This window comes from Heliconius melpomene, chromosome 11, assembly GCF_056956725.1.
Source record: "Heliconius melpomene rosina isolate 202511_hmr_F chromosome 11, ASM5695672v1, whole genome shotgun sequence".
In the NCBI taxonomy this organism is placed as follows: domain Eukaryota; kingdom Metazoa; phylum Arthropoda; class Insecta; order Lepidoptera; family Nymphalidae; genus Heliconius; species Heliconius melpomene.
In genome coordinates this window covers 6,104,930-6,393,287 of record NC_140399.1, presented here as the reverse complement: position 1 = coordinate 6,393,287, position 288,358 = coordinate 6,104,930, and the positions used below count along the sequence as shown (strand labels likewise).

General features: G+C 34.3%; 24 protein-coding genes and 1 non-coding gene across 86 annotated transcripts in view; 11 read left to right on the top strand and 14 right to left on the bottom strand.

Moving 5' to 3' along the window:
• LOC146534628 (zinc finger CCCH-type with G patch domain-containing protein) overlaps positions 1 to 2,720 on the top strand; it is a 4,715-nt gene extending 1,995 nt beyond the window's left edge. The window contains exons 6-10 of the mRNA XM_085192661.1: positions 137 to 254; positions 436 to 613; positions 905 to 1,059; positions 1,763 to 1,930; positions 2,251 to 2,720. Of these exons, the coding sequence (XP_085048787.1) occupies positions 137 to 254; positions 436 to 613; positions 905 to 1,059; positions 1,763 to 1,930; positions 2,251 to 2,673 (1,042 nt within the window). The 3' untranslated portion in view covers positions 2,674 to 2,720. The remainder of the gene's footprint in view (positions 1 to 136; positions 255 to 435; positions 614 to 904; positions 1,060 to 1,762; positions 1,931 to 2,250) is intronic.
• A 484-nt stretch (positions 2,721 to 3,204) lies between these two features.
• raw (NDT-like domain-containing protein raw) lies at positions 3,205 to 44,891 on the bottom strand. Of its 12 annotated transcripts, none has more exons than XM_085192651.1 (14): positions 44,596 to 44,891; positions 43,372 to 43,659; positions 27,095 to 27,207; positions 22,057 to 22,174; positions 21,255 to 21,337; positions 13,928 to 14,049; positions 11,976 to 12,187; positions 11,350 to 11,702; positions 11,123 to 11,233; positions 9,704 to 9,849; positions 9,142 to 9,297; positions 6,520 to 6,865; positions 5,909 to 6,075; positions 3,205 to 5,550 (listed from the first exon to the last, which is right to left on the bottom strand). In XM_085192651.1, the coding sequence occupies exons 2-14, from the start codon at positions 43,440 to 43,442 to the stop codon at positions 5,410 to 5,412; spliced, it is 2,139 nt and encodes a 712-aa protein (XP_085048777.1). In that variant the 5' UTR covers positions 43,443 to 43,659; positions 44,596 to 44,891; the 3' UTR covers positions 3,205 to 5,409. The 12 variants fall into 12 exon arrangements, with proteins under 12 accessions (XP_085048777.1, XP_085048775.1, XP_085048779.1 ...); XM_085192649.1 differs by having other exon boundaries at positions 5,903 to 6,075; positions 44,596 to 44,890; XM_085192653.1 differs by having other exon boundaries at positions 5,903 to 6,075; positions 43,553 to 43,659; positions 44,596 to 44,890.
• A 374-nt stretch (positions 44,892 to 45,265) lies between these two features.
• Positions 45,266 to 56,980, top strand: Fbl6 (F-box and leucine-rich repeat protein 6). 2 transcript variants are annotated; one of them, XM_085192640.1, is made up of 11 exons: positions 45,266 to 46,646; positions 47,615 to 47,638; positions 48,025 to 48,235; positions 48,675 to 48,828; positions 49,403 to 49,563; positions 50,470 to 50,636; positions 50,880 to 51,020; positions 51,192 to 51,356; positions 52,259 to 52,484; positions 52,933 to 53,089; positions 53,213 to 56,980. In XM_085192640.1, exons 1-11 carry the CDS (start codon positions 45,855 to 45,857, stop codon positions 54,948 to 54,950), a joined length of 3,936 nt encoding a protein of 1,311 aa, XP_085048766.1. In that variant the 5' UTR covers positions 45,266 to 45,854; the 3' UTR covers positions 54,951 to 56,980. The 2 variants fall into 2 exon arrangements, with proteins under 2 accessions (XP_085048766.1, XP_085048767.1); XM_085192641.1 differs by lacking the exon at positions 47,615 to 47,638 and having other exon boundaries at positions 45,268 to 46,646.
• Positions 56,981 to 57,480: 500 nt separating this feature from the next.
• On the bottom strand, positions 57,481 to 62,486 carry LOC146534625 (rab-like protein 6). The gene is made up of 12 exons (XM_085192659.1): positions 62,468 to 62,486; positions 62,179 to 62,300; positions 61,879 to 62,033; positions 61,578 to 61,768; positions 61,335 to 61,481; positions 60,747 to 60,921; positions 60,514 to 60,669; positions 60,118 to 60,269; positions 59,635 to 59,787; positions 59,136 to 59,425; positions 58,983 to 59,023; positions 57,481 to 58,886 (listed from the first exon to the last, which is right to left on the bottom strand). Exons 2-12 carry the CDS (start codon positions 62,288 to 62,290, stop codon positions 58,692 to 58,694), a joined length of 1,767 nt encoding a protein of 588 aa, XP_085048785.1. The 5' UTR covers positions 62,291 to 62,300; positions 62,468 to 62,486; the 3' UTR covers positions 57,481 to 58,691.
• Positions 62,487 to 63,743: 1,257 nt separating this feature from the next.
• LOC146534624 (small integral membrane protein 8) lies at positions 63,744 to 64,772 on the bottom strand. Of its 4 annotated transcripts, none has more exons than XM_085192672.1 (3): positions 64,614 to 64,772; positions 64,094 to 64,228; positions 63,744 to 64,006 (listed from the first exon to the last, which is right to left on the bottom strand). In XM_085192672.1, the coding sequence occupies exons 2-3, from the start codon at positions 64,202 to 64,204 to the stop codon at positions 63,848 to 63,850; spliced, it is 270 nt and encodes an 89-aa protein (XP_085048798.1). In that variant the 5' UTR covers positions 64,205 to 64,228; positions 64,614 to 64,772; the 3' UTR covers positions 63,744 to 63,847. The 4 variants fall into 4 exon arrangements, with proteins under 4 accessions (XP_085048798.1, XP_085048801.1, XP_085048800.1 ...); XM_085192675.1 differs by having other exon boundaries at positions 64,094 to 64,230; positions 64,618 to 64,759; XM_085192674.1 differs by having other exon boundaries at positions 64,549 to 64,748.
• A 792-nt stretch (positions 64,773 to 65,564) lies between these two features.
• Positions 65,565 to 71,886, top strand: LOC146534623 (uncharacterized). 3 transcript variants are annotated; one of them, XM_085192655.1, is made up of 13 exons: positions 65,566 to 65,884; positions 66,106 to 66,201; positions 66,339 to 66,436; positions 66,670 to 66,853; positions 67,180 to 67,291; positions 67,753 to 67,884; positions 68,165 to 68,304; positions 69,171 to 69,379; positions 69,712 to 69,792; positions 69,999 to 70,160; positions 70,443 to 70,613; positions 70,836 to 71,022; positions 71,249 to 71,886. In XM_085192655.1, the coding sequence occupies exons 1-13, from the start codon at positions 65,734 to 65,736 to the stop codon at positions 71,335 to 71,337; spliced, it is 1,812 nt and encodes a 603-aa protein (XP_085048781.1). In that variant the 5' UTR covers positions 65,566 to 65,733; the 3' UTR covers positions 71,338 to 71,886. The 3 variants fall into 3 exon arrangements, with proteins under 3 accessions (XP_085048783.1, XP_085048781.1, XP_085048782.1); XM_085192656.1 differs by having other exon boundaries at positions 65,567 to 65,884; positions 68,177 to 68,304; XM_085192657.1 differs by lacking the exon at positions 66,106 to 66,201 and having other exon boundaries at positions 65,565 to 65,884.
• A 185-nt stretch (positions 71,887 to 72,071) lies between these two features.
• Rim (Rab3 interacting molecule) lies at positions 72,072 to 93,763 on the bottom strand. Of its 22 annotated transcripts, none has more exons than XM_085192626.1 (23): positions 93,502 to 93,759; positions 88,829 to 89,033; positions 87,970 to 88,456; positions 85,356 to 85,861; positions 84,708 to 84,924; positions 84,388 to 84,549; positions 83,763 to 83,899; positions 83,409 to 83,654; positions 83,083 to 83,217; positions 82,657 to 82,815; positions 82,386 to 82,463; positions 81,982 to 82,078; positions 80,856 to 80,983; positions 80,396 to 80,507; positions 79,181 to 79,364; positions 78,793 to 78,884; positions 77,251 to 77,532; positions 76,992 to 77,138; positions 76,638 to 76,782; positions 73,929 to 74,091; positions 73,408 to 73,605; positions 72,917 to 73,060; positions 72,072 to 72,358 (listed from the first exon to the last, which is right to left on the bottom strand). In XM_085192626.1, exons 1-23 carry the CDS (start codon positions 93,609 to 93,611, stop codon positions 72,356 to 72,358), a joined length of 4,137 nt encoding a protein of 1,378 aa, XP_085048752.1. In that variant the 5' UTR covers positions 93,612 to 93,759; the 3' UTR covers positions 72,072 to 72,355. The 22 variants fall into 22 exon arrangements, with proteins under 22 accessions (XP_085048752.1, XP_085048753.1, XP_085048754.1 ...); XM_085192627.1 differs by having other exon boundaries at positions 72,926 to 73,060; positions 80,456 to 80,507; positions 93,502 to 93,758; XM_085192628.1 differs by having other exon boundaries at positions 72,926 to 73,060; positions 80,456 to 80,504; positions 93,502 to 93,758.
• A 3,609-nt stretch (positions 93,764 to 97,372) lies between these two features.
• Positions 97,373 to 107,909, top strand: LOC146534621 (antichymotrypsin-2-like). 5 transcript variants are annotated; one of them, XM_085192665.1, is made up of 10 exons: positions 97,373 to 97,643; positions 97,920 to 98,014; positions 98,096 to 98,230; positions 98,330 to 98,536; positions 98,763 to 98,861; positions 98,984 to 99,124; positions 101,452 to 101,661; positions 102,942 to 103,086; positions 107,171 to 107,322; positions 107,660 to 107,909. In XM_085192665.1, exons 1-10 carry the CDS (start codon positions 97,613 to 97,615, stop codon positions 107,663 to 107,665), a joined length of 1,221 nt encoding a protein of 406 aa, XP_085048791.1. In that variant the 5' UTR covers positions 97,373 to 97,612; the 3' UTR covers positions 107,666 to 107,909. The 5 variants fall into 5 exon arrangements, with proteins under 5 accessions (XP_085048791.1, XP_085048790.1, XP_085048793.1 ...); XM_085192664.1 differs by lacking the exons at positions 107,171 to 107,322; positions 107,660 to 107,909 and adding exons at positions 104,536 to 104,736; positions 105,000 to 105,139; XM_085192667.1 differs by lacking the exons at positions 107,171 to 107,322; positions 107,660 to 107,909 and adding an exon at positions 106,469 to 106,872.
• A 109-nt stretch (positions 107,910 to 108,018) lies between these two features.
• LOC146534619 (serpin B7-like) lies at positions 108,019 to 114,593 on the top strand. The gene is made up of 7 exons (XM_085192662.1): positions 108,019 to 109,160; positions 109,781 to 109,954; positions 110,544 to 110,756; positions 110,874 to 111,116; positions 113,001 to 113,204; positions 113,774 to 113,894; positions 114,383 to 114,593. The coding sequence occupies exons 1-7, from the start codon at positions 108,666 to 108,668 to the stop codon at positions 114,490 to 114,492; spliced, it is 1,560 nt and encodes a 519-aa protein (XP_085048788.1). The 5' UTR covers positions 108,019 to 108,665; the 3' UTR covers positions 114,493 to 114,593.
• On the bottom strand, positions 111,157 to 113,002 carry LOC146534620 (acetylcholine receptor subunit alpha-like 2). The gene has a single exon (XM_085192663.1). The coding sequence runs from the start codon at positions 112,562 to 112,564 to the stop codon at positions 111,302 to 111,304; it is 1,263 nt and encodes a 420-aa protein (XP_085048789.1). The 5' UTR covers positions 112,565 to 113,002; the 3' UTR covers positions 111,157 to 111,301.
• Positions 114,594 to 115,717: 1,124 nt separating the features above from the next.
• Positions 115,718 to 120,768, bottom strand: Csp (Cysteine string protein). Its single transcript, XM_085192670.1, has 2 exons — positions 120,041 to 120,768; positions 115,718 to 117,297 (listed from the first exon to the last, which is right to left on the bottom strand). Exons 1-2 carry the CDS (start codon positions 120,618 to 120,620, stop codon positions 117,272 to 117,274), a joined length of 606 nt encoding a protein of 201 aa, XP_085048796.1. The 5' UTR covers positions 120,621 to 120,768; the 3' UTR covers positions 115,718 to 117,271.
• Positions 120,769 to 120,997: 229 nt separating this feature from the next.
• Positions 120,998 to 122,033, top strand: Mpv17 (Mitochondrial inner membrane protein MPV17). Its single transcript, XM_085192671.1, has 2 exons — positions 120,998 to 121,399; positions 121,486 to 122,033. The coding sequence occupies exons 1-2, from the start codon at positions 121,190 to 121,192 to the stop codon at positions 121,840 to 121,842; spliced, it is 567 nt and encodes a 188-aa protein (XP_085048797.1). The 5' UTR covers positions 120,998 to 121,189; the 3' UTR covers positions 121,843 to 122,033.
• A 1,520-nt stretch (positions 122,034 to 123,553) lies between these two features.
• On the bottom strand, positions 123,554 to 123,746 carry LOC146534616 (U2 spliceosomal RNA). Its single transcript, XR_014878488.1, has one exon. It is a non-coding gene; the product is annotated as a U2 spliceosomal RNA (small nuclear RNA).
• Positions 123,747 to 134,221: 10,475 nt separating this feature from the next.
• On the top strand, positions 134,222 to 138,166 carry LOC146534615 (S-formylglutathione hydrolase). 6 transcript variants are annotated; one of them, XM_085192612.1, is made up of 6 exons: positions 134,223 to 134,573; positions 134,612 to 134,641; positions 135,233 to 135,454; positions 136,574 to 136,819; positions 136,958 to 137,177; positions 137,804 to 138,166. In XM_085192612.1, the coding sequence occupies exons 3-6, from the start codon at positions 135,240 to 135,242 to the stop codon at positions 137,984 to 137,986; spliced, it is 864 nt and encodes a 287-aa protein (XP_085048738.1). In that variant the 5' UTR covers positions 134,223 to 134,573; positions 134,612 to 134,641; positions 135,233 to 135,239; the 3' UTR covers positions 137,987 to 138,166. The 6 variants fall into 6 exon arrangements, with proteins under 6 accessions (XP_085048740.1, XP_085048738.1, XP_085048741.1 ...); XM_085192614.1 differs by having other exon boundaries at positions 134,222 to 134,641; positions 135,236 to 135,454; XM_085192615.1 differs by lacking the exon at positions 134,612 to 134,641 and having other exon boundaries at positions 134,223 to 134,541; positions 135,236 to 135,454.
• A 31-nt stretch (positions 138,167 to 138,197) lies between these two features.
• Positions 138,198 to 144,561, bottom strand: rho-7 (rhomboid family intramembrane serine protease rho-7). Its single transcript, XM_085192609.1, has 9 exons — positions 144,369 to 144,561; positions 144,005 to 144,197; positions 143,723 to 143,851; positions 143,278 to 143,440; positions 143,074 to 143,169; positions 142,488 to 142,612; positions 142,223 to 142,324; positions 138,544 to 138,641; positions 138,198 to 138,410 (listed from the first exon to the last, which is right to left on the bottom strand). The coding sequence occupies exons 1-9, from the start codon at positions 144,410 to 144,412 to the stop codon at positions 138,320 to 138,322; spliced, it is 1,041 nt and encodes a 346-aa protein (XP_085048735.1). The 5' UTR covers positions 144,413 to 144,561; the 3' UTR covers positions 138,198 to 138,319.
• A 3,601-nt stretch (positions 144,562 to 148,162) lies between these two features.
• Positions 148,163 to 156,599, top strand: NaPi-III (Na[+]-dependent inorganic phosphate cotransporter type III). Its single transcript, XM_085192688.1, has 10 exons — positions 148,163 to 148,320; positions 148,811 to 149,393; positions 149,962 to 150,207; positions 150,648 to 150,830; positions 151,220 to 151,375; positions 151,621 to 152,111; positions 152,551 to 152,771; positions 152,979 to 153,164; positions 153,505 to 153,651; positions 154,031 to 156,599. The coding sequence occupies exons 2-10, from the start codon at positions 149,201 to 149,203 to the stop codon at positions 154,119 to 154,121; spliced, it is 1,914 nt and encodes a 637-aa protein (XP_085048814.1). The 5' UTR covers positions 148,163 to 148,320; positions 148,811 to 149,200; the 3' UTR covers positions 154,122 to 156,599.
• Positions 156,600 to 156,819: 220 nt separating this feature from the next.
• IntS8 (integrator complex subunit 8) lies at positions 156,820 to 162,261 on the bottom strand. The gene is made up of 9 exons (XM_085193041.1): positions 161,968 to 162,261; positions 161,685 to 161,888; positions 161,491 to 161,588; positions 161,011 to 161,141; positions 159,292 to 160,882; positions 158,758 to 158,920; positions 158,280 to 158,625; positions 157,703 to 157,946; positions 156,820 to 157,269 (listed from the first exon to the last, which is right to left on the bottom strand). Exons 1-9 carry the CDS (start codon positions 162,083 to 162,085, stop codon positions 157,030 to 157,032), a joined length of 3,135 nt encoding a protein of 1,044 aa, XP_085049167.1. The 5' UTR covers positions 162,086 to 162,261; the 3' UTR covers positions 156,820 to 157,029.
• A 1,743-nt stretch (positions 162,262 to 164,004) lies between these two features.
• Positions 164,005 to 166,454, top strand: LOC146534611 (lipopolysaccharide-induced tumor necrosis factor-alpha factor homolog). Its single transcript, XM_085192918.1, has 3 exons — positions 164,005 to 164,217; positions 165,109 to 165,298; positions 166,282 to 166,454. Coding segments are annotated over exons 1-3 (306 nt in total). The 5' UTR covers positions 164,005 to 164,216; the 3' UTR covers positions 166,397 to 166,454.
• A 570-nt stretch (positions 166,455 to 167,024) lies between these two features.
• LOC146534610 (lipopolysaccharide-induced tumor necrosis factor-alpha factor homolog) lies at positions 167,025 to 173,428 on the bottom strand. 2 transcript variants are annotated; one of them, XM_085192917.1, is made up of 3 exons: positions 173,241 to 173,428; positions 169,437 to 169,725; positions 167,025 to 168,258 (listed from the first exon to the last, which is right to left on the bottom strand). In XM_085192917.1, coding segments are annotated over exons 1-3 (396 nt in total). In that variant the 5' UTR covers positions 173,242 to 173,428; the 3' UTR covers positions 167,025 to 168,152. The 2 variants fall into 2 exon arrangements, with proteins under 2 accessions (XP_085049043.1, XP_085049042.1); XM_085192916.1 differs by lacking the exon at positions 173,241 to 173,428 and adding an exon at positions 171,740 to 171,994.
• Positions 173,429 to 173,592: 164 nt separating this feature from the next.
• Mid1 (calcium-permeable channel component Mid1) lies at positions 173,593 to 220,070 on the top strand. Its single transcript, XM_085192915.1, has 3 exons — positions 173,593 to 174,203; positions 211,852 to 212,203; positions 212,643 to 220,070. Exons 1-3 carry the CDS (start codon positions 173,742 to 173,744, stop codon positions 212,963 to 212,965), a joined length of 1,137 nt encoding a protein of 378 aa, XP_085049041.1. The 5' UTR covers positions 173,593 to 173,741; the 3' UTR covers positions 212,966 to 220,070.
• A 72-nt stretch (positions 220,071 to 220,142) lies between these two features.
• Positions 220,143 to 246,120, bottom strand: Mmp1 (Matrix metalloproteinase 1). Of its 13 annotated transcripts, none has more exons than XR_014878417.1 (15): positions 245,855 to 246,120; positions 241,856 to 242,159; positions 230,283 to 230,436; positions 228,556 to 228,660; positions 227,943 to 228,111; positions 226,896 to 226,971; positions 225,488 to 225,565; positions 225,060 to 225,191; positions 224,706 to 224,868; positions 224,139 to 224,342; positions 223,508 to 223,764; positions 223,250 to 223,400; positions 221,571 to 221,766; positions 220,663 to 220,768; positions 220,143 to 220,504 (listed from the first exon to the last, which is right to left on the bottom strand). XR_014878417.1 is itself a non-coding variant. In XM_085192911.1 (13 exons), the coding sequence occupies exons 2-13, from the start codon at positions 242,009 to 242,011 to the stop codon at positions 220,395 to 220,397; spliced, it is 1,755 nt and encodes a 584-aa protein (XP_085049037.1). In that variant the 5' UTR covers positions 242,012 to 242,159; positions 245,855 to 246,120; the 3' UTR covers positions 220,143 to 220,394. The 13 variants fall into 13 exon arrangements, 4 of the variants coding, with proteins under 4 accessions (XP_085049037.1, XP_085049040.1, XP_085049039.1 ...); XR_014878420.1 differs by having other exon boundaries at positions 230,283 to 230,412; XR_014878422.1 differs by having other exon boundaries at positions 220,471 to 220,504; positions 223,316 to 223,400.
• Positions 246,121 to 258,171: 12,051 nt separating this feature from the next.
• Positions 258,172 to 269,453, bottom strand: SiaT (beta-galactoside-a-2,6-sialyltransferase). Its single transcript, XM_085193253.1, has 5 exons — positions 268,535 to 269,453; positions 261,482 to 261,579; positions 260,978 to 261,123; positions 260,651 to 260,781; positions 258,172 to 260,303 (listed from the first exon to the last, which is right to left on the bottom strand). The coding sequence occupies exons 1-5, from the start codon at positions 269,289 to 269,291 to the stop codon at positions 260,056 to 260,058; spliced, it is 1,380 nt and encodes a 459-aa protein (XP_085049379.1). The 5' UTR covers positions 269,292 to 269,453; the 3' UTR covers positions 258,172 to 260,055.
• Positions 269,454 to 270,858: 1,405 nt separating this feature from the next.
• Tmem43 (Transmembrane protein 43) lies at positions 270,859 to 276,513 on the bottom strand. 2 transcript variants are annotated; one of them, XM_085192978.1, is made up of 8 exons: positions 276,292 to 276,513; positions 276,080 to 276,184; positions 275,739 to 275,965; positions 275,133 to 275,326; positions 274,826 to 275,001; positions 273,754 to 273,982; positions 273,253 to 273,358; positions 270,859 to 272,868 (listed from the first exon to the last, which is right to left on the bottom strand). In XM_085192978.1, the coding sequence occupies exons 2-8, from the start codon at positions 276,182 to 276,184 to the stop codon at positions 272,754 to 272,756; spliced, it is 1,152 nt and encodes a 383-aa protein (XP_085049104.1). In that variant the 5' UTR covers positions 276,292 to 276,513; the 3' UTR covers positions 270,859 to 272,753. The 2 variants fall into 2 exon arrangements, with proteins under 2 accessions (XP_085049104.1, XP_085049105.1); XM_085192979.1 differs by having other exon boundaries at positions 276,267 to 276,408.
• A 338-nt stretch (positions 276,514 to 276,851) lies between these two features.
• LOC146534605 (transcription termination factor 5, mitochondrial-like) lies at positions 276,852 to 281,241 on the top strand. The gene is made up of 8 exons (XM_085192462.1): positions 276,852 to 277,157; positions 277,486 to 277,723; positions 277,880 to 278,040; positions 278,143 to 278,483; positions 278,925 to 279,056; positions 279,442 to 279,560; positions 279,972 to 280,202; positions 280,509 to 281,241. The coding sequence occupies exons 1-8, from the start codon at positions 277,022 to 277,024 to the stop codon at positions 280,753 to 280,755; spliced, it is 1,605 nt and encodes a 534-aa protein (XP_085048588.1). The 5' UTR covers positions 276,852 to 277,021; the 3' UTR covers positions 280,756 to 281,241.
• An 805-nt stretch (positions 281,242 to 282,046) lies between these two features.
• On the bottom strand, positions 282,047 to 286,235 carry repo (homeobox domain-containing protein reversed polarity). Its single transcript, XM_085192463.1, has 3 exons — positions 285,743 to 286,235; positions 284,191 to 284,314; positions 282,047 to 283,947 (listed from the first exon to the last, which is right to left on the bottom strand). Exons 1-3 carry the CDS (start codon positions 286,096 to 286,098, stop codon positions 283,297 to 283,299), a joined length of 1,131 nt encoding a protein of 376 aa, XP_085048589.1. The 5' UTR covers positions 286,099 to 286,235; the 3' UTR covers positions 282,047 to 283,296.
• Between the last annotated feature and the right edge of the window lie 2,123 nt (positions 286,236 to 288,358).

Below are 288,358 nucleotides of genomic sequence, written 5' to 3'. Positions count from 1 at the left end.
TGACAAGTATAGGGAGGGGGGGGGGGGGGGTGAATTAAATTCATGTGTCTATATTTATATCCACAAATAAAGGGATGGCCCCTGATTAATAAAAAGGCATGTTTGTTTTTTTCTTCTAATATTGATTTCCCTTTAGGTATTCTCATGGTGCATTAATACAATTGTCTGATTTAAAAGAAGCAATTGAGCCTGATTATAATGGAACAAAAGTGGGTAGCAGAGTTTTAATGAAATTGAAACCACCAGAAGATGAGGTAGTTACTATTAAAATACTATGTTTTTTAGTTTCATTCATTTCATATGAATGGTAGTGTAAACACACTCTTTACAGATTTCTTACCAGAGTGATGAAATAAAAATAACTGACTCCCATGTGAAAATGGAACCTTGATTTTGATTCAATTTAAAATTAAAATTGTATATTTATTATTACAGGACATGAGTACAGTAAAGAAATCAACAGAGAAGTATCATTTGTGGCATAGAGCCATTGTAAAGGAAGTGGATTTTGAAAAAAGGTCGTGTGTTGCTAAAGTGGAGCATGGTATGGCGGGAGAAAAGAGAAAATCTGCTGACCACTTTCTTTTATTTGAAGAAATATTTCCTCTTAACAGTAAGTATTATTTAAATTTTATATATATTTATAAATGTGTCATTTGTTATATTTTTGGAAGATATCAGTTTAAAAATTATTTTGTAGTCTTCTATTATTATAGTAGCATAGTTCATAAATGATGGCTATGCTTCAATATATATATTTATTTTTAATTTGGTTAATTGAAGTCATCATTCTATATCTATATAGATAGATATATTTACCATAGAAAATAAATATGTACATACATAATATTGAAATGTAGCTAAAACATTTTATAATGGCACTGAAACATAAATACGTTTTCAGATGAAGGTGACGATACTGACTCAGATGATAGTCTTAGTGATACCGAATATCCAGAGAATAAAGCGATAAAAACAAACAATACGCAAAATTTAATTATAGAGAAGAGTTTGCAAAACAATGCACCAGCTATGGGCGAATGGGAACGACATACTAGAGTGAGTATGTATTAATTTTATTTCATAATTTTTTTTTCTAGTTTCACGCTGTATCCCGCATGTCGCAGGGTAGGCAGAGAGCTTAATGTTAAGAAACGTTGCGGCATTGCGTGTTGAGTCGCTTTTATAATCTTATGCCCTTGCGCTACAGTGGCTTGTTTTATATAGAGCATATTTTTTATATCTGGCATTATTTTTTTAAAGTTTAAAAATGCTCTTTCGAAGGGTTGAGTGCTAAAAAAATACCAAATTGTTCACTGTTTTGCTGTATAAAAGACATATTATATATAGTAATTTTAATTGACCCTAAAATTTCATCCAAATGGATCCACTTATTTAAGAGGAGTAGGGTGTCAAAAACATTACATAACAATTCTACGAGTATATATAAAATTACCCTTTTGAGGGTATCAGGGCTGATCTCGGCGGTTCAAATGCTCAACCGCAGCGGTTGTGGGTTTGATTCCCACTCTGATTTCCATTTCCTTGCTCTGGTAACAAGGTAAATTAAAGACGGCGTCGAGATCCGCCACTGAACACGCAATATACAAAGTCTTCTTAACACGAGGTACCTTGTGTAGCGTGTAAGTGAAAAGCAATGAGAGCATTTAAACCATCGTTCCGTTCCAATCCCGCATATAATAATACGTTACCAGATAGAACTCAAACCAAGAACCGTACCTAACCCACTCCCATCCCGCAGGGTATGGGTTCTAAGATAATGCTGGCGATGGGCTACGTGCCGGGCACTGGGCTGGGCGCGGCGGCGGACGGCCGCCTTCAGCCCGTGGAGGCGCGCGCTGCCCCCGTCAAGTCGTTGGACGCGTGTATGGCCATATCTGACAAGCTGGCTGGAAGGGATCCTTTGAAGGTGGGTTGGAGTGTAGTTTTTTTACTATTTATGTTAAATTACAGGATATATTTTAAAGTATTATAGAAATTATTCTTTGCCATTCGATATAAAATAACGCTCTATTGTTTTAACAAATTTGTAAGAAGATATTTTAATATAATATTATTTTATAATCATTACTGATGAATATATTTTCATATTTGTTTGTGTTGCAATATTTTATTAAGCTTTTATGTTATGTAGTTGTTTATTTTTTATAAGTCTGATGAATTAATGTTAAAAAAAACATGTCAAAATATTTACTTTTATAATTTACACAACAAATATTACAATTTCAGATCGAACAAAAACTCAAAAGACTACAAAAGAAAGAAGTAGAACGCAATAAGCGGGCTTATGAGAGGGAAAAAGAAAGAGAAAGAAGGAATGTGTTTAACTTCTTAAATAACACACTTGGCAACAAATCGGATTCCGCTGAATCCTCAAATAGTTCTTCCACTATTGATGTTAAGAAATCCTCAAGTAAAGATTTAAATATTGAAAAGTTTAAACTTGAAGAAGATTGCAAAAAAATTGAGAATGAAATTTTAAAATTAAATAACAGCTTGGTAAAATACCCATCGGGAAGCAATGGTCACATAAGTATTAGTATGCAAATATCTGAGAAGAACAAAGAGTTAAACTCGATGAGGAATAAGGAAAAACAAATATTTAACGAACAGAAACAAAGAAAAGATAAGCAGAAAATGACAGTATTTTAACATTTGTTATGTTTAATTGGGCAGAAATTAAATATTAATAGTGTTTATAATCTTTTTTTTCCCATTTCGAAGGAAACATGTTTTAAGGTGATGAAAAGATACTTTTTATTAAGGAATTATTGAGACCTCATGGCACATTAGAATAGCATCTGACTGTAAACGCGACGGTTGTGGGTTCGATCACCATTTGAGTGATTATTTTGATTTAAGTAATTTTTATTTTCTATGAACATATGAACAGTTAATTATTTCCTCGCTTAGATAACAAGAAAAAGAGTGGCGTAGAGTTCCGCGAGGGCAGGGCAGAAAAATGTATGAGGAACAGAGTGTCTTAATAAGCTTTGCCTACCCTGTTGATTTGCGGAACACATCGTGAAGCTAAAAAAGGACCCCATTTATTTCTTAGTGAAGAATAACTCTTGTTGAAGTATAGGCACGTTAATGAAATAATGAAGAACATACGTTACTGAACTAACTTTTAAAATAATATATATTTTGTCCAGGATGGTATATGACAATAATACACAGTTATAATTACAAATTTCTATATTTACATGTGATGTTTTTAGTTTAAAATAAGCGTACATGGCATATAATTACAATTAATATATGAAATATTTTTTTCTATAAATTAGATATTTGTACTATCAAACAATATTACAAAGTACTTATATATGTTAATGGATAGTGTGACTAGCAAATAATATTTGCTGATTATATAAAATTGTAATATTTTAGTGACAGTGGGTCAAAGTTTTTACGACTTAAATTATCTATATTAAACTACTATACCTACATTAGGTATGGAACCGAGACTTCAAAAGTTCGATTAATAATTAATTCGCAAGCTAATTTTAAATTTTGCATATAGAGTCTTCTAGAATCTAATATTTTATTAAATCTAGATTAAAAATGAGTATAAATTGATTACGATTAATTTTGAATAATAAAATTATGTTCCGAATAATTAATTATTACGACATACTCTTAATTTGCTACGTGAGCAAGACGCATTTGTACTTTCCATTATCCCCACGTTGTAGTGAACGTATATTATTTAACAGCACTATGCCAATACACTAAAAAAGATCTAATTTGAGAGAATCGTCAATAGATACCAATCGTAATACGCTAACACCGACAAAATGGCCTTTGAAGACCACATAAGACCACATTATCATAAACAAGTTTACAACGAAATAAGCTAAAAGTATCTCAGGATAGCTAATATTCGACACCTTAACTTCGTGTACTGACATATGCATTTGTCATGTTAAGATTCAATAAAATAAGCAATCAACACGCCATTTTGAATCTCCACTAACCTACATTACACGCTAGTATCTACTTATGCATTGAAAATTTACAAGTTCACAATATATTTTTCCTAAACAAATTAATTAATCACAGAGATTTGTTGAACTCAATATCTTCACCTTCCATACGGCTCTTTCATACAGATTAATATTACATCCGGCGTTTAACAACGCTTCATTTACAATTAGAGAGTGGCGAGTCAAAGAGAGACTTTGTACTAAAATATTTTAGATAACGTAAAAATTTTGAACTTGAAAACCTTCCTCTGTTCCTGTAAATTTTTTATACTCTTATAAATTTTTACACGTTTTCTAAAATATTTTTTATTTATCCTTATTGTGGAATAACATATTAAAAAATGTTAAAAAAACGTATTTGTACTAGACTAAGTTGAACATTCAAAATCATAAGTAAGTACACTTTAATGAGACTCCTTGCAGTAACCTAAGCTGTGTGATGTCTTTATTACGTACATTGTGATTATAGAATTACGTATGAGGAATATTTTAAGAGTGGAAAAGATGAATGAGATTCACATTTCCGTCCATTTTTATTGAACGTAACTGGTGTTTTGTAACTGAGCATAGAATTCCTCTTAAAGCGAATACATATCAAATAAATTGTAAGCAGTATAAAATAGAAGAATCGATTAAAAAAATATATTTTACATTTGAAGGTAATTTTTCTTTAATGAAACCTTTTTTGATGTTTGTAATACAATAATAATAATGTAATGTAATAATAATAAATTAAAACGATATATACTTCGATTTTATACAATTTACATAATATATTGTGATGGATATAAATTTATTTATGTTGGTGATAAGTGTGCGTTATTGTTTGTATTGCCAGATTAATACATAAGAATCATTAATTAATATAATTAATTTTATTTATTTATAGTATAGAAATAGGGAACTAATAATAAAAAAAAGTAATTAGCATTGACCTATTGATCTTAACGATTCTGAATTGTTTATTCAATTAAAAATCATCGTGATATTAAATCATCAAAAATATATAAAATATTTATATATATTACTTAATATAAAAAAATTGGAAATAATTTTCTAATGAAAGTAATAATTTAATTTACGTTACATACATTTCATTACTTGACAAAAATATATAATTAAAATTCCCTTTTTCATACACTTCCTAATTTAAAGAACGGTAATTTTTGTTTTAAACCTTATGGTTACCTAGCAATACTTTTATTCTGTGTTGGTTTATATCATGAAATTTACTTTGAAATTGAAATTAGTACCTAATCACTTTTAGAGTTACAAATACTATATGTCGCAAATATCACTATTGAAAATCACCATTCTATATATCTCCATATATAAATGTGCCCAAATACTTTGCGTAAATGTGATTTTGTGTGTGTGTGTTTGTATTTGAGTAAATAATTAATTAAAGCGCAGAACGCAGGCGTTCCACTACACACGCCATGGCGGCTTCAACAGATTCGAACACGGGAACTTTCGCCCTTCGCGCGAGGTCCGTTAGGTAGTGTCTGCCTCGGTTGTAATCTTTCACCGCCGTCTCGCTATACTATGGAACAGTAATAAAGTAATAAATATATATTATATTTAACCCTATAGTATTATAAATATAAGGTAGGCAATATGGTTTTAGATCAGTATTTAATCATTGAAGTAATTTGTTATTAAACAGCATTAATATTGTAGAGTACGATCGATGAGTCGTGACCGCCCCGAAGAAAGGCTTTCTGAACTTTTGCGCATTGCTGACTTGGGAAGAAAATAATGAAAGGTAAGAAGACTAACATCAAATCTGGCCACAACTCGTCGACCCTACTGTAGTTATATATAATCTACTACACTTTTTGCGCCGGCCTTAACTCCTGACTCAAAATAAACTAATAAAAACAAAAGATACTAACACTCACAGGCTTCGCTTTAGCAGGATCGAGGGGTTGCACTATAAGCACCGTGTGCCTCGGACGCAGACCCATATAGTGGGCCGCTAGCACCATGGCTGCGAAACTTGGGGACTCCGCACTGAGTGAAAACACTAAGACGCGGGACCCGAGGAGAAGTTCTTCATCGTATGTACCTAAAATCATAAGAGAATTCATATAAATGACGTTGTTTAGCGGCACAGCATTTAACTGTAAAAGCGACGGTTGTGGGTTCGATTTCCACTCGAGGAATAAATTGTTTTATTTTCCTCGCTTTGGTATCAAGATTTTTTGAGGCGTTGACTCATTCTACATAATTCAACTTTCGGTTTTTGTTTTATATTAATAAAGCGGCGAAATGGCAAAACCAATAGTAAACTTACATGCCATTATAGAAATAATCAATGTAACAAACTGGGTTTGTTATATGGAACTAACAGATTTTTATCTTCACAAATAGGCAGATAAGACATAGTGACAAATCACTTCGATTTCGACAGCCTACGCATTTTAATTGTCTAGTGATAAAATTCTATTTATCTAACCGGATATGTCAAATGCAAATAAATTATAACATGGTTAATATATTTTTTACTAACCTTTAAACGGTTGCGGTGTGATATCCTCCGTGACGCTATAGAAATCAGACGCACTGAGCCTATCACCAGGCCTGTCTGCATCTGGGGCGCGTTCTCTAAACACTATGTCCAAGGGAGAGTGGGGTGATGACGGGGAAGGTGCACTTTGAGGTCGAGGTGATTTAGGGGAAGTCGGGGAGCGTGAGGTACAATCGGATCTGGGTTTTTTATCCCTACACGGGGATTCGGGGGCGGGGGCGGTACGGCGCGCGGGGGCTGAGAACATACGCGTGTAGTCGTTTACGCGTGGCACTACATACGTGAAGCCCTCTCGCCTCAATATTTCCTCTGGTCGAGGGTTGTTTGACTGAAACAATTGAAAATATTATTATATATATAATTCAGGCTAGTCGTGCTGCAGGGGCACAAGCGTGTCATAATGGACTGTAAACGCAACAGGTTGTGGGTTCGATTCCCATTCGAGGAAATAAAATATATTTATATAAATATATTTAATATTCTTATTTCTTTATTCTGCTGTCAAGGCAAAGCGTGGCCTCTAGAATTCGGCGGAAAGTGAGAAGCAAAGTGTCTTACCACGGCTCCATCTAACAAACCTTCTACATTCAGGATTCAGAATGAAGCTGGTTATCGTAATAAACTATGATAATAATTGTTAAATTATTATTATTAGATATTATTATATTATTAGAAAATTAATAAATCTAGCTATCATAACAAAGATGAATAAATAATTTACTACGTAACGTAAGGTAAGCAACGATATACCTACATACCTAAACAAAGTGAATAGGTATTTTATTTTTATTTTATCTAATAAAAAAAACATTACAACTTACTCATAGATATATGTAACAACTATACTATCTAAACGAAATCTTTAATTCACTTAACTGACATTAGTCAGTGTATGACACCTTATACCTACCTGTGAATCAGCAAAATTACAAAAACAAAGTTAGTGGACCTCGAAATGACGCGATAAAAAGGAATTGTTTGAAAAATATTTCACAAGATCCGAACGATTAGTCAATTAGTAAATATGACTGTTAAAGTGACTGTTGAAAGAGGCAAACAAATAGGTGTTATTATGGTAGTGCTAAGAATAAGACGTATAGAAGTATAGATAGATAGGGGACGTAGAGTTGTGTAGAGAGGAAATTAAGGCCAAGATTTCGGACACTCAATACGCAGAATTCGACGCAAAGTGGGGAACAGAAGTGTTTAATGGGAACGAAGTGTCTCAACACTAGGTTCCTAGGTTCCTTCTGCCTACTCTGCTATGTACGGGATACAGTGTGAAGCTGAATAGAAAATAAACGCTAAATAAAATTTGAAGGGGAAAACGAATGGAAGACAATGTATACGCACAATATGATTAGTAAAATTTTTAACAAAAAAAACTGATTTCTAACAGTAAACGATGGTCGAGTGGATGGTCATGGACTGCATTGTTACAACTGGACCAAATTATAATGGGACCACACGTAGAAATGCATCAAAATTGGTACACCCAGCCGAAAGTTCACAGGTAACAAACAAAAATAGATAGAGTCGAATTGAGAACCTCCTCCTTTTGCAGAAGTCGGTTAAAAAGATCGTATGAGTGAAACTAGTACGCTGTTGATAATTACACACTATGGAAGTAGTAAAATACAAATTGTTTGCTAACGCATTATGCTAACAAGAGTTCGTGGAACGAGCAAGACGCAACCTATAGGCCATTCAGTTCACGATAATGTACCTACATTTTATTTGGTATGTGATACTTATCGTAAAAACAGGTACAAGTATAACTATGTATGAATACTTATATTTTTGGCACATGAACAAAGAGCCGTGACGTCATCGAGCACCAAAATTGTGAATCGTAAAAATAACTTCCCAAATTTTTGCAGACTTCGCCATCTTAGTAGGTTAAATGAGAACTTTCTCCGAAACGTTAAAAAATAGCTCATTAGTTAATATTATAGAAATTTATAGTTAAGTATTATTGTGAACAATTCAGGTTTTTGGGTCATGTGCGTGAGTGGGTGGACCAATAACGCTATAAGAAATTGGCTTTTAGAAACTAAACATACAAAAAAGGAATTCAACTTTGAATATTATTACTATAACATTGATATCTAAAAGGAACATTATTACTTAGCCTAGTTTCATGTAAGTGGATATCTTTGTCCCTTATATGTTACATGTAGCCTTGACAACGCGCAATAGTAAATGTTAACCTCAGTAATCTTATTAGACTGTATAGACGATCCTTTATTGGTTCATTATGTCATCGATGGTTAAATTTATGCGAATAATAAAACTGGAATATTATTTTTATCTTAAGGAATATGCTTATTATTATTAGATTTTATTTTTGTTAGGCAGAGGGAACCTAAGGTTAAGACACTCTGGTTCCCATTTTCCGCCGAATTCTGGAAGTATTCAGTGTTGAGTGGGGAACCTCAACGCTGCGCTTTGCCAGACCAGAGCGAAGAAAATGGAAATACTAAAGTAGTATTTTTATGATTATTTTAAGTTTTAACATAACGCAACGCCCAGGAACGCTCAGGGAATTAATGGATTGTTAAATATTTTCTGCAACGCTAACACAATAAAAAAATATATATTTACAGGAAAAGCTCCACCGAGATAGACATCGTGCACGGGCGCGCCGAGCATGGCGGGCAAGCGCTCCAACCGGCGCTCCGTGCCCGGCGTGAACACCTCGCCGCTGCTGCCTGACGCGGCCGACGTGTTCTCCTCCACTGCACTCCTGGTACCGCCGTTCTGGAATTTTATAAATGTATACTTTATATTTTCACGCTGTATCTCCACCTCCAATCTGTCGAAATCGCGAGGCATTGCGTGTTGAGTGGCGGAACTCACAGCCTTTAATTCTTTAGCGCCATTAATTTAACATCAGAAACGTCATCTGTTATCGGCTACATCATCACTCATCAGCTACGTCGAAATTCAACGGTTTCCAAGAGGCTCGGGTTCAAGCCTCGCTTCGTTAAATTTTTAATACGTTTTCTTAATAAATTTGTCACATAATTCTAGTAAAAATAACGTCATCAACTCTAATTCCCAGCAATAAGTGGGACAACCCTCTGAACCAGGCCATTGCATGACTAATACAAATTTCCTCAATAAGTAAGTAAGTATATTTTCATATCATTAATTTCCAACTCACCTTAGGTATAAACAATGATAGTTTCTGTCCGTACGCCCTGAGGCGCGGGTTGTGCACCCTGAGGCCGTTCTCGCGCCCCGTTGCTGTAGCGTCCGGTCGCCCAGTCGCTTCCGTACTGTCGGAGTCTGGATGACGAGACTGATATTCTAAAAACAAATGTTTTTATCAGTATTTACTTGGAAAATAAATGATTGTGTGAATTGAAAATAAATACAGCTTTAGATGTTAAGCGGGAAATTAAAATGCAAAAAAAAATTTTAAAAAAACTTATATAATAATAAAATGTTCCTACTAGTAACCAATTAATGCGGACATTGCAAAAAGATATAATAAACAAACAAACAAATAATATTTTAAAATAAAAAAAAATTGCCTAAAAACCTTGAGGAAATTTTGATTTTTCATTTACAAAGTTTCTTTCTGTATTTATTTACAATAGGTCTATTTATATAGCGAAATAAAAAAAACAATTGTTTTAATAAAAACACTAAGCAAATGTTGTGAGAAAAACCTAAGAAATTAAATATATAATTAATGAGATATGAAAAAAAAAAACGCAACCAAAACATGAAACAAAAGTCTTCAAAACAAAAACCTCAACACAAACCATACGCCGTATGAAACTCTAGTGATGACAGTCCGAGCTAAGTTTAAATGATAAGATAAAAAAAGCGATGTTCACAGTCATTGTGTGGAATGGGTTACAATTGAAAATCTTATCAGCGAGGGAGAAAACAGATAACGAAAACAGCTGCAAAACAAAATGAATGAATGAAATGTATTTATACATACATACATGTACGAGTACATATGTGTATAGAGTGGAGACAGCGCTCTAAGCACACCGTTACGTTCTCTCACGTAGAGCGCGATGGCCAAAACTCACAACTATTCAGCGAACGTGACTTGATAGATTGCAGGTTTACAGTGCATTGGATATTATTTTTAAACACATTCCTGGCACATCTATGACTTAATATTTAATTACGACAGCGAGGTCGGGCGGGGCGTTCTGTTATTATGAGGGTATGAATAAACAACGTGTTTACGATAAGCTGCAACATTAGAGACTAAAATACACACTTAATTGCTCACAGTAATGAATAAATCTAATTAAATGGTCTACTTTTACAGGATGCGACCTTGCATTTTGATTCTCTATTTAAGCATATAGTGACAATTTGGATTTCAATGTCACAAAGTTCAACGAACGATATAACAGTCCTGTTTGTGAGCATATTATGATTCAACAGATATTTATTATTCGAACTTGTCAATAATGTAAGATTTAATGAATGTTCGCCCGTTATCCGGACAGCCGAACGACCGACGTGTAAGTAACGGTACGCTTGCGAGGAGCTACAAATGAAACGTAAAACGCAAAGCTGGTCGTGCGAGCGCACGGTGCCGGACACGCACCGGGGCCGGCGGGCACCGCGGACGACGTGATCAGATCACGCAGGGAGCGGAACGCGCGCCGCACGCGCGCCCCCACGCTCGACCCCGACGGAGTTCGCGGACATTGCGAGCCTTCAACAGATAATCACAATCGATACATACATATATGCAATACACGCCACTGTTAGGAAACTACTAATCTGGATGGTTTTTTTGGAACTTAATATCAAAATTAATGTAATGGTTACCTGTGTCCGCTGCTAATTCGGCAACCGCGGCGCAAAATGTTTCAAAATCCACCACGTCTGCGTTGGGCGGCAGGCACCGGTCGGCCACGTCGCGCGGCGCTCTCGTAGCGTCCCGCAGGGCCTCCATCGCGCGGGCGCGTGACAGGCGCGCGTTTCTACCGCCAGCCGCGTCGTACACTCGCTTCAGGCGCAGTATGGTGTTGCCCAGGGAGTGCCGCGGGTGGGTACGCGCGCCGCGCAGCACCGCCCGCGCGCATCGTAGCGCCGCAGGGATGTCTGTGAACGCAGGAAGCCCCCGACGCTCGACCGCCTCTTGCAGAGTTGCTCTCGCCCGCGATAGCTCTACGTACTCTCTGAAAACAATGTAGATATAACTATTCTTCAAGTGGGTCCCACTTATTAATTTGGATACAATCTGCTTAGTTCTACTGGTACCTCCTACTGGGCCGCAGTTGAGAGTATAGTGGACCGTTATCTTACAATTAGGCAGTCTATGGTGTGCCGGGTTCCGCTGAGGGCTTGTGTGCGATGAACCAATTAGTGTTTGTTGACGCTACGAGAAATAGAAGAGCGATAAAGAAAGATATTAACGCAATAATGCAAGAATCCGTAATGACTTTACTTACTGGTCCGAAATGGTTTCTCGGCCGATGTTCTGGTGCCGCGAGTAAGGCCTTAGCACCAGCAGCAGGTCTCGGGGTGCGGCCGCCAGATGCGCCGCTTCCACGCTGGCGGCGACGGCGCGCGTCTCACTGTCCAGCACGAATAGAAGAGCTCTAGCTTCAGCCTTCGCCCGATGCTCAACTTCTATTAGCTCCGTCGACCAGTCGTCTACTTGCTATATATAGAAACAAATATTAAAATTTTACAAATGTAAAAATTAAGGTGTCGCGCTTTACGTCGACCCACGTTTTATTTTATGATTTGTATTTTAAAATTATAACCGACAATTAAATATGAGGGATACGGCAAAAAATTACCACCAACTTAATGCGTGGTTTACTTCACCTGGCACAATTAGCAAATTTTTGAATATTTGGATCTAATTAATTAAGTACAGCTTTTAAATCATTTAAGCGAGCGTTTGTGTCAAATAAAAGTCTATAAAATACGATACTCTCGGCGTTCAGAGTCGTCTAAGTTACTCAATTTTATCACGTAGATATATTCAATTAAGAATTCAAGAAACATGCATTAGGTATCTATCGCCCACAATGCCGTAGGTAAATGTCACAGAAGCTAAGTTTCTATCCGACAAGTGGCAATCGATTCATTTTTTGTCAGTAGAAACCTGTTTAGGAATGTTGTCATGTTTATTAATACTTAATAACAACCATTAAGTAAAACGTAAACTGAACCGCCGCACGTATGTACAAATAAATTATACATATAGAAAAAATATGTATGTCAATCGTTTTAATAAAGTATTTATAAAATTAAGATAATATGTTGATTAAGAGGCCAGTCGTGTCGAATGGGCACATGCGCCTGACTTTTAACACAAAAGGTTGTAGGTTCGATTCCCACTCGAGGAAATTAAATATTTAATATTTTCAATTCTACGCTACAGTGTGGAGGCAAAGCGCGGCGTGGAATTCCGCCACTCAACACGCAATGCCAGAAAGCAGAAGCAGAAAGTTGAGAGCGGAGTGTCTTAACACTAGGATCCATCTGCCTATCCTGCTACAAGCGGGATACAGACTGAAGAAAAAAAAGTTATGTTAATATTTGTTGTCTATATACTTAATATACAAATAAGATATTTTAAAAGCCACCAATATGCAATTGTCGGCACATCAATTCATCAATTAAAGCGAGAACGTCGGCAAAAAGCCTTTTATATGGAACATAAAATATTTCATTAAAATTGTTTTCATTTGACACATGATTACTAATAAGTCTTTGTTATAACGAGAAGTGTTAAAATTAAATATTATAAAAAAAATATCCTTTAGTAGGTTTAGGAGGTACAATAAATATTTTGTATATATCTATTGATTTTTTTATCTTTATTGTTGCCATAATTAAACAACCACAGATTAAAAATTTAATTATTATAAAAAAAAAAATACAATTTGTCCCTCCCGTGGTCAATTATTATAATTTAAATAATTAACACACTCCTCATAAATGTAGGTAACGTTATTAATAAACAAATACAATTAATAATTTGTTTTTACTACAGATACTACATACAAATGAATTGCCTCATTGCTGAGTTTACCCTTAAGAAATTACTACATCAATGACCTCATCGGTCACATTAAACGTTGCGGTCATCAAACAAAGGAAGTCTAACAAACTACCTATTAACTATAATTATTTAACTGGAAAAAAGGTATATTTATATCCAAAGATCAGCTTCACGCTGTATCCCGCACACAGCAGGGTAGGCAGAGGGAAACTAATATTAAAACACTCCTTTTCCCACTTTCAGCCGAATTCTTAAGGCGAGAAATATTTCATTTCCTCAAGTGGGGATTGAACCCGCCACCAGTCGCATTTTCAGTCAAACACTAGAAGCCCTGCGCCACGACTGGCCTCTATTAAATAGATAATGAAATATCTTAATACTCACAGGATTGAAATATGTGATGCCCATTTTCTTAAGCATAGGTATAGCGATGTCCGATCTCCAGGTGGTGGGATTGCAGGACCCTCCCAGGAACACCTCGCACGGAGGAGGTGACGCCTCGCTGCCTGCGTAATGTTACATTATTTACTTATTCCGGTTTATTTAGGAAATATATTTTAATCACATTTGGTAATTTTATCGATTTCCCGTCATATCTACTTCCTAGTATTTGGTCATTTATAATGTAGATTAGACGTGAATCATTGAATAAGGAACTATTTCCTAATTAAATTATTCGTTTATCAGAAATTAGAATATAACTTAATATTTCAATATTCAATTAAATTATTTTTAGTATCTTTTCCATAAAATTTTAAATCTATATTTTTTTCAATTAAATTAAAGTAGGCCAGTACAACTGAGCCGCAACTACTGCCTGTGTTCCGTATTTACTTTTTGCGGACAAAACCATTTATAATAGAACAAAATTTTCAAAACGAAAATCAGTTTTTTCATAATGTAGGTATTCTCAAGCCTGTTATTAAATTTTTTGCCTCACGCTCTTTCTCCACATAGCAGGGTATGGAGAGGAAACCTAGTGTTAAAACACTCCGTTATTTTAAAGACACTCGCCTCGTTACTAGAACAAGGTATATAAAAATATAAAATTATTCATTTCTGCGAGTGGCAATCGAACCCACAACCTGTAGAGTTTATAACCGTGACCCTCGGATTGGCCTTAAATTGCTACTTCTATTAAATTCTCTAAGCAATAAATACATATTGTTAATAACTCATTATATTTCTCTTATATATCTTTCTTTTCTTTTCTCATTATATTTCTTATTAATCAGAAACCAGTAGTAGATTAATAGAAAGTAAGAAGTGGTCCAATTATATGAACAGATGCAAGGCTAGAGTAGGTAATTAGGTTACACTAATTACCTTCAATTCATCAAGGTCATACTGAAAAGAGCCTTGCTATAATTCATATTCTCTTCTACATAACATCCTCTGAGGGACTCCCCAGGAATATATCAACCTTGAAAGACTGATGTGATAAAAAAAAGATATCTTTGATATAATTTATTATTATCTAAATAAGAATCGTTTACGTATATTCCCTATTTTTTTGCCTTCACGCTGTATCCCGCACGTATTAGGGTAGATAGAGAGAGACTAAAGTAAAAACACTCCTCTCCCGATATTCCACCGAATTTAGGAGGCATTGCTAGTGTGATTACATTGAGTGGCGGAACCTAACGCCGCGGTTTGCCCTTATTCTTAACGTTTTGGTGTAGGATATATGTATTATTTTTTCTACATATATTATTCAGCTATATATCATACATGCCTACAATGTTCTGTTCTCTAATATCTATGTATTACGGGGAAATGATAAATTAGTACCTTGAAACTTATCTAAGTGAATTGCTTTCACAGAAAGACTGAAAAACGTCAATATTATGTTTTTCTGATAACTTTTAATTACGATATTAAAATTACTATATTTGGTTATAAAATTGGTCTGTTTTAAACAATTTCTTAACAGCCCAGTTCACGTTGGGCATGTAAGGTCAGCGACATATACAATGACATCATCAATATTTTCTATATACGATAAGGCAACATAAGTATCGTTTCAATGTTTTATTTTGTTTAAATAAAACTTTATAATATATAGAAGGGAAAATTGAAATATATTTTTTATATTTTTAATCATATTATTGTCGCATTACAAAATAGAATAATAATAATTACAAAAAATAACTGTTGAAAATTAATTAATTGTATATATTATTAATATAATTAACTAATAATATCCATTAAAAAAAATTTGATGTTATATAGGTGTGTGTATTAAAAAATAAAACAATGACAATTAGAAAAAATAAAGTGTTGATAACTAATTACCACTATATTAATATAATTAATAATTAATTATTAATATCTCCAAAAAAAAATTAAATATTACATAGGTGTGGAATGTTTATATGTAGAATCTATATACAGAATGGATCACGTGTTCGAATACAAAACCCACGCTCTTTAATCTAACAAGCACCCATCGTGTCTAACGTGGTGTCTACGTCAATACCGTGAATAATACCATTTATAGTTAGTTACAACACAAAAAGCTTTAACAAAGCACTAATGTTCCTAAAAGGTGTAACGTTTTTAAAACATATGGATTTCGAGCAATTATATCTTATCTTATATGTATTTTTAGGCACAAACGTGTGATAGGTTGTGGGTTCGATTCCCACTCGAGGAAATGTAATATTTAATATTTGTATTCTTTGGCTCTGGTAAGCAAAGCATATCATTGAATTCCGCTATTCATCAAGCAATGTCTTGAGAATTCCATAGAAAATAGGGAATGGAATATCTTAACACTAGGTTTTCTCTACCTATCCTGCTGTTTACGGGATACTGCGTGAAGCTAATAAATATTATCGTGTATGTACAACAAGCCGATTGTTGTCTAATGTACAAGTAGTTGACCCTATTTCTCAGACTTGATTGAAGCACGCTAAAGAAGTACAGTTAATTGTTAATAATTCGTATTGTGGTTGTGCACGCATGGGGCAATAACAACAAATATTTCACATATCTGAAGATAAATAATTAGTATCTGTGTCTAAATCGATAAATTAAAAAAAATCAGGAATTTATAAAAAAACCGCCAATGTCAAATTAAGAACAAAAGCTTATATTTTACTGTCAAATTGAAAAACAATGTCTCAAACAAGGAAATGTTTATACGTTGACTAACAGTTGAATATTTAAGGAAGCTTAACAAATTTGGGTCGCCATATACATTACTGACTAATGTGGTAGTCACCTTAATTTAGAAAGTGTTCCGCAAAGGTAAGTGGCCCGTCCATAATCATCCTCGTTGGTAACAACCGAAGAGAACATCGATACATAGATGTATGCGCTAATTTTAAATTTAAGTTTTTGTTACAGCTTCATGTTAAATCCCACATGGAACAGGGTAGGCAGAGGGAGCCCAGTCTTAAGATTAAGAAGAGAATTTTTCGCCGAATTCTGGAGGCAGTTCACATTGAGTGGCGCAACTAAACGCCGCGCTATGCTTCGATGCCAGAGCAAAAAAATTAAAATATTTCGAATCCTCGAATGGGAATCTAATCCACAACCTGTCGCTTTTACAGTCACACGCATGTGCTCCTGCGCCAGAACTGGCCACAAAATTAAGTTGTTTTTAAAAAAAAAACTATATTATAAAAAAGAGTATGAATGAAACAGATGATAATATTGACAGTTAACTAAAACGTAAACACCACGCGTGGTCAACACACGCACTAAACATCCCTCCCTCCGCCCGCACACAGACACTACGGACACTACGGAAATGTCTTCAAATATACGCGACTTTGTAGTAAATACGTATTTACGTCACTGAATGAATCCGACACAATATGGGGCACCGAGATTTCTTGATTTATCTATCAAATATAATATAAATAAAATATAATAAGCAGGTAATAAACCCACAAGGCACTATCATGGTGGTGGGCGGCATGGTTGCGGCTGTTCCCCGACTGACAACTGACACTTGCTGTACTGACAACTGACACTCGCGCGGGTGCGCGCTGCCTCGACGGACGGTCGGCGGCCGACTGGCGTTGCGGCGGCCAACTCTACGTCCGCCTCCTAGCCAATTCCGCATTTTAAAATATTCCGTTAGTCCTATGCCATGGCACTGTAGAGACATGACACAATTATCATGACTATTATCCATCATTTGAACCAATTATTATCTTATTCATCCGTTAACGATAACTCGATGGGATAATTGGTGATGAGCACATTCAGTACGCTCTACGGCTATACACATTCATCATTACAGTACATTACTGACTAACGATGTTTTAACGTATAAAAAATTTTTTTAGTGTCACGCTGAAACTCGCACTCAGCAGAGTAGGTAGAGGCAGTCTAGTGTTAAGACACTCTGTTCTTCAATTTCCCTCGAATTCCAGAGGCACTGCGTATTGAGTGTGGCAACTCAATACGGCGCTTTGCCCTATCACCAGATCGAAGAAAAGATCGAAGAATATGCAAATATTCATATTATGCAAAGCATAGCTTTTCAAAATTTTATTCCTAAAATGACTGATCAAAAAGGACGTTATCACTATCGATGTAGCATTAGTTTATGATGTTTTAAAATTTAGAGGTATTTTGAAATTGTAGCCTATATGTTAAATCGATGTACTCGTATAAGCTATAATTATCTAAATTTTCATCTAAATCCGTTCAGTTATAGTTTTACTCTCACAAATTTTCATATTTATAATATTAGTAGCAAAACAAATAACAAATATAAAATATTTTTATTGTTTTGGATAAATAAAAGTTTAATTTATTAAAAAAATCGGTACATAATTTTAGATTGATACATATACATAATATATTCAAGGTGTTAATTTTTTTTTCCATATACAATTCCACACATATTTTAAATAATTTGTATGTATTAGTTTTGAGAGTCGCGGGTGCTTCGGTCGCGAAACGTTTCCGCACTCTGTTTATAGTTGGTGCGGAAGAACCGGGAAGGCCATACTCGTTATATATTTGAGTTTATTTACAACAGAGCAATGCGGAACTAAGCCCTTTGTCCATAATATTGGTGTTTTTATTATATTTTCGTATACAGAGACAGTAGACACTATGTCATAAGTTTAAAAATTGCATTCATTAAGTATATAAATATCACGTATTTAATCAAGAATATCAAGTTTTACGTATCACTCGCTCCAAACGAGGAAGTAAAGTGAACATAATGTTTAAATTTATGTTTTAATAGCAGTATATATATTTATATGTACATATATATTGTTTGAGTAAGGAAACAACAAAAAAGTTATAAAATTATTAAATTTATTATGTCATCCTTATGACTCTATCAACATGAGTAGAGTTCGTCAGTACCATTTGTATATTGGTTGCAACTTACAGACGTGCGAAAGAATGTATGCGTATGTGGTTGTTTCATTTTAATACAGAAATATAAACGTTTGACATGTAGTGAACAATAAAGGTATAACTAACATCAAGTCTCGCAAAGCAAGGAACTCATTCTTCTTCTTCTTCTTCAGCTTCACGCTGTAACCCGCATGTTGTAGAGTATGCAGAGGAAACTTAGTGTTAAGACACTCTGTTCCCCACTTTCCGCCGAGTTTCAAAGGCATTATGTGTTGAATGGCGAAACTCAAAGCCGCGGTTTGGTTTAATTACCAAAGCGAACAAATAAATATATCAATAAACAATAATTGATTTCACCGAGTGGGGATCGTACCCACAACCGCCGCGTTTATATCAAACTCCTGTGCCACTGAACTACGACGGCCTCACGGCAAGCAACTCACCATTCTTGTTTAAACATAAAGTTTAAATATTTTTCATCATATTTATTATGAAATCTATAAATAAGTCTTACCATTTACGGCAGGAATGTCGGGAGTGCGGAAGACCTTAAAATGAACTTTACACTTGACTCATGAACCATATAATACTACGAGTGTGTTTTAGGAAACCCGTCGCGTGGTTAGACAATAACATGTACCGAATATTGCTACTAATATGTGAGGCTTCATTATTTTTAATCTCTTCGTCTCGATGCGACGCAAAGAAGGATAATGTGTTTATCAGTCATGTTCCTATTATTAATTAGAATTATTTACTAAATAACTAGCGGCCCGCCCGCGGCTTCGCCTGCGTGGACTACGTTATTATAAATTTCTGTCTCCATGAGTACCTCCTAGCATTTGTAGTAACGAAGTTTCATACAAACTTTCAACCGAAAAACAACCCCTTCGAAGTCGAATATTGCAAATTCCCGTCTTAGCGAGCACCTACGTCCTATAAGTAACTCCTATGCAAGATTTGAGATTCCTAGCACATGTAGTTTCTGAGATTAGGTGATGAGTGAGTGACCTTTCGATTTTATATATATAGATAAAAAAATAAACATACATAGGTAGATACTAGCTTCGATTTATTTATTACTAGCGATCTACCGACTAAATTTACCGAATTCTGGAGACATTGCGAGTTGAGTGGCAGAACTCAACGCCGCGCTTTGCCTCGACACCAGAGCGAAGAAATGGAAACATAAACGTAAATAAATATTTCACTTCTTCGAGTTATTGCTATATTATAGCAAAATTACTCAAAATCTGTACCAACATACAGTATAGTCAATGTGTAATTCTGATATATCTATACTAATATAATAAAGCGGAAGAGTTTGTTTGTTTATTTGTTTGAACGCTAAGATATCTGGATCTACTGGACCGATTTACTTTGTTTTTGTTTTGTATGAAAGCTGCAGTCTTCAGAAGTGCTATAGGCTATATAATATTACATTACACATATGTACCAATAAATTAAAATACTTTCTAATGTGACATGCAATTTATTCTGCCATGTTAATAACAACCGTCGTCGCTACGCGACCGCGTTCGTTACCGCGTCATTTTGATATTCATCCTTATGAAAATAAATATAATAGTCACTTTTAGCATTTCATCTAGATTGAAATTATATTTTTATAGAAATTATATTCTTATATTTCAAGCAGGCGTAGCCGCGTCCGGGTCCGCTAGTATGGTATATTACTACAAAGTTTCATCAAAATCAGTTCAGGAAAGTGGAACAAAGAACCATGCTCACAAATTCTTACTAACAAAAGTAAGATAAATTGACATGATTGTTTAAACAATGAAACATGTCAGCGATGGAAGTGACGTGGACGTGGGCACAGCAGCAGCAGCAGCGGGGATGCCGTCGTAAAGTATTTCTGGATTGGTACCGTGCGGAAAGTTTAGTCATATCACATTATGATTTGTTTAGCAGCTCGCAGATCGCTGCCTTCCAAACGGTGAAATAAGAGAAAACAAAATGTAGATCATCATAATGCTATATCGGAAGAACTTGACAGATTCACATGTGTTTGCTTATGTTAGTCATTTAGAGTTAAATCAATGATTAGATTGGAAGAAGAGTAAATGTGTTTAAATGGATATTTCTTACTCAACTAAATAATCAAACTTCCATTATAATTATTTATTAAAGGCCGTGATTTCAATTCCCACTCGGGGGAATGAATTGTTTTTTGTTAATATTTTCATACCAGAGGGTACCAAGACAAAAGCGCGTAGTTAAGTTCCGCCAGTCAACGGCGGATAATGGCTGCAAAAATGGGGAACAGAGTGTCTTAACATTTGATTCCCTCTGTTTTACCCTCCTGCGGCATATAGAAGCTGAATAAAAATTAGATATAACTAAATGAATTTCTTACCGTTAACATGTTTACAAATGGTATCCTTATCCCGAATTTCTTTATCTAGACTCCAGATCGGAGATTCTGGCTTGTTCGATGTTCTGGAAAAAAATTAAATATTAAATATTGCAAACAACCATCTAATTACGAAAAGAAAAATAAAAAAAAATAGTTTGTTCTTAGGATTTTTTAATATCAAGGGTGAAAATGCATACGCCGTGGGTGTGATTCAGCATGACCAACATTTTACACGACATCCGAGGGTCAACGCTCGCATTCGCACATCAACCATGAAGCAAGCTGTCACCTCCACAGTTCAAGACCGGCTGAACGCAAACGGTGGTGGTGGCAGCTCATTGTGCTCGTCATCGACAGAATTAAACTAATTCATTTTGCACTTGAAACGGACTTTGAGGGCACTAATTACGCCATTTTAGTTATTATTTATCATCACATCGTATGCTAAAGAAGTGGAATTATATGCGTCCCGGCCAGCCTTGTATTTTGTTATTTTGCCAAAAGTCTTTATGTATAATATAATATAGAAATAATCTAAATATATAAACAAAAACTCATAATATATAAAGAAAATTACAAAATTTGCTTATTTTAGTTGAAATTTGTATTTAGGAAATCGCTACAATATTTTTTTAAAATAGATTAACATCTTAAAGAAGCTATGGAAATTCTAAATAGTCCAAGTTATAAAATCTTTCTTTAAAAAAACTTGAAAGTATACATATTTAGATTATCAATAAATTTATTACAAAAAAATAGAGAACCTAGACTACTTAAGCATATATTTAAAAAAAATACTCACAGTCTTGCTTGCCTAGAACAGCGTCGTAGTTCAGCAGCGAAAACGCTAAATTCTCCAAATGTCAGTATGAGGGATTTTCGCCTCGCACACTGACGAGCGCATACAAGCATTTCAAACACTGTAACAAAGGATAAAAACATTTGTTAGCTTTTTTCAGGTAGACAAGGAATCTTGTGTTAAGAAACTCCGTTACCCATTTTCCGCTGAATTCGGGAGGTTGGTGACCGGACCAATGGGAAACTACGTTCTTTTATATAAAAAAGAATTTTAAAAATAGATCCAGAAATTACGGAGAAATCGTAAATAATATATACTTAAAAAATATAGAGCCTCCTGCTTTTCGAAAGAGAAGTTAAAAATCAGGTTATTTCTTCAACTATGGCTTGGCCAGTTATTTGATGCCAGTCGAGCACAAAATCATTTCGCCAATAAAATAAAGTTCAGTTCAGTTCAGTTTTTACATATTATAAAAAATAAACTTAATTACTTATAAATATATACATTTATTATACTTTTAAAAAAAAATTCGATCTACCTTAGCCTCCTGGAACACAATGTGTCACAGAGTCATTAGGAAAGTGAGTAATAAAGGAAAACCTTCAAACGACAGTTCTATATGACTGATCCTTGCTATATTATAATTGTTAAAGCAATAATGGATTAATGAATATTTTTTATCCGCAATCAATATAAAAAAAGTTATTATGGCCAATTTAAATAAAAAAAATACCACAAGCAGACCAGAGTGTGAGTGTAGCACGACAGTTGCGGGTTCAATCCCCACTCGAGGCAACGAAATATTATTAATAAAAAAAAAAATTCTTCGCTCTGTCACTAAGACAAAAATCCCGGCTTTGAATTCCACCACTCAACACGCAATGTCTCGAAAAATTCGGGGGAAAGTGGAAAACGGAGTGTCTTAACACTAGGTTCCGTCTGCCTTACCCTGCTGTGTGCTGGATACAACTATAGGCTGATTTATTTAAAATGTGTTATTATCGTATTAGAGTCATGGATGAAAATGTGTCATAATATATGTATACTTAATGTGACCATATATTTACGGTTCAAAGCGGGACATCAAGTTTTTCATTAATTAGCAACTATTTTTTTTAACTTTGACTATTAATTTTGCGTACAATGCTTTTACATTTTTGGGTGCCACCGTTTCTTTTAGCTATGCTTTCGTTTTTAGTGGATTTTCCAAAACCAAATTTTCGTGCCATTTCGAAAAACGGAACTATTTTCCGTCCCGGTGTCCCTGGGCCAACGGGACACACAACGGGAAACGCCCCTGGGCGAACGGGAAACGGGACGATCCCGTTCAAAACGCGAAGCCTGGTCACATTACGTAAACGTATAGCTGACACATACACCACACAACACACGATAAATGATATAAAAACCACAACGTACTGCGTAGTAGTAGATATGTATATAATAATACTCGTGTAATGTATATTTTTAATTATACAGGTAACTTCAAGAAAATGTCTTTTTCCTTTTGCAGACTACTATAATGCAGTCACCATGCTGAACTCATACTCATACCTAAAGCTCAAGTTCAATTGCAAATGAGAGCACGTACTCATCATACTCAACACGCAATGCCTCCAGTATTCGGCAAAAAGTGGGGAACAGAACTTAACACTAGGTTCCCTCAGCCTACCCTGCTGCGTGCGTTTTTATTTACCTATACCTATTTAATTTAGCCATATAGACAAAAGCGATATAAAATATTATATTTATTTAGCCTGTTATAACATATACACGAAACATATATGTTTATATTTTCATACGGCTCACGCAGAGAAAATTAATTCGTTATTAGATTGTCCACTATTCGCACCATTTTAAATAATACCTGTAGAAGCGAAAACTACGCATAATTCCTTATTATTATTGATTAAATGAAAGAAAAAAAAATATATTTTTTTATCTAGACCAGCTGTTCTAATTATGAATAGAAGTACTTTTATTATTGAAGTGAGCAATAGATGAGATCATCCCTACGCAACACCTGGTGTTAACGTACATACGTACATAAATGTAAACAACAAAATCACCACTTATTTAGAGCCCGCAAGAAAGAATAATAATAGAATAATCTAATTAATTTTAAAGGGTCTAATTAAATAATATAGTTCTTTAAATACATCTAAAGAATTTGTTATCTGATAAAGAAGATAACAAAGTGAGGCTGTAAAAGATAATAATTTGTAAATATTATATTTGTGTTGTCTTTGATACTACCTAGCGACTACCGTTATGTTATAATTAAGCCGTTCACTGGACTCCACTTATTGAAAAAAATAAAATTTCAGTGATAAAGCACCTTACCAGAGCGAGGAAATAAAAGTATTAAATATTTCATTTCTTTGCGTGGAAATCGAACCCATAACCTTTGGCGTTTACAATCGCACACATGTGCCCCTGGGCCACGACTGGCTTCCTAAAATTAACTTTAGAGAAACGAATACTTATTTAAAAATAATAACGAGAAAATTATGTGCATACATATTAAAAAGATTTAATTTATCACATTTGTTTGTAGTTGATAATATAAAAAATATATAAATAGATATATTAAAAAGTGCTTACTACAATTACTTTAATTTACTCGAGTCTTACTAACACTTAGCGAGTGTTATATATATACCCCCCGGAACCCTTCGCGCGCGATTCCGACTCGAACTAGGCCGGTTTTTTTTTGTAATAAATTTACTATAATTTGTAATAATTACTTTGATATATATATAAGTAAATTACAAAATTATTAAATTTGACGATTCTAGGTCAACAAATAGTACGCAGTGATTTACAACTTACTACGTACATAGAATTTTCACTCTCACCTGGGCAAAATTAGAGTTCTAGTAAAGTAAAATAACTTGTTCTTTTACGACTATATAAAGTAATTTATGAGTCATAAATAAACAGCAGGGCGTAACCTCATACACGTAAATTGTTTCATATGACAGGCTTTGGTCATTTATTCGGAGTAGTTTATGAACATCTCAACCGGTAAAAATAAAGGAGAGAAAGTTATTTAATAGAATAGAATAAGAAAAGATAGATATGCGTTTATTGTAATTGACATGAAGTAAAATGTTATGAAAAAAAATATTATAACCTTCTAAGTTCTGTTCATCTTCTCTATAAAAATTAAGTAAACTAAAATTCACAAAAAAAGCAGTCACGGGCAGCAAAAATATAAAACAATAGGTTTCCTCATACATCTTCCATATACAGACGGCGATGAGTTACAATTTTATTATAGGTTAAAATAAATTAATTTATCCAAATAGGGATCGAATCCACATCTATAACGATTATAATTAGAAGCTTTTTAGTTTCCTCAACTTTCCACATCTAAATTAATGCAAATATTCGCAATAGCCTTTCATTATTCATTTTCATTAAACTACATCTACCTAGATTTATATTATTATTAGCTTCACGCTGTATCCCGCACACAGCAGGGTAGGCAGAGGGAACCTAGTGTTAAGACACTCCATTCCCCACTTTCTGCCGAATTCTGGAGGCATTGCGTGTTGAGTGGCAGAACTCACCGCCGCATCTACCTATATATTGACTAAATAGTGAGGAATATATAAGAATAATCTACATATATTATTGAGAATGTCATGAACGTTCACTGGAGATAAAAGATTTAGACTTTCCAATAAATTGCTTATTGCGGACAATCATAAATTTCTAAACAAAATATATGAGTACTATATATACTACTATAAGTACAAAATCAATTTTTAAATGTAATTTTCTAGAACTAAACGTATATAAGAATATTTTTTCGCTCATTCCATGATATTTTCTTAAAAATAAAATGCATTGCAATTTTAAAACACACATCTGCACAAAATAATATAAGATATTTTTAAAACGTTTGTATCGTCTTATCTACAACAGATAATATTATAGGCATGTTATGTTGTCATATCTTGTAATAAAAAAATATGTTTCTATATATATATTAAATACCTATGAAAAAGTAATTAATCAAATCGATGCGTAATTTAACAACACCAAGAATGACGCGGCTTCTCACGTCATTTCCTTATTTCACACTTTCTGACTTTTGGAATTATTAATAACGAAAAAGGCTTGTATTATTAATTAAACCAGGCAGATGTCAATAGAATTCTCTGTTAATAAATATTATAAAACGAGACCAGATTACGAAATGGAGAATTAACACATAAAGAATTTCTTTACATAGAAAAGTTCATAACAAACAAACAGTTCTTTATTAAAAGCTCTAATCTGAATAATATTTCATGAATCATTATAATCATGTTCATATAGTGCTTTGGAGAAAAAAACCAATAACTAGGTGGTTATCAGTGATGATGACGTCATTGATAAAATTGAATATTGATTATTTATTAGGAAAGTATCAAAGGGCAACCTGGATTTGTATCATATATTTATCTACCGCAAAAGACCGCGCAAAGTGGAGTAGGTTGAGTAGGAAGGCCCTGACCCAGACCCTGGTAATAGCCGGGATTAATGCCAAGAAGAAGAAGAAGACCTACCTTCATTTGGAAGTAAAATGTGATTTATTTATAGAGAAGGACGATTAAACATAATTTTTACGTAGAACTTAACTGTAGCCTTTATGTTGCGATCATAACGTTTCTACGAATTATTTTTATTCAGTTTTCTAACTCATCTCATATTAATCAAAACATAGCATGATAAATTAATTATTTATATTGTAATAATATTACAAGAATAATAGTACATATTGTAAGTATTTCATAAATATCATAAAAACTTATGAAAATAGTTAAGTAAGCCTAAAGATGGAAAAAAAACCGAATCAAATTTAAAAATATTTAGTAAAGGATCAATTTAATATGTTCAAGAGAATATAAATAAATATATAACGTGTTAGCTTCATATGAATCCCGCACATATCAGGGTAGGCAGACAGAACCCGGGAACCTAGTACTAACACACCGAGTTCCCATTAAGAAGAATTTAATTTAATTAACATATTAAATCCACAACTTACCCTGGGATTTAGTTGGATATAATTCGATATCGTTGAAGAGGCTCTGTACACGGTGGGCGGGCGCCGGAAGGTCGGGCGGGCCGATACGACACTCCCAAGCCTGCGCCACCTCCCTGTAAATATGCAAGGTATAAATCGACTTATATTAATAAAAAAAATGTCTACCGTATTTAATCCTTTTTAAAAAATATATGAGAATACGATGAAATTAATAAAAAGTACGATAATGATAAATATATTGATATAGCTAAAGCATTTTTAAACAAAGAGCACCTATAATAATATAAGTTGTCTTAAAGTGAGAAACAACATGAAAAGTCTATGAAAATAATAAAAAAAATATAAACATAAATGGACATATAGTGTATTATACATAAAAAAAATATTTTTTCAAACAATGCGTTCCTCATTCTCCGTCGAATTCTGGAGGCATTGCGGCGGAATTCAACGCCGTGCTTTGCCTAGACACCAGAGCGAAAAAATGATATAAATTTAGATAAATATTTAATTTCCTCGAGTGAGGATTGAATCTACAACTGGTCGCGCCACCACTGACCTCAATAATGGCCTATTTTAATACAATATAACAATATTATGAAAGTGTACAATTAAATTATTATAAAACAATTAAAAACCAATTAAGTTTAAAAACATTGTGGGAGCATTCTTTTTTGTAAACGATTATTTATAAACAGATGCTTCGTCATTTAGAACAAGGGCGATCGTTTTTATAATGAGTTTATTTTGTTCGAGAATATAATAGTGACATTATTTTATCTTAGTCTAACTTTTTATAAATACAAAGAAGATAAATACGCAAAAGTTAACACATGCAATAACTGCAATAGTTATTCAGTGTTGTTGCTTGTTTTTTAATTTCACAGTATTTTATATAGTTTTTTTTAAGTGTAAGGTATTTTAAATTATAAGTAATAGTAGTTCAGTATTAGAATGTTAATTTAGGTTAATAATGTAAAGAGACTTACAAACTAACGAGTTTGGCAAGATATTTTTTACGTATTTACCTACAATGTAAAAAAAATAGTATACCTACAAGTAAGTACATATCTTATGCCAACAAAACGAATTATATAAATCTATACATAATAACCGGAGTATAATATTTAGGGTTCCGTATCTGAAAAGGTACAAAACGAACCCTTATAAGATCACTTTTTTGTATATTTTTTTTAATTCAAAACATACGGCTTTTTTTTTGCGGTGTTGAGGGGAAAGAGTACTCTGTCTCTGAAGATATGCAGGCACTGTGTGGGTGCCTGTGAGGGCCGGCATATACTTCCCGTACTGTACTGTTATGAAATTTGGCGGGCAGTGCGAACTTACAATACAAAAAAAGAAAAAAAACCTAAAGTGAAAATTTAATGCTAAACAAATATAAGGTCGAACGATTGGGCGAGTCCGACTCGCACTTAACTGGTTTTTGTTAATTTAGTTTTTCGTTTTATCGCAGGGTATCCAGAAAAGCACTTGAGTGGCAAAATCAAGAAAAATCATGTCCCCGAGTTAGTATTAAAGTCATAACCATCGCGTTATAGGTACCTACCTAATTCAAAAAAAAAAAAAAAATCAGCTTCACGCTGTATCCCGCACACAGCAGGGTAGGCTGAAGGAACCTAGTTAAGATACTCCGTTCCTCACTTTCTGCCGAATTCTGGAGGAATTGCGCGTTGAGTGCCACTCAACGCCGCGATTTGCCTCGACACCAGAACGAACAAAATGGAAATATAAACGTAAACAAATATTTCACTACCCCGAGTGGGGATCGAACTCACAACCGTCGCGTTACAGTCACACCCTTGTGCCGCTGCGCCACTATAGCCTACAGTAGGTTTAATAGGTGATCTAACAAAATAAACTTAAACTTACGGAGAAAACTGTAACACCAAAGACATAAACGACAAATTACAATCACACTGTTCCTTATTAAACTCAAAAGCCAACAGCGCGCACTTTTGACACATGATAAAAACAAAACTTGTAAGAACGTTCATATTGAAGAAAACAAATGAAATTGTACGGATAGCGATGAACGGTTAGTTATAAGTTAAGTGGATTTGTCAGTAAATAACTAGTGACTAGTGACGCTATAATATATAACGGTCTTGACCCGGGCGATAAGAAATACTGTAGCGTGATAAGCAAATGTACTTTATACGTACATAAATCGCTCTAATAAATACATATATATGCACCCTACTAGGCCTGAAAAATGAATGGGTAAAATCTTCCTATACAATGTTAAAAAAAATCTATAGGAACTAACTCTTTTGGTTAGAATGACATTAATTAATATTAATAAAATAATTTTTTTAAAAGTCTTGTCTATACCTTTATTGTTTGAACTTAAACAAAAAAAAAACACGATTTCGTAACTGTTATTATTCTAAATTCTATAGAAAACAAAAGAAACACACGGTTCATTGTTCAGCTTATGAAACAACATTTAAATGAGTGATGAGGTCACTGAGGCACTAATTTAATGATAGTAGAGTCAGCAGCAATCGCTTCCTCCATCGGTGATCTTGCAAAAACTTATGAAAAATGTAAATTATTTTTTTGTTGACAGTATCAAGCTGAACTAATAAAGCTATACCAAAGACGTGTACCTACAACGTGAGTAAACGCGTAAAGTGCTCTTTGAATAGAGTGTGCCTTAAAGATAATTTACATAAAATACATAAAATCAAATCAAATCAGTTTCGGCTTTAGGCAGAGGGAGCCTAGTGTTAAGATACTCCGTTCCCCACTTTCCGCCGAATTCTGGAGGCGAAGAACGGCACCAGAGCGAAGAAATGAAAATATAAATAAATATGCAATTTCCTCGAGTGGGGATCGAACCCACAACCGTCGCGTTAGTCACATTTTTGTGCCGCTACGCCACGACGGCCGCTAAAATAAATACATGTTAAATTAAATTTGCAAAATTACTAGTAAGATCTAGATTCTTGTAACTTTTAAGAAATCATCCATTAACGTATACTCAATAAGAAATTAAACTCTGAAATATCCAAATCAATTTTATATATTTAACGACTTAAGTAGTGAAATAACACTATGGTCAACCACCACGGCAAACACTAGAAACGCGCGCGACCCAGGCTGGCGAGCGCCTACAAAAATACACCATGACATCATGGTGTGCGAGAGAGATCTCGCTTTCGACCTTCCGTTCACACACAACAACACTTATTTATAAATACACTCACTAGTGAGTGCATTTACTCCATTCGAGTTCAATTAGCCGCGTTCGATTCCGAGTTTCGGTCGCGCTCCATGAAAAAAAATCTCTATTTTACGAGTACAGTATCGATATTTCAATTGTTTTGTATCAATCAAAAATCGATAACTTCGTTGATTAATCGATTAATTCACAAACTACAAACTTCCTAATAGCTATTATTCTATTCCAACGCGCGTACCTATAATAAATAGAACATGAGCAGTTGGTGACCGAGGGAAATTTTCATTAGCAAAAGATTAAAATCCTCATCATCATCATCAAGTCAGCCAATGCGGCGGCTGCGTTATTAGCGACATCACCTCCGCCCCGCAGTGTAAACTGTAAACAAGCCACCATGATGTCATTTTCATGTTGTTGACCCAACGGCAACATAATGACATTTGTTTTTTTTTTTTTTTGATGCTACGAAATGATGACAGATTAAAAAGCGGAAAAGATCTCTTTTAGTACCTGGTACGACGGAGAGAATATTTATATCGATTCACCCACCTCAAAAAGCATTCTTTATTTAGCTTTTAATATAAATTACTATTCGTTAATTCGTTTAACCCGGTACTAAAATGCAAATATCTTGTAAATACTCACCTAGTTAAAGCTCCTTTTAAACTCGTCATCCACTTCGTGTTACTGGTGGAAACGTTGTCTGTATCATCAGAGCGTTGAAACGACGTGGCCGCCGGCACATCAAATATAAAAGGTTCCATTTTACAGGAAATGGGTGTCCTTTTGGGCGGAGACGTTCTTGGATAAGTGTTGTGTTGGGAAATATTCGCACTTTGTTCGCCACATCGTGTTTTCGGCAATGTCCGTGCACATAAAACTGTCGCCGCATTCTTCAAATGTGTTCTAAATCTGTTATTATTTTGGGTGCTCAATATGGCACCCTCCATTTTTTTATTTTTTTATTTTTTTCACTTCACTTAGTTCATATTAGAATCCATTGTTATCATGTTTTAATTAGTCCACATACATATGATGTCACCTTTTCGTAATTTTCATAATTGTATTGTTAAATTAATATTCTATTATTATTTATTTAATTCCTTGTCATAAGTTTCTTATACAAAAAAAGGTATATGACTAAAAAGGCCATCTAACATTTAAAAAAAAAAAAAAATACAAATAAGATATTTTGTAATAAATCGTTAAATTGTGGTCGTGCTATGTAAAATATTTATATTAACATTGTTTTATAGATTTAAATAAACATACCTTAAAAGTAGTGGATACATTATGTGCATACTAATCAAAATTTGCCCCTAATTATTAATTTTAAATGTTTTGCTTAAATTATATCCTAAATATTAAATACATAATTAAACTTCAAACTGATATCACCTTTGACAATAGAAGATAGTAAGAGAAATAGAAGATAATTATTTTTACTATACTCATTCCTTACATTTGTGCTCAGATTAAACATAAACATTTGATTAAACAATAGTAATATTGCTTTATTGAGAAGATTTAATTTTTATTAAGCAATAACTAAACAAAACCCACAAATGCAAAAAAAAATCGATTTTAGAATAATTTATTTATATCAACGGAAGGCTTTTAGGTGCGGTCAACGGTGAGGCGGGCGGGGACGAGGTGTAGGCGCGCTGACATCACCGTCGAAGCCGCTCTTACATCATCCAGCCAGCTAACTCCCACCGCCTGCCGCCTGCGTGTCCCTGCTGCCACGGAGGCACACTGTGACAGGAGGCAGGCGAAGGGAGAGAACGAACGGTTCATCGTACGCACGAGACCTTCATTCTTTTTATTAACAATTTAATGCATATGCATTGCGTGTTTACACTTTAATATGTTTGCTTCACCTTAATAATAATTATTATTTGTGTATTGTATTGTGCCAAATATTTTTGAATTTTAAAAGTGTATGATAGAAATGTATATAAAGAACATATCATATTTTTTCTTGTATTAGTAAAAATACTGAAATTACTGAAATAGAATTCAGGATCTACATACATCTTTCCGTTCTCCACCTTCCACTAGTTATGGAAAGAAGAGTACACGTTGGGTGGAGAAACGCACACTTTGCCAAACCAGATAAAGAAAATAGTAAAGTAATCTATGTAGTTAGAACTCGCATATAAATAGTGTAAATGTAACAGAACAATTTATCACCGCCCACGCCGCTTACAGCGACAATACGATATCGTTGTCGACACACTACTAGTAAATAAAACAATATGTAGAGTCGTAGTACCCTTATCTGTACTCCTATATTACTAATAAAGCTGAAGAGTTTGTTTGGTAAAACACGCTTATATCAAGAACTAATTAAAAAATATAGTTTTATTTTCCATCAGCTAGTTTAGTAACCCACTATACCTGCCGTCAGATTTACCTCGTGTCATACACAGACCGAAGCCGTGGGCGAAGCCGCATGATGCTGTAAAAGCTACCTAGTGTTTTATATTTTTATATAATAAGTAGTGTATTTTTACGTATATTAGGGGTTATGTATGCGTATAATTCATAACTAACGTTGAACGAACTCAGTACTTTGGGTTCCATTAGGTTAATAAAGGTTCCCAATAACATTTTTTTTAAATATCTTTCAAGTACATACACCGGCCCTCTTACGATTTTATTATAAGTATAGATTATGCTTACTGGTTATTAGTTATAATAATCATAATATTTTTTTTAAATCGGTGATACAGTATTAATACTTTAAATATTAATAACTATGCCACGGGCGCACGGGCATAAGCGTGCGACTGTAAACACGTCAGATTTTGGGTTCCATATCCACTCGATTAAATGAAATATTTAATGTTTTCATTTCTTCTATCTGCTAACGAGGCAAAATGCGGCGTTGTGTTCCGCCACTCATTACGACAACAACAGAAAAGAAACAACAGAAAATGGGGAACGAATCTGTCTTTTTGGGAACGGAGTATCTTAACATGTATGGGATACAGCGAGAAACCAAAAAAAACTGTGCGTTTAGCACAAAATATTTAGTCGATCTAAGACAAAAAATATTTTTATGTTTAGTTTAGATTTGTGCCTTATTTCTCACGGCAATGATATCAATCACAGCGGGACGGATGCGTCGTGGTGTCGGTGGCCTGAGCATCCGTGGGCAGGGGTCCCAGTTCTACTGCTTATCATAAAGCAAATTATAATAGCACGGGTGACTAACATACTATACGATAAATGGTACACATTTCTTTTGCCAGTTAACTGACTTAGGAAGATAGTAATAAAGTAAAAAGATATATAATAAGAGGCCAGTCGTGGCGCGTCCTGGTTGTGGGTTCGATCCCCACTCGAGGAGATGAAATATTTATTTATTGGTGTCGAGGTAAAGCGCGGTGTAAAGTTCTGCTACTCAACCCACAATGCCTCCACAATTCGGCAGAAAGTGGGGAACGGAGTATCTCAACACTAGGTTCTCTCTGCATACCCTGCTGTGTGCATACAGCGTGAAGCTGATTTAAAAAATATAATTTGTTTATTGGTCACTTATGTAAGAATATTTATATTTTTATATCACATTTATTTTATCCCTTATAAAAAATAAGGTGATATAAAAATATAATCAACAAAAAAATTGGAGACATTGCTAACATTTTATGGTAACTAAATTTATATTATATATATTTATATTTAAAATATTAAGAAGCTTTGTATTTGTTTAAAGTATTTGCAAAGACTGTTTTCTGGAATAACGATAAATACTATGGTAGTTTTTCATTAGCAATTATTTCATTTGTTACTAGGAATAACTAATAATATGATAAATTCTAACTCCTTAAAATAAATATTGATAATTTATAGTTCCTATAGATAGATATGATGAAAAAACTTAAATTTTTTTATTGTTGAAAATTATAAATGGATTATAATAAATAATTAACCAAAATAACTTATTAACATTTGGACATTTACAAATTAACCAAATAATAAATAGAAACCTATTATATAATCCTAAAAACAAATTTTCAAATGCACTTTACACGAACACATGTGGACTTAACACTTCCTCTATTTTCACCAGAATCGCATAACTTCAGCTTATAGTTTAACTAAAAAAAACATAGTGGGTTCAAACTCTATCATAAAGAAAAAACTATTTACTTCCTGCTTATAATATATCATCTCGCGTTTAGTTAAAGGTCGTGAACGAGCATATGGTAATCGAAGTCGTGCATTTAACTACTTACATATAATAAAGCTATCATTGTTCTGATTGTTATATTGATATAATGAATTGAATATTATATATGTTGGTGCGCATTAACCTTTTGATTCTATAAAGTCCTCCAGAGTACCAATAAATAATTATTACTATTAGTTAAGCAATTCATTCAAATGTTTTAATCTCGAACTTTAGTGTTTTGCTGTTTCGAAATAGTATTATCTATATATATAAAAGGACTTGTCCTCACTGACTGAGGTAAGACGCACGCACAGCCGTAACCGCTGATGGTAGAAACGTGAAATTTGGACAGATGTTTACTTTCGTAATCTGGACATCCACTAAGAAGGGATTTTGAAAAATGTTTGCATGAAAAAAAAATTAAATCAGCACCGATATTTATAAAATTTGAAATTTAGATTTTAAAATTATTTAATTGAACACGTGTTTCATCGTTTCCTAGAATTCTTCCCCTAAGGGTGCAAATAAAGGGTTGAAAGTTGGAAATATCTTTAAAACGCCACCGATTATTATAAAATTTGAAATTTAGACTCTTAAAAATATTTCATTGAACACATGGTTCGTGGTTTCTTAGAATTCACCTCTAAATAAGTAAGCGAAGCTGCGCGCGTCCGCTGGTAGTTTATAAGTTGGTTATGAATTTTATTATTCCAATTAAGTATCCATAAACGATAAATTAAATCAATGAAATAAGTATAGCATTTGACAATACTAATTACACTTTCGCATGTATAAAGTGGCATACACGTTGCTATGGCAACGCCAACGCGTATTAATATACGCGCCAATAGCTTTTCTAGTATTATCATTCCTGGATTAGTGTAAAATAAAGCAAAAGACCGTGCAAAGTGGAGTAGGTTGAGTAAGAAGGCAGACCCTGGTAATAGCCGGGATTAATGGCAGAAAGAAGAAGAAGAAGAAAGAAGAAAAAACTGAAAGTTTAACGACCAATACAAAAGCAGTTATGTTTTCGTAGAACAAGTTTCACAAACCGTTGTTGGTAACACAAATAACTGAACTTTTTCAATCGGCAATAGCGCCTGAAGCGAGTTAGCAACGGAGGACTGCCATACGAGGTTATCTTTTTTAGACTATTGTACAAGGAGGTCAACCATTTCAATATATTGATTGTACTCTCATCTATGGAACGAGTTGAAGACATCCTCCTGGCATCATTCGCCTCTTTTGTCAAATATATCAATGGTTTCCTGTGATAAAACGACCAATTCATTGTGCGGCTTCTAAAATTACCACTTGCTCTTACATAATATAATAAATGTGTGTATTATAGAATACGAGGTCGTTGTGCCGTCGTGTAACGCGACGGTTGAGGGTTCGATTCCCACTCGAGAAAGTGAAGTATTTATTAACGTTTATATTACCATTTCATCGCTCTGGTGTCGAGGCAAAGCGCGGCGTTGAGTTCTGCCACTCAACACGCAATGCCTCGAGAATTCTGCATAAAGTGGGGAACGGAGTGTCTTAACACTACTTTTTATTATTATTATAGAATAAAGAATTTTATATAATTGTTTAAAAGTACCTAGCTTAAAATAAATATAAAAAATACTGTAAATTTACATATAAAATTGTACACGGCAATGCTGTAAAATATAATTTTATAATTAACACTTCTTTAATACGTGTATAAAATTATATTTTAATTTATATAATTCAACATATCCTTATATTGAATTGAATTTCAAAGCTACGGTAAAATTTAAAATTAGTCAATTTTGTTTTAAAGTTTTAAAATTATAGTAACAGATTACAGAATTAATGTCGACATTAATGGTTGTAGGTCTGTCTGTCATGGCTAAGCCAGTAGAAATGTTAAGTAAAATTTACTAAGTAAGTATACCTAAAGCTTTTAAAAGCATGCGTCGCTATTTGTGTCTGTAATAACAGTAGTTACTGTTTAAACATATATTATATATAGTTGTTTTTAACATATATTAACTGTTTATTGAAATTAATGCTAATGATTTATATGTAAAACATATATTTAGCTACAAATAAAGGAATTTGTGATCATAATTCCTTATATAAATGAATAGACTATAAAAATTGTAAAGTTGCATTAATTAAGAATTAGGTACTTAGTTAAACATAAAATCCATAACCAAAATAATATCAGATAATTCCGCTTTATATTTAAATCTGAATAAATCTGAATACACAAGTAAATAATGTTTATTTTAATTTTATTGAATAATGTTTCGTATACAGCACATTCAATATTTTTTAAGAAAAAACTAGAGCGATTAGACGAAAAAGAATCATCAAAATCGGTCCACCAAGTCGTAAGTTGAGATGAGCTATCTAACAAACACAAAAAAATACAGTCGAATTGAGAACCTCCTTTTTTACAGAAGTTGGTTAAAACAGAAATATTTGTCCTTTAGCGATTTTCAAGCCTCCTTTACTGAAATTTTTAAAGTTAATGTTTTTTTTCTGTATTATTTTAATAGACATCTATATAATCGTATAATGATAGAACCTGTAACGTAGTAAGTAGTAATCATACATATTTATCTACTAAAGGCCATATCACACTCCGGCAAAACATGTCAGCTTAAACAAGTATCGCTTGTTAAGTGTAGGTGCCTCCTAATGATCGATTGTTTTCTTTGGAAAATTTTCTATCGTCGTTTATGAAATTAGTCATTTGTTACCATTTTTTTTACTGATTTGAAGATTTCATGATCTCATGAAAAATATATTTAAAAAGACTTTCTAAATTGAGAGGAAATTATTATGTGCTAGTTTACCCAGAAAAATAAAACTATAAAACAATGTTTACACGAAATAAACTTATTTAATATTGTTCTTATATATCTTAAGCTAAACAAGATCCCAAACACAACAAATAAGTAACAAAATCAAAACTAATAGTACTCAATAGTACTAAAATACCCGTTGACATTGGTAAAGTACACTTACATTATAATATCCTCTAAATGGCAAATACATAGCACGACACAATTCAACAACTTAAATAGTGTTGTAACCAAACATAACAAATATATTCACGAGATATTAACAAAAAATCGATTCGATTCGGTCACCTTAACATCGATGGATAATCGAATAGTAAAATCGAATATTTCACACGTCACGTCACTGTAAATAAACGTGAACGTTAAGTTAGCATGTTGTAATATTGTTACACCTAGGCGGACCGTACCACGCAGGGGCGCCGGTCGCGCAGCACTGACGAGCTGACGAGCTGACGAACGATAGCATGAGCCCGACCCTACCGACTCCTACCGCGAGAACTATTACCGATATCAAACGACGACGCTATCGCTCACTCTAGTACTAAATGAGCAATAACCGGTACTAATATCGACAGATTTATTTGTAGTGCGTGAACTTAGTAGGGGGCACTCGCTATTGGTACGACACTGATAACAGGTATGTATATAATGTACGGACGTACGATGCACAAATTACCTTCGTTTCGTACTCTAATAAATACTCGTGTCTATATATATGTAATGTGATAGGTAAACAGCTTTTGCAAATAATATGAACAACTCCTCTGTTCTGATGATAAAATATTATTATATTACATCATAATATGTTTCACGTACAGAGCTGAACTGACAAAAAAGGGGGGTTCTTCCAATTAATGTGCCTATTACTTCAAATTCTCCTCTTACGAACTCTATCCACCATATCGTCTCTGATGTTATTCTTTTAAATAACCGCTATAAAAAATTGTAATTTCATATTAAAAACAACACCTATTTATTATGTGTATAGTCCACGCATTTATACAAGTAATTTCTAGATCATTTCACATCCATCTTTCCCAACAACACAAACATCGTGTGAGACAAAGCCTAGTGTCAGAATAATGACCAAAATAAAGTATATAGCGGGGAGCTGGGTGCTATATTTTGGCAAGTCGGTCTGTGCGTGTCGCGGACGGCCGATGATGCCATCGCCGTAGAGGACCGTGACGTCATCGCGCATTTTCCAAACGTGGCCGCCAGACGAAAATAATCCCCGCCCCACCCCGCCGCACGCCCCGCGGCCACCGTCACCGACGAATTTAGCGAGTCGACGCGGACAGCCTTCTGCTCGAATGTTTGACAACCGTACACTTGTATATTTGAAACTTATTGTATGTATACCTTTAGTTCTATTGATTTAATTTTTTTGAATCATTTAGTTAATATATTATTAAAATATTAAATATACGAGGCAAAGAGGTAAATAATACTCAAATGATTTTTTTTAGTTTAGCTTTTTATAAAAAAATAACAGATAAATAATAAGTCCTTAAAGTAATATTATATGTATGTAAAATACAATTAAGTTTTAAGACGCCTTGGTGTATTACTTAGGATTTTTTATTTTTGCAAATTTTAATTTGTATTGTTAATTTCATTTGGTTACTACTTTCAATTTATGGTAATTTAGTGATCTGGCGCCGACTGAAAATTTAACTTAGCTATCAGAATAATAAGGTAATTAAGATTTATATTTACAAAAAGTAATAAATTTATTTTATACTTTTCAGTTTTTTGGTTGATACACTTTTTTATTATTACTTTTTGTAGCTATAATTATCTATAACTATTATAACGACTTTAACAACGACTTGCTTAACATTTTATGTAAAACAGAAATTCAAACTCTACTGAATAAAAAAAACATAGGTAGGTACGCGTCAAAAAGAGTCGAAAAGTTTTCGTCAGGCACAATATGCTAGCAGCTATTGAGACGACATCCATATAAGAGGTGAAAGTATTAGATAAAATCAATTGTCTATCTATATATTTTTAAGTTTTTTTTCGAACATGAGGTTAATGCTGTTAGCCCTATTGGCTTCAGCGACACCGGTTGGGTAGGGAAGAGGGTACTCTGTCCCTGAAGAAATGCACTAAGTGGCTGCCTGTGAATTTTTAGTGGGAAAACCATATTTCAAGTAATTTTTGTATTTCATATTTTGAACATGTTTAAATATAAGAGATAGATAGATGTAAGAGATCCACTTCTCCACATTCCTTAGTTAAGTATGTACTTTAGTTTTAAAAATAATTCCTCGTACCAGTATAAACAACCTCTTTAACTAGAACGCATGGTAAATGAGAATAACGTTAGATCATCGAGCTGGTCAGTGACGAGAATTTTTATACTAGCTAAAAATATTTTTGTGCAATATGTTTATGCAATATATTTGTAGTCTCATCCTTATTAGGGTTATCATTTAAAGTTTCGGATATTTATATATTATACCACACTCAGGCCAATAAAATAAATAGATATATAGATATATATATAGATATAAAATAAATAGAAGATCCATCTTCAAAGAAAATTCTTTTGTGAAATATTGAGCATATTTCCTCGGGCTTAATACAATACCTATTTATTATGTGTACCATATCTAGTAATTCTATACTCGTTGGAAAGCGAACTAGATTGCTATAAGGTCAAACACAAGAATCAAATTGTAGGATGTTCTGGCCCGGTAGCACAAGAGTGTGACTGTAAAAGGTTGTGGGTTCGGTTTCCACTCGGGGGACTGAAAATTTCATATTTTTATTGCCTCGTTCTGGCAACAAGGCAAAGTGTGGCGTTGAGTTCTGCCACTCAACACGCAGTGACTCCAGAATTCGGCGGAAAGTGGAAAGCTGAGAATCTTAATAATAGGTTCTTTTGCCTCTACTCCAGAGCGAGGATATGAAAATACTAGCTATTTAACTTTCTCGAGTGGGAATCACCAAGCTGTTGCTTTTACATGAGCACGTTTGTGCTCCTGCACCACAACTGGCTTCAAAACAGGCGAGACGGAGATGTATTTATGATGAAATTAGGGCTAAAACGCTTAGTTATATATAGTTAAAGTCCCTCAATGCCTATTTACTCGTGAAAATGCATATAAAAACAAGATGAAATCTTGTAACTAATGTCTGACAGAAAATATAAAAGTCTATTAAAAAAAAAGAAACCATGGTGAAAAAGTATAGAAAATTATGAGTTTAAAGGATGACAATTATTAACAATTCTCGCCACGCTCGGACGCTAACTTCACATTGTGCAGTCATCAAAAACTTAAGTCTGACACACTACTGTAATTAATTATTTGCAAAATATATACAAATAAAGGGTTACTCATAATTACTACCAAATTTCTACTGAAAATTAAAATGAAAAATTATTTGTTTACCACAGATGTATAAATAAACGGAAAACGAATAGAATTAATTGTTTCTATTTTTCGAGTTCTGTAAAAACTAAAAATGGGGAATGGTGTTTTTTTAACATATTAATTTTCAGTATAAATATAATACATAAAAAAAATAGTACGTATCTGGCTTTTCAGTACGACACGCTAAGATTTCTTAAGACACGTTAAACAATATAAACCCGACACCGTCGTCATTCTCCTACAAAAACAACGCGTTTATATAATCGTCCTTTCGTAAAATTACAATTGAAGGGTTATCATTTTAGCTATAATTTTATATAAGCTGTGTCTCCGGGAATTACCTCTGAAATGGACGAATTGTCCTATCTTTAAAAGTATTTGATATTTTATCAGTACTGATTAATTTATTTGTAGCTGATAATGGAAAAATTACGTCATATTTTATTTTGTAATGACACAATTATTGATGGTGTGTACATGTCATACATATGCAACTAGGTACCTATGTTATTTAAAATTAATTCAAATTTTAAGTCAATACTACAATGTTAAGAAGAATGTACAAGAAGTGATTTTTTTTCCACTGAATTTTTCGATGTATTGCCGGGCTTTTTTGCCTTGGTGACAGAGCGAAGAAAAGAAAATATTAATTTAAATAATAATTCCTTCTTCCGAGTGGAGATCGAACCCACAACCGTCGCGCTACCGTCGCACCCTTGTACCGTGAGCCACGATTGTACTGTAAATACATTTCGAGATTTCTTTAACATATTTCCTTTTGAAATAGTATTTAAATTTTAAAATATTATTTATCTTTAAAGCACGTACCTAGGTATTTAACTATGAAATATATGAATTAAAACTTGAGAAATCGAGAAAATATTAAAACACAAAGTTAAAAACTTAATCTTGCTACTTAATCAGCTTAGTCGCAAAAGGAAAACCAAGACGTTCGATGGATCACTCACGAAATATGTAATCGGCCTTGACTCTTGACAGGCGCACCAGGTGTTACTTTCCGGAAGTCCTTATTAGTAAACTTGATCTTAACAATGCTGATGGCTGCTGTCAGCTCTACGTCTTTTAATGATTCCATTTTAATATAGGACGAAATCATATTTTTATTTTTTTTTATATATTTATAAGCTTACAGCTTTTTCATCTTCAGGTATGATACCATCGATTATTTTATTGGCACCTCATATAAATTCCAATTTTCGTATTATTAAAATAATATGTAAATAAGCTTTTTTTATTTTATTAAATACTTAGTGACAGATCTACCTAATTAAAGCGTGTAAAAAATATGCCTGCCTGCCTTTAACACTTAATACAATATTTAATATTCTACTTTATTTCTTTACGCCTGTTACATTCGCTATGTTCAAATATAATTCTACACATATATTAAAATCATAACTTGTGAGTATAATATTAATTGTATAGTAATTTTTAACAAAGAAAACTATGCTAATTAAAGAATTATGATTTTCTCATGGATGGTATTGTTAGAACACGAGCAAATCAAATCGATCCAGTAGAAACTTCTAAGAAAACAAACATAGAAAGAACTCTGGAACTGGGAACATCCTCGTTTTAACGAAGTCGGTTAAAAATGTAATAAGGTAAGACGTTTAGATTACACAAATGTTAACATCTAAATTAATAAACATCAATCAATTAAATATAATAAACGCAGCGATAAGATAATAGTAGAACAAATTTCAGCACACACGAATTGCCATTCATTGCCTGAAAACGCGCGCGACACTCAATCGGTTCCGAGAAATCCGGCCGCGTTTCCTGGAAGCGCTACTATTCACGCACACCAACACGGCCGTCGTGCACGTACGGCACACAGCCGCCCACGGCCCTGATAACACAACCGTGACGAAACTCATATCGGTACTCTCATTAACGTACTCGTATTGCGTGCCCGGCTCAGTTTACATGTAATCAAACAATTACTTGGCGAAAGATATGTTGCCACAATCAAATGCACAATATGAAGAGGAGGAGGAGGAACGTACCCACGTCCTGGACGCTAAGTGGTTACATACTAATTCAACGCTGAGATTTCCACAAATGCTGGTCCAGAGTGTAATATGACTATAATATCCTAAGGTTTGTATTTGTAAATCACTCTCAAGTCTGAGATCGATCTTGAGATGCCGTTATCATTGATAGATATAATTTGTGAATGATTTTGAAAACGGTATCTCAAGACCGATCTCAAACTTGAGAGTGATTTACAAATATAGGCGTTACTATATTGCCTTATAAGAGAGATTGAGATCAATCTATCATTTACTAATCAGGTGTACACTTGTAAGTGTGAATTAATTTAATATTTTTTTTGTTGTAAATTGGCAAAAACTGCTATTCAAAAATATAATTGTGAATAATATAAAACTAGTGTATAGAACCATTATAAATTTTGTTGTTAAATATATAGACAAAAAGGTTTTTTTTAACACAATGGAAGCCCACACTGTAAAATTGTAATTCCTATATTATTATTATAATCCTATACCACCATTTTTATATTATTAATATTTTATATTTATTTGATGCATGCAATACTAAAATTTTAAAGGAAAGTTATCCGGTCATTAAATCATATTTCAAACTTTAAATTATACATATTACAAACAATTAATAATACATACTTTGTGAGACTGGAGGTAGCTTGACAGCCCTCGGCGGCGGCGGCCCGGCGCTCCGCAGCCGCGTCCACCATGCCTCAGCATCACCGCGAGCATCACTGACTGATCACCACCACAACCACTCCACTACCACACTCACGCGCACATACATTACATTCTAAAGATTCCTATAACTGTCATATACCTGAGCTACAAAGTTGATTGATAATATAATGTCAGTATTTGAAACCTCCTACGCTGTTCAATGGCATCTGTTTGAGGTTTTCAGGTAATATTTTAAAGAAGCACAATCTGTAACAAGAAATAAGTTATATTATTACTATTAGTTTACGTAAGATTTTGTTCTTTTAATTTGATTAAAACAATTATAATTGAGTTGTAAATGAAAATTAAATCAATAAAATAAAATTGTTTAAGTGATATATTATATATATTTTACAACAAAATTTATATTTTACAACAAAATATATAGATTAGTAAAAGAAAAATGTGCCAAAAGTAGCCCACTCAAATATTATGACAATATCTTGCTATTACAAATAATATATTTCAAAATTAATATATGCCAGCATAGATTGTTATTTTTGCAATAAAATAACTGAAGATGAAGAAGTAAAATTTTAATTCTAAAAAAATTTGACCACCTTTGCTCAAAGTAAGCAAATGTGAAAATTAAATATCTAAGATAAACAATATTTATAACATATAAAATTGAATAAAACAACTGTATATAATAGTTAGCAGTAGCTAACTAAGCGATGATGTCATTGATCAATATTTTTATCTCATTGTAGCTATTATTTAGCATGTAGCAAGAATATTACAAACAGAAAATATATAATTGTTTTGTTTATAATATAAACATTTTTAAATATTAAACTGATTTGACATTTTACCGAAAACAACAATAAAATCTCACTTATATATTATGACAAATATTTCGCTTATAAGAATTAGTACGACTCGTTTTATCACGTGTTCTCCATTCTTAGCAGAAAACTAACACAAAATATTTTAATAAAGAAAAGCTAATTGTTTTGTGCGGGTATATTTATTTTGTATAATGAAAGAGCGTAGCACAATATAACTACGCGTTATATTATTAACAAATTACTATAACACAGTGTTAGCGTACTAATCATGGCATGATGTTCTTTATAGCATACCTACTATACCTACAATTTTATGAGATCATCGATACAGCAAATAAATTTAAATATGACTCACCCGTTTATATACTAGCTACAAAAAGACGGTGTAGGTTATCATTATCACACACAGTACATATGACACACGTCATAGATAGCACACATTTCAATATTATTCAGGAGGTCAGAGCCTCAAACAAATAAATTTACATGCAATAAATAATTGTCATAGCACAAATACATTCTGCGCAAATACTGAAACACTCGAAAGAAAAGTATTTATAAATCTTAGCGTTTCTTGGGAAAGGGAGAGCGAGAAACAACAAAAATATACTCTCGTTCCAATTTCTGTATTGAATTTCGGTAAATCATACTACTAACGCCATCTATGATCGGTTTATAAAACATTTTAATAGTCATTGTAGTAGCTACGAATAGCATATGTGTATAGTGCAATTTCATTTTTTTCCAATATGAAAGCTTCTTGATAGGTTACTACGTTGTTCTTAAATGGACTCAACCAATCATAGTCGTCTGGCGAAAGAAAATATAAAGATGCCCATTGGTCCAAATATTGTTTTCGGGGTTACCAAATACAAAACTTTGACTATTCTCAAATTGACAATTCTTTGACAAGAATCTTATGCTTGTTATGGAGTCTTTATTTTAACTTTCAATTTATAAATTAGCATCCAAATCAGTATTTACAAAAATATATTTTAATTTTAATTTATTTTTGAGTTTATTTTTGAATAAAGTTATACATAGTTAATATACAACATTATTATTTTCTTAATGTATTTATGTACGTCTTCTCAAGCGTAGTGTGCACAAACGACGAACAACTAAGTACACCTTTGTGACAATGTCTGCATCTGTTGACTAAAATTTGAAACCTAATAAGCTTTTAACAAGGTCAACAGTTTTCATCAACTCGCAGAGGACAAAAATAATTAAGATTCGGTACATATTGTCGGAATTAGCGCAATCAATCTGCCTATCGCGAAGATAAAAGTGTTAGTGTTCGCGAAAATGCTTAGTACTTTGTTTTTCGCAATCACATCGTTACATGAACATGGATGACCTAAAATGCGAATACGTAAAGAAAAAAAGATGCTTTGAATTGTCTCAAGAAGTGCGAGTTAAAAAATATGACGCGTATCGGTATATCAATTATCGACAATCAGACGTAATCACACAATCGTTTAATGGTCAGTGAGTGTCTCAGCATCAAAAGTGAAAATGTGATGTGTCAAACTGATTGTTTACTTCACGACGGACAGGTGACGGTGAGCGGTTTGTAGAAGTGGTACGTGAGGGCGGCGGGAAGCGGGCGGTATGTCGGGCCGTTCGAGTCCCGTAAACGGTGGCTATGAGGCTGCTGAGCCCGCAATGAGGCTCTCGGTTCGCAAGGACCTTTTTCCTGATATTCATTTGTCACAAGCAACTTCTGACTCTGATTCTGATGCAGCACAAGATGATGTGGAAAATATTTCTTGTGTTAAGCTAGAGACAGATTTTGAGCAAAGCATAGACGATATTGCTCATCAGAGGATGCAGGTGGTCAACGGAGCGCTGCCGTCCCCGACACGGCCTCGCCACAGAAAACATAAGCAGCACTCCAGACGTAATACAGATCATTCTACCCTTAATGGTTGTATTCCAAAAGAGAAGAAAAGAAAAAAACATTCACGTAATTCTCACAAAAGGACGCATTCTTCTAAAAGTATAGTGTCAAAGGTGAAAGGTGGTAAGAACTTAAACTTAGTGAGTAGTAGTGAGTGTCAGGAGGATGAAGGTGAGGACATAGAAGAAGAAAGTGAAAGTTCAGATGATGAATTGCTTACCCCTAGTGTAAAGTTACCGTTAATTAATATGCCTCGACAAAGTGGCAAACCTTACAGTCATGAACTTAGTCAATTATCATCAAAAAAGAGTAAATCAAAGGAATCAAGAACTCACATAGTGATACCTTGTAGTGGGAAACCTCGTTCAATGTTGGACTTATGTAGTTCTCGTAGCAAAAAGAAATCTAAAAAGTCTGAATGTGCAGCCACATATCGAAGTCAGATAGTGGACACAAATACTAAAATTAAAATTAAGATAAGAAGGACAAGTATTCAGGAAACTGTAAGTATGATTTAATAATAATTTATACTTATCTATTACACGACTATACATTATTTAATACACTTATATATATATATTTTGACCCTCTGGTCCACTGCCATAACAACAATTTTTATCTAAGGTCTAAGTTTTCCTGTTTTTCCTATTTTAATATACAATCTTACAATCATAATTTATTATATGAATTTCATACAATATATTTTCAGACAATTTTATGTTACTATTCTTACATTTATTAGGTTACTACTTTATATTAAATGTTATGTTAGCAATAATTACCTTCATATTAAATAGAGAAATGAAACATATTTATTACAATAATTTTATAAAAAACAAAGTAGTATCTAAGTAGTTATTTATTGTAAAGCCAAATAACAATGAAATTGAAATCTATAGCAGATATTATACAAACGTATCTGATCTCTGTCTGTACTTAGTAACTTATTGCACTTAGTAACAATATGACAAAATTTATTATTGTGGAAATTTCTCAAAGTAATAGGACTCAAAATATATATTTTTATCATTGTGTCTGTGCAATCTAATCTCAGACATGGCTTAACCAATTTAAATGTAGTTCTCACTATTATATTTTTGTGTTTATTTTACTTCAATTTGTTCATAAATAAAAATGCTATATCAATTTACTTTCCCACACAGATGATGTCGCTTTTATAACTAGTTTCATAATAAAAGTGAATAATAAGTTTTTTTTATAACTAAATTATATAAATATAAACTAACATCAAACAGAGGTAGATTAATTTAAAAAAAGTAATATAGTTGCTTAAGGTTAAATAAATATTTTCATATAATTATAGTTTTTATAAGACATTTATTAATCTCTGGTTTTTTATAATGGAAATAAATGTAAATATAAAAAAGGCTGGGCTGGTCTAGGAGGCTTGCAAAATTATTGTTCCTTTATGTGAATAATCTAAATCATATATAACTTTTAATGTTTTTAGTTGTGCCTGGCTCCTAAAAGACAGGTAATCCCATGTTTTAAATAATTAAAGCTTATAATTATGCCTGTAATATTATCAATTAAGTTATACAGATCTCTTTATATGTATGAAAATCTGTTTAAAAATAATGCTCTTAGTTACACTATATTTATGTATCTATTAACATAATGTTTTAAAAATGCATGATGTTTCTGTTAACTTTTGCACACTTATTGTATACAAAATATCCGAGCATAGAGTATAGACATTGTTTATTAGATGGAATAACCTAACTGTGCTGTGTTGTTCCACATTCCTCGATTGTGGATTGAACTTAGAACCATCAAGTATATAATCAAATAGATTACTGCGCCGCAATGATATCTATAATAAATAACGTAACGTAGTTTGAACCCTAAACTTAATTTTAGGTAACTCCTACACCAACATCAATAGCTGATATTGGGCAAAGGAAATCTAAAAAAAAGCGAGCAGCGTCACCTGTACCAAGTGCTAGCTCTGGTGAAGAGTACGACCCGTCACGAGGGGACACTGCGGCCGCGATGAGCGTCGCAGCGACGAAGCCACGACAACCTCGCCCAAAAGCTAGGAAATCTAATAATAATAACTCCAGGACTAAAGGTTTGTTTACATAACTTATATTGTTTGATATTTATTTATTTCATATAAAATTGATCATTACTTTCTCTTTGCTGCTTTTCTTTCTTACATCTTGTTATTGTGTACTCACATTTAATGACAGATCACATTTGACAGATTTCTTATAAACGCGATAGGTTCAATTTCCACTTGAGGAAATAAATTTAATATATTTCTTTATTCGCTCTGGTGTCAAGGCAAAGCGCGGCGTTGAATTCCGCACTCTATATCCAATGACTCCAGAATTGGAGGAAAGTGGGGAATGGTGTTTTAGTTACTGCTGTGTCTGCTTACACTGTTACTCGCGTGAGATGTGTGAAAATAAAAGAAAATCTGTCTTTTCTTCTACTTCACACATTAATAAAGACATTATATGCAATATTATATATATGATTTTTAGAGAGTACCTATATATTTTCAGATAAAGCTCAAAAGACTGAAAGAACTAGAAGTAGCGCAACAGATAGTAAGGATAGTGGCCCACAAAGTCCATGGGCGCATTCCATGCCGGAAGAGATTTTAGTGAAAATTTTTGAACATGTTGTACAGCAAGGAACTTTACCTGCCATTGTTAGGTTAGTTTATGTTTTGATTTTTTATATTTACGGCCAATGTTTTGCTATGATAGTATCTTTGCGTATATTTTATATGTTTTGCCAGGATATGTAGTTTTTTCTGAAACTATATAAACGCTTATACATATATCCCACAGGGTGAGCGGTCGCCATTAGTCGCTGCTTGCAAGGAATATGTCAGGTGACGGTAGCCGACGTCGCGTGTCATCTTAATTAAAATAAGACAAATTTATATATGAATAAACGACAGAGGTTAGTCGTGGCGCAGTGGTTTAAGCGTGCGACTGTACACGCGACAGGTTGTGGGTTCGATTCTCACTCGAGAAAATTAAATATTTTAATTTCTTTGTCCTGGTGTCGGGGCAAAGTTCCGCCACTCAGTGCCTCTGGAAAATGGGTAGGCTCATGGAGTTTAACACTAAGATTCCTCTGCCTACCCTGCTACATATCGGATACAGCGTGAAGCTGAAAAAAAAATTAACTCGTAATCTTTAACGAAATAAGCAATTAGGTAAATAAAGAACAAAAACGCCGTATTATTATAATTTCATAATATAAATTGTATATTTTTCAGATTGAGTAGAGTGTGTAAACTGTGGCACAGTGTCAGTTGTAGGCCAGAACTTTGGAAGAATGTAGACCTTGCGCAATACACTGTCGAAAAATGTAAAACTGACTACAAACTGGTCTGGCTTCTCGAAAACCGTTTGTCGCAATGTCAGAGTTTAAATATTGGTAAGGATTCTTATATAAGCATTAAATCGTGATTTTTACTTTTTCTCACGTTTTTATTGTAATAATATAATTTTGCGTGAAATTTAAATAAATGCTGCATGTTCCTAAACTGCTAATAGATGTTTGCTACAGTGCTCTGTGTTATAGTTAGTGTGTGATACCAAAAACATATGTTTGTTGTTTTGTATCAATAGTTCAAGTATTTAATAATAAGAACTTACTTTTGAAATATTTTTATAAAGTTTATGGGTGTTAAATGTAATAGAAGTTATATTATACAACTACATATACATTTGTCGTCGTTGTCGCATCACAAATATACTTTCTTATAAAGTATCATTTAGTAATTCTATATTTGGGAATGTATAACTTACCTATTGTATAAAGAAGGATTAGGTCCCAACAGAGTGCATAAAATACTGCTACATAATATTTAAATTTAAAAAAAAAGAGTTAAAAAGAGTCCCGCCACCCTACACGCAGTGCCTCCAGAATTCGGCGGAAAGTGGGGAACGGAATGTCTAATTGGGGACCTCCGTTCCTGTCTTAATACTAGGTTCCCAGGTTCCCTTTGCCTTCCATGCCATGTGCGTGATATAGCGTGAGGGTAATTTTCACTCAAAGGGCAATGTTTCGAATTAGGTCGGAAAGATGATCAAATGTTTTGAAAATAGGTTCTCTAGTGTTTCTTTTGGGAAACAGTAAAGCTGACAAAAAAATAGTTTATCTAATAGTTTCAGTTCAATGCAAAATGTGTAACATTTCGTGGGGATTTGCTTTTCTGTCTGAGCCTAATGGATTGAGCCATTAAGGCCTATGGACCATTATCATCTTCTTATCATATATGTGGGATACAGCTTCATGCTATAACAATTTATAACAAATTTGAATATTTATTATTTACAGCTCAATGGAAAGTGTGTAACATTTCGTGGGTGTTGGCGTGCGTGGTGGATTACTGTCCTGGCCTAGTGGAACTGAGCGTGGCGGGTTGGAGTCGCATCACACCCGAACAGTTGTATGATCTCGTTCAAGGATTGAATAATTTACAACGCCTTGATTTGTCGTTGACGGTATGTCTTGCCATTATTAGTGGTTTACGCTTAAAATGTTATTTCAAAACATATTTATGAAATATAAAATTTGCTATAATAATATTTTAATTGACTGACCCCTAACCCACCACCCAACACCAATTTTGAATTTTTTTGTATATTATATTTTGAAATGTGACGCCATAGAATTTAGGACCCCACCCCTTGTCACACATGATGATATGATCGATGACCTTTATTAAGAAACATTGATATTTACAGTCGGAAACGGGTGGCTCAAGTACGTGCCTGTCGGCGGCGTCGATGGCGCGCGTAGCATCGAACTTCGGGGGACGACTTACGCATCTCACTCTAGCTAATAACAAGTTTTCAGCTTTACCCCAAATACTTTCATCAGTCGCGGTAAGATTTGACTCATACACATGTGTTAAATTTCAAAATAATACAAATTTGATATTTAGAAACAGATTGATTTGATACAAAAACAGATTGATTCAGACATTTCCCATGTCTCTATACGCCCATAAATAATAAAATATGTTACGTATTTATGACGAAAAATATGTTATACAGGAACATTGTCCGAATCTCGAAGTACTTGATATATCAGGTGCGCTAGCGACATCACACCCGGCGCCCATCCCACTGGAGTCCTTACAGAAGGGCTGCCCTAAAATGAGGGTATTCAGAGCAGCTAACGCTCAGCTAGTCTTGGCTTCTGTTAAGGCTTCTCAGCAGGTATGTGTATGATTATATTAATCTATTTTTTTTAATAAAAAAAAGAAGCCGTCGTGGGGCAGTTGCCAAGGGTGTGACTGTAACGCGACGGTTGTGGGTTCGATCCCCACACGAGGAAGTGAAATATTTATTTACGTTTATATTTCCATTTCTTCGCTCTGATGTCACGGCAAGCGTGGCATTGACTTCTGCCACTCAACACACAATGCCTCCAGAATTCGGCAGAAAGTGGGGAACGGAGTGTCCTAATTCAACACACACTATGTTCCGTCTGCCTACCTTGTTGTATGCGGGATACAATGCAAATTGCTAAACTAACTAACGCGAAGCTGATTTAATTTTTATTAAAAAAAAGCTATAATTTTTCTATTTTACTCATTATTCAATGCTCGAAACCTTGTATACGTTAACCTTGTAACTTTGTATACACTAGATTTCTTTTGCTTTTACTTTACGGGGAAAAGCTAGAAGATGCTGTTGATGGTGATGATAAAACTGCAAGAGTGCTTTTTATGCAAGTGCTCAAAATATTTTTCATCCATAGACATTCACATAAACCTTTCAAAATACATCAGTATAGAAGACCATCTGAATTTTATAGTCTGCCAAAGTTACCCTCATCAAATGGGGAACTTTGACACACAAAGAACCTTTCACAATTATTCTTCTCAATAAGTCTAGTTAACATTGGTTCATGTTTTTATTAAATAATGGATGTAACTGATGTAATACAATAATAATTCCGCAGATTTGTCTTATATTACAAAAAAATGGAGGATCGGTGTAGAGCGTTTGGTATTTGTATACTATAAATGAAAACAAGCGAAAATTATTTAAGCAAACGAAAAATTGTAAGAACTTTAGTATTAATTGTCTATTGCCCAACGAACGTTTTGCAACAGATGTCAGCGTGCGGGTGGTCGCAGCTCGAGGAAGTATCGATAGCGTGCAGCGCGGCGGAGGAGCGCGCGGCGGTGGGCGAGTACCGTCTGGGCGACGAGGCGCTGGCGCGGCTGGTGCGCGCCGCTACACGCTTGCGCCTGCTCGACCTGCGCGGCCTGCAGCGACTCACCGACTCAGGCCTCGTGCGCGTGCCCGCTTGGGACCTGCAGCATTTGTTTTTAGGCGGTATGCGAGCTTACTCTTGATGGACATTAAAAATATACATTGGTATCCAATACGAAGTAGTAAATATTGATTTACTTCGTGTCGGATAGCTATATATTTATTCGTAATATATTTTAATAGTTGGAGCTAGAGAAATAGTGTTCTTACACAATATTAATTATTTTACTTAGAACATCGTGGACCGGAGTAGGTAGCGATATATGTTTGTCCATCATTTACAAAAACAATCCTATATTACTACAAGATTCAAAAATGAAAATAAAAAAATAATAGCTTAACGTGCTTGTGTCGTCGATACTATTTTGAATTTCTCGCTTTGGTAACGAGATAAAGCACGGCGTTAAGTTCCACCACTCACCATGCATTGTCTTAAAAATTGGGTGCTGTCGCAACACTAGTGTTTTTTTGTCTATTTATTATCCAAAAGCTAAAATCAAAATTTGTTTAGGCTGCAACGTACTTCGGCAGACCAATGCGTGCCTTGAACTGATATGCGAGAAATGGTCTCATAGTTTGCTAGAATTGGACTTGTCTTGGGCCTCTGCCGCTAAGGTTTTACACGACGCGGTCTCAGCACTTGCAGATTCGCCAAACAGCAAATTAAGGTAAAATAGAATATAATGCAACATGTACTTGCAATGTCACAAATAATTTTAGTATCCTATTAAATAAAATGTAAACCATTACTATTAAATTATATTATATTATATTATGGCTCTCTCTTTCAGAATACTCAACCTGTGTGGATCGTCTGTTTCATATGACGCTGTTAAAAAAGTTCTATTAAAATGTCCTCACATAGAATCGTTGAATCTTAGCTCGTGTCGAGCTTTACCCCGTGGTATGAAACGTCTGTATACAGGAAAAGAACTCCAGGACTTAAAAGATAGTCTAGATCCAGAAAAAAATAAACTCAAAGAAAGTAAGGCTGATGAATCAAAAAAGAAAAAGTCAAAAGTAGAGACTGAAGTTAAAGTCGATAGCGCAAACGAGTCCAATAAAAGCGACATTCCCATAAGTTCAGGTAGCAATACAATAAAATCTCCAGACAAGTCTTCCCAAGGAGTTTTTCAGGAACCAAAAAGTGTATCTGATGTGGGCACAAGTTTGACAGACAAACGTTCTTCCAATGACGCGAATAAAAAGTACTCTCCTAGTAGTAAAATCTTTGAACAATGTAGGAATACTTTAGATAATTCTCTTGTTAATACTGAAAACACACAACTTCCAAAAGGCTCAAATACCCCTACTCTATCAAGTCCACTTGCTCAATTAAAACCAGACTCTTCCTCTACACCTACATCGGATTCCGTCAAGACTGATATGGGGAGTCCACACTTCAGTCCCGTCCAAAAACCTGACAGTCAGGTACCAAGTAGTCCCGATGTTCAACCAGAATCTGTTAAAAGTAATCACTCTTGGAATTTAGGACAGTTTAAGGGGACACCTTCCCATAAGTCCGAAGCGAGTCCTCTGAACAGACTCGAAAGTCAATCTAAAATAAGGCACGGTAAAGTTATCGAACAATGCAGTCCGACAACTTCATTAGAAAATAAACCTAGCCCAGAAACTTTAGCTATGAAACACAAAGAACAGGACAAAAAGAATACTAATAATTGGAATTATGGTAGCTACAGTCCAATGCCTAGGCAGGATAATCAATTCTCATCTCAAAGAAGTCCCTATTCGGCACAGCCGAGTCCAGCTCAACCAAGCCCCTATTCCACACAGCCAAGCCCGTACTCCACCCAGCCGAGTCCATATTCGTCACAACCTAGTCCATACTCGGCTCAACCAAGTCCAGACACAAGCCAAATTGTCAAACAAGACCTACAAAAGGCTGGCGCGTGGAACACGGGCAATTACAGTCCGATGCCGAAACATCACGCGCCCTTCTCGCCGCACCCGTCGACGCACGCGAGCCCCGACCCCGGCCTTGGGGTCAAGTGTGACAGCCTCAGGGGCACCCCCGGCAAGACGCCCACGCCCGGCCAGTACAGCCCCATGTCGCGCCAGCAGCATCACAGCCCCTACTCGCCGCGCCCTAGCCACCTGCCCAGCCCCGCGCGGGCTGGCACTCAGGACGCGTATGGGCGCGCGCTGCCCAAGGCGCCCGAGGCCCCCAGCTCTTGGGGGTTCAACCACATGAGCACGCCCACAGCCGGCATCGAGTCGCTAGTGTGGGGCGGGTCGCCGTTCGGCGCGGAGGCCACGCCGCAAGTGCTGAACACGCCGCCGCCGGCGCCCGCTCCCGCACCTGCGCCCTGGCCCGGCGACCCCTGGACGCTGGGCCAGTTCCGCGTGGAGCCTCCCAGCCAGGTGCACAACACGTTCGTGGAGCAGAGCGTGAGCTTCGAGTCGCTGAGCGCGCACGTGTCGCACGCAGTGCACGCGCACGGGCTGCCGGCGCACGGCGCGCATGCCGCGCACGCGCTGCAGACCTACCTCGACGACGGCGTGGACTGACCGCGAGTCGTGGCATTAAACATTTGAACAATTATCGTTAGTGACTGTAAATAAGATTATCTAGCTAGGCTAAGTTTAAGGAAGCTAGAGATGCATTCAAATTATTTTGCAGCCCATAGTTTACGAGAGATACAGATAATTATATTAGGATTTAGTGAATTATTCATTCAGATAGATATTGTTGTTTAATTCGAGCGCTGAGATGTCAGCCGAAGTTTTGCTGACTGGACATATGACTATATGAAGTAATAGAACTAAACTTGCATACCTTTCACTTTAATTAACTTTCACTTTCTTGCACATCTATCAAAAGAGACATTGTTACAAATATAATGTTTAAAATTGCCTAATATGTTGATTATGAATATAATTATGTTTATTTAATGCAATGTATACATTATGAGTGTTATAACCCTAGTCCCCGAGGGCTGCGGTTATTTGTTTGTTATGTATAAATCGGTCTTATGAAAAGCAATAAAGTTAGGAAATTATATGTGAATGAACTATGCAGAGTGCCATGCTGTGGCTGATTCTTATTTACTAATTAATTTATGCAATAGAAAACCGAGGCCAAAATAAATTGATATATCCTAAATAGCTCAATGAAGTTTATCAGCAGTTAATTCTACATTCCTTTTTAATAGAATAGATGTTTACTTTCAGAAAATAAAAAAAGTTCAATTGTTTGCTAAAAACTTAAATAATATTGTTAACAAATATTCCAAGTTAAAAAATATTGACAATGCACAAGTATTAACATGCATAATGATGATCTGAGTGATACTTGAGCAGCTATTAGTATATGCCAATTTTGCTTAAATATATTTATATAATATTAATAAATGTGTTGATTGATATTTATTTACTTACTGATTTCCAACTAAAAAATGTTTTTAAAAATCTCTTAGGTCATTCATGGATAGATGCAACTTGCACTGGAATTATAACAGTAACATTTTTTACTTCAATTAATTTGTAACATGTTTTTTAACATTATTTATATAATTTAAAATATGCATTTAATATTATGAATTTGAAATATTTCTTTATAAACTATATCGTCTGTATGTTTCAATAATAAACGTAACTATTAAAAGTTAAATTTATTAACTTAAATTTACTAAAAATGTAATATATTTTTACACAAAATGAATGTTACTGGTATCATTATATTTAATTTAAATAAAAGGTTATGCCTTTTATTATTCTAATTAGATTTTTTAATAAATTTTACTTATAATCAGTAAGTAAATATGTAATATTTCACTAAAATTTAAATCTATCTAAGATTTGTTTAATATATTAAAATATATATTGCAATAAAACTTTTATGGCCCTCTTTCGTTGTTATGGTTCCTCTTTTAACACATTCTTGCAAAATTAATTTAAGTACAATATTTGTGTCTATCAGAGGAAACGTCGCGACGGCAGTTGTATTTGAAAGTGTGATAACTATTATATAATTTGACAGCATTTTGTACGATTTTGTAATTTTTTATTTAATATTTTTTATATTTACGACAGAAATTGGCAAGACGACAATGAAATTATTTTTATTAAGTTTAGACTGCTTGATGTTTGTGGCATTTAACTTAAAATTTGAGTAACATAACAAATATAAAAGGCAAGTACAAAGTGCTTTGTATAAATATTTATATTGTAAGTACATCGTGTCGCACGCAAGGACTACAGTAAAATCACCAAATATCGTTTCATTACCTACTTAGCCTTATTGAATGCCTATACTTTAACTGGAGAATATATTTTATAGTTTTATTAACTTATTACAGATCGAGAATATTATCTACTATACATAGAATGTATAAAATATAATATTAGGTAAATATTAATGTTAATCGTGTACTATAGAATGTATAAAATAAAGTTGACTAATATCTGTAAGTTCTGTTATGTAGAGATTTTTTGTTTGTAATATTGTTACATTACTGCGTGGACTTCACAACAAGTGGTCCAATTTTTATAATCTAACCAATAAAAATATCGATGTGGTTGTATATTTACATTTTGAATAGATTGTAATCTATTTATTAAAATTCTTTCGTTGAAAACAATATCAGCCGTCATTGCTCACATCATTCGCCTCCTGGTTCATTATTGCTGATGCATTCTCATGAACCACTGACTGTGAATACACATTTGAGATTTGATTTGACATTTATTTTTATTGGTGCAAAAATAGATTCCCTTATAGCTTTACACTGAATCCCGCTTATATTGGGAACGCCTAAGACACTCCGTTTCCTTCTTTCCGTCTAATTTTTCGAGATATTTCGTGTTCAGTAGCGAAACTCAAACCTGCGCTTTGTTTAGCTACTTACCCGAAAAAAGAAATGAAAATAATTCGTTCCCAGAAGTGAAGAGGAATCGAACTCGCAACCATCCGCGACTACAGTCACGTCACGACAGGAAGGCCTCAAAAAGTATAATATTAGATATTATACTTTCCAAAAAAGAAGTAAAAGTAAACCAAATACCAAATAATCTGAGTGCTGTAAGAATACAAAATAGATTTGCAAAATGAATTTATTTTACAATAAGCATAACGATATTTTTTTTAATATATTACCATTTTTATAATTTTATAACATTTCAATAATTGTACACACATTTAATATAAGTCATGTAAAGCTGTTAGCACGTACAATTAATCATTTTAAATTTTATTGAGATAAGTATAAAATCCTTTAAAAAAATCAAAAATACTTAATATATTCATATCATCAAAACAATAAGGCTTAACTTTATGGAGCCTAGACATACATATTACATCCATTTTTGGGGTTGAAAGGGTAAAACAGGACTCTATTATTAAGATTACTCTCCGTACTGTCTGTCATCAGTCTGAACGTCATAAACTGTAAAAGATATTTAAAATTTTCACATATGATTTATTTCTTTTGCCGATGTAACAAATACTAAAAAAACAAAAAAAAACATTTAAGAGGGCTCCTATACAATAGACATTCTTTTTTTTCGCACATGAGGTTAATGCTGTTCGCCCTGCAAAATATTGCATACTTATTAAAATATATTATTATTTGTTATTAAACAAATACAGTTTTTCAGTCGCGTCATATACAACTTATATCAAATTGATATTATTGATTTCTTTCATATTTAAAGTTAATATTTGAGACACAAAACAATTTTTTGTTTATCTAACTCTTATGCCATTGCAATCATAATGAAGCAATACTTGGCAGCAATCTCTTTAATTCAATACATGCAAATATCTGTAATTATGTCCTAAAAACAATCATAAATGTATTACTTACAATGCAGAAGCACATCCAGCGTCCATCTTAATAAATATTATTTAAAAAAATCTACAAAAAATCTAAATATTTTTGAATGAAACTAAAATTTTAACAAAATCTTTATACCCTAGATCAATTTTAAGTATAAGATATCAACTAGGCACGCTGGAGGTAATTCGTTGTATCTTCCCACGTGTTTTATATAATCTATTCAATTATAAAACCTTTTAAATGCTGTGTTTACAAATCAATAATTAATATAACTCTGTGTAAAATTTGCTAATGTTTCATATAAAGCAAAATATTTAAATATATTTTTATGTTAAATAACAATTTAGCTCATACTGTACAACAAACAAAAGAAGACATCTGCTTTTATTTTCATTCAATCAAGCAGATTTGCAACATTTATAAATTTATTTTGTTTCATGAAATTATAACCTCTTTATTATTGCGTTCAATACTAAAGGCTGTCATATTCTTCGTAATTAAATTCCGTAGTGACAGAAGATGGTTCCAGTAAGCTGCTCTGAGGGTTAGGTTGTTTTTCACCTTTGGATTTCTTGTGCTTATGTTTCCTATCTTTTCGATCAGATTTATCACTATAGTCTCCCTTATCTTTGTCCTTAGATTTTTTCTTTTTGTGCTTTTTCTCTGCCTATAACAGTAATATATGATAAATATTTTTATTCATGACAAAAATATTACAATTAACATAGACTTAAAAATAATTATTAAATTATTAACAACTTACTTTGACATCAGTTTCTTTTGATTGGGCTGGATCTTCACCACCTATTAAAAATGTTGTATTTAATTAATTATTCTATATTTTTATTACATTTCTATATAAAAATAAAAATGTGAAGTATTAATTATTTAAATTAAAAAAAAATCATGCATTTACCTTCTGGAGACCTTCTTACACTAGAATCACCAGCCCATAATGGAAAATCATTATTCATGAGAATGTTAGGCGTATTATTATTTAATGATAAACTATCGCTATTATATTCATCGCCTTTGCTTATTACAGCTTTATTTAGAAGATTTAATGTTTCATCATTTTTATTTGAAGATAATACTGTATTGATGCTCTCTCTTCTGATTATTTCTTTGATAGGAGAGTTTCCTTCAATGTCCAAGTCATCATTATCCGCGATTACTTTAGGGTTTGTTGCATTTTCGTCATCCTCACTGTATAAAGGGGAGGGGAACAAAATAAAATTAAAATATTATATTAATTTCTAATTACAAATTTTGTAAATAACTATCGATTTATATTATAATAAAATCATGTTAGATCCAATGTTAAAAAAAATCTAAATATTGAAAATTTGTATCAATATTATAATATAACAATACATTAAAAACTTAATAACATATAATTTATGACCCGAATTTACCTGTCAGTCTCATAAGTCATTTCTTGTGTGGAATTAGGCAGTGGCGCAAGATCTTCTAAAAAACTACTATCCAAAGTACCCGCATAAAACTCTTCTAAGGCACCCGACGACCCTGACTTAGCTATGCTTGCTCCTGAAGGTGTACTTGGGACACTATAAAAAAGTGAAATATTTAAAATCTTGAGATCATTTAAATTTTAGAGACTATACATGAAAGAATTAATCAAAGCAAAAAAAGGGTAAGCAGAGGAAATTTAGTGTTAAAATACTCTCTGCCAAGTTTCGGGCATTGTCTTGCTACTAAATTACAAGAGTTGCGCTTGAGAGCAAGAAAATTAAATCATTCAATCCCCCAAGAAGGAAATGAACCCTCAACCGTCACTTTTTGTCAAACAGTGTCCCATTGTGCAATGGCTGCACAAATATTTTATAAAATATTGTGATATATATCTAGATCAATATAAAACTTATTAATAATCTCACCTCTCTTGTGGCAATTTTGAAGGTGTCATGTCCATACTGACAGGTGGTTTATTCCTAGTTAATTGTGGGCTCACATATTCACAAAGTTTTGGTTGAGTATTTTCATTACTCTGCATGTGTTTTGTTAAGGTGGGATTTAAGGATTGAGCTAACTGTAACAATTTTAAGATATTGGGTAAATTATATTGAAAGCAATATATTTAATCTTTATTCTATTTTAAATGTGCAGTCAGTCGCAAGACTATAAGTAGATTGGGTTCCTTATTATATGGGGATAGAAAGGTGACTTCTATTTTTTTTTTATATAGTCATGATTAATTCAATATAATTTTTCTTTTTTTGTCCTGATTAAAAAGAGACAGTTTAATAAACCAACATTTAAAAACAAGATCTTACAAGAGGATTAACATTTGATGGCACTATTGGTTTACCAGCACCCAGTACTATGCTAGGAGAGCGGTCATTGCTCACTCTAGTTTCTGGTTCCACACTTTGACGCCTCTTATTTGCAAGGCGGTCCAAGAATATGTTATAGTGAGATTCATCTGAATTCTGTAAAATAATTTAAAATGCATTAGTCAATCACATTATATTGACCAACCTAATATTATTTTAAAGCAAATTAGTACCTGGAAATCATCTAATTCTCTTTCTATTTCCTCCATATCTTTCTGATTTCTCTGTAATTGTTCCAACAAACTTGTTTTTTGTAGTCTTAAGAAAGGAACACTTAAAAATTTGTGTAATAGTCTTAAACCAAATCCATTTCTCATGGAAGATTCTGCATAACGAATAGGGGCTGTCCTAATGTAAATTATAAATTAAATTAATTAATATGTGGACAGGCATAGAAATTACTCATATATCTCTTTTATCATTACATTTTTTTATTTAAGGGTCAAACAAAAATTATGAAATTCATCTTATCAATTTTCCAACCTACAACATATGCATGGCGAACCTGAATAAAGACATTTTATACCCCATTTTCTGCTGATATTGCAAGGTATTGGGTTAAGTGGCAGAACCTAATGCCACACTCTCTTTATAAATTCCGAAGAGGAGAAATTAATATAACTTACCCCACCCAGAACCCATACCCAGTCAGATTTATTGATATTGCTTCTCTACAAGTCTTTTTTAAAATTTATTTTACATATATCTACAGGGGCACAAGCATTGGACTGTATATAAGACTTGAGGAAGTTAAAGATTACCTTGTCATTTTAGCATGATGCATAGCTTGTTCTATATGATGTGGGTGAACCTGACGATGGTGCTGCATGTCACAATGATTACCTAATAATACCACAGGCAAGTCAGCTGGTATATTTGCCAATTCTTTGACCACATATTCAAAAGTCCTAAAATTAATAACCAGAAATATGTATAAAAAAATGTTTCATAAATATAAATAAAACATATTTTCAAGTGAGTTTAAAAACAGTTAAATTTAAAACCATGGTTTTGTGATATCCATCATCAATATAACTCCACTTGCATTCTTATATACATCTAGAAAAGTAGCATCCAGGACTGGCGTTTCATATTCCTCTTCTGCTACTGCTGGTGTAGATTGGTTTTCCAGCTTTAATCCTAGTGGAGGCTTCTTTTTTGTGCGTCCTTTGTCTACAACTTCCCATACTTCTACCTATTAATGTTTGAAATAAAACTAAATTACTTCATTTTATATGTCCATTATTTTTATTAAAAGCATAAATATTCTAAATAACATTATTTGATATTAAATTTCCATCTTACTTTTACAATATAATCAGTGTTCTTGTATGTCCAATGTATAGGAGCAACTTGTATTTGTTCTGTAGGGACATATTCTTCAGTGAATGAACCACCCTGGAGTCTTTGTAACAAGCAGGATTTACCAACATTTCTATCTCCTTTTATCAATATCTTCACTAAAATATAACATATCGAATATCATTTTGATAATTTGATTTAAAACTATGGAAATTATTACATTGATACTGTACGTTTATCTGTTCTACATAAATCGAAATTCGTATATAATAAGTACAGGTTATAATAAAATAAAAAAATTACTATTAAAATGTACTCCTCTAGAAAATTTCTTTTGCAGTGAAGACGACATAGGCATTGGTGCTGGGCAGCGATCATCTCCAGTTCTTGTTAACTTCTTCAACGCAGAAAACATGATTGATATTCTTTATATAAAGAAAGGAAAGGAATTGAACATATAAGAAAAATAGAAATAACAGTTTATAGTAAATAAAAAGGCAGACGTGACACAATTTAATAGTTTTGTTTGAAAGTTATTAGTTAAACTAATAGATATATACTTAAACTTAAAAATTAAAATTCAATTTAGCACCTCAGTGTCACAGTGACATTGACAAAAGACTTTTTTAAGTGTATAGTTTGTTTATGTATTTTTAAAAATCCGAAACAATAACATGTATAAAAAAACAACAACCTTACTCAAAATATTATGCTGCTTAATAATTATAAAACAATTACAGTTCTGTTATTTAGTCTGAAAATAAGTTACTAACAAAGAAAGCGACGTTTTCTACGACAAATACTAAAAAACCCACCTGTAAAAATATTGTAATGAAAAGATAAAAAGTAAAACTAAATATTAAAAACCCCTTTTCTTAAGAATATTCTAATGAAAAGATATATAATAAAATAAATTTGAGGCCAGCCGGGCACAAAGTTGTGAGTTCGATCCGTCTCCAGCAAATGAAAGATTTAACATTTCTCTTTTCTCTTCTTGGTTGTCCAGACTTCGGCGGAAATTGACGAACGGAGTGTCTTAACACTAGGTTTCCTTTGCCTACCCTGCTGTGTGCAGGATAAAGCGTGATGATAAAAACACAAAAACAACTTAAACTGAGGTGCCTCCTGTATTAAGCGACAGGTAGTGCAGTATAGATTTGGTAGATTTTTCCATGCCTGTAGACCCTGTACAACACAAAGTGTTGTATTCCACATGTTATCACTTCAAAGTGACACAAGCGTATAACTGTAAACGCAGTGGTTATGAGTTTGATTCCCGCCCAGGAAAAATGTATTATTTAATATTTTAATTTCCTCATTCTAGTAAGCAATCAAAGTGGGATGTTGTGTTCCACCACTAAACACGGAAAGTGGGGAAAGGAATGTCTTAACACTAGATACCCACTGTACACTCGCCTACATCAGGGATACAGCGTAAAGTCGAAAAAAACTAAATTAACTGTTCCTTTTGCTCCTTGTTTTATTTAGTAATTTGCACTTTTTAAATAGTCTTTCACTCTCATAATTCTGACAAATTCATTGACACCACACATTTTAGTAGTGTTTAGCTCTTTGATTTCGATATATGTACATCTATAATATATATACTCAAAATATTTCTGTTCTGACAAAGTCAAGTATAAAGACAAAAAACCCTCCAGATATGTCTCGATCTTAACTGTTATACTATCCCTTAGGATATAGACATTTTTCGCAAAATTTTATATAAAATTGTATATCTAATACTAACTCAAGAAAATTTGATTATAAATATTTTCTTCCAACATAATATGCATCAAGGCCATTGTTGCTAATAAAAGTCTGATCATCAATCAAGGAAAAAAACATTAATTTAAAAGAAACTGCAATGAAATTAAATAAATTATTATTTACATGACAAGCCAACATATTGTAATAATATACATGTTACCAAACTATTTTAATATTAACAATAAAATTATGGAACTCGCAATCATTGTTCCCATTTTGACTTCCGTTTTTCAAATATTTCCTTTCCATCCTTATCTACAGCTGAATAATAGCCCATTGATTCATATTTTTGTCTCATATATGCTATGTAGCCTAAAGTTAGACCAAAACATGTAAGGCCAATTGTCATTATGACTATATTCTGAAATTAAAAAAACAACATTTCTAATCGAAACAGTTTAAATAGTAAAGTTTAAAATATTTTTTATTAAAAGGAAATCTTACATACTGGTTTAGCATATAATTCAAAATTAATAACTCTAAAAGCTGTTGTTGATCTCATAGAACGAATCCCATCACCTGGTTTTTCATTGTTATTGCTGTTGCTGTTATGTGACATTTTTTAAATTATTGTGGTAGTTATCTGTAATTATGTATTAAATTTATTAAAAAAGCATATTAATTACAATCATTTTTTATTTATGAAAATCTAAGTAAATAAATAAGAGGCCGATGTGGCGCAGCGGCACAAGGGTGTGACTTTAACCCGACGGTATTTCTTCATTCTGGTGTCGAGGCAAAGAGCGGTGTTAAGTTCTGCCACTCCACACTCTATGCCTCCTGATGCCTCTTTCGGCAGAAAGTGGGGAACGGAGTATCTTAACACTAAGTCTTCTCTGCCTACTCTGCTGTGTGTGGGATACATCTGAAGCTGATTTATTTTTTTAAATTTAAGTACATAACTATCTTTATCTACTTTAGTATAAAACGACGTAGTGGTTATGAAGTATTATTACTAAATTGATTACTTATTGTATATTTTGATGTTTTTGTAATAATACTTTTACAATTCAATTCTACTTCGTTTATGTAATAAATATGAGCAATATTTAAGAATAACCACAAAATTTTGTCAATCAGAAGCAGAACTTGACTTGTCAAATTGTATGTCATAATATGCAGTATGTTATATAATATAATAAATTAGCGTTACCAAACTATCGATAGTTTTAATCTAAAAAAGCGTATGCTATCGATAGGACAATCGATAGTATCGATATTTTCGATAGTATCGATTGTTATGGACTATCGATTGTATGCTAATTCGCGATAGTATTGAATATGATTCTTAAGCATAGCTACAAGATGAAATGAAAAGGACAAGAAACATTTTTGTTACATTTCTTTTGTTTTTTTATATTTTGGTGAAGAGAAAGATACTATTGTAACTTAGCATGCGATCGATAGTTCACAATAATCGATAGTTCGATACTATTGATACTATCGATACTATCGATACTATCGATACTATCGTTTCCTAGAAATTCAATAGTATCGATACTATCGAAAATATCGATACTATCGATTTAAATATCGATAGTCCTACTATCGGACAACTATCGATAGAATATCGATAGCCTATCGATAGTCGACTATCGATCGGCAACACTTATTATTAATAATATGCAGTTATGAGTAAATGTGTTCTGTGATAATATGAATTTACTTTAATAAACGTAATAATTATCGAAGCGCCATAAATAAAGAACCGAACCGAACGTAATAATTACGTGTAAATAATATACTGATATACAGTCTAATCGTAAATGTTGTATATTTTACACAGTATTATGATATGAGATATAAATAATTATAGTTTATAATACTATTGAGATATTTTTATTAGAATGATATCAATATTTAAGGCTGTAGATATTGTGGTCATGGACAATATTTTTTTTAGGCATATTAAAAAAATATACAATATGACGCCGAGTTGGCTTGGCACTATGGACTGTCTTTGCTAACTGTCAAATAAATTTAATTTTTATTAATAATTTCAAACATGTTGTATTATATTCCTTATTAGTTGATATAATTCAATGTTTATTCGTGTATAATAAAAATTGTTAGTCATTTTCTCTTACAATGGAATCAGACTCTGCTCTGCACGGTGATGTTCCCGATGGCGCGGAAATCTCCCCTATGAGCGACAATCCTGTAGAAGCAATTGGAGATGATGCAGTTAATAATATAGTTCCAGATGAGTCGGAAGCTCTCCCGGTTGCAGATAATGGAGGTATGTTTGTTTTATCTAAAATTATTTAAGTATGTTACATTCTTATTTTCGTATTAAAAGCAATATTTATTTTATTATTTATAGCATATATTTTAGTTTTATATTTCTTATACTTACCTGATAAGTATATTTTAAACCTTTGATTTTGATAATCCACATCATGCTTTAAGATATATTTATATATAGATAATAATATGTAGGAACAATATTATTGCATGTAGCTACAAATGGGGGTGCTCCTTCAAGTAGCAGTGATGTTTTGGATGTTGAACCTGGAGATCAACAAGAAAATGAAGAACAACCTGTACAAGAGCAAGGTAATCAGAAGATGGAGATTATGTCAACCTTCACCATAAACTAACACCCATAATTATCATTCTGCTAACCTGATTTTCATTTAGGTAGAAACTGATAATTTTAAATGAATATACCATTTTAATAACTACATTTTTAGATAATGCAGAAGCAGAAGAAGAGATGGATATAGATGACACTACCCCAGGGACAGTCGATGAGTCAGCATATATAGGAGATAATTGCTTGTCTACTCCTGTAAGTATAAATATTACATTATAATTTTAACATATTTTTCAGAAAAGTATTTTTAAAACTTATAAATGAAAGGAATCTATTGTTATTTAAAAAAGTATTAATTTTGATATTATTTAAAAAAATGAGGTCCTTAATAATTGCAATAAGATCTAAAGTTTTGTTAATATGTTGATATAATAAATTGTTTTTAAAAAATGTTAATTATATGCAATAATAAATATCTAAATTTACAGGCTGAAACTGAAGATAACTCCCCCCAAGAAGAAAATATGGAGCCTCTGTTAAAAGATCCAGGTTTAGATAGTGGTGAAGGAGAAGGGGATGGTCAGGGAATTGATCCCGCTCAAGAAGAATCTCCAGATCAGTCTATAAGTTCAGCAATGCCTATTGAAGCAGATGCACCTATGATACAAGATGGTGATTTAAAATTTTTTACTTATCTTGTATAAAATATGTCAGGCAAAAAAAAATCTAGTGTTAAGACATTCAATTCCCAACTTCCTAGAGATTGTTAAGACTGTGTGTTGAGTTGTGGAACTAAATGTTGTTACCAAAGTGAGGAAATGATAATAATTGATTTTCCTGAGTTTCCGGAATCAAGTCCACACAGATCAGTTACTTTATTTTAAGAAGCAGTGGCTATGCTCCACAACAGCTTCATGGTAATTTTGATAAAATGTCATATTTAAATTATTATCGGTATCAAAATTAAATGTTTTTATTAAATACATTATTGTTTGTAGAAGAATCAAGTACAATGGATGAAGATATGGGTGGGGGTGAAGGTGTAGCCAGTAGTGATGATGTGAATGACATAAGCAGTGCTGCACAAGAAGTGCTCAGTACAGGCATTAGGTATTTTTTTAATCTTTTTAATTATAATCTATACTTTTATACAAATTTGGAATTTGGCTGGAGGTTTTGTTTGGTCAAATATGCTAATCTTCGAAACAATTTGTTGAAATTGAAAAAATACTTTTGTTGAATAGTTAATTTATTGAAGAAGGCTATAATAAGACTTTTTCATTATCATGTCTAACACGAGTAGCAGGAACAACTTTGTGAATTTGATGATTCACAAAGATTCTCTGATTTGAAATCCCATCATTTAACTCTCGAGAATAAATTATATTTATGTCTTCATTGATAAGACAAAATGTGATGTTGAGTTTCACTCAACATTCAATGTCTCGAATTCAAAAGTATATAGTCGTACATACAACTATGTTCTATTTGTGTTGCATACTATATGCACATACGGTGTTAAGTTGGCACACAAAATAGATATTTATACAAAACTAATTAAATGTTGACAGTTCCAGTACAACTGAAGGTGGAGCAGACATATCAAGCAGTGGTCAAAATGAAGCTGCATTGATATCATCAACTGCTAATGGTCCTGCAGTACTACATTCCTTCTCTGTGTTGCCACAGCCACAGACCAATGAGTGAGTTTTTAGTTTTTATAATTACATTTTTTTTGTTTCGTTTTGACTTGAATAACTTTTTATTTTATTAGATTACAAATTTTCATTTCTTATTTTAGTACTTTAATATATAATATGTTACTCTCTTATTTAAAATCTATCTATTTAAACCCAATGTACAGTATTTTTTGCAGCTTTTGTGTTAACTCTTTTAATTAAAATTATAACATAGATTAGCACTTATTATTATTTTTTCTTTGTGATTTATTTGTTTAAATTTTAATTTAAAATCATACACAAGTGATTTGTTTAGATTCAATGATGCTGACACATCAGAAATGGAAGGTGCGGCTGACACAATGCCCTCTGTCAGTGACTCCATGCCTCTCCTCACTATGACTGCTAATGGATCAGCTTTACTATCGCCTAATCTACTTCAAGGTAGAATATTATAATTAAATTTGTTAACTAAAATTTTGTATTATTATACAAATTTGCTGTGTATATATACACTAGTGGACCTGGACGCGGCTACGCCTGCTTGAACTATAAGAATATTTATTAAATATTATATAATATATTTATTTTTATAAGGATGAATTTCAAAATATAAGTTCATTTTGGGTGACGTTTTTTTAAAACAACAAAGAAACTTAGCAAACCAATGCTTAGCAACGACGGTTGTTATTAACATGGCAGAATAAATTGTGACATGTAATTAGAAAGTATTTTAATATATTAGTACATATGTGTAATGTAATGTTATATAGCCTATAGCACTTCTGAAGAATGCAGCTTTCATACAAAACAAAAACATAGTAAATTGGACCAGTAGATCCAGAGATCTTAGCGTTCAAACAAACAAACAAACTCTTCCGCTTTATTATATTAGTATAGATAAAGTGGAGTATAAAAAATATATTAAAATAATTTTACCTATATATGTACTAACTTATAACTAAAATGGTAGCTAACAAGTAGTATATAATAAAATGGGAAAAAGAGTGAATTTAATTTTAACTATAACTAGTTACATTAATAATTATAGCAATGAAAGAAAAATTGTTTCATGGATCAAATTTATTCTTATAAATCTTGGATCATTTATTTAGTGCTTGTTTCGTTACAAATTGTGAACATGAAATTATTTATTTTCCTTTAATTGCTCTTGCTTTCAGATTAAGCAAATAATAATTCATTCCTCTGAGTGAGAATCAAACCCACAACCGTTGCATTTACAGTCAGATGTACCGTCTCTATAGTTTTGATTTGGTAAGACATGGCAAGCTACAAAGTGGGTGTTGCAGGCGAGGAGAGCGGCGCGGGGGTGTCGTCGTCGGGCGCGCGAGGTGCGCGGGGAGTGCGGGCGGAGGGCGGGGAGGGTGCGGGCGAGGGCGAGGGCGCGGTGAGCAGCTCAGGCGCGGCGGCCGCCAATGGGGCGCCTCCGCTGCCGCCCGCCGACGCCGCGCATGCTCTCGCCACGCTCGCCAGCGCCGCGCTGCACCACCACGAGAAGGTGTCCTATGTGATATTACTTATTTTTCTCTTTTTCTTAACCAACATGCTGCAATATAGAATGCCCGAATATAACAAGGCGGGTAGAAAGAACCTAGTGTTAAAGTGACTGAAAATTACGTGTGGCAGATTGGTGCATCTCAACGCCGCGCTTTACCTTTTTAAGGGTGATGTGGTCACTGCAGCCTCAAAGTAAATCCCAGGTTAAAATAACCATAAAACTTAAAATAATTGCTGTCTGAATATGTTTTATCTACAAATGATTAGTTTGTTTACACAGTTGTTACTATCTTAATTTTATAAATATTATAAAATGATTATTGTTTCTTCTAGGCAGAGCCTGAAGAACCCAAACCACAGAATGAAGAGGATGTTTGGTATACAGTTGGTCTTGTTAAAGGAACAACATTCACAGTAAGATATATTTTTTATATAACTCTATAAAATACAAAATACAGATATATATTCGTGAATGACTAATTGCAATTAATATTGTTGCTTTTTGCTTGAGAGGGAACCTAGAGTTATGACACTCCATTCCCCATTAAGACACTTCCGTTCTGACTCTAACTCAATAAATGATAAATAATATTGTAGTGTATTTATGTACTAATTTTCAGGTACAAAATTACATATCTGATCCAAACGTAGATCTGTCGAATCTATCTCTGGATAGTTTACCGGACTTAACTGGAATACCAACAACTCCGCTGGAACACGGCACAGCTTATAAATTCAGAATTGCAGCCATTAATTCGTGTGGCAGAGGAGATTACAGCGAGGTATGAATTTTAATATAATAACAGCCTGTATTTATTTAAATAGATAAAAAAAACTTATTTGAAAAGAAACAATTTTAACAGGATTAGACTGTCAGCCCACAGATTAGCGTAAAGTTTTCTATTCATCGGGGTTTAAAATGCGTGTGCAAAATGTTTTCGAATGCAAATATAGTTATAATAGTTTAGAAAGACTTTTTCAATTTTTTAAGCTTTCGTTAATATACATATATTTAATTGTGCATTTATATTTACAAATGGTAACGTAATAAATAAATGCGACAGGAGTCGGCGTTCAAGACGTGTCTGCCGGGGTTCCCGGGCGCGCCGTCCGCCATCAAGATCTCCAAGTCGGCGGAGGGCGCGCACCTCTCGTGGGAGCCGCCGCAGGTCGCCGCGGAGGGCATCTTCGAATACTCTGTTTATTTAGCTGTCAGGTCTAATTCACAACCTAAGGTCAGTATCGCCACATATAGCCGGGAGACAGATACTCTAGTGATCTATCACTCTGTTCCTTAGTTTTCGCAAAATTTTTGAGTCAATGCATGTTGAGTGGCGGTACTCACTGCAATAAATGATATTTTTTTTACTCTGATTGGGAATCGAACCCACAGCCGTCGTGTTTATAGTTAGACATTGTGTCGCTGCATTCCTGCAAATAAAATCATTTGTTTTCAGGAGGCGGCCAAGTCGCAGCTGGCGTTCGTGCGTGTGTACTGCGGTAAGGCGAACACGTGCGTGGTGGGGCAGGCGTCGCTGGGCGCGGCGCACGTGGACTCCTCCACCAAGCCCGCCATCATATTCCGCATCGCCGCGCGCAATGACAAGGGATACGGGCCCGCCACGCAGGTCAGGTGGCTGCAAGGTATGTAACACACTGTCATATTGCTTAGGTAATATTTTACTTCGGGTAGGCAGAGGGAACCTAGTGTTAAGACACTCTGTTTCCCACTGATCGAATTTTCGAGGCTTTGAATTGTGGAAATCATCGCTGCGCTTTTGCGCTTGGTACCAGAGCGAAATATAACCATATATTCCGTATAAACATATAAGGTTTGCAAGCATCTAAAAATATATCTTTTTTTTTTCAGATATAAAATCAACAGGTGTAAAAAGAGCGGGCGACGGACGGCTGCCGGGCGCGTCGCCGTCCAAACAACCCAAACAATTGATGCACTAACGTTCTTTTCAATCACTATTATGTGGTTTCACTTAGAGTACATATAATAATGGGCCATCCATAAATCACTTCATACTAAAATTTTGTTTTTTTACCCCCCCCCCCTTTTGTCCTGGTGACAGCTGAGACCCCTATCGTAAGTAAGTTCAATTAGAACAGTGTTATGAAAGTGAGCAAAGAAAGATACTAATTTTCTGTTATGAAAATTAGTATCTTTTTTACGTCTTGTCATACTTCGTAACCCCCTAATTTTAATGTGTGACGTAATTTATGTACGGCCCCTAATGTATCGACTATCGACACCTCGTGCTATAGCACGCTTTTATAGTATACATTTCACAAATAGAATTATATTTTTCAATATTGTTGTAAATCTTGGACGACGTTCGTGTGTGACGTGTTTAATAGATATAGTTTGACTAATTTTATTGTTAAAACGCAATAAGTGACTGATAGGATGTTGTGTAAGTATTCATTTAAATAGAATAAGTGCAAAATTATATCTGTTATATAAAATATCTTGCTGAGAATAAACATGATTTTTTAGAATTTTTTTTTTAATATATATATTATTTAAATTTATTTAGATTATAATAGAAACAAAAAACCAATAGTAGTTGTAACTTTGATATATTTAAATATAGCATAATTATCTTATATATAAAAATAGTTTTTAAAGTATGTTCACTAAACAATATCTTAAGCAGAAAGGACTAGGGAAATAAAAATAGATATTGCATTTGGCTTTTAATACTTAATTACATATTATTATTGAGTACACTATACATTTTATTTTCTTGCTATAAAATGCTATCTATTCAAAACTCCGGTAGGCATTCCAAAAAAAAGTTACAAATAATTTACATAATATAACTTTCGTCTTATAGAAAATTTCCTATGTTCAAAGTTATGCAGTTTATCATGATATTAAAGCGGTATCACTAAATGTATTTTTGGACAAAGTTAATTTTTATTGTTGATATAAGTTTGTCGAACCCACTCGGTCAGTGCCGCATTGTTACTGAAACAAAATAAGTTTAGTTATTTCTAATTGTGTACAGTCTGCGAGGTCTAAGCTGAGCTTTCATGAGTGTTTCATGCCTACCCTTATACTGATAGCAGCGTTACATATTCATCAACGCCGCACATTATCTCATTACCAGGGTGAAGGAATGGTAATATTAAGTCATATTTAATTTCCTCGAGTGGGACTCGAACCCACAACCGTCACGTTTACAGTCACACGTTTTCCCTACCTTGATATAAAAAAGTTATAAAAAAATTCTGAATATATCAATGGATAAGTGTGAAAACTACATGACATGCGCAAAATAAAATCCATGTAATGATTTATCTTCACAGGAAACATTGCTGAAATAAAGTAATTTTCCTACAACTTTCGTCTTTATTTCCATGTCAGATGTATCATTTAAGTACAAGTTGCGCTATTGGGATTTGAACTCGCAACACATTTCGGCTGAAACATATTTCAACACCACTAGACGACAAAGCCAAGGCTTTTTTTCACAAGCTATTTCTACACACATATACATAAATGTTTGAATATTTAGATTTTTACAGGGTTTACCAGTGACGTGGTTCCGAACAGTTTATACCATCCGATGACGATGTTGGAGAGGTTGAGGTCTTCCAGCATAATTTGCGCCACACCCATAAACACTTTCTTACCCTCGATTCGACCATAATCTCCCCACACGGTCACCTGTTTACAAACAGAAATAAAAATCAAATCAGCCGGGCTTTTATCTTAGCGCCGGAGCGAAAATATTAATAAATAATAATTCATTCTCTCGAGTAGTATAATATTAATAATACCAGAAGCAGAAATAATCCGACATCGCAAAGTGAAATACATTAAAATATACACATTCTCACGATTTAAATAATTTTTGTTTCAAACAGTTTAAATTTAAATATTACTAGCGAGTAAAATTATTATGTGCCTATGCATTATTCTGAAGTATAAGCTATATTACTGTATGAACTGACTGTTTCCATATCCATAAATTTTCACGTTTACAATATTGGTAGTAGGATTTAATGACTCACCTGCAAAATGCATCCCTTAAAATTTTCCCTGAAGGTGAGTGTTTGTTGGTAGAGCGGGTCCAGCGTGCGTCGCGCCGTGCTTGTCTTTGCTTTGGCGATGCAACGCTTCCCGCTCACCAGATACACCTTCACGTAGGGCGCCGGCAGCGTGCGGCTACCTTGTCTTGCTTGCAGGCCCCGCGCCCTTATCACTTCCACCTATATTATGATATTGATTATTTCACGCAGTATCCCGGACACATCAGGGTAGGCAAAGGGAGCCTAATGTTAAGACACTTCGTTGCCCATTTTCCATCGAAGTCTGAGAGACATTGTGTGTTAAGTTGTGGAACTCAACGTCGCGTTTTGCTTTGACACCAGGGCGAAAAGAATTAAATGATCAAACATTTCATTTCCTCGAGTGGGAATCGAACCCACAACCTGTGGCGCTTATAATAAAAACTTAATACATAACAATCATTAAACAATTTAATTTTTTTATTTGAGAACTTTGGTTTGAACACACTTTTAAAGTCACTTACTTCAAGGAAGCCCTTTTGGTACACAATAGAGAGCTGCACGTCGCCTAAAGTCGGGGCACCAAGTAGCTGTCTCCCAACGAGCTGGCCTGGGCCAAGTCCGTCTATGAAGTCTGATAATCCACCTCCTTCAGAAGACCCTGACCCTCGCATTCCAGGCGACCACCTGTACGTTGCCAATATTGTATTTAAAATTACATTGTCTTACAAAGACTCATAAAATAATTTTAAAAAAAGGTATTCGAGCGACAATGCAAATACTTTCCACATTAGATTATAGTTAAGTATATAAGAAAATATTAATACTTACTTTTATTTTTGATACATATATTTTAAAAGCAGAGACAGACAATAAAAATATTAATGAGATAATTAAGTTTTTATTTTTATTCGTATGATAAGCATTGGTAGTATTGTGTTGGATAGAATGAGTGAAAAACCAAGTGCCGTACGTATTAAGAACATATTCGGCTTAAACGTCGACGGTCCCCAAGCAAAGCATCGAAAGTGAAAAATTGGATTCTTGTTATTGATGTTTCGAATTACTTCTAAGGGTAATTTTCGATAAAAAAATGTATAAAAAAAAACGAATAAACAACGACTTTTTTGAAGTTTTGAGAAACTATTATTTTTAGTAGTTCAAAAGAACAATAAAATTTTTGTAATTTTTCACTTCCATCGATCTATTAATAGAGTTCTATAAAAAAAATTTCTTGAATTAACGACACTTAGAATTTCACTAATAGCGGGGCTATATCATAGTAACGGGTAAAAGATTATTAAAAAAAAAAGTACGACATTGATACAGTAGTGAAGAGAGGGGCGGTAGTTTTCGGATGCAACAAATACAAATTAGGTTTCACAGATGTTATTTGGAGCGGTCATCTATTAGATACTTATCGTCAGGATAACAGTGAGGAGACTATATCTAGAAGTCGAAGTTCGAAAAAAATAGGCCTGTTAGAGACGTAGATTAAGAACTAAAAAAATTTTCTATTCTATACACTAGACTTAAAGGAGATTACCTATATTTAAACAACTATTAAATGTCGAATTGTATTTAAACATTTATGTTATCCAGGTGTCGTCTATCTTAGAAAGATCTACAGTTTGAAATTAACATAAAAAGCATAGGTGTGATTCCTCAAAATTAATGGCAAATAAAAAGTAGTTTTGATTTTATTTTGCTTACGTTATGGATGTACTATGCAATTTTTTGTAATTCTGAAATGTTTATTTCTTCTTATATATTTATACCTAAGTAAAAAAAAGAACATTAATGAAAAAAACAAACGGGGTGAGCTAAATAAAACCGTTTAAAAAGCGGCAATATCGATATATTTTTTTAACTATTTTTTTTTTAATTTTTGTAAGGGCAATGAGCTTTTGATCCAGACAAAATGACGATTATGATAAGAATAGAACGCAATTAATCATTCAACTGTATAGTTGAAATCAAATTACATATCATTAATTATTACCTACTCTCTTTTAGTAAATATTATAACACTAAAATATACAATGTTACTTTTATACCTGTATGTAATTATTCTAACAAATATTTATAATGTGTACGAGTAACGCTTTTGCCTAAAATTTGTGATACATGCATGAATATGCGTTGGTATGATGACTTAAAGGAATATATGTAAAATGGAGACTTACAAGTAAAATGTTTTAGAATAGAAAGGTGCAAACGGTAGGCTTTCAGGCAACACTTACACCAATGACATCGTGCAGTAACATTTAAGCGCTGGAGAACCTGCAGTTACTTTGAAATGCCAAGAGCACAATTATGTAAATTTTTTGTGTATACGTATTTGTGTGTTTGTGTGCAAAATAAATGTTATATCTGTGAAAACACGTGGAGAGACACGTGTGTAAGTGAAGTGAAAAACACCAATAAAATACATCATCATGCGTCAAGACGAAGGCATTAAGAGGGTTAGAGAGAAGTCGCGAACACATCGATGCACATAGATGTCTGCGGACGAGCGAGCGAGCGACTTACGAGGATCCCTCCGAGCTAGATATGGAGACGAGGCTGGTGCACACCTCGTGCGAGCGCTGGAAGGAGGTGGGCCCGGAGCGTTTGCGGCGGGCGCCGCTACCGCCCCCGCCCCCGCCCTCTACACGCAACATTCAGTACCCGTCGAACATTCATGCCAATTATTCATTTGTCAAAAATCCAGGGTGCGCTGCTTTACGAACAGTCGACCTGTTCCGTTGCATCCGGAATTTTTGCCAAGAAATTCACAATATGTACATATTTTTCTGTATTTAATTAATTTATTAATGGTAGTTTTTTACATATTATATAAATTTTAATTTTAAAATGAGTGGTAGAAAGGCCTTATTAAACTGAATTTAAGTTAAAATATAAATAAAATAAGAAAATATTGTGTAAATCGATAAATACATATAATTTAGTAAATTTAGATGGACATTTATCGTACTCGCTCGCTTATATGCCAATTACACGCACCGGTAAAAGCTCTACATAGCCGACTCTGCAAAGCGACATCGCACATCTATGAATGACTCCTGGCATGCTGTGTTATTTATAGCTGACGTCTTATTTCTAGATATAAGTCTCCTAACATTGGCTAAAGCGAACGAAGTGAACAACAGGTTAACGTATCCCCGACGCGAGAACTACCGCCTCGAGGCCCACTATTGTGTCAACATCGGGCTTTTGTTAGCGTCGCCAACCTGTCGTCGTCGTTCTCGCTTGAGGCGGACGAGGCTCGTGATACTCCTGGTACCCCGCGCATTTCCCCGGGGACCACTTCCTCACTGCGTTGGACAGTAAACGAATTTTTCCCTCGTTTACCGAAACCTAACCTTCTTTTTCGTCCTGTCGATCAACACATTACTTAGTAGATGGTACAATTGCTTCATGTTTCTTCTACTTACATTTTCTTCCGCCTAATATATTAAAGCTCTATCAGCTTTGTGACAGAACTTTTCGTTACTCTATAAAAATAGGCTATAAATAAAAAGTTTTATAACAATATATCAACTAATGGGTTAATTTTTAAGGGAAAATAGTAATTTTTGTCATACCTGTTGCGGAGAGTTGTGATGTTGAGTTACTCTTCTTCCCCATACCAGGACCGAAATAATCCCTCGGTTCAGCCTTTAGAAGAACATCGTCAGTTGCGGGTTCTATTTCATTAGCCCCACTGAGCGCAGTATCGCTGAGGCTTCCATCTTTAGCAAACAATAGTAATTTTTTAACTAGCTACTCATACATTGGTAACAAATGTAATATTTTTTTTATAGAAAAAAATACTAAAATATGATAGACATAATGAAGGCTTACCTGCTTTTTCATCAGGAGCATCTGTATTACTAAGACTGCGAGTAAATTGCCCTCTTCGCGATTCTCGTCTCTCAAGCGTTTGCTGTTGACCATGGTTGCGTCCATTTTCTCGCCCGCCATAGTCATTACTGGTTTTTATATCATTAGGGTCGTCGTTGTTTTTCAAAGACGTGCATATTTTTTCATTATTTGCATCGTCATATTCCCAGTTAGGCGCGCGATGTGGCGCATTTGAATGTTCAGGTTGCGTAGAGACAGCATCATCAGGTGGGTATGTCGTCGCTTCGGTAGTTTTGTGATGAGTGTCATCGGGTGGTAAATGCGGGGCGACGGATGTAAGCAGACCACAGGGCGAGCCGAGGTTCGTGGGAGAAAGACCAACAGATAAAGAATTAGCCATTTTACTATAATCTTGGACTAAACGATAGGATTTAGCGACACGAAATGAAGGATCAAAAGCGTGGTTGTTTGATGGCATGCAACGAGGAGTGTAGGGTTTTAAGTTACCATGATGTTTTGGGTCTTTTGTGAACATTTTTTCAGAAATTGTATTCTGTTTTGACAAAGAAGTCACTGTTTTAAAAATGGTTATGTTTTCATCAGGTGTAATACACTTGGATTGAGCAGATGAGCTACAAATAGAAAGAACTGATTCTGAATGACTTTTATTAATTTTATAAAACTTAAAATTTTTCTGGTTACGTCTAACATGATCCAAGTCATAATTGTTACTTGTACCTTTAAATTCACAAGACTCGAATTGTTGTTTATTTTTATAGTTTGATCTTAAATCTAGCGACAAGTAAGTTTTACTATCAATGTCTTTTATAAAGGGACAAGAATGGAAACTTTTATTAGTATCATCAACTCTTGGGCTAGTCGTTACACCTTGATGTACAATATATGGCTCGATGTCTAAAGATTTTTGTTTATTATTAAATATGTGTATCGCTGTTTCAGGAATACTATCATCACTAGCATACCCGTGATAATGGTGGCTATAGCTATCATTTAATAATGTATCTGAATCGTATGGGGTTACACTAAGTCTTTCGTCAGTAGTGTTATTAATCGGAGTATCAGGTAAGGTTCTTAAGTGATATACTTTTATATTATTTACATTCAGAGATCTCTTTTGCTTTACATTTGTTTCGATAAATTGGTGGTCATTTTCATCATATTCTTCACATGAGGCAGTTGGTCGTATTTGAACTTTCTTTTTTATAGAGGATTTGTGGACGCGTGGTTTGGATGATTTGTATGGTTTGTATGTTTCATATTCCTGCGTACCATATATATCCGTTTTGCCAGAGAAACAAACACCGTGTTTCAAATTTTGGGAAATATGGTCAGTACTACAACACTGTGCTTGACTCTTAGGGTTGCTACAGTATCCCTCGTATGTGATAGGGTGAGAGAAAGTTCTGGAATAGGTACCAACTGAGCGACTGCGACCTAGTGAACGGCGGTGGCGACGGACGGGATATGAATGATGTGTCTTTACAGTTGATGTGCGACGATCGTTATATTTGTCATATTCACTTTTAATATTTTCAGTAGGCGAGTCGTAACGATATTCGAGAGCAGGGTCAAAGCAATGGGAAGTGCTGTAAACGGGAAGCGATTGCATCCGGCTGGAAAGTATGGAAGCAACCAATAACGACATTGATTTTTCATGCAATTTTATTGTTTTACATACTAAGTAGTTGTACAATTATGTTCTATAATGAATAAGGCAAAAGTAAAAAAAATCTTTAAGCGTATATTATGAGAAGTTGATCTGTGATTGTATGAAGTTTGAGGTTATAATATTCATAATAAATTTAAAATTCTGAATAGTATTGACAGTTATATAAAGAAAAATTTTGAGAGAAGTTCAAAAGTTAGAGAAAAGGTTTACGAATAGGCCAAATAAAATTTTGTCTGTCACCTTAGCATCCTCGTGGGACGTGGGCGTTCAGACTGCGTGCTGAAAGCACTAGAAGTGACGGAAGCGACAGACTCCAGGTCAGAGTCTACAGCCGTCGCGTCTGGGGAGAGGCGGCGCCGAGGCGCCCAGCCGCCGCCTCGCGCCAGCTCTGAGTCCGACAACCCGGCATAGTGTCTCTCCCACCCTAAGTAGTAATGTATATAATCCAGTTATCATAGGCGCGGCTCTGACAGTTTACAGATTCAAAAAACAGCTTGAACAATTAACTAATTTAATTTAAATCTTAATAATGATTAGTATAAAATAATCCATTTTTACCAAAAATGCGTGTACCTATTTTTTTTTAAATAAAATTATATAATCAAATAAACATTGAAAATAAAAAAAATAAAGCTTGTGTTACAAATACAAAAATCAAACAATTAAACTGTCATCTTGTTGCCATGTTAACCGGACTTGTATGTATGTCTGTATTAACTATTAATGAATGAAAAAGAGCAAGTTTGTTTTTGAATAGGTATGTAGAATTATGGTGTTTGACTGATGCAGGGCCAAATTTAAAGATTGTTAGGATAGAGCAGTAATAAAAGGCGAAAAGTGCCAAATTATTGATATAAATATACTATTTTTATTTAACCGACATTCATAAGAAAAGGAAGTTATCAATTCGACTGTTTTTTTTTATCTATTATGTAAAATACTACAAAGTGATACATATATGATATCAGCTCCCAGTTTCGTCATAAATAAGGCCCTGTTAATACAAAGTTTGGCTAGATCTACATGTACCTATTTTTTTGTGTTTTCTAATCTAAAATTGAATATGTTCTAATAAATTAAGCAGTGTTTATACAATTTTCTGTTTTTTGATTAATAGTAGGTACTTACATTATACTGATACAGGGTGTAATTGTAATGTAATTTAAGTTTTTGGAGAAACTCTCACATTTGCCAGGATTTTAAACTATATGAATGTTGTAGTTTCGATAGTATGTATGTGGAGATATGTGTAAAAAAAAATCAATTTGCCATTTTCTCCAAATTTTGAACACATTTGGAGATATTGTCGCCACATTTAAGATAATATAATTTTTATCTCATTCAAATGCAATTTCCAATGAATTTTCTGTAAGACACCAATGCAAGGGAGCATCGGTACACCGTTGTTGGCTTTGCAGATGACGAAGTAGCAAGTGAGGGTATGGATGTATTGACCTTGTGGCGTGCTGCGGTAGGTAAGTGTGGCGCCAATGTGGTGCGGGGCGATCCACTTACGTTCTTCAAGGTCCGCCGACACCTGCGCGCGCATCGCCCGCTGCCCACTCTGCTGCGCCAAGTCATGTGTTATAAGCAAACAGTAGAAGCAACCTTTTATGATGCTGTTAAATTTGTTAACTTTAAAAGTTACCAAAAACATGGGTGTATCTAAACATAGGAAAGGAGCCTAAACTTTAGCTTGGAACAGTTTGAATTTTCGTGGAAATGTTGTTTTTTTTAAAATTTCGGCAATTTTTAACTTAGGAAAGTTTTCTGGAGTGGGCACGGATCAACCCGATCCGTATTTCTAAGCTCCATGATCAAAACTATATTATATTCTGATTGGTGTGTGTTTTTTCAATTGTCCAAAGGACATTTGTCTATAGCCAGACTAGCGAGAAGTATGTGTGGTAAGTACCTGGTGTGGAATTTGCGGGAGCTGCCGCTTCTTGGGGCTAGTGGTTGGGGTGGCGGTGGCGGAGCGCGACTGGAACCGTGGCGCGTACGCATGTGTGGGCAGCCTCGTGTCACCTCGCTCCTCGCACACTGTAATATATTGTACGCTGCTTTCCACACTTTAGTATTACTCTGACTTTAATTTTTGATGTCACAAACGACCTTTGAATTTAACTTCTTAAGAAACGTTATTGCAAAAACTCCATATATTTATTATTAGGTTTATGATAAGTGACATCAATTAATTAATTATCAAGACAATGTAATACACAGAATACAAATAAGTGAATCAACTTACGAAGGCTGCCCTTGAAAGAGAATAATAAAAGTAGAAAAGCATGCAATTATTAATACTGTGAACTCTTTGATATTGCGTTAATATGGAATAATGATTCATAAATTTAGCGTGTGGGTAGAGGACGAGGTCGGAGATGCGTGAAACAAAAATGACAGGAAGGTAGAACAGTAAGTGGCAGTAAAGTGATGATCGATAGGTGCAAGTCGCGACGTGTTCCGTGCGGGGTCGGTCCACTCCGCGGCCCGTCCAGGGACCGTAGTCCAACAATTCCGCGAAAACAAAACTGTACTATTCCAAGCGAAACTGTAAGACTACGATCGGGAAAGAGAAACATTTGAATACATCATCAAAAGTTCGACACATACATACATCGATACGTACCAGCACCAACCAGGCATTAAATAACAATATATATAGGTACATTAGGGCACTCAGTAATTCAAATATGCTCAAATTGTGTAACTGACCAGGACTAACAAAGAAATGTGTTAGAACAGTAACATTTATGGGTTCAAAATTTACAGCATACAAACAAAGCGTCAGAAACCATTACCTTAAAAATCTATAAGTCTGAAAGGAAAAATGACTTGCTATAAATAAACCCAATAAGATTGCAGCCAGACACCACAAACCTACATGGTAATACCATTCATAGAACAGATATAGTAACACTATGTATTACGTGGGTTTTGAGATGCTTTCAAAGGTACTATAGTTATCGTTATCAGAAGGCTAGGCTATCAGATACAGCAACATGAGCATATGTGTGGGTGACGGTGTGTGGGGTGACCTGGGTAGCGCGCGGAGGACGCGGGCGGCGACAGCGAGCGGCGCGGCGAGGTGCTTCGCCCGCCCGCAGCGGACTGCGACCGTGCCACGTACCCGCTCTACAATAACGTCGTTATTACTTTTTATACTCATTTTCACGTTACTTACATTTACTATATACTTAAGTATATATATACTATGTTAACTAACGTATTTTAAAATTGTATCTGAACACTGTCTGTGTATGGAGGAAAAATGAGAAAATTTAGTATTGGGGACATTTGTCAATGTTATAGAGCCCTCAAAATGTTTTTTTTTTTTTAAATTGTTTGTCTATATACCTAACTGTCTGTCTGTGTGTTTGCGTTTGTGTTTAATATTCATATTTTATTAAATATACTTAATGGGAAAGCCACATAAACTCACTCGTTCCCTCGCCATGCCGGCTGTTCGTACACGGCCCGCTGGCGACATGTCTCGTCGACTGCATCTCGTTCCTTCAATCTATGTCAATAAGGGTATATTATAATTAGGCCAATGCAAAGTTAATTAAGGATTGATTTATATGAAATGTATATACATATTTGTAGAGTTTATCCGACTACATATCTATTGGACGATTGGAATAATTAAAATCACATTAATTACAAATATTTTTTTTCTTTGATTTAAATTACATTAGTTAGATTAAAATTACCTCATGTGGGGGTGGCGGACTGGAGCTGGAGGCGAGGCTGGATAGTGAATGGTGTCTGCGCAGATCACACTCGCTAGGAGTGTCCGAGTCAGAGAGACGTGACGTTGACGTTGACGGCGGAGAAAGGTGCTCTCCGTCTATTTCGTCGTCCCGATACCTCTGCTTAGCCATAAGCATATTGTTACGAATCATAAATATAAATTAGATTTTAGGTAGGCTAAGTAGGGTAGGCTTTAAGATAGGTATTTAAAGGAAATATCTAGACAAATCGATGGTCCCTAGATAAAGTTTTGAAAGTGAAAAATCGCAAATCGTGGACTATGCGGGGTAGATTATGATGATCATGATCATCTTATGAGTTTTACTAGCACAATGATTCTTATAAGTTTAAACGAAAAAAAAATTAAAACGTCTATCTATACTTACACTATATCCCGACTCTTCATGAGGTTTTAAGATATACCAGTTAGGTTCGTGGTTCATTAAAATGGTGTCAAGATCCAGTAACACTTCCCCAAGAAAGTCATTGGGACCGTATCTATTTAAGTCCCATACGGTTACCTATTAACAAATAAAAAACATGTATTACCAACAGTGGATCAATCATGTAAGAACTAATTATCTTAGTCTATTTATTATATAAGAAAATAGTGATCGAATGATTTTTATAATTTATAGAGTAGTGTTTTGACACTACTATGCCATGAACTGATTTGTCGAGAAGAGTGTGTGACTGACGTGAATAAACTCACCTCTAATGTTCGTTTTTTGATGTCAGTTATTCTTATTCCACAATACACGAACGTTTGATTCCATCTTGGTTCTAAAGTATTAGCAATGGTCTTAGTGCGGCGTTTACTCTTCTCGCTTTTATCGGGCAGTAAGAAGATTTTAGCGTAAGGGCAACGTGTCGAGCCATCTGGTCTTGGACTTAAACCGCTGGCTGACACCGCAGTCACTAGAAGCTGCAGTGCCGGAATGTCGAAGTAAACTTTGAGCTGTTTATAAAATAAAAAACAGTTATATAAATATTGAATCCTAGATATAGGTAATCCTAGATAAAGATATCCGTAAAAACAATAGAAATATGTATATAGAAGAGGTACCTGAATGCGCCCGGTCACACTGACATTGTGATGGTTGTGACGCGCGGAGCGTCGCCGTGAATGCATGTCTGGAGAACCCGGCGACGTCACTAGTACACTGGGCTTCTCGCATCCCCCCATAATTTCAGTGTACACTTCTGTAAGTACAATACAATAAGCTCACCTAAGAGAACCTAAAAGTAGGTTATAATACTTATAAATCGATAGCTCCTAGATAGAGTATCAAAAGAGAAAAATTGCAAATGGTTTTATCGCTCTTTTATATTACTTTATATTACTATATGCTTATAACGATATGTGCCTTTTTTAAACGTGTATGTAATCTCCCCTTGTTAGTAGTTCAAAACAACAATAAAATATACTTGCAATTTTTCACTTTCGATAATTTACGTAGGAACCGTCGAAATGTATTATTTGCTATATCCATTTCCTCCTCATTATTGAAATTAAAAATATTACATATATTGATTTCAACTTATTATACCTATGAGTGTATCATATGAAATTTGTTACAAATTAAGACAACTTTTCCATCCTTTTAGCATTGCAACCGGCAACGACAAAAAATGACGACGACGATTAATCATGAAAGTCCAATTCAAAATCAAATGAGCTATGAACTGACCTTTGTGAGCTCTCCAAGACTGCACGGGTCGAGATGGTGCCAGCAGGCGGGAGACCACAAGCTCTACGTGAGAGTCATGTTTGCTGTTAGCCACGATCGCTGCAACCTCATCAGCGCTGCGGCCTTGAAGTGGAACCCCACTCCATTGTAAAACTTCGTCGCCTACATGAATGCGTAAATTTTATATACCGCCAATATTTTTGTTTAAATTGTGTTAAATATATAGGCATATAGAAGATATTTTATATAATGTATGTTTTAACACTTTTTAAAATCTTTTGTTACGTAAACTTTTATTTGGTTTAAGAAATTGTAATAACCTATACGTAGCTGTCCTTCCAAATCTGCAATGGAACCTTTCTTGACTTTTTCAACAATAGCACCACGCGTACCATCCGACAGTATCCTGCCTCCTACTACTTTCAGTCCTAGAATAGCGGCTGACGAGTGCGAGTTGCCTTCCACAACAGCTTTGCGTAATACCATGTGTCCCACCATACGAGTACCGTCGGCTGACACTTGCCAATTCAGTGGGAACTGTTAGAAAAGGAATATTTTCAGGTAAAGTCAGGTCAGGTCAGGTAAAAATGATGAGTAATTAGCAAATTTGGCTAGAAGTGTGTCGCAATAACGAAAGTGCACACTTAGAACGAGACATGCCTGCCAATGCAATCATGCTGCAGCCAAACACAAATATGTTTTATCTTATAATCCAGTTATATACCTACCTCAGGTTTATATTTTTAATTTGATATTACATGTAATATGTCATTTTTTTTAGGGCGAGTAAATAATCTATGGCACATTAGTATCACATATTTGTTTTAACGTAAATAAGTATGTATATACCATTTATTCATATTAACCTATACTAGCAAATTTATATAACAATGGTATATTAGAAATTTCCTGATATAAAAGCAAGCTAAGTACCGATAGTACAAAAATGTGCAATGATTATTATATACCTTAGGGCAATCACCCCTGTTCGAGTCTTCACTGGAAGTAAAAGTGCTAGAGGTATCGATGCCCGAATCTTTAGTGGCGGAGTCCTGGCTCGTCTGCCTCTCGGACTCCCATCGCAACGAGGCCCAGTCGTGCGGAGCGCCGGACGCGTCGCGACCGCCACGGGGGAACGTTGCGGCCCCCTCGTGTCCGTCGAAGCGAACAGTTTTTTTTCTTCTCTCCGTGAAACGTCTGTTATCGGAGGAATCTTCCCACAAGTAGGCACTCTTATATACGGCGCGGTCGGGGCGTGGGCCGCCGTCGGGGACGTACGGGCGCAGGTACGAGCCCTCGCCGTCGTCGCGAGCGCGCCAGCGGCAGTCCGTGACGGAGTCGAAACTACGGCCGCCAGCCGGAGCCGGCATGTACGACGCCGGCGAATGATTAGTCAAATTGTAATAATTGTTGGCAGCCACGCTGGAGCTGCGCAGGTGCGGGTGCCGGAGAGATGAGCACGCCTCAAGTTGTCCTATGAATGACAACGTATGAATAGCAACGAATCTACTTACATGTTACAAGCCATAAACCGACACCGCCCAACGACTTGCGCGCCCGTACGCGCCCGGAACCGAACTGTATTCGATAATGTTTAAAATATTCTATTTTATTTTATTATTTATTAAATTCTTGCCACGAGTTATTTTCTAAAATCCCAAATACGATGCGACCCTATCATTTAGTTAACACCAGAACCAAAACAAACAAATCGCAGTTAAAAGCAGTGATCACGCACAAGCGGAAAGAACGCGTGACAACTTATGTAAGTTAAAGAAAATAATTATAAAACAAAGATGGACAAAAAATCTAAAATATTTATAATTCAACAAGTAAGTATGTTACACTTCTTTTCGCCTAACCATGCATTGCTTGAACCATAAACAAAAAATAGAAAACAAGGTATTATTGAATGTTGTTCTAGATGAAAATTGTTTTCTTATGTGATCAATAAAGAACTAAAGACTTTAAATAATATTCGTCATATAAATTTTCTTGAACAATTGAACATTTTCCTAGTTACCGAGGAAATTGTTCAATTGTTCAAGAAATTGTTCAAATTCCGAAAGTGAAAACGCAAATATTTGTATTGCTCTTCTGAATTACTAAGTAGTGCAGTTTTAATATTTTTTCTCTAAAAATTCAAAGAAAATGTTGTTTATGCATTTTTTAAATGTGTATATAATCGAAAACTACTCTTATTAGTACTTCAAAACAGCCATAAAATATTGCAATTTTTCACTTTCGATACTTTACCTAGGGACCGTCGATATTATCAGTAACGTGTGTAATACACGATACGAGTTATTTTTAACTCTTTATAAATAGAAATACTGCAAATTAACAAACATTACATACAGAATACTAATTTAATTATTTTAAAAGTGAGCATTGATCAGATAAGAAATATTTCTATTCCACAGAGCAAATAACGAACAAAATAATAATTGATAATTAAATACAGTTCAAGCAACAAAAACAGACCGAAGTACACATAAATACAATACAAAAATAACATGAAATAAATACGCTAAAAATCGAATCTTTCAATATCAAGTAAGATATTGAAAGAATATCTATAATTTAAGAGATATTCTGTCCATCATTTATGTACTTCAGCCTGCAATGACGATTTGAACGATGATAATGGTTCAAATAGTAGAAAGAGAAAGAGATTCAAACTCAACAGTGATCACAGGTTGCCGGCCAGAGAAGTAGATCTTACTAGACGATAAACAATAACAATACTGAAACATCTATAAATAATTAACTTAGTTTACAACGCATTACGAGTATTTCCGCGAAACGTCCTCTCACCGATAGAAAATTTTTCATTCTTTCATCTAATATCGCCTGACGCTGGCTCCTCGTGCCTCCGGGAGGTCTATCTCTAGCATCACCTGCGAACAGTGCATGGCGGTGAGGGTAAGGGTGAGGTGCAACACGGAGCTTAGCGCGGTACCGGGCACGTGGCATGGGCGCGCGAGACGCTCGCGGTCCTATACTCATATATGTATAAGAAACCACTAGTGTTATTATATATAACCTGCTATCTCTTTAGACATCGACGATCGTACAAATATTATACAATCATTAAACAGGTTCTATATCTGAAAAAAGATTACTGTTTACACAACCAACAAACAAAATTATCACAGATATGTATGTATATTGAGAATACTTACTGATTTATACTCTCTTATAAAAATGTAGATACTAAATGGACAGACATGATGTTAACATAAAGTATGTATATGTACCTATGGACAAGTTCAGGTGCTCTAGAATATAATATTGTGAAATAATTACCTTATATTTTTTCATTAAATAACCTGTTACCAACTAAATTCTACATTTGTTCATAAATTTCACACCTCGCACGGAACACCTTAACTTTATGTTGGAAAATAGACATTTTATTTCAGTTCTTTATTAATAGACGCAATATGACAGCTTTACGGTAAATATTTGCATGTTGTATAGTGTAGCTGTTGTGTTGGGTGATATAAACAAAATCGCTTGGATGGAAGGGACTAGTGAATAGGGGGGACAGGCCAGCGCTGGGAGAGCGTGCTCACTTACCACGGTCGCGGTACTCGTCGTTCTCGTCGGAGATGCATTCTGGTACCTCATCGTCTGATGATGATGACCGAGGCGGCAGAGGCGGATGAACTCCAGTGTGTGGAAGAGGTAGCAGCTGCGAGGGCGGCAGAGGTAGACCGGAGTCTTCTACTCCGTATGCCGCCTTTTGTCGCGGATGCACTAAATGTGGGTGAGTCCGGGCCAGCCCTTCCAACTCCCCGTAACATCGTGCTTCCTGTTGACTATATTGTCGACGTAGAGCACTTCCTGTCCTTTGAAGTGGTAAATTTTCTTTTTCGGCAGCACTGTGTGCTCTTTCTAATTTGGGTCTTTTGTCCAACGAAACGTCGGCTTGAGGCGGTAGCCCCCTTAAATCAGATTCCATGCGCCACAGCATTGAATCTTGACCGGCGCTTTTATGTATCCATTGACCAGTTTTTGATAAAAGCTCTTGTTTTTTGCGACAGAGTATGCATACCCATATTACCTGTAAATTTATGTTACCTAAAATATCCTGGCAGCAGTTTTCTTTTTCAAAAAGTTACCGACAAAAATTATTATATTAATGTGTACGATGGTGTCAAATAGGATCTAATAATACCTTTACCTACTCAAACCTTTGTAATATTTAAACTAGTTTTGCTAAAATTTATCGAATAATAATCCAAAACATGCAATCGGCTTGATTTTGTTGTAGATAAAAAATATTTTTTGAAGAAATTTTAGTGCATCTGCATTAAGTGAGAGTGTTGTACCTGATTATCTAAATCAGCTAAGGGAAACAAATTATGAGGAACGGCAAGCAAAATAGCATTGAAATGGTGAATTCTAAATTTAGCATACTGTGTAATCTTGATACCTTATTGGAGCGCAAAGTGACCTTCCCTCCACACCTGGCGCAGCACCTGACTCTACAGTAATGGCAGGAGTGACCTACTCCATCCGCAAACTTGGTCTTCAAGCAGATGTGGCAGGTGGCTGCCAGCTCTACGCCGGCGGCGCGCTGCATTTCATTTCTTGTACGAATAGTTTGCTCTAATACGGCGACTTCGTCCTGTTTTCGTCTGTATGCAGCGAAAAATATTGTCGCGTTAAAAATTATTTTATTACTGTAAACTGCCGTTGTGTATAATTCGTCTTGTTATTATAAAATTGTATAAATATGCTTAATAATAATAATAAATTATTTATTGATTAATATATTTATAAATGGTAATAATTGGAAAACCTCCCAAAGATATAAAAAAAGATGTACCCTTCTATAACGGAATAACACTATTAATAAAGGTATCTCATACGTTAATATTTGAAACGTACAAAGATATTTTTATATTATTTCTCGTGGAAATTACGAGAACTATTATTAAATCATTTAAGTTTTTAGGTGTTCCTATTTTTTTTTGTGTAACCCTACAAAAGTTCCATCCATAAAAAAGTTTTTATGTAATTAATAAATAAAAAAATTACAAATAAGGGAAATGTGGGTAGCATAGGTGGTGCGCAAAACAAATCTCAAATTAGAAGCCAATGGTGTTATCAGTTAACCAAATCACTGGAAGACAGTACCACATTTTCAAACTAATTTCTGAACCTAGTAGTGTTTATTAATTTACTTAAAACGCATGTGCTCTATAAATAACATTCAATATTAAAAGTTAGATAAATCTAATTTATTTTATATTAACTTGAAGTTAGTAAGTAGGTTCCTACTTGTTTATTTACATGTAGGAATATATGGAGAAAACCATCCATATTGAATTTTTAGTTTTATCCGACACGAGAGAGTTTAACTTCATTAAGATTTTAAATATTATACGGTACGAAACAGTATATTTCAATTGTCCAATGTAAACTAACTACTAGTATCGTATTATAGTAGTTTATAACTTAAAAACAAAAGCAAATATCTCCAGCCTTAGGTATATTGAAAAAGTGATTATTTGGAGACAAATGAAGATGAAGAGATCCAAATCCTATATCTTATAAAACAAAGTCGCTTTTCGTGTCTGTCTGTTGTTTCTAACTCTTCTTCTTCTAAACCACCCAACGGATTTTGATGCAGTCTTCACCATTAAGTCGGGTGTTTTTCGTAGAAGGTTTATATATATTTTATTATTTGTACATTCTTATGTAAATTAGCATAAATACGATAAATGTGTATAAAGTCCTACCCGTTGAGACACTTTCGCGCATGCGCTGCTCTAATGGTAAGTACTACATGAAAAAAATGTACTGGAGTATTATTCCTCTTAATAAGACCTACAAAAAAGTCCGCGAGAGCATATTCGTATCTTTTAAGAATAACGTGTAGTGATCATTTTTCTGTCTAAAAATAATAATTTCAATATATTTTTTATTGTGCGGGATATTTTTCCATAATAGTATTAGTCCTTATCCTTTAAAATACTTTATTAATTTTCTACATTAAACGAATATAAAATTTGCTTTTTACAATATTTCGAAATTGCGAATAGTTTTACAGAAAAACGCATTTAATTGTTGACACATCCTGCCGTTGACACATCAGCTGTATGTTACTCAAGTTTCACTTATCCCTTACTCTCAGCATATAAATAAGTACATTAGTTACGTTGGCCATTTAATGTAGACCAAAACTGTCTTTTACTGTTTTTCATTTTAATAAGTACTTTAGAAGTTGTTACAATATCAAAAAAATCCTTGCTGCGAAACGGTTCGCCACGCGCCATGCGTCCGCCGTACCCGCTTGCCTTACACGCATCGGTGGTTCAGTGGTAGAATGCTCGCCTGCCACGCGGGCGGCCCGGGTTCGATTCCCGGCCGATGCATTCTATTTAATTTTCCTCACAGGCAGCCACGTCGTGCTTGCTTTTCATCAGGGACAGAATACCCCCTTCAGCATTAACCACAAGCTCGAAAAAAAAAACCCGGCTGCCTTTATAGCAACGAAGATTTAGTTAGATGCGTTTGCACGTATTGGATAATTGGAGTTGAATGTATTATTTAAGCGCGATATATTTGGTTTCACATTTTTTGTGGTAGTTATTAGTAGGTAGGTTTTTGTTTATAATTTCTTCCGTTTAAAAATAGTCATTTAAATATATTTTAATAAGTACTTGAAAAGATTAGTAGCACAGATTTAAAATTACAGTACCTACTAAAAAATCCTTGCTGTGTAAAACAAATGGAAAATCCTTATTGAAACTACAAAAATGCGGGTTGCATTAGGGTTTAATTAATTTTCACATTATCTTAAGTGCTTTGCAAACATACATTACATGAATAATCCAGTAGTTAAAGCGGGCGAAGCCGCAAGAGGGTCGCTAGTAATAAATATAGTTGTTCCGATATCTTAATATAAAGAATATGAAGATAAAACCTCACTTTCTCCTGCCTCTTGTCTTATTTCTCTTTGATTTCGGGAAGTTTGACTCTTTGGTATCTATTATTTCATTAACTTTACAACGTCAGTCTCTGGTACGAGAAGATTGTGTACATAATATTTTTGATGATTATTTAATGTCGATTCACAATAATCCAATTTCTTACTCATAAAAATATTTTGCAACTAAACTTTATTTAACCAAGTTTACCACACCACACCTCATACCTAGCATTATCTAAAAAATCTTTGATGTTTTAATTGTAATTTTTGTTTGCTTGCGAAATGCAAATAACACGTTTAAACTAAATTTTGATGAATGTTATCTATATATATAAAAGGACTTGTCCTCACTGACTGAGGTAAGACGCACGCACAGCCGTACGGCTGTGCGTAGGAACGTGAAATTTGAATAGATTTTTACTTTCGTAATCTGGACATCCACTAAGAAGGGATTTTGAAAAATTTTAACCCTAAAGGGGTGAAATAGGGGTTCAAAGTTTGTATGGAAAAAAAATTAAATCGGCACCGATTCTTATAAAATTTGAAATTTAGATTTCTAAAAGTATTTAATTGAACACGTGTTTCATCGTTTTCTAGAATTCTCCCCCTAAGGGTGCAAATAAGGGCTTGAAAGTTTGTATGGAAAAATTCTTAAATCACCACCGATTTTTATAAAATTTGATATTTAGACTCTTAAAAATATTTAATTAAACATGTGTTTCATGGTTTTCTAGAATTCACCGCCTAAGGGTGCAAATAAGGGGTTGAAAGTTTGTATGGAAAAATCTTTAAATCGCCACCGATTTTTATAAAATTTGAAATTTAGACTTAAAAATATTTCATTGAACACATATTTCATGGGTTATTAGAATTCCCCCTAAATACGCAAGCGAAGCTGCGCGCGTCCGCTAGTATTCCATAAATGATTAATACTAAACAAATTAGTTTTTTTACGCTACGGATATACCGAGGAAACCTAATGTTAAGGCACTCTGTCCCCATTATGATACTTCCGTTCCCCACCTTCCGCCACATTCTGAAGGCACTGTGTGTTGAATGGGGGAACTCAACACAGCTTTCCCTCGTTACCAGAGAGGAAATGAAAGTATTTAATATTCCATTTCCTAGAGTGGGAATCGAATCCACAACCAATCTTCAATCCTTTACAATTACTTATATTATATTGTTTTATTAATTTAAGCGAGGTATAAAAACCTAAAATCGACGAATGAATAAAATACAAAATCTATTAAAGTAGTTGCAAAAAAAAACAAGATAGCGTACAAGCATATATATTGAGAAAAGATGCGTATTGTTTAATCCATAGTATTTTTAAACATGAATACATAATTAAATACAAAACGTTAAAATTGTAATTATTAGTTAACTGAAAATACAATTATTAATGTTAATCGCATAAAGTCATTATTTAATATGAATTCCGTAATAATATACGAGTTGTTGTTCCGTAAAACGAAAATGCACTTTGGAGAATAATTTGAAGCCGCTACAGCTATGCAGGTCTAAAACTAGGTCACTAAAATATCTTACTGCATCCACGCTCCCGCAAACGAAGCGCCTACTTAACGTCAATATCCAAGTACCTACCTCGTGCAAACGTCGGTCGAAGCGAAATGAAGGTCGACACCATATATAATTCTAATATCAAGAAAACTCATCCAATACAAGATAAATACAATGAAGCAGAAAACTATTGAATGCGTGACGTATGTATAATTAGATTATTCTATTATATATCAGTTGTAGTAACCTTGTATTTACCCTTTTAAATTGTTACCATTTTATTTTTCAGAATTATTATTTTAGACTTTTGTTATTTTAAACACTAACAATACTTTAATCACTGTAAGGGAGATACAGCAGAAATCAATATAAAAGTGTAGGGCTGATAATTTTGCTTTTAGAATGTACGTAATCACGACCATTAGTCCGCGCAGATGGGATCGACGACGTCGGTGTCCTAATATCTCGAGTCTACACCCACAGAAATAAATATAGATTTACTTATAATTCGTGCATAAAACCTTAGATATTGTTATGATATTGAACAACAGTCGACGAAATACAAATATAAAGCACATTCACAACATAATCACATATGGTGCAGTGGGTGGGAGGGCAGAGGGAGGGCCGGGGCCGGGGCACACCTCATGATCTCGTGCTCTCGCTGCTCCTCCTGCCGCTGGCGCAGGATGACCCCCTCGATGATGGCGCGTTCCTCGGGCGTGAGGTGCGACAGGTCCGGCATGTCGTCCATGGCGGGCGGCCGCGAGCGGAGCGCGGGCCCGCCGTGCTGCGGTGCTGTGCCCGCTCAGCGCGCCACTCGCCCCGGAGGTGTAGGTAACAATGCCGGGCGGGCCAATGGCGCGCCACACCACACTGACGTCAGCCCGGCTATTGATCGCCAGCTCGGGCCGACGTCGACTTACGCCCTTTCACGTCGCTCAGGGTAGGATGCGTGCGCATCCTTGCCTGACAAACCCTTGGTCTATTTATATTTTTTTCTAGCTCCAACTAAAGTTCATTTATAATAAATTGTAAAGGATTAAAATTTGCTCTTCTAAATTGATTTCATTTTGAATATATTTTCTTTTTGTGGAATTTGAATGTATGTTTTTAAATAAAGTTTACATATTGGTAGAGAACTTAGTCACAGTCCAGGGGTGGGGGCACACATTCACCCGGAAGATGGTTAACGCGATCGTTATGGAATAAAGTCTTAACCCCATCTCTCCAGGGATACTTCTTGTAGCGGAGACGCATATATTCATAGTCACGACATTCTCCCTTACACGGCGGAGTGTGTCCACAAAGATTAAACGTTAGAAATAAAATTAAGGGCAATCCTACAAAGAGTGCAAGATATTTAAACTTTCTCCACGAATTTTTACCATGATGAAACCGGGGGCAGCATGGATTTGGGGGTATATTAGTAACACAGCAATAAGCCGGAGGCTTTATTTCTTGTCCCACACCGGGCGTACCACGGGGACATCCACATGGGCAACAAAGTCTTCGAACTGATAATCCAGGAATTTTCAATCTTAGAAATCTTTGAGTTGCTGGGACACACTTATACATTTTTTTATATTTTTTTGTTGTTCTGTTTTGTTTTGTAGTTAAATATTTCACATAATACTTATAAATTTTACTTGAATCACATACTTAAATAATAATTACAATTTGGTACCGTTCTTTGTACGCTTTACATTTTTTGACAATTACTAGATAGTCTTCTTTTTATGACCTAATTCAGCCAGCATGTGAAATGATTTTTTTTAACTTCTCGCTGTATCCCGTTAAGAGACTAAGTTAGGCACTCTGTTCCCATTATGACACTACAGTTTTCAGTTTCAAATTAAAATGTGTGTTTTTGTCAGCACCACTTTAAATAAAACCACAGTTTTAACTACTCTATTAAAGCTTAATATAATTTAAAAAATTGTTCAAGCAAAACAAATAATAAAATTATGGTTGTAAAATAAAACGACATTTTAAGAACGACGCACACATAAACCTTTCAAAGGGACACCGCCGTATACACCTCATTCTGAAATCGAGTCGTCGGTATTGGCGATAAAGTTTAAAGTTGTTTAACCTTTAGTAGTATGGGAGTTCCGGGATAAAAGTTATACCAATACCAATATGTTGTTCCACAATTCCCTTTACATTTTAGTGAAAGTCTCATAAAAAGCTGTTCAGCTGTTCTGGATATTAGTCCGAATAATTAGAAAGACAGAGAGACAGACAAAAATTTTAAAATTATTTGGTTGTGTTTTGATAAATAACTACATATACTTGGAAAAACAAAATTATGTGGAAAATTGTACACCTGAGTATTGTAAGTTCTCACATCGTTCCAAATTTAATAACTCTAGGTCCACGGGAAGTTCCTTATAGGTTCTGACTACACAAAAATACACCTAAAAAAATACAACGGAACCTTGAAGGGTTCCCTGGTTTTCTTCTGAGTTACGGAACCCTAAGATTTAAATGCTGCCCTAACAAACACTGTTGAGCGTAATGAGTGTTTACCATTAACATATAAAAAAAAACATACAGTCGAATTGATAACCTCCTTTTCTTACAGAAGTCGGTTAAAAAATAGATTTGGAATATCGGATGAATATCAGTAGTACTCCAGTTAGAGTAAACGTCATAAAACGTTTGGTAGACTAAGTATATAAGAAATAAGGAAATGTCGAGTTAGCAAAGGTTTTTCTGTTTTGTTTAATTGACAAAAAAGTTATTGAAAATTTGAGGCCATGACGGCACAATGGAGCAGCGTTTAACCGTCATTGGACCGGATGTATGGAATTTGTTACAACGTCTAGTTATTAAAAAAATATTATTATTTACAACCGTCAAGTACGTACCTTCAACGTTTCAAGGTCAATATTTTCTATATTAATCTATTAGATTAGATTTATTTAGTTCCATTCAGTTATTAATAAATATCCGAAATCCGAAATCACAATAATTTCAAAGTTTTGTTAAACTATGTACATATTTGTATATAAAACATTCTTATATATATAATGAATATAAATATTTAAATCATATTATTAAAAAATTGCTTCTTTATTTTAAACTGCAGAAATACCTACAGATAATACTGTCAGACTGTGTGGTGCCGAAGCCGTGAGCGTCGCCAACCAATGGTCTAGGGAGGGCAAGTTGAATAATAGTATCAGGGGTACCCAAACTTATATATAAAATTTTATTTATGATTTACATATTTAGATTCGCTTTGAAATCTAGGGGGACTTCAAAGCGAAAATACTTATAAAAAAATCTTATCTTTTTTTAATACAAATTACTAACTAAGAAATTTAACATTTTTTCACTTATTTAAGTGAATAAACAGAACATTTCTTGTCCAAATTTATCATAATAGTTAGGCATGATATCTAGTAAATATGACATGAGAGTAAATATTAATAAAAAATACATAAAAATTAAAATATTATCTATTTATATATTAGATCAAGTGAACGTAGTGGTAAATTTCGGAAATATTCTTATTAGATATGGAAGATACGAAATGGATGTGGAAAGGCAAGGCGTATGGCTGCCGAAAATAGAATTAACATTGCCTTATAATATGACAGTGAAAAGGGGATTTCAGAAGAAGAATGAAGGTGAGAAGTTGTGCAGATGCAATCTCTTCGTAGGATATGCGGAGTCAGTTACAATATAACAGGGAGAATGAAGAAGGACATGCTCTGGTGATTTGGCTACGTCGAAAGAATGAGTGACAAAAGAATTACAAAAACGATTTATGAAGCAAAAGTGAGTGGTAAGAGAAGCAGAGGAGGACCTCACCCAGTGTGTCAGAACATTTCCTATGATAAATGCGGTAGAGAACGCACAGCGAGGAAACTTTTCTATACAAGGCCAGTGTCAATTCTTTCACATATCATTGGGTTCCCAACGATTCGAACAGCTCTACGTTGTATGCGATCAAATGGTTGAAGCTGATACTGTGATGCACCAACCTAAAGATGAGACCAGTAGGTACCCCATATGAGCCAAAACTTATGTGATTAAATAAAATATTAAATGCACAAACATGACCTTATCTCAAGATAAAAATGGTCCCTTCCAGGAAACTAAATTAAAAGGATCTTGCTAAAAGATTGATATCATACAGAGGAAAAAGAATAACATCAAAATAAATATAATAAAAAATAAATGCATCTAAAACATACATACAGCAAAACAGATTTTATAGGGAACCAGTCAAAACGCACATTTAGATTGTTCACTGGAAGCGTACGATAATGGGATTTTCCCTTTACCAGTTTTGACGCTGAAAAGTTTCGTGTGCTCATTTTATTTAGGAAATAAAATATCTTCACACTTTTGCACTACTAAGAATACTGTAACGATCAAATTTCCATTTAAAAAAATATAGCCATTATATTCTAAGTTTTATCTATTTCAAATTATTACATTATAAAATTTTATTCTGTGAATCTGTTCATTTATTTAATGAACGGAATGTTTACACTTTTTTTTAAATATGTCATAGAATTGACGATATGTCACTTCATTGACAATTTTAATTGAAAAATGATTCATTTCTTCAATATCAACTTTATCATTTTCCAATATTTAAGTGTTACATTTACACTGCGACTACGATAAAATAGAGATAGCCACATAATCGAAGCGCTCAATCGCTTTATCAGTTTCCACAAAAGTTTATATGTTAAATTATTGATTATAAAAAACAGATTTTACACCTGTAAATCGATGTGGATCCGTGCAACATACAACATAATATGTAATATTTTAATTATATTTTATTTTTTTACTTATTACTGGGTATAGTGAGTCACAGAAATTCATTGTTATACTAAAAAAAAAATATTGAATACTGAGTAGTGGTGGTGGGTGGGCTGCGCCAACGAATCATGACATCATCGATGTTGCTTTAGTAATTTGTGTACTGTGTGTTTTGAGCATTAGTACGCTGCCGGTCGGAATCGGATCAACAACAGTGAACATATAGACCGACATAGCTCACTATTTAAATAGAATTCTTATTTCTGTCTTTTAGTTCTAATATTGCTAACGCAGCCGATAAATCCTGTAGAAATGGACGCCAAGGCCTTATCTTCTGCTGTGGCTGAATTCTCAGCAAAATTTTGTAATGTAAGTACCAACTAATTTTACAAGAAAATGAAGTTAAAAAAATATATAACATTTGGTTAATATCTATTTTTTTAATTGTAGGAATTAGATAAAAGTTCCAGTGTGGTGTCTTCACCTTTATCTGCAGAATTTGTGCTAGCTCTTCTAGCTCTAGGATCATCCGACCCTGCACATTCTGAATTATTAAGTTCTCTTGGTATTCCTGGAAATGATGATGTAAGTAAAAATAATTTGTGTAAATTATATTTGTATATTGTTTAACCATGTGTGACTAGTTTTAAAGGAATTGGAAATATAAAATTATTTATTTTTTAGATTCGTTCATCCTTTGCTGCTGTGTCTTCCAACTTAAAATCTGTTAAAGGTGTGACATTAAATGTTGCAAATAAGGTGTACATAAAAGAAGGTGACTATGATTTAGAGGAAAATTTGAAAAAAGATGCCATCGCTGTCTTTGATGCTGCATTGGAAAAAATTGACTTTGCTAACAGTGCAGTAGCAGCGAAGGAAATCAATGAATGGGTGAGTGATATGACTATAAACACTATTGTTGTGGGTTTAATTTCTACTCAAGTGAATGAATTGTTGAAATTTTCCTTTTTTGGTAACAAGACAATGTTTGGAATTGAGTTTTACCACTCAACATGTCTTGAAAATTAGATATAAAGTAAGAAACAGGGTGTCATATATGTATTCATATTCATTTCCAGTGACTTAATTTACTTTTTTATTTTTATAAAAATAACAGGTTGAAAACAAGACAAACAAGAAAATTAAAGATCTGATTTCACAAGACAGTTTAAGTGGTGATACACGTCTGGTGCTCCTTAATGCTATATATTTTAAGGTATTTTTTTTTATTTTACTAAATAAATTTCATTCATATATTTTTTTATTTTTACTTTCACATATTCATAGATAGATATTAGACATTTGTCACACACAATAATTATCATTATTTTCTTTTAGGGCAATTGGAAGAAACAGTTCAACCCCCAATTTACTTCAGATCAGCCTTTCTACATTAGTGAAGAGGCCACTGTCAACGTTCCTATGATGTATAAAGAAGATGATTATATATATGGAGAGAGTGAAGCTTTAAATGCTCAGGTACTACACTTTCATTTTATTTTTGATACATTTTCAATCAATTGAAGTTTAACTAAGTTTATTATAATTTGTCAAACATTCAGTGGAGAATGGAGTGTCTTAACACTAGGTTCCCTCTGCCTACCTTGCTATGTACAGAATACATAGTGAACCTAATTTAGCTATTTATTCATTCAGTTTTAATTCCTCTTATAATGATAGTTTAATATTTTTTAGCTTATGACATTATGAAAGTTAATAGTTATTACCATTCCAATTTAATTTGAATAGTCCTATAATATATTTTAATTTCTTTATTTAATCCTTAACAGTATAAGAGTTGTATATAATTATTTGTCATTATATTATAAGAACAATAGAAAACTTTATTTCAATATTAGTAAAATGTTTATTTGCATTGTCAATATGTTTGTTCCACATGAATTACACTTGTAACCTTGAGCTTGATTGTTGGTAGTGTTAGTGCTAGTATAAACATTGGGAAATACATTTAGATTTATTTATAATACTTATATGAATTATATACATAGCTTATTATTAATTATTTTTAATTTCTTTATAAAAAAGTGCTTTTTAAAAATGTTTTTTTTAAAAAAATCTTGTTGTTTCTAGTACCCGTAGAAATATATATTTAGAAAAAGTTTTTAAAAATATTGTTCATTATAATAATCGATGATTTTACAATTTTACTTGTCGCTAATATTTTCGTATCTATTATATATGTATAACAATTGATACATATATTTGTATATGTTCACATTTTGCATTGGTTATAGATAAACAGTAATTAAATGATATCTGTCTACATCTATATGATATTAAATTGCAAAAGATGCGACCGTAAACACAACAGGTTTTGAGAATAAGGAATAACTTAACATTACACTAATTCGTAAATAGTTAAAAAAAAATGAATGATAGGAAAAAAAATATAGAAACTGCATTTATTGGATATTGTTGAAACATAATATGTTTCTTAATATTTTAATACTTCTTAACAGTACATATTTATTCCTGGTAAAATTATTTGGAATTGTTATTTATTATTTTTCCTTATTTATTTATTAAATATGTGTAAAGTTAAAAGGAAAGGCGAATTTTTCCAACTAATTAGTATGAAATAAATAACATTAACCAGAATATCAATTTACCTCTTATTTATAAGGTCAATTAATTTTCATACTATACGAGCTTTTGGTACATTTCCAAATTTAGTGGGCGTATGAAAGAAGCCTGGCCTTGATAATGTAGAGTGCAGCGAAATATCTAAATTAAAATATCTGACGTTAATACAAATTTTGTTATCGATGGATTGTTAATATTTATTTATTTATTTAGTGATATATCGCAATGAAGTTAATAATAGAAAATTTACTGTTATAAAGTCATAGCCTGTTTCATCTTAGAAAATAGTGCCTATGGATTTTTACAAATTTCCAAATTTTAGGGTTTTGGATTCTATATAATCTAATGGAAAAGAAAGATCAATTCTTAATGTCTATTCAAATATCTTCTCCAAATAATAAGATCAATATGTAAGATAAATATGTTGTGACTAGAATTCTTAAAAATAGCTTAAACATTGTAAACATTCCGAGGTGTTGAACTCTCTGGTTTCAATCGAATAAACATTTTACATGCTATTATCGTAAACACTTCTTAACTTCATAATAGAGCTAAGAAATGGGAATATAATTAATATACAACTTGACAATACTTGCACTACAATATACTAAAAACTTTTTGTTTATTTATTTTTCTTACATGTCTTGTTAGTTCGTATGGCTCATATTTTCATCGCCAAAAATCGCATGCAAACGTATTAGGTACATATTTTCGTTCAATCCACCTAATAGTATCATAAAAAATGACTTTGACTTTGTCGTCTAATACAGTACATCATGGAAAAGTTTTTAATACAAAATAAAGTAAGATGAAAGCTTGTTTAGAAATGTATTTTTTAAGAAAAAATCTACTTGAGTAATGTTTATTGTAAGTATAGTATAACTTACAATAAACATTACTCAAGTAGATTTTTACACGTAATTTTTTTTTGTTTTTTGCTCACATGCTTCACGCATATAGCAGGGTTGGCAGAGGGATCCTGTTAAAATCCTCCCTTCATTAGAGACCGGCGCGAGGAAATGGACATATAACATATTTTAATCCCGAGTAGGAATCGAATCCAGAACTGTCGCGTCAACAGAATGCTAGGATTGTCTTTATATGATATATAAGATATCTTACATAAATGTCGAAGGATTGTTCTTTAAAAAAAATGTATGTAAGTATGTATATGAAAATGATAAGTGTTAAATATTTTCCAGTTACTCCAAATTCCGTACATTGGTGACGAGGCGAGCATGTTGATAGTGCTGCCCAATGAAATCACTGGCTTGGACTCCATTTTGGACAAACTCGCTGCTGGACACAATCTGCTCTCTGAATTAGATAATATGCACCAAATGAAAGTACAAGTCACCGTTCCTAAGTTCAAAATAGAAACCGAAATCGATCTTATCGATCTTTTGCCTAAAGTAAGTATTTCATATTATAACGTAACTAGTGGTCCGCTCGCGGCTTCGCCTACTTGGACTACACTAATATAGTATTCATATATGAGACCTATGAAGTTTTCGTTATCGACCTATTAAGTTATCTATTACCGAAAACCGCATCAAAATTCGCCATTCAGTTAGAAAGGTCTAGCAATAAATAGTACAACAAATACAACAATGTATCTATTTTTGCAACGATTATAAAAATCTATCTCATATTTAAACTTCACGTCAATATGTGAATAACAATGTGAAATACATGTAGTTTGTACTGTAAGTACTTATTTTCTATTTGGTATGTTGAACGTTATCTTTAGTCATGTTATATGACGTGTCATACTAGCACCCTGTATTTATGTTAATAGTAAACCTATTTATTAAAAATATATTTAAATAGGTGTACTATTAACATAAATACCGGGTGCTCGTTGTCGCTTTATTCTAGATAGTTGTTCTACAATATGTTTCATTATCACCATTTGAGTAATAATTGTATGAAGCATTAAATCAGTACATATTTGGTCGGTGAGATAATCGTTTTAAGTACTTACTAGATTATTGTCTGTTTTTCATGGTTTAAAATTCATTTGTCGATAGTAAATTATATTGTAAAAATAAATATTTATCATCATATCTATATTGTTATCTATAAATTTTAATAGTTATCGAAATTCCAAAGTAAAGGTTTGCAGCCGGTGGAATGATTTGCTCAGACACAGTCCATTTGGTCAAAGGAAACAAATATCTCTTGTTGAAGTGTAAACACAATTGCTGAAGGCATAAATAATTTATTTTAAACAATATTAGATACATCGGATTATAAATAGGATAAATGTATTGTTTTTAATACTGGCCTTTAAATAAATATATACGAACTCAAGACACGCCTGCGTGTCGAGCCAAGTTAAAAAGCTGAAAACGCTCAGTGTGTTTTTACACGCATAATTTCAAAGCACTTTTGAGCCTTTTATAAAGGCCTCAAAATCAAAAATCCTCTACTAATAACCTAATAACCAATTTAAATCTATTGAGAGAAAATAGCTATTTTTAATTTCTTTTGCTCTGGTAACAAGACAAAGCGTGGTGTTGTGTTTCGTCACTCATAATACGCAATGTCTCGAAAATTAGGCGGAAAATGGATAACGCAGTGTTAATACTAAGTTGCTATATGTGGAATGCATCGTGAAGCTAAGCTAAGTTATTGAGTGTAAAGACAATAATATGTAAAATATTTTAACAAATAAATATATTTCTTTCAGCTTGGCATCAAAGCTATATTTGATAGTGAGAATTCTGGTCTCACAAAATTATTAAACAAGCCAGAACCATTGTATGTATCGAAGGCCGTACAAAAGGCATTCATTGAAGTAAACGAAGAAGGTGCAGAGGCGGCTGCTGCTACCGGTAAGTACATTTAAGATTCATTCGCTCTCAGAAACGTTAATTAGCCTTTAACCTTTATTAAATGTGTGCAAAAATATATTTTTATATCAATTTTATGTTGGTTGAATGCTAATTAATATTTGAGTGCAGTTCTTATCATAAAATTAAATGTTATCATTGCTTTCAATAATTTTCCAATCGCATATTTATCGAGTTTTGTCATCGAACTTAAGGACGAAGTTGTTGTTTGTTCTAATATGGAATAATATTATAATTTTATATATATTATTTTCCTTTACTAATGTTTTCCATTTTAATAAATCTTTATAAAAAACAAATATGACGCTTCAGTTGACATGTTGATACATAGAAATATTTAATATATGAATCAAACATATTAAAAAAAATGTTATCAAAATGTTATAAATATTAGTGGTTAGACCGCTTTTTAAAATTAGAAAGAGAAACCACTTTACTCAACTTACACTTACACTTACTTACTAACACACATATCACTGTGACATTTTCGTATAATATATTAGTTTATTTAAATTTAAAAGTATTTTAAATATTTTCTCCTTTTTATTTCCTATTAATAACAAACGTTGGACATTTAGTTAAAATATCATAAATTTTATTAAATAGTTTAAATATTTAATCAAATAAAGATTACAATATATTAGAGAATGCTTAAATACGAATACTTACTATAAATCTATGTTTTTGTCATAAACATTTTATTTTTTTAACTTCAATTTGTTATTAAGCGTGCAAAAACATTCTACTATAATATATCCATTCTGCTCTTTACATTATTAATGGTAGTCACTAGCCAAATTATTTAAAACCCTATTCCTATATTTTATAATTATTATTTATAAAGACGTTAGTGTTGTTCTGTATGGTTTCACATGTTGGTTTGTGGCGATTGCAGGGTTTGATTTCAGGGTTTTTCATCAGCTTAACTAAGTCTTATTATATAATTATATTTTTGTCTATATGTCTGCTAATAACATGATCTTAAACATGTCTATTTTTTAATGTCTCTCTTTCTTTTTCTAAACAACTAACATAGAATATAATCGATGCGTGGTTGTGTTAATGAGGAATTGGGCATGATTGTGTTGTAATTGTCATAAGATTAGAGATGTACCAACTATATTATTTTTTTTAATTTAAAGTTTTCCATAATTTTCCTTTTTAATAACTTTGTTAAATTTCGAATATAGTAGAAATAAGTAAAAGAAATAACATGGTAGGAGCCAAATGTTAACCGCTAGTACATGGACACTGAAGTCAATATATAGATAGATAGATATTTAAGAATAGTTTTTATGTTGTAATTGTTTTTTATTTGTTGATTACAATAAATTAACATACGATAAAAATGTAGCCTCTTGTTCAAACATACGGGCTTAAGACAAATAGTTGGTACATCTGTATGACGTGTCCGTTGTCGGTCGGGGCTAGTGGGCGTAGTGCGCATGAAGCGCTCCCTGCGCGCGAGGGCGACATTTCGTGCGGACCGCCCTGCGCTCTGGTGCTTACTGGCGGGCCGCCTGCCCCTGCTCGTGCTCGTGCCGCGCCCCCCGGCCCCAGCACACCGGGCAGCCCCGCGCGTAGACCTCTAAGCCCCGGGGCTGTAAAGAAGATAGCCTAACATTTCGGAAGGTACTGAATGCCTCGTTTATTATACTGTTGACAGAATATAATTAATGTTAGTTGCGCTTTCATTGAAAATATTGATCGTAACAGACACTCATCCCAATTTACTAGTTTTTTTGTCAGTTACTATATGATATGGGGATTAACTATGATAACAAGTACATAATAGCACGTAATAGAAACATATCTAGCATGTGTGTGAGGGAGGGAGAGAGTAATGGTACAGACAGAAAGAATATTGGGTCACTGTGAGTGTCGTGTGCACGCAGGCGTGGTGCTGATGCTGCGGTGCGCGCGGCCGCTGTCGCCGCGCTTCCGCGCCGACCGCCCCTTCCTCTTCGCGCTCATGCACGGCCGCAACCAGATCTTCGTTGGAGTGTACCGCGCTAACCAGAACTAAACTCTTCTCTATATACATATAGCATCTTCATCTTGTTAAGTTAAATATAACGATACAGAAATTATTTTAAATTAGGTTTTGTTAGATATTGTTAGCTATAAGGTTATTAGTGGTAGAATTTCGAAATATTTAATATATATACATTTTATATTTAATGTTATTGGCTTTGTTAATTATCCAGAGATTTTTCCTTTACTTAACGTTTCATTTTTTCCATTCCGTTCGGTACGGTCTCTCCCTCTCAGTGTCTCTATAAAAAATATTCGATAATTAAAAATAGAGTAATATGTCACTTGTTTTCCTTTGCTTAGCCCATTTGTGCTGGAAATGTATGAAATATGTCCGAGCCATGCCCGATTTTTTTCTCAAAGCTAATTAAAGTAGAAAGAAAAGCGTTTAGTTACGATACTTAATGGATAATGAAATTTAGGATGTATAAACCATATTGCGCCTTATATAATAAATTGCTGTTTGTAAATATATAACTAGGTCACAAACTAAATTTGCATGCCAATTTACACAATTATCTACGAAATGCTTGATATAATGACACTCAAAATGTTCTTGATAGTAATATAACTATTGTATATGTAATGGACGCACACCGTGTTGTTAACTAGAAATTAAGCTTTGTTTGAAAATAAATATATCGATATAAATAATAGAAATACAAAATATTAAAAAAAAAGTTTAAGGCTCTAATGAATTTACACTCTTGTCAAGTCATACTAGCGTTTAGTGTCCCAATAAATTATCGTTTTATCTATTAATTTTGTTATGAAACTTGGCTGTTGCACTTATTTTAATATGAAAATGATAAAAAAAATATACAAGTATATTTTGTGTCGTTTATACGCTCATCAAGTATTTTTTACAACAATATACCTACCTATTTTTATTGCTTTCATGTTTTCGCTTTTGTATTTCATCTGTTATCTGTAAATTAAATATCATATTTCTTTTATCATCACATTAAAATGTTGTGTATGTTTGTCTGTATCCTCCGATCGACGGTCATGACGGTATTGTTTAAATTTTGCTTTGCAGTGATGGCAATCGCATTCTGTTCAGCGATAATAGGCGAGGCACCCGTTAAGCGTTTCGTGGCGGACCATCCCTTCCTCGCCGCGATCGTAGTTGACGACAAACTGTTCTTCATGGCGACGCACCGTGGAAACTAAATAAAATTAAAACTCATTCAATGTCGCTTCTTTTTACTGTTTCTTATTAGGATTTCTCTTTTCTTTCGCACCTGTTTCCTCTAGCTTGAGAAATATAAATAAAAATATGTTGAAATACACATAAATAGTTTTTGAAGGTGACAGTTTTGTATTACAGCATGTAGAATGAAGCATCTTACGTCTTTACGGCGACATCTCGTCGTGAAGCGCTTCCTTGCGGATCGACCGTTTCTCAGCGCAATTACAGCTCATAATATTATTTATTTTACGGCTTTGTTCCGTAAAAAGTAAAAAAAATGTTTTTTTTATATTGGAGAATTTAAAAGATAATATTAGTGCCTTCAACTGATAATGTATTTGTATTGACGAGGGAACTCGGTGTGTTTTCATTCCTGTATTTATTGCTACCTCAGCGATTTATATGTTGCACAAATATTTTGTAATACACATAGAACATAATATTATATTCATACATTTATAAAAGAAATCAATATTTTTGTTATTGTTTTTTGTAAAATCTAAATATATATCAATCAATAAAATGTTTATATATTTTTTAAACTTATTTTAGTTTTATTTGTTCCTTGTATTTTAATTATTTTAGCATTCAACTATTTTAATTTTGTGTAAATTGTATTTGACTCTAAAGGAAATTCAAAAGAACTCTAAAGAAAATAAGCTAAGCTAATATTTAAAATTAGTACCTTTTTAATCCTGAAAGTTGGTAAAGAAAGCTTGAGTTGAGCATTTTCTTTCCATTATCTATGCTCGAAGATAACGATACGTTGATCGATCCTAGGTATATATTGTATATACATTAATAAAATATATAGACATTAAAGATATGTGTCGTTTACAGTTATGCAAGTACAAATGTTGTCAATGGACAATGATCTAGAGTTCATAGCTGATCACCCATTCTTATGCGTAATAATATGCAAAAGAGTTCCTATGTTTTGGCTTAAATACTTACCGTATAATGATGAATATTTAACAAGGATTTTTTTTCGGGTAAGTGGTATTTTAGCTTAATAGTGGGGTCTTTGTAGTGCAGGGGCACAACTGTACGACTGTAGGAATATGTTAACCTTAGGGTACCCTCTACCAACTCTGCTATATAGATACAGCGGGAAGCTAAAAAAAGTATCCTGCTAAGATTTAATAGATATCAGTAGTTGAGTAGCATTTGAAAGATTTTTGATCTGAAAATTGTAGTTACGTTCTATTGTGAACTAGAATAAAGTACGTTTGGACTGTAGTTAGTGCTGTACATAACAAGTGGTAAAAAGCACGTAAATAACAGTATCATAAGGAGTTAGGCTATAACTGATTTAATATGCGATTGTAGGATTAATTACCACTCGAGAGATGTCGACAGCAACAAAATCTGTAGAACGAAATAGTTTAATGACAGAATATTCTAAGTACCTGCATACTCTACACCAGGAAGTACAACCTCCATTGGCGAAGTGATTGGTGCTCACGTGGCAGTGGAACGCCATAAACTAGCACAACTGAACTACACAAGGAAGGAACATAAAAATATTTATTTTTATATAACTTTTTAATTTTATATGGAATTAAACATTATATTTATATTAGTAGTTTTATGTAATATGCAAACGAAAATCAAAGATATTTACAATTGTATGGCTATTAACGTTTTCTTTTAATAGTCTCTTCTCATCTATACAGGAGGTGTTTTTAATTATCTCTAGTGGTATATTATAGTACTTGAATATTTTTTTTACTACAAGTACCAATTATATTTACTATGTCTACTAAAAATACAGAAAGAAATATTCTACATTTATATATTTTTTTATATTTTACAATAATACTTTATTTATATTTTTATCTTTAAATATTTAATTTTTTTTTTATGTGGATACTTAAACGATATTTCGAGTGGGAACCGAACCCACAACCGTTGCGTTTACCGCCACACTTACACTACTCAAATGTAATTATTATAATTCAATTTGTTAGAACATGTGTATCGATTTATAAAATAAATTATATTATTGAAAAAAGTAGTAAATACGTAAATTGTTTAGTCATGGCTGATGCACACAATAGAATATCATTCAACCATGTTCAAATGCAAATGGTGTGTTAACATTGTACGGTAATTTTTATTAGGTATAATCATTATAGATTTCCACCATAGGTACGTAAGAAATATTGGTATCGTAAGCAGGATATTGGTAGACGTATTCTGCGTGACTATATAACAGTTTTATAATAACTCTCAGTTAATGTAGTTGTGAAATATGTTTTCAAAGAAAGTTTAATAAATAATTATCGATTTTTACTAGAACACAAATGTTATTGATATTTGAACAGCATCAGGTATGACGAGGTGGCACAGATTGGTCCTCACTTTGGGAGTGTTTTGTGGATATCAAATTCTCTACTTGGAGTCAAGTGCGAGACCGTGTAAATTTGAAGAAACATTAAAGAATCTGATACTACGAAAATGGGTACAGTGGCCAAATATTTTATCAGATAAGTATCCTAAATCTGATTACAAAGGACTAAAACCGTCTTCATCACCATGTAGTCCAGTTTTCCCTCAAGATGTTGCAAAAGATATCTTAGATGGAATGTTCAGATTAATTAAACCACACTGGGTGTATTTCGTGACTCCAAAAGTATATAATGTTATAAATATTAAAATATCTAGACAGCAATCTACCAAAAAGACAAATAATAATAATCAGAATAAGGAAAACACAACTCCAGAAGCAAAATATCGTCCAAAAATAATAAGCAATGATACATCGAAAATATCTATTGAGGACTCATTTGCGACATCTTTAAATAAGTTTGAGAATCTCTTTTATCAGGTAACATCACATTATATACTTACCTTACCTTACTATACCTTTGTTTAAGGAAATTAATTTTCATAATATAGTTTAATATTTTTATATAGCACCAATACTGAATCATTTCGTTTCAGTATATTTTTTTCCCGTAAACATATCGTAATGCCAGTCTTTAAAGCCGTTTAACTTATTAATGACAGTTTATAAATAATTATAATATCTTTCTTTTATTATCACGCTTGTGAGTTAGATGAGGAGATTTTTATTGTCAGCTTTTTTTCTCCGTCTTTTTCCGTTTTGGTTCAAACCATACCGTAACTTCACGCTGTACCCAGCACACGGCAGGATAGCTTTACCCCTACCCTCCCTTAGTGTTATTACCCTCCGTTCACCATTTTCTGCCGGTACACCCTCGCGTTCATAGTCACGTTTGTGCTAAATAGTTGTGTTTGTGCCTGGGCCACGACTGGTATCATAACTAAAACTAAGAATAAAATCGTAAAACAACAAAAAGAACTAGAGATAAAATAATTTTAAATAAAAAAATAGCTATCTACTGGATATCTTAAGCATTTGATCATTTTGTACTGTTCTAAAAACAATTGAGGTCTCATAACATTTTTCCATTTGATTTTTAGAAAAATTTTGACAGATTGACTAAAACAAGCCCACCAGATCGACAAGTGAATGGCATCAGTTTTGTTCAATCAGGACTTTTTATATATTTGCTCCTTCTAGCCTTAACCACAGAAGTAGATCCAGCAACCAAAGCGGAAATAGAGAACTTCTTGGCCTTTAAAGGGGAGACCATGGTAACAAAATTATTGTACGTCGTTGTAAGACTAATAATATACGGTACGTCACAAAGCGATATTGATTATACGTTATCAGTGATTTCTTCGATCGTACCTAATTCACAAACAGGCACTACATGTATGCAGTATTGCAATTTTTAAGTATTGTTTAGATGAGTAAATTTTAGAGCATTTTTTCCTCAGCGTAGAAGATCTGAAGTTTCGAGGTGTTGAGTGGCGGAACTTAACGCCGCGCTTTGCCTTGTTATCAGAGCGGTGAAATAAAATATTAATAAATAATAAGTCATTCACCCGAGAGGGAATCGAACCCACAATCGTCGTGTTGACAGTCACACGCTAGTTACACTGCGGCACTATTCATAGTATGAAAAAGAATGGCTTTGAAATTTCCTATAATAAAAAATAACTTAAACAATTGCTTAGATAGTTATTGTATACGCCAGGTATTCTCAATATCTTGTACCTACTTAAGTTGTTACGAAAACTATAACAAATAAATTTTCGAGACATTACATGACGGCCTCAATTCAATTGATAGGTACTTTTAATTATGACAAATAATATTATATTTTTGTTTTTTTATTAGGATAAATTAAAAACAATAAAAAACATTATATCACAACTGCCAACTTCGAATAAAACATTAGAGTTCCGATGGGGATCTCTTTTGTTGGTAAAAGTGGGATTCCCAATTAGCCGCGACTTCGAAGAAGGCGCTGCGAAAACCCTAAACTTAAAAATAAAGCGAATATCAGGAAACGATACACCGGAACTTTTGAGCTCTACTTTGAACAAAATGGTACTAATTTAGCAAAATTATTTTTAAATAACTTTTAATATTATGATAAATAAAAAATCTCTTTTAATACAAATGAAATGGCGGTGTTAACTTAAATAATGAATTTTAATTATTTAGATAGAGAAAGAATCACGTGGAACTCTGCGTAACACGTTTGATGAAGACGATTTGGCTGGCCCTGTGTGCTCAATTCTGGTAACTACGGCAAACCTTAGGGCTCGGTGGCGCTCAGCACCAACAGTTCTCAATGGCACCAGAAGATTCTATGACACTAAACATGCTAAAAACTCACGATCCGTTAACATGATAAGAATAAACGACGTCATGAAATACGCTAATATTGCCGAGTGGAATACTGAGGTAACTTCGAGGGTCCATAAGCTTTGAATAAAATAGATATATAAATATGTATGTATTTATAACAATTCCAGAAATATTACATTCCATTTTCTGTCACATATACCTACCTACCTACCATTACAGCGTTACTCAGAACTAATGCAATACAGCAAGTTTTGTTGTAATTAAGTTATTTATTACAAATCTTACGAATCTCTAGGTATATAATTAATTATTAAAATTAGATACACAAAGCATATTATAATAAATATGAAAGTGTTAATGATATTGGCAAATTGTATCCAATCGATGGCAATTCGTGGTTTACCAATATTACTGCTAGAAGCTTCGTCTATATTTTTTTCTATGTTCAGTTCGTTTGGATCGAATTCTGTAAATATCACATACTTTCCTGGACTAGAATTTATGATGCGATTTGCGGCCACAATCCATCCCGGGGCAGGCTCTGTACGTTTTCTTAGTGACATCAGTAGAAGTGTTATTAAAATCCCAGCTAACGTTATCACCATAGAATCGCGGATGAATAATAATATAATGGGCGTATCCGAACTAAATTTAGGTATAATATATCCGATTTCAGTTATAAAAACAAAATGTGCAAATAAACTAAAACATACCAGCAATAGTCTGGTGTTATCTCTAATCTCTAAGAGCATGCCCGTTAATGTTAACAATACGATAACTATCGATGGAACCACCACAAGGGCGGCTGGGCCGGCTTCTTCTCTTCGCAGTGTGAAAGTATACTTCAACATAGGATAAGTACTATTTGGGCAACAGTTATACTTCCCGGGCAATCTTTCGTTATAAACATTTAAAAGCTTCCAACCTGGTCCGTTCTGGTAATCATCAAGGACTATAGGCTTGTGGTTGTAAAATGTGAAGTTCACCTGCTCGCCGGTGTGCATCCACGAGCCAAAGTATAGCGTACAATTCTGCACATCGTACGGCCAGCTGCGGAGTGACGTTCGGCAAATTCCCGAATGCGTAAGGTGAGGCACGCAAGTCACCAGCCCGCTGGAGTTCACCAAACAGGTTGTGTAAAACGAATCTGAAGGATACGTGGTGGCATCTGCGTTGAACAAGGCCATGTGGGGTGTCCATATTTCGTGGCTCTCCATTTGTATTTCAGCTATACCACCATAGTCGCTGGGCACCCAATTCAAATGTTCGTCTTTCCAATTCATAGCCACCCAACTGTGAAGAGTGAATGTTTCTTCCAGAGCATCAAAGCTAAAATATTTCAGGGCGAAGCGTATTTTTACGGTTACAGTGGTTTTGTGATCTTTCACGGGGCGGTAGTTTGAGTCGTATGCACATATCAAGTCGTTATGAAGTTTAGCCTCGTTATGGGCCACTTGTTCTCGTTCTGGCGGACATTCTGCCCAAATGGCTATTATTAATTTAAGGAGGATTATTACACAAAAAATACCACCGTAGCGCAACATTGCTAAAGATATAATGAAATAAAATAACACATACGCCCATTATGTGTACAAAAAGAAAATTTGATATACAATACCGCCCCCAACGATAATAACTAAATGTGTTAAATAGTCGAACCTAGTTATTCGATATTTGAGATATCCATGGGATGCGTTGTGGCTCACGTGATTTAAATTTATGATAGGTATAATAACGCCTCGGTTGTGCGTTCGATTTACACTCGGGGAAAATGAATTATTAGATATTAATATTTTTATATCTTCGCTCTGCTAACAAGGCAAAGGCACCGAGTGTCTTAACACTAAGTGCCCTCTGCCATCTCTACTATATGCAGGATAAAGCTGAAAAAAGTATATAATATAAAAAGAAATCTGTAATATACTACATTACTTTTTTGTACCAGTCGCTTTGATAAATTTGACAGAGCATTTTTTATAGGCCTTAGAAATTAGTTACGCGACACCAGGCTTAACGCTTCTTCTGCTAATGTCTAATAGTAGCTCCTTGAGAGGTTTAGCGGCTAAGATGACGAAAACAAACCCACACGAGATATCTAACAAAATGAGCGAGATGAGGATTTCTGCAATTCTACCACTTTATACACTTCGTATGACATTACTGTTGCCGGGAACACTTCGATCGGTTAGTTATTGTATTTTTGTATGTACCTATAGGTTAAGAAGCCATCGTAGCGCAGGGTCACAAGCGCGCGACTTTATTTGCGAGGGTTGTGCTTTCGGTTCCCACACGGGGATAAAAATATTTAATATTTACATTTCCTCGCTATGGTAACGAGCTCAACAAGCAATGTCTCAGGAACCCGCGCTAAGTGGGGAACAGAAGGTCTTAATGGAAACAGAGTGTCTTAACAGTATGTTTACACGTTCCTTCTGCCTACACTGTTATGTGCGGGATAAAGAGTGAAAGTAAAAAAACTTGTAAGAACAAATCCCACTATATAAGTTTGGGATGAGGTCAATATGTAGGTAACATTTTCATAGCCTTGTTTCCCTGGTGTAGTTAAACAAAGAGCAGTACTTATATTTCTAAAATATGTTATCTCAATGTATATATCTTATTTCAATAGATTTTAATAATAAATTTTGATAGAAATCCAAAGCAATAAGTGCGAATAAACTTTGACTTTGAAATAAGCTACTTTACCATATAAACGTATTAACACCACCATTAAATACATGTTTTACATACAGATGGGGCTAACTCGTTTGTTCGATAATAAAAACGGCACCTGCGACAGGTTGGCTCTGTCACACGCCGCTCAACGACTTATGTTTTGGTCGGAAGCGGGACGTTATGCTTACAAAGATGATGGTATGCTATTTGTATTTTGTTTCTTTTGTTTTAAATTTTAAAATGATAATTGTCATAATTGTCCATATTATTATTTTTTCGCTGCACGCTGTATGCCACATAGCAAGGTAGGCAGAGGGAAGCTAGGAACCTAGTGTTTTAGAGACACTCCGTTCCCATTAAGACTCTTCCGTTCTCCACTTTCCTTCGAATTCTGAGGCGTGTGGCGAAATTCAATGCCGCGCTTTGCCGCGTTACCAGAGTAACAAAATTAAAATATTTAATTTCCCGAGTGGAAATCGAACTCACTACTGTCGCGTGACATCCTTGTGCCCCCAGGCCATGTAGTCGTCTATAATATAATAAATAAGAATAACAATTGTATATATAATTGGACCAATTTATTGTATTGTAATACAATTACAATTATTTTATATATTGATATTGATTTTATTTAAGAATCACATGTCTATACGTGTTTTTATATTAAAATTAAATATGAATTATAGGTTTACAGTGGGACGAAACGCCAGAACGCGAGATAATAGTGAACCGCCCCTATTTATTTTATGTACGATGGAACAATATGACATTAATGAATGGTAATTTTGTATTATAACGTTAGTTATTTCATATAAATTGTATATTAAACTGTCTAGTGTTAAAATTTCTGCCATTTTAGTTATACAAATATATTATCAAATTATAAGGATAATCTATATATATAAAAGGACTTGTCCTCACTGACTGAGGTAAGACGCACGCACAGCCGTAACCGCTGTGCGTAGAAACGTGGAATTTGGACAGATGTTTACTTTCGTAATCTGGACATCCACTAAGAAGGGATTTTGAAAAATTTTAACCCTAAAGGGGTGAAATAGGGGTTCAAAGTTTGTATAGAAAAAAATTTAGATCGGCACCGATTTTTATAAAATTTGAAATTTAGATTTTTAAAAGCATTTAATTGAACACGTGTTTCATCGTTTTCTAGAATTCTCCCCCTAAGGGTGCAAATAAGGGGTTGAAAGTTTGTATGGGAAAATTCTTAAATCGCCACCGATTTTTATAAAATTTGATATTTAGACTCTTAAAAATATTTCATTGAACACAAGTTTCATGGGTTATTAGAATTCACCTTTAAATACGCATGCGAAGCTGCGCGCGTCCGCTAGTATTTTATAAATTACTTATATAGCCAATATGGTATAGCTCCGTATTAGCTGATAAACCTAAGAGAATTAAGATTTTAGTCCAAACTTGACTACTTCTTACGTATTTTTTTTGTATGTAATGAAAATAAATAATATGGCTTCGCATTTTTATTTGTAAATCTAAATGTAGGTTATTCTGAATGCATTTGGCAAACGAAAACTGTCTACATAACTCCAAGAGACAGAAATAGGTCACAAACTTATGGAGATGTACAATGAAAACTCCATAAAATTGTCGCTGTTGATGAATTTTAAAAATGAAAAAAAGCATTACGGCTTATTTGATATACAAACTTACTTAAATATAAATTATATTTCATCAACCACTCAAATAAAAATGATTAAGTATCTCCGAAATTCAAAACATTGGGTATGGTTTGCATTAAATATGTGATGTGACGGTTCTGGGTTCGATTCCCATTCACTCCAGTGAATGAATTATTATTTATTCATATTTTCATTTCTGCAAGTAGGCCAATGTTTTATTTTATCAGAATTAGTTGTTTTATGCCATTATAATATATATTTTTTAATTCAAAATATTTAATTTTAGTCAAAGATTAATTAACAGCCAAATCATTGTTTTCAATTGTCACATTTTAGAACTTCATGGTAAGCAATTAAAAAGTAAAATCGATGCTCTGAATTTAAATTTATTTATTTCCATATTATGGCGACATATATAAACCTAAACGACATAGAAAGCTAAGTTATTTAACAAGAATACACCGGCGCTAGCCTTATCACCTACTCATAATTCCAAAGTATCACAATAAATACATACATTTATATAAATTTGATTATCATTACAAATCTCAACAAACCGGTTACGAGACAAGTCTGTATTTGAATGAAAAACAAAAACACTTTTAATTAAGATATAATGGATACACACAGCTTCTCGAGTGTCTAAAGTGTCTTGGAAGAAGTCCATAACTAATGCAGATATTGAATGGAACTTGTATTTAATTATTCCGAATAGAATTCAGCACGCAGTTTGTATAAATATGCTGTGCTACTTTAAACATGGCTTTCACTATTGTATTAATTAATGCAAAACCTGCATATATTTAGAATCAGCTTCACGTTTTATCCCGCACACAGCAGGGCATAGCGTGTTGAGTGGCGGAATTCAACGCCGGGCTTTGGCCTTGGTGCCAGAGCAAAGAAATGAAAATATTAAATGAAAGAAATGAAATTATTAATTCATTACCTCGCGTGGTGATCGAACCCACAACCTCTATATTAAATTTATTTACATTGTATTACAAAGAGAGCTCAGGCATACATTTTTGTATCATTAATAAGTTTGTTAGTGTTTAATTTTTTATTATTTTCACTTTTTATAGATACATTGGAGTTTATATTCAACATATTATTTTAAATTTTAAAATTCTAATATAAGCATAGGCGCCTAGATCTACTTAAAATAAGCCCATAACGTTAGCGTACAATTATAACAGGGGTGGTTATTATCCTTATAATAATACATTAACGACTCGCCCGCCTGTGGAGCTTTCGACTTACGCCGTATTTTTAGTAATATCGAAATTGTTGATTTCATTTAAGGCTAAACAGCGTCAATTTCAAACAATGTGTAAGCAGCTGACCTGATATTCCCATTGTTAACTAACATAAAATAAGAAAACTTTAAAAAATATAAAAATTTCATCTGAATTCAAATTATAGATTTTGTATTACAGTATTCCAAAATAGTAAATAAGATAAATAATAATCAATTATGATGAAATAGGTTTACAAATGTTATTTATAAATATGAAATAGGACATGACAATTTAAGAAAAATGAATGCAATTTTATCCAATTAATATTTATATGTAAGAAATTTAATACTTGTAGAGCTTTTTAAAATTATTTTATTATATAACTGCCATTTTTAAAAGAAATCACCTAAACATGAATTATAAAAAAAATACTTGTGCCTTACATAAAAAAATCATGTATATAATACAATACTTCCAAAATATAAGTAATACTTTAAAAATAAAAATTAAATACTTCAAAAATATAAGTTAAATTAATTACAAAAAAGAAAGAAAAATATATTAAGGGAAAAAACATATTATAATAACTGTAGGCTTACATAAGTAAGAAGCTGCTTGGTGGTAATAAGTAGTCACTTCCTCATTTCTCTTAACAAATAACTCTAGACTAGCTGTAAACACTTCATGTGTATTTTGGAATACTGCTCCCTGAAAATAAACAAATTTTTAAATTTACATTTTAGCTATACCAATTAATTGAAACCATATATATAGTAATAAAGGCGTCGGAATAATTAATGATAGATAAATATTTCAGAATGCAGAAATTTATTTGATTGAAAATCAGGTGTAATTACATTTTAACATGTTCATAAGACAACACTCTTTATAATAAATACTCGTTGACTAGTATCATAACATTAGAATAAGTGTATATGGAATTGTTTATGAGTAAAGCTACATTAAAAATTACAATTTACTTAAATAGGTCTAAAAAAAATTCGTCAATTTAAGTGATTAAAAGCATTTCTATTTGTGAAGCTCTTAATATATTACATGGTGAGTTTTTCCTATTGGGTTATATAATTTATTGCTATAAGAAAAGTGGATATTAAATGAATTGAATATGAAAGTAAACTTATTGTAAGCCTTTAGTTTTCATGGGCGTATCTAGAGATATTTTCTAGGGGGAAGCCTGGACTCTAGCTTTGAACATATATGTTCGTGTAAATATTATTTATTATTTTATTAATAAACTTTCTGGGGTGGGAATGGGCCAATACAACCCCTCCCCATTCCCAAGCCCATGGTAGTTATAATCCATGTAATATAAAAAAAGGTTTGCTTTTCTCACATAACAAATATAGTTATAATTTATTTATTTATGGAACATATTTCATATAATATATGGTTCACTTAAATTATTATCTTTATAGTTGATGGCTTTTGCAAATCATACAATTTCATCACAAAGCCATGCAAGAAGTGTCTCATTTACTGGCTATCTAAAATACAAATACATTTATTTACTCAATTAATGTGACAATATATTTAATAGTGAGTTCAAGTATTGCCAGTGCAGAATAAACTGTGTTCAAGTGTGGACAGTGGACAAGTTGTCTAGTCCGGAGGTGGATTTTAAAACGTAATAGTACATATTCATATGATAAATAAAAAAAAAGAAATTCATGGAGACCTTACCTATTACAATTAACATTTTTTTTTATAAATTCAACAGTATCAATAAGCCAGATCCTTAATAATATAATACAATCTGCTACCACCTTATTATAAAACAATTACTGTAAGCTACTTATAAATAAACTTAACATTACATAGTTGAATTAGATTGAGACATTTGAATCATATAAAGGCAAATACAGCAAAATCACTTTTTTTTTATGCAAACAGCAGCATATTCAAAATTTTTATTAATGTTTCAGCATAACTAAGTGTTTTTTTTTATACTTTCTAATACTACACATGTGTTATAATATGTTTGTTATGTTCCAATAATATTTGCTAGAGCTTTTCAAGTATCAATCTTGACGGAGATTGCTCTATTTGTTTCTATATGATTTACCATTTAACAAAATACTGGACAATTTACAGCTAGCATTCTAACTAACAAATCAAGATTTTTCCCTTAACAATTATATTGTAAGTTAAATTTTGGTCAATACTCAAGACACTGATGAAAGTCTTCATTTAGCTGATGATTTTTTTTTAAATATTCTACCACTTCTGTTATAAAAATCTGAATGTGACATTTGGTGTGTATCAAATTGGCAAAAATGGCAAAACATTGATATATTTTTTAACGTAAACTTATGAATTAAACTAAAAATCATGATTAATTGTCTTTACATAAAATAAAAAAATATATATATAATATAACACCAGACATTATTAAAAGCCGACAGAAAATTATTAAGTTATTTAAAGACTAATCTGAGAACATCTCACCAGTCACAACTAACTAGAACTATGAATAAAGTAGGGTAAAAAAATAATATTTTTATTATTATTTGCAAATTAAAGTATTACATAATTGAAACAAGATGAGATGTCATTTAAATGTTTTTTAGACATATGTAAAAAAATATTTAAATGAAATCTTTTTTATATTTCAAGTCTTGTTGTTTTTATTTTTAATAAAGCTGTTTGTTGATATTATTTCATCTCTTTCTATGTAATTATCAAGATATATTAAGTTTTTGAAGTATTCGTGAATCTTTGTAAATTAAAGTACACAAATTTATTAATTTGATGTATTGGAGGTAATAAATGGAAAATCATATTGATAACAACTCCATTAGAACATGAAAAGCATTCATACTTATGAATGTATGTAGTGGTTTTACATTACTATGTAATAAATATTGAAGTCAATTAACTATTTCAATTAAAATTATTAGAGAGGACATAATATTATTTTTAATATAAATAGACAAAGTAAAAATAAGATTTTACAAAACCATTACAGCTTTACAGCTTTTAAGATAAAAATAAACAATTAGTATTCTTATAAATATTTATTAATCTAATTATGAGTAATAAATGTGTGATATATGCAAACAGTATTCAAATTATTTTTATCATTCATGTAATAAAATTTATTTATTTTCATAAACTACTTGTCAGCAAAGAAAATTTGAGTATGAGAACTCTTAGTCTATAGATTAGATAACACCTTATATCACAAAAATGTATTAATCATTTAGGAGTCATAATGATGTATTTGTCTACTAACCTAAATATTTTACTATTTTGAGAATGGTATTATGATTGGACAATAGTATGAAAAAAAAAAACCAGATTCTGCCTTTTTGAATGGGAAATGTCATTTAAATAAAAAATAATTTAATATGAATTATGTAAAGCAATAATTAATTAAAGATTTTGAATTGGCAATGATGATGTTAATGTGAGATTCCATAATTAACCCCACCTGTGTTGAGGCCTGTGTTTTCGGAGACACCCGGAGCCGGCGCCGGCATGGCAATAGGTGGCGCTTGCTCCCCTGTAGGACGCCCTTCCCCTCCTGGCTGCATCGTCACCGGTTGAATTCCATCTGAATCATCGCGTTCCAACGTGTGATAGTCACCAGATTCTTCTGGAGGGCGCGGCTTACATTTTCCGCAGCAGCAATTACAACAACAGCATAAACAGCAACAGAAGTAACATCCCGTCAGGATACCACATACGACAAATAGGGCCTTGCACCACGTACTAGTGACAACAAAGTAAGCGTTGACGTTTTCTTCTCCAAATTGTTCGGCTATATACAATCCCAAGGAGCCATAGTTGTCATAGATATTTCTCTTCGTAGCGTCACTTAATATCGTGTGGGCTCTATTCACTTCTTTGAACTTTTCTGCAGCATCTGGATTGTTAGGATTTTTGTCTGGGTGATATTTCAACGCTAGTTTACGGTAACTTTTCTTGACATCATCAGCAGTAGCAGTTTTAGGTACCTGCAGTATTTGATATAGACTATCGCCAGCAGTTGATAATTTTCTTTTATCCATTTTTCCTCCCTATTAATAACCACTTAAAAGATGTCAAAAGGTGTAGTAATAATTACTTACACGCGAAAATCATTAAACCGATTTTATTCACAATCTTCGCCTTCTCCAGGGAATTTACAAGGCGTACAGATAATAATAATTTCTTCAATGTAGTACGATAGACCAAAAATTGTAGAAGATTATACGACAGATACAAAATGTATTTAGTCATTAATAATATCGCACGGTATTATTATATTGTGAAATTAAAATTCACTTGGAAGAGAAGAAGATTCAAGAAAAATAACATAAGTAATTTTTAGTACAATATATTTGTAACCAAGTTATTAAAATATTATATTCTTAATGGTTGCACGCACTGGCGTACGAGTCAACTCACACTTTGCTTGTTAATTCACAGGCGGAGTTCAATTTCAAATTGACAGATTGCATTCATTTTTGAAAAAAAATCAAACGAAATTAATTTGGCAAATTCACAATGACATCTAAAACGTAGTTCCTATGTAATTCTTTATTCTTAATAATTAATTCTAAGACACTGAAGTGTGGTTATTATTATAGTTTAGGCTATGAGTTTCACCATGAGGAACGTTTATGGAATTTTTAGAATTTATGAAAAGCTTCTTAGTAAACGTCCTTATTTAGTACAAGCTATTCAAACGGGTACGTTAATGGCAGCAGGTGATTTTATTTCTCAATATTTTATTGAAAATAAACCTTTAAAAAAAGTGGATTATGAACGAACTGTAAAATTTTCTTCTATTGGATTTTTTGTCGGCGTAAGTTTTATTTTGTTTTTAGTTTGAAGGATTAAGTTAGTGTTTATGCTCCTCTGTTATAAGTTTAAGTTATATATTATTTGCAGGGGCCAGCACTACGTGTGTGGTATGGATTATTAAGTAAACATGTTGGGGCACAAGGCAAAGCTGTGGCAATTAAAAAAGTATTTGTTGATCAAGTCATATTTGCTCCAGTATTTTTATTATTCATCTTAATTGCTGTAGGCGCAATGCAAGGGAAATCCCAGGAAACAATAAAACAAGAGGTTTCAGCTAATTATTTTGATGTTCTAAAAACTAATTATTATATATGGCCCTGGGTCCAACTAGTAAATTTTTATTATATTCCTCTTCAATACCAAGTATTAATTGTGCAATCAGTAGCATTATTTTGGAATACATATTTGTCTTGGAAAACTAATTATAAAAGGTTATTAGAATAAAAATATAATTTGCATGTAAAGCCAATGTATTAATTAAAGTATTATGGCATAAAGTTTTTAAATATCCAGTCAAATGTTTTTTAAATTTGTTTACTTGAAATAACTTACCTTAGAGTAGCTTTTTTTACTATATCATACTTATGTAGTAGAGATTGAAAGAATTTATAATAAAAAATAAAATTTATAAAAAGTTTTATATAATTTTACTATTAATTTGTTAATTCTTAAATATTTACTAAGCCTCATTAGTTTATACAGCAAATCACTATGCTATAAAAGTAATAAAGTATGCACAACTTTGTGATAATATAAAATATTTATTGATTGATTTTTTATTTAAATTCTTTATTAAATTAATGATATTACTAGCCCAAATTAAACAATAAATTATATATATACTGTTAGTGCACAAAAGGGTATGAATAAATTAACATGAAGGCGCGACGATTGTGGGTTCGGTTTCCACACAGGTGAGTGATTTATTTCAAGTTTTTATCCCTCGCTCTGGTAATAAGGCAAAGCGTGGCGTTGACTTCCACCACACAACATGTAATGCCTCGAAAATTCGGTGGCCCTGCCTGCTCTGGGATCCTTAGTTTAAGGTCTCTGCCTGCCCTGCTATAAGCGGGATACAGCATGAAGCTAAAGAAACCTTGCAAGACAAAACGCGACCTCAATTCTCCGGAGAGTATGGGTGTAGGAAGAGGGGAGCTATTCGGCCGTGCCCATCTCACAATAGTCTGATGGCCACACCATAAATTTTATTTACAACAAAATTTGCCTCCAAAAATGAAAAAAAACCATTTAAACCAGGGTTTCTTAAACTATGGGTCGCGACCCCTTTTGGGTAGCAAAATTCTGGGGTCGCGAGAGATTTTAATGTCAAATATTTATATATACCATTTTATAACATCACTAGAGTTGGCGGAATACAGTGGACTTGCAGCGTCTAGACACGCGCATTTGTTGAAGGTTTTGAGTTATCTCCACCGACAGCAGGAAACTATTGATGATCGCTATTATTATACTGTGGCTATACATAGTTTTGTCGGTATCATACATGTTGAATAAACCGCGCGCCGCTGACTTCCCACTCTGACCGCCACCTCTAAATATCACACACAATCAAAGGGAGGAATATCGTTCAGTGCTAAAAAATGTTGAAGAGGTCTTACGTCCAGCAGTTTCAAACATTCCACCAAGATTTGATTTGTTATGCAATAAAAAACCGGCGCATCCATCTCATTAAATTTCTTACTTATATTTTAATTGAATACTTACCACGCAACTACTTGAATATATTCGAGCGAATTAAGACGGTCAGAATCCACTTTTATTTTTGAAACTACACGCAATGCATAATAAAATTTTATAATTTTTTGTGCAATTTTTAATTTTAGATTTTTGTATGTTTCAAAACGAATTCTAAAATTATTTATTTTAATATGTATATGTATATTGTTACCTAATAAATGAATCATCAAAAAATATTAATTTATTTTTCTTTTATATTTGTATGGGGGGTCGTTAAGAAACTCGCAATCATAAATGGGGTCGTGAATGACAAAAGTTTAAGAAGCCCTGATTTAAACGAACATATCTGTTGAAAGCGAAGTCCAATATAAATAAAAAAACATGTTGAGAAGAGATTGGACATTCTTCAACTCAACTACATTATGTGTTGTTTCAGTGAAGTATTATCATATATAGTTTTATGTGGGCCGATCCCGGCGGCACTGCAATGCCGGGCCGACCCGTGACAGGAGTGGAGCGAGCCCCGAGCATCCCGTCAGCTTACAAAAATCAGTTTAATATACTGGTCCCGCGGTGCGGGAACTTTCAGATATTAAGCTGAAAAGAACAGATACTACACTTTGATCTTAGCCAAAAGGCCGAGAAGCGATAAATAAGAAGTTGAAGTTCTTTTCCTCCGGCGCCGTGGCGCTGGGAAACGGTTGCAGGCAACAGCCCTCTGACCGTGGTCTCTGGCGGTGGCCATTACGATGGCCACGTCGTTGGAGTGGGCACTAGGCCCGGTGGGGTTGTGGCTGCCGAGGCAGGCACTGGGTATTGGAGGCTTGTTGGGGTGTAGGGGGGGGGATGAGCGTTTGCCACCTGGGCGGTCAGCCCAGCCGAGTGAGACCCTTGGTTGCCCCAAGGGAGGCCCAGCTAGGCGACCAGCGACCGAGGAGGCTGCTCAGGAGTCGGGGGCTGAGGGGGAGGGGGGGATGATATCCCTCGGCAGGCGTTTGGCGGCATCCGGCGGTCGAGTGTGGAGCGGGGCGATGTTGCGTAGGTGCAGGTGGTCCGAAGTATCGGCGCGGCGATACGCGTTGCTCGCGAGCCGGCCGATGTGATCCTCCAGACTCTCTAACCGCAGGTCACGCTGTAGGGTAGCGTTCCTGACGAAGTAGGGAGCCTGGGTAACGCGCCTGAGGGCAGCGTTTTGGACCACCTGCAGGATCTTCTTCTGGGTTTCGCTGATGAGCGCGTACCACGCCGGGCCAGCGTAGGACAAGTGCGGCCTGACGTACGCCTTGTACAGCGACAACTTCGTTCGTAGAGGGAGTCTTGATCGGAATAGTGGACGCAACAGGGAGAGCGCGATTTTGGCCGCGCTGGCTGCCTTCTTGACTTGCCCTGCCATGGTTAGTCTTCGGTCGATCACCACGCCCAGATAGGTGGCTCGGCTGCTCCATGGGACCTGCTGGCCCTGCAGGCTCAGCGGAGGAGGCAGTTTGTGGTGGGACCCAAAGCTGATCGCTTGGGTTTTGGCGATGTTGAGCGCGAGCCTCCACTCCGCCAGCCAGTCCGGCAGCAGGTCGAGGGCGCGCTGGAGCTTCACGGCTGCGTGATGAGGTTTGATCGACTTCGTGTACAGGGCAATATCATCTGCGTAGAGTGCCAGAGTTGCGTCCTGATGCGTCGGGATGTCGTCGGTGTACAAGGCGTATAGGGCGGGCGATAAAATGCTGCCTTGGGGGACGCCTGCGGCGATAGGGTGGCTGGACGAGATCTCACTCTCCACCCTAACGCTGAACGTCCTGCCGGAGAGATAGCTCGCCAGGATTGTGGCGACGTGGTGGGGGATGCCTGCTCGTAGCACCTTGTGCAGCAACCCCGGGTGCCACACGCGGTCAAACGCGCGTGACACGTCTAGGAAGGCTGCTGCGGCAAACTCCTTCTTATTGGCAGCCGTGGCCGCGAAGTGTACGACTCTGGCCACCTGCAGCGTGGTAGAATGGTCGCTGCGGAACCCGAATTGTTCATTGCGCGGCTGGAAGTGCGTCTGTATGAGCGGCAGCAACAGTTTCTCGAAGAGCTTTCCAACCGCGCTGAGGAGGGTGATCGGACGGTAGCTGTCCGGGTCTCTCGGGTTCTTCCTCGCCTTGGGCAGCATAATGACCAGGCCCTTTTTCCACGCCTGGGGGAAGTATCCCAGGCGTAGACTGGCGTTGAAGAGCCTGGTCAGTGCGGCGACGATCCTAGGAGGGAGATGGCGGAGCGCGCCATTGGTGATGCCGTCAGGTCCGGGCGCCTTCTTCAACTTCAGTCTCTTGATCGCCTTTGAGACGGCCGTCGGAGTGAAGAAGGGAGGAGGTGGCAGGGGGCGTGCGGGGGACGCTAAAGCGAGGGCGGTGTCGGCCTCCATCTGGGCGTGGTGGGCAGGTCGCTCGCTCTCGTTGGGCCGAAACGTGGAGGCCAGGTGTGTGGCCAGGATCTCCGCTCTCTCCGCCGCGGGATAGCGAAGAGAGCCGTCCGGGTGAGACAGAGGGTGCACTGCTGGCCTCTTTTTGGTGAGTTGGCGGCATAGGCGGTTAAGAGAAGGTTGCTCCTCGTCCGCCTCCTCTATGCGGCGTTCCCAGGCGTCGGCGCCGGCCTCCACGAGCGCCTCGCGGACGCGCTCGATGAGCCGGTTCAGTCGGGTTTTGATGGCGGGGTCCCTGGACTGTTGCCACTCCTTTCGTACCCGCCTCTTCTTCATGATGAGGGCGCGAATGTGTGCAGGGACTGGAGGCAATGAGCGGGTGGAAACGGGGGTTGTGGCTTCCTCCATGGCATCCTTGATGACGGATGTCACCCTGGCCTCGAGGCGGTCGACGTCCGCAGCGTCGACGATGGGCTCGGAGGTAGGGAGGTGCTGGTCGCCGACGTTGGCCTGGAACCTCTCCCAGGAGATCCGCCGTCCGGGAGGTGGGCCCCTGGCCAGAGTCAGTCTGCCCCTAAGAGTTAACAGGACAGGCAGGTGGTCGGACCCGAAGGCATCGGGGAGGGTCTCAAGGTCGAACTCAACCAGGCCTTTGTGCACCACCAGGTCAATGGTGGTGGGCTGATGCGCGCCGGCGAAGGCGAAGTGGGTCGGCTCGTCAGGGCCCACCACTTCGTATTGGTGTCTGATGGAGTCTTGATGTAGGCGGCGTCCTGCTGTGCACGTCGTCCAGCACCTCCAGGCGGGGTGCTTGGCGTTCCAATCCCCGGCTGCGAGTGTGGGGATGGAACTACCGAGCAACTGGCGCACCTCGCTGACTCGTAGGCGGTTGTTTCCGCCGGGGCGGTAAATTGCGTACATCCGTATGGCTTTGGAGCCGATGTGCACCTCGACGCCCAGAGACTGGAACGACTGGGCGTCGAGGTTAGGCAGCTGGTGGAACACGAGGTTGCGGCGGACGGCTACCAGCAGCCCGCGCCATGGATTTTCTGCCGGCGCATCCAACCGCAGGACGTGATACCCCGGCAAGTTGGAGGGGAGCGCTGGGTGGAGGTGCGTCTCGTTGATCAACGCGACGTCAACGCTGTTGTCGCGTAGAAGGTGTCGGAGAAAGGGCAGGCGACGGCGGAGTCCTGCGGCGTTCCAATAGAGTACGCGGGGGGCCTCAGGCGTGAAGGAGAAGGTTGCTCATCCCGCTTAGCACGCATTGGACAGGGTCACGACCCTCCTGCAAGGCAATGAGAACTTCCTTGAGGGTGTCGATGGCCCTGACGATGATAGCGTGTGTCGGCTGGCGGGTTGTGGCCGATGTGGTTCTGGGCGCGGCATCAGGGGCCGCGGCTGTAGTCTTCGAGGAGGCAGCGAGGGGAGGGAGGGGCTCGCTGGCCTTTTGTCTCTTTGTCCTCTTCCCTCCCCTTTTCTTGAGTCTTCTGCCACCCTTCTCCGTAGCGGGGTTGGCGGGGGCCATGAGGGTGGCGGCTGTGTTCTCCGCTCCGACCGTGTTGGAGGAGACTAAGGGAGCTGAGGTCCTGGGTTTGCGGGTGGAGTCTTCTTTCGTGAGGGCGACTGTGCCCGCCCTCTTGTTCTGGAGCTCCCTTTTGTATTGGGGGCAGGCTGAATAGTTGGCGGGATGAGCGCCGCCACAGTTGGCGCATGTGGCGGGAACATCGAGGGCCCTCGGGCAATTGCGCGCGAGGTGCTCTTCGCCGCACCTCACGCACGCCAGCCGCCGGTGGCACCCGTGGCTGGAGTGCCGGAATGCCTGGCAGCGGTGACACTGCGCCGGGCCCCTCTTGCTCCTCCAGGCTTCTATTTTGATACCTGGCATGAATAACAACTCCGTCACGCTGAAGATGCCAGGTATCAGGTCCGGGGTGTTCTTCAGGATGGCGAGGAAGATGCACCCGGGCCTCCCCTTCCTCGCTTTAATTGGACGCACGTATTCAGCTGTGAAGCCGAGATCCGCCAGGGCATCGGTTATTTCTTCCGGGGTAGTAGTGACGGGTAGCCCCCTGATGGCTACCTTCTTGCTTTTTTCCGCCGGGAGGGCATAGGAGAACCAGGATATGGCCTCGCTCTTCTCGAGCTCGGAGAGGTACCGCTGTATTACGCGGTACTCATTCTCCGAGCTGGGTGTAAAACGCACCCCTCTACCGAAGGGGCGCGCGTTAGGTGCTTGTCCCAATTTGTTGTGGAGCGACCGGAAATGGGTCGCCCAATTTGGCATATTCTCCACTATCAGCGGGGGATAGCGCGGCTTGGGTGTTACAGAGGTCGCAGTGGTTGGCGCATCCTGTGTCACCCGGCTTGGGCCTGGTGCCCGGAGCGCGTCAGCGAACGTTGAGCTCGAAGTGGTGGTCGCTGTGGATACGGTACCCGTTGCCTGGTCCGACGTGGAAGCAACTGTAGTTGGAGGAACGAGGAGTGGCATGTCCTTGCCGACCCTGCCTCCCTCTGGGCGTTTTCTTGATTCAGGCCGGCTGGCCTGGATGGTCACCGGGCAGTGGCGCTTTCCAGTGCCTGGGGTTTCGTACTCTGCAGTGCGCTGACGGCGCACCGGTGTCAGGTACATGGGCTGCGGCTGCGTCTGGTCCAACGCTCGAGCACGGTCGTTTAGGAACATGGCCATGTGCTCCATCAGCTCCCGACTCAGCGCACCATTGCGCTTGAGTTCTGCCAAAGCTACCATGTCCCTGTTCAGTGATGACTGCGGGGACATGGCGTCGTCCAGCACCCTGGGGGGCGCGGAGGGGGAGCGCTTCTTCGGCTCCTGGTGTCGGTGGGCGCTGCGTGCGGCCCTGGGTGCCTGGCCTGGGGAAGGCGAGGCGGCTGGTGCGGGCGTCGATCCCGCGAGGCACGGCGCGCCAGGTTGCGCCGCGGAGAGAGAGGGCTCCCTCGACGTGGTCCCATGGTCCATTGCCTGCACGGGTACGCCGTACAGCGCAGTGGAGCGCGGGGGCCGGGTGCCGCTGGTTGCGGCGGTGGCTGCGGCCGCAGCAGGGGACGCTTGTGTCCCCGCACGCGGCGGCTGGTGGCTGCTCATTCCTATGAGCACGGGAGGCGGCAGCAGTTGACTGTCCTCACAACCCTTCTGCCCATCTCGGTCCGGGCAGGGAGTCCAAGGGGAAGGGGTTCCCCTCCGCACAGGCCAGTGCGGGCGAAGTTCCTCCTTATTTGATCACAAATAAGGTGAGAGCTTCTTGGTGTGGTCCTCGGGTTCGGGTGAGCTTGCTTCGGTCCGGTCTTCTTCTGGTAGTGATGAGTACTTGATCCTAAGCAGGTGACAGTAAGGCTGATCCCGATAAATAAGAGTTGAAGTTCTTTTCCTCCGGCGCCGTGGCGCTGGGAAACGGTTGCAGGCAACAGCCCTCTGACCGTGGTCTCTGGCGGTGGCCATTACGATGGCCACGTCGTTGGAGTGGGCACTAGGCCCGGTGGGGTTGTGGCTGCCGAGGCAGGCACTGGGTATTGGAGGCTTGTTGGGGTGTAGGGGGGGGGATGAGCGTTTGCCACCTGGGCGGTCAGCCCAGCCGAGTGAGACCCTTGGTTGCCCCAAGGGAGGCCCAGCTAGGCGACCAGCGACCGAGGAGGCTGCTCAGGAGTCGGGGGCTGAGGGGGAGGGGGGGATGATATCCCTCGGCAGGCGTTTGGCGGCATCCGGCGGTCGAGTGTGGAGCGGGGCGATGTTGCGTAGGTGCAGGTGGTCCGAAGTATCGGCGCGGCGATACGCGTTGCTCGCGAGCCGGCCGATGTGATCCTCCAGACTCTCTAACCGCAGGTCACGCTGTAGGGTAGCGTTCCTGACGAAGTAGGGAGCCTGGGTAACGCGCCTGAGGGCAGCGTTTTGGACCACCTGCAGGATCTTCTTCTGGGTTTCGCTGATGAGCGCGTACCACGCCGGGCCAGCGTAGGACAAGTGCGGCCTGACGTACGCCTTGTACAGCGACAACTTCGTTCGTAGAGGGAGTCTTGATCGGAATAGTGGACGCAACAGGGAGAGCGCGATTTTGGCCGCGCTGGCTGCCTTCTTGACTTGCCCTGCCATGGTTAGTCTTCGGTCGATCACCACGCCCAGATAGGTGGCTCGGCTGCTCCATGGGACCTGCTGGCCCTGCAGGCTCAGCGGAGGAGGCAGTTTGTGGTGGGACCCAAAGCTGATCGCTTGGGTTTTGGCGATGTTGAGCGCGAGCCTCCACTCCGCCAGCCAGTCCGGCAGCAGGTCGAGGGCGCGCTGGAGCTTCACGGCTGCGTGATGAGGTTTGATCGACTTCGTGTACAGGGCAATATCATCTGCGTAGAGTGCCAGAGTTGCGTCCTGATGCGTCGGGATGTCGTCGGTGTACAAGGCGTATAGGGCGGGCGATAAAATGCTGCCTTGGGGGACGCCTGCGGCGATAGGGTGGCTGGACGAGATCTCACTCTCCACCCTAACGCTGAACGTCCTGCCGGAGAGATAGCTCGCCAAGATTGTGGCGACGTGGTGGGGGATGCCTGCTCGTAGCACCTTGTGCAGCAACCCCGGGTGCCACACGCGGTCAAACGCGCGTGACACGTCTAGGAAGGCTGCTGCGGCAAACTCCTTCTTATTGGCAGCCGTGGCCGCGAAGTGTACGACTCTGGCCACCTGCAGCGTGGTAGAATGGTCGCTGCGGAACCCGAATTGTTCATTGCGCGGCTGGAAGTGCGTCTGTATGAGCGGCAGCAACAGTTTCTCGAAGAGCTTTCCAACCGCGCTGAGGAGGGTGATCGGACGGTAGCTGTCCGGGTCTCTCGGGTTCTTCCTCGCCTTGGGCAGCATAATGACCAGGCCCTTTTTCCACGCCTGGGGGAAGTATCCCAGGCGTAGACTGGCGTTGAAGAGCCTGGTCAGTGCGGCGACGATCCTAGGAGGGAGATGGCGGAGCGCGCCATTGGTGATGCCGTCAGGTCCGGGCGCCTTCTTCAACTTCAGTCTCTTGATCGCCTTTGAGACGGCCGTCGGAGTGAAGAAGGGAGGAGGTGGCAGGGGGCGTGCGGGGGACGCTAAAGCGAGGGCGGTGTCGGCCTCCATCTGGGCGTGGTGGGCAGGTCGCTCGCTCTCGTTGGGCCGAAACGTGGAGGCCAGGTGTGTGGCCAGGATCTCCGCTCTCTCCGCCGCGGGATAGCGAAGAGAGCCGTCTGGGTGAGACAGAGGGTGCACTGCTGGCCTCTTTTTGGTGAGTTGGCGGCATAGGCGGTTAAGAGAAGGTTGCTCCTCGTCCGCCTCCTCTATGCGGCGTTCCCAGGCGTCGGCGCCGGCCTCCACGAGCGCCTCGCGGACGCGCTCGATGAGCCGGTTCAGTCGGGTTTTGATGGCGGGGTCCCTGGACTGTTGCCACTCCTTTCGCACCCGCCTCTTCTTCATGATGAGGGCGCGAATGTGTGCAGGGACTGGAGGCAATGAGCGGGTGGAAACGGGGGTTGTGGCTTCCTCCATGGCATCCTTGATGACGGATGTCACCCTGGCCTCGAGGCGGTCGACGTCCGCAGCGTCGACGATGGGCTCGGAGGTAGGGAGGTGCTGGTCGCCGACGTTGGCCTGGAACCTCTCCCAGGAGATCCGCCGTCCGGGAGGTGGGCCCCTGGCCAGAGTCAGTCTGCCCCTAAGAGTTAACAGGACAGGCAGGTGGTCGGACCCGAAGGCATCGGGGAGGGTCTCAAGGTCGAACTCAACCAGGCCTTTGTGCACCACCAGGTCAATGGTGGTGGGCTGATGCGCGCCGGCGAAGGCGAAGTGGGTCGGCTCGTCAGGGCCCACCACTTCGTATTGGTGTCTGATGGAGTCTTGATGTAGGCGGCGTCCTGCTGTGCACGTCGTCCAGCACCTCCAGGCGGGGTGCTTGGCGTTCCAATCCCCGGCTGCGAGTGTGGGGATGGAACTACCGAGCAACTGGCGCACCTCGCTGACTCGTAGGCGGTTGTTTCCGCCGGGGCGGTAAATTGCGTACATCCGTATGGCTTTGGAGCCGATGTGCACCTCGACGCCCAGAGACTGGAACGACTGGGCGTCGAGGTTAGGCAGCTGGTGGAACACGAGGTTGCGGCGGACGGCTACCAGCAGCCCGCGCCATGGATTTTCTGCCGGCGCATCCAACCGCAGGACGTGATACCCCGGCAAGTTGGAGGGGAGCGCTGGGTGGAGGTGCGTCTCGTTGATCAACGCGACGTCAACGCTGTTGTCGCGTAGAAGGTGTCGGAGAAAGGGCAGGCGACGGCGGAGTCCTGCGGCGTTCCAATAGAGTACGCGGGGGGCCTCAGGCGTGAAGGAGAAGGTTGCTCATCCCGCTTAGCACGCATTGGACAGGGTCACGACCCTCCTGCAAGGCAATGAGAACTTCCTTGAGGGTGTCGATGGCCCTGACGATGATAGCGTGTGTCGGCTGGCGGGTTGTGGCCGATGTGGTTCTGGGCGCGGCATCAGGGGCCGCGGCTGTAGTCTTCGAGGAGGCAGCGAGGGGAGGGAGGGGCTCGCTGGCCTTTTGTCTCTTTGTCCTCTTCCCTCCCCTTTTCTTGAGTCTTCTGCTACCCTTCTCCGTAGCGGGGTTGGCGGGGGCCATGAGGGTGGCGGCTGTGTTCTCCGCTCCGACCGTGTTGGAGGAGACTAAGGGAGCTGAGGTCCTGGGTTTGCGGGTGGAATCTTCTTTCGTGAGGGCGACTGTGCCCGCCCTCTTGTTCTGGAGCTCCCTTTTGTATTGGGGGCAGGCTGAATAGTTGGCGGGATGAGCGCCGCCACAGTTGGCGCATGTGGCGGGAACATCGAGGGCCCTCGGGCAATCGCGCGCGAGGTGCTCTTCGCCGCACCTCACGCACGCCAGCCGCCGGTGGCACCCGTGGCTGGAGTGCCGGAATGCCTGGCAGCGGTGACACTGCGCCGGGCCCCTCTTGCTCCTCCAGGCTTCTATTTTGATACCTGGCATGAATAACAACTCCGTCACGCTGAAGATGCCAGGTATCAGGTCCGGGGTGTTCTTCAGGATGGCGAGGAAGATGCACCCGGGCCTCCCCTTCCTCGCTTTAATTGGACGCACGTATTCAGCAGTGAAGCCGAGATCCGCCAGGGCATCGGTTATTTCTTCCGGGGTAGTAGTGACGGGTAGCCCCCTGATGGCTACCTTCTTGCTTTTTTCCGCCGGGAGGGCATAGGAGAACCAGGATATGGCCTCGCTCTTCTCGAGCTCGGAGAGGTACCGCTGTATTACGCGGTACTCATTCTCCGAGCTGGGTGTAAAACGCACCCCTCTACCGAAGGGGCGCGCGTTAGGTGCTTGTCCCAATTTGTTGTGGAGCGACCGGAAATGGGTCGCCCAATTTGGCATATTCTCCACTATCAGCGGGGGATAGCGCGGCTTGGGTGTTACAGAGGTCGCAGTGGTTGGCGCATCCTGTGTCACCCGGCTTGGGCCTGGTGCCCGGAGCGCGTCAGCGAACGTTGAGCTCGAAGTGGTGGTCGCTGTGGATACGGTACCCGTTGCCTGGTCCGACGTGGAAGCAACTGTAGTTGGAGGAACGAGGAGTGGCATGTCCTTGCCGACCCTGCCTCCCTCTGGGCGTTTTCTTGATTCAGGCCGGCTGGCCTGGATGGTCACCGGGCAGTGGCGCTTTCCAGTGCCTGGGGTTTCGTACTCTGCAGTGCGCTGACGGCGCACCGGTGTCAGGTACATGGGCTGCGGCTGCGTCTGGTCCAACGCTCGAGCACGGTCGTTTAGGAACATGGCCATGTGCTCCATCAGCTCCCGACTCAGCGCACCATTGCGCTTGAGTTCTGCCAAAGCTACCATGTCCCTGTTCAGTGATGACTGCGGGGACATGGCGTCGTCCAGCACCCTGGGGGGCGCGGAGGGGGAGCGCTTCTTCGGCTCCTGGTGTCGGTGGGCGCTGCGTGCGGCCCTGGGTGCCTGGCCTGGGGAAGGCGAGGCGGCTGGTGCGGGCGTCGATCCCGCGAGGCACGGCGCGCCAGGTTGCGCCGCGGAGAGAGAGGGCTCCCTCGACGTGGTCCCATGGTCCATTGCCTGCACGGGTACGCCGTACAGCGCAGTGGAGCGCGGGGGCCGGGTGCCGCTGGTTGCGGCGGTGGCTGCGGCCGCAGCAGGGGACGCTTGTGTCCCCGCACGCGGCGGCTGGTGGCTGCTCATTCCTATGAGCACGGGAGGCGGCAGCAGTTGACTGTCCTCACAACCCTTCTGCCCATCTCGGTCCGGGCAGGGAGTCCAAGGGGAAGGGGTTCCCCTCCGCACAGGCCAGTGCGGGCGAAGTTCCTCCTTATTTGATCACAAATAAGGTGAGAGCTTCTTGGTGTGGTCCTCGGGTTCGGGTGAGCTTGCTTCGGTCCGGTCTTCTTCTGGTAGTGATGAGTACTTGATCCTAAGCAGGTGACAGTAAGGCTGATCCTGAGATAAATAAGATTTCAGAAAATTTTGATCGTCATTAAACGTTAGAACATCTTGCCAACGTGATTCAGAAAAAGTCCAAATATGTTCAACTCCATCTATTAGCTGCGCCGTGTATCTGATTTAGGTTCTTCATATCATAATATTTTAATATGCACTTAAGTGCATAATTATAAAATAAACAATAGTTAAGTACAATTTACAGTAACTACTGGGCTTGTTTTTTGTATTTATATTCCTAAGTGTAATAACAAAAGTTTTAAATGTAATACCAAGAAAGTGATTTATTTCTCTACAAAAATTATATTAGATACTTTGAAAAATACGACAATGGATTGGTCCAAAAAAATCATGTCAAAGTGTATTGCGAACCAGAATATCGATATAAAGTATATAAATCGAACATCCCTGGTACTTTGTATTACCAATTGACATCACTATCTACCGTTGAATACATAAATAAATAATAATTTGTGATAAACGATTATATAATTATAAACTAACATTAGTAATCTGTATTCTGTAATTCTGTATTCTATTATCTGTTTTTTTTTATTTTTGGACGGTCAAGGACGAACTTTAGAGGTTAGTTCATACATAGTTGATAATACGATTTATAGTTGATAATACGATTTATAGTTGATAATACGATTTAGAAAAAGAATAAAAGACGAGAATATTCTAGGTAAATCTAAATTATATCACATTATTTAATATCAAATTTCAGTGTTGTTGTAACAAGTTGTTTCAACAATTGGTTACTGGAGTAATTTAAATTATTTGCTTAATATATTTCAAAGTATATTTATCATTGTATTATTTAAATCTATCAGTTCATGTAAGTTCTATAAATATAACTTATAGAAATTTATTTCACGCTGTAATGTATTTCTATTAAATATCAGTTCTCCGAATATACGTTGTCATTTTTACTGAAATATAGGGAATATAGACAAAAATACCGGTAACGTTTACGTTAAAATTATTATGTAATCAATTGCTTAAGTACCATTGGTAGAGATAAAATACGTGGGTTTTTTAATTAATTAATATATAACAAAATCTTTCCTTTAAGTGGCAAAACGCAACACCCCGTTTTGTTTTACCAGCGCGGTAATATTAAAATAATTTAATTTTAAACATTCTTTTGAGTCCAGGGACTGATTCTACAATCATTTATCACTGTCATCGGTCTCAATAATTCACAATGGAAAATATTAAATACATATTCACACCACAAATAATATGATTGTAAATTTATTGTTGTATGTTTTAGTAGCACCATGGAAGGCTTAGAATTAATATCATCTAATAAAATATTTGGAGGACACCAAAAAGTGTACTCACATCAATCTTCAGAATTGCAATGTAAAATGAACTTTTCAATATATTTACCTCCTCAAGCTGAAGGTGGTGATGTGAAGCTACCTGTTATATTTTATCTCTCAGGCCTAACATGTAATGAACAAAATTTCATTTCAAAATCTGGATTTCAAAGGTAAATAACTTTACTAATATTATAAAATGTTAAAGTTTGTGCACATGGATTATTGTTCCACTGTGCAAAAACTATAGAATTAATTTTTATGAAATTTGACAGTAATATAGCTTATACATCACAATAACATGTAGGCTACAGTTTTACAGTGCGAAGCCACATTTGGGTCCCTGGTAATACATAATTCAAAAAGTAGCCGTCAAATATATATCTTTTCTAACATGTTCATTGCTTTTCTAGAAATATTTTTTACATTCTATAAATAGAACTTTATTTTCATTAAAATTTCCCTTTGAAACAGAAATTGACTAAATGTGATGAGTGGGTGGATTGAAGTTCACTTGTGGAAATGAATTAAAATTATTGTCAATTTAATTAATAACTTTAAAAGACAATAAGCAACATTGAGTTGCACAGCTCTATACTAATATATGACATCAATTATAATTCTTTATCAATGTCAAACTAAAAGGTATCTCCGAATTAAAATTTTCAATTTAAATGAATCTATAAATAATATTACTAAAAACTTGTAATTTAATATAACATAGCAATTAATCCAATGAAAGTATGACACCTTACTGATAATGCTGTTATCAATCACCTTTTTAGCTTAATTTAAATTGATGTTTTTTTAATAAGATAAATACATATTAATTTTTGTATGTTTCACACATTTTACTTTATTTGAATAATATTAATTGAATAATATAAATTTATAGCTTACCAGCAAAATCTATTACTCTATTATATAAATGTAATAGCTTAGAAAGGAATATATTTATGTAGCTGAACTTAAATCTGTCTGCTTAGAAACTAGCTATAATACTTATAATATCCTATGAAATCTTTAAAGCGTTGTCAAAATTCACATACTTAGTCTGCTAAGTTTATTTTTACAACATAGAAGGTGGCTCTATCAGAATCAAAATAAATTTGGTATTGTTAGAGAGGGGAGCTTTGGACAGTGGAATTGAGCTCAAATCACCATTAAAAGGTCCACCACTTGCTTAACCTACACTTGGCTCACAAGTCACACACACTACTGTGCTGTTCATCCTGCAATACTATTGTGAATTTATAGAATATTATGTTAGTGTTTTTCTCTACTCATTTTAGATATGCTGCTGAGCATGGTGTTATAGTTGTAGGACCTGACACTTCCCCAAGAGGAGTGAAGATCCCTGGGGATGATGAATCCTGGGATTTTGGAGTGTCTGCTGGTTTTTACCTTGATGCTGCCAATGATCCATGGTCAAAGAACTATAGAATGGGTAGTTACTTAAATAAAGAATTGTATGACCTAATACTTCAAGCTTTCAGTAATGTTGTTGACCAGAACAGGATAGGAATAATGGGTCATAGGTAGGCAAAAGTGTACATTGATATAAATAGACAATAATTTTTAAAATTGATTCTTACTCAAGTTATTATTTGAATGTTTAATAGAAAAAAAGACAATAATAAAATGTTTTGTTATTTATCTGATTATTTGTATTTTAGTATGGGTGGACATGGGGCTTTAGTGTCTACTTTGAGAAATCCAGGTTTATATAAATCTGTAAGTGCTTTTGCTCCCATATGTAATCCAAGCAAATGTCCATGGGGTGAGAAGGCATTTACAGGATATTTGGGTGAAGATAAGAATCAATGGGCGGAGTGGGATGCGACAGAGCTTGTTAAGAAATATGACGGTCCTCCACTAACTTTCCTTATTGATCAGGTAAGCTATTTACTTCATTTTCTTTTTTCATATCTCATACCTCAGGTAGGTTTTTATGACATTTGCTTGTAGAAGTCATTTACTGTAGCATCTTTTTTAAAAATAAAACTATCCAGGATATTGTAAAAGCTATTCAAAGCAATATTTTTGAATTTTCTTTCAAGTTACCAAGTTTTGGCTAAAGACATTTGTATATTGCTGAATCATTTATTTAAATGTTAAGCTTTAAATATATTTGAAAGTATAATTTGATATATTTGCAAATAAAAACAGTACTTCTATTTAAATTATCATGGAATGGACATTTTTTTTTTTTATTTAGGCAATTATAAGGCATGTTCATTTTAAGTTTTTGTATCTTTTATATATAATTAATTACATGTTATCATTTATGTCCAAAGAGAGTTTTAATGCAAAATGTGTATTCATAGCAAATTGTAACAAAATATTTATTACTTATTTTTTATTTTGGTTCGCCTTGTGTACCACATATCGCAGGGTAAACAGAGGCAACCTAGTGCTAAGACACTCTGTTCCCGCTTTCCACCAATTTTCAAGACATTGCGTGTTGAGTAACGGGACTTAACGCTGCGCTTATGGAACATTAAGTGCTTATTTCATTCCAGGGTTCTGCGGATAAATTCTATATTGAAAAACAATTGCAACCTGAAAACTTAGTAGAAGCCTGCCGCTCTGTCGGTGTCCCTATCATTTTGAACTTGCGCGAGGGCTATGATCATTCCTACTACTACATCTCTACATATATTGGAGAACATTTTGATTTCCATGCAAAAATATTGAAAGCTTAAAAGTAAATTCATCTCAAAATGTCACAGGTGTGTAATGTACAATGAAAAGTCGTATTAAAATATGGGAAAGGAAATAGATTTTTTTCAATTTGTATGTTCTCATTTATATATTGTTTACTGTTACTGTAAAAAATGCATTTATTAGCTATTTTTGTACATATTAAATATTATGTTTTATAATCTATGGGTTTCATTTAAATAAACGTCAAAGTTTGCATTTAATACAATATAATCTTTCTAAAAATGTTTTTATACAGAATCTCTAAAATAATTATAACATTTTTGTATGCCATTCCATAAAATAAGCATTTCTAATTATTTTCACATAATAAGTTATCTGGAATCTTTTCTGATGCTGTGGTAATATTGTAGGAACTTATCTCTGTTGCCCCATATGTGCATATGTCCCCAATGGCACCACACCCTAAAAGTTAAAGTAAAATTAGTGATTTAACAATTTAGAATTTTTTCATTTATATATACTAAATACTAATGAATGATTGCATAAAGACTTAATCTTGACTTAAATTTCAGTCTTTGATATAATGTATACTTACATTCCAAATATGGCCCCTCCAAGATGAGCTGCATGGTCAAAGAATTTCCATCCAAGAATAACTCCAGCAAGATCCATGCTCATTATTACTTTTATAGCCTAGAAGAAAGAATACATTTTTAATGTATAATTTCCAGTATAATATATTTCCCATATAAATTAGTTAATTTTTCTTGCAAAAAATTGCACTGTGTAACTGACTACCGCATATTGGTTACCAGGATGGGGAGATTAATGTCATTTAGAAACTTCTTCCTCCTGGCATTAATCCCGGCTATTGCCAGGGTCTGCCCTCCTACTCAACCTACTCCACTTTGCACGGTCTTTTGCGTCCTCGGTGGTTAGACCATTGGCTCTCATGTCCTGCATCACGACATCCAGCCAGCGCTTCCTTGGGCGTCCAGGAGGTCTCACTCCAGGAACTGATATAGCAAGGCACTTGCAACCGACATAGTTCTTAGGCCGGCGCGTAACGTGGCCAAACCATCTCAGACGACGCTCTTGGAGCTTATCCGCTACGTCACGGACCCCAAGACTACCTCGAATGAATGTGTTGCGTATGCGGTCAGACCGCGTTACGCCGCACATCCACCTCAGCATCTTCATTTCCGTGACGTGAAGCTCCTGAGTGTGCCGAGATAGTGCCGGCCAACATTCGCTGCCGTATAAAAGAACCGGTCGGATGATGCTCTTGTATATCAGCCCCTTGAGTTTGGGCGGTATTCTGCGGTCGCAGACCACACCAGAGACCTCCCGCCATTTGGCCCAGGCAGCGCTTATCCGCCCTTGGACATCGTGATCGATGCCTCCAGACTCGTGCATAACGGATCCAAGGTACCTGAACTTCTCCGACTTAACGGCTGGCTCAGGACCTATAAGGATCGTGCTCGAGTCCCGGCTCCCGCAGGCCATGTACTCTGTCTTCGACACATTTAGTTTAAGACCGCCGTTCTCAAGCGTACCCTTCCAGAGGTTCACTTTACGCTCCAGCGTCAGTCGGTTCTCGGCAATGAGTGCTATGTCATCGGCATACATCATCAGCCATGGAGGCTGGTCCTGGATGTGAGCCGAGACAATATCGAGCACTACATTGAATAAGAACGGACTCAGAGCCGAGCCCTGGTGAACCCCCACTGTAATCGGGAAGGGTCTAGTGTCGCCAACAGCAGTCCTAACCATAGAAGCGGAATCGTGGTACATGTCTCTGATAATCTCAATATAGGCCTCAGGGATCCCTTTGGATCGCAATGCCCACCAGATACACTGACGAGGCACACAGTCAAAGGCCTTCTGCAGATCTAAAAAGGCCACATGCAGAGCTCTCCTTTTTTCCCTGTATGCCTCCATCAAAGTTCTGAGGGCGAAAATGGCGTCCATGGTGCCCGATCCTGGCTGAAATCCATATTGAGACTCAGAGATAGTACACTCTCGGCGGAGCCTGAGGTCGATCATGCGCTCGAAGAGCTTCATGGTATGACTCATAAGCTTAATGCCCCTATAACTACCACAATCTTGAACACTGCCCCTTCCTTTGTAAATAGGGGTAATGAAGCTAAGCCTCCACTGATGCGGCATCTTACCAGTATTCAAGATATGGTTAAAAAGGTCAGTAAGCATGAGCACACCAAGAGAGCCCAACGATTTCCACGCTTCGATCGGAATGTCGTCAGGTCCCACCGCTTTTCCGTTCTTCATGCGTCGAAGGCAATTACGTGTTTCGTCAAGGGTTATTGGGGCAATAAGTCCGAGGTTAGGCGGTGGGTCGTGATGAAGACTGCATGGGTGCTGAGTATTCAGCAACTCCTGGAAGTAGCTTCTCCACCTCTCCTTCACAGAGGCATGACTACAGAGCAGCGTGCCCTGGGAATCTTTGACGCAAAGACATTTTGCGATATCTTGCGTCACTTTATCCCGGGAACGTGCCAGTTTGTAAATGAGCTTCTGCCCCTCCACAGTTTCAAGTTTATCATACAATGGTGACAAACTTTCACTGCGGGCTCTGGCTACAGCTCTTTTACAGGCACGTTTAGCTACTGTGTACTCCAGTCTGTCTTCAGGAGAGTTGGATTCTTGCCACTTCTTAAAGGCAGCCTTCTTTTCACGAGTCACCTCCTGCACCTCGTCATTCCACCACCATGTCTCCTTGTCGATGACACGTCCTCCCCTAGAAAGGCCAAGAACTCGCCTGCCCGCCGCAATGATTGCCGACTGAGCCCGATCCCAAGCATCCTGAGCAGTCTCGGTGTTAGTCGAAATATCGTGACTTTTCACCTCTGCCAGGAAGTCGGTCTGCATCGGTCCATTCAGCAACCACCACTTGATCCGAGGCCTACGTTTCTCGGCTACTTTCTTCTTCGGAGTGACGTTAAAGTCCATGACAAGAAGACGATGTTGGGCCGTTAGGCTTTCGCCTGGAATGACCTTACAGTTAGTTACCCTGCCCATATGACACCGTCTGGTCAACAAGTAGTCAATTTGAGTTGAGTGGGACCCGCTCTTATACGTGATAAGGTGCTGAGAATTCTTTTGGAAGAACGTATTCACGACGGCCAGATCAGACGCAATACAGGTTCTCAGAATGTTTTCTCCCTCTGCATTGCGAAGACCGTGCCCAAAACCCCCGTGAACACGTTCATACGGCTCAGCAGCCTTACCGACGTGCCCGTTCAAATCCCCCCCAACTAAGACCACTTCGGTAGACGGCACAGCAAGTAGCACCCCTTCATACTGCTCCCAGAATGTCTCCTTTTCGGCCGCGCTACATCCCGCCTGGGGAGCATAGGCACTGATTAAGTTTGTGATAACGCCCTCAATCAGTACCCTCACTCGCATCAAGCGGTCGGAGCGACGGTCAACTTCAAGGAGCCCATTCTGAAGCTCTTCAGAAAGCACTACCGCTACACCGTTTCTACCCGAAGGTGACCCAGTGTATATAAGCCGGTAACCCTGTCCGATGTTACGGGACTTATTACCCTTCCAGCGAGTTTCCTGGAGGAAAGCACACTGGACCCGACGTCTCATGAGTACATCTGCGAGTTCCCTGCATCGTCCGGTTAGAGAGCCAATATTCCACGTTGCAAAGCGGAGTTTTCGTCTGGGTACTTGCGTCTTTAACCGTGCCCGTACTTGACACGGTAGCCCTTGCCCACTTGTCGCAGGTGTAGGGCGATGTGCCTGCGCGTCGTTATGCGGCGACGCCCTAGCCGTACCCAGTCTGTTGTTGGTCCGTTCCATATTGTGGCTGTTTGTGGTTTTCCTGGAGCGACTGCCGTCTGACCTCCAAAACCCCCTTTGTGGGGAAAAACCGAGGGGAGAGGAAAATAGAGGGGGGTAGGATAGGTATAGGAGGGAGCTGGAGAAAGGAGGAGGAGAGGGGGGGGGGACACCATTCTTACGGACTGGATGAGGATATAAGAGTGGCGGCTCGAGGATCCGGGGTCGCGTACCCGTATGCCCACAAACCAATATCGGACAGGTATTAGTCTGGACACCCTCTGGATGGGTTAATGTCATTTAGAAACGTATATATATTAATATTCCATTTAGGGACTTACCCACATGTAGTCCATAATCATTGTGTTAGACATTATACCACCACAAGTATCTCAATATTAATATTAAATAAATAAGTCATTTATTGTGTAAATAAAAAAAATAATATGTTACATAAGATTACTTACATTACCAGCGGCAAAAGTATACATTGGAAGGAATATTATGCTTAATCTGGTGTCAGGATACTGCATACACACATAAGATAATACTGACATAATTGCTCCTGACTGCAAAAAAGAAGATAAAAGAAGAAAAAGGAAGATGTATTTTATATATACCTGAGCAAATATTAATCTACGAAAATAAGAAATCATATTTTCAGAATTACTAATATTGAATAAAATAGTGTGTCATTTATAATTTACTAAAGTAATAAGAGTTTGTCCTTACTGCGCCAAGACTGAGGCCAGGTTGATTCAGCATCACTTTGTAAAAGAAACTAGCAAAACTACTTATAACTCCTGCACTCAGATACATTGCAACAAACTGTTCCTTTCCTAATGAAGTTACTGCAGCTATCAAAATAAATAAAAACCATTGAAACATATATATTAACAAATAAATATTTTATAGAGAAGATAGATAGAAAATTTGACAAAAAGTTTATAGAAAACTACTACAAATAAATATTTTATAGAGAAGATAGATAGAAAATTTGACAAAAAGATTATAGAAAACTACTATGTCCATATTCAGTGCAAACTCCAGAACTAGAGCAGAGAAAATACTGTGGATTTTACTTGTTTCAGACAGTAACTTTATATGTACCAATTAAATTGTTCTTCTTCCGGTTCTTCTCAGATCTGAGGCATTAACTTTATTGAATTGGTGGTAGATTATTTGACATTGAAAATGAAGTATATAACATGGAAAATGAAGTATATAACTTTTGAATAAAATTATTTGATTTTGGTATCTGGTTATCCCACTAACAAAAGGTTGAGGTAATTAAGTATAAATTGTCCAAAAACATTACCTGGCATGAAGCTATATAAAACATACATGTTGGCAGCTAAATGCAATGTTGAATAGTGGCTAAAGGTAGATAGAACCATTGGCAGACATTTTGCTCCTGTAAATATTACATGCATTTAGCATACAAATATTTAAATTATTTAAGATGAAAACAATAAGATTATACTTTTATAGCACAGTTAAAAATATAAATATATCAACATACTGCCTGAAGGATTTGAGCAGAAATATTTAACCATAAATGGCTGAAAAGGCCTGATTTTCCAAGCACCAAATACTAATACATTCAGTGCTAAGATAGGATAAAAAACCTTTTCACTTTCTCTAAGAGAGTTCCACCATCTTCTTATTGAGCCTGATTCTGATTGCTGAAAATATAATTTTTGGTCAATATTTTGTTTTAATTCATGTTTTATAGATATGAAAAAAGCTACTCCAAGGTTTACCCTGCATAGCAGAGTAGGCAAAGAGAACCTAATGTTAGATATTTTTTCCAACATCCTGCCCAATTTTCAATACAATCATATCCACAAAATACTTTTAACCATATCAAAAAATTGATAATAATTTAAATATAATATGTTTACAGTTAGATACTGCTGCTGCCTGTTGGTTTATAAATAATAATTAAATATATACAATGTACTAACAAAAGGTGAAGTTATCCTCTTCTGATGTGAATTTAACCAAGTGCCAGGTCTTTTTAGAAATGAAGTGGCATGAGAACGTAAATTTTCATATTCCCAGATTACACAGCCAGCCAGACTTAATGATGACACCTACAATAAAATTACTATTATACTTTTAATAAGTTGAGCAATATAAACTGTAACAATAATATTATATATTGCTTATTATTACTTTTATGTTATTACATCATATATTTTCCATTGTGTATATATATTATAGTAAAATATGAATGTATTATTTACCCCAACTGTGAACAATAAGGGTTTTACTAAATTTCGTGCATGTAAAGGCCCTGAGTCCACATGAATTTCTAAGGGATTAGGAGGTTCTGGATTGGGCCTTCGACCGCCGCGACGTGTGCTATGAATTGCATTACGTACTTGAACTCGAACACTGTTTAAATTAGTCACTTTTGGCTGGAACAGTGATGAATTGCTGAAAATAAAAGTGCTTAAATTAGAAAAATATTACACAATTATAATTTAAACATACATAATATTATGGCTGATATAAATAGATAAGCTGTAACTAATTCTTCTACTCTTAACTCAAAAAAATATATAAATATTTTTTTTATGTCTTATAGTTGACATATAATATAATTACCAAATAGTCAATTCCGCTGCCGACCTGACATTTCTACAAAACATATTATTATTGTGTTGGACAATATTTTTCTATATTACATATACATTATTTGGTATTGTTGCAACAATTTTGATAACCTATTTGGATTTATTTTTAATTCATTCTGACATTTGTAATTTGACAGCTGTCACTGTGTATATGTGTAATCTCCTGTAGCAATAGGTTTTGGCATGTGCAATAAAAGTTGCTATCTTTTGTTACGTTTCGAAACGTGGAGTGCGTTTAACAATGACAAATATTTAAAAATATAAAATAGTTCACACTTTATATAAAATTTTAAATATTCTTCATTTAAAAAAGCCGGCACTTTTATGTTAAAAAAAGTTAGCTAAATGATTAAAAGTAAAACTAACTTTTCAAAAAAAATCTTATATAACACTAATGGACGCGCGCAGCTTGGCCTGCTTATTTGCACCCTTAGTGGTGAATTCTATAAAACCACGAAACATGTGTTCAATGAAATATTTTTTAGGTGGCGATATAAAGATTTTTCCATACAAACATTCAATCCCTATTTCATCACCACCAGTGTTCGTACGTATAGCTGTATATGTTATCATATTAATAAAAAAATCTCCGCTCACATGGCGCACCGTACAGTTGTTTGGTTGACCATTAGGGGAAGGTGGGGTAAGACGGGGTGGCGAGGTAAGATGGGGACCCTATGAAAACATATAATGCAGTGTCACTACAAAATTTGTTTTTACGTCATTTATTAGTACTTGTTAGTGTCACAAAAAGTTTCGTCGGAGAACATATGTTCCTACTTGGTATGCATGTTTTTTTAATTTAAAGTGGTTTTATCTAATTATTAACATATATAAAGTGCGTGACTGTTCATGATATACGATATACAAGATGCGTGACATATTTTTTATTGATGTTTGTTTATTTTATTACTCTAAACTCATTAATTCGTTCCGGCTTGCTTTGATTAATACCCAAAAAAAAATTATACAACTTATAAGTCCAGTTTGGGAAAGATGGGGTACCTACTGGCGGGGGTCTTACCCGCTAATTTGTTATTATTTTTGGATTTCGATTTAATTCAAAATTATCATTACTAGTTGTGTTAACTTTATATTTTTATATAGATAATCTGTAATCTTCATCTGTAGGCCTTGAAATTATAAAAGAATTATTCTTAAAACCAACCCAGTAATGTTGATTTTAGATGGCCATGCCTCTCACACCTAAAATTTGCAGTTAATCGATTAGCACGTAAACATGCTGTGACAATAATATACTTCCTATCACAAATTGCAGCCAGCAGATGTTGGTTTTATTTTTTATGATCAGGCTCTAACAGCAAAGTTAAGATCAAATGCTTGGAAAGTAGTTTCTCAATTTCAAATGGCTGAACTCTTCTGGCAAGCTTTTTTCGGGCAGCAACAATGCCAACTGCAATTAATGTATTTAAAGTATGTGGAATCTCGCCTTATTATGCATACATTTTTACCGTGAGGACTTCATTGCTGCAGATGCCACTGAAATCGAAATGAATGCTGAAGAGGAAGCAACAGACAATAATTCTTTAGATAAGGCAACATTCCATCTGGTTAGCTCGAAAAGTTAACGTCTTATCTACGAACGGAAAAAAAAGACAAAGAAAAATTCAAAGACACATGCAAAGACTATTATTACTGCTTCTCCATATAAAACAGTATTAATGGAAAGACAAAACTGTAAACCGAAACCAAAGCTAACAAACAAAAAGAAACTAACAACACAAATAAGAGATCCAGCTAACATATCAGATGACGAAGATACAGAATGCCTACTACTGCCACGGCTTGTATTCTAAGTCTACTAAAGGATGAATAACTTGCCAGAGATGCGGTAATTGGGCGCATTGTGGTTGTGCAGGAGTGGAAAATAAACGATGACGAAGCCGTCCATATTTGCCCTGTTTGTGAAGATGACAACGTTTAAGTATTCTATACCCCATCTTGCCCAAGGGGGTACCCCGTCTTGCCCTATAGGTGGGGTAAGATGGGGAGATTCACCAATTTTTTCAAGTTGATTTTTCTATAAGAAGAATTATATATTTTTTTGTTTTGACTGATTATAATTAAAGGAGAAAGTCTGGTTGTTTATTTAAGAAAAGTTCCTACACTGTGCAATTGAAAACAGAGGGTTTTTATTTATGAAATACCTTAAGGTCCCCGTCTTACCCCACCTTCCCCTATATGTGTACTTGTATAAAAAAAAATCCCGCATACAACAGGGTAGGCAGAAGCAGCGTTGTGTTAAGACACATCGTGCCTGTTGAGAGACGTAACTTAACGACGAGATTTTTGTCTTGGTATTAATAAATAACATTTCATCCTAGAGTGGAGATCGAGTCCACAACCGTCGCGTTACAGTCACACTCTTCTGCCCCTGTACGATCTCATAGATCGTTCAAATATACATGATGTACTTACTATATGAATTCATAAAATATATTTTCCAGTGCCAAATGAATTCCCAGGCACCACTGTAATTTAGAAGTTCCATGCTAAAGTCACACTGTGATGTACCTATTTGATTTAAAAAGTTCACCAGAGGCCGACCTCGTTACAAAGACTTGTGATTGCCGACTCGTAATTTCCAAGCAGAATCATGATTCAAGATGGAATGATATTTCCATATGTAAAATTTTCTTTGATGATTTTGAATTAATTTTGAATTATACTTACTTTTTTAGCATTTTTTTTTCATTCTTAAAATAGACACGCACCAAATTATAGCACCTACCTATTCTAATTATTAATTATATTGCTATTATTATTTTTATTTTTTTTATATTAGGATTACTTTTTCATTGATTTGTGCAATGAGTTTAGAGAAAAACGAAAAATATAAATTTTATAGGCACCCTCTTTTTTAATTAGCTTTACGTTGCATCCCGCATACTGGATAGGCAGAGGGAACCTATTGTTAAGACACTCTGTTCTCATTAGTGCACTTCTGCTCCTCACTTTTCGCTGAATTCTGGAGGCAATGAGTGTTGATTTGGAATACAACTCCGCATTTTACCTCCACACACTAGTGTTAATTTGCCGTTCGTGGTCCCGGGGCACAAACGTGTCAAAGGTTCCCAGATTCGCACGGTTGTAGGTTCAATTCTTATTCGGGGGATTTTTTTAAAAAGTTGTAGATTCAATTCTTACTTGGTGGAAAGATATAAAAAAAAAAATTCCTCGCTCTGATAAAGAGGCAAAGCGCTGCGTTGATTTCTGCCACTCTACACGCCTTGAGAATTCGGTGGAAAGTGGAGAAGAAATGTCTGACACTGCCTTTGCCTGCCCTGCCATGTGCGAGATACAGCGTGAAACAAAAAAAGAAAAGATTAACTTGAATACTTAAGGTATACTAGGGGATGAATTATGTGTTATTACGTAGGTATACAAATAGAATAAAAAAAAAAGAGTGTAAATGATGACCGCAATCGTATAGAATAACTGTGGTAAGAGTATTACCAGCTTGTATTTAATAAACATATCTTTAAGGCTTTACGTCCATAGCAAATGGACTTTAAAGATTAAGCAAATTATACGTCTAGTACTTGCAATTATTGATTACAAAATTAGATTAAAAGTACAATATGTCCTTTCGCAAGTAATCCAAGGTCAAATTTTGCAGATAACATTCACGATGGGTAATAAACTTGTTATAACGTCTAGCTTTCAAAAAGCTTGTTTCCAGGGGGTCCCTTGTAAATACCCATGCCTATGGTTTTACAATAATGTAGAGGGCGAAGGGGGGTCGCAGAAGTGGGGTGGCGGTCCGCGCATGCTCCATTCAGACGAAGAGATGGGGCGACCCTCGGTAACTTCAGTGTATAGCTGAGAGATTCAAGGCGACTGGCCTTGCTTATTTCATAATTTCTTAATCTTAGGACCATAAAATCCTACAATTTCAAAAAGTAAGTCTCTTGTGTATTTCTTAATTAAAAAATGTGATTCTTTGTTAGTTATTTCAATATAAAGTTACTTTGGGACTAGAATGAGGTCGTTAATAATTTATAATTACCTAGAAGAGGACATAAGGGCAAGTATTTCGGTAGTCTGACATGTGTGATTAGGTCTTGTGAGGTACCGTTGTTCTATTGAATTTACTACTATAATTGGTACTATTTTGAGCGCGAAATGTATTTGAATGGCGTCGACAAATCAATATTATAAAACCATGTGGTATTATTAAGATAATACTGCATGTCAAACAACGTTTCAAAATTTAGAAGAACTAAAGAGAAACAACTTCCTATCTGACTGTATTATAAATTTTAGGTACTATACGTAAATAATAATTATAAAAGTCGTTAGTTAATTGCGTCGTATGGTGTATTAGTATGTAATGAATAGATTTAATTAAGTCTTATAAGAATAGAGAATAAGTATAACGTTTATTTTCAGAAATGAAGCCAAACTTATTAAAGCCACATCATCTCCAAGAACAACTTTATAAAAACTTTACATTGTGACGCACAATTTCGTAATTTCAATCAATATTGTTACTAATGTTTTAAATAATCTTTATTATAAATAATTTAAATAAATTTTGTTTAAGTATATGTATATATATAACTTGGTGTAAAATTTTTCTATGTTACGTATTTTTATATGGAAAGATGATTTCGACGGTTTGAATTGATAAGGATTTGATACCGTGAAATTAGTTATACTTTTGAAAGCAAAGCTTATTTGTTAACTATATTTAGTTGCAAACATTAGGTGCTAGTAAATGTTAAATAATATATAAATACCAATGTCAAATATTTAGTACAATAGTCATTAAACGTAGAGATGGAGCCGTATGCGAGCGAGTTGTTTTGGTTGGTGGTATGTGGTTTTGTGGTGGCTTTTATTTTGGCTTTTGGTATCGGCGCTAACGACGTTGCTAACTCCTTCGGCACCAGCGTCGGCTCTAAAGTGCTGACGCTGACGCAGGCATGCATATTAGCTACCATTTTTGAAATCGCTGGTGCTGTTCTGATAGGTAAGATGAGTTTTGTTTACTTTGGTACGTACAGTATGGTCAACGAGTCGCCATGGAGTAATGTTTTCTAAAATTATTCGCATTTTTTACTCGGGAAGAAAATATTCAAAAGCAAAATTTTAAAATCAAATCTGCGCCGCAGTCTATAGCTAACTTCAGTGCGGTCACGACTTGTTGACCGTACTGTACATACATTAACGAGAAGTGAGTTAGAGATTCGTAGAATTCAAATTTCTGATATATATATTATATTCTATAAAGCCAGAGATATCATTTTAGAATTAATATTTAGAGCTGAACATACATGTACAATAGCCCCCACATTTCTGCAGGATACTTATATTAGTCGTGTTTCTAATAAGATACTATATAAAACAAAACAGCCGCTGTCGACAAGACTTGGCTCTTTTTTAACACTATTTTTAGTTTACTGTAATCATTTATGCATTAAAAAACTGAATTGGAAGGAACGTTAAATAACTAAAATAAATAATTAACACAAAAAGCTTCTTCAATAACAATTACAATTTCATATAACTATTTATATGTATTTAAAAAAAAACTCAAGGTTACAAGGTGTCAGATACCATGAGGAAAGGTATTCTGGACGTATCATTATATGCTGATGGAGGAGAAAAACTGCTTGCGGCGGGCTGCCTCGCGGCTTTGATAGCTGGTGCCACCTGGTTGATCCTAGCTACGGCACTACGACTGCCAGTATCGGGAACTCATTCAGTGGTTGGAGCGACTGTTGGATTTACACTGACAGCTAAAGGTCCAGTTGGTGTTCGTTGGTCAACTTTGGGTGCGATTGGTAAGTTCTTTTTTAACATTTTTAAATTTTTATTTCACTCATGGGAGTCCAGTTATTTTTAGTGAGCTAATCCCGCATAAAACAGAGTAGGCAAAGAGAACCTAGTGTTAAGACATTCTGCCGAATTTTCGAGAATTTGTGCGTTTAATGGTGGAACTCAGCGCCGAGCCGAGCAGAGCGAAGAAAATGAACATTATAAATAATTAATCCTCTTGGGTGGGTATCAAATCCACAACCATCGAGCGATACCTCACCCCAACCAATAACAGAGTCATATGACAATGTAATACTTAAATTATATTTTTAGTTTCGGTATACCATGTCTTTTTACTATGTACTATTTCGATGTATATAAGCGAATTTCCACATTATATCTACTTAAAAGTACTCAAAACTATTAAATATTTACATTATATGCCATTTGATAATATTTTTTACAGTTTTATCGTGGTTTATCTCTCCTGCGTTGAGCGGTGCGGTGTCAGCGATACTGTACTGGTTGGTACGAAGGTTCATACTCCGTGCATCGCAGCCTCTGACTGCAGGACTGCAAGCGTTGCCTTTCTTCTATGGAGCCACGATCGCCATTAATGTTATCAGTGTTGTTCTTGACGGTCCTAAACGTAAGTTAGACATGATTTAATTGCCTACTGAATATTCTCACACAATTGTTGAGTTTTGGTTTAAAAATTTAGCTTCAATTTCACGCTGAATCCCGCATATAGCAGGTAAGCACTGGGAACCTAGTGATAAGATACTCTGTTCCCACCTTTCAACAGACAGACGTCAACGCCGCGCTTTGCCTTGTTACTTGAGCGAAGAAATGAATTTATTCATAAATAATAATTCATTTCCCCGAGTGGGAATCGAACCCACAATCATTGCGTTAAAAGTCACACGCTTTTGTCACTGCGCTACAACGGTCTCGTCTGGATTTATAATGGAAAATTATTATTTTGTTAAATAAGATGCTATAATAGTAAATTTTGTAATAATTAGGTATAATTTTCAGTATTAGCAATGGACAAAATTCCGTTGTGGATAGCATTGGCCGGTTCTATGGCTCTAGGTGCATTTGGAGCCATATGTGTCCGCGCCTTCCTTGTGCCGTATTACCGCCGCCATCTTGCATCACCGCCGGTAAATTTTACCCTTGGACTATCAAATGGTAAGGTTCTTGAATACTTATTCGTAATTCATAATAAAAATAATAATAAAATAAAATAGATAATAATAATAATTTTACAATTATTTGAAGGGCGTTTAAAGTATTAATTTTACGATATAACTACATACCCTTCAACATATGCCTTTTGGTAATACTAAATCATAATATAAATATATACTTAAATTGTAAATCTATACTTAAGTATATGTATATTTATTTAATAAATATATTATGCACAATTTCAGAAACAACTCCTGCCAATACACCAACGCATATTAAAAATAGTATTCCGCAACGTCCAACTTCACTACTGTCTGAGGACGGTAAACTCTTAGAAGCAATCGCCGAGAGCGCAGAAATGGTGACCTTAAGCGACGTAGACAAGTGTTCCGTTGGTGTCAAGGAGCTCAACGCCAGGAACAGAGCCCTCCTGGCTACAATGGACGATTGCAGTATACTTTCTAGAAGCCTAAGCCCGCCAAACAAGTCTAGATTGCAACTAATCGATGCAGATCCACAAATAAATACTCTTAAATATATAGATGAGACGTTAAGTTGCTGCAAAAGCTTGGATTCAGCTCAGTTAGTGGGAATGGGGGAGAGTTATGATTCGAAGAATGGATTTTTAGGGGATTCCTGCGATACCATAGCTCGTGGTGAACTTGGAAGACTGTCAGCTCTAAGAGGTCAACCAGCTGTTGTTGAATTTGATACACCTCCTCCTAGATTGGACAAGGTACAAATTTGAAATAGTTGGGTATTTATTATATTATGTAATCTACATATTAGATAAACTTTGTAATTTCCTTATAAATAAGTACGAAACTGTAAATTGTATCAAAAAGTGTATATTGTATACCTATATAATTTTAAATAATAAATAGAAACTAAAACATGCTCAACAAAATTAATTAGTATTAAATTTTTAACATCTAAATTAATATAACAATACAAAAATTGATTTTATGTTATGGCCCAAGGGCGCAAGAGTGCATTTACAAAGGTTTTCGGTTAAATTCCTACTCGGGGGAATAAAGTATATTTTTATATCCTCGCTCTGGTAACGAGGTGAACCGCGGCGTTGAGTTCCACTAGGTGACCGGTACACTCGCTTGTGATTGTGACGCCCTGTACTTTCCATAAAAACCCATCTAAACATATGGTGATTATTCCAGGGTCCAGAAATCGGCAGTGCATGGAGTATAGAATGCGACATGCGCAACACCCGGCTGGCCGCCATCACGCCCAACTCGAGCGCAGCGCCCCTGCTCCGCGGCGCTAGCCCCGCGCCCCCCGCGCCTCCGCCGCCGCCTCCCGACACCCTGCGCCTGTTCTCCTTCCTGCAGGTCCTCACTGCCACGTTTGGAGCTTTTGCGCATGGAGGAAATGATGTCAGGTTGGAATTAACCTTTTCTTGAAGGATTTTAGTAGAAACTATTCGTTAACTTCTACGGGCGCACGCCCGTCGTACGCACAATCACACGCTAGTGCTCTTGCGCTACAACAACTCAAAATAAACAAAATAAAATTTAATTAAAGCGTTTTCAATGATTTCATTCCCAATAATAAAACAAAAATATAAAAATGTCAATATAAATTCCAGTAACGCAATCGGACCTCTGGTGGCCCTCTGGCTGTTGTACTCAGAGGGCGGTGCGCACGCCCGCGCGGAGACCCCCCTCGCCATCCTCGTGTTTGGGGGCGTCGGCATCGCACTGGGGCTCTGGTTGTGGGGTAGACGAGTCATTCGCACTGTGGGCGAAGACCTTACCAGCATTACACCTGATACGTGAGTGTTGTATACCTTGTTTTAACATTACGCTCTATCCTGGATGTAGCAGGGTAGGCAGAGGGAACCTAGTGCAGTGACACTCCGTCCCTCACGCACAGTCCAATTTTAGTGCTTGTGTTGTGTTTTAATACCATAGCGAGGATATGAAAATATCCCACAACTGTCGGCGTTTACGGTCAGACTTTGTGATTCGTGGAATGAATTATTTTCATTTCGTAGGTCTTATCGTCGTACTGCATTGCCAAAAAAAATATTTTTTAAATATAATTAATTTAAGGTACTCGGTTTATAAGTTCCTTAGACATATATATGAAAATTCCTTTGCTTGGAATTGCAGGGGATTTACTATCGAGCTTGGCGCCGCAGTCACTGTGTTAGTAGCGAGTAAAGCTGGCCTTCCTATTTCCACCACACATTGCAAAGTTGGTTCCGTTGTTTGCGTCGGATACTTTTCCGATAAAAAGGTCGATTGGAGTCTGTTCAGGTTGGTATAATTTATAAACATTTCTTTATATATTTTTTAACAAAATGTCGTTATATAAGTATGCAAACGTATTGAAGTGCGTGTGTTTTTTATATATTTTTGGCATCTTCATTCAATCGTAATTGTAAATAATATTGAAGGTAATAAATAACATAATATAAATCGAATATTAGATTTATTATTAGATTTTTTCTTACTTGATTTTTTCCCGAGTAAACAATGCACAAAAATTCGGAAAACGTTACTTCAGGGAAGTATGTATTCATATTTTTCTTTCTATATAATCTGGAACCGAGTAAGTACAATGTTACCCTTACATAACATTAAACATACTCGGTTCATTTTAGTAAGTTTCATATCTGTTTTTATATTATTGCAGGAATATAATTTTCGCGTGGGTAGTGACTGTTCCTGCCGTGGCAGCAATGGCGGCGCTTGCCATGTTGGCTTTAGAAGCGTTTGTGGTTTAAATCGGTTAAACGGGCAGCGAGTATTATTTTATCATATTAAACATCTAAGTAAGTGCAGAAAACAGAGGAAAGCAGTTAATAAGGTCTAGACACAAAAGAAATTACATTCTGTCTTTTTAGAGCTAAAAAGATTTTGTAGTGATTTTACTATTGAATAACTATTTGCTTGTTATTGTAAAATTGAAACAGGAATTGTTAAATGTCAATATAGATTATAGAACAAGCCGTCGTTGGTACATTTTGTAGATCTAAGTTTTGAAATAAATAACAGCATATTAATTTATCATCAAATGTTATGGTATATGTAGGTAATATTTGTTTATTTTTACAAGATCCATGTAATAGAGGTCTATTATTTGATGTGAATATCTTATTTATTTTTAGCCATAAATATTATTGTGTTGGAAATATATTTTTTGAAATGTTATTAGTAGTCTGCACCGACTTAAAAATCACTATATTAGAATATTTCTTTTCCCCCCGCTTACGTAGCTCTATGGGTTATACTAATAGTCGATTGTAAATAGTAGGCGTTCAGTTAAAAAATATTATTTTATTAATTTCCTTCATTTTAGTTTTACTTAAAATAGTAATTGATATTAATGTGTTTTATGCAATTAAATATCAAATAATTAAAACTGTAAAAATAAGCTATTTGAAATTGGTCATTAGCCAATGTTGAGTTGCTTTAATTTATATGATTACTTAACTGTACGTAATACTCAATAATATATATAATTTAGCGGGAAATCTGACACTTGTACTTCATTATATTTTTTTTTGATACACGCTGTAGGCTACACATCGCAGGCAGAGAGAACCTTTTCGTTCCCCACTTTCCATCGAACTTTTGAGCAATTGCGGGTTAAATTGTAGAACTCAACGCCGTTCGCTACCAGAGCGAAGAAATGTAAACATTAAATATTCCATTCCTCGAGTGGGAATTGAACCTATAACCATCGCGGTAACAGTCAGTTACAGTAAATTAAAAGTAAATAATATAAAGTAAATTTACAGTAGTCTTTCTAAACACTGTTAAATATATCTATTATTTATAATATATATCTAACTATTAAGTATGATATTAAAACATAATGTGTTCTCTTTATGAATGAAGTTAATTCTTACTCTTAAATAATTATACAACCAAGTACGATCTGGGTCCACTTTGTATATTTTTTAATATTGCATAATTTTATGAATATCCCAAAATATATAGATATATTCTTCGTATCTGTTTACAAAATGCATAAGTTTTACACCTTCACCGCTCAATTTATTAATTCCTACTTTATTAAATTTACAACTTAGAAAACATTATCAATTAATAATCTCACAATAACCATTAGTTTTTTTTGTTTTGTGCTAATATATAACTTTGAATAAATAATAAATATATTTTGTAAAATGTCAGTATAGACTAGACTCAATGGAGTAAGTACCTATGACATAATGTGTATTTGTTACAGTACATAAACGTAATATTTGATGTTGTCAACTAGATTTAAACATTCCATAAGCATAGTATTAAATATTAATTAAAGTATTTCTTTACCGACTTCCTTATCTTTAGTTGAAAATTGTTTTTCACGCGCTTTTCACGTTGTATCCCGCATTTAGCGGAGTAGGCGGAGGGAGTTTAGTGTTAAGACACTCCACTACCCTCTTTCCGCCGAATTCTGAAGACATTGTGTGTTGGGTGGCGGAACTCAACGATGTGCTTTGTGTCGACACTAGAGCAGAAATGAAAATATTCAATATTCATTCTCCGATCGGGAATTGAACCCACAATTGTCGCGTTTACAGTCACAAAGTGCCTCTGCTACCGCTGGCCTTATAAAGAAACAATATTGCAGAGATTGTAAATGGTTTTAGTTAGCTATAGGTACAACTACACTTTTCCTCATTTGTTCTTGCTTAATTTTGCTTAGCAGACAATTTGTTCTTATATATTTTTTGTATTACTTAGCTATATCTTTTAAATTGTATGATAATATACTTAACTATAAACAGTAATACGTCACAATTCAATTTATGTAGTGTGTCTTAAAGGAGAGAAGAAGTCTCTGACGACTGATGGTAGGCTGATATTTATGCATGGGATTACTATAATCTCACAAACTTCGGAATCAGAAGAAGTAGAATTCTTACTAAATGCAGGGCAGGCTTCGGTATTAGGTGCTATATAAATGAACAAAAAATTAAAGCGATATAAAAATCACTTCATTATCAATTGTACCTACTTAAAGGGAAATCTATCTATATTTTCTATTATAGTAGTCTAAACACTAAGTCACAATGGACTGACCTTTCCCTTTCTTTGATGATGGTAGCGCTCGTGTTAGTGGGTTTCTGTACGTAACTTAAAAATGTATGTACAGTATTAAATCTCTCGTCAATTTAAGTATATAGGAACATATACTACATGCCATTGATTGTATAATTCAACTTATTGTTAAATAAAACAAATAGACGAAACATTTCTTTTATTTGACCCTATAACTAACTATACAACTCATGCTGGAGTATGCCAATTTATTTATTTTTATTGGCTGTTTCATTTTGTACGACATGATTATTTTTAAAGTTACGCAGTATAGATTCTAATCAAGTAATCTCTTCTTTTTATTATTATTTGACAAATTCCGGTAGGTATATACAAAACAATATAAAAAATTAAAAATTAAACCAAAACCAATATCATATATAAAAATATTTATTCTCTTTCTAAACAAGGAAGCAAGCAATTATTTTAATTTTTTTTCTCTGAGAATAAAATAAAGGGCGACGCCCCTCAATGCCTTAAAAATTGATCGATAAGTGGGGCACGGATTGATTTAATGATCAATCTTGTGATCGCAACACTAAATACCACAACCAAACAACTGAACTGCTCATAAATATTTATTCAAGCAACATATTGATTAGTCAACGCGCGCAAGAGCCTCGCACGTCGCACTGCGCCCGCCTCGCGCTGTATGTCCTCGCTGTTGTTGGCGTTCAGCTCGAGCGCGCCGGCCGCCCGCACAGCACGCGCGCGTCTTCCGCCCTCCCCGCGGCGCGCGTGCATCGCGACCGCCACCTCGAGCAGCGTGCCGTCCCACAGGCACGCGTAGTATCCGTCCATCGCGTCCGCCGCGTTACATGTCTGTGTATAAACGTGTGTAGATATTATATTAGTGTGTTCTCTGGCGCACCCTAGGAGGGAGAGTAGTATCAAACAGAACAGTTTTTTAATTTTTGCAAAACAGTTTTTTGATACAACCTTAAAAAATAAATCAGCTTTACGCTGTATCCCACACACAACAGGGTAGGCAGAGGAAACTTAGTGTTAAGACACTCCGTTCCCCACTTTCCACCTAAATCTAGAAGCATTGTGTGCTGAGCAGCGGAACTCAATGCCGCGGTTTGCCTCGATACCAGGGCGAAGAAATGGAAATATAAAATTAGATAAATATTACATTCCCTCAAGTGGAAAACAAGCCACAATCAGCCTATCTTACAGTCACATTTTGTGTCCCTGCGTCACGACTGGCCTCAATACAACCGTTGTATACAACCTTAATCTACTTAAACCCTACCTTCTCAGCCAAACATTTGAAAGCCGTCACATAATCAGGTTCCTCAGGCAACTGACAGAGGGCCACTGCCTGGGTAGGCGCGGCGAGGGCCTGACAGCATCTGGCAGCTCTCCGTGCCAGGCTGCCTTCATCAGGTGATCGCTTGGCAAAGTGCCAAGTAGCAGCCGTTAAAGCGCATAAGTAACGACGTAGAGCCGCTGCCCAACGACCGCTTGCCATTTCTACGTCACCGTATAAACGAAGCCTAAAAATGTAGATTTACTTGTTAATGGTATTATATTAGATATATATTTTTAACATATTTAAAATGGTAATCCACACACTCGAGAAAGAAATTATTATTATATATATTTGAATATCATCGGGACTCGAACCTGCGTCTCTTAGAAACGTATTTTATTACGCAAGAAGCTACGCCGAAATTTATATGAGCTTGCCACATTCATAATTTATAGAGATTGATATATTAAAAAATATTTGAATTATAAATTTTATCGATTCAGCCGTTTTCTTTCAACCTGCGCCGGACTCTCAGTGGTTTATACGCAAAAAATAAAAAAAATAAAATTTTACTTACCATGATGTGTTATAGGGATAAAGTTTCAAACTCCTTTCTAGTAAATCTGTCAAAGACTCCAATACTTGTTTTATATTATAATTATTTATGTTGGAAATGTTCGAAGGCCATAAGCTTGTATATTCTACCACTAGTTCTAAAGAACTGTCATCAATGGTGAGGAGGTTATGGATTCTAGCGAGTAAGGACATCATCACACTGACTGCAAGTGGTTCTCGCAGTGTGGAGAGGAACGTATTGAATGCGTTACGCGCTTCAGCGTTTGAAGAATCCCGTGAATGTGAAGGTGCCCCGCCGGCTGAACGTTTTACTCCACCATTCGATCCAATACTAAATATTGAGAGGGCTGAAATTTTTAAGAAAGTTTAGTTTTAATTATGAATTATTAATGAACGTATACAGAAATACAACGGATCGAAATCAGGAACACTAAATGGCCGCATATAATTCACATTGGTATATATAAGAATATTCTTACCAAAGTCCCACAATGGCCTGGGGAACTTTCTAGCAGCTTTCCCCCTTTGCAGTTCAAAGCACGCGGCGCACAAAGCCGCAGCGACTTCTCCCGGTCCGTTGACTACACTAGCGCCCTCCCACTCACATGCATTCACTAGGCATGTCCAACAAGCTTCGATTACCTGGTTTTGAGTTCTCTTGTATAATTCATGTATGTTGAATTGATTATTTGTTTATTAAGCTTCACACCGTATCTTGCATGTAGCAGGGTAGACAGAGGACAGAGTAGAGTCATAGTGTTAAGACACTCCGCTGCCCACGTTTCAGCCGAGGAGGCTGGAGGCTTTGCGAGTTGAGCGGTCAAACTCAAAATTGCCTCGACACCAGAGTGAAATAATGAAAATACTAAATATTTCACAGTGCCTGTGCACCACATCTGCACTATGTATAGGAAAGAAAACAAGGAAGGTGGTAAACGAAAAAATATTAAAATAACAATAATAAATCTGATCAATAATGAATCTAAATAAGTAAAATAATAAATTTGACTTACTTGAGGTCGAGGTATAATGTTATCTCCTGAAGTGGCTGCTGCTATGCATGCTTTGCTTTTATTTGCTAACGCGGGCAAGTTCATTCGGTGATGAGGCCACTCGGTTAGCACTACATTTAACTGTAGATACAGAACTTCCCACGACAACTGGCGACAAAGACGGTACAGTGTTGGGTCAGATCCACTGCCTAATTGGCTTCTCGCTTCTCCTTCCAAAACTGAAAGTAGGGAAAGAGCAGTTCGCGCACATCCTGCCTCCGCTCGAGCCCTCGCAGCACCAGACACGATATAACCAAAATCTTGCAAAAAACCTCGAGGCAAAGAGATCAGAGCATTCCCTAAACTCCCTGGAGGTTTCCACGACGGACTTATTTTCCACAAAGGTGAAGAAGGCGCCATAGTAGCTAGTTTCACTAAACACATGCGTACATCATCCGCTGTGGAAGCCTCTATGAGACGTTTCTTTAATTTTCCCATCTCAAGTTCAGGCACAGGCTTAAACTCAAAATCGGGAGTCTCCCAATCATCAGTCAACAATTCTCTAGGAATATCCATTGTTTCATCATCACTATTATTTGGATCATTTAGTATTTCACTATACTGTGTGTTAGATATTAATTTCTTTCTTATAGTATGAGCTGATTCACCAACATATTTTTTTAGATAATCTTCCATTTTGTCGAATGGTATTTTACATTGTGATGTGGCCAAATGCAGGAAGAAAACTTTAAGATTTTCCCAATCGTCATCTGACAAATTGGACATTACAACCGGAGCGAGAGCCCACAACAGCAAATCAAAAAATTTTACACCTAAAGTTTTGAATTTATTTAAAAAATCTGGATGGGTAGAAGGAATTCCACCTTCTAAAGCATATCTGACTGCATTAAGTGCTGATACTCTGTTTAAGAGATCCCGAGCTACTGTAAACGCTCCACTCGAAGCAGAGCCTTGTATATCTAATTCAACAACCTCTCTGTGGACCATTGGTATTTCTCGCGCCAAATTATCTGCTTGCAGAATGGCTATTATTCCCGTATAGTGATTAGCGACAGATTCTTGAAGTTTCTGCAAAAGAGTTGGCTCCTCATTTAACACTTCATAACCGAGATTCAATGCTCTTATGTAGCCTAAAATATAATCTTTATTAACACTTGCATAGTAGAAATTACCCCAAGGCATTGTATAGTTTTTTCCGTAACCCATATTGGATACTTCTTTTTCAAGAAGGTTCATATTTTCTCTGCAACCAAGAATATGCTGTTTGGCTAAATCATGTTGGCCATAAAAGAAATAATTATAGCAAAGATCAAAATGTATTTGCATAGCTAACTCATATTGACTTATTACAAAGTCTCCAGCATTCCAGTCGTGATTTAAATCATTGGAGTCTTCTGTTAAATGAGCAAATGTTTCCATGATGGGAATCTTAATTCTTTTTGGCTCTCTCCGGCCTAGTACAGTGTCATATAATGATAATACACTATCTAGATATCTTATACTATGTATTCTGGATGATTCACACATTCGTAAAATCTTTTCAAAATTCTGATTCATTGGATTAAAGGTACCATCTCCAGGGATACCAGGTCTGAAATATGAAATTTATAATATATTGAAACAAAAGATATATAATAGAGGTTATAGTTTATATTTCTTATAAGTTACGCTCTTATGGTTAATCTATATAAAAATTAATTTCATTAATAAAGTACTTACATGTGTACAAAGGCCAGTTTTGGTGATTTTGAATACAAAGCAGCTTTCACTGGGAACCGAAGTACCCATCTATGATATAAAGTTAGGGCAAATTGTATTTGTGGTTTTTGTAAAAGTTCTGGAGCTGTTTCCTAGTGAAAATATATACAACAGAATAAGACATACAATATTGCAATATTTTTTGTTTTATACTTCTCCTACATATGGCAGGGAAAACAGAGGGAAACTAATGTTAAGATACTTGTTTCACTGTATTGACTGGCAGAATTCAATACTATCTAAAAATGTTTGTTGTCTTTAATTCAACATCAAACTAGGGCTGGAGTCCTCCAGCTATTTCTATTTATCTATGGACATAGAGACAGGAAAAAAATACTCCTAAGCTCTCCACAATGCCTAATTTTATGGTAGGCTACATTTTTGTATTTTGATGTTAGACATGTTAAAATCATCTAATATAAATAAAGTAAGTTTACTTACCTGGGGTGGCACAGAATACATTGTATCTGAAGCCATATATACTAGATCTTGCATTAGATGCTGTTGAGTTTGTGGAGGAAGTTTAACTTCAAATACATCTAAAATAAAACACAAACATAAAAAAGGGTTAACAATATATTATAATTAATTTAAAAAAATATATTATGTTATTTTATACATTACATACTGCATACCTAAATTCCAATTTATAGTTGATGCTACCTTCAAAGCAAGAATTTTCAAAGCCAGTTGTTTACGAGTGAGTGGTGTAGGTGTAGTAGTGGCTGGAGGGCTAGGTGGTGCATCAACATCAACCACTCTTTCACTTGTTGGTTTTGAGTTAGCATTTTTAGAGTCCACAGTCAGAAATTCTTCGATTAAATCACATGCTGAAGGTTCTGTCAAAATCAGTTGTATTAAAATAACCGTAAAGGACGATTTAGAACACAATATTTATGGTTTTCAAAACGATTATACCTGGGTTCGCCTTCGATAAATGCTTTTTTAGTAAATTGGGATCTAATAAAAATTCAAACCACAACACTGTATCAGGAGATATGGGGACTGTGCCCGGCCTAAGCAAATCTACATCCATCTGGACAATATGTGTACTACATACACAACTGTGTTTGGAATTTATTTATATATTATCAAGTTGGTTCCAAATGATATAATGTTATAAACGATTAAAGAAACATATTATTCGGCCTTCATAGTATTTACTATTTATTTGATTGTTTTTACAATTTTGACAACTGTCACACATACTAAATGTCAAATACTTTCTTAAGATAATAATTGCCATACATTCTCAAAATATTTGAATTTGTGTTTATCGATTTTTTAATTTCAGATACCGTTAATGGGGTAGGTAAAAATGGAAAAATATCTTGAGTATCTATATATATTATTATATATTGCACTTAGTTTTATTTGTTCAAATTAATATATTCTCCTTAAAAGCTTAAAAAACGAATTAAATTCCTAAACACCACAGCCGAAAATTTGTTGACTTAAATTATTAAAACAACTCATAAAAATCGCTTTGTCAATTCTAATTAAAATATTATATCTAGTTTCAGAAAGACAGACTTGTTACTATTAGTTTTTGAATGTATCTTTTATTACTTAATTATAGGAATTCAGTATTCAAATTGTTATTTTTTGAGTTGTAACTTGATAAGTACTTAATTATAACATTGTAATAATTTTCTTCGCTCAGAATTTCAACTTTTTGAGTTGCGTTTTTTAAATAAATCATTCTAAGCCTAAAGAGACCATAGGGATCAGTGTCCCTAAGGTCCCTATAAAGATTTTATTTTCATGATATAGAGTAATTATAGTTAGGATTTTTTTTACTGTTACCCTGGATTTCTTATATTTTTATTTTTATTTTATACAGATTTTGGTAAATAAGTTTAACATCTTCCACATTCCCTTCGAAAGTGTGAATTTCTTTAACTTATAAAAGAAGATGAACATGTGTTGATAAGAAGATAATATAATATTAGGTAATGCAGATATTTTACCTTGACAAAAATTGCCAAATACAACTTGAGAAATACAAGCGAACACTATTGATACAAAGGTTTTACAATTGATATATGTTGATGACATTAACTAAAATACTTCAGTTCATATAAAAACTGAACGATGTGGGTCGTGAAATTACAACTTTAAAAAAAATCTTCTTCACGCTGTATCCCGCACACAACAGGGTAGGCAGAGGAAACCTAGTGTTACAGACACTCTGTTCCCCACTTTCTGCCTAATTCTGGGGGCAAAGCGTGTTAAGTGGCAGAACTCAATGCCGCGCTTTGCGTAGACACCAGAGCGAAGAAATGGAAATATGAACCTAAATAAATATTTGACTTCCTAGAGTGGTAATCGAACCCGCAACCGTCGCGTTACACTCAAACCCTCGTGCCGCTGCGCCACAACGGCCTCATATAAACCACCGGCACCGGTCCGGTCTCAGCTCCTCGTATAAGGTACTTACTTATAAAAGGTGGAACTTAACAAAAATAAAGTCAGTGAGCTTTGGATTTACTTAATTTTGGACAAAAATTACTCCATGTCCATCTTTAAAGAAATTTAGCTAATTAAAAATACAGTTCATTGTTTGCTATTAACAGGCCAAACTAAGACCTACATATATTGTGAGATAACAACATCTAAGACGCCTAGTATATAATTGGGCATCTTAGATGAATTTATAAAGATTTGTTTAAATATGGCATAAGTTGCTACCTGTAAGTACTTACTATAATTATTAAAAAAAAATAAGATTCAAAATTATGTTTTTTACCCAAAGATCGTAGATGATATAATAATTTTTTTATGTAAGTAAGTACTTATATTTTGCTATATAAAAAATTTACATTAATAAATGCAATTATGCTGGAATTTTTTTCTTTATAAAGGATTACACTAACTCGGTGGCACTTGATCTATTCTGTTATCTACGTACCTGATAACACATTGAGTATCGACATGCTAGCTCTTATCATGTTATTGACAAATAGTAAGTAAAGCGACGTTGTCCGTCGTAAAATATACCAACAATTATAGATTCTAGCACTGTCTAATGGAACTGAGTAGAAAATAGTGTAAATATTTTTGTTGTGTTAGCCGTAATAATTCTAAATTATTTAATAAATAAATGAAATTAACTGTGATAATTTGCTGATTAACAGTCCTTGTGATTAAAGTAATTGTACTGTACAAGTAAGTTTTTATTGTTAATATTTTATCATTAGAACTTATATTATTTATGATATAATAATGACCCATTAGCGTCAAAAAGATTTTTGTAACGGTAAAAAATAGGTTTTATTTTATTCTAAAATAGGTACTGTGGTCTTTTCAACATAGGCATAATATCTTTTAACATTTAATAAGATAGAGAAATCGATAAGTATACTTAAACTCGAAAAAGTAAAATCGTGTCTGTATATGCAAGATGTACTCGTATAAGAACATTGGTAGCATTTAAAAATTAATAAATCACAATGATTTTTAAGATTTTTTAATGTTTGTCTGTGCATTTGTTGATGTTTATATCAGAAGCTGCTTAACCAATTTAATTGCCGTTTTCACTATTGTATTTTGGCGTACCTCTAAAACTAAACTAGAACTTGAGGCTAAAACTTCACTCGAACGGGCGAAGCCGCCAGCAGGTCGCTAGTATGCAAATAAAAACACGACGGGCAACTATTAACTATTTAAATCATAGCTTTCTATTTTTATAACTTATTCGAAATTCTGTTAAATTCAATGAACAATACGCACAATATAAAATAAAAAAAAAATGAATAAATTTACAATTCCAAAAGATTTCATAATGAATGTTTTTCATTGATGATGATTGACGCCATTAGTATCTAAATTTTTTTGATACTTTCGTAATCCACACTCTTCATTTGTTCTTATTCATTTACTTATTTATTTTATTGTCTTTCATGTTTAATGTGTTTGAATCCGCTGGATTCAAAGGTCACAGGACCGGACGGAGTGGCGAGAATTAGGGGAGGCCTATGTCCAACAGTAGACGTTGAAAGGCTGATGGATGGAGGGATGGATGGAATGTGTTTTTTTATTTTATTCTAACATTTTTAGTGGAAAACAATTCGTATCATCAAATTGTACAAAACAATGAAGTGTGCATTGAAATGGATTTGTTGCAAGTGGGCTCAGAGCCTGTAGGCATGCGATGTCATTACTGTCAAGAAGATATCATGACCACAGCTCACTACAGGAGTACTGCTATAACACATATCTTAGCTGTAGTATTAGGCCTATTTTTCTGGTAAGTAAATAACTACTTATTAAAATTATGCACAAAACTACTAGCTTTAACTACTAAATTTGATGCCTGTCCTAGCGCAGGAACACAAGCGTATGACTGTAAACACGATAGGTAGTGGGTTCAATTTTCACTCAACCAAATTAAATATTTAATACGTTCTCTTTTTATACGTTCGGGTGTCGAGGCAAAGCGGCGTTGAGGTCCGCGACTAAACACGCAACGTCTTTAGAATTCTGCGGAAAGTGGGGAGCGGAGTGCCTCAACATTCGGCTTTCTCTGCCTATCCTGCTACATGCGGGATAAAGCGTGAAACTATTACATAATATATTAGGTACGATTCTTGTTTATTAGCATTGCATTTATCTACCATCTAATTGGACATGACTGACTGATGTTGCAACGTTGTTAATATTATTCATTAGTTTCAGCATTGTATTAATATCTGACATAATAATGTTGGCGCGGTGGGTCGTTGCTTTATACCACGTAAACTGCACGCGATTTTTTAGTTATGGATTCGATTCCCAGTGAGACAAAGTGTAGTTTCGAGTTCAGATACTTAACATACTCTGTCTTTATATACTGTCGAGAATATACGAAGTTAAAAATATTAATAATTTAAAAAAGCAATTTGAAGTGCTATGTTGTATATCCTGATATATCCTGAAAATAGTAGGCTAGGCAGAGGGAACCTAATGTTTAATCTGTTTGCTTTAATAAATTTACGTTCCTCATTCTCCACCGAATTGTCTTATCACCGTACTTTACTTCTAGCCAGAGCGAAGAAATCCAAAATATTAAATATTTCATTCCCTCGAATAGGAACGAGTGGGAACTATGGGTTCCCACCTATCGCGCTAACAATCGCACGCGTGTGCGACTGCGCCAGGGCTTGCGCATATTTACATAATAATCGTCTACCGTGTACAGTCGACAGTTAGTTTAATAAGGTTAACTAATTATAGGATATTTTACATTTACAGGTGGTTGTGCTGTTGTATATTGCCGTACGTGACGAAAAGGTGGAAGAACGTGGAGCACTACTGCCCTAATTGCCGTCGATATTTAGGAGTTTATACTAGGAAATCTATTATTTAGATGTTTATTATTAAATATAAAAATAGTAAGATAAAAGAATTTTACAATAGAGTATTTTTGTGACCTAAGTAAATAAATAGTGAGTCCTAAGTAAATAAATAAATATAAATATAAAGTATGAATACAGCGTTTCAAGCCATACTACTAGCTGTGAGTCTCACACAGGAAAAATCAATTAATTTAGTAATATATAATAATATATTTGTGCTGTCAGTCAACATGGGTCGTGATGTTCGGAAAATGTAGAATGTTTTAAATAATTTCAACTAATTTGCATTATATCAATGTCATTTAAATGGTTTTATTTATTATAGAGCACTAAAATGGCATCTATATTAGTAAATAAGTTTAAAAATTAGTTACAAGTCTATACATTGCTAATTTAATTGTAACAGTCTGTTGCCAATAGGGAAAACGTACTTTTTACGTAAATTGGTTTATATTTAATTTTACATTAAACTCTATAATTAATATAGATTATTTTAGGTAAACATTTATTGAAGTAATATATTTTATTTTATTAAGTAATATTAGTAATTAGTATTTTAGTAAGTATTTTACCCCCGAGCAAAATGTACTTGACAAACTTGTAAGATAAGTTGAATATGAATGTATAAATAAAACAATGTTTCGAAAAAATTATAGATAAGATTTATTTATGTAGAAATACTTCGATAAAAATATAAAATATATCACAGAAAAGTAATTAATATTTTTATACGAAAACGCATGTAGAACAATAACATATATTATAGAACTTCCCAGCAATATATGCATACATATTACATAGGTAGGTTGTAAGGTCTTCCAAGGCCCAAGCAATAAACTCGCCAAAATTAAAATGCAATGTTTTAAATAACTTTAACTATTTTAATTTTAGCGGTTTAATTAAAATTACTGTTTATGAGAAGTAATAGAGAATATAATTTTTTTTTCAAAGATGTTACAAATATATCGTCTTTAATTTCATTATCCTAGAATATCCCTGTTTCCTTTTATAAAATCGAATAATTAAATAAAATTAGGTCTACATATAAAATAGAGAAAAAATACAAAAAATGTTTCTTTTTAATAAAATATTATAAAAAAGTATTGACACATGAACAATATGATTTGCTATGCATATGTATATCTAAGTATAGACATTTCAATGTAAAACTGAACTTACAAACAAACAAATAGGGAATTACAATGACATATAAATAGCATCAACAAAAAATATATAACAAATAATAGATAAATATTACAATTGTTTTAAGAACATAACGCAAAAATATCTATCTGTCTATATTTCTATTAAACTGTTTATAACTGGAAACAAGTATATTAAAGGCAGTTTGGATAGGAGATCATAAGAGATTAAAAAATATATTTTAATTTTTCGGGGAGTTTCAATACAAGCGTCACAGCCATTTTTTTGACATTCCATTGAGTTCTGGATGAAATCTGAATGAAGTGACATAACACTTCTAAGAACAGATAAATCAAAATCGTCTGATATCAATTTGAGGCAAATTCATTTCCTTTTCGAATTCGATTTAAAATTGTATTATTTATCTGTTATATATATTTTTTGCTGATGCTATTTTCTGCTGTAACGTTTCCTGAATGACAAATGACAAACTACATGTTATTATAATTACACTTATTTGAAGGTTTCTAAGTATATTTACTTAAATATATATTATTTCTAATAGTTCAATAAATTTCAAAAAGAATTGTTAAGACTAAACGTTATTCAGATCAGGCGTGGGCTCTAGGACGGCATGTGAGACCCTATAAAGGCACTGCATTGTGGGCAATAGTGGTTTGCAGTTTTACACGACTTCATACAGTATGGCACGAAGCACCCGCAACAGCACCTGAAATGAAAAGATGATTACTATTAATACAAATTATAATTAGAATTACCATTAATAAAAAAAAAATCACAACTAACTAAAGAAAAAGATTTACATGGAATATTTCTTACGTTTACGTTACGTTACGTACTTACGTCTTTATTGTTTTAATTTTCTATGTAATTTTTTTTCAATTTAAATAAAAAATGGTTCAATTTTCACTTGATTTTTAAAGGAACAATTTTTATTATTAATAGTACAATTACTTCTCCATTGTCTTTTTCTTGCATGGTTTCTTATTGCACAAGAAATAAAATATTGTAATGATGAACGGAGCGGAGCAGCTTCCGCATTAACTAGGTGAGTACAACCTATTTATTATGCATATATATTCTCAGTGATTCATAGAATTAAAAAAAAAATCGTTTCGAAGCTAGAATATATAATATAGTTTCCGAATAAGATTGTTTTTATGTGGCAATAAACTTATTACATTGAATCAGCTTCACGCTATATCCCGCACACAGCAGGGTAGGCAGAGGGAACCTAGTGTTAAGGCACTCCGTTCCCCACTTTCTGCCGAATTCTGGAGGCATTGCGTGTTGAGTGGCGCAACTAAACGCCGCGCCTTCTTAACACCAGAACGAAGAATGAAATATATAAATATAAATAAATATTTAATTGAACTGAACGCTGCGCTTTGCCTCGACACCAGAGCGAAGAAATGGAAATATAAACGTAAATAAATATTTCACATCCTCAAGTGGGGGTCGAACCCACAACCGTCACGTTACAGTCACACCCTTGTGCCGCTGCGCCACGACGACCTCAATGGCCTCAATGGCCTTATTACATTAACGATATATTATAAACTACCTACATATATACTATGTGAGTCACTAGATGAGTTTGAGGTTTTTCAAGATATAAGATGTGATGATATTGATATTGTAAAATACATTATAAATAATGGTTGCCTTACTTTTTGGCCTTATTTAAGTTGAAATTAAGAAAATTTAATAAAAAAAAATATATCAAAATCAGAATTATATCATGGGTAAGCTATTAGGGCAAGTTCGTCGTATGTATATGAAAATCTCGCACACAGCAAGGCATTGAGAAAGTAGTGTCAAGACACTCCGTTTCCCATTTACTGCCGAATTTTAGAGGCATTGTATGTTGAGTTGAGGTGTACATACCCAGCAAGAACACAAAGGGCCGCAGATATGATATGAGTTCGATTGTTAGATACGTAATCAACCCTCGTTACTATAGATTTGCTGCATGTCGGACACATGGTCCCAGTGGGCCCTGGACCAAGTTTGACGTGGGCCTGTTGCACTGTGGGGTTTCCTGGACTGGACGTGACGACCACTGTGCGAGGAGGCACAACAGGTGCTGAAGGGGCGTCCGCGAAGTATGAAGGCGGTGGTGCTGGGTTAGGTGGCATTTGCTCATACGGTGGCGGCAGTCCCAGTTTGTTTTCCACTGAAATGTATAATAGGAGTCTTGAAAATTTTATTCTCTACAGTCTTTTTTTTTATATTTTTAGGTATACATACCTAAAATATATACAAACAAACTAAAAAATTAAAAGTAAAAATATCTCAATTTTTTGAGCTTCACGCTGTTTATTCTACAGTTGGATAGGCAGAAGGAATCTGGGAACCTAGGGTTAAGACGGCTTTGTTCTCCGCTTTCCACCGAATTCTGAAGACATTTCGTGTTGATTGGCAGTACCTAAGTGGGGATTGAACCTACAACTCGTCGCTTTTACAGTCGTCCTGCTCTACGACTGGCTTCCCATTTTCTTCTTGTATTCATAAATATTAAAACCTCGTTCTTTTACCAAATTTGGGCCTGGAGTCAGTAGATTAACGAAAGAATTTGACGTGATATTAATACAAAAATACAAAAAATCTGTTGCTCTACATCGTCAATGTCGTAACAAGTCTGTAATTATGTTATTTTTCAGCACAACGTTAGCTACAGTTAATCTCTCGCTGTAGGTATGTAATAACATGATTTTTATCTCCAGTGTGTGTGATAGTTATACAGTACTATCAGTTATGATACAATAGAGGCACTAATATGACATCAAACTAATTGTGTAATATTTTAGATGATAATTTTAGATGATTACAATGTCGTGTTAAAAAGTAATTTATCTATTTTTACTGAGAAAAAGGGAATTTTGTGAAACATTCTAAAAAAAAGCAGCGAAAAAAACAATTATTGAATTTAATATTTATATCTGTTAAAAATAATTAAAATATTAATTTAGATTTAGAAGTAAATTGAGACCTATATTAACTAGTGTAAGTTTAATACACAAAAATATATTCGTCTTAGTAAATAAGTCTTAAGGGATTCTCAATTTATTCCTTGCTGAATTCCCCCGATTGGCATAGGAATAATATCACCATAGAATAATATCGCTAACATAGGTATTATAATCACCTACATTTTTGTGGTTTTTCCATATTAAAATACGCGTACGCGTTTAAGTTTAAAATTACATAGACTTCCTATCGCCTAGTACTAGTACCTACCTACTTACCATTTAAATATTGTTTAAAATTTGTGCCTCAAATAATTTTATTTATATGAATTTAAATACAAATAATATGTACTTAATAGGAATAATTTTAAAATAATGAGGTTTAGTTACACCAATCGTGGCCGAGGGACACAAAGTGTAAACGTGATAGTTTGAGGGTTCGATTCCCACTCGTGGAATAGAAATATTTAGTCACGCTCAAAAATGAAGTTTACCTAATATTTATTAATTCCTAGGCATTATGAAGTGTGTTGTGTTGAAAGAACGATTAAAAATTGCAAGAATTATTCAGGGCATATCTAAGCCAAGGTTCATGAAAACGGAAAGCGTTAAAACCAGATTATTTTTTTTATTGTCTTATTTCATTGACTTACTTTGTTTAAAAGAAATAGGCACTTATTGTTAACGTGTACGTTGTATGTAATTATATATAGAACTAATAATTCCATTTGGTAGGTATATTTGAAGCAAATGGCAATGGTTAATTGATATAGTAATTAGACATAAAGACTTCGTTGTAGGTAATATAAATACTATATTATTAATAGTGTTGTTTTTTTTAAAATGCTGTAAGGTCATCGATTTTTCGCAAATATTATAATAAAAACGGTATATACTCGATTCATATTATTTTTTATGATTACAATTTAAATTTCAATTCTTTTGTTTTTTTTTTATAAACAATATTTGTACATTTTAAATATAGATACCTTCTATATAGATAACATTATGTTTTGAAATTAATTTATAAGAATAAGGTCGCGATAGCAAATGTAACTGTATCAATATTTCTTATAAAAATGAGCACATGCTAAGTATTATGAGTAAATTTAAATAATTATTGTAAATTAAGATTATAATAAAAATTGTTAAATAAGACGATTTATTATGAAATAAAGCAAGAAAACTTTAAGATTATGAAATAAAATATTTTTTACTCACTCGTAGCATCCATTGTGTAAAACCAACAACCTTTGCACCGATTTCTTAAAAACTTATATAAATATGAGTAAATTAATACTTCTATATTAAATTAAAGTTCGATTCTTTTAATATTGTTCCTTAACAATCACTATAAAACATTTATATTAAGTTACAAATTAAATTTCTATACTAATGCGTGGAAAACTTGTTTATATGATGACGCCAGAAACTTGTATCGACTGATCAACGAAGTGAATGCACTCTATAGTTCGCGCTGTGGTCTGCGCGCGTTACAACAGAGGCGTGCGGGAGCGAGACAGATGCACCGAGTGAGTGTTAGAAAGAGAAGGAAGACCTGCGCCTGCGTCACTATAAAGTTACCTTTCTACCGTCAACAGTTACAGCGTAGGATTATGTTGATAATTAATAAATAACTCGCAATTCGCGATTGCAAACCAGGTTAGCTAATTCAGCACGTCGCTCGTTGTAGTTAAACGCAGTCACGTAACTTCGTTGTATTGCATTGTCAATACATTTTTACAATTTATAGTATCTGCTCTTTTAGTAAAAATGAAGATGAGGCCAGTCGTGCTCAAGGGCACATAGTGTGACTGTAAAATCAATTGGTAGTGGGTTCGATCCCCATTCGGAGAAATGAAATATTTATTTAAATGTATATACCTACATATAATTTATTTCTTCCCTGTGACCCTGTGATCGCGCGATGTTGAACTCCTTCACTCAACACGCAATGCCTCCAGATTTCGGTGGTAAGTGGGGAACGGAGTGTCTTAACACTACGTTCCCCCTGCCTGTGAAGCCGAGTTATTTTTTTTATTTTAATAAGAATGATTTTTAATACAGCTTTTATGATAGTAGCGTGCAAAATATATTATGTGTGAAGAGCCACGCATACATATTGCTAATTTGAGGACCACACACCGACATATTCTTTGATAACGACTTTAGTACATATCTGTTTATGTTCAGGAAAATAATATTTTTAAATATTGAGACCATTGTGACGTAGTGGCACGAGCGTGTAGCGTAACTATAAACTCGACGATTGTGGGTTCGATTCCCACTCGGAGGAATTACTTATTATATATTAATATCTTCTCTCTGTTGTTTGGAACGGGATGTCTTAATGCTAGCTTCTTTACCAATCCGACGCGACGACTCAATCATCCTCCCAGACAGAACTGTACCTTTAGTTGGTGCTACCTCTGAAAGAGACCTACTTTCAAGTTGTAAGTACGCATACCGTCTTAACTACATATTAGACAATTGATCCTCAAAATTTCAGCTTTGCTAAAATGACGTAGGTCTGGGGCCCTTGGGTCGTAGGCTATTATTGACATAAATTTGAAATCTGGAATATCTAATCTGATTCATGTTAAATGGAAATATTACGAGGAAGTTAATTATAAAGTCCATACGAAGTAATTAAAATGAAATTAATCTAGTAAATAAGAGAAGTTATTTACAGAAATACTGACATCATCATGTCTTTACTTACTTTATTTGATAGATTTGTACGTTGTTGCTGCTGCTTCAGCGACATAAACTTAGACGTGATGTGACACAACATCCACTACAAGAGTTTATTACACCCCCACAGCGCCATCTATTTCGCACATGTTAAATCAAAAATATCATTGGATAGGAACATTCCCTGGATTTATTTTAGTCAGGCGGGAGTCGGTGTCAGTTCGACTGGGACGGGAAGCTACTAGAGGGCAGCGCTGCGACGTCGGGGGCGGAAGGCTGTAGGGGTCGGGGTGCGCGCGCAGGTTACATAACGAGGGGCGCGCGCAGCGGGCGCGGGGTGCGGGGCGCGGGGCGATCGATGCGCGCCCGGGGGGAGTCAGTCGAGCGGCGAGCGAGCGACATGGCGGCGCGCCCACCCCGCGCGGCGGCCCCGCGGCCCGGGTCGCGCGAGTAGGTCGCCATGCGCGATGCGGTATGAGGCAGCGCCGCGCCCGGCGGGCCGGCCCCCGCTAGCGGCGCCGCCCCCGCCATGCGAGCGCCGCCGCTGCTGCTGCTGCTGCTGATGGCGGCCGCGGGCCTGGCCGTGAGTCCGCTCGCGCGCCTCAACCCCTGGCTGAGCGCGTGCGACCTGGAGGAGGAGGGCGCGGGCGCGGCGTGCGCGCGCTCGAGCGGCGCGGCGTGCGGCGGCGGCGGCGCCGGGACGCTGGCGGGGCGCGACGCGCGGCCGCTGTGCGCGCTGGGGGCCGGCGCGAGAGCGCGGCGCCTGGCCGAGCTGCGGCTGCGCGCGTGCTGCGAGCGCTCGCCCGCCTCCGCGCTCGACCGCAGCGCGCGCGCCGCCGTGCTGGCCGGCGGGGAGCGCTGCGAGCGCACGCTGCACGACCTCCTCGCCCTGGACGCGATGGTCGCGCGCGTGCACTGCGACTTCGCCACCATCCTCGAGCGTTACGACTGCGACCAGTCCTACTCTGTACACACGTGTAACGAGTGCCAGGTGAGTGCCCCTGACTGCCGGACTGCCCCTACCCCACTGCCCACCACGAGCGCTATCAGCACTCGAACAAACTGTGTCCATGATGTGTAATCGGGGAAGCACAATTTTTATAGCGCATATTTAATATAATATATATGTACACGTGCGTGTATATATAAGAGCATATATACACGCACATATCCTGTTTTAGTTTTGGCCGATAGAAAAAGATAAAGTATGATCATTTAATAAGGTACGTCGAGACCGGCAGCACGAACAAATCGTGTGACCCTCTACGCTGGTGTGACGATTGTGTATCGATCCAGTTCAGTTGGCCACGCTTCTTATCCTTACGCATATATTAAAAGAAAAGTATACAAAACCATGCCATATAATTTCAGGAATGTTATACAGATATATATTATTTAAGTACTTTATTTAGATATACTGTGGTCTGTGACAGTGTACCTACTCTCCACTAGTCTAGTCTATACTTCTCTATATAGTTGAGTTTTGAAACTAAATCACATATATGATCGAACTTGATTATCTTTCTAATTGACTTGATATCATGTATTTTATTAAGAAAATGGCATACTCCTTATTTTCATACTTGTGTATTGTTAGTAGTAGGTATATCTAATAACAATAATTTATAGGTATCCGCATTACGTTGAAATTGTAATAGTATGACAATTTAACTATAAACAAACACAAGGTTCAAATCATTTTATGTATAATATTACTAATCTCTATATATAATTCTCTATTGTCTGTACGTTTAGGTTCGATTAATTCTTTTGGATTCGATTTCGATATTGGATTATTCGATACGTTTTTTGTAATACGCAATTATTACAGTAATTTTACAAAGAATATTATAAATCCTTCGCCCAAATCAATTAAAATCATTTAAAGCTATTTCTGAACGAGTAAATTAAATTATTCATTGACATCAACACATTTGACTGTCAGTCAATTCTGCTTATTAAATGAATAATCATGTAGTTCGAGCGGGAGAAGCCGCGGTGGGCCGCTAGTTTGTAATGTTTCTTTACATACAATTATTTTATTTGTTTCGTATTTACCAAACAAGTTACTAGTATTTAGGTCAATAGGTAAAATTTATGAGTAATATTATAATTGTCAGGTATCGTATAAGTTTGTAAGTAATGAATATGACACCAGGTCCCTCTGGGAGACATTATAGCAAAGAACTAGGGGTCGGGTCGGGCGGAATTTAATAAATTACATACATACCTCTACCAATGACAGGTAAACGTATTTACTATAATATGAGCCATAGAGTGTAATATTTTTACTTAGTTTTTGCGAAAAAAAAACATAATTTGGATAAAACTTGCGTTCAGTACGAAAAGTAATGTTTTTCTTGTTATTATTTTTATTAGATATATAACCTTGTTGGTTCAAGTGCAAAGCATTAATTAACTAAATAAGACTAATTAATACGGAAAATATATAGAAGCTTTGAATGCGTAAATATTGACAATAATCAATCTAGTACTCTTCTATTTCTCAATGTTGCCACTTCATTAATTAGGGATTGAGGTTTTAAATAATAAATGCAGCAAATATCATATATTTTTTTTCTATTGTAGTATTTATTATATGCTATAACGATATGAATAAGATTTTCTACATTGCAATTAACCCTATTATATGTATTAATTACAAAATGTAAATAATTATTTTTCTGAAAATTCTAATCTGTTCTTTAAATTAAAGTTCCTCAAAAGTCTTGGAATCCTGATTGCATTTGTAATTTAAAAAAAATAAAAAAATAAATTTCAGATTCTACCTAACAGCAGCCCCTAATAACTAATAAATTATTCTTTGTGTGTGTTTATTTAATTAAATGATTTCAACTAAATTTAAATGTCATAATCGTATAATAAATACAATTATTTAGTTTATCTATATAGTTAGAGAATTAGTAACTGCTATTATAGAGGGTAAAGATATCGAAAGTCAACCATATTATGGTTTTGAATATGTGTAATTTTCCGCAGAGCCTGTGATAGTAGAGAGACATAGCCGGGTTCGCCACAGACACCCTGTCTGACAATTTTCATATTTAAATTTTCGTTTGGTCCTCGTTACCAAGCTCTTAGTGGAATTCCATCACTCACCAAGCATGTCTTATTGGAAACGAAGTGTCTTAACTGTCAAGTTGTCTAATGACACTTGTTTTTAATTTTTTAGATCTTAATTTTAGATTGAACCCTTCCATAATATATATATAGTTCTTCCTGCGTTTATACTATTTAAAACTAATGTATTGCTTAGAAACGATTATTTAAATATAATATTAATATTTTAAACACAAAGACTTATAGGTACTTATAGTATTGTATAGAAAGAACTTTCCACACATGGATAAGTAGTTGGTGCTGTTATTTGTTAAAAATTATTGTAAAAGTAGGTCAAACTTGCGAAGATATCTATTGTTTGTAAAATAAAATTTGTTTTGTTTGAGAATTTATTATATAACATTGCAGGAAATATATATTATTTTTGATTGAATTGAAGCAATGGGTTAAGAGTCTAACCAAGCCAGACCTTCGTTACGTTATAAAACCTGAAAATTCGTTTGCACTTACACCCAACACCGGTAGTAGTGTAAGGGAATATGGGGTTAGATTGCTTTGGCAGTTATTAGTTACATAAGGTGCAAAATTGAATTAAATTAATGGGTTAATTGAATTGAATTGAAATAATGGGTTAAGAGTCTAACCAAGCCAGACCTACGTTACATTATAAAACCTGAAAATTCGTGTGCACTTACACCCAACACCGGTAAGTACCATTAGGGAATATGGAGTTTGGTTGCTTTGGTAGTTATTAGTTACATGAGGTGCAAAAAATTGTGCATAACATTCTTTAAATTATAAATCACCATTTTTTATGTTTTCCTAAGAATAATATTATAAATAACGTTATCACTGCCACACACCTGTAAATCCTAATAAGCTATAAGCGCCTATGAATATATTAGGATCATATACTAGTTTTCTTTACATAAGTTATAAAAATAATTAATAAATGATTCTTGTTGTAACTGTGCTATATTATATTCGAAGACGTTTGTAATTTATTAGAGTTCACAGGCATCTTCTGGCAGGGGGTCAAAACCATGGTATGTCTCGGGTAATGGACATTGTCATTTCTTATATATTCCCAAAGAAAATATAAAAAAATGAGCTTTATAATTTAATGAAAGCGAGGTACTATTGTTTACCTAATAACATCCGTTACAGTACTTACCGGTGTTGAGTGATGCACAGGAACTTTCAGGTTTTATAACTTAACGAAGATCTGGCTGCTTTTGGCTCCCCCTGTATAATACGAATTAATATATTTCCTAAAACGAAATAAATTTTATTTTTGCAAAGAGAATATAAATATTAAATCAGTTCCATTTTTAAATATTTAGAGAATTTGCTCTTCCTATACGTTAAGATTTGTATTTATTTGTATAGAGCTAATTGAATTATGAAGTTGTTCTTTTTTCCTCCATTGTAGATAAAAATTCCATACAGTGGTATATTAATATGAAGAAATTATGAGCTAGATATTTAATATTCAAAATTTTCTTCCATTTTCTCTTCTTGGAAACGCTACAACAGATTAAAGTTTAGATAAAATTATTTAAATATTTTTCTATCTTAACAGAAGAAGTTAGGCCGGTGGTACATAGGAACCTAGTGTTAAGACACTCCGTTCCCCACTTTTCGGCAAATCCTGCAGGCCTTGCGTTTAGATTCTGGTAACGTAACATGCAATACCTCCAGAAGGAAGTGGAACTCTAACCCGCGCTTTACCTCTTTACGAGAGCAAGGAAATGAAAATATGGTAAAATCGATACCAAAAAATGGTTTTTAAAATATATCGGAAATAGTATCGATACACCTAAATATTATTTGAAACAATTGAATAGTATTTAAAAATTTATGTAAAATATATAATTCTTAATTAATTACACCTTACACTGTGCTAATATACTATGTTAAATTATATATTATTAGTTATAGCTATACCTATATACCTATCAAAGTATTTCCTGATCCATAGAGATATAGCAAACACAGGTAACAACAGGCCGTTGACATCTGCACTCTAGCGTGTTGCTGCCCATTTCCTATTGAAAGTGATTACATTCGCAAAGCTTTTGAAACACAAGATTGCTTTTAACAGTTTACTGGTTCGTTAGCTCGGCTATTTAAACTCCTGGATATTTTTTTATTGTTTTTATGATTTTCCAGATGTTAAAATTTACTTAGGTTGTCTGTAATATATTGAAAAAGTAAGAAGTGTGGTTGCACATAAAATATATTTTTTTAATTATTTGAGGTGATCTATGATTTTTTTTCAATCTGTTTGTCTATTTGTTCACGCACATCTTTTGAGGTATGGGATTTTTTATTTTATAGATAAGACTCCGATTACCCCGAAAAGGATAGAGCGTGAAGGTAAACAAATTATAATGAAAATTCTTTCATAGGTTTTCTCACAACCTACTTCAAAATTTCATCTGATATTTTGGTATATTAACAGTTCTATTTTGAAGGCTCATTTTAGGAAAATAAATTTAGATTTAATAAATATACATGTTTTTTAAATACCTCATCCATTGTCATTATCCTCCAGGAGGTCCTCATAACCCATAAGTGAGGTACGGTTGTACGTGTAGTGGATTGCATGTTTTCGAAGGTCAACCGAATCTCCCTATGCCTCAATTAGCACTTCCCCTTACTTCTTAAATATTTTTGCCATTCTATCATCACTCATTCTCTCAGCGTATTCAAACGTGCGCAGGTAGAACACGTTCATCTTCATTTTAAATGTGACATCCTCGCTCGTACCTGCCATTCTGTGTATCTATTTATCGTGGATTCGGCCAGCTTATTCTTTGATTCCGCATATTCTATGAATTTCTTTCATTCTTCTTCTGTCATACTAAGGTTTTGTTACCGTATGACAGCGTTCCTCGTGTTCAGCCAAACTCAAGCACCAATAATTCTGTTAATGGCAGCGAGACTCCAAATCCATTTTCAAATTTAAATCTGAATTTACATATTTTTTTAATCGGTATTTATTTCTATAACAAGTAAGTCAACTGCGTTCTGCAGTAGTTCTTAAGCTATTTGTAATATCATAATCTTTGGTAAGATGTAATCAATGAGCTTAGTAAATATTGAAAATAGCGGATTAGTCGATGAGTTCTGAAAGCAAAGTGCTGTCTTTGCGCTTGAATGAAGTTTGTACAGTCACCCACATACCTGTCCAGAAATTTTGAGAGCAATATAAAGTAGAATTGTATTTAAATTAATTTATTTTTCTATTGTAGTATAATAAAAATAACGGCGATATACTGAAAAGTAAAGTTTAATATAATATATTTAACATATATTTATATAAATATTTTTTGAAAATGTTTAAATTTTTTTGAGATATATTGTGTAACTATCCACACGGAAATTACACAATTTTTCACACATTAACATAGTAATTTAAACTAAAACTTAATCTTAATGCAGTTATAACAGATAACAAAATAAATGTTTATAAAAAAAAACATAGCTATAGTCTATATGCTATAGTAGGTATGCTTGTCATGTCAAATAGGCCAGAAACTGTCTCTTTCAGGACGATCTGGCAACGCAGAGTGGAAATTTCATTCAAAAACACGTCTGAGATTGAGGTTAAGTGGTAGTGCGCAGGCGTGCGTAGGGCGCAAGCGCGTCGCGTGCCTCCCGCAATGATTTCACCTTTCTCAGTACTTTCGAATTTTACATTAAATAATGTCCAATTAATTTTATTACTGCTTGACTATTGCTTACTATTTGGAAACACTTTTTTTATATAAAATAATTACTATTTAATTAAAGTTTCTAGAGCAAAATTGGAAACGTCCAGTTTATGACATTGCCTTGGCATGTTAAATTGATTGCGATGAAGTCTCCTATTCTTATTTAAATATCTTTTATTTTATGATTGTTATAAATTTTGCAATTAATCCACCAGTTACACTGTCATTACATCTTTGTCATCATTAGTGATTTAAAAACAAATGTTATGTAATATTTTTACATAAGTCTAGCTGTATTCTTATAAGATTATAAATTTTACTGTTCCCTAGCAAGCAACCCTGCTTCTAATATATAGGATCGTACTCTAACTTCGCTTGGAGTTGTTTAATATGAACTAATTAATTTGTTGTTTGCTGCTAACTTCCTAACCTAATAGACACGTCATTTCTATTATAGGTACTTTAGCAAGATTTTATAAAAATATGTATAAATGAATTGATAAATATATTTGTGGATGTGGGCCTGAACTAGCGTGGGAACCTCCTTGGGAACCAATATGAATTATCTCTTTTCTAAAAGAGAGTAAAAAACACTGTCTGGTCTGACTCTTAATGGGAAATCAAAATACGACCAGAGGATCTTACATGTTTTGAAGTTACCTTAAATTATTAAAATTGTATTATGATCTCATTATATCAAACTATAGAAAGATATACATATATTAATATCTATTACTGATATCCCTAAAGCCTTTCACTAACCTGCGTTGGATTGGCAGTGGCAGTGGAATGGCTAACTGCCATGTGGCAGGTTTAATATAAATATTTGCATAACATAATATATGACTTCAATTATGCATTACATATATGTTTATAAGTGAAACGGTATGAAGTCATGAGGATCAAGTTAAATTTTGTTATATGTAAGCATATAGAGGTATTTTATACGGACGGAATCGGAAATAAACACTCGTTCGTTGCGTTCAAGGGTCGACCAGAAATGTTTAGAATAGGAATTATTTACATAGTTTCAAGATATAAAATTTAAAATGTGTGATGTTAATATAATAAGTATGATATTAGTATTAGGTGCGTATGGGGTAAAATTTTGCACCAGATGCATTTAGCAAAGAGAAAAATACAAAAATAACTTATATTAGTTATATATATAGTTTTTTAGAATTCACCCCCTAAGGGTGCAAATAAGGGGTTGACAGTTTGTGTAGAAAAATCTTAACATCGCCACCAATTGTTATAAAATTTTAAATGTTTATTGATCACCAGTTTCATGCTTTATTAGAATTCACCCCTAAGTGTATAAATAAGCAGGCGAAGCTGCGCGCGTCCACTAGTATTAAATAATATACCAATTAATATAGTTAACTATTAAGTTAAGTCTGTTAATTATTATTTTTAAGTCGTATAATTCGTCGTCGTATAATTATTATTAAGTCTAAGATATTAATATATCTTTCACTATTTAAATTAACAGACTAGCCGATTGCAACGAAAATTTGTTATCAATTTAATAAGGACTACTCAAAATTTGAAAATTTATGTATTCGTGTATTTGTAACATCGACAAATAACAAATTGTAATTAATGTGCAATTGATATGTACTAGGTATACACCGTTTGTCACTTTAATATGTAAATAGTATTTACATCGGTAACGAATAATTAACACCCAATTAGGCGTATGCTGAGGTATTTTGTTCAAATAATTCTAACTGAAATTTTATATAGAAATTTCTCTGTCTATATAGAAATTCCTATTTTTCCTACGTTCTTTGATTTTTATCTATTTTTACTTTCTTAATAGATATTATCAATAATTTTCCATTCCCGGATTTATATTATCTGTGTACATGTAGTAGTGTACTTTCTTGTTAAATGTCAAATTTTTAAGCTGCCTAGAAATGGGTCATTCATATTTTTGATGAATGAGTGATTCAGTCTCAAAATTAGCTAATTGAACGGCATTATTAAAGCTTACTAGTTAGCTATAATAATATTTAACAAATTAGGACATTTTAATGACTTGACACTCTTACGTGACTTGACTGGACACTCTTACGTGTATCTTAATATTAAAACTAATTATACAGTCCTAAATATTTCATTGTTGTTAATTAATTTAAACATTTGCTGAAAGTATAGTCTGCTGAAATGTGGGAAGCAAAGTAAATAAACAAAATATCACATGCATAATTACCATACACGTATACGTATTCGTTGTTTAGAAACTAACTGTGTTTTGGGAAAAAACATCGTACGCATAATATAATGACGAATACGTCTATTTCAATTTTAATAATAACTATAAGTTTTATTTATTAATTTAGATTTAAAAAAGCAGTGTCAGTCCCATATTGGCGTATTACCTCATCAGTTAATATACCTACTTAAAACGTACAAAGGAATCTGGTTAAAAATGGGACCTGGATTAGTGAGAAGCCTCTATTATTGAGAATTCCAATGAGGTCAAGGCACGTTGTCATCGAATTACCAGTAAAATTTAATGAGACCCTTTGAACCTGGTTAAATTACATTTGATCATTACGATTTTTTCGATGTTTACCTCTTGTAATTTGACATGTTTGCTTATAATCAAATTTATAATGTAAACGGGAGTGTAAATAAGACAACTATAATTAATTGAATTGGAAAAATGGATAAATGAAAACCTCTTTTAATGGTACAAAATGCTTGGTCCCTTGAGATCCCAATTAACCAGCTTTCACTGTGATTTGCATTTCTGTTATAAAAAAAGTTTGCAGATATTAAAAGGAAAAAATACCGCAATCACAAAAGTTAACGTGTAAATTGAAACTCTGTAATTTCTTATAATTTAATTATTTTTGAACATTTCAATAACCAATAAAATTCAATTCGTCCGGTGTAAGTGTAAGATAGGCAAATTGCTATAGCGAGCTGACGTTCCCTCGCCGGAAACAGCGACAGGGCGACAGGGAGTAAAGTTTCCTGTTGAGAAGCGATCGTTTCCTACAGCCACCGGCACCGTCCCCGTGACGCCGCTCGTGGTTAATCTTATAGTTGACCTACTTACCTATGCGACCTATATAAATAATTTCTAATATAGTTACCATTTGAATAACTTCATCTGCCTTGTTTACATTTATCTGGACTATACCAACAAGGATTTCCCTTACATTGACGATAACGTTCATGCAAAGTCTAATATATGAAAGGCCGGCACCTTTCAAAGTTTATTCTGTGTTGCAACTATATTTTCAATGTTGCCATATATATAAATAGCTCTATAATATTTTTACCGATTTCAAAAATATCATGACAAATTAAATTAAATATTCATAACATATTGCAATAAATAAATTTATTGAAAAATAACTGATATTTATTATATTACAGTTTTACAATACTTAAAATAAAAGCAAAGCTATCATGTTGTCAGTGGGAAAAGATCGTTTTCTTAACCAAAGTTCCATGCCGTCGCCCAGAGTTAAATTCACATCGTGACCTACTTTCTACCGCGATCTATATAAGGCCCTCAAATATCATTAGAATGGATTGTTGGATCTATTATTATATAAAATCTCAACAAGCCTCTTATTGTTTGAGACACTTTATGATCTTTTTGAAGTATGTTTGCTAATATTTACTTTATTTTTTCATATATTGATTTTATATATTAGTTATTAGTTAATTATTAATATATAAAAATTACGACAGCTCTTACAAGCTACACACAATGTTAAAAGAAACTGTGAAGTCAATATGTATAGGCAAGTATATTAACACACTTAAAACACGCGATGACATCGGATTAAGTAACGCACTGTATGAAAAGATAATATAGAATTAAAATACTCAGTTCTTTTATTGTAATTTTTCATATAACTTACATTTTTTTGTTTAGTTCTAATTAATTTTTCATCATATCAAACTTTATGTTGAATTCCTCACATAGCAGGGTAGACAGAGGGAACCTGGTATCCTAGTGTTAAAACACTCTGTCCTCCATTAAGACTCTTTCTCACTTTGCACCGAATTCTTGAAGCGTTATGTATTGAGTGGCGAAAGTCAACTCAGTCGGAACCAGTTTATATTTTACAGGGCTCCTTGAGAAGATTTAATTAGCTGAAAAATGAGTTATAACTGTTAATCCTTCTATTTATCAAAAAATATGATTTGTTAATGTGTTAATCGAGTCTATCTAATATTTTAATATTTATTACTACCTTTGATAAAATTATAAACTTTTTTATTTACACTTGTTTAAACATACGAGTATAGTTGAGAAAATATCTAGTCGTTTATGCAGTAAGGTTTTTTGTTTTTTTCTTCGTTCCAGTGTTGGCATAACTCTTAAGTTTTTCTAAGCTCTCGAGATAAAACTTTGGTATGTTTTTTGTTTATTTGGGCTTCGTCAGCTCTTATCTTATGTTACATCTCAAATAAAGCAATTTTACCTGTGAATCTTTTCGCCTAAAATGTTTTTTTCCGTTCCACCATACTAAAATTCGATGTAATAAACTTTTGGAGTAATATAACATTTTTCAGAAAGTGGAAATTTAGAATTTTTTGAAATTCAATAAGTTATACCTGTATTAGATTTTGTCCATATTCTTTCCAGAGAAAATTTGTTTCATTTTTGACAACGTTTATTATTATGTTTATATTTAATCAAAGGAAAGTACTGACGTACTGTTTTGCTTCAGGTAATATTGTATTATAAATAATTTTATAATATAAAGTTAATTCAATGCGCTTGAAATTTTGATGGATGTATATAATAAATAAAAAAAAATTAAAACTCTTCAAACATTATATTATTCTAAGGGTTGACAATGACTATTGGAGCGCCCCCACCCATTCCTACGCCCACGCTGGTAACCCACATTGCAAACTAATATAAATATAATAAATTAAAATAAAACACATATTTAAATACAAGCCCATCAATTTACATTGTAGTAAGGTAAAATGGAATAAGCGGAGAGGTATCTCTTCTAAGGCTAAAAGTCTCTTTTGGCTTGTTTGCGCGCTCAAGAGACTGTTGAGGTGGAAGCGGAAAAGTTGAAACTAAAATATTTACGTCGTACGCTTCAACAGAAAACCACTTCTCACTAACTACACCTTATGTGCCCACCCATGGGTGGCGTACATTTTAGCCGAGCATTTTTTAAAATATAAAAACTAAAATCCACGTTCACACGTTATATTATTAAAAATATTTTTAAGCTCAACACAAAATTATTATAGTGCTACAGATTATACTCACGTTTAATTCCAAACTGCTTATGTTTTAGTACTGTTATTATATTAACACTAGCGGCCCGCTAGCGGTTATTATTAATTTCTGTATCCATAAGTGCCTACGTCCTATAAGTGACGTCCATGCAAAATCTGAGACTTCTAGCATTTGTAGTAACGAAGTTTCATACAAACTTTCAACCCTTAAAACTACCCCTTAGAAGTCGAATATTGCAAATTCCAGTCGTAGCGAGCATCTACGTCCTATAAGTAACTCCTATGCAAAATTTGAGATTTCTAACACTTGTAGTTTCTGAGATTTCGTGATGAGTGAGTGAGTGACCTTTCGATTTTATATATATAGATACTATTATTATACTTTTTTAGTCGACTGCTTTTTCGTTAACTATAATTTTTTTATATTTGTCCGACGATTTCTTTATCATTTATAGAACCATTTTATTTATTTTTTATTTAAAAGAACGTATTTTCTCATTGGTCCCAATACGACCAAGTCATGACCTAATGATCTTTTGGACATCGAGGAAAACCCTCGAACTCTGTATAAGCCTACTATGTGTTTTTTTTAATTGCTGAGCTGGTGATCATAGGAGACCCAATACCTTAATGATATAGAAGGCCATGTAGTATGTAGGCCTGTATACAAACAAGCTATTCGGGTAAGCTAATGATTGTTGATATAATTCCTCAACTGTTAGGGAAGCGGAGTGTCTTAACACTAAGCTTCCTCTGCCTACCCTGCTACGTGCGGGATAGAGCTTGAAGCTGTACTTATTATATTATTAATTTGCATAGTTCCTTTTATGTAACATCATACAGTATTTCCGAGGTGCATTCCAGAATACGGTTAATGATTCTCTATTTCTTGAATAAATGAAAACAAAAAATCGCTGTAGTGTGCTCGTTTGTTAAAAATGCAAGCAATCGTATTCGAAAGCACTTTGCATTTGATTTGCATCTGTACTGTTGTTCTCTACAGACAAAGGTTGAAATTTCAAAACCACTCAGGTGCCTTATACCTACGCGAAATGTTGAAATTTTCATAATGTTAGATAGGCACGTTATGAAAATTATCTACCTATATACAAGTTCTATAAGTCGACTTGCCTGAATACCTAGTTTTATTTTTAAAGTTCCGTACCTCAAAAGGTAAAAAATGGTCCATTGAATCACAAAAAAAATCAAGCTTCTAAATCAACGAAATCAAAAGATATGATCATTTACTTATTGATTTTGCTGCATTTTATATGAAATTAGCCACGTTGTTAAACCCCCTAGTAGAGTTTGGAAAGAAGTAAGGTGTTACAATAGAAATCTGAAAGGACGAAAATTTGTCCTCACTGTACTGTAAGTTGTACTTCCTGTTGACCTACAATCCTGAAATTGGCACGGAGGCATCGGTGAGCGAGTCCGACTCGCACTTAACCGGTTTTTTAATGTTATAGTAAGCACAGTTATTTTATAAAATGAGACATTCCGTTTAATACTATAAGCAAATATACAAAATTAAATGATTGCTAGCTTCAAAAACAAAAAAAACATGATAAATTGTAATAAAATAATCTTTACATGGTAGAGTTTCGGAAATATCAATTTGTATACCGACCGATTGTAGCGTACCCCTATCAAGGATGAGTGAAGGAAAGGTGTGAAAAGACTTCTTTAAATGTATATTCCCCAAGAAATTTTCGACATCTCCCTCATCATTATTGTAAACATATGTAAAAAAGATTTTAATTTAATTATATTCAATATATGTATTTAAACTGTATTTAATTATTTTAAATAAAACTATTTAACCAGATGGATCATGGGTCACTACTACACTATCACGGAGTACTTATTGAAAGTGTTCGAAACGTCGGATATCTAAAAATGTATAAAACTAAATATACCCTATTAATCCGATGAAATAGTTCAATTTAATTAATAAAGCGCAAAAATAAAAATCCTATTATAATTAATTAATTTTACACATTTTACAAGCCTTACTCCATTGCCATATAAACCTTGTTTTGATGTCCACAAAAAGTAAATTTCACTCATTGAGGTAGGATTGTAGATTATGAGACCACCGAAGCTGCATCAACGCCTCTATCTCTTCATGTTTGTTAATGTGCTGCATATATTACTGCAGTACCATTCCAGCCCGAAGGAAATCACCAAGCCTCACTTAGTATGCTCTGGATGGTTTCCATATTGATACGAGTTACCGCTTCATTGCGATTTGCGACTGTTCATGTCAGCGGATTCTTCACGTTATAGGCACTCGATGTAAGAGTACTCTTTCTTCTAGATAGACATATAATTTTGCTTTTTTTTTTATATTATTATTTTGTTATAATTTGTGTTTTTAGTTTGAGTTCCTCCACCCATTATGCAATGCCTTCAGAGTTCAGCGGAAAGTGGAGAACGTGGGGAGTCTCTTAACTCTAAGCTCCCTCTGCCTACGAAGCTGAAAAAAAAAATAGCATTTTTTTCTCAAATAGTGTAACGCAAATGTTTTCTTAAATTAAAATTAATTTAGAGCACAATCGAATTAAATAAACTTCAAAAATACAAGAATACAAAAAAAAAACCTTATTTACGTGTACTACACTAAGATACCGTATTACACGCATTTACTTGAAGCATTTTGTAGTTTTCTGGTATGTTCTATATATTTTAGAGCATATTACATTTCATTGCGTCTCACCAACCATGTCGTTATTAAGCTAATGGTTAAACTTATGAGTAACATTTGTCGGATAATTGTCCCTTTTAAAAGTAAGTACAAAGTAGCGAGGACTTCCAGAACTTCCAGAGTGCTCGCCACATACTTTCTGGTTTCATTCAAACGTCGGCAATCGTTTAAAAGAAGTTTAAACTGGCGCTGGACAGCAGTATGTAACGTGAGCCGGCGAAAGTTGTCAGTTATAATTAGAGGCTGAGAGCTCGGAAAATTAATATTCTCTTTCTGCGGTAGTTGCGAGTTGCGGGGAAACTTGTGAGGGCACTGAGAATGTTCGTAATAATGTTATTGAGGCCGGTCGTGGCGCAGGCGCAAAGTGTGACTAGCGATAGGTTCAGGGTTCGATTCTCACTCGAGGGAATTAAATATGTATTTAAAATTTTCATTTCTTCGCTCTGGTGTCGAGACTAAACGTGACATTGAATTCCGCCACTCAGCACGCAATGGCTTCAGAATTCGGCGAAAAGTGGGTGACGGAGTGTTTTAACACTGAAAGAAAAACATATTAGGGCTTTCAATGAACCTTTTAACTGCTTTACTATTTGGGTGCAATAAATTGTCTTAAATATCACTACAAGAGCATAAAATATCTAAGAGTAATACTGACGGGATAAGAACACAATTATTTTATTGCTTTTTTTTGGCAGACCGATATGCCGAGACGAACTGGACCATTACAGGTCAGGCTGGTGTTCAATAACACAAAATAGACCAGAGTAGAAGAAATAGAGAGAGAGAGAGAGAGATATGAGACAATGGGACAGTACATACTAAGAAAAAATAATGTTTTTTTTGTATTCTTCGTAAACGGAAAAGGCTATGGCTGCACCTAACTTCAAGCCTGGTTAGTGTAAAAACGAAGCAATTATGTAACGACGTCAACAAATTAGTGTTTGTGCTGGCGACGTGCCAAGCACGCTGTGCGGTGGCGCGGGAGGAGGGGGAGGAAGTAGGGGGTGTCAAATAAAGAGACCGGTCATGAACTGTTTCGAGATATCGATAATAAACCATTATACGACAAGAGTATTGCATCGGAAGTTTTCGAATGCACTTCGATACCGTTTATTGTATCTTTAATGAGTTGTTCCTTTTTTTAAAGTGTACCCTATTCTTTGTTTTTCTTAAAATGGAGTTTCTTCAGCAATTTTTTTATAAATATGAAAAATGTTGATGTAATCATTATCAATTGATTAAGAATTGCCACTATTTGAACAATTCTAGTTTCTGGAGGCGTGTTGAATTTCAGAACTTGCCTGAAAGGAAATGAAAATTTTAAATATTTAATTTCCTCAAGGGGGGGGTCGAACCTGTCCGCTTACAGTCGCACCCTTGCCACGGCCACGACTGGCCTCTATAAAAAAAACTTATTACAATTTACATAAAAAAAGAAACGGTAGTCAACTTATAATTACAAAAACTTTATCTGACTATGATATTACTAATTAATTTTTATGTTAAAAATTGGATTAAGTCGATCGGCAAACCCGTCCGCGTTCCCATATTAATACGTCGCGATGTGTACGTAAGGCGTCCGTAGTGCTTGCTAAATCCTGCTTAAGCTGGCTTATTTATTACAGTGATTTAATATAAGTTCTGTGGTTTTTGAAGTACTTACTATTTTAGTGTTATATTAAATTAGGTTCCCTTCAGGTTCACCATAGATAAATCTTAGGATCTATGTGTTAAATGCTTATCTATATACATAAAATCGAAAGGTCACTCACTCATCACGAAATCTCGGGAATAGGAATTTCAAATTTTGCATAGGAGTTACTTATAGGACGTAGGTGCTCGCTAAGACGGGAATTTGCAATATTCGATTTCTAAGGGGTTGTTTTTGGGGTCGAAAGTTTGTATGAAACTTCGTTACTACAAATGCTAGGAGTGTCAAATTTTGCATAGACGTCACTAGGACGTAGTCAAGGAGACAGAAATTAATAAAAACATAGTTCACGCGGGTGAAACCGCGAGCGTATTTCTTATTTTTTAAATTTCTTCTCCCTGGTAACAGAGAGCAAAAGAGGTGCCTTAAATCCGCCACTATAATATATAAACATACGCACTACCTTGAAAATTCGGCGGAAAGTGGGCAACGGAGTGTTTTAACACTATGTTCCCTCTGTCTACCCTACTATACGGGACTACGGGATATAACGTGACACTGAAAAAATATATATTTGAATGGTACGTTGTAAGGTACGTTGGGACGATGAATGATAAAAATTGGTAATTAACAACACATATAAAACACATACAAACTATAACAACACTTTGAACAAAACGATCAAATATGTTACTAATAACTAATTATTTTTCGTTATCTCCTCATTATTTTCACTGAAATTCCGATACAGCGACAAAAGAAATATGTAGATTTTATATGACGCGAAGACCGTAGACTGCAACGATGGTACTCCACTAGCTTTTGTTATTACTATTATATTCCGTTTCGTTAGAATCTGTAGAGGTCTTAAATATACAGTATTGTTAGTTGAAATGAAACATTGATAGTGTGTTGGTTGTATACTAACTACGAGTATAACATTCGTGGCCATTGTTTTTAATCTCTGATAGCTCTCTCTCTCTTTCCACAACAGCAGTTACGTCTAAATCGACTAATAAGAGATTTATTATGTTTGGAAATGCATCAAACGATCACGTATAAGCATAATATATTAATTACGTATACTTTGTATTATCTGTAAAATAAAAAATGAATATTTTTCTGATTAAAAGAAGTACTTACACGTGCAAATCTATAAAATACTAAGGTTTAAAACAAATAATAAGAATAAAATAATTATTAATATTGTTTATATATTTTTAATAGTTATTTTCTTCCCTAACTTCAATGCTTAGGCACCGTAATATCAAGGGAAAGTGAAGTACTTATCTCAATCCAAAAACGAATTCTTGATTCACGAACAAGCCAATTAAAAATATTAGCTAAATCTCAGTAGCGTATCAACAATAAGTTTATTATATAATAGAATAATTGTATAATATATCTATATCGGGTCGTTTCGTTTCAGTTGAAATCATAAAAGTTGTTCTCATCTATAAATCCACGGCGGAGGCGCGCGGGCGGGCGCCGATCAAACAGGCCGGGAATCAATATGGCCGCCGCCCGCCCAGCTGATCCGTGACCTCTGTGCCCCCCGCGCGCACCCGCCGCGCGCCCTCCGCGCACCCCGCACACCGCACGCCGCCTCCGCCCGCAAACTTAGCGCTTCCTTACGAATTTTTGTCAAGGCAACCTCCATATATATTGTTCGTTTGTGATCGATTTAGTTCGTTTTTTAATGGTTTTAATTTCTTTTTGTGTTGCGTATAGATATATTCATATACATCCATATTTATATTTGTAATAGTAAATATAATAATATGTTATAATTTTATTTTTTAATTTCATAAACTTCTCTCAGCTTTAGATATTTTATGTTTATAATCAACTATCATATTTTCACATGGTAGTAGATATAAATATTTAAATACCATTTTGTAAATGACGTTTTACTTGTAGCTGTATATGAGTACCTTCACTGCTCTAGAAAGTCATAGTAAAACTTTACACCGACTTTAAAAGCTTAAACACTCAAAGTATTGCCAGCTACAATAATATTATATTGCAAGTTTTTATTATTTCTTTTACCAGCAAAGTACGGAATAGGTGCAATTTTATGAATATTGTTTTTGTAAAACTTTTCTAAAACATATTCAACATAGAATAATAATTTGAAAAGGGGGACGGAGAGCGTACTAAGGTGTATTCAGGAAAAGTGGAGCTCACACTGATAAATTGTATCAAAGAACTGAAGGTCTGTTGCAAACTTTTAACTTTGTTGAAGCAAAAATTTTGTTATGACCCAGAGTTTTATATACCAAACCAGTCTATGTAATGCAGTCAAATGCAACGGCAGTGCAGTAGTGGCTGCAGTCATTGTATCTTTGCAACATATCATGTTAAAATATGTTGCATAAGGTAGACGTATATTTAGAATATGTAGATTCGGACTGTTTAATATGCAAACAGATATTAAATTTACGTATATTTTTTTTTAATTTTCGTTATTATTTTATAGTGCCATCTATATTTTGCAGTGTGAAGAAAAATAAATTACACAAATTACTTAATTTTCTATTTTCTTGCTAAAACTATCTGAATTTATAATAATAATTATTATTAAAAAAACATTATATTCCAAGAGATCTTGTATAACATGCCGAATTTTATATGAAGAAAGTTCTAGTTCAGCTTAAAAGTTAAATAGTAAAAAACGTATTTTTAGATGACCTGATAGCCAATGTCTACTTCATCACGAGATCGATTCTACACTCGACGCTATTGTGTGGAGGGCCTTAGCGCGATGTTGCTTAAGTATTTTTCTATTCACACTGATATGGAGCTGTCAGCGTAAAACTTAAAACAAGCATTTAGGTAGTTATTAGTTATATATGGAAATTGGATATTCCTTTTAAAAAAGTAAGTAATTAATAGTTACTAATAGAAAGTTAAAATGTTTTTAGGATCCCCGTACTGACTGGCAAAACCGGCTTCAAATGAAGTACCTATTGGCCTAGTTAGTGTAAATCAAATGGCTCAGATGATAGACTTCATCAATTCCTTTCAAAAAATTTCATAACATATTAGGTTTCCAAAAAAAAATAGATATTATTAAATAAATTAGTCGTACATATTAAAATATTCAATTGTATATTGTTATTAATTATAATGTATTAACTAATATATAATATTAATAGACGTTACACCTTTAATTAGTGTTTAAAAAACCAATGGGCGTATAAAGCAATTGAGAAAAAAAAAAATCATACATAGTGAATTTTGCTTTCACTTACAATATTTATCAAACAGTTAATTGAATTGTGTTGGTTGAGTTCTGCCACTCAACACACAAAGCCTCGAGAATTCGGTGGAAGTAGGCAACGAAAGGAACGGAATCGTCTTAATGGGTAGTGTCTTAACACTAGTTTCCTCCGCCAACCCTGATAAAAAATATAATTAATAATCAAGATTAAAAAGATTATTATAAAAAGAAGAATCAAATTTAAGTTATTATGAGCCCAAAGGATGATTAAAGTGTTGCAATTGTAAAACTCTTTTTTTTTTTTTTTTTTTTCTTAGATACATATTCTCGTTTTTCACACGTACCTTCTTTCAACTCAGTTAATTCTCATTTTTTCTCGTTCTGCATCTTGAAATATTTTATTACACTAAATAAATTTCTCTAAAATACTAAAACCTATAAAATAAAAAAAAATACTATAAAGTGAACTAAAACTATTTGTTTTCATTTCGAAAGTCGTGTTTTCGCAAGAATAAGAAATGTGTGCGGCTTTTAATGTGTTTTCGTGAGAGTTATAATTACATACTCAGACTTTATTAGTTAAGTGGATAGGGGACTGCAGAGACGGTAAACATAAGGTGTAAAGTTTACCTTAAAACTACCCACTCTCTTAATTAAAGCGAAATTTTATATACTATACATATACTGCCATAAAGATGGAATAAGTGTCAAAATGTATACATGTAATTACATGAATATGTTCAAATGAAATATGTACAAATATTTTTATAATTTTAAAGTATTAAAAAAAATTTAATATATCAATATTTTTTATGTATTTATATTTTGTATTACTATCTATGTAAATGTTTGCTGTTACTATTTTACATGCTTAGTACTTCCACCATCTACTTAAATCTTAAATATCTAATTATTTTCGCTCTAAAGGTTATCTGGAAGAGATCTCTATTTAGCCATAAGGTCGCTTTTTGTACATTGTCTTTGGTTAGGTCATAAAATCCCTGTAAATGTGTTATATAAATATATGGTGTACAAACAAAGTAATTTTGATGATGAAATATTTTTACTGGAAATAATCATTACAAGAACACCATAAAAAATAACAATAAAAAATCAAACATTATTTTAAATAATAAAAAAAATATTATAATATTTTTACATAATATACATATTATATATTTAAGTAATATCTACCATATAATAAATAATAATTTAATGAAGTCATTAATTAGCATTGAAAACATGCCAATACGGCTCGTAGCGCAGCGGGCGGCGTAGCGCTACACGTGTCGACAAGTTAGATTTAGTGTTCACGGCTTGTAGATGATATCTGTCCGCTATGTTGTGAGTCTATGGGGGTTTTTATATGGTGGTTTTGATTATTATTTGTATTTGTTTTATTTATTTTTTTGTAGAAAATAGTAGTCACTCACTCCTCAGATTTGATAAATCGTTTTAATATGGCGAAGAATTCAAAGTTTATTTCAGCTTATCTTCTTCCTCCTGGCATTAATCCCGGCTATTACCAGGGTCTGCCTTCCTACTCAACCTACTCCACTTTGCACGGTCTTTTGCGTCGTCGGTGGTTAGACCATTGGCTCTCATGTCCTGCATAATCCAACCAGCGAACCAAATGTCATGCGAAATCCAACCAGCGCTTCTTTGGGCGTCCGTGAGGTCTTACGCTGGAAGTTTATTTCAGCTTATAAGGCTTATAAATTAAATGGAAACATTGTACTACGTAGTACTAAAAAGAAATGAGTAGCTGTCTTCTCCGTTATATTAATAAAGCTTTCTAAAAGTCATCTCGATACACGTTACCTGAATGTGGGATTAATTTGTCATTTCTTAAAATAGGAAGTTCATTATAAGAATGTTCAGAGGGAGGTAGATTTTGATATCATTCAATTGAGGAAGCTACATTTAATGGAAATAAAATAATTCATCGATTAATTATCGATTCTCAAATAATAACCAAAATTAATATTATAGAAAATAAAGAAATATCATTTGAAATAAAGAAATAATATTTTAGGATATATAACTTTTTCTTGGTTTTTTTTACTGCATTTATTATCTTTATTTGAGAGAAAATAGAAATTAACCTACTTTTAAGACATCGGTTGCGCCGTAAGGCACATTTCACTTGCACATAATAAATGTGTTAAGTAGAGCCAATGTGTATCCTTTTCTAAAATGTGTTACGAGAGAAGACTTCGTCACGTAACAACCGTGAAGTTCCCTGGAGGGTGCTCACAGTGCGGCCTTCGCGGATTACTCGTCAAACAACTCGAAAATTCCGAATCCATATTATTCACCTTTTTGATACACTGCTGGAAAGCCCAAGTGCTGCTACGGTGAGGTTCCTCCATAATTATATGTATTGACACAATATGTAACTAAAATATATATATTTAGTTTCACTATGTTTACCGCACGTAGAAGTGTAGGCATAGGAAGCTTAGTGTTAAGACACTCCGCTACCTACTTTCCACTGAATATAGTTTTTTTATTTATAATTATTTTCGTTCCTTTATTTGTTTACACAGAAGTAATTGATTTAGAAAAAATAGCACTACAATAATTATTATTGATAATAAGAAAAGTAAGAAAAACTATATTATAAGCATATTTCGTATATAATATCGACAATCGTAAGCAAATTAGATAATCGTAAAAAACATGTACCACAACGGACCAATCACAGCATCTCCCGATACAATAAGGCTAGTGAAATTTATGCTCTCAATAAATTCCTGAGGGTGAGTGCTGGAAGGCCAGACGCCGCTTGACCCAAAAACTAGAGAGCCCGATCACGACGATAGCACGCGCTTCCTGCCTCCGTCTCCGTCTCTTTGTCGCTTGCTTATCTAATTATGATTCATTTTATTTGTAAAATAGAATATGAGAAACTAGAAACTCTATCTTAGAGAGATTCTTCAGATTTACATACTTGAGGCCATTGGCGCATATCCCCACTCGAGGGATTTTCTCGCTTTCTTTCGTATTTTCTTTATTATATATTTTTTCATTTTCTCGCTCTGGTACCAAGGGAAAATCTCGGCGTTCAGTTCCGCCATTCAACACGCAATGCCTCAAGAAAATCTATGTAGTTACAAACATTATTAGCTATCAGATTAACATACATTTTCATTTGAAAACCTCATTCCTCGTCAAGTCTTGTAATTTATCACCAAAATTGCCTCAAGCATGATGGACTTGTAATGACCTCCCATTTTAAAGTATAATACTCTATCGGACGATGGTATAGCGATCCCTTTATAAGTGCCTACGATCTCAAGATTCGAGTTTCTTTTTAAATTTTCACCCAAGTAGATCCCAACTCAAAAAGCTTTACTTTGCTCCATTACATCTTGAGATTACGTAACGGTAATTATTGGGCTTGAAATATTTATCTTATATAACATTAAAATTAATAATGTTTTTATATTTTTTTTTCAGTATCCCGTATATAGCAGTGTAGGTGGGGAGAACAGAGTGATAAGACATTCCGTTCGTGCCCCTGCGCTACGGCGATTATAATTTGTTGTATATAAATTTACCTATATATATTGAAAATAAATATTTTTATGCGAGAAAATTAGTACATGAATGTATATTTTTATTATATTATTTATAGAGTTTAGCTTTTCAGACAAGTTTTACTATTGAAACATGGAGTATATGGTTAAAATAACTTACTTAATTATATTTTATGAAATTACCTATGAAAAAAAACCTACACAATTAATCAACTTTACAAGAGAAGAGATTTTCAATAAATGTTAGATTTTTGACATACGGTCGCTACGACGCGCCGCCCTCGCCCTGAAGGCTGCGGATCTCGGGGCGGGGGCAGGGACATTGACCTCTCTCTCCCACACAGTTCTGACCGCATACCGTTACTCGACTGTAGCCTTAATCTGTATAGTATTAAGGTATACTTTTCAAACTAAGCAATAAGCTATAGGAAAAATTGGTACTCCATCTAAGTTTTAGTCAAGAAGTGAAGTGAGTGTGAATGATATTTTCTGGGCGCTACAATTTGGCGCTTACTCTAGTAGATTCTATATATTTTGCTTTGGAGCTAGACTTAATTTGAATAATAATATTATATAAATTAGTAATTTCTATTGTTTGTTATAATATATTAGTGTCAAGACACTACCTTCTCTGTTTTCCAATCGAATTAGTGTTATTGCGTGCTGATTGGCGGAATCAACACCGTATATCCATTTTTTATTATTACAAAAATGCCTGTGATATATGCTGATTTTATGAGTTCTACTTAAGTATATTTACATAAAATTCAAAAACAAACAAGGCATCGATTGTGTGAACGAGGCGTGAAAATACTGCGGAAACTGTCGTAATGAATTTGGTTCTCTTTTGTGTCCAGAATTTTATATAGATTTCTTGTCACGTAACTCTTTCCGTCACAAGATAAATGTTTTAATGAAAATAACGTGGACCGTACAAGAATTTTACTCGAAATATATTGTAATTATTTTTACAAATCGTTGTATTTAAGAAAACACATATCTCTTTAATAATTTCTTATCTATTACGGAAATTTAAATTAATATTTTATAAAAACGATTTATTTTTCACAAATTAATAATAAAAAATTTAGGTAAAAGTTAATATATTAGATATTTTGTAATATATTTTATTTGTGTAGATCTGCAATTTTTTAATCTGTGTAAGAGTTAGACTGCATGTGATATTTTTTTTTAATTTTCATCTTCTCGACCAACAGAGCGAAGAAAATGAAAATATTAAATAATATATTTTCTCGAATGGTAATCGAACCCAGAACCTATCACGTTTACACTTTACACATGCTTGCACTCCTGCACCACGACTGGCCTCACGTGATATTTGCAATCCTAATTTACTAAGACAAAGTACAGTTATTTATTCCGCCATGAGCTTAAGGTGGAATATTAGGTCTCTAAGTTCTCTTCCTTTACAATATTATTTACCAATTTTTGCCTACTTTATTACATGCGGGATTCAGCGTGAAGCTGATTTTTTAAAGTTTTACCAAACATAAACTAAGTGTTTGTAGATAGTATGTTAGTTGGTTAGATTAATTGCCTTGATATGTGCTCTACATGCAGAACAATAACGTAGATGCAAGATTAATTGATTACTATCTACGATATCAATTATCCTGGTCGGGTTCGCCTGTCACCTGCCCTGGTGCCCTCCAGATGTGGTGTCTACGGAAACATATTTTATACTTCGGGTAATAGAATCTTTGTTTAGAGGTAAATCTCAGTCGCTATCTTAGCTTTAATTATTGCATTTTATTATACTTATTTTTTTAGGCCATTTGTGGCACTAAGTGTGACTGTAAGCGTTAAGTGTTTGATTCTTATTTAATATTTTCATTTTTTCGCTGTGGTGTTGAGGCAAAACGCGGTGTTAAATTCCGCCATTCAACACGCAATGCCTCCAGAATTCGGTGTAAATTGAGAAATAGACTAGGTTCCCTCTACCTACCCTGTTGAGTGCGGGGTACAAAGTGACGCTAAAAACAATGTAAATTTCTTCATAAAGAAAAAAAAAACGTATACAGAAATAAATGTATATAGTGCAAGCAAAATAATTGCAATTGTTCTACAATTATGTAGCAGCAAAAAAGCTAAATGTGTTCTTAGCACTAAACTAGAGCGACGATACATTCACGGGCTGTCGTTTTAAAACTCTAGGTAGAGCACCCTTTTCTTTATTAACGGCAGTTATACGTCTTTCCACACCCTCCTCACATGTTCCAACGGCGTAATACACTCACCAATTAAACAATCTCTTTTGTTTATTCTGAAAACATTTACGTTGACATTTTTCTATTATTCACATTTATTTCTGTAGACAGGAGGTACCTAATGTTAAGACACTCCGTTCAACACTTTTCGCTTATTTTTTGTTATGTGTTGAATGATACCAGATACCAGATTACCAGATTGATACCAGAGCGAAGAAATGGAATAAATTTTTAAATATATTATTTCCTCAATTGGGGATCCCACCAGTGGTGTTCACAATCACATACTTGTGCCCCAGCCCCATGACTGAAATTATATATTTTTAATTGGAAATAAGTGATGAGTCGCTATTTACGATTTTACCGCATAGAGAGATTTCTCGTGGTAGGCTTTGTAAAGTTCTTGGCAAGTTGCCCTATCTTATTAATTTTTAATATTATGCAATTTTGCTGAATGTCCACCATATTGAAAATGGACATAGGTTCATTTTATATTCTAAGAACTTTATATTAGCTGTATTAAGATTAATATCCCGATAGGAATCTATACTTTTCACTTATTTGGAATTAAATACATAAAAAATATAACGATATAAAATGATAACAAACTTAAATGCAACCGATAGTTTACATTAAATCTAAATATCTTTACTCCTTTTCACATTTACTCTAAACATATAACATGCAATTGAATTTACTTAATTCAATTTCAAAGTTAACTATAAATTAAAAGAAACAAAAAGAAAAAGATAATAAAAAAAACTGTATAATATTTTCAATCATTAATAAATTTACATTTTTATCTATTTATTGCATATTGAATATGAAATAAAAGTTATTATATTCTAATATTTGTTAGGTTAGAACCAGATTACCCTGCTATAATAGAGGGTCACGCGGCGCACGTGCCTCACGCGGCGCACGGGCCGCAACCCCTCTTCTATTGATTGCTCGTTGCAGCCCTATGAGACAAGGAAAGGACTGAACGAGTTTTATTTGATGGTTCTATTCTTCAAATTTTATTAGTTTATTGCAAATTAATTTCTTTATTAAACAAGAAAATAATGTCGGAGTTTTTGATTGAGTTCAATTCTCTTCATGTCTGATGTCCGTTTTAGTTTTTAATAGTTGTTGGAAAATTTTTGCCAAGGAACTAAAGATAATAAATTTAAAAATAAGCCTTATCATTGATTTTGGGCAGAAATACATAAATAAACGTTATTAGCTATTTAAAATTTAGCATTTTCTATAAATATATTAGGAAATTTACTTATTAGAAAAATCCAACCAAGGGAGATTTTTAAATAAGCCACGAATTCAATTTTGATATAACTCTTCACTTATTAACTAAGCAATAATAAGCTTATTATGCTATTTATGGTTAATATTATTTATATAGAATAGAAATAAGAACAACGCTTTAAAAATTCTATACCTATCGTAAAATGTGGCATCCATTACCTATTCTCATATTTGTCAGAATACAAAGTTTAAATATGGTTTCCATTTGTTCACGATCAGAAATAGAAACTGACTCAGACAACTCGCTGTGGTGTATCGGGAAAGCACCTACATATATTTGTTGCTTCTTCTTGTCAGATTGGCACATAGAGGTCGAAGTTCCCTTTTAGTTCGTACATTCAGTTTCTTGCAAGATGATGCATATTTGATGCGAGCGCTTAAGCTACAATTACTTGACGGTATCTAAAAGGGTCCCAGGCGTTAGTTCATTTTGAAATTTAAATTATATTGAGCTTCATTATTGTATAATAATGAGTTCATTAACATTAAAGCAAAATTAAGCTATATATTAGTTAACATTCGTTCTGAAGAAGAAGCTGTACCTATATGCATATGTTTTTCTTTATCCATTAAAGGACCATCTTTAAAAGGATTGATAGGATTGATTGGTCTCATATTGGCGTCAGTTATTGTTAGCTCAAGCTTTATAAAGGTACTGATAGCTCCATGGTATCACAGGTCAAATTGCCGTTATTTCTTGTTTTTATTTATAACCAACTCGTTCATGGCAAATTGGAACTGTTTTACACAGGATGCTTGCATTATTATCAATATTATTATATATACTTAAATATTATTAAATACTTACATATATACATAATAAATCCGTCTTTCCGTTGTTGCCTATTATAGTTATTAAATATTGGTTTTATTAAACTATGACGTCCTAATAACTTTCAAAGTAATATATTTAAATAGTAATAGACGATCTCGATTAGAAAATATTTTATTAATATTTTTTATAGAAATTTAGAAAATTTAATGACGAAACAAGAAAAGAGTTACTTGACTTTAGAAAATAGGATATCCATAGTATCGAAATTATAAAGTTTTAGGACTAACTTCTTAAATCGTTAAATATATTTTGTAACGTAATAATAATATGTATATTAGTCAATTTCCCTCGTAATCTTCTATAGAGGCAGTGATTTAATATTTGAAGGGTCTGTATAAAAAGTCAGGCAATAGGAGTGGATGAGTGAGGTATGCGAGAAGTTCGCGTTATTATGAGTTGTCGCAGCCGACGGCGGGGACGCCGTCCGCATCACAATTGCTCGCCTTGATGGATTGTGGGGAAACTATAAAAATGTTTATAAGAAATTACTTATGTGATGACTATGCTAAATGACAGTGAGTTGTGAATGCTTTTCATTTTGTGTTTAATTAAAATTTTATTGTTTTGTGGTTTCTTATCGACGTCCAAATGGTGTACACTTACACCATTTGGACCATCCATCCAGACCACCATATATAATTATGAATACTAACTTCTTTACTTTTATCATTTACTAACATATGGGTGTAGGAAGAGTCGGGCTGTGACCACCCCAGAATAATCTGGTTCCCCCGAAATTTTACTAAGAAAGAATTTGCTCCGAAAAAAAAAAAACAACATTTACACGAACCTTTCTGTGCAAAGCTGAAGTGCAGGCTCCCCTGCCCCCTTCCCGCAGAATATGAAACTAGATATGGGCCATGGCCATTAAGCTTAATAAATAACTGAGTATATGTAATGAAATGAAATAAACTTGAATCATTACAAAAATATGAAAGAAAAAATAAATTAAATAAGAAAAAATATTTATTAAGGCTAATGACAATTTCATTTCTATTGCTTGCATGTAAATGCGGAAAGCTATTTTTATTAAGGGCATTATTAAAACTCCGTGTTGTACATCGTCGAGCAATTTTAATATCGTTAGGAGATATGTGGACGTTGTACATATTTGTGGTGCTGCAACTATTTAAAATATAAATACTTTACATGTGCTTGAATGGTTTTAATATAAATAATAGAATAATTATAGTAGAATATAACATTAATAATGTTAAATAATAATTTTAGAGTTATATAGGTATAGGACGTATTATTATTTAGCAGTTTTCATAGAAGTTACGATAAAAAAATATTTAATTAATGAATATGAGCAAAATTCTTCGTCGTCCATTATTCAAGGTTAAGAACTAATTCGCTGTAGACAAAAATATAGTTTTTAAATATTTGTAGAAAGTATTCAAGTTTTAGAACAAATGCTAAAAGAGACGGTTGTTCAACAAAAATACATGTCACTATAAAAATTCTACAACTTTTAGTAAGTTAGTTAATGGAATAACGAATAAAGAAATTTTTAGACGTTTTTATTTTTGTGCTTAATGTCAGAAATTCTGTGGATTCATTTAAATATTTTACATTTATCACCGATCGTGGCACAGAGCGGCGTTGAGTTCCGCCACTCAACAAACAATGCCTCCAACCCCGGACAGTGAGGAACAGAATGCCTTAACACTAGGTTCCCTCTGATTACCCTGCTTCAAATAATTTAGTAATAAATATAGCTTATTGTATATTTTGCTAAAACATTGTTTAGCAACAATAATTAGAAAAAAGCTAGCGGAGAAAGAATCACAATTGCATGTCTTGACTGACTCATTGAATGAGGTTTGATGATTTACGAAGCATAGATATTTGATTTACATTGTAGTTGGTTCAGATCGTGTTCTAATTTATGTGAAAAGTAGGTGAGGGATAATGAACACATTTGTTTTGTAACTATTACTATATATGACATAATAATTAATAATATTTATGCAAATAAAAGATTATTTTAATATATTCTATACACATATAATAATAGGAACTTCTTAGTTTTAAAAAAGGTAAGATAAGAAGTCACTTACACACGAATATCTCTGTCCAAATGAGGATGTAAAATTAAAAATAAATATTCTTTTTTATTATATCCAGAATAATACAAATATATATAATAGCTATACATATCATGCTGTATAATTTACTTCAAAAATCTATAATATAAAAACAAAATACATTTAAAAAGTCTCGTTTTAATTATATCATGACGTTAACATTGAATTGTATTCGTAGCGTTCTCGTAGACTCGTAGAGGCCTCTACGTTAGCTGTTCATAACGTATTCCGAATCCTAACTTATGTATGGGGCTAAGTGGCGAAATTGTGGCTCGGCTCATAATTTCATTGTTTAAACCTGTCGTGAGAACTTTAACACTGAATATATAAGCTTGTGTAATGAGTTTTGAATACACCCTAATTATATCACGTTCAGTACGAATTCTGATTATGTGAGTGAATGTTTTAAAATTATAGAAAAGGGTCTTTTTTTTGGGTTCACGCTGTATTATGCACAGATCAGGGTAGGCAGTGGAAACCTAGTGTTGAGACACTCTGTTCCCTCTTTTTTTGGGCAGATTCTGGAAGCATTTTGTGTTGAGTGACGGAAACCAAAGTCCGCGCATTGTCTCAATACCAGAGCTGAGAAATGATAATATTAAATATTTTATTTCCTTGGGTGGAAATCGAACCTACAGCCTGTCGTTAGTTTAGTTTTTCTAAGTCACATGTTTGTGTCTCTGCGCTACGACTTGCGTCAAAGAAAATTGTCTTGTTTTTTAATGTATTTTGATAATAAAATAAAATTATATAATATGTTAAATAAAAATAAAAATAATAACATTGATTGTTTGATAGTAATTACTTTCAATCTTTCATGAGTAAGAATTATTCGAAACAAATATCTATATTTACATTTATATGCGAAAATTTTGTACTCGAATACAAACAGTGTCGAGATTTTTACAATAACGACTTACTTTTTAATTATAGTTAGTAGTGTTGTGTCACTCCGCTTTTTGCTAATCCAATAAATATATCTATATATATAAAATCGAAAAGTCACTCACTCATCACGAAATCTCAGTAACTACATGTGCTAGGAATCTCAAATTTTGCATAGGAGTTACTTATAGGACGTAGGTGCTCGCTAAGACGGGAATTTGCAATATTCGACTTCTAAGGGGTTGTTTTTGGGGTTGAACGTTTGTATGAAACTTCGTTACTACAAATGCTAGGAGTCTCAAATTTTGCAAGGACGTCTCTTATAAGACGTAGGTACTCATGAAGACAGATATTAATAATAACGTAGTTCAAGCAGGCGAAGCCGCGGGCGGGCCGCTAGTATCCTATATAAAGCACAACACTGTTATATTCTCTATCGAAATGTCAAATTAACTTTGAAACAAACCATTAGCCTAACTGGATGGGAGACCGTGTGGCGCAGGGTGGCTCAATTCACCCTCGAGGACTTGACCTAATTTTTTCCTCTGCGTTCCAATGTACGCTAAGGCTGGCTGTGATTATAATCGGAAACACAATTAATTGATAATATCGTAAACAATGCTATTAACGCAGTTGATTGATCGTATGTAATATTTTTATGTTACCAATATATTGGTAACAATTTGTGATTTTAATAGTAAATATTTATTATTAACAACTAAGAATTAAATATCATTTTAGTTCTATAATATGTATTATATAAAATAAATAAAAAAATAAAAATACGTTTCATTAATTAAATATTAAAATAGTTATCTTCGAATGATCACCCACAATCACTGCGTATCCAGTCAGATACTTGCCCACCGCGCACAATAACATGGCTAAACAAAGAAATATATTTCTTTACGTCAATTAGATGTATTCTATGCAATACATATATTTCCATTTAACATACATCTTTATTTCTTAGTAACTGGTTATTAAGGTTTACTTAATCAAAAATTAAATTATTTTCCGTAAAAAGTGGCGTATATTATATTCCCATACTATAAAGCCAATAAAATATTTTTTAATTACAACAAACGTTATTGAACTGTAACCTACAAACAATAAAAATAACCGACCTATATATATTGTTTATTTTATCGCAAGCTTTCAAAAATCCAAATATATCTCAACGCATTCCACTTTAAACACTACCCATTAAAATAAGCTAGACTTTTCAATGCAGCACACAACAGGGTAGACAGAGGGAATGTAGCGTTAAGTCACTCCGTTCACAAATTTCCGTAAAAAAATTCTGGGCATTGCGTGTTGAGCGGCGAAATTCAACACCAGGTTTTTGCCTAAATGGTAGAGCGAAGAAATGAAAATATTAATAAATAATAATTCATTCCATCGATTAGAAATCGAACCCACAACCGTTGCAGTCACACTCTTGTGCCCCTACGCCACGAGGGCCTCGTAAATTAATATAAAGATAGGGGTAAAATTCTCGTAGGGGTGCCATTGGGGCTGAATAGAGCGAGCTCATTGTGCACCTCCACCTGTCGAAGAACCTGTCGCTATTTGTAACAATTTGTTCACGTTAAACTTTCACCCTTACTCGTTTGTTGACGATCAATTTACCTATTTCATCGAAGAAATAGTATTCATTTGTATTGAAATCATGTAAGTATTTTCTCTCTTATTCACGCTGTATCCCGCATATAGCATAGGGTTGGAAGAGGAAACCCGGGAACCTGGTGTTAAGACGCTCCATTGTCATTAGGACATTTCTGTTCCCCACTTTTCGCTGCATTAAGGCATTGTATGTTGAATAGCGAAATTCAATGCTTTGCATAATTAGAAAAAAAAATTATAATAAACAAATACACTATTCTGAGTTCAACTAAATATGCTAACCAAAATAACGACAAAAATAATCATTTATTAACGGTACCTATTAATTATCCTATCCTATATCTTATAAAACAAAGTCGCTTTTCGTGTCTGTCTGTTGTTTCTAACTCTTCTTCTTCTAAACCACCCAACGGATTTTGATGCGGTCTTCACCATTAAGTCGAGTGTTTTTCGTAGAAGGTTTATATATAGTTTATTATTTGTACATTCTTATGTAAATTAACATAAATACGATAAATGTGTATAAAGTCCTACCCGTTGAGACACTTTCGCGGATGCGCTGCTCTAATGGTAAGTACTACATGAAAAAATGTACTAGAGTATTGTTCCTCTTAATAAGATCTACAAAAAAGTCCGCGACGGCATATTCGTATCTTTTAAGAATAACGTGTAGTGATCATTTTTCTTTCTAAAAATAATAATTTCAATATATTTTTTATTGTGAGGGATATTTTTCCATAATGGTATTAATCCTTATCCTTTAAAATACTTTATTAATTTTCTACGTGAAACGAAGATAAAATTTGCTTTTTACAATATTTCGAAATTGCAAATAGTTTTACAGAAAAACGCATTTAATTGTTGACACATCCCGCCATTGACACATCAGCTGTATGTTACTCAAGTTTCACTTATCCCTTACTCTCAGCATATAAATAAGTATATTAGTTACATTGGCTATTTAATGTAGATCAAAACTGTCTTTTACCGTTTTTCATTTTAATAAGTACTTTAGAAGTTGTTACAATATCAAAAAATCCTTGCTGCGAAACGGCTCGCCACTAGCCATGCGTCTGCCGCGCCCGCCTGCCTTACACGCATCGGTGGTTCAGTTGTAGAATACCCGCATGCCACGCGGGCGGCCCGGGTTCGATTCCCGGCCGATGCATTCTATTTAATTTTCCTCACAGGCAGCCACGTAGTTCTTGCTTTTCATCAGGGACAGAAAACCCTCTTCAGGATTAACCACAAGCTCGAAAAAAAACCCGCCGGCCTCTATAGCAACGAAGTGTTAGATGCGTTTGCACGTATTGGATAATTGGAGTTGAATGTATTTTTTCAGCGCGATATATTTGGATTCATATTTTTTGTAGTAGTTATTAGTAGGTAGGTTTTGGTTTATAATTTCTTCCGTTTAAAAATAGTCATTTAAGTATCTAAAAATAGTCATTTAAATATATTTTAATAAGTACTTGAAAAGATTAGTAGCACAGATTTAAAATTACGGTACCTACTAAAAATCCTTGCTGTGTAAAACATTTGGAAAATCCTTATTGAAACTACGAAAATGCGGGTTGTATTAGGGTTTAATTAATTTTCACATTATCTTAAGTGCTTTGCAAACATACATTATATGAATAATCCAGTAGTAAAAGCGGGCGAAGCCGCAAGAGGGTCGGTAGATTATTAATAAAGTGCGGATTTGATTGCAACCATAATTATTTAATTAAGTGATTTTCAATTAGCCACAACTTAGCCTCCATTACAGTATAAATAAATAATAGGGGGAAAATAAAAAGTTGGAAGCTATATAAATTTTAAATGGCTTATCTGTTCCGGACGCAAGGCAGCGGGACGCGTGATCTGCTCGCGGGTAGCCAGATAAGAGGATTACCAATCTAACGCACCCTAAGCTTCTGTTTATTCTGTTAATTTTATGTCTAATACTAAAACTTAATTTAAATTCACTCTAAGAATCTACAGCTAGGTTTGCTTAATTATTTAGTTATGAAATATTTTCTATTTCCATTTTTTTTTTCTTTTCCAGCAACCTGTATCCGGTTCCCTTTGCCTATCTTGCTATAGGATAGTGTTAAAATTCTCCGCCAAAATTAAAGTTATATAAACTAGACTTAAATTTTATGTGTCAGCTCTAAGGAGACGCTAGAATCAGTTAAAATGAGAAACTGTTCCTGAAAAGAGAGAATTTCATATATTTCTCATTTTCTTTCTCTATCTATACTATAAAACATTGTAATTTATTTGTTTAATAAATAATATTCAAATGTATACTTAAATTATATTTTTTTTTCACTAAATCCAAAATTCCTTTGGATACAAACTTATTATTGTTTTTATCCTAAAAGCTAACTCCAGGATGATTCACCCAGCGTGACGTCGCATTTCCCTATCTCGCCGTCCCTCATCCATCACTGATATCAAATGGTTATTATAGTTATATATATATGTGTTAAGTCATTTTACTCCCATCTTACTTAATTGATAATGTATAGGGACAACTATATCATATAATTGTGGGATTGGGTTTTTGCTATTATATGTAACTTTTGTTTGATGACTTATTTTACTAGATTAAACCATGTTTAAATCCGGATTGTAATATAGAGTTTTCGCAGATTTACAAAAGAATATTAATGTAGATTCAATTGATGAATCTATAAAATGTCTAAAATCTTATATCATATAATATCTTAGACCATGAATTAAATATAAATTGAATAACACACAAAAAATATTTAGTTATAATTTCAATCTAAAATGTATATAGAGAAATAACAAATAGATATTTGTTAAATATGGCTCAGGACCCTTTTTTGGTCACAAATTCTGGTTTTCCTTGTAAACCATCATATTCTAAAAGTAGGTGAATATAAATGATAATTTATTATATTACACATATATAACTATGACAACTCAACCAACAACGTTTAAAATATTTTATATAAGGAAAAAAAAAACATATAAAATATACATTTAACTTTTCTCTCTAAACTGTTGTACTCGTGTGGGAATGTAAAATATTATTTTTTAAAAATATATTCAAATGAGTATCTGTGCTGTACCCAGCAAACCATTTCTATTGTCTGTTCTTCTGCACAGATTGTGCTAGATTTTAAACGCGTAGACAAAGAACTCATGATCGTTTTGTATAAATTCTTTATTGTTCAACACAAGCAAGGCTAAATTATGAACATAAAAGGAATTTTCATTTCTTTTGATAAACTCAAAGTGAAAAAAAATATATGAGAAATTAAATATGTTAAACGCAGGTGGAAATAGATAATAGTCTTTGTAAAGTGATTATTTAATTTTTTTTTCGTTTGTAATATAGTCTCTTTTATTAGCAAAATTTAGTAGACTGTTGTGGGTTCGATTCCCGGTCTGGCGAACGAAATTTTGAATATTTTCATTCTCCCTCGAGGAAAGCGCGACGTTTTAGTGCCGCCATTCAATACATGGCACCTCAAGAACTTGGCGGTAAGTGAAAGTCCCTTAATTAATAAAGGAGTGCCTTATGACTGATCAGAGGTTCCATCTGCCTACTCCGCTATATGATTTGGAGTAAAGCTACAAAACTAGGTGAAGCTGAAAAAATAATAATACGTATTTATATATAATTGTAAATCTACAATGGCTATACAATTTCGCTTGTAAATATTATGTACATCTAGTATATTGTGTTTTTAGTGCTAGTATTATAATATAGTACTATATGATACTATGCGGAAAGCAAAGGATGGAATATTTTGACACTAAGTTAGGCTAAGCTATAGAAAAGCTTTGAAAAAACTTTACATTGCCTAATATTTCAAAAATTTTAAATGCTTTCCTGAAAAGAAAAGTCAACACAGATAAGTAAGAAGCTCACTGAAGTGAGAAATTAATATAATATTTTATATGAAGAATATTTTTTTTAATTTATATGTTATTTTATATGTTGTACAGGATGTATATAATTATATTGTCCAACCTGATAAATAAATTAATTTTTAACAAAAAGAAAAACCGACTTCTAACAACGAACTAAAAAGTGAAAAATAATTATATAAAGATTTTTTAATTTTGAAGTCAAAAAAAAAATACAGTCGAATTGATAACCTCCTTTTCTTACAGAAGTCGGTTAAATAAAAAAAGAATCATCAAAATCGGTCAGCGCGACATTGAGTTTTTCGGCTATTTGTCGCGCACATACATATGTGATTTTCTCATAGATACCATTGTCAGACATGGATCAAAAAATGGGACCATTCGGGAAGCTTCACCATTCAAATAAAAAAAAATTTCAAAATCGGTTCACCCAGTCAAAAGTTATGAGGTAACAAACATAAAAAAAAAAAATACAGTCGAATTGATAACCTCCTTTTCTTACAGAAGTCGGTTAAATAAAAAAAGAATCATCAAAATCGGTCAGCGCGACATTGAGTTTTTCGGCTATTTGTCGCGCACATACATATGTGATTTTCTCATAGATACCATTGTCAGACATGGATCAAAAAATGGAACCATTCGGGAAGCTTCACCATTCAAATAAAAAAAAATTTCAAAATCGGTTCACCCAGTCAAAAGTTATGAGGTAACAAACATAAAAAAAAAAAAATACAGTCGAATTGATAACCTCCTTTTCTTACAGAAGTCGGTTAAAATCCATGTAATTTATTTTTAATACAGGAATTAATTGTTTCTTATGTGGCAAAGCTTATAAAATATTATAAGAAAAAGTACAAAATCCTTAAACACATGGTTGTAGAAAAATAGAAATAAAAGGGTTAACAAAAGTGATCTAAAATAATTTCTTTTTTATTTTAGTACTTTAAAGAACAATAGTCTCAATCTCAAGCGGCTCGACCTTACTGCGAGAGAAATTAAACGCTACGGGCAAGCAGCGTTTTATATTTTTATATACAATTTGTAATTTTTACACAACTTTTCTCACATGACCTACATAGAAATGTGTAGGTATCTATAAGAATTAGGTACAGTTAGATATTTATGTACCAAGAAACATTATACATATATGTAAACATATATAAGGAAAACGAGCAGACAAATTATGTGTTCCAAGATGAAGCTTAAAAGTTTTTATTTAGTTACTCTTAATAAGTCAACGTTAAAAAGAAGTTCTTGTTATGACCTGATAAAAATACACATATTTATACTTAAATACTAAAGATATTTATGTACAGAATATCCCTATATATATAAACTAGCGGACGCGCGCAGCTTCGCTTGCGTATTTAGGGGTGAATTCCAAAAAACCACGAAACATGTGTTCAATGAAGTATTTTTAAGAGTCTAAATTTCAAATTTTATAAAAATCGGTGGCGTTTTAAAGATTTTTCCATACAAATTTTCAACCCCTTATTTGCACCCTTAGGGGGTGAATTCTAGAAAACCATGAAACACATGTTCAATAAAATATTTTTAAGAGTCTAAATTAAAATTTTTATAATAATCAGTGGCGTTTTAAAGATTTTTCCATACAAACTTTCAACTCCTTATTTGCACCCTTAGGGGAAAAATTCTATAAAACCATGAAACATGTGTTCAATTAAATACTTTTAAGAGTCTGAATTTCAAATTTTATAAAAATTGGTGCCGATTTAATTTTTTTTCCATACAAACTTTGAACCCCTATTTCAACCCTTTAGGGTTAAAATTTTTCAAAATCCCTTCTTAGTGGATGTCCAGATTACGAAAGTAAACATCTGTCTAAATTTCACGTTTCTACCATCAGCGGTTACAGCTGGGCGTGCATCTTACCTCAGTCAGTGAGTCCTTTTATATATATAGATAATATGGATAAAAGTAAAAAAAAACACAGAAAAATTAAAAACTTTTCTGTGTCCAGCCAGCATTACGCTCTACAAATAAAATTATATACGATCCTGTTGTAATAATTACTAGGAGCACGTGTCAATGGGCCATAAGATAAAGGAATGGTCGTAAAAGGGACATTGTATTGGCTATTACGGTAATAGAAGGCGCTAATTGGAATATCTCATGTGCACTCTTCATCAGCTATGATTCTCTTCTGATGTCATTATTACTTTATTAGTGCCCCTACCATAAATAAGCCACTTGTTTGCTTCTGTCAGTACCAATCCAAATTACCTTACAATTATATACTGTAGATATAAAGAAGATACATATTATAAAGCATAGCGCTATAAAAATATGATTTGGACATAATTTACACATATTACACTTTACTTACCCGTATGCTCCTTTGTACAAGAAAAACTTTTCCCTAAAAATAAAATAAGCTGCAACCTAAATAAGTTACTTGAAAACTACAGTGTTTTAAAACAGCTATTATTTGTCTGTATATTATAAAAAAAATATCGTTTTCTTTCAAAAGAGTTTTTGCGTATTTGTGAGTACTATGGCAGAGGTTATTCATCCTATTTGCGTAGATTATAATCAATTTACTTTTCAGAGCGATAATTTAGTTTATTTGATACATTAGTAAATTCAAAAAATATTTTCCTTTACAGGAGACCTATCGACGGTGGGCGTGTAGTACAATGGTGCCTCTTTGGGTGGAGGAAGGTGCGGACGAGGGAGACGAGGGAGGGCGGTCGCGGCGAGCGCCCGCCGAGCACACGGCGCGGTGGCACGCGCGGCACCTGGAGCGCGTGGGCCACCTGGACCGGCGGCGCGGCGGCGGCGTCGTGGGCCGCTGGGTGCGTGCCGCTGCCGCAGGCCCAGGCCGGCCCATTGTGCGCCTCAAGCCTTGCCTTTCGGTCTGCCAGCTCGTCGAGCAACACTGCCCCTACTTCCTGCCGGCGGACCGCGCTCCCGCATACCCTACACAGTACGCCGGCGAGCCCACCTTCTTATGCCTCGGTCAGTAAAACTAGAAATAAGTAAAAAATTACATATTTTTATATGTTAAAAGTGCTCTTTATATTATTCTTGGCACTGTTCATGTATGTACATGGCAATTCAGTCGGCAACGATGTCGGCGTATTAGGCTCGATTAGCCGCCGCAGCTTGGCCTTCGTTCAAAACGAGAGCTCGAAACAAACGCCACCTTCCGTAAGCTACACTCGCTATTGTTTCCTTTACACGTCACTTTGACCAATTGTTGCTTGTACGTCTCTCGTTAAGCTTTCCATTGTTATACTGTTCGTTTTTCAGCAACTTGCTACACTATTTTTACTTCTAGATTATTAAGTTATATGTAAGAGTACCTTCTATATTTTTAATGTCACAAGTTTGACATCATGACATGACAAGAATGCGAATATCACCCAGTTCTTAGCGCAAACGTGGTGATTTTCAGACCCTCGCATACCAGAGACGGGTGCACAGGCGAACAAGTCCAACTACGGCGCCGACGACTGCTGCTACTGGTACTGCGAGGGCAGGCTGTGCTACCGCTGCGAGTCGCGGCTGAGCGAGCCGCCGCGGCCCGAAGCGGAGCGCTGCTCGCCGGTGGAGGAGCGCAACGCCACGTGCTCGGTGCCATACCCGGCGCCCGCAGCCGCCGCGCTGCCGCACCCCGCCCTCCTCCTGGCCTGTGCCCTCATCGCCATCGCCACGTCGATTCGGACTCACTGGACACCACCCTTACCTCTAGTGAATGTGCGCGGTACGAGGTTATAGTTTTACGTTAAGTCCCGCGATCGCCGGACTACGATCGAAACTTCTTTTAGTGCTGTACTTATGATAATAAATTGATACGCGAGAGGAGTTCGACGCCTACGAGTCTCGGCGCGGTCCGCCGGCCGCCGCCGCGAGCGCGAGGCTACCCTATTGTAAGTTTGTCTGTGTCCGTTTGTTTGATACACCCTTCAGAGAAACACCAAAACAATGTTCTGTCAACATTACTTATGCGTTGTCTTCAGAGTTACACTAAGCCGACGTTCCGGCCACTATAATATAATATGTTCGACACAAATTGTAAACGATTAAATATATTTGCGTAAAATGTTTGTATATTTTAAATAGGATTGCATATTGTAAACGTTCGCGTGGTTATAAAATTGAATTGAATTTGTGTTATTTATTTTTGCTAAAATAGTTTACACGAGCTGTAGCAATGTTAACAAGGTTTAAAACTGTTTGGAAGTCGTGTCATGTCGTGCTAATTTGATGTTTAAAACAAAATGAAAAGAATTGTTTGATTAAAACATGTTTAACGCCGATATAGATTCAACACCAACTTTTTGGGTCATTTATAGGAACAGAAATTGTTGTGCTCTACCGGCACGCCTAAATGCCATAAAGCAAAAAATCAATCAATTAATAGAAATGGCAACATTTTAAAATTGACAAATGAATGTCAGATTATAACTTTTTTTTTAACAGTTTGGTGTAACACTGGCACGAACTTCAACAGAAATTTCCCTTGTCTCAACATCCCCATAGTGACAATAGATGGATTATTTGTAGTGTTAATTTTAGTAGAACATTGGTAAAGAGGTGGGAGCATCGAGACATTTTCCGCAATATTTCCGCATCTGTCTTGAAAATTTCCAACTATAATAGTTAGTGTGTTTTGTGTGTTTGTTAGTCTGTGTTGAATTTATTTTCAGGAATTTGAAATATATATTTTAATATATTTACTTTGTTAAATTTATGTAATTATATTGTTTTATTATTAAATTCTATAGCCTCGGATTATAGTTGAAAATCAACATTATGAAAAATTTAAGTAATTAAAATTAACGGACTTGTGTCGATGCTCAGCTACCTACGGACGCCTAAACTTGGTCTATATTGTATACATCGTACGGCTACTTGTATTAGGATTAATTAATTGAAGGTAGTTGTTGTTTTGTAAGAAAATTAAACATAAGCATATGATGACAATTATATGTAATAATATATCCGTCTTATGAACTAATTTGATATACCAATTACCGCTGTAAACATGGTTCAAGATGTTTTTATATGAATTGAATATATATTATATATGAGTCGTGTCGATTGAAGGCGACAAAACTACCTTGAACGTGGGTCGTTGTCATAATTAAATAGATAACAGTGTTTGTTATTGATTTGTCTTATTTTTTTAAAATATTTAAAATTATAGAGGTGTCGTTGAAGATTTTGTGATCGAGAAATTGATTAAAATTAATGGTTATTAAGACTTTATTGAATGAACATTTGTTGAGAGTATTGTCCTCGGTAGGGGATATAGTTGTTGTATTCGAAAGATAATAATATTAAATAAGTTATTTTTTACGTTTTTATTGTGTAAATATATCAAAAACGGTTTGTTGTTTCCACTCCCATACCTAAATGAAAGCCACCAAGGGTGCTAAATGTCTATTAACGCTTCTTAGGGACTTCTTTTAATTCTACATTTCAAATTTATCCAGTGACCCTGTAGCCAGTTTGCAAGTGGATGAATGTTCAAGACCTTACATGCATATTTGGGACACCTTAACCTCCGAATGTCAGAGCCATATCATTTGAAAACTATACATTTTGCAGGCCAGAAATTATTATTTTCGTAATATTTTGAACGGAATTAACAGATTTAAATGTAATAGATTTTATCCGGTCGATAGAAAATGAATGCAGGGCGGTGGGTCGTATTGTTTCAATCGAGTATCTAATTCGCAAGTGATGCCTAGTGCCTTCACCAATTGCACGCTAAAGAAGTATCTTACGCATTAAGGAGTTGTCTGGCACTTACTTCGGAATTATATTTATTTACTATAAATACTGTTAAACTCTCTATATTTGCTTTGAAACTGTTTCATAGATAGGATTTAAAATTAATTATTCAACGACAAAAATGAGATGGATGACACGTGTGAATGAGAGGTCACAAATATTTGTTTAAAATGAAGATTTGAAGTAGTTCCAGTATCCTTTGTTATTTACGCCCAACTTCTGTATTCGAAAAATCAGGGTACAAAAAGCAAAGGAATGTTACTTAAGTATGAGTTTTGCCAAGCAGAAAACGTATATAGAGAGAATATTAGGTGTACTATGAAAATAAATGTTCTTATTTGTGTTACGTCGAAATCAAAAGTCTATTAAAAATACATTTAATGAAAACTTTTACTTTTTCTGTCATATTAATTAGAGTCAATGCATACATTAGTTAGCAAGAGCATTTAAGAATTTTCTCCTAAAATTATTATACAGGATGGAATTGTCAGCACCACTTTAAATGAAACCACAGTTTTAACTACTCTATAAAATCCTAATATAATTCAGAAAAAAAACAATTCCCAAAAATTAATAAAATATTTTTTCAAACAAAAGAAATAATAAAATTGTCGTTATAAAATAAAAGTATAACATGAGCACGCACACATTTACCTGTCAAAGCGGCAAGGTCGCACACGTATGTGTGTGACGCACACGAAATACAGGTATGGATAAAAATCGTGAAATGAAAAAAAAATTCCTACGTTCAAACTGTTGAGGTACCTTGATTAATTTCTTTAGTACTGGGTTTCAAATATTTTACCCTATATGTAGTTTCAGTAAAAGGAGCACTGCCTCTTCCACTCTGTATATAGGATGTGTAAATTGTATGAAATATTTAAAATACATAAAGTTCATGTTATGTTATTTAATATTGTGTAATAATAGCAATCCTGGAAAATATTACAATGTTAGTAATGTAAGCATTTGATTCTAATTAAGTCGTAATATTATAACATTTTTTTTATTTTAATTATCGCATTAATTCCGTTAAGGGATACTATTTATTATAATATGTATTATGTATGTTGGATAGATTTTAAATTACTAGGTACTCTCTTTGCCTCCTTAGTAAGGGGTATTTTTCACGATATCTACTTGTATCTATGTATAAATTATCAAAATTTAGATTTAGACAATGAATTACTAGTGCATAATTAAATTGAAACAATTTCGAGCACTCGTTAAAACTCACACATTGACCGTACATTCCTTCTTTTTGGATATTTCAACTTCCACTCTTATGAATCTTCACTTGGCCACTATTCTATTTTAGAGTAGATAAATAAAGACCAAAAGAGAGAAGTTCGGTTCGAATGTTGTTTATACATTACACGCGTCTCGTTTTGTGTTGTCGATCTTCCTTGTGAACCAATAGGGCCGGAGTTTCTACGCTTAGATACTCATCATAAGATATAACATTTTGTATAGGCTATTATAAATTTTAGACCGACCAGCTATTTCGTTTCCGTATTGATTTAGTAGAGACACAAAATTAGCAATAAATTGTAGAAATTAACTGATAATCATGTAGAATCACATCCACGGGTCGTTCGAGTGGCACAGCGAGGACAGTTCAGCACCAGCCGGGGCGAGGTGTTCGTAGGTTTAGTATAACGGGTGTATTTGGTGTTACGTTGAGGTCGATGATAGTGTGTATGTTATGTTTATGAATAATATACGTATGAGTTGATGTACATAAATAAAGTGTAAATGTTTAACGCACAAATAACTACAAAAACATTGTACGAAAAATTATTATGTATTTAGCTGTAAACTATAACTGAAAGTTAAATATTAGGGGTATGTATGACCTTAGGTTTGTTCGGGCGTCTGCTGCCAAGCTGTGTTGTTTTACTGTTTCTTATTAAATAAATAATGTTTAGTAAATGGCTAACTTAGTCTACGTTCGTTTTGGCAGCACATTGCCTCGAAATCCGCGAGTCCTCGATGTAAATTATTGAATTCAATGCTGACGAAGTTAAATAGTTATATTATAAGCAATTCTTCACGTTAGGTTAACGCAGCAACGTTGTTGACTGTTCACACGCACAAACATCAACAATACGTCTCTCGGGGTTCACCGTCAATGCCTGGGCCATCGTTATTTATATAGATAATTAATCCATGTGCCATAGACGTCCTGTTCCGTTAAAGTTAATGTAAGGAAAACACCAAATCGTAGCCTTTTACATACAATATATATAGATACGAGTACAAATAGTTGTGGCCGAAAAATCGGTGACAATGACGAGCAAATATTTTATACAATATTTATTTTAATGCATTCGTACAAAAGAAGTTAAGGGTATATTTAGTCTATGGCTATAATTAAACAAACCTGGTGTTGCCATATCGATTTATCTGTTGCAGTCTACTTCATGTATCGAATATGTATTCGAATGTTATTCGATACATTGAATCGTTATAAATAAACATATTATACTCGTAGGTATCATTTTATTTTTCTCGTATTCATTACGCATAATTTGCAACAATTATTTTACAATTTTATTACATTTGACGTTAAATACATGCTTTACCGTTTTAAATGACACCAGTTCAATAGTATTAATCTGTTACAGATCAAATAAACAAACTAATCAATTATATTAATCAATTATTAATATAATTGATGAATTATTGATTATTATTAATATAATTGATGAATTATTGATTATTATTAATATAATTGATTAATTATTGATTATTATTAATATAATTGATTAATTATGATAATCAATTATTAATATAATTGATTAATTTATAGAGCATGATAAGAAATTGTATTACAATTTACATATATATTAAAAAATCTAATACCTACATACAAATATATGTTAACATTTTATTTACCATAGTCTAAATATACTTGTTAATATTACAATAGCTTAGCGTTCTAACGGATCAATATTTATATGAAGGTGATAGTAATATATGACAACGTTAAAATCTTATGATGAATAGTCATAAATTAAGAATTTTAATTATTTTTCATAATAATTTGTACGCGACAAAAATAGTTATGTGAATAAATAATTATTATCAAAATATGTAAGCCCTGAATGGAAGCCTTAATGCACTACATTTTCATTTACGCTTTAGTTTCTTTTGCCTGTTTGGAGGAAGGTTAATGACAATGAGAAAGATTCCTGTATAAGACACATTTTTTAAAATTGGGTGGGAAACGACAACTGATAAGGGCGGGGTGGAATAGAGATTGTTAATAATGCACATTATCGAGGTAGAATTTTCCTGTTTAATCTGCTTAGCTCATATTCTACCTATATATATTTACATACATATGTATGCATGTTACGATAAATAAGGTGCAATTATTTTAATAATTATTTATGTTAATGTTTGTTTTTTTTTAAATATTTTTATTAAATCCTATATTACAAATGAGTGTTGGTAAAATATCCAAAATAAACTCAAAAAGATATTAATGTAAATATGTAAAGGAAAAATCTGAAAAATGGTGATTTATAGGTTTTTCATAGAAAAAAACTTGTCGCAAAGTTATTTTTACTTATATTTTATATAAAATATGGCAGGTTATAATAAATAGGGCATACGACCGAAACTTAAGTTTATAAATTTTTATAACATATACTACAACGCTACAATAATGAAATTGGTACGGAATCATCTGTGGGCGAGTCCTTCTCGTACATAACCGGTTTTTTCTATGAAACCAATTCACTGCCTCTAAAATGACTTAAAAAAAGTTATCATTGCACTTTATTTAACGTAACGAAATGTATATTTTGTCTTTTATAGTTTGTCTTGTTCATTCTATCCAAAATATTATATTTTTAAAGTTTACATTAATTATTTACTTTATGTTTATTAACTTTAAGTTTATGTAAAATGTTTCAAAATCACTCATCTGTCCTTCTATCATAAATTTTCATCATTTATTACTAATAAGTTCTAGATCATATAAATATATGTAACTTTCATTTATAGGAACATAATTTATGTATTTGAAACTTTTAATTCGCATTTTCTAATACACATAATCGTATGTATCTTCAATATGGGAAGGATATTTACGAACAGGGCGACGTTATATACCTTAATCTCGTAATATTACCTTATAAAATTGCCTGGATAATAGTGAGAGAGGTAGTGTAGTATATAAATTCTAAATTACAACAATAAATAAGAAAACTCGGCGAGCGCCGGAGAACACTGCCACAGCAAGCAGGCTCTATCTATATTGATATGATCTAGGATGTGTCGTAGGTATTTCTCGAGTAGTATTCGTGTACTAAGTCTTATGTTATGCCTTCTAAGTGATATACGAGTAAGTGCGCGGGCGGAGGCGGGTGCGTTTGTGTAGTGGCGGTCTTGTAAATCTTTTATATATATGTCTAAGTCAATTCAATATTAATTAAAATAAAATTTCACAATGTCGATTGTCGGTTATCTCAAAATTGAATTTTAATTATATTGTAGATATTATGGGAATTATAGATCTATGTACACATACATGTATAAATGGGATGCCATAAATCTTTTTAGCATTTATCTAAAGTACCAGTAAGTAAGAGTACCATAGTGTATTGATGTAATTGAAGTAATGCCAGAGTTTAATATGTTTGTTTTTCATAAAAATGACTTTTAAAGCTTCCACTACTACACTACAGAGAGAGAGAGAGAGAGAGAGAAAGAGAGCTCATCGCCGCTCCGCTCGTTGCGTGGGGGCCGCGCGAGCGCAGTGGCCCTAGGCCGCACCCGCACCGCTCGAGTAGACATCGTTCAGCACTCGAACTAAGGTTAATATTGTTCGGATAATTACGAAGTAGACAGATTTTGAAGTTTAATATTATTTGCATTTTCCTAAGAGTTAGAACGATTGAGACAGTAGGTCGCACGACCGTGTTATGATGAATTGTGGAGATGTTTATTAAAAAAATACGTTTATGAAAATGAAATAAAAACAAAAAATATTGTCATATAAACCTGTAATTACTAACTTAAGAGGAATTATTGGAGAAACAGAAAAACGTTAAATAAACCGATTAAAATACTATCACGTTTATCATTTACCCCCCCTTTTAGCCCACTCTTAATAAACATGAAACACAAAAGAAAAGGTCAAATATTTTCTTTAAATATTTTAATACAAAAATGTTCGCTTACGTCAATATCACACACGAACTTACATCATCTATTTATATTAAGTATAAAAACTATGACTTCGAATTAAATTATCGTTCTCGCACAGTATAAAAAAACACATTCATCACAGTAAGGCGTTCGCTATACACAATATATCGAACGTGGACACGGACAGTCGGACACACACTACACTCGATCACAGTGAAGACGCAGTGGAATTACTTAAGGTAGGAAGTCAGACGCGCGAGCTCAGAGCCAGCACCAGAGCCAGCAGGCAGCTCGCCAGCGCTGTCGACGACGCTGGTGCTCCCGCCGCCTTGCTACGACCCGCAGCTTCCCCCGCATCTGCACAGATTACAAGACTAGAATGAATCTCCAGCCCTAAATACACAGCAGTTGGAAGTGCTCGACATGCCATAGAATACAAATGGAGTGAAGATGATAAAATGCATAATTAAAACCGCTATTAAACGGTAAAGCAAAACAAATGAAAAGTAACCTACGATGCGGGTGAATGATGGCGCGGCGGAGGACGTTTCGTGCCCTCCTAATAAATTGGAGCCCCGAGTCAATATTATAGTTTAGCTCCGCCTGATTGAACGTTGATCACTGAAACATGAACTTGCCTTAGGAAGACATCTTTAGTTTATGTTCACCGGTACCCGTTTGTGCTACTACTACTGGTGTATGTATGTACAATTCACAAAATCTCGTGCATTTCAAACTACTGCCAGCTAAACTAAGGTTTCTAATAAACTAAGACTATTTATAGAGGTTTCTAATTTATTGTTAGCCTACGACTAAATGTATATAATGTTTTGTTAGTCACACACATATCGAAATACATAAAAAACTAAAATAAGAATTTACTTTTTTAGTTCTTACAACATAATATGACAAGTGGAACGTGCAGAATCTATCTATTTTGAACTATTAGGTACTACTTTTGTACGTAGAAGAAGACGGAAATTTACAATTTAATGAGATTTATACGAAAATTATAAGGGAGTTTCTCATAGTATCTTTCTTCTTTGGGAAAAATTGCTTAGTAATTTCAACTTTATGTTTATATGTTAGTACATTTTACGTTTTAGTGATTCAGAAATTGTCAACTCAAATGTGAATAAAATTTATGTAGAACATACTGACTGACTTGAGTCGAAATTATCATAAAATTATATTATAGGTATAAAGCACAATATTTGAATTACCATTACCACGCACTCAAAATGTATATACTCGTATATCAAAATCTACATATTTATATTCTTTATAAATGTACCTACATAAATGTTATGCTAAAATACATGCAGCACCCAAGCCCCAACCAAGCTCACCCTCAACCACGCTCAACCCTCAAAGCAACCCAAAGTAACACTAGCATGCAGATGTGATATAAAATAAAACGTACAGACAACGCGTGAGAAGCTCGCCGGTACTAAAATCACCGCTTTTGTCTATAATCTCACTGGTATTCATATAATCCACTATTTTACTAATTTAGTCTTTGTTCTTTACGTTACTCTCTATGTACAAATATTCAGGAACTCGCCACCGAAGTTATTTCCTGAACCAGAAGAATGATCTGGGAGCGGATGATTTTACACCTAGAAGACAAACACAAACACTGACGTGGTAAACCCGACCACCATGGATTGACATTTAGTGTTAATAACGTAAACGTCATTGAAAATATTAAAAAAAAAATTGGTGCTGATAAAATATCTTTAAAATTAAATACTATGTTGAAATGTCCACTAGTCCACCATTTCATATTAAATTATAATTAAGACAATTTTAGTGCATACAGTGCAAAATTGTTGATTTTTGCGATACTACTATAACATTTACTGCTCGATTTATTTCGTGTGTAGTGCTGTAATATTTAAAAATAAATATGATGTGATTTTTATGTTTAAAAATTCTATACTTTACGCATTAGGTTCGGGAGCCCAGAAGCCGTCGTAAATATTCGCCCAACCACCGTCAACCACTGCATTCGGCTTAAGCTCAATTAAATATTAATGCAAAAGCTGGCATTTTTTTTCATTAAGTTAATTATATATTTAAAGCATGTTAACCATTTAGTCCATTTTGTTAGTTCGAAAATAGTTGTTTTTCAATGTTAGTAGTTAAATGTTAGTAAATTATAGATAATTATTTTTAATATATTAAGAATTTGTTTCACCGATAAATAATAAGTTAATGTTAGCACAATTTACAGACATACATAATTTTATTTCAGTAAGTAATAAAATAAAGATAAGTGGATTAGACAAACGAAGACGACAAAAAATATAAAATTCAGACAAGAAAATTCTTGTAACAATCACAAAAGACACAAACAGATATGAAAGATTGAAAACTCATCTAATACATAATCTTAAACCTCGAAGAAGTAATATAATACTAATCTACAAAGAATCAAATATAGAAACAAAACATACAAAGAGCAGGACAACATTGCAAAACAGTGGAAGACGGCATTTCTGTTGAACTTTCACTAATTAAAGGGGGACTTGAGGGGTCGCTTTCAAACTTATAAGGTCTAGTCAAAGTAATTTCAAAGTCAGTACTGCAATCTTTGTACTTCTTTAAAAAAATCACATTTTTTATAGCATTGAGTAAATTCCGTAATACAAGAATTCAGGGGAAAGTGGGAAACGGAAGTGTTATTGGGGAACTTAAAATATTTGTTTTACGTTAAGTCTCTGATAAATAATTTAAAGCTCTAATTCCTTTTCCAGTGGAAACTCCATCTTAAATGTTTGATGCAACAATATGTGTAGTTTGTTTTTAGTTTAGTATTGTATTTAAATGTTAATTTAGTCACGTCATAAGTCACCATCAATAGCAATATAGCAACAGTTTTCTTTGTATCAATGTTTAGTAGTCATTCCGAATGTTGTCAATTATCTTTCATCAAATTGTCCTCGTACTTCTAAAATCTGGTCATTCCACATTGGGGGTCCCAGTAAGGCTGTTGCCCTGAGTTTTTATTTAGTCATTAGGTCTAGTAACTATCACTTCAGTGTCTTCCAAGTCATCTCAAAGACCCTCGTTGAAACGTCTCTGGGGTCCCGAACCTACCTGCGTCGAATAATATGTCGCCGACGTCCTCGTCACTGTGAGGTGCATCGGAGAGTCGCGCGTTACCTCCAATGGTGCCTCTCGGCGCGCTGCTGCACCCGAGCCACCAATGAGCGGTCGAACGTGGGAAAGCGGGGTTGTCTGTGTCCACCTGCAAAATAATTTAAATATTATTTTTAATAAAAAGATAAAAAATACGAAATCACAAAATCAATTATGTATCACAGTATCCATCTTTTCAACAAAGGAAACACTCACGCTGAAAGTTCTATCATTAAAACGCCAATACGATCCTCCTTTAAAGAAGTAGGTATATCCATTAGTGTATTGTATAGCAGCATTTATATTATCAGGGATGCCCTCCCAGTTAGAAAGAGGTTTGGGGTATGTGGCCTTAACTGGAGGGCGCTGCGCGGGGTCGAACCTCCAGAACTTGGATCCCTTGTAGAAGTAAATTTTGCCGTTACCAGACCAAACTAAGGCTGCGTCTATATTATCGGGAATTCCGGTGAATCCTGAAAGTACAAAATATTCATATTTTATTCATGTTTTAAATTGTGTGATTGTTTTCGTAAAATATGAAACCACAATATTGCCATTGTAAATTTATACCACTGATACATTTTTAAGCACAACGTTTATTAATTAAAAAAATATTAAACATAAATGTATAGATGGCAGATATTTCCTTGAAATATGCTGAAAGAGCATAAAAAGCTATAATTTTCCAAGTGAAATATTGATAATTGTCATTATCATAGTAAAAAATAAAAATGTGTATATAATATATGTATTTTTTTATTTTTTACCATACCATACCAAAAAAAAATTTTTGTTATGATATGGTAAATACACTACATCAACAAAATAATATAAAAATGTTTGTTACCTTCACTAATATCCTTAGGATAGTCTCCGTCCACTTTTTGTCCATTATACCTCCAGTATTTGGATCCTTTAAAGAAGTATGTCTTTCCGTTCTTATATGTGAAAGCTGCATCGATGTTTGCGGGAAGACCAGGCCACGCCCGTGATATGAGGCGTGGGTAGCCGGCCGCCACGCCCGTGTCTGTTAGCCTCCAGTAATGCTCACCTTGACAATTAATTCAATTATTAATAAACATTTAAAAACATTGGGGGCCGGGGAACCTAGTGTTAAGACATTTCGTTCCCATTAAAATACTTCCTTTCCGACTTTCTTCCAAATCCTGGAGGCATTGTGTGTTGAGTGGCGGAACTTATCGCCATGCTTTGCCTCGTTACCAGAGCGAGAAAATAAATATATTAAATATTTCATTTCCTCGAGTGGTAATCGAACCTAAGGTTGTACCTTAGTATCGTACGTTTTTACCTGGCGCCACGACTGCCCTCAGCAACTGGCTAGTTCCATAAAATTAATTCACTGTTCAGCACAACGGTATATAACAAAAAGAAACATTTATAAGCATCAATTTACCTTTGAAAACAAAGGTTGCGCCATCAGCGGAATTAAAAATGGTGTCAATATTCGGATCAGAACACAAAGCAGGGTCTTCGGCTGAGGGTTGTGGTGTTGTCACTCGTGGAATAGTGGGATTCGGAGCACCTATATCAATTTGGGTTTTGTGCCCATATAGTGCCTGAAATATTAAACAGAACAAGTTATTTTATTTATATTGAAACGATTTCTAATTTTTAATACTAAATAAATATGTAGTGTTAGTTATTTGTAACAATATAAATTTAAATATGTTAAATGTTGTATTCATTAAATCTTTAAATTAAGAGATATCATTTTAATATATTTTGTATAATTACAAGTATAATTTACCTGTATTCCTTGAATGTCGTCTTGGTCAAGTTGGAAGGCAGGCTGGTATCCTCGGTAGAAGGGCGCCATCAAAGCTGATCGCACGTCGCTGTGCGAAAGTCCGAGAGAATGTCCGAATTCGTGCGCCGCTACCTGATGTCATGATTAACTAGTTTTTAATAATTTAAATAAATAAATTTGAAAGTTGTTGACGTTTGAATTTTTGACGGTCAAATAAAATATTAAAGTACAATAAATATGTTTTATCGTTTGAGACCGCGTGGAGCAGTTGTTATTAACAGGTTGTTTGTGGGTTTGAATCCCAGTTGGGTAATTAATTATTAATTAATAATATTTTCATTTCTTCGTGGAGAAAGGAGTGTCTTATTATTAGACCAGTGAAGTTGAGAAACAAATATACAGGTTTTTGTATAAATAATTTTACTTACTTGGAAGAGATTGGTCCCTCGATTTAAATTAATGGACCATACTTCAGCATCGTCGAAATGAGCATCACCTCCGTAAACCTTTAAAAATAAAATTAATAATAAGCTTATCAAAATGTGCCAACAAAGTCTTTAATACTTAATAAAACTTTTCATTTTCATACAAATTTTTTTCCATTCCCCTTAAGAGAAAAGAATAAAGAAAAAAGATATTTATATCCGGGATCCGATTTTTATATGAAACACTTTAACGGAAGTCAAATGACTCACACGTTATTACTCACTACACTATAGTAATTTATGTTTGTTACTCAGATAGTACCTACACACAGTAATGTACACAAAAGTTTTATTATTCATAAAATGTCAGATCACCATTACCACCTTTAACAAATATAATAAACTATCATATAATATACTAAAATTATACTATATATATAGTATATTCTTTAATTATTTTCAATAATAACTGAGAGAAATTTGCTTAGATTTTTTTTAAATTTATCTATACAATGTGAATTTTTATATTAATCCTGTTATGTTATAAAGGAAACGGCTATAAATTGTTGTGACGACAATATATTACGTCCTATATACATATATCTATCAATATAGTACCATAAAAATGTAACACAAAAACAAATTTTCAATGAACTACAAAAGAAAAAATGCTATAACATAATCAAAAAAATATATTAAATGTATATAATCTTGAATGAACATAAACCTCTTTTTTCTCCTCTCTATTACCCCACTTTTTGTCTCCAGAATTCGGCAGAAAGTGGGGAACGGAGTGTCTTATCGGTCTTAACACTAGGTTCTCTCTGCCTACCCTGCCGTGTGCTTCCCACAAGTTTGTATGTTACTTCCGAAACATATTAAACATCTATTAAGCATTTAAATATCTTCACACGCTTTGCTCTATAATGTTTGTATTGTGGTGCCATGGAAATGAATAATTTATTCCATTTGACCAATCGCGTGGTAATAATCGTTATTAACTCGGATACCGGTTTAGAATATTGTGTGATGCTTATACTTAAGATAACAATTAATATTAAGTTGAATTAATATATATTTTTTAGTATTGTCTCTGTTTTTAGTTTTTCTTTTATACTATAAGTAAAATCACAGAAACAAATTCTGTGTCTATAAAGAAAAAAAATAATCCTTTTTTTGTTATATCTGTATGGTAATTACTATTGCATTGGTGTGGTAAGGTTAATAGGTAAGGTAATAGGTAATAGGTAAGTAATAACATACCACAGTTAATCAATAAACATCTCGTAATGTTTTGAACCATCGCTTTAAAAGCGATAGTTTTTTGCTTTTATATATTTCTTTTTATATATTTCTATTTATCTTGAGAGCTTGTATAAATATATCTTGTTGAAAATTACAATTTACATACCGGGAAATAAGCGTGGGCGAGGGTGCCTCCGGGACCGTCAAAAGGATCGCCATCACCATGCTCTCCTTTTTCGAATCTGTTATAATAAACAAAATATAGGTAAAATAATAGCGCTTATATTATGTTTCTTTTCAAATAAAAAAATTAAAGGAAATTTTAATTATACAATGAATTTTTATTAATATTTTTATAGATAGTTTACATATTATTAGAGAAGAAGATGAAATCTTTAATGTTTCTATTCCTCGCTCTGGTAACAAGGCAAAGCGTGGTGTTGAGTTTCGTCACTCAAAAACAGAAATATTATCATAATTTTGCATAAAACGAGAACTGGCCAAATGTGACATTAGCTCTGGTCCAAATTAATCATCTGCCGTATAATGGATCATTATGGTGAAGCAGTCAATGACAACGGTTACGCAACGAGGGTTGCTATTGTGACGAAATCTGGTGGATTCAACTGGATTCGACAATTTAAATTATGGTGTATCTCATTGTTAGATCGCTTGTAGCAGATATGTACCTATGTAGTTATGTACTTTTGGAGTTGATATCATTGTTTTATTAAAATGTCCAAATTTTTATGTATTTAAAATAATGATGGATTTCTAAAATACAATTTTTGCATCCGTCAATTTTATCTACATTTGCCAAATTTTGTGATAACACAATCTTGAGATGAATATGCTCTCCCCCTTTAATCTGATTAACTCGATTTTAATCTTTTAAATCCACTTACTCTGGTGTTTTACTATGCATTACGTTATTATCGTATATTATTTATCAATTAAGAAATTCGTCAAACTCGTTAGAAAACGTATAAAAATTTGAACATAGCGGGATTTGAACCTTTACCCGTTCTTGGAAACTGTCCAAGATGCGTAGGCTCAAATGATGCTGCGTGCAAAATCTAAATTGCTAAAGTCTTTTCTAAATGTGATATAACACAAAAAATAAGAAATTTATCAGCTGTTCTTCAGAAAATTATTTTAAATCCTAAATGGATTTTTAATAACTAATACAAAATTATATATGCTAGTATGATACCTGATTTCAATATGCACTTGTCCAGATCGTTTTTGAGTAAAGGTAAGGTCGGTGTAATCAGACCAAACAGAGAATGCCTTAGCGAGTTCAGCGTCCACTTCAGCGCGGTTCAAGCGGGATGGGTACTTGGAAATCTTGTATGTGAGGTTCTTTACTCGCCATCTTGAGCCTGAGAGCAAAATTTTATGTAAATAATATAAGTATGTTGTCATTGTTTACTTTGTGAAAGATATTATTTACTCCAGATTAACTTATTCTAGTCATATTTTTATTTACTTTAAGTTGTAAGTGTAGTTTTATTGGAATCATTGAAGTATGTCATAGTAATAACTAGAAATACATATAGGTATGTTTAATTCATTAAGTCTGTAGAATAAGTAGCTGACATGCATAAGAATTGATCTTTGCCCGTTGGCATGTGAATATACTCGTAGATCTAATTATTGTTTCTTAGGAAACAAGATTTCCTCATAACGTTTTCTATGAATATGTTACCAGTGCAGAATAAAAAAAGTATTTTTTTATTTAAAAAAAATACAAGTATGCTACTAAGACCTAATCTTATTATACTAAAGTCTTAAATATTTTTAATTGAAGAATTTCAAACGCTCACCTTGCAAAGCATACCGCTTAGCACGACTTTCGCCAAAGCCTACTTTGTCTTTAACTCCACATCTTGGTAAGGACATTAACTTCACTGTTTCTTCATCTAGTTCACCTGTTTAACATAAAATTTGCATATATATTAGCCATAACATATAATTTTTAAATTAAGCCAAAATACAAGTCTCTATAGTACCAACGGCACCAATGATAAAAAGAAAATAAAAAGTTCGACATGTCCATAACGTTTTTTTTGCACCTAGTAACACAGAATAGGTATGTAGGTATTTTAAATACAAACGAGCGTAGTATTCAATTTTGTTTGACTATGGAAGTACACTTGTAACGTTTGTTTAAATGATTCTTACATAGTCACTGATAAATGGGAAAAAGTTTAATCATTTTAAATAAATATATTGAATCGAAATAGACATCTATCGTACATTTTTATTTTTTATCGTAAGAGTAACAGCAAATAAAAAACAATAATTACCGCAATATTTAAAGAAAATGCATTGTAATATTAATTGCATTAGAAAATTAAAATAAAATTATGTAAAGTTATAGAGATTGTTTAAGAATTTTCTGTATATTTAATCTGTATTAATAATATCATTTAGGACTACGAGATAAAATTTCTAAGATACATATATGCTAGGTGCTATTGTCTCTATAATACAATAATAAAAAAAATAAAACCAACTTAAATTTTATAAAATTTATTATTTACGCTACTTCCCAAATTTGGTAATCGAACGTCAAACTGAGGCTGTTTAGGAACTAGCACAATGATCCTAAATGAATAATTTATATGTATACATCGTTATTTGGTTACATAATACCAGCCCCGTACAGACACCAATAAACTACTTTTAGTGGCAAAGCACGTATATTATAATTGGGATTCAAGTTCAGCCCACGTGATGGTACGGTGTTCGAGGAGTTGGCTGCCAAGTGCCAACAGTGACTTTGCAGACTTAATTACATTGCCAATGTCGCGCCTTACTCGTGACGACGCGAATTAAATTACTTCTTATTATTATGATTGTTGCTATGACACACATATGCATGTTTAATTAATTGTGTTTTTTTAGTGTTTTAGTTTAAACAGCAGTAATAGACAGTCGTAACGTAGTGTTAAGACACTCACCGTCGCGCTTTGCCTCGACTTCAGAGCGAAGAACATGGAATTATTAAATTTTTCATTTTTTGAGTTTGGAATCGAACCCACAACCTGTCACGTTTACAATCACACTTAAAGCCCCTGCGCCTGAGCTGATCTCATTTCTTATAACATTTGACCATTTTGAAACATTTTTTTTTCTATTAATAAGGCTGAGATAATAAGAGTTTTAATCTCAACGAGATCCATCAAGGCGACAAGGTCACGGCATTCGGATGTTGGATATGGGTTGCCATTACATCAACTGCATCAACTCTATAATTGAAAACTACGTTGTCACGCATAGGTACGAATCATGTATTTTCCTCTATTATCTCTTAATGTACACGTCCGCCATAATTTCAGTACAATGCAGTTTGTTAAGTTATTACATTGAAAAATAATTCTATAATATTTATTTATTATTTTCATTTATAAGAGAATTAAATCTCTATTTACTAAATAAAATAGGAAAGCTCCAAAAGTTTTTTTTTTAAATATATATGTTTTCTAATTTTACTATTTAGCAGATTTTAGTAATTATATTGTTAGATTTCCCTACCATTATAACTTACCAGTATTGTTGAGGCCAGCAAAGCTTTGGAACTCCGCGATGGCTTTCCTCCACGACCTCTCGTCCATGAGGTGACTGCTAGAGGGATTTCTTACAGAGGGACTGAGGTAACCATACTGTGCCAGGTACATCTGGAAATTCATCTCATAATCAGACTGCCGCATCCAATGTTGGACATGGACCTTTGTCGTGATGATAGGTATTAGTAATGGTGCAAAGAAAAGAATTAGTTAAGCTGAAGCGTTCACTAAAGAAAAACGTTTAAATTATATCTTACTACATATTATGTAAGCAATACTTTGTTTATATAGTAATCCTACTAATAATATAAATGTGAAAGTTGAGGATGGATGTTTGTTTCACTTTCACGCAAAAACTACTGAGGGGATTTTAGTGAATTTTTACAGTAATATAGATTATACATGAGAATAACACATTTATGTAAATATTTTGTATAATTTTGATATAAAATAATTATAAGTTTAAGCGGACAAAACCGCGTTCAGGCTACTAGTAATTAATATATGTGTGAGAAACAGATGTTTTTCTAAAAAACATATTATACAACTAACCTCTACCCATTAATGTATTCATGGTGGAATTTCCTTTTATTATGGAACTGTACTACTTAAGCACTTAGAAAGAATACAGGCGATGAATAAGACTGGCACGTGAGTAACGTTTATGAATGTGTTCCTGTAAATCTATCCACATATAAAATCGTTAATTCCTTACTTAATGTGATTTATTTTAAATATATGTTCTTATAAGTGAAACATTTTATTTTCCGTTTCTCGCTGTAACTCGCATAAAACCGGGTTTGGTGATGGAAGCTAGTATTAAGAAACTCCGCTCCCCACTTTCCCCCGAATTTGCGTGTTGAGTGGTGGTACTCAAAGCCGCGCTTTGCCTTGATACCAGAGAAGACTAATTTACGCTTTTTTATTATTATTATTATTATATAGCAAATTAACCACCTATTTCCTTTACAATTTCATACGACAACTTGTCACAACTGGATAATAAAATACTTATTTCATTATAACAAGGAATGTTCCGACATCAGGAACAATAGAATGAGAAGATTAACCATCACGCTAAGAGATTACCAACACTAATATTAACCTACTAAACGTAATTTGTCATTATCGAGAGCTCAAGTATATTAAATTCTTATAACTGATGACAATGTAAAAATTATTTTTATTGCTTTTTTAGTCACGAAATGACTTTAACAGCATTACTTTGAGAAACTCTGGTGTATAGTAAATTGTAATCAAATATAAAAGGTCCAATTGTATATCTTTAAACACCGTGGACATTGTAGAACTAAAATATGCTGTCTTAAATTACCAGTTCCCAGCCAATTATAGTTTTAATTAACTTATAGTTTAAGGCCAGTTATGGATTCCATTCCTACTCCAGGAAATTAAGCAGATGCTTTCAGATTCGGCGGAAAGTAGGTAACAGAAGTGTCTTAATGGGGACGGAGTGTGTTTGAGGAGGAAACACTAGGTTCCCAGGTTCCCTCTAGGTTGTGAAGAAAAAAATATACACTTATCTATTCACACATTATCGTACACAAGCGCAAGGTTACCCACCATTGTTTATTGTAAATGCCTTTGATAAGGATAACGATAGAACGATAACAAAAAAAAAGTGTGCCGTTCCTCGTTTCGATTATCTCCTCTCAAACAATTAGTAACTAACGTTTAAATTCATATGCTAACATAACGTCAACAACTTCGTTCTACTTTGAACAGAATACTTAAGCACAATGATTCCAAAACCACTTGTTTCTGTTCTTATAAGAAATTCCGAAGTAAAGCAATTTTTCTTAATTATAATATATATTAACTTAAAAAATAACAAATGAAAATAACATGTAACTTAAAACGATTTTAAAATGGCTAAAATAATAAGAAATATGTATTTATTTACACCGTCAACAGAAAACCTCAACAAAGTCATAACTGAAGGCATCGTTTTCCGATCGTTCACCGCCGTCCCTTATGTAGGGATGGAAGTTCAAGTAGCAGCCGTCCTTGGCTGCGCGTGCGACGCATTTCAATAAGGCCCTTCTGTCTGAACTAAAGCTCTTTGTCCTATTCACACTCAGAGAGAAACACAAAAAACATTTTTTCTTTACTTTTTCGAAAAAAAAATTAAAAAAATCCATTTTAGTATGAGCTATTATTTAAAACTGTATTTATTTGTTAGGAGAAAATATTTACTATTGCCAAAAACGTCGTATATTAACACTAATGCCATATCATAATTTAAATATAAATAAACACACTAAAATAAACAATTCATGATATCTTTTAAAGTTTTAAGTAAACTTTTAATGACTAAGATTTAGACAGCGAGGGTATGTCTCTGTTTTTGGGTGCGGAGTACTTTGGCCGCTAGAAGGGGCGTTGACACCTGCATTGTTCATCGCACATTCATAACAGACTGCATTGAAATAACTGTCTAACAAGTGACAAGCTTTCGTATTCTAACAGTATATTTCGTGTACGCATCCCTCGTGTTATGATCGTATTTTATTTATTTACTAAGGACCTGCTCGCGGCTTCGCCCGCTTGGACTAAATAACTATTAGTTTACTAATGTGTATTTACTAATGCATGCATTTTCTAATATTAATATCATTTTAGATGGGGTGACGATATTCGCAAAGTAGCGGGCAGCGGCTGGATGCGAAGAGCTGAAGATCGAGCTCAGTGGCGTGCCATTGGAGAGGCCTATGTCCAGCAGTGGACGAGGACAGGCTGATGATGATGATGATATCATTTTATAAAGAATACAGTAAAGTTTCAGTTTATTGAATAAAACAGTTATTTATTGCAATTCTATCTAACAATATTCTTTAAAATGGTATTTTTTTTATTTATATGTTGTAAAATAACTAAATATAAAGGCGAGCTTGCCAAATTACAATAGTGAAAACTGAAATCCTTTTCTGAGATTAACGTGAATAAACGCACATATAACAATTTAAAAATTGTTTTTTCTATTACGTTATTAAATGTCACCAATAACATTTTTTCTCGTATATCTTCTATGTATATGTACAGATACCGATCCGTTACGATTTTATTATGTAAAGGGAGAACTTACAATATTTTCTAGAAACATAACATTTTTTTGGACAATGATTTAAAAATATTATTAAAAGTTGCATTACAACTAGAATATAAATATAACTATGAAACAACAACACAATACAAATAATTATCTTATCATATAATCAATCAATAAGCAATAATTTAATGAACCCACATATAATCTTAAAGAACCGTAAATAAATCATATTTGCACGAACGCCTGAGCATAATAAAGATGTCTGTCAAAGTTGGCTCAAATTTGGCACATCCGTATCGAGGTCAGTGTGTCCCCGCAAACCGTTACAGAGGCTGCGCGAGCGATCATTGAAAGCGGTAATGATATTGTACGTCGATAGTTTACAAGTTTGACTTTTTAAAATCGTATAAAAAGGTATAAATAAGGCAATAAATATTGATTTAAACGCGACTGGTTGTTGGGTTGAGTTACAATCTCATCTGATCTCTGGCGTCCAGGGTCCAGCCTTCAGATTTCAGTGGAAAATGGGAAACGGAGTGTCTTAACACTACGTGGGGATTATAGCTTGAAGTAAAAAATAATAGATATTAAGCAGTATTTAGTAGTAGAATACAGGTACATACATAGTTTGACTGTAGTGTAGTCTAATAATAAATTTAATTGAAAATCTTTGCTTACATTAATAATAAATGTTCTATTAATAATAGTGATTGCGAAATATTATTAATTATAAATTATTACTAAAATCATAACTAATCTAATAATAGTCAATATTATTCTTATGAGTAATTAGTTGCGCAATAAAAATTTATTGATTTTTATTGTTATATAAGCATTTGCTTAAGATTCCTATTTTTAAGTAATTTCAACAAAAAATAGCTTTAGATCTGTACATTACTCAAAATTAATCACTGTTTAACAAAATTAATCAATTTTAATATACACTGTAATGTAATGTTAAAGTATGATATATTTAAGATATTAAAATTTTACAAACGTTAATTAAAATCCCTTGCAAAATATTTTAAATGAACTTAGTTTGGTAGGGTTCTTTGATTATGGCGTTCCGAGCGTGCCAGTTGACCACATATCACTTTGCCAATGCGTGGAGAAGATGAAAGATTTATTAATATTTTTTTATTTCGATATAGTGTATCTCTTAACACGTGCCATAATAAACATTAACTTATAAATTGTAATATATGTAACATTATGCTAATATGTTACATATATTACAATTACCATCATCGTCCAATTACACCATGTTCCTAAGATTTTATAAAGTAAAGATTTATGAGGCAATCGTTGAAATATATTATATACAGATATTAAATATAAATGGTATATTAAAAACATCGTACTCCTAAAACGAGTCATATTGAATTATTAAGTTGAACTATAAGTATTAAAATAGTGAAAAAAATAATTTAATTTTGATTTATTTAAAATAAAATATGTATCACCAGAGGTCCAGAGTAGTATGTAGATCCAGAGGCATTGTTCTTGATTGGCGTAACTCAACGCCGCAAATTGAAATGATTATTGAAAGAAATTTACATTACTTAAAAACTGACCATTAAAAGGAACATTACATCATGACAGTCGACAGAACTCTCTTATCAACTGATTGTTGCGTCTACCGGTTGCTGTATATGGATAGATTTTAAATAGTAAAACGATGACACTTTGTGTTCTAGGAAGTATAGTTTATGTTCAAGCAAGATATGCTTTTCGGTAGACGGAGTACACGTGCATCTACTTTTAAATACTTCCTCATAAAATATAGTGAAGTATCACTAGCAAAATTTTAAAGTAGCCTCTGACCAAAAATATCACCTCACCTTGGCAAAGTGCTTGCAGCTCTTGAACTACTTATCCGATTTTAATTAAACGTAGCTAAGAACCAAAGCGATGAACAAGGCCTTCGATAAAAAAAAACAAACTCAAATCGGTTCATTAAGTCAGGAGCTACGAGCTATGTGCCAGAGAAACACATACAGGTCGAAATTAAAACATCCCCTTTTGTTTTGTTGCGTAGAGGGTTAAAAAAATTGTTAATGAAACGTAAAAGAACACATTTGGATCAAACTAACAAACAATATTTCTAAATAAAAGAAAATAATAATAGAAAAGTTCTATCTATATAGTAATTTATTTAAAACGAAAAAAAAATTAAAAATGCTAAAGCTGTTCTGCCTACAAAGTTTATAGACTTTATCAGATGACGTTTAATACATCAAAAACAATGCAACCAATGAATAGTAATGAAGTACTATAAATTACATGTATTATTGTTGAAAATAAATATGTGTAAATGGGGTTGGCGTAAGAACATGACTGCACGTGTATAATATAAGACGCATATTGCAGATGAGTGGAAAAGCCTCTGCTGCGCCACCACCAGCTCGTGGACTCTATAATATTTGTGGTATAATTGGACCATTTATTTGTAAGTAATCTAATTGGTAATTTACTGCAATAAATGTATTATTAATATTGAATAGCTGTTTCAAAACACATAAAGTTTTACGCCGTTCAATACACAATGCCTCCAGAACTCAGCGGAAAGTGGGGAACGGAATGCCTTAACACTAGGTTCCCTCTGCCTACCCTACTCTGTGTGCGGAATACTTTTTTTGATTTATTATCTTACCTAAAACTGTTCTGCCGATTTTTATGCAACTTTGTACTCATATTCTTAAAGGTACTAGATAGGACATTGATAGGACTTGAATCTCTAGTAGTTACATATATAAAAACATGAACGCCTTCGTGATATCGCGGGAGAAGCCATGAGCGGGTCGCTAGTATATTATAATAAACAGTAATAGTCAGGCATAACCTCCATTTATTAACTCTGTCTACTCCGCTAAGGATAAAGCGAGAAGCTGATAATATTCTGGACACAAAAATAGAATTTTTTGTAAATTTAATTCATATGATAAAATATGCTTATTTACAAATGAGGAATGATGCCCCAAGTTACCTTTTAACAAGTCCTTTACATTCATCAGCGACGTCCACGCCTCTACGTTTTATTAAATAGCATCTATCAATTCAAAATGTATATAAATTCGAGAACGTGAGTTGTTTAGGCATGCGGGGAACAAACAACAAAGAATCTAAGATTCCGCAAAATAACACGAGTAGAAAATATGCGCAATAGACATCAGCTATTAACATGGTACTGTCGGCATTTAAATATTTATCACTTATTTATGCTAATTCCGATAGAGAATTATAAAAAAAAATGCTTGTTGTTTAAACAAACACCTAAGCCTATTTATTTTCTTTTGTTATTTCTTAGTTATATTAGTAGTTATTTTAGTTTTATAAGGTCCTTTGCTTATTTTCTATATTTTATAAAATTCTAAATATAATAAAATAAGTAAGATAAATATGTTTATATTTATTTCACATTTCGGTTATAAAAATATCATCTTAAACAATTATCACACTGGTATTCATTTTCTATGAAATGAAAATGTATTGTATCCTCGGTAATCGGATTTAATAATTTTTTATAACGAGGCAGGCAGGAATCTGGGAACCTAGTATTAAGATACTCCGTTCCCAACTTTCCGCTGAATTCTTGAAGTATTTCGTGTTATCAGGGCGAGAAACAAAAAGATATCAATCATTTCAATCTCCCAAGTGCGAATTGAATCCAACCTAGCGCCACTGGGCCACAACGGCCCTAATTTGTTAATTTCATCACATAAGTAGTTCATAAATGATTTATTAAGCTCATAAAATTTGTACCATATGTCTTGTCATCTTATTAAACGAAATTATGAAGAACAAACTCCTGAGATGAGATTAACGCAATAAATAATTGAACCTATAATTACCAGCAATTACTCTTCGATTGACAAAACATAAATATATACTTGTTCGCGTGCTGTCTGCATTTGTCGTAGAGTGTATTTTTTTCACGCCGCCGTCGCCCTTTGTCCGACTCACGTTTTGTCACGTTGTTTAGCGCGTTGTTGATTTTCATAATTGATCCGTCAATCATCAAATAGCTTACACGTGTATTTTTTTTATTGGGAATAAACATTAAATGTTAATAGGTTATTTAAAAAAAACAGTTTCACGCTTTATCCCGTAATTTAAGAAATAATAACTTGCTGTTGTGATATGTGTGATGTATCACAAAACCGTGATGGTTGACAATTGGAGTTGCTAGGTTGATGCGAACAATGAGAAGTGATCATCAGAGGACGGTGGCCGTGGCGCGCGTGTTGAAGGTCGGCAAGTGCTTCCTGCGTGCGTGACGAGCATGCGCGCCGCACCGCAAACCGACAACCTCATATTAATATTCTACTAATAATAAACACATCTGTGCTCACCAAACCGCAATGGCTGTCTCATTGGTTTTGTCTACGGCTTGTCTCGTTAAAGGAAAAAATCAGGTTCCCGCTGTATCCCGCATATAGCAGGGTTCGTTGGCTCCCCTTTTTCAGACGAATCCCCCATCCTCCGTTCCCCATTTTCAGACGAATTTTTGACGAAAATCAATGCCAGAGTTTTGGTGCCAAAGCGAACAAATTAAAATATTAATAAATAATAATTCATTCCCCCAAATGAGGATTGAAGGCACAACCATTGCGTTACAGAACTTGTGCCGCTGCGCCAAGACGGCTGGTTAAGAGAAATATATAATTGTGTTTTCGATACGCAAAAATATCGCTGAAATCTATTTCTACAATAACATCATTGAGGTGACCCGGTCGCTTCTTGTGTTTAGTTAAAAGCTATTGTCCGTTGAACTGGTTAACGGTGACTATTTTGAGAGTACCGAGTTTTCAGTTTTAGCTACTATAAACTTCTAACGAGGCCAATTTTAAACATGCTTACTATACGTAATAAACACAAATAAAAAATTTGCTCTATGCTCTATTTATGTAGTTTTGACCTGTGCACAGATCTTCCGGACTGTATTTAAATCTATAATCACGCTGTATCTCGCATACAGCAGGTTCCTCAATTCCCGCCGAATTCTGGAGGAATTACGTGTGTGCAACTCCCACCTTTTCACTTGATGCCAGAGCGAAAAAATTAAAAGAAATCATAAATAATAATTCATTCCTTCGAGTGGGGAACCTATACAGTCACACCCTCGCACTCCTGCACCTCGACGACCTCAGTAAACTGAGTTATTTATAGAGTTTATTATCTTATTATATAGCTTTAAATATATTACATTTTCTGGGAAATTCAAACGTGACTAGAGTTCAAGACTTCTTTGGTGAACACCAAATACCATTTTTCATCAGTTTATCTCTGATGATGCGAATGTGAGCTATAAAAACTCATGTTTCCAACAAACATAATAAAAAAACGACGACCGACTACTAGATTACAGTTAGGTATGCGCACTTTATACTCCTTCCCGAAATTTTTGTTTTAGCTACATTTTTTCTTCTCTATAGAGAAGCCTACATCTATATATACATAGAATAAAACTGTAACTCATCTGTCTGTACATGGACGATATATGAGAATATTTATTATTGGGGGCATTTGTTAATGTAATAGAACCAAAAACAATGATTTTTGCCTGTTTGTCGGTCCTTCTGTCTCATCTTAGAAACGGCTTAACCGAGTTAAATGCAGTTTTCACTATTGTATTTAGTGTTAAAGTTTAGAGTTTTAGATTTCATACATAAAAAAAATCAATATAAAGAATTACGTACGAGAATATTGCTACAAACTACAAACTAAGTATGGATAGTGTCCCTAAAATTAAAAAGTTATTAGATCACGAAAGTAATTCAGCTGAGAAAATAAATAATTATATAGTACATGCGGGTATTCTATATAATAAGAAAAAGTATTTTTTTTATATAAGAAATATAAAAAAATGTTGTTATATGCCTATATATTTGAAGAGTTCATTGTTCTGAGTTACGGCGTAGGAAATTTTACGAGAGATGTCCGCTGAACGGGACACGCTACGAATTTTTATGTCGTATTAATCGTACAGAATATAACAACACTACGAAAACAAAGAATATCTTGGATTCCACACGTCCTGCTGGAACCATTGTTCCTTAGTACAGGTGGACGATGGGAGAATGACCTCCTATATAAGGGTACGCTAACAGTACCCATTGATAATAACAGGAAATACTTCTCTTGCGGTTCACAACTGTGATTTGCGTAAGTAATTTTAAACCTATTGCGATGACCTATTAAAATCTTTTACCAGCTTCACGCTGTATCCCGAACACAGAGGCAGAGGGAATCTAATGTTGAGACACTCCGTTCCCCATTTCCCCCGAATTCTGGACGCATTGCGCCTTGAGTAGCGGAACTGAACGCCGCGCTTTGCCTCGACAACAAAGCGAAGAAATTACAATATTAATTTAAATAACAATTTCATATGTTCAAGTGGGGATCGAACCCACGACCAGTCACGTTTATAGTGACACACTTGGCCCTTGCGTCACAACTGGCCTTAATTAATTAAAATCCCTTTATTTCGATTAGTATAATATAATATTGTAAACGGGTTTCGTGACTTATTTAAGCGAATGCCACAGTAGCTACCTTTCTTCTATCATCCGTATCCTAGTAACGAAGCAACGTTAGCATTTCAATACTTTTTACCTGCATTTTTCTTTCGCTTTTACTACTATAGAATAACTGTTACAGGATAAGCAAGTTAATAATATCTCGATTTTTTTATTTGTTTCAATTATAGATTTAATAATTATGTAATACGAAACTCCACATATAGGCGACTATGCGCTAGCAAACGCTACGATTGTGAGTTCGATTCTCACTCGGGAGAGTATAATAGTCGAGAATTTGGCGGAAAGTGGGAAAGAAAATTATCTCAATGAGAAAGCGTAGTTCTCGAAAATCAGCTAAATCGGAACTTGCAAGTGGATAAATTTGATTCAAATAGGAAAATTTTACATACACTAACACACATTTCACCGTTAAATAAAAGCTTGTGTAAAAACACGATCTAAGACAATAAACAAGTTAAGGCAATTGAATGAACTACTTGTTAGTAAAGTGCTCTACAAATAAAAGAATGTATAAGAGTTGTACTAAACAATTACTCTTATACACTTTTCTTAAGTAGTACGAGTACATAAGGCTAACTTTGAAATTTTATTTAATAAAACAGGTTATTAGAGCGTAGATTAACCTTGACACAGTGTGACTCGACAGAATCGTAATAAAAATATCCTATTTTTTATTTCCATGGCTAAATATTATATCTTCTAACTAATTATTGAATCCAGCACATATTAATTAATTATATAAATTAAAAAACAACATTGTTACAACATTTTCTTAAACAAAAATAAAGTAAATAATGATTTTATTTAAATTGGTAGAGCCAAATGGTGACACTGGCCAGATTAATAATAATTGATTTAAATTTGAAATCAGCGGCACGCTGATCGAATTGTGAAAAAAAAACAGATAATGAAATATTGATCTTTTTGACCTAGACTTCCTAAAACACTAGAATAAACCCAATTTAATAATTAATATACATTAATTAAATATTTATTGATGATTCTTAAAAGTAAAGCCTTTTCAAAATTCATAATAATGTTAATATTTTTTTTCTGCTGACAACCCTATTCGATGCTATGACTCACATGACGTTCGATTTCTGAGAAACGGAGTTTATTGCCGTTTCCTCTTGAACCCTACATTCCTACCTGACTCACGACAACGACGGAACCATTTTATGTAAATTTTTCCGACGTATATGTTATTCCGGTAACACTATAATACCTGTTAGATAGGTATAAGAATATATTTAAAAAGAAGAATATAAAAATTATTTTATTAAATAAAAAAAAATATGTTTCTTTATAATCAATATTTCGAATCAGAATTTTTTAAATCAATATTTCGAATCAGAATTTTAATTCTTTAAAAAATACGCAAAGGAAAAATTCTGCCTCTATAAAAAAATTAAACAGAAATGACGCAAACGTTCACAAGAAAAAAAAGCTAAAATGACCAATAAAAGCGATGTAAACATACATATTATGTACGATTAGCAATGAGTCACGCTCGTACATTATGAGGTCGATTTTAAAAGGCAACACGTTGTTTGGTGTGTGGTAATATTTGAAATTTCCATCTTGTCCGGGTAACATTTGTTATGAATGAATGTTACTACACTGACACTACAGTGTCGTTCATATTCAATTAAGATGGGTGAGCAAGTTTCTGAGAAACATGAATCACATATATCGTTATCGACCCAGTACGAGATCATTTCCGATTCCATTCTAATCGATTAACAGATGATGTTGTATGGGATATTTAATTAATGGAACTTATTACTCATCTAAACTATTTACTTTTTATTCAATAAGAAAAACCGTAGATATTTTTTTAAAGTTTCAAAAAGCTATTTTTTTTAAATAAAATGTGCATGAACTATGATAGGAAGCAGCTGTGAAATGGCTGATACTCTGATGTGAGAACATATCCAGTACTTACCATAGCTTTGTTAGTTTCTCCGAAGGCCGGAGCAGCACTGCTTGGAGTAAGAAACACCATCGCTGCTGCCGCCGCCCATAATATTCTCAAACTACTTCTCAATCCTACGAACGCCATACTTCTAGATGATGTGTTTTTTAAAATAACTAAGCTCATTTGTTCTTTAAAATTTCTATAAAAATAATGTTCTCTTATAATAGACGATATGTCATTCTTATATTATAAAAATAACTATTAACCGATATGGTTACAAATATTTTTATAAAAACATTGATCGATTTTGGTCGGTTGAATGTTGATGGATCTGAAAAGAAAAAAGAATGGTCATTACTATTTACTAGCTTTTTATGATTAAAAAAACAAATAAAATTAAATCAGCTTCACGCTGTATCCCGCACACAGCAGGATTCGGAGTGTCTTAACAGAGGCAACCTAGTGTTAAGACACTTCGAACACTTTCAGCCGAATTCTGGAGGCATTACGTGTTGAGTGGCAGAACTCAACGCCGCGCTTTGCCTCGACACCAGAGCGAAGAAATGGAAATATAAACGTAAATAAATATTTCACTTCCTCGAGTGGGGATCGAACCCACAACCAACGCTTTACAGTCACACCCTTGTGCTGCTGTGTCATGACGGCCTTTATATGATGTTGCCATGTTATAATAAAAATATTATTAATACGACATTTTCCGGGGTCACAATCTCAGTTGACATCTCGAATGACTCATATCACTTAGAATACTTATCACGTGCTAGCACAACACGAGTAAATCTGACTTTTCGTCGTTTTGAACACAGGCAAAGTAATAAATTATATCTATTTTCTATATTTCGAAACTTATAGTATAGATACCATATAGGATTGTCCTAAGTTCACCTGACCCAGATATGGCACGAGGTACGGGCTTGTCAGCAAACACTGTTATCAATAGATGATAAATCGTTTAAACCAAATCGTCACTCATAGAATAACCTATTTGTTTATACAAACACTATATTACACACTTTATTGATATTAGAGTTAATCTGTGCTGATTTGTTAAGTGCAAATGTAAATAAATTATATTATTAAAAAATACTTATTTTTATTTGCTATATTTCATTTAAACAGCTATAGCAATTTATAGCATAAATATATAATACAAAACGATGGATTATAGTCTTAATTGTCTAATAGGGATGTAATCTTATATTAAATCGAAATTGTAAGGCCAATAGTGAAGTGACGATAGCGATTTTCTGCTCACTAGAGCGTGACGATGGCAGTTTCACCGGCATTGGTTCTATTACCTAACATTTTATTTACCGGATTTTTTTCTCCACAAGCCCATTTACAATTGCAATGTAAATTTTGGCTTCGAAAATAAACTCGTGCCTAATTATTTTGCGAAATTTAATAATCAATGTCTAATTTGTTTGACCGTAGAGATTTAAGTAAAGTGCCTTTTAAGCAATCTTAGCATTGGAATAAAATGGCGTGAAGTAAGCTTATTTAAAGTTTTCACTTATTTGTTCTCTGTCATATTATCAACTAAGAATTCAATCATTAATTATAAGTTGTATTGAAATTTTATTAATACTATTAACAGTTACATTATTTACATAATTACTGTATTGAGACACTTTGTTCATTTGCAAAGGTTTGATTTTTGTTTATTTATCTTATCTTTATAAGTTTAGAAACTTTTAATTTGAATATAGAATGGCAACAAGTAGAGTTTTAAAGTTTTAATTTCAAATATTTGAAATTAAATGTCATATTATTTTTTATTTTTATCATTCCAACGTATAAAAATAAATAGTCGATTTATTTTATATTTTAATTATTAAATTTAAATATATAAGATAGTGATTCCTTATATTTTAATTATAGTCTTATGTGCTTTTTCTATCTATTTTTGACTCTGACTCTACACACACTCTACGAGTTAATTTTTTTACATTTTTTTAAATTATTTTCTTTGTAGTTACATAAATAAAAACTCATCACATTATGAATTCTGATAGGTCATCTTATAAACCGAACCAGTCATGCGTACAATTCTGGAAATTGAATAATTAGGGAAAATCATTGTCAATCAATCTAAATATGTACTTATAAAGGAAAAGTTAATAATAATAAATTGTTAATAAAATTTCTCGATATTAACTGTCATATATTTATTTATAGAATATACTTATTTATATGTAAATATTCCACAATATTCAGACTAAAATATAAATTCGTCATAGTATATCGTAAGAAAGTACATATATAGAGCCGTAAAAATAATGTTTCCGGTTCCGGAATTTATTTTCCGTAACTTTGAATTCATTACTTTATTTGCGTCTGAACGTTCCCAGCATTTAAATAAGATACTTGCGAAGACATTAACTCTCTCGGGATCACATAAGGTATAGAGATTCGCATCTTGTGACATTGTGTTGCTCTTACTTCCTTAGCATCGTAGGTATATTAGAATAGTAAAATGACTATTAATATAGTGTTTATCTAAAAAATATTATTGTAACACTATAAATAATTTATAAAAAAATACCGGTAATATAGGTTCGTTTCATGAGGTCTATTTTATAATAGTTTATACTTAAAACGATCTGCCTTAAGTCGGTTTAAAATTTATTATTATATTTTTTTATTTATTGTTCCTATTTCTATAATATTGGTTCATTTAAGTTCAATATCTTTTTAACTAAACATATTTTTTTCTTTAATGATTAAAGGGTCACACACTAAACCAAGTAAAATAAACCTCTCCTTTACTATTCTTTATAATAAATTTACAGAAATGTGAGCAACATCTACAGTATAATCATGTCGGTATATACAAAGCTATACTTAACATATACTACTAATGTATAGTATATACATAGATATACTTGTTTCAATGCCGACGTTTTAAATTAGAAAAAAAATCACGATATATTTCCTGTTATTCTATGTATTTTACCTCAACGACATTTGTATGATGACTCAATTAATATTGACTGAGAGGAGTAAAAAACGTATAATTATAATGTTTATTTACCACTTCCAGTTCGACACTTCACATATATATTAAAATAACACTTTAAATAAATGATAAATAATTGTTAATTATTAACATTAAATTAATGATAATATTTAATAATAGCAGTCAATTATATTAATAAATAGAATTTATTATTCTAAAATATATATAATATATTTGTATGTACATTGTAAATGTCATGTCCTTAATAGTTGACTTGCTTGAACAATATAAGAGATCTTCTTATCAGCGATAACGTATAACAGTCTTATCCAGTAAATTATCTATGACATACAAATCGCTATGTTCTTTTTTTAGTACAAGATTTTTCTTATTCGTTTTAAATTAAATAAAATGTTTGCAAATTAACCTAACTATTAAAAACGATTAAATTTATGTTTCTTAATTTTTTTATGAAATAATTCTAACCTAATATTAATTCTACATACTAAATACAGAATAATTTCTTTTTTTTTTATATTGATGTTCTAAGAACATAAAATATGTATGTAAAATATAATATAAGCCCGACCGACGTATGTAGTTATACGACGTTAGTTATTCGACACATGTCATTCATAAAGGGGACTGACCAGCACACCTAGCCTAGCATTAATAACCCTATGTCTAGTGAATACGTGAGTACTTTTGTCATTGTTGGACTCTAAATCGTAGGTAGTTTTCGTTTCTTTATTGAAATTTATTAAATATTTTTATTATTTATCCACTAAAGAATACAAAAACTAAATAACATATTAAAAGGTTTTTACTATAGTACAAAAACAGTACTAAGCATGATATAAACTAAACAAGTTATTAATTTAACTTTATACGAAGACTATTTATATATAATAGAATATTAATAATTCTTTTATTTTTAATAGAATATTAATAATTCTTTTATTTTTAATCTGTCAGTTTTACAGTAGAAACACCGATGTACACTTCAGCTGACGCGGTAGGATATGAATGGAATGTTATCTACATACCTGTAATTCAGATCCCGAGTTCACGCAATCCTTACTATATGAAACATGTGGGTTTTGTCCACTAGTGCGTTCACGGTGTCCAAAGTACAACATTCACAGGGCACTTCAGTCACAAATTCTCGTTGTTCACTTGTTTCTTTGCAATTGAACGAATTTTCAAAGAAAATGAAGAACGTACGAGTGTCGAGCGTATAGCGATCGTTGTGCCCCAAGTGGCACGACCTATCGCTTTGCGCGGCTTTGGGCGAGTGTGCGGCGCGCGGTCCGAAGCCCGCTTATAACTGTCTCGGGGCAACTAGGCCTCCGCCCGCCCCTTTGCCCAACTTACTACGGTCTACAGGAAAGCTCGCGTGTCCAGTCTGCGTGTACAGGACCCTAAGCATTGGCTTTTGTTGTAAAATATTTTGTTTAAAGTTAAACTGTTAATATTATATTTAAAGTTAACGATTTGATGCTAATATTATTAAATTGCAAGACATAAAAATGTAATGATAGTATTTTTGTTCAACTAAAGTTGTTTTAGAGTTTATGTAATCTGTTTATTATCAATAAGGAAATAACTAATAAGATGGTTTTCAAATATTTTGTTTATTATATCATTTGAATGCAATTTTATAAGAGACTGCCAACCGTTAAGAACGTGCTTAAAATTAAACAGGAACTTAATTAATTTATATTATTTACTTCTAAAATTAATATTTCTTAAAATTTCTCAAAAATTATGTCTATAAATATATTTTAAAATGAAATCAAAAGCTTTATAAACAGAGGCTTAATAGGGTTAAATATGTAGAAGTAATCATCCTCATTCTGGGTCTCAATTCTTCAAAAAAACATGTACTTAGTTAAATGACTTCGAGAGCAATACCGATCATAAAGTATGCTAACATCTTTTAATCAATTAGCTTCTTTTATTCAATATTAAATGAAAATTATCTCATTGCTAATAGCTCATTTGCATGTAATATAAAAAACGTTTACATTACATTACATAATAAGTATTTAATAATTAATAGAGTTAATAAAAGCAATGAGGCATAACATTATTTAATTATTACTTCTTTATATCTTTTTTTCAGCTTCACGCTGTATCCCGTACACACACACATAGGAGGGTAGATAGAGGGAACCTGAGAACCTAGTGTTAAAACCCTCCGTCCTAATAAGACATTTCCGTTTCTCACTGCCCGCTGAATTCTCGAGGCCTTGCATTTTGAGTGGCAGAATGCCTCGTTACCAGAGTGAGGAAATGAGATTATTAAATATTTCATTCTCCCAAGTAGAAATCGAACCCATAACCCCTATTCGCACGCTTGTACCAGTTGGTCGATGGTCTTTCTTCTTTATATCTCACATTACGAAACTATATTACTTAACTTTAAATTAATTTCAAGAATATAAGAATTTAGTCTAAAACGTTAATGACTTCTCTCGTAACCATGTTCTTGGTAAAATGATTTGAGGCCGTGTATGTTCTTCCTTGAAATTAAAGTGCTTTTTGCAGTTCATCCAATGTTTGCATTTTTAAACGAAATTTTACAAGTATTGTTGCTCTTATAAACGTATAAAATCGATAAATATAAAAAAAATAGATACTTTTTCTTATATTGTCTGTTAGCATTAGTATTTCCTTTTTAAAGCTTTTCAAGGTTCAAGTAATTTAAACCTGGAAGAGAATAGAATGAGAGTAGAAAGAGTAGAATTCTGGAATTAAATATTCCAGAATTCTATATACCAAACTATTTTTCCACCACAACCAACTAAAAGCCACTGTAGTGTTTTTGTGGGTCAATATTGACTGTGCGTCAAAAATCGATGTATTTATTTAAGCACATTGTAATTTACATTTTTTTAACATATTTAATATTAATCCCAGAATCATAAATATTTCATAAAAGTTAGTCTAGTAAGTAGTATTAGGTGAAATACTCAGTAAGTAATTTCACTCTTCGATATAATCAGGCCAATCGAAACTAAAGGAATCGGTGACCACCTGCTTTGTAAAGCTTCGTTATACTGAACTTTCAAAATGCCTCTATTTTTTATGTAATATTACAAAAATTAACTTATTTGTAAGAGAAATAAGAGAATTTTTGACTTTTCTCATTTGTCGAATAAATATTTAGGTATATTTTTTAAATATAGTTTACAAAAATCGATATATCTGATATGAATACGATAATTAAGCATCTGCTGCATTTGAAAAAATTTAAGGAATTTTTATAGGACAAAGGAAAAAATTTAATAGCTTAAAACCTTTTTTAGCTTTAATATAATCCGCATATAGCAGCAGGGTAGGAAAAAGAAACCTGGGAACCTAGTATTATGACACTCTGTTCTTCATTAACACCCTTTCCTCACTTTCCGCCCAATTCTTGAGGTGTTGTGTGTTGAGTGGCGAAATTCTAAATTTTATTACTAATTGAATTGTAAAATCTAATTATTATTATTAATTAAATTGTAAAACTTATCAAAGGTGCACTTTCTGATAATATAATAAAAAATACAGTTTTTTATAAAAAAAACGGTCGCAGCACACCTGCATGATGAGCGCCTTATGGCATGTGGCATAATAACCTTCACAACCGTTCCGCGTGACGAAGCTATTGTCTGCAGTGAGTAAGCCAGGGTGGCTTCCCTGAATGCTGGTGGTGGCATGAAGTCACTAGTCACCACGACCGAGTTCAAGGTTGTCTTTGTGCCTCAACCCGGCCAACGCGTTATGTTATCGATATAATAAATTAATCAGCATTTTTTAACCTCTAACGACATAACGCAAAATAATATAGGAATATTTGAAAATCACTAGTGTGATGGAATTGATTAATGTAGAGACTGAGGAAGCGCAGCGAGGTTGTGAGTTCGATTCCTACTCGTGGAAATGAATATTTTAATTATTCTACAGGTACCAGACCTTTTCTCAAAAATATAGTTGTAGTTGAACTGAAGTTTTACACTCGAGAATTTAATAAGAGGAAGAAAGCAGACCTCGAACTAGAACACGAACGGGCGCTTTGTTTCTACCGTATTAACATAACTAACACAGATTTTCATCTCAAGGACCCATACTATGAATATTCTCTTAAATCCTTGGAAAAAAGTTTATGTTTCTTTGTTTTTACTTTTTTGTCAAGGGCACTGACTCAAATTATGTTTACGTTTAATATTTTTCTATACGAATCTTTTTCAGGGAATAATTTTAATATTTTATACAAATTTTGAGAATAAAGAACTATTTTTGAGATAGAACTTTAACCTCATTCGAGATATTAGTGTATGACTGATTGTCTAGAACTTATGAAATAACAATAAAGAAACAAGTAAATTATAAGTAAGTATCGATCAAATAAATTAAATTAGTTATTTTACATGTATTGTTATACTAATATCCATATAGCAAAGTAGACAGAGAGAACCTAGTGTTAAGACATTCCCTTGCCCACTTCCCGCCGACTTTGCGAGGCAATACGTGTTGAGTGGTGAAACTTATCCCCGCGCTTACCTTTGTTACCAAAGCCAATAAATGGAAATATTAATAAATAATAATTCATTCTCCCGATTGGGAATCGAACCCATAAACGTCGCGTTTAGGCTTGAGGCACTTCGTGCTTGTTAACTCTCATAATATAAACGTATAATGTGATTACAAAATCAGAGAATATACGTATAATAGTATAATATGTATGCCCTTATATAGTTATCCTTGAAGAAAACTTGTTTTTACTGTACACTATTTTTATGTTACTATATGTTTGTCTAATGTACGATCATTGACGAGAATTTCAATGCATATTTAAATAAAAATAAAAAATATAACATTTTTTTGTTATCTGTGGTGAAAGGCAAATTAAAACAATATTTTCTTAGAAATATAATTTAATATGTGAAACTATAGTTTTGGTAAATTATATTTAATTAAAATACAATTTAACAAAGTTAACTTGGAATTTCATGAAAATCATACCATTCCTTTTTTGTAAATAAAAAATGGATTTATGACGTTTTTAATAAAGTGAAAATGACCTTTTTTGTTAGCTGTGGTTATTGAAACCCATTAAGATTATTAAATTGTTAAGTTTTTTCCTTCCTGCAAGTTTCTGCCTACGACTTTGCACGAACACTAAAACTAAATCTTTAAACTATTAAAAAATCGTGATTTAACCCCAATTGAAAACACGTGCTATGTTCCCAATACTGTTGCTTAAAACATAAAATGTCAATAACTATTTAAATTGTAACTTCCTCCAAGTAAAAAATATCAAGAATAATGTAAAAAAATAAACTATTTAATTATTAGAAGAAACATCTAAAAAGACCTTCTTATGAAAAAATGTCGGCTCTAAGATGTATCAGAAATAGAATTTAGACTGAAATGTAGGTGATTTTTTTGTTTTCGAACTTAAGCTTAATGCTGCCTACAGGTTTCTACAGCAATACCGGGAAGGGAAGAGGGTACCCTCCCTGAAAAATGGACTGATGGACTGGAACCTCGGCTTGCAGCCGTCGAGTATAGGACCTTTATATCTGTTTAAATACCTATATGCCTACGCTAGTTCCATCATCTCGCTTCATATGTTCCATAATTAATAAGACATTAATGAACGTTGCTCCGATCATTATTAATGATTAGTATTTCTATGAAGTTTGTGCTATCGTAAATTTTCCTCTATACAGATTCTTCATAGAATCATTAATTTGTAGCTGAAACAATAGATATTAAATATATTCTTCCTTGTGAAACTCATTAAATTGACTTTCTAATTTTATGAAGTTATTGAAATGCTGAAATTCAATGAATACCATTTCTTCTACATATCTCTTTGTTTTTAATGAAAAATTATAACTATATTGCCGTGTGCCAGCGGCACAAGGGTGTGACTGTAACGCGTCGGTTGTGGGTTCGATCCCCACTCGATAAAGTGAAATATTTATTTACATTTAGTTTTTCATTTCTTCGCTCTGGTGCCTAGGCAAAGAGCACCGTTGAGATCTGCCACTCAACACGCAATTCCTGCAGAATTCGGCAGAAAGTGAGGAACGGAATGTCTTAACACTAAGTTCTCTCTGTCTACCCTGCTGTGTGCGGGATATAACGTGAAGCTGATTTAATTTTAATTAGGACACCACTATAATTATTAATGCAATAAAGTACAAAATGACATCTCACACTCTTCGACATCATCTTCAGGTCAAAGTTTGTATAATTTATATGTACGTTTTTTTACATCAACACTTTATTAAACCAACATTACTATAGAGGTAACAGTTCGCATGAAATAAATATATCAATCAATTTTAGGAAAACTAAGCAAAAGCTCGGTCATTTACGAAAACGCATAAAAATTTGAAAGTAGCGGATGACTGATGACATGAACCCGCGTCTCTTGGAAACCTTCCAAACACTCTCATCACTAAGCTTCACGTTCTCATCAACTTACGTCAAAATTCACTAAGTACGACCTCATTTATGTTGTGTGTGGAATAACACATAAATGTGTAAGAATTATTTCTGTTGCTTAAAAACAAATTGATTATAATGTAAAAAAAATAAATATTCGTTATTTCTACTAAAGAACTTCGCAAGCTCCGCATTAGCAACACGTGTATTCGTTATACTTTTATCGATAGAGCACACGATAATTAAGAATTAATTTAACTTTTACAATACCGACGAAGTAAACGCTATAGTGACTTTCCGAGTCAAGAGATTTTTAAATTCTGCATTCTTAATAAAATATCCTTTTTTTTAAGTATTTTTTACAGTATTATTTAATTATCTAGATTATTTAATATTTAATTATTTATATTTAATTAACTAGATTTTTATCAATTAAATACAATAAAAATTCTCTAAGCTAAAGAAAATATTGTGTTTTCTTAAATAAAGTAAATATTACTTAATATTACAATTAATAATACATTTAACGCCTGTCTACGTTTCTACACTATGAACGACAAAAAAAAGAACGATAAGCGAATTCTTTATAGTCCCACAATGAAGTGGCAGCAAAAAATGTATCCAAATTCCTTCACGCTCCGAGGTTTTTCAACTCTCGTGCAGATTCCCGTGCATCTCCTTCACATAAGAAGAAAAGAATACCAAGAAAAGAAACCAGCAAATCTTAAAGGAAGAAATATAAAATTATATATTGAGGAAAATAATTTTTGTGCGTTATAACCAAAATCTAGAATTTTTATCCAGAACAAAGGTTTTTTTATTATTGAGAATCCTCGTTTCGGTCATAAAACGACTGATTGTAGTAAATACATTCATCGGTGAACGATTCGAATTTAAAATGGTGTGCGCACTGAATGCAAAAATGTCAGATATTGAAGTTAACAGTATACAGTGATTACATTGAAATGAACATCGCTCTTCGATATATTTACATTAAATAAAGAAAACAGGACAAGCGCGAGTCGGGCTCGCCCACCGAGGATTCCATACAAAAATTGGAAGTCGAGCTTTTTTTGAAATTCAAGCTTAGGTTAGCCAGAGAACAAAATCAGCTTCACACTGTATCCCGCATGGAACAGGGTAGGCAGGGAACCCAGTGTTAAAACACCAGAGAGCGAAGAAATGAAAATATAAATTTAAATAACTATTTTATTTGGTATACCTATATCTATCTGTAAATGCGCTAATTTATTAACTTCCAATAGGTATTAAATATTGAAAGTACGGAAAATGGAATCAACTTTGGAATTTACGAGTAGGTCCACGTAAAGCTGGTGAAAAGTCATTTTATCCTTCCCCATATTTTATTATTTCTAAATATGTTCACACAATATACTCGTATATATATTTACGTTTATTATCCATCCAACGGATATGTGTCAGAATGAAAATTTGAACCTACCAAGCTCCAGATCAAAAATAGTCTTCCATTAAATCCTTAAACGATGATTCATCTTATCTTCCTAATATTTACTGAGTAAGTGCTATCAAAGTGCTGTCAAACATCGCAATTACTTGTCGCACTCGACTCTAGCGCCTGCTTGGAACTATATTAAAATTGTTTTCATAGAAATAAAACTACGTACAAGTTTCTTTCCAATCAATTGATAATCTATTATGGTACACGTAAGTATCTACGCCTTGTGAGGAAAATCCAAAGGTTATATATGTATAATATATGATTACAGTTCAATAAGTCGCAAAAATAAATATATACAAATAATATGTTGCACATTTAATAATAAACAATTTTAAATAAAATAAAATAAAAATAAAAATTTTTCGAGGCATTGCGCGAACTAGTTAATTAATTAATGTACTTTTACTCCCATTTCCTTTACATTGACCTCGATACAGGGTGTGAAAAATAATAAAAACTATTTAAAAAACCCAATTTTCAATGAAATTGAACTAAAAAAAATACAACCAGTTCAAGCAAATTACAATATAGTGGCCTCGAAACGGTCATAATAATAATAATAATAATAAAGTCGTTGTTATTCATTGTTTTGATGGCTGAAACAAAGCAGTGTGCTTATTACGCTGAAAACTGTAACTGTACATTTTGTAACAGTAGAATTACATAAAGAAGTGAATAAAAGGTGCTACGGGACACCACGTGAGTCAGAGTCGAGCCGCGCCGTTAGAATCATTTAGCGCACGAATTACCAATATTTGTACACATATGTAATACTAAATTAATCATATTTTTATATATTGGGTTCGGTGTTTAATAATTACTTGTTTAGATTCCTATAAAATTTTTAAGGTAACGAGATTTGAACCCGTTGGAAACCTTCCAAGTCCACTAAGCAGTAAATTTTACTAGATTACATATTTAAATAATTTCAAAAAAGATATTATATTGAGATAATTCTTGCATAATCAGTAAATTACTAAAAACAATATTAAAAAAAAATAGTACATACTTTTAAATTTCCTACATATCTGAAATATACATACATACATACATAGCTACCAACATACAATATTTCTGGTTATAAAACAATGAGTCATAGCAACGCGGTTTCTAAGTAACTGGCCCGACCCATTTTAAAGATATTAAGAGTACGCCCGAAGACGGCACACATGATAAAATCAACTGTTCTAATGAATTTGTACAACGGTTTTCAAACTTGTATGTTAATATATCCACGAACATTGAATTCTTATGAATTTTAAATGTTCAAATAAATTAAAAGGAAATGAAAGTTCAATTAAATTAAATCAGCTTCTCGCTGTATCCCGCACACAGCAGGCTAGGCAGAGGGAACCTAGTGTTAACAGACTCCATTGCCCACTTTCTGCCAAATTATGGGGGCATTGCGTGTTGAGTGGCAGAACTTAACGCCGCGCTTTTCGTTCGTCGTCTTACAGTCACGACTGGTCTCACCTGCGCCACGACTGGCCTCAAAAAAATTCCGAAAATAAAAGTGTAGGTTTTTCATTTCTCATCTCAATAAGATAAAATACGGCAGAAAGTAACGGACGGAAGTTCGCTTTCTCTATCTACCCTGTATACCTACGGAAAATGTAGAACTGTAAAAAGAAACAAAATAAAAATATCTCTATGGATCTTTCATATAATTATCTGTATAATTTTACATTTACTTCATTTACTTTGCTATAGTAAAATTATTAGTCATCATTGTACTATATACAACTTTACATTTTGCGGTTTTCCTTCTTTGTATGGTCGTTATGAAAATTATTCGATAATATAATAATTAACACAATTAGGATTTACAAAAACGTCAGCATATTAAGGTGTAGGAAATCTAGCTCTAGTATGAGTAACATAGTAAAGCTTTTACTATTGGGCGTTTTGTTATAGTATATTGACCTTATATTGATTTACGATTGAATCCCTTTTTTTTTCAGCTTCACGCTATATCCCGCACTTAGCAGAGTAGGCAAAGGAACCTCGTGTTAAGATACTCTGCTCCCCACTTTCCGCCGAATTCTGGAGGCATTCCTTCCTTCCCACGCGCTTCCCACGCTTTAAGCGACTAGCCTCAAGTTAATATCTTTTTATTTAATTTAGAATTAACTAATATGACCGTAAACGTGTTTGCTAAGTTATTGTGTTCTTATTAGTTATATTTTCATCCAAATTTTAAAAAATCACACACAGCAAATTGCGTAGAAAAATATTGCAGCACACCTTCAACAATAACAATAATAATAATTCTCCATAAAACGTGTTTCCATATACATTAATGACGTATTTCATCTTACGTCAATGGATTGACACAAAACCTCAAAACCAGCTATCATGAATGAGTCGCACCGCTCCTATTAGTGACCCGGATAAATAAATATTATATTCAATAGAAAACCTTAAGAAATTTATGTAATAAAATACCCAAGACATTTTCATCACAAAATCATGATAAAATTTTAATAACTTTCAAACTTTTGTTAATCTATTAAATTAAAGAAATGAAAATTTAAGTTAATGACATACTTTTCCTTCAAGCTTTTAATTATTTAGGTGCCTTTAATGTATTATACTATAAATAATAAACGTGACTAACCAATTAAAAACACTTGAATTTTAATTACAAGTAGCACGTGAGAGTAAGCTTTAAATATTATTTTACGTAAGTGCGTTCGATTTAATGTAGGGGAAATGAAAAATTTATTAATTTCATTTTCTCAAAGAAATGTTAAAATGAAGGACAAAGTGTCTTAACACTAGGTTCACAAGTTCTGCTATCCTGTGTATTCAATACAGTGTGGTTCTAAATAAAAGAATACCTATATCTATAACCATTTCAATTAAATAGAAATTAGAGGTCGTCGACGCTCGTAAGTTCGATTCCCACTTAAAAGAATTCATTATTTTCGTTTCCACTGGCGGCGTTGAAATCCGCCACTTAATACTCATGCCCCAAAAAATGCAAGCCTGTGAAGCAAAAAAACGAATCTTTAAATATATTACAGAAAAAGTTCTAATTAAAAATATTATGATACATTTTACTTGCATTACTTATCTTAATCCTCGAATAACTTTACTGCTATTAAACATAAAGATATAATAGTGACGCACACAAGTAAAGAGAGGAGTGACTCACTTCTGTCGAACTCGTGTCAAAATAAAATTAATAAGGCTACGTACATTCACCGTTATCCCCGCTGTCCTCCTACGTTATAAAATGTAAGTGCTCAATAGTCGAACTTTCACTGGTATGTTTTACCCAAAAAATAACTGGATTCTTTAAGTTTTTAATTTAATTAATGAAATCGTGTTACAAATAAGAAGACATTTATCTTTTTTATTTCTAGCTTTACGCTTTTTCGCATATAGCTAGGTTAGGCAGACGTAACCTAGTGATAAGACACTCCGTTCTTTACTTTCCGCTCAAATTTCGAGATATTCACGAAGAAATTTAAATATTGAAGAGATTCTCAGAGCTCTGACATATTGTAGAGACAGGTCATAGGTTTACATAACGAACTTAAGTGTATTTTTTTCTGTTTCTCACTGTATCCCTAATAGCAGGATAGGTAGAGGGAACCTGGGACCCTAGTGGTAAGGCACCGAAACCGTGAACCCACAAGGGCCTCCGACGCTTGCTTTTCATATTATTTATTTGTTTTTCTTATCTGGCCGTCAATTCACAAGTTCTGCATAATTTTGAATATAATATACAAGGATATTTCTTACTAACCAAGTATTTTTAATAAAAGAAACCTTTCTTATAAATAGCATAGTGGGAGTCAATTTGTATTCATTATTGCATTTCATTGTTTTTATGCATATGAGCCTTATCAACTGGTAGTAAGTAACCTCTAGTAGGACTATGCGAGAATAAATAGTGGCATCTGAGGCATTGCAACCTTCGATTGCAATTACAATAATATAATTATTATCATTTCCGTAGTTGTTCCCCACGTGTGAGGAAGTGGGTCCTGTTTGTCTGTTTTTTTTCTTATTTTTTAAAGAAAAATATTAAAGTTTTATATTCTCACAATATTATATTTACCAGAGGCCAGTGGCGCAGGGACATAAAGTGTGACTCTAAATGCGACAGGCTGTGAGTTGGATTCCCACTCTGGGAAATTAAATATTAAATATTTTTATTATCTTCGCTCTGGAGTCGAGGCAAGGTGAGAATCCTCAGATTTCGTGAAAAATGGTGGGCGAAATGTCTTAACACTAAGTTCTCTTTGCTTACCCTGCTGTGTACGTAACGTTAAAAAAAATTGTCAATAAAAAATACAAAAATGAAAGTCTAAAAAAATATAGGTACTTGTTTCATAATGTTAACATACAGAAAAAAACGTAAGGTAAATAACGATTACAAGCATAATATTAATCACCTATTATTATCTTACGATTACGTATCTCATCATTGGACTATAGCCAAGCAAAAGGATATCTTGCTAGGCAAGAGTCCAGCATTTCCTAGTATCTATTAGATTTATATACATTCAATATTTGCATCGTCCTTCATTGAAATTTACCCAATTCCATTTATCAGGACTGTCAGTATGTCAGTGCCGTCAGTGTTCTAAGAAACAATGCCATCGACCCCATCCTCATCTCTGGAAATGAAGTGAACGAGGTAAAATCCAGTGATTCCGTTGTCGTTATAATTTTAAGTAATTAGCAGTTAAAGTACAAAATGATGTGTGCTCCGAATATAAACAATACATATATGAAAATTAAATACGCCACAAAATAAAATGTAAAGAAGTGTAGAGCAAGGAGGAAGCGATGTTGTCGAGTCGTTGGCTGTGCTGCGTGCGAATTAAGGCACGTTTACAATACTGACGTGATGTTATTTTTTTAAGTATAAAGTTAAAAAGTTAATTAATTATAAGCAAAATAATTATTTCCCATATTATTGGAACATGTTTTTACTCTAGCGATACTCTAACTAAGCCATAGATTTCAATTTCAGGCTCGATCCATATCCAAAAAATTCTATCTACTTATATAAGAATTTATTATATATCCAAATACTTTTAAATTAAATAATACATATATATATATACATATATATATATACATAAATATATGAACAATTTCTATAACAATTTAATGAAAACTCAGCCTAACCCAACACTACGCACATCTCGGATGTCGCTAATTCCGTACGCCCGTTCTGAATTGCTAATCAACGACAGCCAGCACCACCCATCAGTATTCCACCAGCACCCACAGATCACAGCGCGACGGCAAATCGCTAAAAATATAAGATACGACAAGGGCGCTTCATGGCCGACATGACCTTACTGGAATCTCATAAAATATCCAAATGTTACTTCCTGTTTTAATTATTTTTTTATATATTAGGTGTCGTCTTATTCAAAACCAGGCAGGTAAAAGAAAATTTAAGTGAAACAAGGCTTTGGTTTCATAAATTTTATTACTAAGGAAGTTTGTAAGTTATTATCTTTAAGCACCTTCTGATGGTTTCAGGAAGACAAGTACATTCCTTTTACACGATTCATGTTTAAAAAAAACAAACAATACATATTTATATTATAAATGTAATCGTCTAATATTTAAGTGAATGCATTTCTTAACAAGCAATGGCATATTAGTTTTAAAACTGCAAATTTTAATGTCACGTGGATGAACTGAACTTACATATTTTGTTTTAAAGATAGTCTTTATGGTGCAACCAGGGGATGATGCTACGGGTTTCACCATATAACATAAGAAATTTTGTTTGCTGGTTTACCCTCTTCCTCATACCTCGCAGAATACGAGAGATAAAGAAACTAATAAAATTAAACATATGTAGTTAATTCTCACTCTTGCTGTTATTTTTAACAGTTAAAAATCCGAAGACCGTTCTCCGTTCTCACTCAAAAACTTTTGACAGAACTAAGTTACATATAATATTTAAAAGTTTTTTATTATTTTATTCATTTCAGTTTTTTTATCGAATTTACTTGTATGCATTTAACTTTTTTTACTTAAATATTTTTACTACGTAAAAATTTGAGAGGCAGTGCTATATTGTCTCTTTTAATTTGTAAAACACATTTCGATCACCAATATTTCTAACTAGCGGCCCGGTCGCGGTTTCACCCGCGTGAACTATGTTATTATTAATTTCTGTCTCCATGACTACGTCCTAGTGACGTCTATGCAAAATTTGAGACTCCTAGCTAGTAACGAAGTTTCATACAAACTTTCGACCCCAAAAACAACTCCTTAGAAATCGAATATTGCAAATTCCCGTCTTAGCGAGCACCTACGTCCTATAAGTAACTCCTATGCAAAATTTGAGATTCCTAGCACTTGTAGTTTCTGAGATTTCGTGATGAGTGAGTGACCTTTCGATTTTATATATATAGATATAACTTATTAGAATCACATACATATTGTGTATAAGTACATACAATATTATCCAATTTTTTTAAGGAATTTTTATATTCATCTTGTTTGACTTTATAAGGTTATAGAGTCATTAAGTTTGTTTACAGCAAAATAACAGCATTTCTCAAGTAAATTTTGTTTTTGTAACGGTATCCAGATAATACTGTAATTTTCATAAGAAACAAAACTAAGATTATCTTACAACAGCCGTACGAGTATAACACGTCCAAGTTTTTTATTTTGATTATTATCTACCCACTTTTAACTTAAGCATTGTCCAGTATAAAATATTTAACTATGTATTATATATAAATTCTAGTTTAGTTCGGCAGTGATGATTTTATTATCGAATGTTATTTTATATTTAGTTATATAAAATACACTGACATTTTGATAAATATGTTTGTTACTATATAATATGGGGTCGGAGTGGCGATAATAATATACAATATTTATATAAAAACATCATTAAAAGCTTTCATTTACCAAGCACTATCTATTCACCGCTTTAAACTAGGTACTAAGTCCTAAATTTAATTAGAAAATTATATTAATATAATATATATTAATTATATCCGTCACACTATACGATAGCAGAGTTGAGTGGCGGAACTCAACGTCGGGCTTTTGCGTTGGTGCCAGAGCGAAGATAAATAATTATTAATTCCCTCGGGTGAGCAACGAACCCACAACCATCGCGTTACATTCACACCCTTACGCCCCTGCGTCAAGAGGGCCTCAAATACTTCATAGTTATTAATTTAAATTATGTCAAGAACAAAGACATCATCGATAAAAATTTAGATAAATTAAATAAACTAATCTTAAACACATACATAGAAGTCAAAGCTAAAATACTATAAATATAGTATGGGAGCTCAAATTAAAATTACAAATACTTAATTATCCTCCACAAGAAACAGTTTTTACTCCTGGAATATCAAGGAAGCCTCGCTGGAAAATATCTATGTCAGAATTATCACTCATGCGGTGTGCGATCACCTTCTCCTGGGCCAGGGGGTGCCAAGCACCGAGGGTGCAGCCCGCGTCCTCGACTGAGCGGTGGTAATGACATCGCCGCGTCGCACGGACGGATGGCACGTATTCGAACACGCGAACACGGTTGCAGCGGTGTATGGCGAACCATAATCCTGTTTATAGGAATTTATATAAAAAATAAGATCTAAAAGTGAAATTGTTTCGTATATTATATCAAATAATTAAAAAATCTGTTTCACGAGTTTCACACGTTAAGATGATTAATTATTTATTTAGTTGTTATTTATTTCGTTCTCTACCTCACTCTCCTCTACCTCTCACTCTCCTCTTCTATCTGCTGAATGTATTACGAATTAGCGGAATATCTGCCTCTATAACTGCCTCGACACTAGAGCACATAAGATTACAATATTACTATTATCTATTACTTTATTCTTATTTAAGTATTTAGCCTTTTTTTATATTGTACTGAATCATTCGCCTTAAATTATCTGTATACCTATAAAACCTGAAGATGGAGGGTTGCGGCGCAGACGGTACTGTGAAGAATCTTGTAAAACAGTCCATAAATCCCATAAAACATGGGGATGCAAGAGGTGAACGTCGACATCGCTTCGACGGTTGAGCAATCTAGAATAACAACAAAATAATAAACATAATGTCAGATAAGAATAATCATCATCATCATCATCATCAACAGCCATCTTTTGTACACTGCTGGACATAGGCCTTCCCCAATTCTCGCCACCACACTCGATCCTCAGCTATACTAAATAACAATAAGAATTAAAAATATAATATGGTTAAACATGACCATTGGAAATACCTTTTGTATACCGAAAAGACAGGGAAATCTGGATGGCGATACCACTCTTCAAGTGTTGAAGTAAAATTTGCCGGATCCCATATTAGTATTGAAATATTGTTATACAATTTATCTTCTAAAAAATTATATTCCGGCTTAGTAACTACCTGAAAGAAGTTTTCAATAATTAAAAAAATATTTAAAAATGTATAATGAACTACCTGTTCCCTGTGTACTATTGCTACGCTACATCGAAAATTGGTCGTACCAGCTCAAAAACCTTCGTGGGCTCATGCATAACAACTTTGCTAAAGATCATCATATGATCAAATGCATAGTTTACGATTACATAAAAGACATACAGAAAAATATTTATTCTTACATATATTTGTTAAATCATTTATGTAGATATCTCGTCACTTTAATTTATCAAATTATTTATGACATTTCTTTCTTATTTAGGAAGGTATTTCTCCCTATTAATCTTTCGTAGAAGACAAATATTTAACTAAACAAAATGATTACCTGTGAATTAAGAATACGAAAACTGGTTTTTGAACCGACATCGTCCGTGTAGTTTTCTGTTGGAGCATTGTTAAATCTTAACACCATATCATGAGAATCTGTAAATAAAAAAATAGGTCGCTTAAAATTATAATATAACTAGAAACCTATTACTTCTGCTGCGCTGAAGTCTTGCGCAATGGATTTACGGAATGGTAAGTAATTTCGTCTTTAAAATAAATTCAAAATTTAAATAACAAATAGTCTATAATCCACTTAAATAAGGTAGGGGACCCCTACCGTCGCTGTGGGTACCCGACCGGCCACGGCCACACAGGCAAAACAGACAGAAAAATATGTTTATTTAATACGTAAACTTTAAAAAAAACATAAATATAATAAAGTATTTAGAGATAATTAATAGTCATATAACAAACAGCCTTTCATTTTCATTTTAGTGATGGCCGAGGTATTTTTAGGGTTCCGTTCCTCAAAAGGAAAAACGAACTCGTATAGGATCACTTTTGTATATGTCTGTCGTTCTGTCAAGATTTTTTATCTCGAGATCGCGTGAAAGTATTATGGTCTACCTTTCTTGAGGCACAAAAAAATCTAACTTCTCGAAACAATCAAAATCGAACAATAAAAACAAAGGACAAAATCCTAAAAGTGAAAATTCATAATTGTAGGTCAACAGGAAGTACAACTTATAAAAATTTTTTTTGAGGTACTGAACCACTCTTTCATATTAATTTTATTATACGAAATTTATTAATTGATGCTTTATTAAGAAACCTTTATATTATTTAACTGTTAACAACAACTGTTGTGTCAAACATAATGTCTAATGAAATAAAATTCTGTAATAATATTGTTGATCCAATGAAACATTGCAACTTACAATTCTTTGTATTTTCTTATACAATACGCCAGCCTACGTTAGATAGTTGCAATCCCAATTGTGTTTACCATAAGTAGTTTACACAGAGACCTTGATATATTTTGAGGCTTTATACAATTTTCTGCTCTACTTCACAGACCACTTTTTTTAAGGTCCACGCTGTATACCGAATTTAGCAGATAATAGTGCCGTAACACTCCGCTGCCTATTTTCCGCCTAATTCTATAGGCATTTTATATTGAGAAGCGGAACTCTTTAAGTGGAAATCGAGCCTACTACATATCGCGTTACACTCACTGATTGGCCATACGATTTACTTAATTATATTTAAAATGAAATAGACACGTGAAACGTAAACAAAATATATATATATATAAGAAAGCAAAACAATGGAAGTAAACAAAGTGTTTAGCATTAGATAATACTATAATTATTAGTAGATAATAATTAGATATACATTATTGAGAGAAACGATTACTTCCTTTGCGAGAATAGGTAATTAGTGACGTATGAATAGGAAACCAGTATAAGGAAAATTTTGCGATCTCTCGTATTTCAAAAAAAAATCACGTGCTACAGTCACATGAAAGAAAAACGAGACCATTTATTAAAAGATAAAACTATTTAATAATGTATGTAGTGCATTTTATAGGACACGTTTATTCTATTGTCTAGATCAGGGGTTCCCAACCTTTTCTTACACAAGGACCTTTTTTATATCAATATTGCTAGTAGGGACCACTCTGTAGTTATAATCAAAAAAAAATATTTGGGGTTCAAGGATGGGTGGCTGTAACGCGATGGTTGTGGGTTCGATCCCCACTCGAGGAAATTAAATATTTATTTATTAGGTGTACGGATGAAGTGAGCGTTTTCGCGTCCAACTCCTCACCGCACTTAAATTAAAATTGTTCGCGGACCATTTCTAGGACCACTGGCTGGGAACCCCTGGTCTATATGATATATAGCTTCTTGCGACACTTACACTTGTATTGTTAATTTTTTATCATTTGCAATTGATTAGTGTTACTTAGAGGTATAAACATAAATTAACCATATATGTATATTGTTTGAGGCCAGTCGTGATGCAGGAGCACAAGCGTGTGACGCTACACGAGAGGTTCTGGGTTCGATTCTTGTTCGAGGAAATGAAATATTTAATATTTAAATTTCTCTGGTGTTAAGTTCCGCCACTCAACACGAATTCGACGGAAAATGGGAAACGATAGTGTCCTAATGAAAACGGAGTGTCTGGACACTGGGTTCCCAGGTTCCCTCTGCCTACCCTGCAACAGCGAGAAGCTAAAAAATTTTTAGAAATACTTTGAATATGTATTTCTTTATGAAAAGTATACAGATATTAAGTAACCTTAACATGGAATCGAACGTGTAACCAAAAATAAAAATGTAGAATAAGACTTTTATAAGCCACAATAATTTCCTTTATTATTTAAAAAAAATCCCCAACACAAGTTACATAGAAAAGCTTATCAACAAATCTGTTAAACAATTTTCCTTTTAAATTTCACAATGTTTTCACATACCCAAAGGTAAACTATAAATTATACGTTGTTTATGGACGCGTGGGCTGACGACTGGCAAGTGGTAAGTGGACCTACAAAGTAAACAGTATGAAAGGTTTATTCTTTTACTCACTCGCTCAACCATTGCTTGTCACAACTTCGTGATTTTTAAATGCTATGCAAATTTTTTGAAGCATTGTCATTTATTTGTAGGTGTTTCTTGACTTTTTTTTGTCAGGAATGACTCTTTTTGCTTTTTTTTTTAGATACTTTGTAACGAATATATGACTAACTTAAATAAAAATTGTAACGTATCTTAGCTATATATGTCTTTTTTTATGTGAATCTTCCATGATTGATCACGTTTCTATAGATTAGATAGAACGAACAGAGGGATAAGTCACCCTGTGACTGTGGCGCCGATCCACAAACGATAGCACACTTACTCTCCTGCCCGAAATGTCCATTCACCTGCTCACATGACGATCTGATGGAGGCAACAGATGCCGCAGTCGACGTGGCTAAATACTGGCAAAATATAATATGAATTCTCCAATCATTGACACGAAGAAGAAGATAGATTAAATTAGGCAAGGCAAATCAGTTGTTCAGATACTAAAAACAAATGACAGCAATCAGTTACGAAAAGTATTAAACTTTTATAAAAAAAAATACTGAAAAGCCAATATATTACAGTATCTTTTAACTTTTAAGGAAAAAAGAAACCTTCATAGGATCACTTTGTTATTCGTCTCTCTGTCTGTCAAGAGCCTCCATATCAGGAACGTTATTTATAGATTTACTTAAAAAAAGATATGGTAGCTAAAAACGCGTATTGTAACAGTATGAAAGGAATCAAAATTAATAGGGCACTTCCAGTTGACCTAGAATTATATTTGGCAGCAAGCATCTACAGGTAGTATTAGTTTGGAGAAAATCTGAAAACTATACATTTCTGGGTAAATCCTAAAAAAATAAAAGTGGGGAAGAATTTGGTATCAAAGCCGCTAGATCAAGTGAGGTATCAGATGAAAGAGCTCAGCTTAAATTTCAGAATAAGGTGAAGACCTCCAATTTATCTGTTCTGTTCTTTTATTGGCATTCCGAGCGTTCATTCAAATTTATTTAGAATACTAGCGGCCCGCCCGCGGCTTCGTCTGCGTGAACTACGTTATTATTAATTTCTGTCTCCATGAGTACCCACGTCCTATAAGTGACGTCCATGCAAAATTTAAGACTCCTAGCATTTGTAGTAACGAAGTTTCATACAAATTTTCAACCTCAAAAACAACCCCTAAAAGTCGAATATTGCAGATTTCCGTCTTAGCGAACTCCTACGTCCTATAAGTAACTCCTATGCAAAATTTGAGATCCCTAGCACTTGTAGTTTCTGAGATTTCGTGATGAGTGAGTGACCTTTCGATTTTATATATATAGATTTGTTTTTTTTTATATAATTCTTATTAACCTTTTAGTTGTTTTTTAAAACGATTATTTTAGAAATGTTTTAAATAAACAACTACATAATTATGCGAAGAAAACTAAGCCCACGTGTGTATCATCAGAATACAATGACTTCCGATAACGCATTGCCGGGTTTTTTAACAGGAATAAAAGGAAATACAAGTGTTTCGCTTGTCACCGTTGTATGACCAACGATTGAATTATATTGAACTTTATCTACCTATGAATCTATAATAACATTTTCTTTATTTACAAAGACAGTTAGTATTTAAATTTATTATAATTAATTTAGCTATATATTATATTAGAACAAAGTAAATTATTATGAAAGTGTTATTTAAGTCAAAAGTCGATACTAGAATAAAACACTACAAACCAACTAACTGTATTGTATAAAATCTTGCAAATATATATAAATACTCCAGTCTGAAATGACCAAATAAAAAAAATGTAGCTTAATTTATGTTAAGAATTTATACCAGGCGCAGGGTAGTGTTACCAACCTATCGATAGTTTCGCAATCGATAGTTTTAATCTTAAAAAGCTCATGCGATCGATAGTATCGATTGCATAGATATTATCGAAACTAACGATAATTCAAAAGGGTACAATACTATCGGACTATGCAATACTATCGATACTATCGATCGATATCGATATATCTGACTGGGAGATACGATACCATCGATAGTATCGATAGTATTGCATTGTCCGATAGTATTGTACCCTTTTGAACTATCGATAGTTTCTATACTATCTAGTCAATCGATACTATCGTTTATACTATCGATAGTCTTACTATCAGATAGTTTACTATCGATCGGCAACACTAGCGCAGGGGCACAAGCGTGTGACGTGTGGGTTCGAATCCCACACGAGGAAATTAAATGTTTAATATTTCCATTTCTCCGCTCTGGTCTGGAGGCAAACCGTGGCGTTGAGTTCCGCTACTCAACACACAATGCTAAATGCGGATATAGCAGGTATACCTATCGTATAGTGCGCTTTGACCTATCAAGCTTTTTACAAAGGACAAAGACATGTGCGAATGACTAAGACAATGCAACTTAAATATAATGATTTATTTAATGATTCATCGCTTATGACTTTTACTACGCATACTAAATCGTATGTTAAGAATCTAATGGTGTAGCGGTGTTTTATTTCATTTATTGTTAAATAAAGGAAAAAATTACGAGAACCGATTTTTCCAGGGAACACAATAATTTCGTTTCTCCAAAATAAGTTTTTTCTTTTTTTCCTGGTAAGCATTCCTCGTAAGACTTCATCGCCTTCTATCATGTAGATATTATAAAGCTCTCTTTAATCATAATATGGTAAATGTAAATGTAGTAACAATATGAAATATACAAGACCTTTGTTTTTGTAAATATATTTAAAATACATACTAAATTTGAATTATAAATTATACTGAATTAGGATTTAAAACATTTTGACAATTGCCTATTTCCTCTATTTTCCATTGTAAAATCTACTAAGCATATAATACGAGACAAGCTTTTATTGGGCGTTCTGCGTATTTTCCATAAGGGACGCGCGGGTTTTACAGATACAGTATAAACACAGGCGCCGGCCGCCGGCGCCACAATCTAAACTACCATATCTGCATATCGTAGCGTCGCGCATTTCTGCAAGCTTAGATGCGATGAACATGAATAAATCAAATGATCGTCGCATAATAATACTTACTTGGTACGATTGGTATCTAGCAATCGTACATAATAGGACTCCCACAGTAGATAACTTAATTAAGGACACCGGATGTGTATAAACTTAGGCCATATGTTGCGTAGGGGCACAACACAACAAGTGACACTAAACATGACAGGTTATGGGTTCGATTTCCAATTTAGGAAATGAATTATTTAATATTTACATTTCTTTGCCCTGGTGTCGAAGCAAAAGCGCTTCCTTGAGTTCTGCCACTCAACGTGCAATGCCTCGAGAATTCGGCGGAAAATGGAGAAAGGAATGTTTTAATACTAAGCTCCTACCCTTTCAGAGTGAAGCAGAAAAAAGTATATAAAAAAATATTTTCTATAGTACGTATAATAGACAATCACGAACCAATTGAATAAAAAAATTACTACTATTATTACTAAAAATGTTTAGCTACGTATATTAAGGAAATACACGTCTCTCGAAAGGTGTGTTGATTCATATAATTTATAACCGCAGTATCCTATTACAATGGCGGGCGGTAAATAATAAAGGTACCTAGTCGTCTACTTTGATTTGCAGCTCTGAGTAATGAGTGAAGTCCCGTGGACAATAATAATTCATGTAATTCGCATACGATTTGGGACGTTCGACGAAGAACGACGCCCGCGCATGACAATGCCATCACAAAGTAAAGATCCGATACGATAGCTGTATAATGGCGGTCGATCACCTAGCATCGTTGCACCCTATAGATAATCGTATATAATAAATAATTCTTACCACTTGTACAACTTAGGTGAATATCAAAAATTTAATGATAAAATCAGACCAGACGGCGAGGCCATTCGTGGTGTTGGCGACGCGCGTGTGACTGTAAACGTGACAGGTTCGATTTCCATTCGAGGGAAGGTAATAATAAATATTTTCATTTCTAGACTCTGGTGTGGAAGGAAAGTGCGGCCTTGGGTTCCATCACTCAACACGAAATACCCAAAGGATAATTAATTTAAAAATCTAAATATGATAACAGTAATGTCCTCTTTGTATGTTATTGCCCTTTCCTATATAGCAAGTTTAAAAAAATAGTAAAGCTTGTGACCAATTGAAAATCTGGGCCAATAACTGTAAAGAGAAATAATCACACTGTCTTGAACACTCATAGTGTACGTGATTCATACATTTTGTTACGATAGTTAGGTATATGTACCTATAACTAGTGCCCTTTAAAATTCAATTCAGTATGGCACTGACCGCAAATGTTGACACGCGGTCTACCAAATTAAATCTTTTATCCCGTACACTACAGGTTAAGCAGAGGGAATCTAGTGTTAGGACACTACCGTTTCCTATTTTCCGAATTCTGGAGGCCTAGAGTTTTGGCGCACACCAGGGCGAAGAAATGAAATTATACATTTTAAAAAAATCATTTTCATTCATTCATTTTCGGCTTGGGATCAACCCACAACGAAATAAAAAAATAAAGTAAATTTTACTTTTACATACCAATAAACTCTCCCAAACGAGATCCTAAAAGAGCCCCTGCGCTAGTAACTACGGCACAGGTATTAAACATTCGATTTTCTTGCAAAGGCCGATCCGGAATGCGAAAACCTAGTCTAGCAAATGGTTCATCTTCCGCTTTAACTGTGCGCACAGCCAGCTTCCCCAGTGCGCACAGTATATCCTCTCTATTAAAACTCTTCGCAGTTCCTCTCTCATATCTGACATCATATGGATTTTGTGAATCTAAACCAGATGTGAATACTTTACTTTCACTCATCAACACTCTATGAAATTCCTTTATAAGCAGTTCTTTAAAATCTGTGGTCTTAGTTTCACATTCTGATGTAGTCAAATCGTTGCAGACATACTTATCGCTATCGAGTTCTAGAATCGCTTTGTGTATGTTGGGAAACCTTGGACTGCCGTGACTTTTTACGACAATGTTATTAGATCGCATTTGGACCCCAAAAGATTTGTTAGACCACTGCAAATGTCCCGTTTTGAATGACACCACCGATCTTTTTCGCACCGAATCAGCTTTTACTGAAGACATATTTATGATATTATTCTCTGAAAATGTCTCTTGAAAACTTATCCCTGATATGCCATTTTTATGAGAAACCACGTGAGATTTACTAAAAAGTCTTTGTTTTTCTAAACTCATCCAATATTGGGACCATATCAAGTATAAATAACCGCACATTCCAAAACAGAGGAGATTGATAAAAATCCACACAGACATCGCTGCAGCCTTCATTTTTAGGAACAATACCTAATTATTTACTTATATATATTTTTAATATCACTTTTAGATTTAGTTCTAACTAAACATTGTAAAAATTCTTAATATTTAACAAATGTTTACATCACAACCATAAAAATATTTTGGAGGCTTGCATAAGTCAATGGGTGGAGTGCGATCAGCTGAGACTAAAAGCTCACGCACGCGCTTTGGGAGAACGCAACCACAATATTATCTTTATCAATGATTTTTTTTTTATTACAGTAAATATTTTCAAGGAAAGTATATATATTAAAAAATAATTGTTATACCCAAAAAGATAAAAGTTACAAAATATTAAATAGCAATTTCGTTTTAGCGACTCTGTAGGTACTTACTACATTAGATATCTCAGCAAATGAGGCTGGCAACATTTATACGCTTTCTAAGTATTTTTCTTTCCTAAATGTGGAATAACACTTTAAAAATATCAAAAACATCTTGGATTTCAATAAAATGCTATAATATTGTTAATGCTATAGTATAATATATTTCAACTTTACTGCTTGATTCAATTATTTAAACCAACATATACGAGAACCATAGCACGAATAACGTGATTATATTTTATCCAACTTTTATAAAAAGTAAACGTGAAATTTTTAACTTCATTTCCTATTCGTTTTTTGTATTACCTAAATTTTATATCCGAATTATTCAAATGTATATTACCTTTCACTTTTTTTTCATGAGCTAACACTAAGCGCACTCTGCCTATTAAAACCCCACAACAAATAAATTAAATAGAAAACACGTGAACGAACATTCTCGATGCCAATTTGTATAAAAGAATTTAAATTTATGTAAAATGTTAATATCATTTGATTGATTACTTACATAATAAAATTAAATAACTCTACTGCTATAGGTATATTATAATAAAACGTGTCGTCTTCCCAAGTAATCACAACCAGTAATATATAAATAATTTATTTTTAACAAGATGAATACTACAAGTTTTCTTATAATTATGTGCATACCATGTTATGTGAATGCTATTATAATATTTAATATTTTCGTCTGATCTTTATGAAATTAGAAATAAGGATAAAAAAATCTCTTAAATTAAGATTCTGATTGTCTTCATCTTGTTATAGAAACCGTCGAAACTTCCTTCAATCAATATTAAGGTGGCTGAAACATTGAATGAATAATTAAGCATTTTTCATAAACAAAGACGGGAATCTAGCATATTTTTATCACATTGGTTTTGCTTCATTACAATATAGTATATATTATAATTCTTCTCTGTAATTACGCTGACTGTTCGTAAAAATCCAATTAAAAACCGTTGTAAAGTTTAAAAATTGCACGCGTACTTTCATCGCTGAGAAGCTAATTTATTATATATTTTGGAAATAAAAAAGATAGAGAAGTTGTGATATATTATATATTAAAATAAAAAGTTAATTAATTTCTTTATGAAAAGAAATGGTCGCAATCAATGATGATTACAACTGGAGTTAAAACTCTATAGTACCTGCAGCTATTAGATAAATAGAATATAAGATAATTATGAGAGTTTAAATAGAAATTAAACACATTTACAAGTATAATATTGTAATTAATTAAATTTATGGTAATGACTAGTGCTGTTTATAAATTAGTAACATTATGACAAATATTTAAAATTAATTTAAACTTATCATATTTTCTGAAGAAAACGTATTTGCGATACACACTATAAATATTAATATTTTTAACTGAAAAGATATCTTCATTACAAATTATGAATTATCTAGTTTACTAGTTTATTATTACTATTGGTTTATTACAAAAACCGACTACAAAACGTGTTTCTAAATGAAATAAATGCATACTTTATTGATATATTTTTTTGCTTCACTTTATATAACACTGGGTTAAGACACTCCTTTCCTACTAATTGCGGGACATAAAGTGAAGCAAAAAAATATATCAATAAAGTACTACCCCGCCGTGTGATACACCGTGAAGCGTGTGATACAGCGTGAAACGAAAAAGATACAAAAATCATCACATTTTACAGTCGGTTATTATGTTTTGGTTAAATACATTTTTATAATTTATGATTATTTAAATAAATTGTATTTAAAAGGTTAATAGCATGAATTATTTATATTTTAAACATTGTTATTAAGATATAATATTGTTTATTATTTGTTACAAGTACATTATTAATTGGAAAAAAAAATATTAACTAATAATAAGTTGCTTGATGAATAAAAAAATATTGTACAATTTGTATTACAATAAGAATTAATTTTTATTATTTATAATAGGAATAAATTATTGTAAATGAGAATGTATATTTGCCTATTATAAACAAGAATTAAAATTGAGTTTCTTGTTTATGGAAATACTACTATATGCAAAAATAACAGAAAATATTTTAATTATATAGTACTATTCGAAAATACATATATTGACGAAATTATATTAGTCTCAATAATTGTTTTCCTTGGTATCTCTTGAAAAAGACTAAAAATATTATTACATAAAGTACCAATTACAAATGATAATAAGCATAATTATAAAAACATGATATGAGATTTCTTTAATTTAATCAATTGAAATTTGTTACTTTAAAATTTTACTTCAATCAGTCTAAGCTATGTTACAAGTAGGATTCTAAAAGTTACTAAGTAAAAATCGCCGCTGCCATTTGTGACTGACAAATTAATATATAACATTTCTAAAAAAACTCTGTATTTAAAAATCCTTAATTTATTTTTTAGCATTGTCTCACATATAGTACAAAACGAAAACTTAAGAATGTAGAAATACTCCGTTCACCACTTTAGGTAAAAAATTTAAGAAATAGTCTGTTGAGTTACTTTAGGAGCGGAGTTCTACATCGCGATTTGTCTATCAAAATAGAGAGCTGAAAATAATTCTTTCCCCATTACTGTCTTCCCCCGACTGAGTTATTTCCCGATGTAAATGAAACTTTATAAAATTAACAATATTCGTTAAATTTGGTCTCTAACATATGAAGAACTAAAATAGGTAAGATTTTGAGATTCAGCTCTATAACATATTTCTCTCAACGAACTTGTGATAGTAGATAACTAAAGAATGAAAAATTTCACAGACAAATAGTAGAAAAATAAACTTATAATACTTTTACCGCAGACCACCTACACCAAACACCAGGGTTGAGAAATTTTAATTACAATTAACAATTAAATATTGACAATTGATAAATCGTTTTTTTAAATGGAAAAAGACAAGACAAACGAGTGAATGGATCATCTGATGTTAAGTGATTACCGCCACCTACGACCCTGTGTAACACCAGAGAAACTACAGGTGCGTTGCCGGCCTTTACTTTAAGTTTGTGCGGAATTCAGTCAATTATATTATAAGAGGTAACAATTATTTAAATACAATATAGGCATACACGAGCGCCATGGCGGTCATCCGGACGAGGTGCGGCAGGGTCGCGTGGAGGGGGGGTCAGCGGTCCCAGCGCTCGCGCACGCCCTCACGCGACAGCACGCGCGAATAGTGGAGCACGGGGAGCACCGCGCCACCCAGTACCACCGCGCCGAACGACGGCTTGTGTAGAAACCTGATGAAAATATTATAGCATATAGTACGTCAGTCACCCTAAAGTTGGGCCTGAACTGTAGAACGTTCAGAATGAAATTTTTGACCTTTGTACATTCAGAACTTTTTTTTTTGTTTTCAAGGCTCGCTTTGTTAATTTTTTTATACATTTTGTATCTTTAATTTAAAGTCACTCAATTTTTATAGGCATAGGTATAATTTTCATGTTAAATTATTTCTATTAGTTCTTAGTTTATTTTTATTTTGACATTGACATGTGCACACTGCGTCTGCAAACTATTGCAATAACATGACAAAAAAACTAAGACAACCTAATTTTAATTTACAATTTTTTTATAAAAAATTTATGCTATACCAATAAATAAAAATAATATTCAAACCTCACCAAGGCAACGATATGACGAACAAAGTGTATGAAAAGGAAAGAACCAAATTAGCCCACAATCTTGTACACCGCCTCAAGTTACTTGACACCCAGTGACACTGTAAAACTAAAAAAATATATATATAATTTTTATGATTTTCTTTTATTTTACATGATTTCTTTTTTATAATGATGCATATAGATATCTATTTCTGAGTATTTGTCCTATTTTAAAATAAATTACAGCGTACATACTGTGCTACAGCAATTTATAATTATCCAGCTTGGTAAACTAAATACTAATATAAGGAATACAAGTTGAATTTGTAGTTATCAAAATAAGCATTTAAGTTTTAACAGATACTTAAAAAAAAATAAACAATTATTTTATGAGACTGGCGTGGCACTAAGGCGACAAATGTGCGACTACTGTAAATTCGACAGTTGTGGTTTCGATTCCCAATTTGGGGGAATGAAATATGATTTGAAGCTATACACAAAATAATAATTTCAAATACTCACACAAAGTCAACCATTCAGGATGCAACGTCATGGCCGACGCAAACACTTGTACAAAGCCCAACATCCTATACTTCCATGTATGCGTATTAGCGTCTCGTTTTTCCAAATCATACAATTGCTGCAAATTATAAGAACCTTTTCTCATTAGAGACATCGGATCCGCTGTAGGAAAGTTTTGTGGACCGTACGGCTGAAGAACACCCCGTTCAACAATACCCACAGTTGTGTACTGTAATAATTTAAAAAAAAAAATCTAATTAAAAAAAAATAATGCCTTCTCTAAATAAGTATTATTCGAAATAAGTATATATCTTGTAATATTTTTATGAAGCTGCTGCTTAATTAAAAACAATCAGGAAATTGCATTTGAAAAATAGAAGTGCTTTGTAAACTATGCTTTTTAAATTCACAGACATTATGCATTTTTTTAAAGTAAATATGTTGTTGTTATTTATTTTTTTTGTCTAATTTGGATTCTATATTAAAAAAATTAAAGTTCAGGTTCACTAAAAACTCGATTATGTAAATTGATTTGTGAAACTAGAGTCCTTTACAAGAGTTCTTATTTACCTCACTGCATATACAGTGTGTTATATTTAATTAAAAATAACAAAAACAAATTGAATTACTGTTAGGTTTTTCAAATTTAAGATAGATTTATCTTCTTTTTTAGAATAACACAGGTGTGTGGAGTTAAAAATATTGTGTAAAATTAATTTCTAATAATTAAGTTAAGACACAAGGGAAAATATAAAAATGAAAGTATATTTTAAAAAAGCCATCACATTTATCAAGCTTTAAAACGATATAAAAAAAACATAAAATGATATAAATGCTAAAATTAAAAACAAAGAAAATTGTCTGCTTTCAAAATGCATTCCAAAAAGAGCATCAACTTTAAAATACACCTTTGGTATTACCAAATGCATATAACCAAAACATAAGTACAGATATAAAATATAAAGTATACCAATGCTAATCCAGGGTAAGAGGATACATTGTATTAAAAAAAGTCATTGGGTAGGTACAAATTTCGCTAGTTTCGATTTAAAGTCGCAATAAGTTGACTTACAATGTCATCCTCCCGTCCCGCATAAGAGAAATGAATTCGAAGATCACCTATTTCATGTTCCAGTGCACTGTTCCCATGGTAATAAAAACCTGAGTGTAATTTTATATCACTTCTGTCGGGTCTTGTGTCTGACCAAATTTCATAATAATCATTTACTTTTCTCTTTACATCCAAACCTAAAATAAACAGACAGTGTTAAATTAATGATGCCAATCCACAACTTTCTACATACCTACAGCTTCTGCACAACAATGGTCTTAAACCAATGATTCATAACTAAAAAAATAAATAATTCATACTATGTTACCTAAATACATCCATCCAATTTTAACATTTTCTGCAACATGAGTTTCACTGAACATTGGCATAGATGTTGGGTTGTGATGACCAGGTCTAATGTAAAACAATGCAGAATCTACCACATAGTCTCTCCAGTCTTTGTGGTACCAATAAGTCTTCTGAGATTCTTCTACTGGTTCACTCACAAAATTTTCTGTCTCACTGTGTATTGGAAAAATATAATAAGAGCACCTTTATGTTATATCCTGCATATAGTTGGGTATATGCAGTATATGGTATAAAATTCTCCATTCTCCATAGTGGGGTACTCCTAAATATCAAAATATGATATGTGAAGTGGTGAAACTCATTGTTGTGCCTTGGTTTCTTTTGTTTTTGAGAAAATGAAAATATTCATTCCCCTGAATATGAAGTGGATCTACACCTGTTGTAATGACAGTCAGATGCTGTACCACTGCCCCTCAAAGGAATGCAAAAATAAAAAATATTGCCAGTATATAAAATCTATCTGTTATAACCTACAGCATTAATTAGAAAATATTGGAAAAAAATATTGTTACTTGATTAAAAATAAAATAAAGCATAGTTATAAATGTAAGATCATGTTGCTTACGTAGTTTCTTCAATCCATTGATACATTTGAACTCTCTTTCTCAATTTGACAGCTTGCACATGTATATTATAATCCGGTTCAGAAATAGGCTCTTGAATCCTAAGTGGTCCTACAATATGCACAACTTTTCCTTCATATCTATTAGCTTCATCGCCTGTATGTACATCAATACTTTCTGCTACAGAAACTAATTCTTCTAACATAAGATTGCTTTGTATTGTTTGGCACTGCAATAAAATATTATTTACATACATATTTGAAATATCATAGTATGCAATGCATACATGCATGCATATCATAGTATGAATATGCATGCAAATATTAAAGTGTGAGATACTTACTTCTGACCATATCAAGAAATAAGTAACCCCAGAGAATAAAATAAGGCTAAGTAGTGTAGTTAACCAAGTTTCTTTAAACTGATCCAAAACTGTTCTCCTATCCATCTGTATTGTAAACAAAATTCATAATGTAGAATTTTATTTTAAGAAACTAATTGTTTATTTTTAATTTAAGCAAATAAATTACTTTAAATGTAAAATAATATTCATACAGTTAAAGTCGAAATACGCCGGTATATTTCTACTGAAACCTTTTTTTGTGGGTTCTTATTAGTTTTCACATTTAATCACATATTCGTATTCGCAAAATGTCGAAATGGTTCTGTAATTAATAATTTAAAGGAAATTTGGTAAATAGAGTTGAAAAGTAAAAAGTTTATAATTTGTTTTACAATAATTTAACAACTGACATTTATCCCAAACTAAAAGTTAAATTCTTGGTTCCACAGATCAATAATAGAATTCCAGAGATAATAACAAAGTTAACAAATATATTTATTAGCAAATAAATTCATATTTTTTCTAAATGTGTATTTAATTTAAAATTTTTATTCTTTGCCATTAAGTTAACAAAGTAGAATTAATTACATCTGAAAGTGTTAGAGAGGGTAGGAGAGAAAAGTACTTTAGACAATTCATAAATTTTAAAGTTATTTAAATTAATTAAAATAAAACATTAATATATAAAACTTTAATCTAAAAGTTTTTCTAACTATTACTATTACTGAATGTTTTTTCAGCGTGCCTACCTAAAAGCCATAAACAAAAACAATTTGACATTTGTACTATTTTGTAAATAAACACTTATTAATTTATAGAAAAATAAATAAGGTTATCAATAATTGCATATTGCATTAGGCTATTTATAAAATAATATTATACAATGTGTGTTTAATTAATAGACTAAATATGTTTTAGTATTTGATATAATTTAAATACATAATGTATTTTAAAATATTCGTGAAGCTTTCAAAGAAACCATTGTATTTGCAACTATATCTGTACCCACAGATATTTAGGCAAAATCGAAAGTTTTACCACAATTTACCTTTTTTTAATTTATATAAAAATGTCATAGGTATGTATGCCAGCAAATTTTAGTAATAATTATGGAATTAATATTTGAGATTTTAGGCATTATTGAACAATATTATAACTAGTTAGCTCAGAACTCTAAATATAAATCAAATTAAGATTTTAAATATATAAAATTTATATTACGGTTTTATTATAATATAGTATTTAAATAATAATTTCCAATATTTTATTTCTAAAATTATTCAGCTCTCACTAATTAATGTTTTATAAGAAGGTTTAGTTCAATGTCTAAATTCTTTAACAAGTATGTATATTCCCTCAAATAATATTGTGATATCTGTTTAACATACAATTTAACACTATTATAGGTGAACCAATAACAGAAAATTATGCAGCTGATCTGAAGAAAAAACATCCTAAAATTTATAACTTAAGTTCAGAACAATTACAAAACACTGTACAAATATTACGAAAATTCGGAATAAATGCAGAAGATGCATGCTTAAATCCACATATTTTTTGTATGAACCCTATAACTATGGATAATTATGGTGAAATTTTACGAGAATGTAACTTTGCAATTATACAACCAAAGCATATTATAAGGTATTCATATTCAATACTATTCAAATGTATGCTGTATTTGAATAAATTTTAATTTGAAATTTCAGCTAGTGCTTGGAGTTCCTCTTGGAATGCTAAAAAATGTCTTCTCTGTAATTTTATATTTTTTGATTAAAAATTGAATTATCACCTTTTTAGATACCATACTTTGGTTAAATCAAGAACAATATCTCAATTAAAAAATGAAGGCCTTCTGAAAAGTGATCTTAGTTTAGAACAATTGTTATATGACTGCTTCAATGACTGGCCAAGAGAATATATTACTTTTTTGAACTTCCCGGATGGAAATACAAATATTTGTAAGTATATAAATATGTAAGTAAGAATTTGTATTTTAATGAATTACTTGAAATTCATTGCATTAATTTATAAAATATTTTATACTATGCTGTTATTTCTAGTGACGGTAAGATTGAGCCTCATAGAGAGATATTTGCAGTGGAAATTTTCAATAACAAGCAAACAATTTAAAGATTATTGTAAGAATTATTTGCCTTTAAAACATAGACCCATGTGTGATATACAGGAATCATTACATATTGCCTTAAATGATATTAAATTTAATGAAGAGACTATAACAAAAAATGGGTTCATCATATCATCAGATCCAACTAATACTAAACTTATATTGGAAAATGTTACTACTTTAGCTGAATTAGATATCAGAGACGCTATAAAAAAAGAACCAGCCATTTTAAAAAATAATTATCAATCACTTTTAGAAATAAAGGAGATACTTGAGGTAACTACTAGATTTGATTTGAACTGTTTTTAAAAGAGAATGACGCTACTAATCTGTAAAACTGAAACAAACAAAACAAATCGTAATTTAAAAAAATAGTGAAATTGTTGTTCATAATCTTGATCTAGTTGCTGAATGCATGTGGACTATAAAGGTTGTGGGTTATATTCCCACTGTAGGAAATGAATAATTTAACATTATTCTTATTCCTTGCTCTGGTAAGAAGACATATTGTGGCATTGTGTCCTGCGATTCAAAACGCAATATCTTAACATTAGGTTCCCTCTGCCTACTCTGCTATATACAGTGTGAAAAAATCAAGTTGCTCATTTAACCTTAATGTAAACATATAAAAAAAATTCACCAATTTAAGGTACAGAAGTGACATTTTTTCCCCTTATTTTTTATATATCAATTTAAGCTCACTTAATTTTTTTCTAGCAATATAATATTTCAAATGAAGCCCAAAGATTAAATTTTAAAGTATATTGTATGCGGCCGCAAACAGTTCGTGCCAGATTAGAACATCTTGTTAATCTAAAGGAGTATCAGGTGTTGGCTTCTAATCCTAGAGTAAGTATTTGAACGCCGCCACCGCCACACAATATTTGAAATATGAAATTTTTGCCTGAAAAATAGATTTTGACGTCAGTGTAGAAACTAGCTGATAAATTTCATTAAACTATTTTATCTGGATGGTCTGTAATCAAAAATTCCAAATGGTATTTTTAATCTTATGAACTTAAAATTATTTATTTATTATATATTTTTTTGATGATGGTAGTTTTATGTCATTGTGATTGTATGTGTTTGTAAGTTCAGTTTTTCATCTATACCACAGTGGTTTAGCTTTGAAAAATATTAAAACATTTTTTTTATTTATGTGCATTAAAGTAGATTCAAGATGATGATATTACATATTTTATACAAGTATATTATAATCTATATTAACTTGCAGGTATTATATATGGTCGTGCATGAAAAGAAAATGATGACGCGTATAGCGAGAATACAGTCAGCAAGAAAACAATGTTTCAGTCTAAACCATTTGGTGTCCTCAGTGAAAGTATTTAATACGTAAGTACCTATTCAAAATTCTTATGTGTTTTTTTTGTTTCACGCTTTCCAATCTCGATAGCCAAAGAAAATCAAGAAAGTATTCTTATACGCTTTTTGCATCTTATTTATATTATTAGGATAATAATAATTATTAATAGACGACTGTCGGCAAATATTTTATATTTTCATTTCCTCGCTCTAGTAACGAGACAAAACGCGGCGTTGAGTTTCAACACGCTGTGCCTCGAGGATTCGGTTCGGTCTTAACGAGAACGGAGTGTCTTAACACTAGGTTCCCAAGTCCCCTCTGCCTACCCTGCTAAGTGCGGCGTGTGTGTGCCCTATACAGCGCTGAAACTAAAATAAATTATTAAATAATACTATTATTGTTTATTTTTAATTATATTATTAGTTAAATATTTTTTACAGATACATTAACAATTTCGGTAACAGGGCGTGTGGTCGTGACATTGCTATACTCATTAGTTCTTCACTTCATACAAAGGGAATATCAAATAAATCTGTCTTAGATAAGCTAAAGCGACACAAGTATTGGCTCCATACAGCGTTAAATGTCATCGGAGAGAACTTAAACTTTTTGAAAAAGGAATTTAAAGATGACGTCATATTTAATAACTGTCAAATATTATTATATCCCTTGTAAGTAAAAATTATAAAAAAGAGCTATCCATTAATTACGTCACATGTTAAGAGGTGAGGGCGTCGACGAAGTGGGACTGTGTGAGAAGGGGGGAGAGGAGTACTAAATTTTGTGATTATGTCACAACTGACTAAAATATATATATATATATATATATATATTGATTGAAAATATTTATAATAACGTAATTATTAGTATCATCCATTTCAAAAATCTCTAAATTCAAATATATAAATATTAAATCTTATTTACAGCCGCCCCTATTACATTTTAATTACATTAATAAATTAAATTTTTATTTTCAGATTTGAATTAGAAAATTATATAAATATACTACTAAAAGTAAGAAAAAGTGGTACATTCACAGAAACTAGCAACATTGAATTGGACACAACATACAAAAACTTGAACTGTAGTCTTTTGACAGACAATCAAATACTGAGCTTAGTTTTATATGAAATAGAGAAAAAATATCATTTCAGTGGAGATGGTGTGTGGAGCAAAACGGATTGCAAATATGCACAAACTCAAGTCAAACAAAATGTTAATTAAATTAATATTCATAGTAATAATTTTAGTTTAATCTCATTATTTGAGGCCTACCTGGCACAAGCCTGCGATTGTAAACTCGACAGGTTGTGAGTTCGATTTCCACTCGGAGCAATTAACTATTTAATATTTTTATTTCCGCGCTCTGGTAACGAGGCAAAGCGTAGCGTTGTGTTTCTGCCTACCCTGCTATTTGCGTGATACAGCGTAAAGCTTGAAATAATATATCTCATTATTTTCAGTAATCTGTGTCATAACATAAATAAAAAAAATTACATGTAGCTTATTTATTAAGCTTATTTATTAAGCATCTTTTGCAAGATACAGATTCAACTCAAGGATTTCACGTCATTCTCTTGTTCATTTATCTTTAAGCATAAATTAATTGTTGCTATTTACATTGTGCCTTATTACCTTATATTAATATTATTTAAAATGAAAAATGTAATTTCATAAACTTTTAAAAAATATATAAAACTGTTAATTTAACGCTTTTTGAATCTACACACCTACCTTTTGTCACACTCAAAATAAGTAATTTAAAACAGCAACAACAGCATCTGACTGTAGGCGAAATTGTTGTGAATTCGAAATGAAAATGAGCAGGGTTGACTTCTGCCACTTAACATGCAATGTCTAATTTGTGGAGAAACTCGAGAACGATACTTCTTATGACAAGCGTCTCTCCGACTACTTTGCTTCACGCCTCGTGAAGATATTTGCGAGAGGAGAGTCTATTTATGTTTACAAAGAAACGAGGAAACGAAAATATTTAATATATATATATATATACATAACTAGCGGCCCGCTCGCGGTTTCACCCGCGTGAACTATGTTATTATCAATTTCTGTCTCCATGACTACGTCCTAGTGACGTCTATGCAAAATTTGAGACTCCTAGCATTTGTAGTAACGAAGTTTCATACAAACTTTCGACCCTAAAAACAACCCCTTAGAAATCGAATATTGCAAATTCCCGTCTTAGTGAGCACCTACGTCCTATAAGTAACTCCTATGCAAAAATTTGAGATTCCTAGCACATGTAGTTTCTGAGATTTCGTGATGAGTGAGTGACCTTTCGATTTTTTATATATAGATAAGTAGATTAAGATTATGTATTCACCAGAAGAGAATTTGGGAACACTGTTATTTTTACAACCAATGAGTAATTTGAAAAAGTTTATTCCTTTTTTGTTTTTTCTTTCTAAATTTTACGTAATGAGATGATAATATTTTTTTGTAAATATATAAAATAAGACAAACGGATAAAAGGCTTGTAAATAAAAGATACTCGTAAGCACATTTTGTTATTAATCTCCAAAATTTACTAACCTACAATATTGCTTTAAAAACTTAACGTACAAAATTTCATGCGACATCTTATTCTATACTTAATTATTTAATAATATAATGAATATAAAAAGTTTTCATTTATTTTAGTATATTTGAAGCAAATACCCTGAATTCTGAAGAGAACATTTCTTAGAACAAAAATTGTGAAGCAATTTCTATTATGAAAAGAATGTAATAAAAAAAAATATAGCAATACACGAGTAGTATTTTTAATTTTTTTTTACAAAATTATATATTATCTGAGAAAGTATTTTTTTTACTACTTGCAACAATACTATAATAAACATCATAATTTAACTGTAAATATTAAATGGTATATTTTGCTAAAAAATAGTACTTATTCATCTACAGTAATTTAATAATATTTCTGATATTGTTACATAATATTTGGCACACGATTCACGGTTCATAAGTCTAGTAACCTATAAGAAATTATCTTTCTAAGCAGAGATTTTTTTATAAATTTCACAGCTTAATTCTATGAATAATCGTATGATACTTGTACAATATTTTACAGAGTTATAACTAACACTATAATTTTATAATATAAATGCTATTTGTGCTTTTATTTTTAAAGTATTTAACCACCAAAAGCACTTAAGTTTAACTTAGTAATATCTGCTTACTTTCTATGTTGGGTTCAACCCGTAGCAAATAATAAACAAGATGCAAAAATATATTATTCTAAATTCAGAAAAGTAAGGCACAAGGAATGCTCGAGTAAAAATGCCAAATTCAATACATTTAATATGTACCTGTAACATAAATTAATATCATTTGGCAGTTTTCTATAACTAATTGGATGTATTTTAATTATTAGATAGGTATATTATCTAGGATAATTTATTATTTATATACATATACATAGTAAATAGTAAAAAATAAAATTTATATATACATAGTCAAAAACCTACAAAATATCTTAAATTTCTATTTTATATTTTTAAAAAAATTGTATCTACTTTTATTAGAAAGAATATATTTTTTTTAATTTTAAAATGTATTTAAAATAGGTAATGAATTAGCAACAATGCTTTACGCGTGGTCAGGCGCAACAACCTGCGACCTGTTAAGTTATCAAAATTAAGTGTTATTTTTATAACTTAGGCCTTTCTTTAAATATATCGTCGGCTCAAAATACTCCTTCTCGAAATTGATCTACGCGCTACGATAATTTCGAAAAGGAGTATTTCAATTCAAAAAAGGGGGCAGCGACGTATATGGCTGACCGGGGCTTGGTTCCATTTTGACTACAACTGGTTGTGTAATATCAGAGTGGCGATCCATCTCATAGTGCTTCTCATGCTGGACCATACCACATTTGTCATAGTCTTCAGGTGGTGCGGCGTACCTAGGCGGTTCCTCTTGCAAGGCACACGAAGAATATTTATCCTCGTGTTCGTGAGTCCTATATTCCAATTTATCATCATGCCCATGTGTCTCCATTTGAGGAGAATGAGCAGCTATCATAGGATAGTCCCTTACGCCAAGGGGAGGTGGGCTACCTTCACCGTATTCGTAAGAGTGACGCGGTGCAAACATTTGGCCATCATGTCCATTGAGCACCGTCGTATAAGAATATGCCGGTTGAGTGTTAAATCCTGGGTAACCGCTACTGCCAGATGACAATAAATGGTGTGATGAAAGCTCATATGAATGTTGGTATGACCATGAGTCTGCTGGAGCTGGTAATCCATTTTGAGGGAATGCAGGCAAGTTGCCTCCGATACCAGAAAATCCACCACCCAACGTTGTAGAACTCGGTGAGCTGGAACCGATGTAACCAGTCTTTCTTGGAGGTTCACGTTTACGCCACTTTGCTCTTCTATTTTGGAACCATACCTATTTTAAAATAAAATAAATATATAATTTAGGAAATATCATTTTTAAGAATAAAGTTTATCAATAACTGTATATAAGTATATGATGCATATAATAAATACCATGTAGGTACCTCATAAGTAAGAAATAAGTACTTATATAGGTGTTTTATATTTTTGTATTATATTTACCATACATATATGTACTTGTATATTATATCATTACTATATCGATTACTTATCAGACAGTTTAAATAAAACTAACCTGGACTCTTGATTCAGATAAATTTAGTTTCAGAGCTAGTTCTTCTCTCGCAAACACGTCGGGATACGGGGCGCGTTCGAACGCCCGCTCGAGCTCTTCTAATTGATAAGCGGTGAACGTTGTCCTATTAACAAAACAATAGAAAAATATTTAAAAAAGAAAGAATGATTAAGTACTGTCAACAATTAATTGAAAAATCATGAATAAATAAAATTGTTATCATCCCGGGGTGCATTCAACATCTGACGCGTGCAATATGGCTGCGGGCACGCGCGGAAATTGATTGAGCGTGAAACTAAATTCACCCCTGTTGCGTGAGAGCACCGAGCTCCTCTAGTTGTTGCCCAATTGACGGCACTTTTGATGTTGTACTGGAATGCCGTTAATTTAATTTGTTTGTAAATTTAAAAATATTGAAAGTATTTTACGATATTGTTAAGACAATCTATTCCCTACTTTCCGCTGAATTTTTCCAGGCATTGTCTGTTGAGTGGCCAGAACTCAACACCAGGTTTTTTGCTTTCTTTCCAGAGCGAAGAAGTGAAAATATTAATAAGTAATTATTCATTCCCTCGAGTAGAGATCAAACCCACAACCCCTTGTGATTTAGGATTTCTTTACATTCAAAAATTTTTAATATTTTTCCCTTATCGTGTCTAGAGATTCGTGTGTGATAAAGCAATTGGCGCCCTGCAGCGATACGGGTAATTATGATGATGGAACATTATTGAAAGAAGCTTACGACGTCAGTCATTTTTTTTCCAGTTGATTTGTCCTATTTTTGTAGTATTGAAATAATATATAATTTTACTTAAAGAAAGACATAAAAATGAAGTAAATAGGTAGATATAACTGTCCTTTTTAAGTGAAATACTTTCAGCAGTGTTCGAATATTAAAAAAAGGATAGTATATATATAATAATAAGCTATCACAGGATAGACATGAAGGCTTAGTTTATTTTTTTCCTCTACCATTTTCAGAGAATAAATCCTTAAGTCAATATTTATAAATCGTTCTCAAGTCTGAGATGGCTCTTGAGATGCCGTTTTCATTCAGAGATATGTAATTTATGAGCAGTTGATAAAGACGGCCCAAAGTGAGAAATCTATACACTTGTCGCTACTACCAAAAGCTTCCGTGTGATTACATAAAAAAAAAAAATTTAATGGCCTGAATTAATACAAAATATTAATTAATTTTCTATATACCTACTTTAAACTTACATTTAAACAATATCATGTCAGATATAAGTACCATCTGTCATTGATATCGCACGTTATGTAAAATCATCCTATTAGTTATGCAGGAGGGTGAGTGTATCGGAAGGCACAAAAATTAATTTGTAATATTTACTTTTCAAATTAGCTTTTACTGTTACGTTAAAAATTAAAAAAATAATATTTATACGTATTATTTGAATTATTCACATAAGTATTATATTCAAGTCGTAGCACTTTGTAGTCGCTTTTTCGTAGTGCCTCATGTCAAAGATATCTTTGCAACTTTAGCCGGCTAGCCTAGCTAATAAACCTATTAATCTGAGTTACGTACCTTGTTTTCTTTTTCTTGATGCCATTATTTTCGCTTTTTTTCTTGTCACTTTTTTTTGAAGTTGAAGGAGGAGGCGGTGGTGGTGGATGCTGAACATGAGCTGTAGGAACCGTCTCAACCGCCTGCAACAGCAACGGCTCCTCCTTGCGCTTTTGTTCGTTGCCAGCGTAGACCGGCAGATCTTCGCGATACTGCAGCTCACCACCAGCGCCAACTACCACTTGCACCTGCCGATCCTTGCTGAACTCGCTGAACATATGGTCTTCAAAGGTCGGCTGGTCCATAGCTCCGCTGCCCTCAAAGGCGCACTCGTAACGAGGCCCAGCACCACCGGTGCTGTCCCCGCACACGTACATGTAGCCGTCGGTGGCAGGCGGGTGCACGCCCGCTACCTCCGCGCCAACCTCGCTGGGCTCCGTCGCGGCCGCCTGCCTGCCGCTGCCTCGGACTCTGGGCTCGATGAGCCCGGTTCACGATTGAATTATCGACTCAGATATTAAACAATTGAAGCTCATTTAGTTCAGTACGCGGGATCGACGCTCGCGCCGTTCGTTTCGTCGTGTCCGTCCTGGTTAAATGGCTTTAATCAACTTTAACGAACTAACCGAATTTGCTTTGCGGTTGGTCAATTTATATTACCATAATACGACGCTCGAACGAGGACGAGAGCCAATGAGTGAGCTGACTGAGCTCGACGGACGTGCGTACCAGAATGCTATTATATTTCGTAGTAGATGAGCCGAAGTGAGATATTAGAGCGGGCGAGGCGGGCGTTTAGGACGATAGCGCAACACGGAGAGGGAGCCAATGGCGTCGCTCCGCGGCCACACCCCCGGTGCTGGTCCCGGAGTCGTCTCCCTCGAGGCGGCGCGACGTGTGGCGCGAGCTGCGGGCGCTGTCCCAGCTCACGCTTACAACTAACGCATCATGCGGGATTCCCACAAACTTCACCGAGATGTTGTTTGTTTCAATAGTATTGTAGGGTGTAAACGCCCACATCATTACTTTTGAAAGTCCATGGTTTTTATTATAAATCCGTATCAACAGCACTCACATGTCCATTTCATGATTTATAGCCGTGGGAAAAATGTATTATGATATATTTAATTTGTCTTTAAAAATATTTGTAAGAGAACATAATAAAACGATACGTTTTGAATTTACAAAGTACACTGTTCATTTATTCATGCAAAAATACGACGAGAATAGTGATAGAGTCCTCGCCGGCGACAAGTTACGCACCAACTGATGCCGCCGATCAGCTCTGCGATCGCTTAATTATTAATTAACAGTTATTGTAGAGGATTATTAATAAAACATTTGCCCTGACTATTGGCACTTAGATTAACGTTGAGGGAGTAATGGCGCATTTCAACAATTTCGGTTGTTATTTAATTGAAGTCAATTTAGATGATCAGAGTCTATTTAGGTTGGTGCTGGCACTCGCCAGCGGGATCTCTCCTTCATTGGGCTCATTGGTGACTTTCAGACAACACGAATTGCACTCATCGATGCACTTTTGAGCGCATTTGCACTGATTACGTCTTATAAAAGTGGTGGTGGGTGGTGAAGTTAACGTAACATTAAAGACAGCTATAGTAAACATTCGCGTGTTGAGTGATTTCTTAAATAACGTGAATAAGCATCGCGAAGTGACGAAGTACTGTGTAATAGATTTCAGTCTTATAAGCCTAATATAAACATGTGAGGTGCAGTTAATAGTGAAAGACGACGTATGCGCTGAAATACACAGACGTACATAGCTCAGATATGCTAACATATGTAAAGTGAGTATTAACTTAATTTATTTCGCCTATGGTAGAGTCTTCAATTGATAAATCCTTTTTAGTTATATTTTAATCGCATTTTAGTAATGATATATTAGATTTTAACTTCTAAAATATTTATAGTACGTAAGTACTTTTGTATTTGCATGATATTTATAACAATAAAAAATTTCGACTTTCGACTACTAAAAAGTTTATAGTAAAGCGTATAAACTTCCCATTTTATATATACAATATACCTAAGTCATTAATAAGTATCTATAGATATTGTAGATATAAAAGTGACTGGTAGCTTAGGCACAAAACTTTTATCCTCATTTGCCTGTATAGATATAAAATGTACTCACTGTAGCATCGGAGTCGAAGAGGTCTCTCGTTCTCGTAGCAACGCAATTTTCTATTGTTCACGTTTCCGTTCTACATTCATATTTCATATTCAAATGTGTAGGTATGTTAAATAACACTTTGTGATTTAGATAGATAATAAATAGATATTTGTATAGTAGACTAGCTCGCCCGCGGCTTCGTCTGTGTGAACTACGTTATTATTAATTTCTGTCTCCATGAGTACCTACGTCCTATAAGTGACGTCCATGTAAAATTTGGGACTCCTAGCATTTGTAGTAACGAAGTTTCATACAAACTTTCAACCCCAAAAACAACCCCTTATACGTCGAATATTACAAATTCCCGTCTTAGTCCTATAAATACTCCTTCTATGCAAAATTTGAGATTCCTAGCACATGTAGATTCTGAGATTTCGTGACGAGTGAGTGACCTTTCAATTTTATATACATATATATAAATTAAATATATTCATCTATATTAG

What these genes read in the sequence shown, in the direction of transcription:
- LOC146534623 (XM_085192655.1), top strand. Translation starts at nt 65,734, where the DNA reads ATGGAATCAGACTCTGCTCTGCACGGTGATGTTCCCGATGGCGCGGAA. An exon ending in TGCACCTATGATACAAGATG is followed by an intron (nt 66,854 to 67,179) that starts GTGATTTAAAAT and finishes TATTGTTTGTAG; the next exon opens with AAGAATCAAGTACAATGGAT. An exon ending in GCAGAGGAGATTACAGCGAG is followed by an intron (nt 70,161 to 70,442) that starts GTATGAATTTTA and finishes TAAATGCGACAG; the next exon opens with GAGTCGGCGTTCAAGACGTG.
- Csp (XM_085192670.1), bottom strand. Translation starts at nt 120,620, where the DNA reads ATGGATAAAAGAAAATTATCAACTGCTGGCGATAGTCTATATCAAATA. An exon ending in AAACACAGGCCTCAACACAG is followed by an intron (nt 117,298 to 120,040) that starts GTGGGGTTAATT and finishes GTTTATTTTCAG; the next exon opens with GGAGCAGTATTCCAAAATAC.
- IntS8 (XM_085193041.1), bottom strand. Translation starts at nt 162,085, where the DNA reads ATGGATGTAGATTTGCTTAGGCCGGGCACAGTCCCCATATCTCCTGAT. An exon ending in AACTATAAATTGGAATTTAG is followed by an intron (nt 161,589 to 161,684) that starts GTATGCAGTATG and finishes GTTTTATTTTAG; the next exon opens with ATGTATTTGAAGTTAAACTT. An exon ending in ACATTATACCTCGACCTCAA is followed by an intron (nt 158,921 to 159,291) that starts GTAAGTCAAATT and finishes ACTCAAAACCAG; the next exon opens with GTAATCGAAGCTTGTTGGAC.
- Rim (XM_085192617.1), bottom strand. Translation starts at nt 93,611, where the DNA reads ATGGACGACATGCCGGACCTGTCGCACCTCACGCCCGAGGAACGCGCC. An exon ending in CGACGAGTACCGCGACCGTG is followed by an intron (nt 85,862 to 87,969) that starts GTAAGTGAGCAC and finishes TGTCATTCATAG; the next exon opens with GACAACTTGAGGCGTGCTCA. An exon ending in TCCCGCAAATTCCACACCAG is followed by an intron (nt 80,508 to 80,855) that starts GTACTTACCACA and finishes GACTTGGCGCAG; the next exon opens with CAGAGTGGGCAGCGGGCGAT.
- LOC146534611 (XM_085192918.1), top strand. An exon ending in GTATTAGGCCTATTTTTCTG is followed by an intron (nt 165,299 to 166,281) that starts GTAAGTAAATAA and finishes TTACATTTACAG; the next exon opens with GTGGTTGTGCTGTTGTATAT.
- LOC146534621 (XM_085192664.1), top strand. Translation starts at nt 97,613, where the DNA reads ATGTGGATCCGTGCAACATACAACATAATAT. An exon ending in TGCAACATACAACATAATAT is followed by an intron (nt 97,644 to 97,919) that starts GTAATATTTTAA and finishes TCTGTCTTTTAG; the next exon opens with TTCTAATATTGCTAACGCAG. An exon ending in GTGAAGCTTTAAATGCTCAG is followed by an intron (nt 99,125 to 101,451) that starts GTACTACACTTT and finishes AATATTTTCCAG; the next exon opens with TTACTCCAAATTCCGTACAT.
- LOC146534605 (XM_085192462.1), top strand. Translation starts at nt 277,022, where the DNA reads ATGTATTTTAAAATATTCGTGAAGCTTTCAAAGAAACCATTGTATTTG. An exon ending in GGATGGAAATACAAATATTT is followed by an intron (nt 278,041 to 278,142) that starts GTAAGTATATAA and finishes TGTTATTTCTAG; the next exon opens with TGACGGTAAGATTGAGCCTC. An exon ending in TGTTGGCTTCTAATCCTAGA is followed by an intron (nt 279,057 to 279,441) that starts GTAAGTATTTGA and finishes ATTAACTTGCAG; the next exon opens with GTATTATATATGGTCGTGCA.
- repo (XM_085192463.1), bottom strand. Translation starts at nt 286,098, where the DNA reads ATGTACGTGTGCGGGGACAGCACCGGTGGTGCTGGGCCTCGTTACGAG. An exon ending in ATCAAGAAAAAGAAAACAAG is followed by an intron (nt 284,315 to 285,742) that starts GTACGTAACTCA and finishes TTTTGTTAATAG; the next exon opens with GACAACGTTCACCGCTTATC. An exon ending in TATCTGAATCAAGAGTCCAG is followed by an intron (nt 283,948 to 284,190) that starts GTTAGTTTTATT and finishes ATTTTAAAATAG; the next exon opens with GTATGGTTCCAAAATAGAAG.
- SiaT (XM_085193253.1), bottom strand. Translation starts at nt 269,291, where the DNA reads ATGAAGGCTGCAGCGATGTCTGTGTGGATTTTTATCAATCTCCTCTGT. An exon ending in TCGTTTGGGAGAGTTTATTG is followed by an intron (nt 261,580 to 268,534) that starts GTATGTAAAAGT and finishes TTTTATTTACAG; the next exon opens with ATTCTCATGATATGGTGTTA. An exon ending in GTCTTTTCGGTATACAAAAG is followed by an intron (nt 260,782 to 260,977) that starts GTATTTCCAATG and finishes TTGTTATTCTAG; the next exon opens with ATTGCTCAACCGTCGAAGCG.
- LOC146534624 (XM_085192672.1), bottom strand. Translation starts at nt 64,204, where the DNA reads ATGTCACATAACAGCAACAGCAATAACAATGAAAAACCAGGTGATGGG. An exon ending in TTGAATTATATGCTAAACCA is followed by an intron (nt 64,007 to 64,093) that starts GTATGTAAGATT and finishes TTTTAATTTCAG; the next exon opens with AATATAGTCATAATGACAAT.
- rho-7 (XM_085192609.1), bottom strand. Translation starts at nt 144,412, where the DNA reads ATGTTTTGTAGAAATGTCAGGTCGGCAGCGGAATTGACTATTTG. An exon ending in CCTTATTGTTCACAGTTGGG is followed by an intron (nt 143,852 to 144,004) that starts GTAAATAATACA and finishes ATTTTATTGTAG; the next exon opens with GTGTCATCATTAAGTCTGGC. An exon ending in CTGCTCAAATCCTTCAGGCA is followed by an intron (nt 143,170 to 143,277) that starts GTATGTTGATAT and finishes TAATATTTACAG; the next exon opens with GAGCAAAATGTCTGCCAATG.
- Mmp1 (XM_085192911.1), bottom strand. Translation starts at nt 242,011, where the DNA reads ATGAGCTTAGTTATTTTAAAAAACACATCATCTAGAAGTATGGCGTTC. An exon ending in GAGAAACTAACAAAGCTATG is followed by an intron (nt 230,437 to 241,855) that starts GTAAGTACTGGA and finishes TGGATGCGGCAG; the next exon opens with TCTGATTATGAGATGAATTT. An exon ending in TGCTGGCCTCAACAATACTG is followed by an intron (nt 228,661 to 230,282) that starts GTAAGTTATAAT and finishes TATGTTAAACAG; the next exon opens with GTGAACTAGATGAAGAAACA.
- Tmem43 (XM_085192978.1), bottom strand. Translation starts at nt 276,184, where the DNA reads ATGGATAGGAGAACAGTTTTGGATCAGTTTAAAGAAACTTGGTTAACT. An exon ending in CGGGACGGGAGGATGACATT is followed by an intron (nt 273,983 to 274,825) that starts GTAAGTCAACTT and finishes AAATTATTACAG; the next exon opens with TACACAACTGTGGGTATTGT. An exon ending in TTCGTCATATCGTTGCCTTG is followed by an intron (nt 272,869 to 273,252) that starts GTGAGGTTTGAA and finishes TATTTTCATCAG; the next exon opens with GTTTCTACACAAGCCGTCGT.
- LOC146534615 (XM_085192614.1), top strand. Translation starts at nt 135,240, where the DNA reads ATGGAAGGCTTAGAATTAATATCATCTAATAAAATATTTGGAGGACAC. An exon ending in TCAAAATCTGGATTTCAAAG is followed by an intron (nt 135,455 to 136,573) that starts GTAAATAACTTT and finishes TACTCATTTTAG; the next exon opens with ATATGCTGCTGAGCATGGTG. An exon ending in TAACTTTCCTTATTGATCAG is followed by an intron (nt 137,178 to 137,803) that starts GTAAGCTATTTA and finishes ATTTCATTCCAG; the next exon opens with GGTTCTGCGGATAAATTCTA.
- Mpv17 (XM_085192671.1), top strand. Translation starts at nt 121,190, where the DNA reads ATGAGTTTCACCATGAGGAACGTTTATGGAATTTTTAGAATTTATGAA. An exon ending in CTATTGGATTTTTTGTCGGC is followed by an intron (nt 121,400 to 121,485) that starts GTAAGTTTTATT and finishes TATTATTTGCAG; the next exon opens with GGGCCAGCACTACGTGTGTG.
- LOC146534620 (XM_085192663.1), bottom strand. Translation starts at nt 112,564, where the DNA reads ATGTTGCGCTACGGTGGTATTTTTTGTGTAATAATCCTCCTTAAATTA.
- LOC146534619 (XM_085192662.1), top strand. Translation starts at nt 108,666, where the DNA reads ATGACGAGGTGGCACAGATTGGTCCTCACTTTGGGAGTGTTTTGTGGA. An exon ending in CCTTTAAAGGGGAGACCATG is followed by an intron (nt 109,955 to 110,543) that starts GTAACAAAATTA and finishes TTTTTTTATTAG; the next exon opens with GATAAATTAAAAACAATAAA. An exon ending in TTATGCTTACAAAGATGATG is followed by an intron (nt 113,895 to 114,382) that starts GTATGCTATTTG and finishes TATGAATTATAG; the next exon opens with GTTTACAGTGGGACGAAACG.
- Mid1 (XM_085192915.1), top strand. Translation starts at nt 173,742, where the DNA reads ATGCGAGCGCCGCCGCTGCTGCTGCTGCTGCTGATGGCGGCCGCGGGC. An exon ending in ACACGTGTAACGAGTGCCAG is followed by an intron (nt 174,204 to 211,851) that starts GTGAGTGCCCCT and finishes TTTCCTTTACAG; the next exon opens with GAGACCTATCGACGGTGGGC. An exon ending in GCCCACCTTCTTATGCCTCG is followed by an intron (nt 212,204 to 212,642) that starts GTCAGTAAAACT and finishes GGTGATTTTCAG; the next exon opens with ACCCTCGCATACCAGAGACG.
- NaPi-III (XM_085192688.1), top strand. Translation starts at nt 149,201, where the DNA reads ATGGAGCCGTATGCGAGCGAGTTGTTTTGGTTGGTGGTATGTGGTTTT. An exon ending in CGCTGGTGCTGTTCTGATAG is followed by an intron (nt 149,394 to 149,961) that starts GTAAGATGAGTT and finishes AAAAAACTCAAG; the next exon opens with GTTACAAGGTGTCAGATACC. An exon ending in TACCCTTGGACTATCAAATG is followed by an intron (nt 151,376 to 151,620) that starts GTAAGGTTCTTG and finishes GCACAATTTCAG; the next exon opens with AAACAACTCCTGCCAATACA.
- LOC146534610 (XM_085192916.1), bottom strand. An exon ending in GCCCTTTGTGTTCTTGCTGG is followed by an intron (nt 168,259 to 169,436) that starts GTATGTACACCT and finishes TTTTCATTTCAG; the next exon opens with GTGCTGTTGCGGGTGCTTCG.
- Fbl6 (XM_085192640.1), top strand. Translation starts at nt 45,855, where the DNA reads ATGTCGGGCCGTTCGAGTCCCGTAAACGGTGGCTATGAGGCTGCTGAG. An exon ending in TAATAACTCCAGGACTAAAG is followed by an intron (nt 48,236 to 48,674) that starts GTTTGTTTACAT and finishes ATATATTTTCAG; the next exon opens with ATAAAGCTCAAAAGACTGAA. An exon ending in TCGCCAAACAGCAAATTAAG is followed by an intron (nt 53,090 to 53,212) that starts GTAAAATAGAAT and finishes TCTCTCTTTCAG; the next exon opens with AATACTCAACCTGTGTGGAT.
- LOC146534625 (XM_085192659.1), bottom strand. Translation starts at nt 62,290, where the DNA reads ATGTTTTCTGCGTTGAAGAAGTTAACAAGAACTGGAGATGATCGCTGC. An exon ending in CATCATGCTAAAATGACAAG is followed by an intron (nt 60,922 to 61,334) that starts GTAATCTTTAAC and finishes AATTTACATTAG; the next exon opens with GACAGCCCCTATTCGTTATG. An exon ending in CAAAAGAAACTGATGTCAAA is followed by an intron (nt 58,887 to 58,982) that starts GTAAGTTGTTAA and finishes TTACTGTTATAG; the next exon opens with GCAGAGAAAAAGCACAAAAA.
- raw (XM_085192644.1), bottom strand. Translation starts at nt 31,246, where the DNA reads ATGGAGGGTGCCATATTGAGCACCCAAAATAATAACAGATTTAGAACA. An exon ending in TTAAAAGGAGCTTTAACTAG is followed by an intron (nt 27,208 to 30,941) that starts GTGAGTATTTAC and finishes GCATATTTACAG; the next exon opens with GGAGGTGGCGCAGGCTTGGG. An exon ending in TGTTCTAGGCAAGCAAGACT is followed by an intron (nt 21,338 to 22,056) that starts GTGAGTATTTTT and finishes ATTTTTTTCCAG; the next exon opens with AACATCGAACAAGCCAGAAT.